This window comes from Bos javanicus, chromosome 29 (assembly GCF_032452875.1).
Source record: "Bos javanicus breed banteng chromosome 29, ARS-OSU_banteng_1.0, whole genome shotgun sequence".
Lineage (NCBI taxonomy): Eukaryota > Metazoa > Chordata > Mammalia > Artiodactyla > Bovidae > Bos > Bos javanicus.
The window spans coordinates 36,407,207-36,668,816 of record NC_083896.1 but is presented as its reverse complement, the minus strand read 5'-3'; the positions used below and the strand labels follow the sequence as shown (position 1 = coordinate 36,668,816).

Sequence of the window (261,610 nt, the reverse complement as noted above, 5' to 3'; positions counted from 1 at the left end):
CTCTCGACCGCTGGTCCTTAGGCCTCAGCCTTCCTACTCCTTGCCGGCGGCCACTAGAGCCCGGGATAGCTCCCTCCCACCGGAGACCAGCGGTGCGAGGACCACGTTGACCTCAGAGCCCAGGTCCAGGCCTTCCTCGTGTGTTTCAGGAAAAGATCGTTTTTCTTTCTTGTTCGGTTGACGATCGCTAGCAAGAGACCTGCTTCTCTCTGCCTGCATGCCCCGCAGAGCTTCCACTCCAGCTGGGAGACGCCGTACTACTCGGTTCACAGCGGGCACGGCCTCGCGGTGCTGGGGCGCTGCCGGCTTTGTTTCCTCTCTGCAGCCGTGAGGTTTATGGACCTTGCTCGTTTCCAAATACATAGAGAGCAGGGTCTCTACCCCCAGGAAACAGACGGTAGAAGCGAAGAGACAGTGTCCAACCAGGAGAAGGCCGGACTTTGCAGCCCCACTGCAGGACGCGCCCGGTCCTGGACTTGAACAGGCTCTGCCCCATTCCCCAAAGACAGCCTGCACCTTTCCATTCCAATGTCCTCTCCATGCCTGCACTGTCCTCGCTCCGGTTACGTGTTGTAAACATCTTTCTCTTCGTCTGCTCGCCTCTGCTTCCGAATCCCCAGAGCCCTGTTCCCTACTATGACACTTGCTACCCTTTGTTGTTGTTTAGCCCCTCATTTGTGTCTCTTTGCCACCCATGGACTGTAGCCCCCCAGGCTTCTCTGTCCATGGGATTCTCCAGGCAAGAAGACTGGAGTGGGTAGCCATTTCCTCCCCCAGGGGATCTTCACAACCCGGGGATGGACCCTGGCAGGCGGGTTCTTTACCGTCTGAGCCACCAGGAAAGCCCACTTGCTCCTCTGGTTCTTTCCGAAGCTCTCCTGCCACTGACAAGACATAGGTAGGTCACAGTGCAGGTCCCCTCATCCTGGACACACGGGCTCATGTTTGTGCAGCATCATGGAAATCCCTTCTGCGGGATTCTGGCCCTAGTTCAGCCTTCAGCTGTTGCTATGGACTGAAGTGTATCCTCTCCAACATTCATGCCTGCTGAGGCCTTGACCCCCAAAATGATGGTGTTTGGAGATGGAGCCTTTGGGAGGTAATTAGGGTTAGATGAGGTCATGAGCAGCCCTCAAGAGGGGATTGAAAGTGGAAGTGTTTGTCACTCAGTCCTGTCTGACTCTTTGTGACCCCATGGACTGTAACCCCGCAGAATTCTTGTCCATGGGATTCTCCAGGCAAGAATACTGGAGTGTGTTGTCATTCCCTTTTCCAGGGCATCTTCCCCACCCAGAGAGCAAACTCTGGTCTTCTGTATTGCAGACAGATTCTTTACCATCTGAGCTGCCGGGGAAGCCCTGAAGAGGGGATTAGTGCCCTTCTAAGAAGAGAACAGAGAGCTTGTTCCATGCTCACCCACCTACCCCCACCCCCACCCCCAACATGTGAGGGCACAGTGAGAAGGCCAGGAAGAGAGCCTTCATCACCAGAAAGCCAAGCTGGCCAGCATCACGCTCTTGGACTTCACAGCCTCCACAACTGTGAGAAAGAAATTCCTGCTGTTTAGCCACCCAGTCTGTGATATTTTGTTCTGGCAGCCAGAGTGGACTGGTGCAGCCCTGTAACTATGGACAAACCGTTCATCATGCGACTGTCTTTCCTCCTCTGTCAAGTGGGAATATTAAGAACCTGTCCTAATTCACCAATTTGTGTGATTCAATGAAAAATGAATGTACAATAGTGAAAAGAAATAAAAATTTCTGTGAAAATATGCTCGAAAACAGTATCAAGTGACTGTGAAAGACCTAATTCTACTTTGGAGCCTTGGGTGAATTCTACAGACCCTCTGAGCTGTTTCCTTGCCCACAAAATTAGGGACTCACCTCAGAGATGTCTAAATTTCTCTGACTCTAAATGCTAAGGGAAAAGCAAGTGAAATTCCCTGAGTTCAAAGTAGTGGCCCCATTATTCATGCTTTCGGGACTGTGTATTCAAGGATGAGCTTTAATATCATGGGATAGAAGGATTTGTAGAAAAATGACCTGGGGTGGGGTGTTTATCTAAAATTAGTTAGATCCTGGGGACTTCCCTGGTGTTCTAGTGGTTAAGACTCCATGCTTTCAATGCAGGGGATGTGGGTTCCATCCCTGGTCAGGAAATTGGTATCCCACATGAAAAAAATAAATAAACCCTTTAATTTATTTTAATAAATAAATAAAATAAAATTAGTTAGGTCCTGAAAGAAGTTTATTTGCATTTTCAGGTCACTGAAGGATCATTAATAAAACTTTGTTGCCCTGTTCATCAATGTTCTTGACTTCAAAATGTTACTCTCCCTTAACTGACTCTCATGGAAGCATACCTAGTCTTGCAATTTTCAAATGATAATTTTTCACCCTAAATATGCTCATGTCAGTGACCAAGACATTTGAAGAGCACTATGTTGTCACTTCATTACCCTTTGTTAACAAAAGGAAAAGGCAGAACATACCGTTCTATTTCTCCTCTCTTCTTAAGAATCAGACTTGTTCTAAAAGAGTTATCTTTCATGAACACTTAAGTTGTGTGCATTTCATTTTGGGGGGAAAAAAAGTGGTTTATGTCCCTAAATGTATCCTTTTATGAGTGTTGCCCACTCATCCGTTTGACACGTTTTCAGGTGAGGCAAATCCAGCTAGAGCAGTTGCTCCCAGATCAGGATGCTTTTCAAAAAATCAACGAAGTTTTATTAAAAGACAAATTCCTGAGCTCCTACCTCAGAAATTTTAAATCACTAAGGCTAAAGTGACATAAGGGATTCAAGATATTTTTTAAAGCTCTCCAGGGAATTCTAATCCACTAATACGTTTGAGAGCTTGATTCTTGAACATCATGGATCAGTAAAACAAAATTTTTAAAATTGGAGTAGCATTTAAACTTACCAGTGTTTTCAGATATAGAGAACAGATTTTTGGTTGCCAGGGGTGGGGGAGAGGTGGATTAGGAGTTTGGGATTAGTGGATGCAAACTATTATATATAGAATGGATAAACAAGGTCCTACTGTATAGCACAGGGTATATTCAATACCCTATGATAAACCATAATGGAAAAGAATATAAAAATATATATATATATATATATATACATATAACGGAATCACTTTGCTGTACAGCAGAAACTGGCACAACATTGTAAATCAACTATTTACAATTGTCAGTGTTTTAGTTTTCTAAATAAAACATTAAGACATGACTGAAGAATTGATGCTTTTGAACTGTGGTATTGGAGAAGACTCTTAAGAGTCCCTTGGACTGCAAGGAGATCCAGCCAGTCCTTCCTAAAAGAGACCAGTCCTGGGTGTTCATTGGAAGAACTGATGTTGAAGCTGAAGCTCCAATACTTTGGCCACCTGATGCGAAGAGCTGACTCATTTGAAAAGACCCTGATGCTGGGAAAGATCAAAGGCAGGAGGAGAAGGGGACGACAGAGGATGAGATGGCTGGATGGCATCACCGACTCAATGGACATGGGTTTGGGTAAACTCCGGGAGTTGGTGATGGACAGGGAGGCCTGGCGTGCTGCAGTTCATGGGGTCGCAAACAGTCGGACACGACTGAGCGACTGAACTGATACGTTATCACCACTGTTTCATTAAAGAACATTGAACAACAATAAAAACTAAGAATGGTCATAATTGTACAATTTCAAAGACGGGTGCAATGTAAATTTTAACAACTCACTACATCACTTTTTCTCATCACAAAATAGGATGGTGAATACTTTATAGTCGAATGGCCTTGGTTTAACTCGGACATTGCAGTGTGGGCCATAAATATGAACTGGTTGTAAGTTTGACCTTGGCCTGTAACTGGTAGCCTTTAAATATATAATACCTAGGAATTTCCCTGGTGGTCCAGTGGCTAAGACTCCTTGCTCCCAATGCAGGGGGCTCCAGGTTTGATACCTGGCCAGGCAACTAGATCCCACATGCCGCAACCTAATATTCCACGTGCCACAACTAGAAAATCCTGCACGCCGAAACGAAGACTTGGCACAGCCAAATAAATAAAAATAAATATTAAAGAAAACTGTTGTTCCTTTTTAAAATTTTATAAATAAATAAATAAGCCATACTCAGAATGCATCCTCTGACCCCCAAACCCACCCCACCATCCATGGCCAACTCGCTTCCACTAGAACCTGCTCACAGACGTTTCCTGCTCTCCCCCAAGGCTGAGCTGACACACCTCCTCTGTGTTCCCCAAAACATTCTGCACGTACCTCTGACACACTGTTTGTAAATTAACACCAATCGTTTGTTTTTCTTTGTTCTCTCTTTTATTACATCATGAAGGGAGGAATCAGGTTTGGTTCATTTCTGTACCTCCACATAGTGCTTGTCCTTAATAGACATTCAAAAAATATTTGTGGAGGGAACACATAACTAAATGAGCTTTACAATCTAGTAGAGAGGACAAAACCTGTGGATGCATAAGGATAGCACTAAGTGCAAAGTCGTAAATAGCCCAAGAGAACTGTCTGTGTTCTTTAAGGAATAAATTGGAGGAAGAAGCTGGTTACATCTGGCTGAGGACATCAGGCAAAGAGATCATAGAAGAGCTTATATCTGAGACTTCCTGTAATATACAAAGGATGTGCAGGAGAGCACAAAAAGCATGGAAGGAACAATGCAAGCAAAGACATGGCATTGAAAAAACCCAAGTCATGTAAGAATATGTGAGTGGGACTTCCTGGTGGTCCCCAGCCCTAGCACAGTGGCCAGGACTCTGCTTCCAATGCAGGTTCAATCCCTGGTTAGGGGACTAGATCCCACATGCAGCAACTGAAATATCTTGTGTGCTGAAACTAAGACCTGGTGCATAAATGAATAAATGAAAATAGATATTTTTAAAAAAGAATATGTGAGTATTTCACTTCATTGAAGTACGTTATTATAATAAATAGGAAATATAAGATGGTTGGTCAGGTTACCTAAAAGATCCTGAGGAGCCATAGAAATCTCTTTTATTTACGGAGAAGCCACTCTACAAAAATGTAACTCAAGAGAAATTAGAGGGACTTCCCTGTGGTTGAGTGACTAAGACTCTGCGCTTCCAATGCAGGAAGCCTGGGTTCGATCCCTGGTCAGGGAACTAGATCCCACATGCTGCAACTAAGACCTGGCAGTCAAATAAATCAGTAAGTACTTCTTTACACACACACATACAAAGAGAAATTAGAAAGTTCCCTAGGTCTCTTATATTTCTCTCCTGCTTGGAAGGCTTCTGTGTTCCCTTTGCCACTGATGTTGAACAGCTTGGATCACTTCTCACAGGGACCCTCTGTAAGAAGCAGAAAGGTTTAATTTTATGTGAGTTTCAGCTTTGGGCTTCCCAGGCTCAGTGGTAAAGAATCCACCTGCCAATGCAAGAGACATGGGCTCAACTCCTGGGTCAGAAAGATCCCCTGGAGAAGGAAATGGCAACCCATTCCAATATTCTTGCCCGGAGAATCCCGTGGACAGAGAGAGGAGACTGGAGGGCTACAGTCCAGGGTTCACAAAGAGTCGGACACAACTGAGCAACTGAGTGTGCAAGAGTTTCAGCTTCAGGCTTTATACATGAAAATATCTATATTTTAATATTTTTATGTATAAAGTCTCTCTTCCTACTCGTCTAAATTAAAATAGGATTTGATATTATATCAAGTACTTAAAAATCAATACAAGGTACCCAAATTCGATCACGCCAGAGCAGGGTCTAGACAGAAGAAAGAATCTGGCACTGGAGTTTTCATGCAAATATCTTTTGTTTTCAATGATAATATTGATTTAACTGATTACCATCTGGATGTGTAGGTGTGGCTGAAATACAGTGCTTGAAAAATAACTTTAAACACACGATATGTATAGCCTACGTTTTGTTTTGCTGGTAAACTGGTTGATAGGCTTGAAGCAAACAAGTTGTGAATCTTGGGTGTCATTGTACAAACAAACGTGAAATCTTAACAGTCCCTACTGAGGTCTTGGAGGAGACCAGGGCAAGAGAATGGTCCTGGAGATTAGTTAGCTCTGCAGAAAATCTGCCTCTGGCTGCAAATCACTTTTGGAGGAGTTGTTATTGCATGTGGCTCTGTCTGTTTACCTTCCTTTATTTGTTGTCCCTGATTCTTCATTTGAAAGGACACATCCCATTCCCTCCTTGTACCTGGGCTGTTCTGCCTCTGTGCAACGGCTATTTTCTCAGCTGTCCATAATGACACCACATTTTCTAGCGTTCTTGTTCGGTGCTTTTTAAAATGATTTCCCCTGCTTTCAGTATGGAAAATATAAAATGATGATAAAAACCTCAGTGCTGAGAACTGCTAAAAGTTCTTATTGTTGGCGATTTCTACATGGGACTTGCTTTTCAGAAAAGTGGATGTGAAATTACTCAGCTTGAGAAGTCCCAAGTCATAGTTTGAATGTGTTGATATTTGGGGCATCTTTCTACCCTGTACAGAGGTCCTTTTTATAATAGCCATCATGGTAGTATGGAGAAGCTCAGAGTTCTATGATTAGAAATTTTGAAAAAAAAAAAAGAAATTTTGTCTTTATCAAGGTCATCTTCATTATTTATGTGAAGATGACTGTTATATCCCATCTTGCCCTCCCCTCCCCATTATTGAAATCTTTTTCTTCGTGTACACAGATTCATTTCTGTAACCATTTTACATGCAACATTGTTAATCAGACCTTCTTTCCTTCTTTACACCTGTTTATAAATTTCAATTTATTAATCAGCCTCTAAAAACCTAGACTCCAGGGACTTCTCTAGTGGCCCAGTGGCTAAGACTCCGAGCTCCCAGTGCAGGGGGAGGTTCCATGCCTGGTCAGGGAAGTAGATCCCACATACGGCAACCCAGCACAGTCTAAATAAATAATAAAAATGTAAATTTCAAAACCAAGCACAATACTTCACATGCTACGTAGAGCATAATGTTTTTATGGACAGTGTACATTTCATTAATAAGCAAGCCCTGACATTTCCTGCTGAGGAAAGTTACATAAAAATTCATTTGGAAGACATTTTTATTTAGCACCTGCACCACACCATATACTTTAGTTGGGATATAAAGTGAAATAAGATATACTTCTTGTTCTCAATTTGCTTAAAAAATAAAGGTTGTTTGTTCAGTGTGAAAAAGCGTGATGATAGCACAGGAAACGTCCCAAATGGGAAGAGTTTTTACCAAGTTTGAAAAGACAGGCGTCACCTGGACAAAGAAGGCAGCTACGCCTAGCCAAGGCACTGATCTGGGTATGGACAGGGAAACGTGAAAAGGCATGACCCATATGCGAGCAACAGGAAAAGTGGGATCATGAAAAATAAGGATCTTCACTAAAGATTTTGAACCTTATCTTGACAGATCTGGGGAAGCATTAAATAATGGTCAGATTTGCACTTTAGAAAAATCTCTCTGTCCGCAGGAGGACAGATGACGGATGCATCAGACCAGAAGGCTGTTGAAATCATCCAGGGAAGATGCAATGAGAGGCTGAACTAAGCTAGAAGATGTAGAACTGCAGAGAAGAGGGACTTCCCTGGGGGTCCAGTGGTTCAGATTTTGCCTTTCAGCGCAAGGGGGGTGGGTTTGATACCTGGCCAGGGATCTAAGATCCCACATGTCTTGTGGCAAAAACACCGAAATATAAAACAGAAGCAATGTTGTAACGAATTCAACAAAACTTTACAAAGGAAAAGAAAGAAGTGCAGAGGAGAGTGACACGGGTCAGAAAGTGCCCCACTCAGTGACTGGGGAATACAAAAGAAATGCCAACTGGGGAAAAGGCAGGACCTCATAGCAGAGAAGAAGCGGTTAAAGCAGGACTTTAGATCCAGATGAACTTTAAGGTTCGAATACCTGCTCTATAATTTCTGGTTGTGTGGGCTTAAATGATGTAATTCCATCAAAGATGAGAACTTTCTTGGCAAAACAGGATACTTTCACCTTTTCAGCAAGAATCTTACAAAGACTAAATAGCATAAAGGATAAAGTGTTTATGTGTTTAGCTCAGTGCATAGTACATGATAAGTTCTTGATAAAACACAGTAGGTAAATGCGGCTGGCTGTTTATGGTGGTGGTTACCATTCTCCTGAAATTCAGCAAAACAGAATGCAGGAGGAGGAGCAAGCTTAGGGGAAGAGATAATGATATTACCATAGTAGCTCGTATCTGTATGGTGCTTTTCAATTTTCAAATGTCTCTCGTATCCATTATCTCACTTCAAGTTCAAAAGAGTCCCACTGCAAGTCCCATTTATTTCATTTCTAGGACTCCATCCTAGGAAAATAATACAAAATGAGAATAAAGGATGGGAAAATGCTTATGAAATAAGGTAAAGGTTTTAAAGGCAGAGAATACAAAAGCTGTGTATATGGAATGATTTCAATTTTATATTTAAAATAGACTGGAAGAAAATAAACCAAAATATTTTTTTCTAGGGAGTGAGATTATAAATGATTTTTTAAATCTTCTCAACATACTTCTGTGTTTTTTGAATGTTCTATATGGATAGATAACACTCTATAATTACTTTTACAATGGTGAAAGGAATGATGCCCTTCTCTTTTGTTTTCCATTGTCTTATTAATAATGCTTTGTTAAGTAGATAGATTAGTCATTATTATTTTCTTTGTTTTATAATATTCAGTTCAGGCGCTCAGTCGTGTCTGACTCATTACGACCCCATGAATTGCAGCACGCCAGGCCTCTCTGTCAATCACCATCTCCTGGAGTTCACTCAAACTCACGTCCATCAAGTCGGTGATGCCTTCCAGCCATCTCATCCTCTGTTGTCCCCTCTTCCTCCTGCCCGCAATCCCTCCCAGCATCAGAGTCTTTTCCAATGAGTCAACTCTTTGCGTGAGGTGGCCAAAGTACTGGAGTTTCAGCTTTAGCATCATTCCTTCCAAAGAAATCCCAGGGCTGATCTCCTTCAGAATGGACTGGTTGGATCTCCTTGCAGTCCAAGGGACTCTCAAGAGTCTTCTCCAACACCACAGTTCAAAAGCATCAATTCTTCGGCACTCAGCTTTCTTCACAGTCCAACTCTCACATCCATACATGACCACAGGAAAAACCAGAGCCTTGACTAGACAGACCTTTGTTGGCAAAGTAATGTCTCTGCTTTTGAATATGCTATCTAGGTTGGTCATAACTTTTCTTCCAAGGAGTAAGCGTCTTTTAATTTCATGGCTGCAGTCACCATCTGCAGTGATTTTGGAGCTCAAAAAAATAAAGTCTGACACTGTTTCCACTGTTTCCCCATCTATTTCCCATGTAGCGATGGGGACCAGATGCCATGATCTTAGTTTTCTGAATGTTGAGCTTTAAGCCAACTTCACTCTCCTCTTTCACTTTCATCAAGAGGCTCTTTAGTTCCTCTTCACTTTCTGCCATAAGGATGGTGTCATCTGCATATCTGAGGTTATTGATATTTGTCCCAGCAATCTTGATTCCAGCTTGTGCTTCTTCCAGCCCAGTGTTTCTCATGATGTACTCTGCATGTAAGTTAAATAAGCAGGGTGAAAATATACAGCCTTGACATACTCCTTTTCCTATTTGGAACCAGTCTGTTGTTCCATGTCCAGTTCTAATTGTTGCTTCCTGCCCTGCATATAGGTTTCTCAAGAAGCAGGTCAGGTGGTCTGGTATTCCCATCTCTTTCAGAATTTTCCACTGTTTATTGTGATCCATACAGTCAAAGGCTTTGGCATAGTCAATAAAGCAGAAATAGATGTTTTTCTGGAACTCTCTTGCTTTTTCCATGATCCAGCAGATTTTGGCAATTTGATCTCTGGTTCCTCTGCCTTTTCTAAAACCAGCTTGAACATCAGGAAGTTCACGGTTCACATATTGCTGAAGCCTGGCTTGGAGAATTTGGAGCATTATTTTACTAGCGTGTGAGATGAGTGCAATGGTGCGGTAGTTTGAGCATTCTTTGGCATTGCCTTTCTTTGGGAATGAAAACTGACCTTTTCCAGTCCTGTGGCCACTGCTGAGTTTTCCAAATTTGCTGGCATATTGAGTGCAGCACTTGCATAGCATCATCTTTCAGGATTTGAAATAGCTCAACTGGAATTCCATCACCTCCACTAGCTTTGTTCGTAGTGATGCTTTCTAAGGCCCACTTGACTTCACACGCCAGGATGTCTGGCTCTAGGTGAGTGATCATACCATTGTGATTATCTTGGTTGTGAAGATCTTTTTTGTACGGTTCTTCTGTGTATTCTTGCCACCTCTTCTTAACGTCTTCTGCTTCTGTTAGGTCCCTACCGTTTCTGTACTTTAACACTTTCAATAATAATAACTATAACACATAGCACTTACTACCTGCCAGTCATTGTTCTAAACGTCTTAAAAAATATTAAGTTTAGATGTTAGTTAAGAATTTATTAGAATTATCTCAATTTTGTGTTTCCAGCTGTAAATAATAGAAATGTCTACTCAACATGGTTTAAATTAAGGCTTATGTAACTGGAAAAATCTAGAGGTGAAAATGTGGAGAGAGGGCATGGTTCCAGTCAGAACTGAGGCTCACATCTCTGATTGTCCTGGTCCTCCTCGTCTGACAACTTCATCCGCAGGCTAACAGTGAGGCATCCACGACCATTTTGGATCCTGTCCTACATACTCTCGGAAATTGTCCAGGAGAAAGACACCTTCTGACCCAGGCTTCCAAATGAGAGTCCTGAGATTCTCTGGTTGGACAACTTAGGTCACATACCCACTCCTGACTTAAAAACTGGAAGTGTAAGGTGGGAAGGAGGGCAGCATAAGATGTGCTGAGTATCTTGGTGCCAGTGATAAAGAATCCACCTGCCAATGAAGGTGATGCAAGAGACGTGGGTTCAATCCCTGGGTTGGTAAGATCCCTTGGAGTAGAAAATGGTAACCCACTCCAGTATTCTTCCCTGGAAAATTCCATGGACAGAGGAGCCTGGCAGGCTATATATAGTTCATGGGCCTGCAGAGAGTCAGACATGACTAAGCACACACACAGCAGATTTTTTTTCTTAAGTCTTTATCGAATTTGTTACAATGTTGCTTCTGTTTTTTTTTATGTTTGGGGGGTTCTTTTATTTCGCTGTGAGAAATGTGGGATCCTAGTTCCCTGACCAGGGACCGAACTGGCACCCCCTGCACTAGAAGGTGAAGTCCCAACCACTGGACCACCACACAAGTCCCCTGCTGGACGTCTGAAGTCAACGGGCACCTCCCAGGAACTGGGGGCAGAGGGAGATGGGGGAGGGGTGATAATGGAATGAAAATCAAATATGAAGGGAGAATTGGGGGAAGTATACTGGGTAGGATATAGACAATGTCAGTTACTTCATTTCTCAACATTGAGTTTAGGTTGGATCTTTCTGCCAAGTCAGCTACAAATTTGACCTTTCCTTCTTCCCAACTGTCCTTCCAGGATCATTATTTTGATTCTCTATGGGTTATTCTGTGCATCATTGAATAGATGTTGATGAAGCAGTCTATGAAACCCCTCAGCTTTAAATCACCTGGAAACCTTTGAGTTGAAGGCAACATGTGGAACAAGCTATGTACAGTGTTGTTTTCTTTCTCTTATACTGACAATGTTTGCTTGTTGTTTCAATTAGGAAAGGCCTGGGAGTGAGCCTGGCCAGCTTCTCTGGCAGAGGCTCACAGGGTAAGAGGGAGTTTATGCGACCCCACTGTCTATTTCTGGTTTTTTGTTTGTTTTTGTTTTGTCCTGTTTTTTATATAAAAGCTTTGAGATGTAGTTCACACATCATAGAATCCACCCTTTTAAGGTGCACAATTGAATGGTTCTTAGAATAGTCACAGAATCGCGCAACTGTTACGATAATCAATTTTAGAGCATTTTCATTGCACCTGGAGCTTCCCTGGTGGCTCAGAGGTTAAAGCATCTGCTTGCAATGCGGGAGACCAGGGTTCGATCCCTGGGTAGGGAAGATTCCCCTGGAGAAGGAAATGGCAACCCACTCCAGTATTCTTGCCTGGAGAATCCCATGGACGGAGGAGCCTGGTGGGCTACAGACCACGGGGTCGCAACGAGTCGGACACGACTGAGCGACTTCACTTTCACTTTCATTGCACCCAAAAGAATCCCTTACTGTACTTATCAGCAGTCATTCCCTGTTTCCTGTCCTCCACCTCCTCCCAGCCTCAGGCAACCATTGCTTCACTTGGTATCTGTAGATTTGTCTTTTCTAGATATTTCCTGTATTATAATAGATGGAATCATAGAATATGTAGTCTTTTACAAATACTATATGATATCACTTACATGTGGAATCTAAAATATGACGCAGACGAACCTGTCTTCGAAACAGAAACAGACTCGCAGACATAGAGAATAAACATGTGGTTGTCAAGGGGGAGGGGGGTGGGAGAGGGAAGGCGCAGGAGTTTGGGATTAACAGATTGAAACTATGATATACAGGATGGATAAATGGCAAGGTTCTACTGTAGAGGACAGGGAACTATATTCAAGATAACCCATAATGGAAAAGAATATGAAAAAGAATATACATATAAATATATATATATATGTACATTCAATTCAGTTCAGTCACTCAGTCATGTCCAGCTCTTTGTGACCCCATGCACTGCAGCATGCCAAGCTTCCCTGTCCATCACCAAATTCCAGAGCTTACTCAAACTCATGTCCATCAAGTCAGTGATGCCATCCAACCATCTCATCCTCTGGCGTCCCTTCTCCTCCTGCCTTCAATCTTTCCCAGCACCAGGGTCTTTTCCAATGAGTGAGTTCTTTGCATCAGGTGGCCAAAGTATTGGAGTTTCAGCTTCAGCATCAGTCCTTCCAATGAACACCCAGGAATGATCTCCTTTAGGATTGACTGGTTTGATCTCCTTGCAGTCCAAGGGACTCTCAAGAGTCTTCTTCAACACCACAGTTCAAAAGCATTAATTCTTCGGCGCTCAGCTTTCTTTATGGTCCAACTCTCACATCCATACATGACTACTGGAAAAACCACAGCTTTGACTATATGGACCTTTGCCGGCAAAGTAATATCTCTGCTTTTTAATATGCTGTCTAGGTTGGTCATAGCTTGTCTTCCAAGGAGCAAGCATCTTTTAATTTCATGGCTGTGGTCACCATCTGCAGTGATTTTGGAGCCCCCAAAAATAAAGTCTGTCATTGTTTCCACTGTTTCCCCATCCATTTGCCATGAAGTGATGGGACTGGATGCCACGATCTTAGCTTTCTGAATGTTGAGTATTAAGCCAACTCTTTCACTCTCTTCTTTCACTTTCATCAAGAAATTCTTTAGGAAAAAAAAAAAAGAAATTCTTTAGTTCTTTGCTTTCTGCCATAAGGGTGGTGTTATCTCCATATCTGAGGTTACTGATGTTTCTCCCGGCAATCTTGATTCCAGCTTGTACTTCATCCAGCCTGGCATTTCACATGATGTACTCTGCATATAAGTTAAAAAAGCAGGGTGATGATATACAGCCTTGACATACTCCTTTCCCAATTTGGTACCAGTCTGTTGTTCCATGTCCAGTTCTAACTGTTGCTTCTTGACCTGCATACAGATTTCTCAGGTAGCATGTAAGGTGATATGGTATTCCCATCTCTTGAGGAATTTTCCACAGTTTGTTGTGATCCATACACATACCCTGAAATGCCACCAAATATTTTACTCTTCATTTATTGGAAATGAGTTGATTCCAATGTTTTCACCTACAGCACTATTCCTTCTGCAAATGGCTACATTAAATAAGTATATAACTCTCCGTAGTTTTATTCTCAAAAGGGACCTGATATCTAAATTCCAGAGGTGCCTTTATGTGGCTCTGTCTTTACTGACTTGTTATGAGAAGCGTTACTGATCACGTTTTCTGGCACACCTTCTTAAAAGCACAGTCAGCAGCATTCCAAACAGTTCCTGGAGGCCTGCCCTACAGAGACTTTTGATGATGTCTGTACTAGTTTGAGATAAAAAGAATTCTGCATACAGCAGTCCAGAAACAGTTGAAATCAGCTTTTAAATCACTCGCTACATCTTGGATATACATGATGTACATGTACATGATGGAGGCTACTAAAGACTTGAGCTGTTTCCAGCAGGTCTCTCTAGGTCTCGCTCCTTTTTGGGAGATGGGTTGCAGACCAGACAAGGCACCATGGGGTGAGTAACCCATCATCATGGCCTTAGCTGTTGCTCACCTTGGAAGGACCAGCTTTACAGATCTTTTGAGACAACCAGGGTTGTATCGCCTGTCGCTGGCTAGTATGCACACACTAAATTAGAATTCCATGGTAAAATATTATGAAATCAAGACTCACCTATACAATGATGGATTGTTACTCAACCATTAAAAAGGATGAAATACTGCCATTTGCAGCAACATGGATGGATCTAGAGAGTTCACACTGAGTGAAGTAAGTCAGAGGAGAGATCATATAACATCCCTTATACGTAGAATCTAAAAAGAAATTATACAAATGTACTTACTTCCAAAACAAAGAGATTCACAGACGTAGAGAACAAACTTATGGTTGCCTTGAGGGAGGGATACTTAGGGAGTTTGGGATGGTATATTCAAAATGGATAACCAACAAGGACCTACTGTCTAGCACGTGGAACTCTGCTCAATGCTTTGTGGCAGCCTGGATGGCAGGGGATCTTGGGGGAGAATGGAAACATGTATATGCCTGGCTGAGTCCCTTCACCGTTCACCTGAAACTGTCACAGCATTGTTAATGGGCCATACCCCAAAACAAAATAAAAAGTTCAGAAAAAAAGACTCACTTTGTGAAGTTTTGTTAAATTTGTTAGATGTGACAATGGTATTGTAGTTATGTGAGAAGAAAATTTTTCCTTTGAGATGCATACCCAAAAAAGAAAAAATATAAGAGTGAAACTGAAGAGTAAGAGGTTGCCCTTAAAGGAAGAGCCTGTGAGAGGCAGATAGATTTGAATATTTGACACAAGTAATTTTAAAAATGCCTAATTATCACTTGAGTGACTGAGTTTTGATTATGGATGCAACCTTTTAGATCTGATAGAAATTATTTACACAGAAGTGCTAAGAGAGCAGTAAGCTAAACAGATATGGCAAAGATATCAACTGACATATCTGGTGAGGGTATGCGATGCTTAAACATCACAAGAGTGAGTTCAGTTCAGTTCAGTCGCTCAGTCGTGTCCGACTCTTTGTAACCCCATGAATCACAGCACACCAGGCCTCCCTGTCCATCACCAACTCCTGTAGTTCACTCACACTCATGTCCATCGAGTCGGTGATGCCATCCAGCCATCTCATCCTCTGTTGTCCCCTTCTCCTCCTGCCCCCAATCCCTCCCAGCATCAGGGTCTTTTCCAATGAGTCAACTCTTTACATGAGGTGGCCAAAGTATTGGAGTTTCAGCTTTAGCATCAGTCCAAAACCTATATGCAGGTCAGGAAGCAACAGTTAGAACTGGACATGGAACAACAGACTGGTTCCAAATAGGAAAATGAGTACATCAATGCTGTATATTGTCACCCTGCTTATTTAACTTATATGCAGAGTACATCATGAGAAACACTGGGCTAGAAGATACACAAGCTGGAATCAAGATTGCCGGGAAAAATATCAATAACCTCAGATATGCAGATGACACCACCCTTATGGCAGAAAGTGAAGAGGAACTCAAAAGCCTCTTGATGAAAGTGAAAGTGGACAGTGAAAAAGTTGGCTTAAAGCTCAACATTCAGAAAACTAAGATCATGGCATCTGGTCCCATCACTTCATGGGAAATAGATGGGGACACAGTGGAAACAGTGTCAGACTTTATTATTTTGGGCTCCAAAATCACTGCAGATGGTGATTGAAGCCATGAAATTAAAAGACGCTTACTCCTTGGAAGGAAAGTTATGACCAACCTAGATAGTATATTGAAAAGCAGAGATATTACTTTGCCAACAAAGGTCTGTCTAGTCAAGGCTATGGTTTTTCCAGTGGTCATGTATGGATGTGAAAGTTGGACTGTAAAGAAAGCTGAGCACTGAAGAATTGATGCTTTGTGAGTGAACATCGCCAAATAAAAGCTTTGTAACTGTTTCAAGTAGTAAAGACTGATGTATGGGCCAATAACCTATCCTTGCAAGAGAAGTTATTCTTGTAATTTTTTTTTTTATCTTTTTGCTCTTGGCTGCTGCCCTAGAACGATTAAAATTGGAGCTTTCAGGGTCTGTGAGGTTGAATTTATAGTGACAAAGTGTGCAGATTGATCTCAGTATTCTTACCTTGAGAAAAGGTGAAGAATGGCTTTCTCATTCTTCCTCATGAAAAGAAATTTGGGGTTTTCAATCCTGCATTCCACTGTTTTCTATCACTCAGCTGTAAGTCAATTCTAATTTGAGTTCAGAGGTGATTGATGAACATCAAAGTCAACTCTCAACCATTATCTACTTTATGTTATCTGCGACCTCTTAGCTCTTCAACCTACTAAGCCCCTTTGTTTTATTTTTAAAAACTTTATTATTGTTAACTTTTGGCTGCACTGGGTCTTCGTTTTGTCATGACACATGTTTTGCTTCCCTCTAGTTGCGGTGTGCCAGCTTAGTTGCCCCTAAGCATGTAGGATCTTGGCTTCCCAAGTGGTAGAGTGGTTAAGAACCTGCCTACCAATTTAGAAGATCACTCAGGTTTGATCCCTGGGTGGGGAAGATCCCCTGGGGAAGGAAATGGCAACCCACTCTGGCATTCTTGCCTAGAAAATTCCATGGGCAGATAAGCCTGTAAGGCTATAGCCTATGGGGTCGCAAAGAGTCAGACACAACTGAGTGACTGAGCACATTCACACGTGTGGGATCTTAGTTCTTAAACCAGGGATCGAATGCACATTCCCTGCATGGGAAGGCAGATTCTTAACCACTGGACAGCTTTCAATTATTTAAGTTCCACTTCTTATCAAAAAGGAATGTGGTGCCATTTGGCTTGGGTATGTTTAGTAATACCTCAAGACTTCTTTAAAGAGACTTCCCTGGTGGTTCAGTGGTAAAGAATCCACCTGCCAATGCAGGTGACACATGTTCGATCCCTGGTCTGGGAGGATGCCACACGCCAGGGAGCGTCTTAGCCCCTGAGCCACAGCTACTGAAGCGCACGTGCTCTAGAGCCTGCACTCCACAGCAAGGGAGGCCACTGCCACGAGAAACCCGTGTGCAGCAGCAAAGCAAAGCTCCTGCTCACCTCAACTTGAGAAAGCCCGCGCAACGCAACGAAGACCCAGGGCAGCCAAAAGTAAATAAAATTTGAAAAACAAAACCAAAAACTTCTTTAGAGTTAGTGGCTATTTCCGCCTGCTACATTACTTTGAACCGTTGAGCAGCGAGCAACATTAAAGGAAACTGGAAATTCTTAAGCAAGTTGCTGACAACTGAAGCCTCAACAGTTATGGCTACCAAATACCTGGTCCAAAGATGTTCTGTGTTTGTGTGGTGATTTTAGTTTCTAAAGCTAAGGTATGTGATCAGATGAGATAAAATATTTCATTTTATTTTTAACCACGTGGCACAGTATGTGGCATCTTCTTTCCCTGACCAGGGATCGAAACTAGGCCCCCTACATTGGAAGCTCGGACTCTTAACCAGGGAAGTCCCAGAGATGAAATATTTTAAATCAGAACAGTTAGCCACCATACACACTTGACAGTTAAAACAGTATTTTTCCATTCTACCCCTTGCTTGTAACTACTTTCATGTTTGTGTACTGGGCAGCCTTGACCTTAACAAACACTTTCATTAAGTTTGAAACCAAAACAAAGAACATGTGCTAAAGGGGAAGAAAATGTGTGAAGACAAATGGTCAAATAACTGGAAATTACACTGCTTAGATATTTAATATTCTTCAGCAATGTTAGGTCATTCTTTTTAATAAACTTTATTTTTTTGAACAGTTGTTAGGACATTTTTAAATGGCTAACAATTTTGGCAGATCTGATTTGCAAGAACAAGAGAGAAAAAAAGCAGTCTGCTATATTCAGCACTGGGGAGATTATTCTTGGAGTATTGTGTACGATTTTGGTTTCCCTAATTGAAGGAAGATGTGTGCAACTTGGGAATGGTTCCAAAAACTCAACCAAAACATTCAGAGGCTAGAAAAGAAGCCATATGGAATTTATCTTTCAGATATACTCACACAAATGAAAAATAATGTATGTTCAACTGTATTCTCTATAGTATTATTTATAATAACAAAAGATTGGAATCCCCCTAAAAGTTTATCATTATGAGACTGGTTATAGATGAATTACAGCTTAGCTATACAATGATATTTACTGTAGCTGTAAAAAAGATTGAGGAAACTCTTTATTCTGTGTTAAGGAAAGCTCTCCAAGATGTATTGTGAAGTGAAACAAGCAAAGTATGAGCAGTGTGTGGAGTATGCTGCTATCATGATAAAAAGTAAAAGGAGGGATGATATATATTTATACCTGTGTTTGTATGCATAAAATAATCTTTGGAAGTGTACAGGAGAATTCAGGAACACAGAGTTTGGGGATTAGCAAATGCAAACTATTATATACAGGATAGATAAAAAGCAAAGTCCTAGTATATAGCACAAGGAACTATATTCAATATCCTGTGATAAAATATAATGGAAAAGAATAGGAAAAAAGAATTTATATCTGAGTCAATTTGCTGTACAGTGGAAATTAACGCAATATTGTAAATCAACTCTACTTCAATAAAATTGAAAAGAAAACAATGACAGTAATTGCTTACAAGGATTGGCAGGAATTAGATGGATGGGGAATGTAGATTAACACCTTTTGATTTTTGATTCTTACATATGCATTACTTATTTAAAAACTAATTAGATAACTTTAAGTGAATGGCAAAGAAGAAAGGAAACAAAATGAAGAATGGTGAGAGCACTGAGAATTTAAACTGTGTCTACATTGGCAAAGAGCTCTAAGTAAGGCTTCTTATCTGTAGCTCCATAATCAGTGTAAATTACCACATGTTAACTCAATTGCAAAGACAAACAATGAATGAGTTGATTGTTTCATAATAGAGTTCACTCATGATGCAAAGACACGGCCCTAATTCACAGAAGAGAAGATTGAATTAGTATCTGATTTTTCCCCCCAAAACGACAAAGAATTAGTCAATGAAAGAATAATACAATTCACTATTCCCTGGACCTCATAATGTTTGTAAAGCATTTTATAGTTCTCAAATTGTGTTCACGTATGTCATCTCATTGGATCCATCTTTACAAAAACATTATGTGGTATACAAGACTGAAATTTCTATTTCTCATTTTACAAATGAGAAATGGAAATAAAGAGAAGCAAACACTGGCCAGTGGGCTCCACCAACATGACAGGATATCTGAAACTGAACTGGCTTGAAAAATTCGGGATAGAGGATGATCAAGGACTTGTTAAGTCCAGTCCCTGGACTCCTTAGAAGTATCTGTAGCTTTAAAATTCTTCTACTCTGTTTTTATCCAGAGTTATTTCTCAATTACTAATTTTTCTTTGTTCTTATTCAGAGATTCAGCTGAGTTTCTGACTCATCTTGTTTCTTCATAAAAAAAAAAAACACAGACATAGAACCCCTTCTCATCTTCCATCCATTGAATCTCACATTTTCGCTAAAGAAGCATAGAGGAGAGTTGATTAGAATATGTATTGCTGGCACCTCTCTCCCAAGCTTCTGAGTCACTGGGTCTCAGGTGGAGCCAGGGAACATGCTTTTTCATAAGCATGTGATTCTGCTTACACAGGGGGTCTGAGCATCACCCTGGAAAATACACTCAATGCACAGTGAAGTTGTTTCTAATGAGTTACTCTCTGTGGTTGATTAAAATCAAGGCAGCCTCTCAGAGTCTCCTTCCAGTTCATTATTGTTACAGCAAAGAGGCAAAGCAGGGAGCTGGGAGTGATGATTAACCTCTAGTGAACTGAAGATAAGCCAGTGGTGACGGCAGACAGGGCTAATATTTGCCTAGCAGTTCAGGGAGAGATTCACAGATTTAAAAGTCATCATATGTATCTTCTTTCCCTCTGAAACCCTCCAATTATGAGACCAAAATCATCTCAGGGTCTGCACAAGTTGCCTATTTGCTTCCAAGGAGAATTTTAAGGGTTGACCATGTCTGTAAAGACTTAAGTGGTTTGAGATTTGGTTACCCTAGTGACTGCCTCTCTCCCTCTGCAGCGCTGTGGCAATTTGTGATCTGGTGGCGCACATCTACTCACAGGTCCCAAATTCCATCTAGAAAACAGGGACCAGGAGACCACAGAGGCCTCACCATGGAGGACACTCATTTACCTAAGCTCTTCTCCCCTCCAACCCTGAAGAAGCCTCTTGTGTGGCTTCCTGCAGAGTTTGTACCAACATTTATCTTTCTTTAGCTGGCCTCTTCAGAAGAGGGAATTTTGTGAAAGCTGTTTTAAAATTATTTAAAATGGCTTAATGCCCAAAGAGTACATTTGTCAATGGCTGAAGGTTTTTATAGTTTTGCATAACTGTCTGAGGGTTCTTAATTTTGTACTCATGCCTCAAGGCAATTATTGAAAAGGACATACATTTATTCATTGAAATTATAAATGTTTTATAGGTGTCCTAATAAAATGTGATGATTTAAGGTTTAAGTGGTACATAGAGTCATTCTCGAAGAGCCATAGAGCACACTTGTGTAAAAGCCAAATGAAAAAGTACAGAGGGAGGAAAAACGTAAGGAAAAGTTAAATAACAGTGCACCAGGTACAGAGAAACAGTGGAGAGAATTTTAAGAAAAAAATCTTAGGACTTTCCTAGTGGGCCAGTGGTTAAGACTCTGCTCTCTCAATGCAGGGGGCCCGAGTTCAATCCCTGTTTAGGGAAATAGATCCCATGTGCTGCACCTAAGAGATCCTGAGTGCTGCAGCTAAGACCCAGCAGAGCCAAATAAATACATTTTTTAAATGACCCAGAGGGATGGTATGGGGAGGGAGGTGGGAGGGGGTTTCAGGATTGGGAACATGTGTACACCCGTGGCGGATTCATGTTGATGTATGGCAAAACCAATACAATATTGTAAGTAATTAGCCTCCAATTAAAATAAATAAATTAAAAAAAATAAAATTAAAAGCAAAAATCTTCTCATGAGTTTTGGAAAGATGTAGTCACGAGAAACTTCACTTGCTAACTGTTTTTCTTGTCCTCTACAAAAAGAAGAGTCATCCTGAGCTGTGACCACTTGTTGACCTTATGGAGTCACTGAACACAAATTGCCCAGTTTCCTGCTCTCCACATTATGTTAGTTGACTGTTAGTCTACCTTTTAGGAAGGAAGAAGTGACTAGAAGTTCGTCTAAGAATGAAATTAGATTACTGATTACATTTGCCTCAAATCCTGGAACTTTCTCTCATAAACCAACATAGTAAGGAGCCTTGGGTATACAGACTTACTTCTGTCTCTTGGTAAGATCTTTTTTACAAAATATTTTTTTATTTGATTTTTGGCTGCACTGGGGTTTCACTTCTGCCTGCAAGCTTTCTCTACTTGCGGCAAGCAGGGCTACTCTCTAGCTGTGGTTCAAGTGTTTCTCCTCTTGCAGAGCACAGGCTCTAGGGTCCAAGGAGTTTAGCAGTTGTGGCGTACAGGCTTAGTTGCCCCTTTACTGGGGATCTTTACTCACAGACCCGGAGAAGGCGATGGCACCCCACTCCAGTACTCTTGCCTGGAAAATCCCATGGACCGAGGAGCCTGGTAGGCTGTAGTTAATGGGGTCCCTAAGAGTCGGACACGACTGAGCGACTTCACTTTCACTTTTCACTTTCCTGCTTTGGAGAAGGAAATGGCAACCCACTCCAGTGTTCTTGCCTGGAGAATCCCAGGGACGGGGGAGCCTGGTGGGCTGCTGTCTGTGGGGTCGCACAGAGACACGACTGAAGTGATTTAGCAGTAGCAGTTACTCACAGACCAGGGAATGAACTGGTGCGCACTGCATTGACAGGTGGATTCTTAACCACTCGACTACCAGCAAAGTCTCCTCTTGGTAAGATCTTTATCTGAAAATCTTAGAACAATTCAAAGATGGAGACAGGACAGAAGCCTGAATAGCTCATGAGAAATAGCATTCCCTAGGGAAGAGTGAAGAGGGCTCAAATTAGCTAGTTTTACACACATCATTCATGTCTTACCCACAGTTTCCTCATCCAGAGTTGTACCTGCAGAAGCTCTTCACAGTTAGGTAGGTGGGGAGTGTGGAAAGTGCTGGAGCTGCTGGCACGTAACTCTAGACCAGGACCGTCCTACAGTTCTTTCTGAGACGCAGTTGTGTTTGAGACCTGGGCTGTCCAGCGTGGGAACCACCAGCCACACGTGGCAACTGAGCACTTGGACATGTGTCCCGTGCGACTGAGGAACTGAACTTTAAATTTTATTCAGTTCTAATGAATTTAAACTTAAAGAATCACCTATGCCTGTGGCTACTTACACTGGTGCAGTTTTAGACTTTCAGGTGACTTATCCAGTTATTAGAGCCCAAATTCAGATTTCCTGGCCAATTGAGTATTCAAACCTTAACCAACTCCTCAGTTTGGTTCAAACTCAAAGAAGTAGGTGGTTGAGAAATGAAAAGGTGAAAAGAAAAAAAAAATACCCTCATATATTTTTAGAAGGAAGATACAACAACAGTTCTAAATTAAGTAGACTAAAAAAAAATTTAGCTGATCACCTGAACAGTTGGTATCTATACAACATCAAAAAACTATTGCTTTAAAAAAAAACAAAACTGAATGGAGTGAACTGGCAGATGAATTTGGCATTATGTAACACAGTAAAATATAAATGAATAACAAACACCAGGCGATCCTAAGTGGATGTGGATTGAATTAAATATTTACGCTCTACACAGCAGATCTTGTGTAAAGAGCAATTTTATAAACCATGCAGCTTCAATAATAAAAGGATGGAGGGAATGTTTCATTTTCTTAAGGCCTGTTGTTTGACACCTGGGCCATCTAACCCAGATGCTATCAGACGACTTAGGTACCACAAACAAAATGATCCAGTTGTGTTTAAGTGCATTTGTGTGTATAAGTGAATGAAAATGATGAGTGGTACATATACCCATGAATGTTGATAGCAATTATTCTAGTTGGGTTTTTATTTTTGTTATTGTCTTTATCCTTTTCTGTTGCCTCCAGGTTTTCAATATTGAGCAGAAATTTTTTTTTTCAAAAGATAAAAGCACAGAGAAAAATATTATAAACATTCATATGTCTACCACTCAGATTGAACAGTTGGCCCGAATTCATTATATTTGCTTTGACTATTTCTTTCTTTTTCTTTTTTTGAAGAAATAAAACATGATACCTATGGCTGAATCCCCTAGTTAGGCCCATGGCCCCTTTTTCCCATTAGCTTGAGTTTACTCATTTGAAAGTTACACATTTGAAGTTCTTTCTCTTCATATGCATATGTTCATGAACAGCACATAGCACTATTTTTACATTTTAAAAAATTTAAAGTGTTTTGCAAGGAAGACATACAATGGCCAACAGATACATGGAAATACGCTCAACACCCCTTATCAGGGACACACAAATCAAAACCACAGTGAAATACTGCCTCACACCTGTCAGCATGGTAGTCATCGAAAAGGCAGGAACTAACCAGAAATCTTTTCTCCAGGATGTGGGGGAAAAAAGACCCTTGTGTACTGATGGTGGGAATGTAAACAAGTATAGACACTATGGAAAGCATATGGAGGTTCCTCATAAAACTAAAAATAGAACTACCATATGATTCAGTAATTCTACTCCTGGATACATACCTGAAGAAAAAGGAAGCACTAATTCAAAAAAGTACATACACTGCAATATTCATACAAGCATTATGTATAATAGCCAAGATATGGAATCAACCTAAGTGTCCATCAACAGGTGAACGGATGAAGAAGACACTGTGAAAGTGAAAGTGAAAGTCGCCCAGTTGTGCCTCACTCTTTGCCACCCCATGGACTATACAGTCCATGGAATTCTCCAGGCCAGAATACTGGAGTGGGTAGCCTTTCCCTCCTCCAGGACATCTTCCCAACCCAGGGATCGAACCCAGGTCTCACATAATGCAGGCGGCTTCTTTCCCAGCTGAGCCACCAGGGAAGACACTATATATATACACACATATATATGTATATATACAGCATTTCACTGTATACAGCAGTGTGCTATTCAGCCACAAAAAAGAATGAAATGTTGCCATTTGCAAACACAGATGGACTTGGAGGGTATTGTGGTTAGTGAAATAAGTCAGACAGAGAAAGATAAATGCTGTGTGATACCATTTATATGTGGAATCTAAAAGACAAAACAAGGTAGTGAAAATAACAAAAAAGAAACAGACTTACAGATGAAGGAGTGGTTACCAGTGGGGAGAGGGGAGGAGGACGGCAAGATAGTAGCAGGGGATTAAGAGATACAAACTATTATGTATAAAACAAATACGTGACAAGGATATAGTCTACAACACAGGAAATAGAGCCAATGTTTTCTAATAACTATAAATGGGACTATAACCTTTAAAAATTGTGAATCACAATATTGCACACCTGACTCATATATTGTATATTGACTACACTTCAATTTAAAAAAAATTAAAAATAGAACTACCATATGATCCAGCAATTCTCTTCCTGGGTACTTACATAAAGAAAATGAAATAACCATCTTAATGAAATAGTCACACCCCCGTGTTCGTCACAGCATTATTCACAATAGCCAAGACACAGAAACCATTCAAGTGTCCATCCACAGATGAGTGGATCAAGAAAATGTGACATATATACAAAGGAATACTATGTAGCCATAGAAAAGGAGAAAGCCCTGCCTTTTGTGATGACATGGATGGACATTAAGAGTATTATGCTAAATGAAGTAAGACAGAGAAAGCATAAATGAAGTAAGACAGAGAAAGACAAATACCATACATACCACAGGTACCACTTATATATGGAATCTTAAGAAGTTATACTCAGAAACAGAGATGGAAAGGTGATTTCCAGGGCTAGGGGGTGGGGAAATGGGATGTCAGTCAAAGAGTACAAACTTTTCAGTTATGAGTAAGTTCTTGGGCTCTAATGGACAGCATGGTGATCACAGTTAGTGATACTGTCTTATATATTTGAAAGACGCTAGGAGAGTAGATCTTAAATATTTTTACCACAAAAAAAGAGGTGATGGAGGTATTAATTAGTAATTATTTTGTCATATACAAATGCATCAAATCATCACACTGTACACCTTAAACTTACAGAATATTGTGTGTCAACTAGATTCCAGTAAAGCTTGAAAAATAAAATATGCAAGAAATTACATTGCATATGTTTCTACAAATTACTCTTCATTCAATTTTTTAAATTATTATTTTTTAATTGGAGGGTAGTTGCTTTACAATGTTGTGTTGGTTTCTGCCATATAACAATGTAAATCAGCTGAAACTACACACATATATATATAATTCGCTCCTGCTTGAGCCTCCCTCCCACCTCTTTAGGTGGTCACAGAGTGCCAGGCTGGGCTCCCTGAGCTTTACAGCAACATCCCCCTACTGCTGCTACTGCTGCTGCTAAGTCGCTTCAGTCATGTCCGACTCTGTGCAACCCCATAAATGGCAGCCCACCAGGCCCCACCGTCCCTGGGATTCTCCAGGCAAGAACACTGGAGTGGGTTGCCATTTCCTCCTCCAATGCGTGAAAGTGAAAAGTGAAAGTGAAGTCTCCCAGTCGTGTCGGACTCTTAGCGACCCCATGGACTGCAGCCTACCAGGCTCCTCCATCCATGGGATTTTCCAGGCAAAAGTACTGAAGTGGGTTTCCATTGCCTTCTCCGAACATCCCCCTAGTTATCTGTTTTACCCACGGTAATGTATACGTTTCCAGAATCCTTTCTAAAATCATCCCATGCTCTCCCTGTGTCCACAAGTCAGTTCTCTACGTCTGGGTCTCTATTCCTGCCATGTAAACAGGTTCATTCTTTTCATTCAATTTTATGTTTCTGAGAGAAGTTGAAATGTACCTACAGATCTTAATTAGACAAATACTTTTTTTTACTGTGGTCCTTTAAAAACCATCAGCATGAAAATTAAAAGGAAGATTTTTGTGGAATTATACGGTATGTATTTTCACATTACCTTATATGAGCTTCACAGCCTCACAGGAAACAAATATTATTAATCCCATTTAATAGATAAACATAATTCAAGTCGTTCAGGAACTTGCCCAGGGCTACAGGCAGAACGTGAACTCAGACCCTGAGCACTGCAGGCAGAAGTTTTTGTTCCTCAACCTTTTGCCTCCTGTGGTGCCCTGGATTCTCATTTGATCCTTAGAGCCACCAGCGAGAAAAAAGGAAAGGGGGAGAAGAGGAAGAACGAGGTTTATAAAGATTGGGAGGAGAAGCCATTTAGCTGTCATTCTATCACATTTTCATCATCCTGGTTGGCAACGCTAGGGATGTAGGTGGGGCTGAAGGCAGCTCTTCACTTTCCCTAGAGCTGCTTTTCCTAAACTGTAGGAGGAACCAGAGATAATTTTAGATGTCACAGTCAAGGCAGCAGTTGAACGGCAGAGTGTGAAAGTGAGATCTTTTTAAGTTGGTTTAATCGGTATCTACCCAGTTTATTGAACAACCTGAATCAAGTTGGGTATAAACCCAAAAGAGGAAGCTCATGACTCAGTGGAAAAGAATCTGCCTGCCAATCCTGGGACACCAGTCCAATCCCTGGGTCAGGAAGACTCCCCTGGAAAAGGAAATGGCAACCCACTCCAGTATTCTTGCCTGGGAAACCTCATGGACAGAGAAGCCTGGTGGGCTACAGGCCATTATGTCACAGAGTCGGACATGACTTAGCGACTCAACAACATAAGCCTGAAATGTTTTATTTTTTTCCCTTCTGCCATGCTCAGTGGAATCTTTTCTCCCATAATTTTGGGAAAGAAAGAAGACAGAACACACGTCTCCACTCTAAATGAAGTCTGATCCTCTTAGGCTTAGTTGCCTCTCTGGCTAACACATCTCGACTACTGAGGTCCCCTTGTTCTGGGTGTCTTAATAAATTCTGATTCTGTCATTAGCTTGAATAGTTCCCTGACACCGGAGGGTAACTCTGGTTTGACAGCCTCACCTGTCTTTTAGCTGTCATTCCACGTACTTTCCACACTGTGGGGGTGGGGTGGGGGGAGCACCCACAGTCTCCAAGGCCTGTGTCTCTATTGAGGTCACAGCTCCAGGCTGAGGCGGCTTCCAACCTCCAGTGGATGGGTGTCATCTCCTCCCTTACGATTCTGTGGTCCCCACGAGTGACTTTCTCAGGCCACGTCCTGCCTCAGAGGAGGCAGAATTCCTGCCCAAGTCAGGAGTCAGCATGGCGGTCCCCACCCCTCCCCAGCCCCTCCTTCTGGGCTTCTCTTCTGGATTATCAGCCACCTTCCACCTCTGATAACCTAAGAAGATAATCTGGCTTCCATTGTCTTCAAGTCTATCAATGGTGGAGGCTCAAAAAACCTGCTTTGTTCTCAGTCTGGGATACCTGTCTCGGGTTCTGATTACATCAGAGACAAATTCCCCTTTGGTGCTGGTATAAACCACCTCGCTAGTATTGTCAGTCTCTTCTCTCAAGCAGAGAGAACGCGAGGCTTCCTTAGGTTACAGCACTTGTCTGCAAATCGAGATTGTTTGGCTTTCCCTGTGCTTATTTTCACAGTACATTTTATTTGTGACAAATGATACTGATTTTTTGTTTACCTTAGTGATATTTTTTAAGTGAATTTATCTAAGTTTTATTTAAGTAATTTTGTTTAAAAAACAATATTTGGTTGATAACTGGTGTTGACGGTAAGTGAATAAGGAAAAGATAGTAAAAGTGGTGTTTGAAAGACTCAAAGAAGTAGGCCTTAGAAATAAATGAGTTGAATTGAGTTACAGCGTGTAATGTGTTTAAAGCAGCTTACCAGTAAATGTTTATTGTTAATATTATGTATTTATTATTAATTAATATGTATTATTTATTATATTAAATGAATATAATATGTATTATTGATACTTATTTTCTATTATTATTTAGTGATTTGTTATAGTATTGAGTATCTATACATGTCTGGTGGGTTTCTAAAAACAACTTTATTGAGGTCTGATTCAAATTTCATAAAACTCCACCATTTTAAGAGTATGTTCAGTGGCTTTTAGTAGATTTTACAGAGTTCTGCATCCCCACCACCACAGTCCAATTTCAGAGCATTTCCATCACCCCGGACAAATCCTCCTGCCCACTTGCAGTCTCTTCCCTCCCCCCCTCCCTAGCCCCAGGCAACTCTAACCTACTTTAAGTTTCTATAGATTTGTCTCTTCTGGATTTGCCTTTCCTCGTGTAAATGGGCTCAGGCAATATGTGATTTTTTTTCATGTGGCTTCTTTCACTTAGCATAATGTTTTTGTGGTTCGCTCATGAATAAAGCGGCTATGAACATTCACACATCAGTCTTTGTGGTGACATATGTTTTCATTTCTCTTGGACTGATGCCTAGGAATAGAATTGCTGGGTTGTATGGCAAACTGATGTTTAACTTTTTAAGAAACTGCCAAACTGATTTGCAAAGAGGCGGCACCATTTAACATTCCTCCCAGCAAAGCACGAGGGTGCCAGGTGTTGTTAATATACTATTTTGCAGAGATGCTCTGTGTGTGCTTGGTTGCTTAGTCATGTCCGACTGTTCGTGACCCCCTGGACTGTAGCCTGCCAGACTCCTCTGTCCATGGGGTTCTCCAGGCAAGAATACTGGAGTGGGATGCCATTTCCGATTCCAGTGGATCTTCCTGACCGGGGACGGAACATACATCTTTTGCATCTCCTGCATTGGCAGGCAGGTTCTTCACCACTGAGCCACCTGGAAAGCCCCCCTACCACACTTGATCTTAGCCAAAAGCTTTGCAGATATATGAGGTCATTTCATGACCACTATTTTAAAGGTGGAAAATCTGAGTCTGAAAGAGCTTAACTGACTTGCAGGAAGTCACCCAGCCTTGACGAAGCCAGTATTCAGCCATATCTGATCCCACATTCCCATCGTTCTTCCCTGTGTGACTAGGCTCTGTGCTGGGTGTCTGTTTTCTCCAGAGAGGTGGGGGAAGTGCCGCGGTAGCTTTGTTCTCAGCTCCCTCTGTGGAACCACTGGAGACATCAGGTGAGTAATGGGACCTGGGGCCAGGGAAGGTGTCTCCTTTTCCCACCTGGTCCTGGGCACCAAGCCCCGGAAATGATTTACATGACTCACTTACTTCTTTAAACTTACAATGGAACTTCGGTCCTGCTTAACAGATGACATAGCAAATGAGCCAGCTCGGTCTCCCATCCCCGTGAACTTTTGCAGTCTTGTAATCGCTTGGCTGGCCACAGAACTGGGAGAGGAGATTTTGTGCTTTCCTATCGCCTCTGAGTCAGCAAGTAGTTAGTTATTGAAATCACATCCGATAACAAGTCCAGGCAACTGCTGACTGCATTGTTCCCGTTGTCTTGTTTTGTATGGCCGGTCAAAACACAAACAGCAGGCTGTAGAAACTGACTCCATAAGGACAAGGGAGACAACGTAGTTCAACTTCACATCAAGGAAGATTACTGCTTTTTATAACCTCCACCTTCAGCAGGATTTTAATACGAATCCCTCTTCTCTTATTCACAGCTTTCTACATCACGGCTCCAAGGGCCTTATGTTAGGGTAAATGAGCATGGAGTTTGGCATTTTTCTTCAATTATCCTTCCCGGCAGGAGCCATGTTTTGCTCAGCTTCTGTTCCCTGCAGTGCTTTGCAGGATGTCTTGTAACATCAGACCTTCACCTTATCTCACCTGGACTACTGAGTCCGTCTAACAATGGTCACCCTCCATCTGTATCTCCTCTCTGCAGCCAATTTTTCACACTGATTCCCGAATTATCTTTCTAAAACACATCTTTTTACTCAAAGAGAAATGACGAGTGTTTTTTTTTTAATTTGATTAGATTCATGGTATTGCAGATATGGCAAATGTAGCACCATGCATGTCTGTGCATTTAAAGATGCCCACTGATTTATGGTACAGCCAAAAGAAAGAAAAAATATATTTTAAGGCTGTTAATGACAATGGGGAAAAAAATCCATATTCTTTCAGGTTATCAAGGATAATTTGTATCCTGGCTGTGGAACCTGCAGGTAGATTTCTCACTATTCCCTTTTCTTCTCTGCTTTACCTGAAATTATCTCCTGGTCATTCTCTTTATATCTCCTAGCACATGTGGCAGGTCTGGACATAAAGCAGTGATCAATAAATACTTCAAGGTAGATGATAGTTGTTCTGACCTGTGAAGAGCTCTATTAATTCCATGAGGCTTCAAAGGAGACTTCTACTAATTCCTAGAACTTTCTTCATAACAGAGGAGGTATAAGAATGGTAAGCAAATGTCACTGTTTGCTTTTCCCTTCTTAGTGAAACCACTGATTCCTTCAACCTCTGTCTTAAATTATTTTTAACTGAAGTTTAGCTGATTTTCAATATTGTGCTGGTTTCAGGTTCACAGCAAAGTGATTCAGTTGTTTATATACATACATTTTCTAATTCCTTTCCATTACAGGTTATTACAAGATATTGGATATAGTTCCCTGTGCTATACAATAATTTTTAAAGTCACTCAGTCTTGTCTGATTCTTTGCAACCCCATTGGACTATATAATCCATGGAATTCTCCAGGCCAGAATACTGGAGCGGGTAGCCTTTCCCTTCTTCCAGGGCATCTTCCTAACCCAGGGATCAAACCCAGGTCTCCCGCATTACAGGCGGATTCTTTACTAGGTGAGCCACCAGGGAAGCCAAAGAATACAAGAGTGGATAGCCTATTCCTTCTCCAGTGGATCTTCTCAACTCAGGAATCAAACTGGGGTCTCCTTCATTGCAGGAAGATTCTTTACCAGATAAGCTACCTTGTTATCCGCTTTATATATAGTGTGTGTGCATGCTAAGTCATGTCAGTGATGTCCAACTCTTTGTGTCCCCGTGGGCTGTAGCCCACCAGGCTTCTCTGTCCATGGGATTCTCCAGGCAAGAAAACTGGAGTGGGTTGCCATGCCCTCCTCCAGGGTGTCTTCCTGCCCCAGGGGTTGAACCCGGGTCTCCTGCATTACAGGCACATTCCTTACCATCTGAGCCACCAGGGAAGCCTTTATGTATATAAGTAGTATCTGTTAACCCTATACTCCTAATTTATCCCTCCCTACTCCTTCCCCCTTTGGCAACCTTAAGTTCGTCTTTTATGTTTGTGAGTCTGTTTCTGTTTTGTATTATTTTTTAGATTCCACACAGAAGTGAAATCCTGTATTTGTCTTTCTCTGTGTCTTAAATTGTTTTTAAAGCCAAGTCTTTATTTTAAAATTACGGAAGTGCTCACCCTTCCAAGTGAAAGAAATTTGCGAAGAAATAACAAGGCTGCTTAGTTTGCTAACATTACACAGTTTAGTGAAATGTAATCTGAAGGGATGTAATGGTCACGGGAAGGCTTCCCCAGTGGTGACATGGTAAAGAACCTGCCTGCAATGCAGGAGACACAGGAGACAGGGGTTTGATCCTGAGTTGGGCAGATCCCCTGGAGAAGAAATGGCAACCAGCTCCAGTATTCTTGTCTGGAGAATCCCATGGAGAGGAACCTGGGGGGCCGCAGCCCACAGGATTGCAAAGGGTGGGACACAACTGAGCAATGGAGCACACACAATGGTTATTTAAATGTGAACTGCTAAATATTTTCCCAGGAAAACAAAAATAAATAAAGGAAAGAAAACATAAATGAAAGGTTTCCAAAAGATTAAAAATTGCTCATACTTTACAAACTACACTGAGTTTAGCATTCAACGGTTCCTTCAGTGCTGTTCTAGGAAATGGATGAGTTATGACCACTAAGAGAATCTTAAAGTTTCGCTCAGTCATGTTCGACTCTTTGAGACCACATGGACTATAGCCTTCCAGGCTCCTCTGTCCCTGAAATTCTCCAGGCCAGAATACTGCAGTGGGTAGCCATTCCTTTCTCCAGGGGATCTTCCCAACCCTGGGACAGAATCCAGGTCTTCTGCATTGCAGGCAGATTCTTTACTGTCTGAGCCACCAGGGAAGATTAGCACATTTGTAAATTGAATGATTATATTAATCATTTGACCACCAGAATGTCTTATCTATTGTGTGTATGACCACCCACATTAAAGTTGGACATGACTGAGCAACTTTCACTTTCACCCACATTAGCAAAGTGACATTATAATAGAATCAAGTTATTAAAACTTTTAATTGTATCAGTTCAGTTCAGTCACTCAGTCGTTCTTGGCAACCCCATGAACTGCAGCACACCAGGTTTCCCTGTCCATCACCAACTCCCGGAGCTTGCTCAAACTCATGTCCACTGAGTCGGTGATGCCATCCAACTGTCTCATCCTCTGTCAAGCCCTCTCCTCCTGCCTTCAATCTTGACCAGCATCAGGGTCTTTTCCAATGAGTCAGTTCTTTGCATCAGGTGGCCAAAGTATTGGAACTTCAGCTTCAGCATCAGTCCTTCCAATGAACAGGCAGGACTGATTTCCTTTAGGATTGACTGGTTTGATCTCCTTGCAGTCCAAGGGACTCTCAAGAGTCTTCTCCAACACCACAGTTCAAAAGCATCAATTCTTCAGCACTCATGTTTCTTTATAGCCCAACTCTCACATCCATACGTGACTACTGTGAAAAACCATAACCCTGACTAGACGGACCTTTGTTGGCAGAGTAATGTCTCTGCTTTTTAATATGCTGTCTAGGTTGGTCATAGCTTTACTTCCAAGGAGCAAGTGTCTTTTAATTTGAAGGCTGCAGTCACCATCTGCAGTAATTTTGGAACCCAAGAAAATAAAATTTGTCACTGTTTCCATTGTTTCCCCATCTATTTGCTATAAAGTGATGGGACCAGATGCTATGATCTTAGTTTTTGAATATTGAGCTTTAAGCCAACTTTTCCACTCTCCTCTTTCACTTTCATCAAGAGGTTCTTTAGTTCCTCTTCACTTTCTGCCATAAGGGTGGTGTCATCTGCATATCTGAGGTTATTGATATATCTCCCGACAATCTTGATTCCAGCTTGTGCTTCATCCAGCCCAGGGTTTCGCATGATGTACTCTGCATGTAAGTTAAATAAGCAGGGTGACAATATACAGCTTGACATACTCCTTTCCCAATTTGGAACCAGTCCATTGTTCCCTATCTGGTTCTAACTGTTGCTTCTTTTTTTTTTTTTTTAACATACACTGCACTTTAACGGTAAAAAGATACAAGTTTATAACATCTTATAAAAACTACCATTTAAAAGTGATCTTGTTCATTTGATATTCCCCTCCCCTAATAGCAAAATAAGTCTATTAAAAAAAAAAAAAAGGTGGAGAGGAAGGGTGGGGTGGGAGGGATTAAGATAAAAGCCCCAGGGCCACACAGAGGCAGAGAACATCTGGGGAGAGGGTTAAAAGTTGTGGTGGGACCCCACACCTCATTTAACCCTCTGATATCAAGCCATGGGGCACAATCAGTAGCTAAGTGATGACAAGAGGTTGTTGGAGGCAGGGTGGACGGAAAAGACTTGAGGTGCTGGGAAGGGCAGGGCTGGTGGGGCCTGGTCCAGCAGCCCACCCAGGAACTGGCGCTACTCTTTCCCAGGTCCCTGAATCCCATGTTCTGGTTCTCAAGAGCTGGCCCCACCGCCGTTCCCTTCACTCCAGACACACCTGAGGCATCTTTCCAGTGCTGGACCCCACCCAGCAGAGGGGTGGAATGTTGGGCCCAGGAGCCTTTGCAGCGGTTGGAGATCTCCCTGGGGTGTAAGTGGGACTCTTGGGTGCTGTCACTCCTCCTGCCTCTCAGTTCCCCTCTCCTCACAAACCCATGGCCTCATGAACATCAGCACCTGGGCAACTGAGCTAACCACCTGCTCCTGAGTTTCCACTCACCCAGTCCTCGGCAGCGGTGGTTCTGGTATGGCTCTCTGCACATATGCTTGGAAGTTCCCTCTCCCCCACACACCCAAGCAGGAAGCCGAGGCCTGCAGGGGGCCAGGACACATTCGGACCTAAACACACATTCGCACATGCAGGGGCACACCTCACTAATGTGATTCTCTCCACACACAACCCCAATCCTAAGCTGACTAGCTACAGGTGGCAGGGAGCGACGTCTTCCACTTGCAAAAGCACCGTCTGGAAGGACAGTTTTCTAAATGTGTCTGAGACAAACCCCAGCCCCCAGCGGGGCTCTCTGAGAGGGGCTGGCTCACATGCAGAAAGAGGCCCTACTTGCAGGGACCAAGAAGGGCTGGTTTCAGGACTCGCCGTCTAGTTTCTGGACCATGTCAAACGTGCCAACACAAAACTAGGCGAGAACAGGCTGCAGGCACGTTCCCCAGCGTTTCCCCATAGGATCTCAGATGCTGTCAGGGAAGAGCTCAAGGGTGCCACGCTTCCTTTCTTTTCCCCAAATCCTCACACCTCAGAGGTATGGAGGCCCGCCCCCGCCTTGTCCCCACTCCCATCTCCTTCAGAACAGGTAACAGGAGTCTGCTGTTGCCTACCTTTTCTGAGAAAGGAAATCACTTTCTGCAGACTGCCATCTCACACCCCCCACTGACAGCCTGGTCAGGTTCAGCAAATCTCCATGATTCTTCTGTAATTACTCAGCACACCCCCGTAGGTCAGGAAAGCCCACAACCTGGGAGTCAACCAAACCCCCAGAACCTCCCATAAGGATCCTTTCCTTAGCAGGAAGAAAGAGGGTTTTTATTTCACTTTAGAAAATTCATATTCACAAGCCCTGGCTTGGGTTAGCAACATCCTAACCAGCAGTCTGTTGAATCAATCTTAAAAAAAACCCTCCAAAACGAAGCCCTCCAGTCTCCTCAAGCTGAGTTCTTCAGCTCCTCTTGAACCTAAAGGTTCAGGCCTTCAGGTTTTGGGGGAGGGGCAGTCAGGAAAAGCTGTTTCATGCTCATCCTCCCAAGCTGGGGCTAGAGAAGGGTTTGGCTCAATAATATGCCATCTCCAAGCATACACACACGAACACTCACATACCACACACACACTCACTTACACACCCCTGATCACTTCTGGGGAGGGTGTAGATAAGGTGGTGGTGTCGGAGCAGAGAAGAGCAAAAAATATAGTTAAGAGTAAAACCTACATCAGGTTTCTCCTTCGGTGTTTTCTCCGCAGCCCCCTCCCCACCCCCCCACGGTTCTTTTTGTGTAGGGACGGCCATCAGGAAGGAAGCCAAGATCTTTTCCTTTGGGACCAAAAGCTAGACCCCTATCTCCTCTACCTGAACACAGTGATGGGACGTGAGCGAGGAGAACAGCACAACACTGCTCAACAGTCACGTCAGGGGACACCAAATTTCTGTGTCTTCAACAGCTGTCACCGAACTTGGGGCTAGTCTTGGGTGGTTCCTAAGAGGGCACAAGGAGAAAGAACCCACTGTATCATCTGCGACTCCCTGCTCGACACCTCTGTCTGGCTTAGGAGTCAGTCAGTATCAGCGAGGTAGCCAAAAACTATCTCCAAGATCAACTACCCAAGGAGAGAAAGGGAAGGGGCTTCAAGGGCCACTCTCACCCAAGTTTCCTCCAAAAGGCACTTGAGCTGACCCCATTAGGTACCAGTGTGGCACCGGCCACTGCAATAGCCCAGGCCACAGCTCCTGCTCTTCCCTGAAGGAAATGAGAGGTACCTGCCCACTCTTCCTGGATCCAGCCCTTGTCTGCTCCCCCCACTGCTCTTCCTTTTGTCCCTACAGTGTATAAGGAGGCCAAAGTAAGCACAGCCGCCACCCTGATCCTATTCTCCTTCAAACAGGAGGTGAGGTACAGGGCTGTGGAACATCAAGGATCAACTGCAACTAAACACTCAATTTGGGGGAGGGCTGGGGCAGCCATAGTCCCTGCTTTAACCAGGACTCTATACCTCCATATTACCTATTTCCACAGTGTGCCTGTTGAAACTGCTTTTGGATAAACAAAAACAAGAACAGAACAAACAAACTCCTCTCCCCAGTCTCCTCCATTTCAGCTGCCAGCGGGAGTCCAGGGTTGTGGGAGCCACGCTTCAGTCTTGGTCCTGCACCTTGAGTCCCCACCTGTGACCTCAGCCGAGGGTCTGGGGACTAGCTTCCCTACCCAGGAATGCTGAAGGAACTTCCCCGAGATACTCAAGAGTCTCAGATTATTTACAGAGCTGAAGCTCTGGGGCCTGCCGTCCCCTGATGCACTCTTCCGGTCTCCTGGGTCCACTCCTCCAGGAGGGAGACAGGTACAGACGGGGCGGCGGTGGGACCATCAGACCAGAGGGGGTGCACTCTTCAGTGGATTCTTCTGATTACTCCCACCACCCGGGGCCCCTGCGCCTAGAGAGAAAACTGTCCGTCGGAAGTCTTGGACTGGAACCCTTGGCACATCCGTTTGTGTCTGAGTAATCGATCTGTCCGAGAAAAACACTGGTGACACCGTTCACACTGGTAGGGCTTTCCCCCACTGTGTACACGCTTGTGACGCTCCAGGTGGTACTTCTGGACGAAACGCATATCACATATGTCACACTCAAATGGCTTCTCACCGGTATGAATAAGGATGTGCCTCTTGAGGTGATAACTGCTCCTAAAGGCTCCAAAGCAGCGTTCACAAACAAAATTTTTGGGAATCTTTACTTGAAAAGAACCATTTTGTTCCACTACCACCACCTTTTTAACAGTCTTTTTTGAATGAGAGGCCTCAGCCAAGCTTTCATCGTCTTTGCGGCTCCGGGATTTATCACTGTCTTTTCGGTGGCCCTGACTCGAGCACCTCAGCACATCAGGGCTACCTGCCCGCTCTTCATTCTCGGCCTGCTTGCTGGCAATCTGGCTCAGCATCATCTTCTTGCTGGCTGCAGTGGGAACCAAACTCACACCTGCTAGGCCTTCACAAGCCAGGAGACTTGCCTCCTTCATTTAACTGGAAGCTCCCTGAAGGCAGGGGCTGTGGCCTGTCTCCTTTCCTTCCTCTAGATCTCCCCCTGGTGTTTAATACAGAGCTTGGCTCACTGGGTTGGTCAATATGTTGACTAAGGCAGCATTCAAGAGTGAAACTGCAAACACGCTTCCCAGTGATCTTGAAGGAGGAGGACTCTAGAGCTTTTTACCTGAGCCATGCTGATTTCTCACTTAATGCAACTCAAAAGTTCGAGTTCCTTGCTCCACCTTTCCTTAAGACACTGTTGTTTGAAGAACTGTCACCAAATCACTGTAACAACTCTTTCGTGTCCCTTCAGTCCTGCTGCCATACTGAAATGCCTTTGTCTTCAAACAGAATTTAGTGTCCTCCAAAGTAAAGATAGATGTTCCAAGAATCCCTGGTCTCTGCTCGGCTCCTGCCTATTGTCTGAAGAAAAAGGCTGCCAGTCTCAGTTTTCCAGATGAATTCTCTGAATGAAATTCACGATTTGTTTCAGAAACCTCTCCTCGGGAGCGCCCCTAACTGTTGCTTCTTGACCTGCATACAGATTTCTCAGGAGGTAGGTCAGGTGATCTGGTATTCCCATCTCTTGAACAATTTTCCACAGCTTGTGGTGATCCACACAAAGGGGTTGGCATAGTCAATAAAGCAAAAGTAGATCTTTTTCTGGAACTCTTTTGTTTTTTCAATGATCCAATGGATATTGGCAATTATATGTCTGGTGTATCTGCATTTTCTAAATCCATCTTGAACATCTGAAAGTTCATGGTTCACATACTGTTGAAGCCTGGCTTGGAGAATATTGAGCATTACTTTGCTAACGTGTGAGATGAGTGCAATTGTGTGGTAGTTTGAACATTCTTTGGCATTGCCTTTCTTTGGGATTGGGATGAAAACTCACCTTTTGCAGTCCTGTGGCCACTGATGAATTTTCTAAATTTGCTGGCATATTGAGTGCAGCACTTTCACAGCATCCTCTTTTAGGATTTGAAATAGCTCAGCTGGAATTTCATAGCCTCCACTAGCTTTGTTTGTGGTGATATTTCCTAAGGCCCACTTGACTTCACATTCCAGCCAGGATGTCTGGCTCTAGGTGAGTGATCACATCATCATTTATTGTATACTCATAGGCATTATTTAAAAACTAAACCATGGACACAACAAATCTAGGGAAAAAGTATAGCAAATTTGAGAACAGATTAATATATTGTTATATAAAAAGCTATTAACTTGAGAGAAAATCCTCTCCAACAGCTTTGATGGGCAAAAGCCATGAAAGACATATTACAGAGGACGTGATATGATAACAGAAAATTTTCAACTTTTCCAGAAATCAATATTCTATCTTTTGCTGAGCAAACTAGTTGAAATTAAAGAAAAAATTTGCAATATCCATGGCTAAGAAGTATGTGATAAAACAAGGTACTATATTTCTGATGAGAATATAAAGTTGGCATAATCCTTTTGGAAAGCATTATTTTGGAAAGCGTATGTTGGAAATCCTTAAGGAAAGCATCCTTGACAATATGTGTCAAGGATCTAAAAAATCTTCATGCTTTTTGATAATTTCACTTTGAGGATCTACACTTATTTTTTTTTTTGGATCTACACTTAGAGAATAATCCTACATGAAAAAAATATAATATGCCAAGTGATATTTGTTAAAATATTGTCTGTATAGTTGCAAACCACCTAAATATTCAACATGAGAGAAATTATAGTATATTTATTTGATGAAATATGATATAGCAAATATGACTTGATGATGCCCATAAACACAGCATGGAAGAGAAAATATAAGCATGTTGCAGAATACAAATTGTATGATATTAATTATGTAGAGTCTGAAACATGCAAATGTTACTACATATTACTTGAGGATACATACATATGTGGTAAAAGTATAGAGAACTGTAAGAACTGAATAGTCACAGAATTTAAGAAAGTAGTTATGCTACAGAGAGAATGATCCCACAGAGGTATGAATTGTATTGTAAAGATTTATTTATTTTATTTTTTACCTTTTAAATAGCTTTATTGGAATATAATTCATATATCATAGAATTCCACTTTTAATTTTTATTTTTTTAATTTATTTATGGCTGCAACGTGAGGCTTGCAGTATCTTAGTTCCCTGACCAGGGATTGCCCCAGTGGCCCCTGCAGTGGAAGCCCAGAGTCCTAACCACTGGACCACCAGGGAAGTCCCTCCACTTTTAATTTTCCTTTCTTTAAACACTTTGTGTGTATTTACATTTGAGAAAAGTCCTGGGGAGTGTATATGTGGCACTGTGTGGCGAGGGAGCTTCCTTTTTCCAGGGCTGCAGATAGAAGCCATTCTAAAAATAAAATACTTTTGTACATTATTCCAATAGCTTGCACTTATCAAGTTTAATCAAGTACAAATGAATAATAAAAAGCAGTGAAGATATTTTACACAGAGACAAATTGGTTTTTAAGCAATAAAGGTTATATTAACATGGTTAATAATTAAAATGCTATGTAACATTTGTAAACACGTATAAACATTTACTGACTGCTTATTGTATGTCAATTTCCCTGGTGGCTCAGACAGTAAAGAATCTGCCTGCAGTGCAGGAGACCTGGGTTTGATTCCTGGGTTGGGAAGATCCCCTGGAGAAGAAAATGGTGACCACTCCAGTATTCTTGCCTGAAAAATCCCATGGACAGAGAAACCTGGCAGTCTAGAGTCCATGGGGTCACAAAGAGTCAGACACGACTGAGCAGCTTAGCACTGGTGTATTCATATACTGTCTCAAGCGATTTAGTACTGTGCTGCCTCATTTGATTTTTACAAGAACCACGTCAGACAGGTACCGTTATTATTTCCATTTTCTGGATGAGGAAATTGAGGCAATGGTCCAAATTTGTATAGCTAATAAGTGACAGAACTATGACTGGAAGTGATTTAGGCCAGCTCAAAATTGTGCTGTCATCCATTATGCTAAGCTGCTTTTCCCTAAAGTAGTACAGGGAATTAAACTGTGGCTTTAAAATATGAAATTGTATTTTTTTTCTCAGTCAGTTATATACCCTGTACATGGAAGTTAGTGTGAAAATTAAATGCAGATTGAGCTTTCAATTTTCAGACCACCTCTCACTATCTTGAAGCTTAATCTGCTTTTTACTTATATTTTACAACTGCCCCCACCCCCCCAGTTTTGATGACTCAGCTTATCTGTGTTGTGCTTCTTTTCATTACTTCTAGATCTAATAAGGGTTTCCCTGCTGGCTAAGCTGCTAAAGAATCTGCCTACAATGCGGGAGACTTGGGTTCAATCCCTGGGTTGGGAAGATCCCCTGGAGAAGGGAACGGGAGAATACCCCCTCCAGTATTCTGGCCTAAAGAATTCCATGGACTATTCCATAGGGTTGCAAAGAGCAACTTTCAGTATGAAACACTGCCATTGTTTTGGGGAAGTATGTTTTAATCTGGGGCCATTTCATTAGACTGAAAAAGCAATTTCACAAGGAACAGAGTTTTTATATAACAGATGCAAGCACTTCCCTGTTTTGAAGCTCAGCCTTGTTTTTTCTCTAGAGGAAGAGAGAAATGACTTCGCTGTTCATTTTCACTTCTTTTAGATTTATGAATGTGTATTTTAATAACTCTTGACCATATTGTTAGGCATGAAATAAATAAAAAGAAACATAGGTTTTATAACTGGAAGATATACTTTTTTATTATTTAGGCTTTCAAAGTATTTAGTGTTTTTGAACAGCTAAATGGTATTCAGAAGTCAGTATGAAAGATGCAGAAGGGCATTCAGTGAAAACTGAGTCCCGTTGCTTTTTTATTCTGCCCTTGACAGAAGTGACTGCTGTTATCACGTTCTTACTGTGCTGTGGGAGGGGTTTTATCTTCATAAAAGCACCTTGTCCTTTTCAGCTTCTTAGACTACTTTTATTTATTTATTTAATTTTTATTGATGCATAGTTGATTTGCATAGACTTATTTTTTTTATTTACAAATATCTATTAGGCAATGATGACATATTAGGTCCTGTGATTTTTTTTTCATTAATTTTAATTGGACTGTTGTTGCTTTACAATTACAATGTTGTTAGTTTCTACTGTACATCAAAATGAATCAGCCACACATATACATATATCCCCTACACAGACTTACTTTTAAATGACTACCCCTACTTGTTTTGTTCCAGCATTTTAATGGTAATAGTCCACTGCTTTATGTTGTCCTTTCCTCTCAATAACAGGCCATCAGATATTGTATTGTCGTTCTATGGTTTATGTCTTAAGCTCTGTGAGGATACATGCATTTCATTCTATTTATTCCTTATGTCTTTTTGTGTGAAATATTTCATGATAAATTTAAAATGTTATGTAGCTATCAAAAAGTTACATATAAAGCAAATATGATAACATGGAAAACATTTGTGCTATAACATTAAACTAAAATTCAGAATGATTACAACTATGTAAAAGGCACCAAAAAAAACGGACAGAGGAAGACCTCTCCAAATTGACACATTTCCCTTTGAATGGCGGTATTATTACTTCCTTATTTTTAAAAAGTATTTCATTTGCTTTCCTTTATGATTGGCATTATACTATAACTTGAAAATAGTAAACTTATTTTTAAAAATAAGCACAATATATTTCTTAGGTATTAAGCCATTTCCAACTGGTCTATCCTAAAGGAGACCAGTCCTAGGTGTTCATTGGAAGGACTGATGCTGAGGCTGAAACTCCAATACTTTGGCCACCACATGAGAAGAGTTGACTCATTGGAAAAGACCCTGATGCTGGGAGGGATTGGGAGCAGGAGGAGAAGGGGACGACAGAGGATGAGATGGCTGGATGGCATCACCGACTCGATGGACATGAGTTTGGGTGAACTTTGGGAGTTGGTGATGGACAGGGAGGCCTGGCGTGCTGTGATTCATGAGGTCGCAGAGAGTCAGACATGACTGAACACCTGAAATGAACTGAACTTCTGTTTTATGTTTTTGTTTTTTAGCTATGAGGCATGTGGGATCTCAGCTCCCTGACCATGAAACTGGAACCTCCTGCATTGGAAGGCGGAGTACTAACTACCAGACCACTAGGGAAGTCCCATCACATTTGATTTGTAAGTTAATGTTTTGCTTACCTTGGAATTCAGCATCCTGCGTGAGCTGTAGGAGAATGGGAAGGACAAATATGGATTTCACTGGTACCCAATCTGGTTGACAGAGCAGTGTGAAAGCTGGGTGAACAAGGGTTGCTGCTACAGATTCCTGAAGTTTACAGGATGATTGAAGTTTGCTTCCAGTGAGACTTGAGGTAGCAGCAAATTTCCTTAGACCCAAAATATGAAATGTGAAAAAGTCGAGACTAATATTGAAATTGAGGCTCTGAACACAAGTTTAGATATTAGAATATGTTCATAATTCCCAGTGACTCTTAGACTTCTAGAATGGTCTAGGTCTTTGAGAGCATCTGCTTTAACTTCCTCATGTGATAACTGAGCAAATGAAATGCCAGCCAAGTAAGCAAAAGAATCAAGTATTTCCACTTCTTTAATTGTATTGGTTCCTGTGTCAAACCCAAAACAGTGTCCTAAAATTTTCACAGGAAAATAGACTAAAAATTCTTTGACCTGCTCTTTGCTAGTCATAGAAAACCCTTGACAATATGGCTCCAAATTCTCTAACTTATCCCGCACGGATCCTCCAGAAATATGTGGAATTTCTGCTGCACTCTACTTCCCAACCTCCCTACCTGTGTTGACACCTCTGTTTCCCTCACCAATAAGACCCTAGTCCTTCTCTCTGCCTACTTAAGACAATTCATCTTTCAAGCCACAACTAAAACACTTGGTGAGTTGGTTACTGTCCAGATGCAACATAGTGAGTGGCTTGATTTGCTTGATGGATGTGGAAATAAAGTAGAATGCAAAATAACGTGTGTTACAGGGTTAGGGGTGGGAAGAATGATGGAGCCATAGGGAATAATAATATAATGGCAATGATAACTACTAACATTTATTGCATGCTTACTATGTGCTACGCCCTGTGTTAACGATTTTTATATTCCCTGTCATACTAATTCCAACTCATTGTAAAAGTCCCTGATGCTGGGAAAGACTGAGGGCGGAAGGAGAAGGGGATGACAGAAGATGAGATGGTTGGAGGGCATCATTGACTCAATGGACATGAGTTTGAGCAAACTTCGGGAGATAATGAAGGACAGGGAAGCCTGCTGTGCTGCAGACTACGGGGTCACAAAGAATCGGACATGAATGAGCAACTGAAAAACATCACACAATAATATTCTCAAAGACAGTGAAATAGGCTATCAGGTTTGTGTTACATGTAACAGAGAACCCTGCTGCTGCTGCTAAGTCGCTTCAGTCATGTCCGACTCTGTGCGACCCCATAGATGGCAGCTCACCAGGCTCCTCTGTCCCTGAGATTCTCCAGGCAAGAACACTGGAGTGGGTTGCCATTTCCTTCTCCAATGCATGAAAGTGAAAAGTGAAAGTGAAGTCGCTACAAGAGTTTAAAGAAGTCCAGTGTTTTTTTTTTTTTTTTCTCTTCTTTCATTTAATAAGGACTCCTCCAGTCCAGTTTTTGTGTGATTCAATGACATCACCAAGAATCCTATCTTCTTTCTTCACTCTTCTCAGCATATGTCTTTCATTTTCACAGCCATAATAGCACTGACACTTCTCCAAACATTGCATCTGCCTCCTGAAAAGAAAGAACATGAACATCTCTTTTCAAGAACCTCCATCAGCATCTTTTTGGTCAGAACTATGTCTCGTGGTCCCCTCTAGTTGCAAAGAAGGCTATGAGATCACTAAATAAAAATGTGTTAATAAAGAGGAAAGAATGAATATTTTGGAAGACAAACCAAAATATTATCCTTATTTTACAGTTGAGACAGATGAGGCATAAGAATGCTTAGAAATACTGTTGGAAGTAGGTCTGTCAGCAGAGCCCAAGTTATTAAGCATTTACATTACATGGCACTATTATTTAATGGCTTTGGTCCTGCTCTCAGTTAAGATGGGGTGTAAATGATTGGAACACACTTTGTGCCACCTTTTCCTTCTTTGGCACCTTCTCTTTGTCTTTGCTTTGTCTTTCCCCCTCAGATCTCAGAGAGGAGGCTACAGTTTTTAGTTAGGGCTGGAGGGAGGAAACCCAGTGTAGTTCATCATCTTCTTTCCCACTTGAAATCTTCAATATTGTTTTTGAAAACAAGAGGATGATTTGACGAATCTGGTAAATGATTAAGTGTGAAGCTTGACATAGAGTCCAACACAATCTTAAGGTTTTGATCACAAGGTGTTTGGGTCATAGAAGATACATATGAATGAGAAAGGGGAATTGCTAAATTTCTTGTGTTAAGTTTCAGATGTTGGCAAAACTTCAAGATAAGACTTATGGACATGGGGAGAGGGGAGGGGAGGGTGAGATGTATGGGAAGAGTGACATGGAAACTTACATTACCATATATAAAATAGATAGCCAATGGGAATTTGCTGTATGTCTCAGGGAACTCAAACAGTGGCTCTGTATCAACCTAGAGGGGTGAGATGGGGAGGGAGATGGGAGGGAGTTACAAAGGGAGGGGATATATGTATGCTTATGGCTAATTCATGTTGAGGTTTGACAGAAAACAGCAAAATTCTGTAAAGCAATTATCCTTCAATAAAAAAAAAAAAAACTTCCAGATAGATATTGATCATCATGAGTGAGTCAGTCATAAGAAGCAGAAGATATTGTGAATATCTGACCACACTTTAATTTAAAAAATGCATTAAAAAAAGAAAGCAGAGGAGAAGAAAAGTAAGGTGAATGTATGAAAAAGCAATGATATTACCCCACTGAAATAATAAAATAAATTTGTTTTGCTTGTTTCTAAACTTGTTTGTAACAAGGCTTTATATACCTGAGGATGAACAAAGAGGGTAATATTTCAATCTTGAAGATAATGAAACAATGACTTTTTTTTTTTAAGAAGCATCATTAATTTACATCTATTCTGCACTTGGGGAATAGACAGCATCTTATGAAACTCTGTGAACAATTCTATGGACTGGGGCAGGGGATGGAAGAAATAGAAAAATAAAGAATGCAATCAGAGAGCTCCCATGATGTATGATATTTATAAAATCAACTTCAGACCTCCCAACAGTGGGGGAGAGTGTTTCTTTTCATCTCCTGAATATATTTTTTATTCTGAGTGAGGCAAAAGTCAATGCTGGGGGTGTTTACTTTCCTGTCTTCATCAGACACTAGGATATACTGACAAACATAGTGTTAGATTCATCTTAACGGGTGAAATTTTCCAAGCTCTGCATAGGATCCTCTTTGGATGTGTCATATTTTTTTTGCTATTACTTAAAGTGTGCTCAAACTATGGCACAATTGCACTCATCTCACACGCTAGTAAAGTAATACTCAAAATTCTCCAAGCCAGGCTTCAGCAATATGTGAACCATGAACTTCCTGATGTTCAAGCTGGTTTTAGAAAAGGCAGAGGAACCAGAGACCAAATTGCCAACATCTGCTGGATCATCGAAAAAGCAAGAGAGTTCCAGAAAAACATCTATTTCTGCTTTATTGACTATGCCAAAGCCTTCGACTGTGTGGATCACAATAAACTGTGGAAAATTCTGAAAGAGATGGGAATACCAGACCACCTGACCTGCCTCTTGAGAAACCTATATGAAGGTCAGGAGGCAACAGTTAGAACTGGACATGGAACAACAGACTGGTTCCAAAAAGGAAAAGGAGTATGTCAAGGCTGTATACTGTCACCCTGCTTATTTAACTTATATGCAGAGTACATCATGAGAAACACTGGGCTGGAAGATACACAAGCTGTAATCAAGATTGCCGGGAAAAATATCAATAACCTCAGAGATGCAGATGACACCACTCTTATGGCAGAAAGTGAAGAGGAACTAAAGAGCCTCTTGATGAAAGTGAAAGAGGAGAGTAAAAAAGTTCGCCTAAAGCTCAACATTCAGAAAACGAAGATCATGGCATCCGGTCCCATCACTTCATGGGAAATAGATGGGGCAACAGTGGAAACAGTGTCAGACTTTATTTTGGGGGGCTCCAAAATCACTGAAGATGGTGACTGCAGTCATGAAATTAAAAGATACTTACTCCTTGGAAGAAAAGTTATGACCAACCTAGATAGCATATTCAAAAGCAGAGACACTACTTTGCTAACAAAGTCAGTCTAGTCAAGGCTATGGTTTTTCCAGTGGTCATGTATGGATGTGAGAGTTGGACTGTGAAGAAAGCTGAGTGCCGAAGAATTGATGCTTTTGAACTGTGGTGTTGGAGAAGACTATTGAGAGTCTCTTGGACTGCAAGGAGATCCAACCAGTCCATTCTAAAGGAGATCAGCCCTGGGATTTCTTTGGAAGGACTGATGCTAAAGCTGAAACTCCAGAACTTTGGCCACCTCATGCGAAGAGTTGACTCATTGGAAAAGACCCTGATGTTGGGAGGGATTGGGGGCAAGAGGAGAAGGGGACGCCAGAGGATGAGATGGCTGGATGGCATCATTGACTCGATGGACGTGAGTCTCGGTGAACTCCAGAAGTTGATGATGGACAGGGAGGCCTGGCGTGCTGCGATTCATGGGGTCGCAAAGAGTCCGACACGACTGAGCAACTGAACTGAACTGAAAGTGTGGTCCATGGGCCAGCAGTAACACCATCACCTTAAATTTTGTTAGGAATGTAGACTCTCAGAGTCAACTTAGACCTTCTGAATTATAACCTGCATTTTAAACAGGATCCCCACATGATTTGTGAATTAAACTTTGGTAAGCACTGAGGGAGCCAATTAAGAAAGCACACGGAATGCAACAGAAAAGCTTCTTGGTTTTTAGTAATTGTTATAAGGCAGTGATTACTGGTCTTCATGGGATCTTGGACTGCAGCAAACTAGGAGATCTCCCTTCACGGCAAGTGTACCTGAGAACTGAAACACGGTACTTTGCCTCAAAGTTTTTAGAGGAATCCAGTCTCAAGGCTAAAAGCCAGGATCTTATTTTCCTTTTCTAACCTGGGGAAACACTTTCCAACCACTGACATCCAAGCGGGCTGATTAACTATGGCATGAACACAAGCTGAATGTGTGTGTGACTTCTGCGTGAACAAACAAAACTAAAAAGTACTTTTTCTAGAAACTTAGTCACCAGCCATGACTGTATTTGCAGGTATTGGTGATTAATGTTTCTTCCTGCTGAGGAAATAAAAAAATTTAAACATAAAAAGCATTTAATTTTTGTCTTGACTGAAATGAAATCTGATGCCAGACTAGAGTTTGAAAGCAGCCTTGAGAAGAAAGAATCCTGCTTAAATCCCAAGCCCTTGGTTGATGATTTTAATAGGATAAGAGAGAGAAGTTAAGAGAATATTTACATTCTGTGACTACAGAAGTAGAGTTTAAAAAAAAAAAAAAAACACTGGGAAGGAGCAGGAAAGGTCTTAAATTTAAATCTATACAGGACCTGTCTCTTGTCAATATTTACTGAGAAGGAACAAAAAGCCTAAACAACTTAAAATCCACACTCATTTTTCCAGCCAATGGGACTGAGCTTCCTCTCAGTCTTTAAAATTAGGCATCCACGGCCCTGGTAACAGTAACGCTGTGTTTTATTTTTCTTTATCGTCATATGTGCTGGAAAAATTCCACCCCAATTTTTTTTATCTGATTTGCATCAGCGATATCTATTTCTGAGGATTATTCATGGATTACCCATCAATATTCAGAACAACGTTTCTATGGATCTTAATCTTTACTATATTTGGCTTAGTGTTTTGATTTCTAAAAAAAATTTCCATTTCCTTTCTGCCACTCAGCATAAGACTAAGCCCAGTTTACTGTTTGGTTGGCCAATGTATTTGCAGTCTCACTTAGATCAAAAGGGGCCATCCACATGAAAGGCTCAGCAAGCTGAAGCTATACAGAGAGAAGGGCTTAACTCAAAATAGAAATTGTCCTGCGCTTTTTTTTAAATTAAGCTTTAAGCAACCCCAAAAGGGTGCTCTGAATGTTTCATTGTGGAAATTCTTAGAAAGTATTTTTCTGTAATATTTTCTGGGAGTTTTTGAAAACTGGTCATTCACAGCAAAACTTACTTGAGTGAAGTTGATGGTGGTGGTGATTTTGTTGTTTCTTTTTTCATTTTGCGCTCCATTCCTACTTTTCCCATCAAATTCTGCAGTTGTCATTCTTGCTATCTGTGGTCTTGTCTTTCTGTCATTTTCTCCCATGATCGTTCAGCAAGAGGGGAAGCCAAATCATAAACAGGAGGAGAAAGTTGGCTAACAGCCACAGTTTGTTTAAAACAGTCTACATGTAATACAGCTCTTGGCTTCTGCTTAGAAAGTGACCTTCTCTCATAAGCAACCAGTAAGGCAGCGACTCCAGTGGCTTCAGATCAGATCAGATCAGATCAGTCGCTCAGTCGTGTCCGACTCTTTGAGACCCCATGAATCGCAGCACGCCAGGCCTCCCTGTCCAACACCAACTTCCTGAGTTCACCGAGACTCACGTCCATTGAGTCAGTGATGCCATCCAGCCATTTCATCCTCTGTCGTCCCCTTCTCCTCTTGCCCCCAATCCCTCCCAACATTTTCCAATGAGTCAACTCTTTGCATGAGGTGGCCAAAGTTCTGGAATTTCAGCTTTAGCATCATTCCTTCCAAAGAAATCCCAGGGCTGATCTCCTTCAGAATGGACTGGTTGGATCTCCTTGCAGTCCAAGGGACTCTCAAGAGTCTTCTCCAACACCATGGTTCAAAAGCATCAATTCTTCGGCGCTCAGCCTTCTTCACAGTCCAACTCTCACATCCATACATGACCACAGGAAAAACCATAGCCTTGACTTGACGGACCTTTTTGGCAAAGTAATGTCTCTGCTTTTGAATATGCTATTTAGGTTGGTCATAACTTTTCTTCCAAGGAGTAAGCGTCTTTTAATTTCATGGCTGCAGTCACCACAAGTAAAGGCACACAGGGTCTTCCCCCATGGCTTAGCGGGTAAAGAATGTGCCTGCGATGCAGGAGACAGAGAAGATGCAATTTCCATCCCTGGGTTGGGAAGATCCCCTGGAGAAGGAGACAACAACTCACCCCAGTATTCTTGCCTGGGAAATCCCATGGACAGAAGAGCCTGGTGGGCTACAGCCCATGGGGTCACAGAGAGTCCGACATGACTTAGCGAGTGAACAACATCAAAATCACACAGGGGGCTTGGATGCTGCTGCCTACAGACGGCTTTGGAAGCAAACGACAATGATCGGAGAACAGAGAGTTGTAGACTGCCCCGCTGTATTTCCTGCTGTCAGGGAGGAATGCGGAGAGGATAAAAAGTAAGCACGGTAAGTGGGCAGACCACAGACAACTTGGTAAAGCAGGTTGGGGTACCTGGAGCAGAAACCTTGCCGCTGGGATTCAGAAAGTCCTCTGAATGACTGAGCCATCTCTTGTCTTTTTTTTTTTTCTTCTGTTTTCTGGCGACGCTGTGCAACAAGCAGGATCTTAGTTCCCCAACTAGGGATTGAACCCCTGGCCCCTGCAGTGGAAGCATGGTGTCTTAACCACTGACTGCCAGGGAAGTCCCTCAGACGTGTCTCACTTCTTGAAGGACAGAGCCAAGTGTGTAGCAGGCTCTCCATATCTACATATTTTTCTATGATACTTCTTAACGATTTTTGTTACTGTTAAGGAAAACTATTAATTTGCATTTATTATTGTGAGCCCGCCTGTCAACGCAGGAGATGTGGGTTTGATCTCTGGGTTGGGAAGTTTCCCTGGAGAAAAGAAATTGCAACCCACTTCAATATTCTTGCCTGGGAAATTCCATGGATAAAGGAACCTGGCGGGATACAGTCCGTGGACTCACAAAGAGTCTAACATGACTGAGTGACTAGACAACAACAACATTGTGTATGTGGTCACCATTTCAAACTCTCTTATAGACCCAATTGTGTATCAATGGATAGCTTCTGGATTTCTGCACATAACCCTGACCTTTTCCCTTCTTTCCAACAATTATCTTGTTATTGTCTTCTATTTTATTGCACTGATTTGAGCTACCAAGGCAGTGCTAAATAATTGCAATTCATTTGACATAGTTGTTCTCTCCTTTTTAACAAAAATGTTTTGGTCAATTACTGTTAAGTTATATACTATAGCGGGTTGAATTTTATCCTCCATGGTAAAGAATACACCTGCAATGCAGGAGACGAGGGTTTAATCCCTGGGTCAGGAAGATCCCCTGGAGAAGAAATGGCAACCTATTCCAGTATTCTTGCCTGGGAAATTCCATGGATAAAGGAACCTGGCGGAATATAGTCCATGGGGTGGCAAAGAGTCAGACATGACTTAGCGACTAAACAACAATGAAAAGATATGTTAAAGTCCTAAGCTTTGTTACCTGTGAATATTGACCTTACTTGTTGCTGTGATCAGATGAAGATGAACCCTAAATCCAGCGATGGTTGTCCTCTTAGGAGGAGACTTGGAGAAACACATGTACTCACAGGGGGAAGACAATCATGAGACAGCAGAGGCAGAGATTGGGGTGATGATCCTACAGGCCAAGGAATGTATGGATTGTCAGCCCCCAGCAGAAGCTGAGATGAACCAAGGAAGCATCCTTTCCCAGAGCCTTCAGAGTGAAACTGACCTTGCCAGTACCTTATCTTCAACCTTCTAGCCTCCAGGACTGTGAGACAACAGGTGTCTATTGGATCAAGCCATTCAGTTCATGGTAATTTTCTGTTTTAAAACAGATATTTAAGAGTAGTTCTCTTTGATTATGATGTTTTAGAATATTAACAATGAGTACTCTTTTTATCTATTGAATACTTGTTAAATATGTATGTTAGTTTTTAAGTGTCTTTATATATTTTTATGCACATAGATTATCTTATATAAATTCACAAATATGGAAATATGATGACATGATAGCCTGGATTTTATGTTTTTAAATTTTTTCAGCCTCTTCCTCAGTTTTTTTTTTTTTTTAATTTTTGGCTACACCCCATGGCAGATGGCGGAGAAGGCAATGGCACCCCACTCCAGTACTCTTGCTTGGAAAATCCCATGGACAGAGGAGCCTGTTAGGCTGCAATCCATGGGGTTGCTAAGAGTCGGACACGACTGAGCGACTTCACTTTCACTTTTCACTTTCATGCACTGGAGAAGGAAATGGCAACTCACTCCAGTGTTCTTGCCTGGAGAATCCCAGGGACGGGGGAGCCTGGTGGGCTGCTGTCTATGGGGTCACACAGAGTCGGACACAACTGAAGTGACTTAGCATAGCATAGCATGGCAGATGGGACTTTAGTTCCTTGACCAGGGATGGAACCCATGCTCCCTGAAGTGGAAGGTAGAGAACCATTGGACTGCCGGGGAAGTACTGTGCTTTTAATATTGTAGTCTTTTTCTCGCTTGGCAGCATCCTCCTCTTCTCCACCTCCTACTCCCATCCCCCATCCACTGTACATTACCCTAACCCATATACACAACTTCAGTATTTTTTTCTCCATGCTCAACCATGTATATATAACTTCAACATATATTCACAAATGTACAGATATTTGCATACATATATGTACATAAATACATAAACACACAGGCATTTTTCTCATTATTTGTTTTTCAAAAATGAAATATTACCCATGTGATGTCAGATGTGTGTGTCCTGGGTTATTCCACCAAACACTGATTTAAGTGTTGTTGTGTATTTTGTAGATGAGATTACAACCCATGACCAGTGAGTGACTCAGTTATGCAGGCAGGTCTTATCTAACCAGCTGAAAGCCTGGAAGAGCAGAGCTGGAACCACCAGCTTTAACCCTTCCAGCTGCCCTCCTGGGCATCCCTGTGGATTTTGGACTAGACCAGCTAGTTCCTATAGGTGTGAAAGCGAATCCTGCAATAAATCCCTGAATATATGTCCCTACTGGTTCTGTTTCTCTACATGAGTCCTGACTGATACAACACACTCTTCTTACTTTGCATTCTAATTCAACAATATTTCTTGGAAATCACTCCAAGCCCACTGACAGAGCTATAGTTCATTCTATTTAATGCCTGCATGCTGTACTATGGCATGAATGTACCATTAAGGTTTGACTATTTCCAGCTTTTTTGCCATTATAGAAAATGCTACATTAAACGCCTTATACTGGTGACTTTTTTCCTTCTAGATGGAATCCCAGAAAGGGGAGTGCTGAGTTAAATCATTACGTAGGTATCTTCTGTAACATGTATACACATATATACATAATATTAATTGATGTTAATACCTTACTTTCCAAAACGAGTGGAACAACTCCAGTGCTCTTCCTTATGTGAAAACATTCTAACTATAGGTGCTACTGTTCTATTTTTTCTGATGACTATAAAGTGATATAGAATAATCATTTTAATTTTCATTTCCTGATGTGTAAATTGAGTATGTTTTGTGTAGATTTGAGCATTTGGATTTGCCCATCTTCCTTGAAATTTTCTTAATGTACCTTGTCTATTTTACTTTCGGGCTGTTTGCCCTTTCTTACAAATTTGTAAGATATTACTCTGTTCTCTGTATAGCAAAAATCTTAACATATTGTTTATTGACTTTGTTTATGGTATGTTAGCCAACATTTTTATTTACATGCAATTAAAATATGCCTATTGTCTCCTTTATATATACATACGTACGTACATACATACCTACATACATATTTGGCTGTACTGAGTCTTAGCTTTGGCACACAAGAACTTCAACCTTCCTTGCAGCATGTGGGATCTTTAGCTGTGGCATGTGAACTCTCAGTTGGGATGTGGGATCTAGTTTGCTGACCAGGGGCTGAACTCCGGCCCCCTGCATTGGGAGTGTGGAGTCTCAGCCACTGGGCCACCAGGGAAGTCCCTCCATTACAGATTTTATCCCCCCATTACAGCTCCCTGTTTTCAAATCTCGGAGAAGGCAGTGGCACCCCACTCCAGTACTCTTGCCTGGAAAACCCCATGGGTGGAGGAGCCTGGTAGGCTGCAGTCCATGGGGTTGCAAAGAGTCAGACACGACTGAGCAGCTGTTTCAAATCTTGGTGAAGAAGGTTGCCGATGTGCCTAGAAGAGATGACATTTGTAGGCTGTCTTAGAAGATTTGTATTGCTTTATTGTTATATTTAAGCCTTTTAGTATTTTTGTGTATGTTTACCTGAAAAACCTAAGCAGCTTTGGTAAATCTTAATCAAATGGAGACTGAATTCTCCTTTTCAAATTCATAATGCATTTAAACATTTCTTGACTTACTATAATAGTCAGAAATCCCCCACAAGCTGAACAGCTTTACTGAAGTATAATTGACATCCATTAAACTGCACATGTTTAAAGTGGGTGCCTTAATCAGCTTTGAAAGATGTACACATCCATGACTCCATCACCACCATTGGGAAAGTGAACATATCCATCTCAGAAGCTTCCTTCGTAACCCCTCCCCCTCCTGCCTACACACAGGCAGTCAGATCTGCTTCCTATCGCTACAGTGAGCTTGACTTGTCTAGAATTTTATATAAACGGAATCATGAAGTGTGTACTTTTTTTTTTCTTGGTCTGCCCTTCACTTAGCATTTTAAGATTAATTTACATGATGAAATATATCAACGGGCTTCCGTGGTGGCTCAGATGATAAAGAACCCACTTGCAAAGGGGAGAATTGAGTTCAATTCCTGGGTCAGGAAGATCCCCTGGAGAAAGGAATGGCTACCCACTCCAGTATTCTTGCCTGGAGGATCACATGGACAGAGAAGCCTGGTGGGCTACAGTCATGGGGTCTCAAAGAGTTGGACACGACTGAGCGACTTCACTTTCACACTTTCATGTATCAATAGTTTTTCTTAGTTAATTTCTTTTTCAAATTTATTTATTTATTGATGTGGAGTCTTTTTAAAGTCTTTATTGAATTTGTTTCAATATTGCTTCTTTTTTTTTTTAATGTTTTGATTTTTGGCCAGGAGATATGTGGGACCTTCAGAGAAGGCAATGGCACCCCACTCCAGTACTCTTGCCTGGAAAATCCCATGGACGGAAGAGCCTGGTAGGCTGTAGTTCATGGGGTCGCTAAGAGTCAGACACGACTGAGCAACTTCACTTTCACTTTTCACTTTCCTGCATTGGAGAAGGAAATGGCAACCCACTCCAGTGTTCTTGCCTGGAGAATCCCAGGGATGGGGGAGCCTGGTGGGCTGCCGTCTATGGGGTCGCACAGAGTCGGACACGACTGAAGTGACTTAGCAGTAGCAGTAGCTCCCCAACCAGGGATTGAACTCCCACCCAGCTGTGTTGGAAGGCAGAGTCTTCGCCATTGGACCACCAGGGAATTCCCAAGTTTATCTCTTTTTATTGCTGGATAGGACTCCATCATGCAGCTATACCACAGTATATTTACCATTCACATGTTTTTGGACATCGCCTTCAGCATCGGTTCTCATGTGTGGAGAGTAGGCTTCTCCACACACTTTACATTCGTGTTTATTACCTGTGTGAGTTCTTCACATACAGTAAGCAGTGCGATTCCACAGGCTTTCCACCATTAGTACATTTACAGGGTACATCGCCTATGTGATGCTGTAATATTTAATGTGGCACAGTTTCTGCCTGAAAGTTTTTGCACATTCACTGTATTTACAGGGTATCTCTCAAATGAGATTTTTCACTTGCCTTTGAATACATTCTCATCTTCCTTACATGCATAGGGTTTATCTCCAGGAAGACCTGTCAAGCACCTACTAAGGCTTGACTTTGGAATAAAAGCTTTCTCATAGCTACCACATTCATAAAATTTCTCTCTTGCATGCATTTGATGAATAATGAGGTTTTCCCTTTTGTCTGCAGATTTTTCACATTCATTACATTCACCGAGTTCCTTTCCAGCCTGAATGTTTTGATCTGTAATGAGGCACTGCTTCTGGGTGAAGACACTTCCACATTGATTTACACTCAGGGCAGTCTTTCCAGCGTGGACTGTCTCACACTCTGTGAGATGAGATTTGCTACGGATGTGGAGATCGCCCACTCTCTTTATACTCACGGGATCTCTCCACATGCCCTCTTTGATTTCGAAGGAGAAATGACATTCGAATACAAGTTTTCCCACACATATACAAGGTTTCTCCTTAGAAAGATGAGCGTGAGCTTTTTCTACAACAGCTGAAGGCTTTTCCACCTTCATCACTTTTATATGATTTCCTCCTTATGTGGATTCTGAAATGTAAAATGAGGAATGAGATTCAACAGAACACTTGAAAGAGAGAGAGAGAGAGACACTTGACTCCACTCAGCGCATGCCTGAATGCACAGTCTCCAGTATGCATTTCCTCCTGGTCTCTGAGGTACTTCTTCTGGCTCATTATATTCGTGCATGTTCCTCCAGTATAAATTTCCAACATTCCTTACATTGGAATGTTTCTCTTTGGTATTCATTCTCAGGCATCTATTGACATTGTATTTCTGAGAAGAGTCCTCCCACAATGGACTCTACACGTGGACTCAGTAGCTGTGACTCCAGGGTTCTAGAGCACAGGCTCAATAGTTGTGGCATATGGGCATGCAGGCTCTTCCTGGATCAGGGCCTGAAACCCTCAATGAGATCACTGCATGTAGGAGGAACCATATCAAGATCATTATATTCATAGTCATTCTTGCTCACATTGACTCCCTCATCCTGAAATCTAAGTTATGGTCCAAAGTCTTCAAACTGAGCTACATTCATAAAATGTTTTCTTGAAGGAACAGTGTTGGATGGGAAGTACTTTTCCATTTGTCATTTTTGCTTTAAAAAATTAAATAATTGTTATGCTTGCTGCCAAATGATCGCTCTTCTTCTTCTAGCATTCCTTTCCCTCTGATCAGTTTGCTTTCTTCTGAAATGATGAGCTTTCCCTTTTTCGCTCATGGACTTTGTTTTTAACCTTTGTAGAGTCCTCACTCTGTTTTTTTTTAATGCAGCTCTGTGATGCATTAAAAAAAAAAAAAAGTCTTTTACAAACAGCATATACAGCATTTTAGTTGTTTTCCTTTTTTTAACTTTATTTACTGAATTTTATTTTTGGCATACTGGGTCTTCGTTGCTGTGAGGGCTTTTCTCTAGTTGTGGAAGCGGGGGCTGCTGCCTAGTCGCGATGCCCAGGCATTGCGGTGGCTTCTCTTGTTTCAGATCTCGGGCTCTAGGGCGCTCAGGATTAGGAAGTTGAGGCATCTGCACTTAGTAGTTTCAGCTCCTAGGCTCTAGAACACTGACTCAGTAGTTGTGCCACAGGGTCAGGTGGGATCATCCTGGATCAGGGATCAAACCCTTGTCTCCTGCATTGGCAGGCAGATTCTTTACCACTGAGCCACCAGGGAAACCCTTTGATTAACAGTTGTTTATACTGGCCTATCGTATATGCTATACTACTGGCAGCAGATATCACTCTTCACCTCCCACTCTTCCTTCAGAAGATTCCTACTACAGTTCCTAACCCTTCCCTGAAGCTGCTATCGACAAATGACCAGCTGCTTCCTCTCCATCTTTCTGGTTATCTGCATCTTTCTTTACCTCTCAGCATCATGAACTGCATCTGACGACTATACTCTTTTTCAAGTACTCTCTTCCCTTGGCTTCTCGGACTCCACCCTCCCCTGTTCTCCTGTCTTACTGGCCTTCATGATCTTTTGGTTGGTTCCCCTCTCACCTCTTTGGTTGGTTCCTTTCAGCTCTGAATTCAGCAGCTCCCCAGAGTTTAATCCTGGACCCTTTTGTTTCCTCTGTAAACACCCTCTCCCTTGTCTAATCCTCATTAGATGACCTCATCTTATTAGACTTTATGGAATCCAGTGTATTGAACAATGATTTATGGCGGGAGGAGGGATAAATTAGAAACTGGGATTAGCGATACAAACTACTATATATAAAATAGATGACTAATAAGGACCTACTGTATAGCACAGGGACTTCTACTCAATACTCTGTAATTAATGGCCTATATGGGAAAAAAAGATATCCTTTTCATTATAGGGGACTGGAATGCAAAAGTAGGAAGTCAAGAAACATCTGGAATAACAGGCAAATTTGGCCTTGGAGTACAGAATGAACCAGGGCAAAGGCTAATAGAGTTTTGCCAAGAAAACACACTGGTCACAGCAAACACCCTCTTCCAACAACACAAGAGAAGACTCTACACATGGACATCACCAGATGGTCAATACCGAAATCAGATTGATTATATTCTTTGCAACCAAAGATGGAGAAGCTTTATACAGTCAGCAAAAATAAGACCAGGAGCTAACTGTGGTTCAGTTCATGAACTTCTTATTGCAAAACTCAGAATTAAATTGAAGAAAGTAGGGAAAACCACTAGACCATTAAGGTATGACCTAAATCAAATCCCTTATGATTATACAGTGGAAGTGACAAATAGATTCAAGGGATTAGATCTGATAGAGTGCCTGATGAATTATGGACGGAAGTTCGTGACATTGTACAGGAGACAGGGATCAAGACCATCCCTAAGAAAAAAAAATGCAAAAAAGCAAAATGGCTGTCTGAGGAAGACTTACAAATAGCTGTGAAAAGAAGAAAATTGAAAAGAAAAGGAGAAAAGGAAAGATGCCCATTTGAATGCAGAGTTCTAAAGAATAGCAAGCAGAGATAAGAAAGCCTTCCTCAGTGATCAGTGCAAAGAACTAGAGGAAAATAATAGAATGGGAAAGACTAGAGATCTCTTTAAAAAAAATTAGAGATACCAAGGGAATATTTCATGCAAATATGGGCACACTAAAGGACAGAAATGGTATGGACCTAACAGAAGCAGAAGACATTAAGAAGAGGTGGCAAGAATACACAGAAGAACTACAAAAAAGATCTTCATGACCCAGATAATCATGATGGTATGATCACTGACCCAGAGCCAGACATCCTGGAATGTGAAGTAAAGTGGGCCTTAGGAAGCATCACCATGAACAAAGCTAGTGGAGGTGATGGAATTCCAGTTGAGCTATTTCAAATCCTAAAAGATGATGCTGTGAAAACAATGCCCCCAATATGCCAGCCAACTTGGAAAACTCAGCAGTGGCCACAGGACTGGAAAAGATCAGTTTTCATTACAATCCCAAAGAAAGGCAATGCCAAACAATGCTCAAACTACTGCACAACTGAACTCATCTCACATGCTAGCAAAATAATGTTCAAAATTCTTCAAGCCAGGCTTCAACAGTATGTGAACCATGAACTTTCAGATGTTCAAGATGGATTTAGAAAAGGCAAATACACCAGAGATATAATTGCAAACATCCATTGGATCACTGAAAAAACAAGAGAGTTCCAGAAAAAGATTCACTATGCCAAACCCTTTGACTGTGTGGATCACCACAAGCTGTGGAAAATTGTTCAAGAGATGGGAATACCAGACCACCTGACCTGCCTCGTGAGAAACCTGTATGCAGGTCAAGAAGCAACAGTTAGAACCAGACATGGAACAATGGACTGGTTCCAAATTGGGAAAGGAGTACATCGAGGCTGTATATTGTCACCATGCTTATTTAACTTACATGCAGAGTACATCATGTGAAATGCTGGGGTGGATGAAGCACAAGCTGGAATCAAGATTGCCGGGAAAAATACTGATAACCTCAGATACACAGATGACTTCATTGGGAGAACTGATGCTGAAGCTGAAACTCCAATACTTTGGCCACCTGAAGCAAAGAACTGACTCATTTGAAAAGACCTTAATCCTGGGAAAGATTGAAGGTGGGAGGAGAAGGGGACGACAGAGGATGAGATGGTTGAATGGCATCACTGACTCAATGAACAAGAGTTTGAGTAGGCTCTGGGAGTTGGTGATGGACAGAGAAGCCTGGTGTACTGCAGTCCATGGGGTCAGAAAGAGTTAGACAGGACTGAGCGACTGAACTAAACTGACTGGTACTTTCCTTCTCACTTACACTACTATTTTAGTCCAGATCACCATCAGTTCCTGTTTAGTTCATATTGCAACACTTACTATCCTTTTCTCCTGATTTGTTCCCTTCCCCACCATGATAAGCTTCCTTGAGCAGTCTGAGTTATCATTAAAACAAAACGAAATAATGTATCACATCTTTGCTCAGAATCCCTAACTACTTTAAATTGTGCTTCAAATACAATCTTCCATATCATAGCCTTCAAAACCACATATGGCCTTTGCCTGTTTCCCCAGTTTTTTTTTTTTAAGATATATTTGTTTATTTTTGCTGTGCTGGATGTTTGCTGCTGATTGTGGGCTTTCTCTAGTTCCAGAGAGCAGGGGCTACCCTCTAGCTGTGGTGTGCAGGCTTCTCACTGCTGTGGTTTCCCCTTGGTGCGGAGCATGGGCTCTAGGCCCATGGGCTCAGCTGTTCCTTGGCATGTGGGATCTTCCTGACCTGGGGATTGCATCCTTGTTCCCTGCATAGTCAGGCATTCTTTACCACTGAGCCACCAGGGAAGGACCCCTGGCCCCCAAGGTTTTTGAATCACTATATTCCTTGCCCTGTGTTCCAGCAACTCAGGCCTTATTGTATTTTTCAGTGTGTTAGGATAAAAGCTCCATAAAGGCAGGGATTTTTATGAGTTGTTTTTCCTTTTGTTCATAATGTTGACAAATCTGAAAGCACCTAGGACAGTGCCTGACATATCAGAAGCATCTGGTGAATATTCACTCAGTGGAAGAATGAGTATGTGCAAACTTTTCTTTCCCTATCATGCCCTTAAATTTGCTGCTCTCAGACTGGAATGTTCTCCAGGATCTTAGCGTGGCAGGCTTTTTTTGTTTTTCATCAATCAAGTCTCAGCTCAAATGTTAAGATGTTCGAAAGGATATCTTTGACACCTCTATTTAAATTGCCAGTGTTTTCCTCCCCTTTGCATTTTCCTGCTTTTATTTTCTTCAAAGCACTTATCGTTACCTGAAATTATCTCATTTATCAATTTTCTTCTGTTGCCTCCACCAGAATGTAAGCTCTATGAGAGCAGGGGCTTCATCTCGTTTTTGGTTCCCCATTCCATCTTCATTTTTTACAATGGTGATTGGTACACAGTGCATATGAACGTGACTTACTGACTAAACAACAACATATGCAATACCGAAAGGAGAGAACTCTACTGTATGCAAATTTAATTTAAACCTTTATATAAAAGGCAGATTCCTGAGGCTTGTTCCAAACCTTCTGAATAAAAAATCGCTGGGACTGTGTCTACTCAGCGATTTTTTGTGCAATCTAAGTTTTAGACAATTTCTCATTTCTCATGGCAATCTCCCTATTTGGGTTCCTCGGCAACATTTAGGGTGACCAGGCCTCAGCTGTGATGATCCCAACCCATCAGAGAGGATGCAATCACATTATATCTGAGAGCAGGTAAGTTCTCTCCAGGGGCAGTGGATCTGTCCGCTTCTGCCATCGTCTACTCACCGCACCTAAAGAGAACATTCAAGTGGGTCTCTTACCCAACAGAATCTTTCCTAAGGCACCTACTATATAGCACAGGAAACTCTGCTCAATGTTGTGTGGTAGCCTAGATGGGAGGGGAGTTTGGGGAAGAATGGATTCATGGCATATGTATGATTGAGTCCCTTCGCTGAAACTATCACAACATTGTTAATCGGCTCTATCCCAGTGTAAAATAAAAAGCTGTGGGACTTTCCCTGGTGGTCCAGAGGTTAAGAATCTGCCTGCCAATGAAGTGGACACGGGTTCAATCCCTGGTCCAGGAAGATACTCACATGCCTCGAGGCAGCAAGAGAAACCACCACAGTGAGAAGCCCCTACACTGCAACGAGAGAGTAGCCCCCGCTCTCTGCAGCTAGAGAAAATTTGTGCACAGCAGCGAAGACCCTGCACAGTCAAAAATAAAATAAAATTTTTTAAAAGTCAATAAAAAGTTAAAAAAAAAATTTCCTAAGGCCACTGACTTACGCCCGTCTATACCCAGTGATGAGTCAACAGCACCTCTCACCATAAATGTTAAGGTCTGCCTCATCCAGCCCAAAATATGCTTTCTTTTCAGTTAAATTCAACAAATGTTTAACTACAGCTTGCACAGGAGTCTATGGAGGAACAAGCCATTGGCTAGTCATCAAGTTGCTTACAGGGTAGTCAACCGTCTTGAAATTCTAAAAACATAATGTTTTCCCAAGATTTCCCAAACTTTGTTTCCAGTTTTTAAAATACATAGAACAGTAAAGAGGATATTGTTGAATGAATTTTACCTCCTTCTCACCTTCTCCCGTCAGTGTTTTCTATTCTCGGGTCTTTTACTTAGTTGTACTTTTTTCTTGGTTAGCTAGTGAAGTGACGTTGCTCAGTCGTGTCTGACTCTTTGCGACCCCATGGACTAGTAGCCCGCCAGGCTCCTCCGTCCATGGGATTTTTCAGGCAAGAACCCTGGAGTGGGTTGCCATTTCCTTCTCCAGGGGATCTTCCCAACCCAGGGATCGAACCGGGGTCTCCCACATTGTAGGCAGGTGCTTTTACTGTCTGAGCCACCAGAGAAGTCCCACAGTTTAGCAGTTTTGCCTGTTTTATCGTCGTTAATACTTTCATCCGTTTAAATTCTAGTGTGCTATTTTACATGTAAATTCCCCCTTATTCTTCAACACGTAGCAAGGTAGATGTCACGGACAGGGTAACTGCCCCCTGAAGATACAAAGGTTCAAGATCTGTTCAAGAGCTAGTTGTCATTCATATTAGGGGCGGGGGGATTAGGGCTGATGTCTTGCTGCTAAGCCTGAGCTCATTTCTCTGCCCTGGGCTGTTACGCGAAAGCAATTTTATGGGATGGTACGACGCGGAAACCTGAGGTTAAAAGAAGAGTGAGTGAAGCCCTGGGTTAACCAGGGTTGATAAGACCATGTTTGTGAAAATCACTTCCTCTGAGCACAGTAAAGGTGAGAGGAGAGAGTCGGCGTGGCGCCCTAGGGTTCTGCCCGTCAGAACCCAGACTTCGTGGCCCGGCTCCAAGGCGCAGGGGCGCGAGTCCCGGCCGCGCTGCGCTCTGCTGCGCGAGAGGCGTGGGCTCGGCTGGGCCTCCGCAAATCGGCCCGTCGGGTGCCCAGGCGCGGCTCCCGGGACGCGGGTCCTCGGGGGCTTGCAGGGAAGGCTGGCCACCCGACAAGCGGCCCCTCCTCCCGACCTGGGGTACAAGCCTCCCCACCTGGCAGCCGGGGGTCCCTGCAAGCTGTCCCGGCCCTGAATCCGGAGAGTCGGCTTCTCTGATTGGCTTAGAGCACAAACGCAGGAGAGCGCTGCCTGAGACGCGCTCTTTGATTGGATTTGAAACGAACAGCAGAACACGAAATAAAGAGGCCTTCCGTCATTGGGCCATCGTGTGAATCTCCTTTTGGCTTCTCCGCCGACTGAATTAGCGTCTCAGGAGCTCGGTCATGAGTCTTAAATCTGGGCCTGTCAATTCACCCCGGCGTTACTCGTCTCTAGACGAGGCACGGAGTTTACAGAGTTCAACCAATCACATAAGGCCGAGATCAGGTTGCCAGGCAGGTTATGCTAATGAGGCCCCGCCTTTTATGCTGCTCCCACTCTGCGGCGGGAAGAACCACCTGGAGGTGGCGGGGGGGGTTTGATTTCCATCACCCCTAGGGAGAGAGGATCGGGGACCCGCTGATCTCCCAGCTCCCCTCACCCAACGTCGTGTAAGTACCTAAAGGATTAGGGGAACCGGATAAGCCAGCGTCCAGAGTACCCCATCGACTGGGAGGGTGTTTCGTCTTTGCTTAGTCCCACCCAAAATGGCGCCAAGCTCTTTCCGCGTCTCAGAGCCCGGTCGGGGCCAACCGACCGCGGACCCGGGTGGGGGGGGACTTGATGGTGGTGGTGGGGGGGAGAAATCCCGGCGGCACCGCCCGATGGTACAGTCCAGCCGGGGCTGGGACGAGGCACCTCACTCGGGGTGGGGGGTCAAACCATCTGCACCTTCCAAGGGGAAAGGGCCGAGATCTGCTCTCGGAGCCCTCCTGGCGCTGCGATCGGCCATGGCTCCGGCGCCTCTTCGCCCTGCCTTCCCCGCGCGCGGCCTCCCCCCTGCGACCCCCGAGCGGCTCGCACGCTCCGCCGGCCGCGCGCACCTCTCCTCCCCTGCCCGCGTTGGTTGGGCCGGGACGGCAGTTGGGCGCCCTGCGCGCTCCTGCGGCGGCGGTTGGCCGGGCGCTCGGGGTGCGGCGGGCCGTCTCGGTCGGCGGGCGCGGGGGCGGCGGGCTCCGTGGATCGGGCACCCTGCTTTGTCTCGGGAGGCCGCGCCGCCGTCCTGCCGTGGATCGCTGGTGTCCCCGGGACCCGGCGAGGCCCCGCTCGGACGGCGTGGGGGTGGCCGGCGTGGGTCGGTCGTGGTGGACGGTGTCCGCGGTGGGCAGGGCGCGGGCCAAGGTCCACGTGCCCTCGGGGTAGAGCCCGAGGCCTCTGGGGAGCCGGTTGGTGATTCCAGCCGACAGTCTGCTTTCTTTAAGCACTTGAAGCTGCGGCCCCTATCAGGCCCTCCACCAAATAGAGCGAACGCAGCGCTCTGGAATCGCGGGCGTGCGTGCCTGCCTAGCCTTTTCTGGCGGATTGGTGGGTTTCGGTCCACTTTCAGTCAGTGTCTACGTCTAAGCATGAGCCGGTTCTGGGTCTGAACCCGAGGGTTCGGCGCCTGAGCCATCCCACCCACCCTGGCCCTGTGCCGTCTGCGCCTGTTCAAATCTGGCCTGGCTCATCGTCCCCAAATGGTCTTGAAACTCAAAAGTAATCTTCGTTAAAAACAGAATTTGCTCGAGATGGTTTGCGGCCTCTGGGTCAGACCCGCTCCTTTGTTTCTTTTTCCACCTTTTGCTGGAAGCTCTTTGAGGGCAGGAAGATAACGCTGCGTGGCCCGAATACCCTCCCACACACTCCTCCCAAGGCACTGCAGCAGCTTCCACGCTGAGGAGCCGTGCTTACATGATGCTGTAGAATTGAAAAAGCAAAATTAAGAAAAAAACTGGGCTGGGGCAAAGCCATCCTTAAAGCAGCTTTGATTCAATCTAATATGTTGACAAAGTAACTTCTGTGTTTTTAAATGAGTGAAATTGACATAAAGTGAACACTTTCGTAGTAGATGCACATTTAAAAAATTTGAACCAAGACTTTTATTTTCACTTTGTAACTCATATTTATTCCTTGAGCACCCATTCTTGGCTCTGTTCTTTGTTTTGCAAGGGCGCTAAACTGCTGTCTGCTTTTCTGAATAAGGCATTTTTTTCCTAATGTTTTGCAGTATGCTCCACCTCGCGATAATGTTTCCATAGAGTATGTATTGTAGATAAGGCTGTAGATACGGCGAAGCTCAGGTCTTCAAGGGCCCTCAGTACTTTTTAAGATACCGGTGGTATAAGGGATAGTGTAGCAATCCAGTGTAAACCTAAATTGGTTGGCACTGCCTCAGCCTCCACGTGTCTGAATTTTTTTTTCTAGTTTTAACAGTAAGACATGATCATTGTAGAAAATAGAGAAATAGTATATAAAAAGTAAAAATTAACCTGAAGTTCAATTACTGGAGATAGTTTATACTAGTATTTTGGTTACTTCAGATCTTTTGTGTGTGCATAGAAAATGTTTTTACAAACTTGTCATCATGATATGTGGTTTTCATATCTAGTTTTTTGGGGGTTTGTTTACTTATTATTTTTCTCTTTTAAAAATGTAGATAGTTACCTAATGACTTCACTGATGATTTGCCATTTTCAGTAGTTTTTCCCCATTATTTGAAGGGGGCGTCATGAAATCCTCTGAACTAAAGGAATTAGGAAATTTGGATCATTCTGTTTTTCATGGGTAGAATTCATTGATTGCTGTTTAAATTTATCATAGGTAACCTAATGAAATAGGTTTCTGAGTAATAAGTGGAATTGTTTCAGGAGTTGAGAAATACTGTAATTTGGAGAAGGCGCTCTCAACCTACTCCAGTACTCTTGCCTGGAAACTCCCATGGACTCCCTGGTAGGCTGCAGTCCATGGGGTCGATAAGAGTCGGACACAACTGAGAGACTTCACTTTCACTTTTCACTTTCATGCATTGGAGAAGGAAATGGCAACCCACTCCAGTGTTCTTGCCTGGAGAATCCCAGGGACGGGGGAGCCTGGTGGGCTGCTGTCTGTGGGGTCGCACAGAGTCGGACACGACTGACGTGACTTAGCAGCAGCAGCAGCACTGTAATTTTGGCTTCCATAGTAAGCTTATATGTTAAACTGGTGAACACATGGTAACTGCATAATTTCATTTGGTACAAGTGATAAACATCCTGTCATTCCAGTGTTGTATTTGTTTAGCCAAAGTTTGTTCTAAAATAGGATACTGATGTACTTTGACCTGTGCCCAGCAAAATACAGTCTTTCCCCACTGACTTCAGTCCCAGAGAGTGTAGACACACCCTGTCCAGCCATTTGTATGATTTTCACAAGCAGAATTCATTGGTTACCATTTAAATTTGTCACAGATGCTCTAGTAGATTAGCAGTATTGGTCTGGTGACTAGAAAGAGCCGTGAGTTAAGGCAATGCTAAGGCCACCGCTTTGTAGAATGGTCCCGCTGGAGTTCTCCTGGGGATCGGGTAGGGACAGGAAGGTGAGAGGGGAGCTTTTCTGACTTTATTATGTTGGTCATTCTCAAACTCTTCCTCTCCCTCTGTGGCCTTATGCTGTTTACATGAATTACTGCTTAAGGTGTGTCTGGGTCGTTTTTATTCTCTAAATTGTAAGCCTAGTTCAGGACTTAACATGGGGCATTCTGAGCAGTAGCCTTTCCAGTTTTATGCACAAAGCAGTTTATTTGCCCTTTCTGTGACACTTGATACATTACTGTTAGTACTGAAACATTCTTCCCACTCCCTTTCCAAAGTCCTTTGATGGCTTCAGACTTCCCCTTGCCCAGACCTGTGTAGATTTTAAGTGTTCAGGTTGTGGACAGCAGCTGCAAGTAGGTTCTTTTTGGATAACTTTGAAATATTCGAAAGAATTGGGGTTGAAGAAATGGAGAGGGAGGAGAGAGACTATATAGATCCTCCCAAGTTACAGTCATAGCAAGACCAGTTAAAAATGTGGTGAAAACACTCATTATAAAATTATAAAACACTCATTATTGCACATTATAAAACAATAATGTGCAGTGCTTTAATAACTCCAAACATAGAGATTGCTGGAAGGTGAACCTGCGAATAGCCTCTCATTTATCTCAGCATTGGAGTGCTGGAGCCAAATCCCCACTTTTCTGCCCACATGCTGCTCTCTGATTGCAGCCACAGTCTCTTCCTAACCGTCTCTCAGACCTGTGCTGTCTGGACCCGTGGCTAGTGCCGTGTGTGTGACTTACAGGTCAGATTTTGAGATTTAGTGTAAAAAAAATGAAATATTTCAATTTCTCAAATACTGATTGCATGTCGAAATGATAATATGTTGTCAATCCCATGTTAATAAATAAAATACATTATTGCAATTAATTTAGCCTGTTTGTACTTTAAACAAATGTGGCCACTGTAAGATTTAAATTTATGTTTATGGCTTGCATGTGTGGCTTTGCCTGATAACAACAGCCACCTTAGGCTTAGTCCCATGGGGCGGGGTGCTCCCAGGTGGCAGTAAATCATCATACTATGTATTATCTCTTTGTTTCTGTAGTTTCAGCCAAAAGATACTGCCTATGGTAGATGCATCTGATTTCTTTCAGTGCTTTTATGATAGCTCTCACAGAAGCACTATTCTTCTGAAGAATACCTTAATCTTAAAACCACTTCCAGGTAATTGAGTTAACTGTTACTGAGTTAATATATTAATTAATCATTGAACTTAATGAAATGACATCTGTTAAGCACATAATCCATTAAAGAAAACGTTGAGCTAAGCATAATCAGCTGAATTTTCCCCATTGGTCTGCTACTTACTCATTGATTTTTATAATGGACTATTTTTCAAAGATTTAAGAAATATTTCTGAGAGAAACTTGAAATTGAGAAAATCAAGCTCACGATTTATTTTTTTCTCCTGTGATTAAAGAAAAGGCTACAATAGTTAGCTTTTAAGTGTGGAACACTTTGGACCAGCTTGTGGGACAACTATCCTTTTAACACAAAGAATGGTTTTCTTTTGGGACTTCCCTGGTGATCCAGTGGTTAAACCTGCTCTTCCATTGCAAGGGGCATGGGTTCTATCCTTGGTCAGGAAAGGAGGATCCTGCAGGCCAAGTGGCCTGGCCAAAAAAAAAAAAAAAAAAGAGGTAGATGAGACACTATACTTAAAAAAAAAATCATATTATTTTTATTTGATTTTACTACCCTGTGTGAGGGTTTGATGCAGTGTCCATTTTAACAGCATGGGCCTTGTGGGGCAAAGGAACCTATATTCAGAGCTCAGCTCAATTAGACTGGCTGTGATCTTCGGCCCATTAGTTAACTTCTGTAAGCCTTAGTTTCTTTATCAAATTATTAAACTAGTTTCTTAATTATTAATGGGGTGTAGTAGTATCAGACTTCCCAGGTGGCACAGTGGTTAAGAATCTGCCTGCCAATGCAGAGATGCAGGAGATTCGAGTTTGATTCCCTGGGTCGAGACGATCCCCTGGAGAAAAAAATGGCAATGCGCTCCAGTATTCTTGCCTAGGAAATCGTATGAACAGAGGAGCCTGGTGGGCTACAGTTCATGGCGTCATAGAGAGTCAGACACGACTGAGCACACACAATATTGTGAAGCAACTATTTGTGCTTATTTCTTGCTTCCTAAATGTAAATACCTAGAAGCTTTGAATATTTTTTTAGTCCCCTCATATAGAATGCAGAGAAGGCAATGGCAACCCACTCCAGTACTCTTGCCTGGAGAATCTCATGGACGGAGGAGCCTGGTGGGCTGCAGTCCATGGGGTCGTTAGGAGTTGGACAGGACTGAGTGACTTCACTTTCACTTTTCACTTTCACGAATTGGAGGAGGAAATGGTGACCCACTCCAGTGTTCTTGCCTGGAGAATCCCAGGGACTGGGGAGCCTGGTGGGCTGCCGTCTCTGGGATCACACAGAGTCTGACACGACTGAAGCGACTTAGCAGCAGCAGCAGCAGCAGCAGCATGTAGAATGCAGTTCAAAAGTGTCTTTTACTTGTGCTGTGCTTAGTCTCTGTCATGTGGGAATAAAGGAGTGAATGCAATTAACATAAGACATTAAAGTGAGAACTGGAATTTTCTTCCCTCTCCTTCACAATTCTTACTTTTGTATGCACATCTCACCAATTTGTTGGCATTGCTTGAAGGTTTTGCTTGGGGGTTATTTTCAGTCTCGCCACAAGCCATCGTTATAGGCAAACTTGTTATAATGCTTTTTCTGATAGAGGAATAGCTGTAATCCTTTGACTAATTATTGTTTTGTATTTGACTTTTCAAGTGTTCTTTCTGAGGCACCTGTTTACATTTAATTCTTACTGTGTGGTAGTGAAAAAAAGGGGGTTTACAAGTGAAAAAAAAGGAGACATAAGTTTTGTGAATGATATAAGAGTGGCGGGAGCAAGGTGTCTGGGTCCTCAGTCCCAGGCAGTGGTGTGTATAAGATTCAGCCTTTTACTCATCATCTATTCATCTTCTCTTTTATCCTTTTTCTCTTGAAGTTGGTGAATTGAAAGTTATCTGTATTTCAAGTGCTTCGTAAACAAGCACCAGCGGCCAATAGCCATTTAGAACACTTGTTTATGTAACACATAAGTTTTCTCAAGTATGTTTAACCCACTGAAGTAAGGTGTGAAATAACCACAAAGCAATAATTCTAGAATGAAAACTAAATTGTGGAGCAGTAATTGTATTTTGATTAACTTTGTTTCATTTAAAATTTTAAGAAAGTTGAAAAGAATTAAAAAAACAAAAGAAAAACACACAAAAAAATAAAAAACAAAAGGAAATTTTAAAAAAAAGAAAAAACAATTTAAGGAAGTTGATCCTTATATATATATACATAGTTTTCCCAAACCTTAGAAATCTCATTGAACAATTGTATCCTTTTATGGGAGAAATATCAATAACCTCATATATGCAGATGACACCACCCTTATGGCAGAAAGTGAAGAGGAACTCAAAAGCCTCTTGATGAAAGTGAAAGTGGAAAGTGAAAATGTTGGCTTAAAGCTCAACATTCAGAAAACGAAGATCATGGCATCTGGTCCCATTACTTCATGGGAAATAGATGGAGAAACAGTGGAAACGGTGTCAGACTTTATTTTTTTGGGCTCCAAAATCACTGCAGATGGTGACTGCAGCCATGAAATTAAAAGACGCTTACTCCTTGGAAGGAAAGTTATGACCAACCTAGATAGCTTATTGAAAAGCAGAGACATTACTTTGCCAAGAAAGGTTCGTCTAGTCAAGGCTATGGTTTTTCCTGTGGTCATGTATAGATGTGAGAGTTGGACTGTGAAGAAGGCTGAGTGCCGAAGAATTGATGCTTTTGAACTGTGGTGTTGGAGAAGACTCTTGAGAGTCCCTTGGACTGCAAGGAGATCCAACCAGTCCATTCTGAAGGAGATCAGCCCTGGGATTTCTTTGGAAGGAATGATGCTGAAGCTGAAACTCCAGTACTTTGGCCACCTCATGCGGAGAGTTGACTCATTGGAAAAGACCCTGATGCTGGGAGGGATTGGGGGCAGGAGGAAGAGGGGATGACAGAGGATGAGATGGCTGGATGGCATCACCGACTCGATGGACGTGAGTTTGAGTGAATTCCAGGAGTTGGTGATGGACAGGGAGGCCTGGCATGCTTCGATTCATGGGGTCGCAAAGAGTCGGACACGACTGAGCAACTGAACTGACTGGATACATCATTTAAAAAATCATCTCTTTTTCAGATTTGTGGTTTTTCAACAGTTATAAACTATAGGAGGTATATTTTAATTCTAACAAAATCTTTACAAGACTGCTACATAAAAAATTCAAAACTTTACTGAGTGACACTAAGTAAACTCTAAATAAATGGAGAGACTGGTTTGAGGACTGGAAGATTTAATCTTATAAAGAATCAATTTTTTGGAAACTGACTTATGGATTTAATGTAATCCTAGCAAACTGAAGAGCAAAAACTAAACAAGCTAATAATTTGCCAAGGCCTGGAATAAAGCAAGATACTCTCGAAAAAGAAAAGAAGTTGGAAAAACTTACGTTCCAAAGATCAAGAAGAGTTAAATAATTAAGACATTGTGATCCTGGCACCAGGGTAGAGCAACTAAACACCCCAAGGAATCCAGAAACAGTCTCTCACACAGTCAAACATTTGATTTATGACCCAGGAGGCATGGTCGATAAAAGGCCAAACCACACAACTTTTAGAAGTTGAGGTTGAGAACCAAATTCATGACCTCAGTCTAAAGAGGGGTTTTTAAAATTTAAGATGTTACCTGTACTAACAGAATAAGGGTAAAAGTCGTGAGCAGGCACTTCTGAAAAGAAGAAATCCAGGTGTCTAATAAACATATGAGAAGGTGCTCAACCTTGTTAATAATCAAGGAAATGCAAATTACAGCCAGAGTGCTATGTCACTGTGAACCTAAAGTTGGCAAACACGTACCTGACGAAGTTGGCAATACCAAGTCCCGAAGCTATTGGGCAATAGAACAGTCACACCTGGCTGGTAGAAATAGAAACTGGTATGACCATTTAGGAAAACCTTTTGGCATTGCCTGGAAAGTCAAAGACATGCAGATGTCAAAGCCCAGCCATTCCACTATTAGAGAAATTCGTATACGTCAGAGAACCCAGAAGAATATTTGCGGTAATTAATTTTCCTGATGTGAGTTGATTGAATTCATATTTGAGGCCTGCTGTGTTCTGTAAACAGGTTAGCTGTATTTTGGCACAATGGTAAATAAATGTTACTTATATTTTTTCCTTCTCTGCTGGATCTTTTAATAATATCCAGTCTGGTCTTCATTTCCTAAAACAGTTGTCTGACTCTTTGCAACCCCATGGACTGTAGCCCACCAGGCTCCTCTGTCCATGGAATTCTCCAGGCAAGAATACTAGAGTGGGTAGCCATTCCCTTCTCCAGGAGATCTTCTGGACCTAGGGATTGAACCTGGGTCTCTTGCATTGCAGGCAGGTTCTTTACCATCTGAGCCACTAGGGAAGCAATAATATCCAGTCTGGTCTTCATTTCCTAAAACAATGCTGGCACAGAATAGGCCTTTAATAAATATTTTATGTTTAAAAATTATTATTTGAATTTTTATAGTGAATACCCTTCACTATAGCTTTGTAGTTGCTTATCCCTGGCTGTTGATTAATTTGCTCAATTAAATCTGTCTGTGGGTTCCAGTTGTCAAGATCAAGATAAAGAACTTGCCTCACATCTAGTATTTTCCCACCACTTTGTACTGAGAAAACACTTTAAGAAATGTCCTGATTTGTACAAGCTATCTCTGAATACCAGGCCAGTGGTGAGTGCTGGCTTCCTATGAAGTGAAGTGAAGTGAAAGTCGCTCAGTCATGTCCGACTCTTTGCGACCCCATGGACTATACACCCATGGAATTCTCCAGGCCAGAATACTGGAGTGGGTAGCCTTTCCCTTCTCCAGGGGACCTTCCCAACCCAGGGATCAAACCCAGGTCTCTCGCATTGCAGGCAGATTCTTTACTGTCTGAGCCACCAGGGAAGCCCAAGAATACTGGAGTGGGTAACCTATCCCTTCTGCATCAGATCTTCCCACCCCAGGAATCAAACCGGGGTCTCCTGTATTGCAGGTGGATTCTTTACCAGCTGAATCAGGGAAGTCCCACTGGCTTCCTATGATAGTTTTATTAAGATGGAGGAGGTTGAAATTAGAACAGCATATTAATTACATGCCATTAATACAGAGTTTTTTGAAGGCAGTAACTGCCTCATCGTGTCATCTGTCTGGGCATACTGTTTGTTAATCAGATGCTTTTTTTTGACCATTCCGTGTTTCATATTTAACTTTGTGAACAAGGGACCAAGGCTGAGGAATGAGAATTTAAACACGAACAGTAGGTGAGACCCATATTGCGTGTTCACAGGGGGACTGAACTGGATACAAAGGGAATTATTTGGAGCCAGTGTCTCTGGCTTCTTAGTCCTGGGACAGGGCCATGGCCCAGTCTGTTGGAACAAAAGGCTGTGCTTATTTCAGGAGTAGAGTGTTTCATGCAGAGTGAATGGGTAGTCACACTGTCTTCTCTTGTGTTATACACATTATGTTAAATTATGAAACCTGTGCTCTAGAATGATTTCCTCTATGCAATTTAAATACTTTTTTTTTTTCTAGTTAAAACATTTTAAAGCACTTGAATTTATTGACGGAACAGCTTAGTACTTGAGATTATGCCTGTTAACATTACCCAGTATTTTACTCTAACCTGGATTTGTGATCATCAAGTCAATTACCACCTGGAGCCCTCTGTTAAGTGCGGCTTCCAGGGCCCTAGAAGACCCGCCTGTGAGTCTCCTATTTAGTTACTGCAATTGTTGTTTCAGTGAGGAGCTTGCGATATACGGGCCAGATAGCTTTCTGTCTATAGGTGTGCCCGGGCCACAGACTGGCTTGTACTCTTGCCAGTTCTCTTGAGAACAGATGCTTCTGTTGAGAAAGGAGGGCTGGAGGGATTGTGCTCAGAGCTATGTTATCCGCAGTTGGAAAACGTGGATGCTGCATATTATCTGATGAGTCATTCGTATCAATCGTTCCGTCTTCAGATGTTCCTCATAGACCCATATTTGCATACAAAGTTTGTTTCAAATATTGCTGGTAAGTGCCTGGAACGGATTTGCTTGTTATCACGTGGCTGAGGGAAGCTGGAAAATCAAGTGTGCCTGAGAGTAATCTGATTGGCAAGGAAGACCACCTGAAGTAACCACCAGCCTTTTCAGAATTCTAAGACATTCATACCACAAACGTATTAGAGAAGCTGGTAAGATGCATATTTTAAAGAAGAGTATAAAGATTCTTGCTAAGTTTTTGTTTGTTAATAAAAGATGTCTCTTTTTAAAAGGTGACTTCGGGCACTAATGGTCTGTTTTTCTTTCTTTTTGGCTGCAGCGCACAGCTTTCTGCATCTTAGTTCCCTGACCAGGGAGACTGAACCAACTGCCCTTGGCGGTGAAAGTTCAGAGTCTTGCCACTAGATTGCCAAGAAATTCCCATGAATAATAATAATTATTATTATTTTGGGGGAAATTGATATAATTATTTAATTTTTAAAGATTAAAAAATTTAAATTTAAAATAATTAAAAAATTTTGAATTAAATTATTTAACAGATTTAGTAGATGTAATTCATATGCCATAAAATATACCCATTATAATTAATTTCTTAGCATATATGCAAAGGTTTGCAGCCATCAACACAATTTAAATTGAAAACATTTTTAGCACTGCAGAAAGAAGCCCTGTATCCGTCGGCAGTTACTTCTGTTCACCTGACAACCCCTCTCCAGGGGATACTTCTATCTCTATAGATTTGCCTATTCTGGACATTTCATATTACTGGAATTTACAAGTAATCTTCAGTGTGCATCAGCCATGAATAGTTATTAATATCATGAAGTTGGAATACGAGTTAAGTGCTCTAATCATTGCCTGTGCCTGGTTGCTCAGTTGTGTCCAATTCTTTGCAATCTCATGGACTGTAGCCCGCCATGCTCCTCTGTCCATGAGATTCTCCAGGAAAGAATACTGGGGTGGGTTTCCATTCTCTTCTCTAGGGGATCTTCCCCGACCCAGGGATCAAACTCAGGTCTCCCTCATTGCAGGTGAATTCTTTACCATCTGAGCCACCAGCAAAGCCCAGTCTTTGCCCAGAGCTTCCAAAAGGCAGTTCCTGGCCTCAGTATAATCAGTCCTTCATATTGCTTCTAGAATGATTCTCCAAAAAAGTGCTATTACCATGATAAAATGTTTCCTTGGCCACACCGGGCTGACTTCAGCATCCTCTGGAGAGGTTCATAAACAAAGACTCCTACTCTTCCCCTCTACCTTCGCAGTGGAGAGAATCTGGAATTTCAAGAGTGAGACTCTGGAATGTGTCTTTTTGCCTAGGTCCTTAGGTGAATCTGATAAAACCAGTTCACAGATGTTGGGAATTGTAATTTTTCACCTTGAAGTCTTAGAGCCCATCCTTAACTGTGTTTGAGGCTTTTCTCTCTTGTACACACACCAGTCCCTGAGCATAGCCTCAATTTCTGTTGCCTTTGAAACTTTCTCAAGCTGTGTTCATCAGAAATGCCCTTATATTTACTCTAGAAGCAAATATTCTCTTTCTCTCTGTCTCTATCTCCCTATATATAAAGATTCTTGATGTTTATTGCCAAATGGCTTCCTTGAAGGTTAGCATTGATTTAAATGCCCATCTTTTTACTTTCTAAAAAAAACCTTGAACATATTCTGTTGTTCATTCTGTTAATTGATGTGCCAACTTAATTCCTATCCTTTCCTATTTTCTGCTGTAAAATAAAAATCTATTCTTTATTGAAAAGAAAAACAGCTTGAGGTATAATTCACATAACATACAATTCACTCAGTTAAAGCATACAGTTCCGTGGCTTTTGTGTATTCACAGTTATACAACTGTCAACACAATCAATTTTAAAATATTTTCACAACTTCAGAAGAAACTCTACATCTCTTAGCCATTACTCCCTAATTCCCCATTTCATCCCAATCCCTGGGCAACCACTTACCCATTTTCTATCTCTATTGATTTGTCTTTTCTGCATATTTCATATGGGTTCTATGTGTGGTTCTTTGTGACCAGCTTCTTTCACTTAGCAAAGTTTTAAAGGTTCATTCGTATTGTAGCATGGGTCAGTATTTCTCTCCTTTTGCTGAGTAATATTCCATTATATAGATGGACCGTATTTTATCTCTGTTCAGGTTGTTTCCTCTTTATAGCTATTGTGAATAATGCTGCTAAGAATGTTCGTGTACAAGTTTTTCTGTGGACCTATGTTTTTATTTCCTTTGGGTTCCCTTGGGTTCTTTAATACCTTGTTGGCAATGCTCTGGGTCTTTTGGTAACTGTGTTTAGCCTTAAGAAATCACCAGACTGTCTTCCAGTGATTGCAGCATTTTACATTCTCCCCAGCGGTGTATGAGGGTTCCAGTTTTTCTACTTACTCACCAACACTTGCTATTAGCTGTTTCTGTTTCAGAATTTTAAATGAAATTGAGAAGATTAAAGTATGCTGCCAAAATGAGCATAATAGAAGCTAGAAGATCATTAACAAAGGCAACTTTGTGTAGTTAGTTATCATAAAAGATGTTGCCAGTGTTAAGGATATAGATGAATGTTTTGCTGAAGTTGAGGGTACATAAACTATGTTCAGTGGGCTTTCCTGGTAGCTCAACTGGTAAAGAATCTGCCTGCAGTGCAGGAGACCTGAGTTCAATGCCTGCGTTGGGAAGATTCCCTGGAGAAGGGATAGGCCACCCACTCCAGTATTCATGGGCTTCCTTGGTGGCTCAGATGGTAAAGAATCTGCCTGCAATGAGGGAGACCTGGGTTTGATCCCTGGGTTGGGAAGATCCCCTGAAGGAGAGCTTGGCAACCCACTCCAGTATTTTTGCCTGAAGAATCCCCATGGACAGAGGAGTCTGGCAAGCTACAGTCCATGGGGTCGCAAAGAGTTGAACATGACTGAGAGACTAAGCACAAGTTATGTTCAATTAGAATTCTGAAGTTGCAATATGTTGTATTTTTTCCTTATGTTCATCTAGAATTCTGAAGCTGCAATATGCTGTATATTTTCTTAGCTGGGAAAACCTTTACTGTTAGTGGAGAGTTTACGAGTGTATGAATTGAATTTTAAGAATGTTCTGCTTACACAATAGCACATGAAAACCAGGGGTGCTCTTTCCTCCTAACCTTAGGAGTCAACTTGAACTGTTAAGGTGTTAATAATTAGTATCAGTAATGGGAAAAGACCCTGATGCTAGGAAAGACTGAGGGTAGGAGGTGAAGGAAGTGACAGAGGATGAGATGGTTGGATGGCATCGCTGATACAGTGGACGTGGGTTTGAGCGAACTCTGGGAAATAGTGAAGGACAGGAAAGCCTGGCACGCTGCAGTCCATGGGGTTGCAAAGAGTCACACACGACTTAGTGACTGAACAACAATCAGTAACAAGAACAACCATAGCCAAGAACATTTGTCAGTGTTTCCCAAGTGTCCACTGGAGAAGGGAATGGCAAACCAGTATTCCTGGCTTGAGAACCCCATGAACAGTATGAAAAGGCAAAATGATAGGACACTGAAAGATAAACTCACCAGGTCGGTAGGTGCCCAATATGCTACTGGAGAAGAGTGGAGAAATAACTCCAGAAATAATGAAGAAGTGGAGCCAAAGCAAAAACAATGTCCAGGAGTAGATGTGACTGATGATGGAAGTAAAGTCCGATGCTGTAAAGAACAATATTGCATAGGAACCTGGAATGTTAGGTCCATGAATCAAGGTAAATTGGAAGTGGTCAAACAGGGATGGCAAGAGTGACCATTGACATTTAGAAATCAGTGAACTAAAATGGACTGGAATGGGCGAATTTATTACAGATGGCCATTATATCTACTAATGTGGGCAAGAATCCCTTAGAATTGGAGTAGCCCTCATAGTCAACAGAAGAGTCTGAAATGCAGTACTTGGGTGCAATCTCAAAAATGACAGAATGATCTCTGTTCGTTTCCAAGGCAAACCATTCAGTATCACTGTAATCCAAGTCTATGGCCTAACCGGTAATGCTGGAAAAGCTGAAGTTGAACCATTCTGTGATGACCTATAAGACCTTCTAGAACCAACACCAAAAAGAGATGTCCTTTTCATCATAAGGGACTGGAATGCAAAAGTAGGAAGTCAAGAGTAACAGGAGACTTGGCCTTGGAGTACAAAATGATGTAAGGCAGAGGCTAACAGTTTTTCCGAGAGAACACACTGGTCACAGCAAACCCCCTCTGCCTACAGCACAGAAGATGACTCTACACATGGACGTCACCAGATAGTTAACATCAAAATCAGATTGATTCTATTCTTTGCAGCCAAAGATGGAGAAGCTCTATACAGTCAACAAAAACAAGACCAGGAGCTGACTGTGGCTCAGATCATCAACTCCTTACTGCCAAATTCAGACTTAAATTGAAGAAAAATCAAATTCCTTACATTGTATACAGTGGAAGTGACAAATAGATTCAAAGGATTGGATCTGATAGAGTACCGGAAGAATTATGGACAGAGGTTTGTGACATTGTACAGGAGGCAGTGATTGAGACCATCCCCAAGAAAAAGAAATGCAAAAAGGCAAAATGGTTGTCTGAGGAGGCCTTACAAATAGCTGAGAAAAGAAGAGAAGCTAAAGGTAAAGAAGAAAAGCAAAGATATACCCATCTGAATGCAGGGTTCCAAAGAATAGCAAGGAGAGATAAGAAAGCCTTCCTCAGTGATCAATGCAAAGAAATAGAGGAAAACAATAGAAATGAGAAAGACTAGAGATCTCGTCAAGAAAATGAGATACCAAGGGAACATTTCATGCAAAGATGGGCACAATAAAGGGCAGAAATGGTATGAACCTAACAGAAGCAGAAGATATTATGAAAAGGTGGCAAGAATATCCAGAAGAACTGTACAAAAAAGATCTTAATGACTCAGATAACCATGATGGTGTGATCACTTACCTGGAGTCTGAAGTCAAGTGGACCTTAGGAAGCATCACAATGAACAAAACTAGTGGAGGTGATGGAATTCCAGTTGAGCTATTTCAAATCCTAAAAGATGATGCTGTGAAAGTGCTGCACTCAATATGCCAGCAAATTTGGAAAATTCAACAGTGGCCAAAGGACTGGTTTTCATTCTGGTCCCAAAGAAAGGCAATGCCAAAGAATGCTCAAACTACCATATAATTGGACTCATCTCACACGCTAGTAAATGCTCAAAATTCTCCAAGCCAGGTTTCAACAAGTATGTGAACCAAAAACTTCCAGATATTCAAGCTGGATTTAGAAAAGGCAGAGGAACCAGAAATCAAATTGCCAACATCTGTTGGATCATCAAAAAAGCAAGAGAGTTAACCATCTACTTCTGCTTTATTAACTATGCCAAAGCCTTTGACTGTGTGGATCATGACAAACTGTGGAAAATTCTTCAAGAGATGGGAATACCAGACCACCTTACCTGCCTCCTTGAGAACCCTGTGTGCAGGTCAAGAAGCAACAGTTCAACAGTTCAACATGGAACAATGAACTAGTTCCAAAATGGGAAAGGTGTGTGTCAAGGCTGTATGTTGTCACCACTGGCTTTTAACTTATATGCAGAGTTCATCATGTGAAATGCCGGGCTGGATGAAGCACAAGCTGGAATCAGGATTGCCGGGAGAAATATCAAAACCTTAGACAGGCAGATAACACCACCTGTATGGCAGAAAGTGAAGAACAGAGGAGCCTCTTGATGAAGGTGAAAGAAGAGAGTGAAAAAGCTGGCTTAAAACTCAACATTCAGAAAACTAAGATCATGGCATCCGGTCCCATCACTTCATGGCATCCGGTCCCATCACTTCATGGCAAATAGATGGGGAAACAATGAAAACAGTGAGAGACTTTTTTGAGGAGCTCCAAAATCACTGCAGATGGTGACTGAAGCCATGAAATGAAAAGACGCTTGCTCCTTGGAAAAAAAGCTATGACCAACCTAGACAGCGTATTAAAAACCAGTGACATTACTTTGCTGACAAAAGTCCATCTAGTCAAAGCTATGGTTTTTCCACTAGTCATGTATGGATGTGAGAGTTGGACCATAAAGAAAGCTGAGTGCCGAAGAATTGATGCTTTTGAACTGTGGTGCTGGAGAAGACTCGAGAGTGCCTTGGACAGCAAGGAGATCAAACCAGTCAATCCTAGAGGAAATCAACCCTGAATACTCACTGGAAGGACTGATGCTGAAGCTGAAGCTTCAATACTTCGGCCACTTTATATGAAGAACTGGCTCATTGGAAAAGACCCTGGTGCTGGGAAAGATCGAAGGCAGGAGGAGAAGGGAACGACAGAGGATGAGATGGTTGGATGGTATCACCGACTCAAAGGGCATGAGTTTGAGCAAGATCTGGGAGCTGGTGATGGATAGGGAAGCTTGGCATGCTGCAGTCCATAGGGTCACAAAGAGTCGGACACGACCGAGTGACTGAACTGAACTGAACTTACCACTGTGAGGTGGTCGCCTCTGTGTGCGGTGGTGATGGTGATATCTGAACGAATGTGATAGTGCCTTTGTGGGCACGACACAGGTCACGGTTGCAGAAACTTCAGAAACTGTACCTTCAGACGTCGAGATCTGCACCTGGGGCTGAAACGAGTGGACTTCTCAGAGAGTTCCTTTTAGTGCCATATGTGGTCAGTGTTTTCTGTCATATTTGGCTTTGTGTTTACTAGGACTGATTTTGGTTTTGGGTAAGTTGGGAGTGGCTGAGTTCCATGTACCTTGGTAATCTTACAGTTGGTGTGATTTCAATTCCTGTCTTGATATTCGGATTTGCTAGTTTATGGTACTACATAATGTCTTGAGTAATTTACTTTTCCCCTCCGTGTTTTTTTCTTTTCAGCTCATTGAAGTTCAGTTGTAAATATTGATATCATACATAAACTTAGCTTCTTTACCACAGAAGCAGTTATACACCATCATTTTAGTGGTAATGCATTATTTATGGGAATTCATCCTAAGAGGGTCTTTGTTAAGTAACAAGTTTCCTCTGAGGCAGGAGACTTGCCCAGAAGCAGTGGTGACTGTCTGCTCCTGGCCAGATTCCAGGTGCTAAGGGCCCTGCGTTGCCCCGTTGGGTGAGGGCGCTCTTGTGCAGCTGCATTCCCCCGAGGCATGTGGCAGGGGACACAGACTCTGCACAACATGTGTGCATCAGTTAACTGATGGTGCACGCTCTAGAGAGTGTTATGGGAGAGCAGCATGTGGACGGGGAACAGGAAAGGCCTCCTGAGGAGATAACATTGACCTTGAAATCTGATTGAGGAGGAGGAGGTGGCCATTCGAATCCTGGTAGAGCCTCTGCGAAAGCCCTGAAGGCCGGCCTGAGCCCTGGGAGGGTGTAAAGCTGGAAGGAGAAGGAGAGGCTTACTGGTGCAGCCTTTAAGGGTCGGGCCAGCAAGTGAGCTTGTAAAGGAGGTGGCAGAGAGGCCAGAGGAAATCTAACATGGAACTTCCATGTTAGAAGGTGGAGAGAAGAGCTTAAGGAGGGTGTGAATGTTGCAGAGGTCAAGTGAGATGAGAACCTGGAGAGGTAGAAGAGGAGGCCAACTGGGGAGGGAGTGGGGTGAGGAAGTAAGGAAGTGAAGGTGGATGTAGACAGCTCTTCATTGCGTATAAAAGCAGCAGAGAAGGGTAGGTAAGCAGGGAGGTGGGCTCAAGGGAAAAGTTTTTAAATGTAAACAATCAACTGAAATATAACAGCTGTTTAGAAAAGTGCACAGTAAAGTTAGGAGATACTGTTCACATTTGCGGATGTGAATGTTCCAACAGGGAGGGAGCTATGATGCTGCAGAGAGGGGTAGTGTAGGGTGCAGCCCCTGAGGGGACCAGCGGACTGGCTGCCGGCCAGCCCAGGTGGAGAGCCTGGCTTGGGCTAGACAGGGGATGTTTCCTCCATCACAGTGTATCAGGAAGGATGAGAGAGGAGTATTTAATTTCAAAGTTGGGAGAATCACATTTTAATAACAGCACAATATTTTTAGATACTGCCTATATTCCAAAGCTTTCTCATTGCTTTTCCAGTCCTCAAAAAAGCAATGACCTGGTAAGTGATTCTGGGTGTAGATCGCTTGTACCTTGTCATATCAGGAACGTCACATGGCAGTGCTCTTTCTTACCAGGGTCTACCGTAACTGGTGTTCACAAATTTTGATAAACAGTCACAAGGTCAAAGAGAAAATGTTTTCCAACCCTGCTGGGATTGCCCTCAGTTTCCTACCGAGGCAGCCAGTTCTGAGTGGTCAGATCCAGGAGAGAGGTGCTTATTAAAGTGTACCCTGCTCTCTGTACCTGCTCTCCCCCTTGGAGCATTTTCTGATTCCCAGGAGGCTGGGAAGCTAGTTGGAAAGGGCTGCTGAGAGGCAAAGAGGCAGGTAGTGCTTTAGGCTGCCTTGTGGGGCTGGAGACATAAGACATTCTGGGTGAAGGGCTGCCAAAGCTATCAGAACTGAGGGGCCAGCAGCCCAGAGGCAAGGGGCAGCCTAATGCACCCTGCCCCACATCTGGTTTTCCTCTTGAGGTATTTGTTGACTAGGCCGGGCTGGTCGGGAGGCTCACAAGTCAAGCCCTAAGCAGCTGAATAGCAGAGTGGGATTTGGGTAGTTTCGCTTTGCTGAGAACAAAAAAGTTGGAATTCAGAGCCCACCAAGGAAGAGGCTCCCTAGAAAACATCTTGAAATTCTCATTGCCACTTCCAGAAGGTCAAACCTAGGAGGAGACTCTGTTTTCTGGTCCTTAAGAAACTGCAGACCGGCCTCAAGTCAGCTTGATGGAATGCAGGGCCCTTCCACAGCCTGCTGAGGGTGGTGGGGGAGTGGTGGTGCCTTGGGAGAGAGTGCCATGAGAACTCAGGAGCTGGTGGCTTTCTGTTCCTTGATCCACATATATTCACTTTGTGAGCATCCCTCAAGTTTGGACACTCCTGATTGTGTGCTTCTCTCTAGGCCTGCTGTTTGTCATTGTTGTTCAATTGCTAAGTCTTGTTTCACTCTTTGTGACCCCATGAACACCAGGGTTCCCTGTCCTTCGCCATCTCCTGGAGTTTGCTCAAACTCATGTCCATCGAGTCGGTGATGCCATCCAACCATCTCATCCTCTGTCGTCCCCTTCTCCTTTTGCCTTTAATCTTTGCCAGCATCAGGGTCTTTTCCAATGAGTTGTTTCTTCACGTTAGGTGGCCAAAGTATTGGAGTTTCAGCTTCAGCATCAGTCCTTCCAGTGAGTATTCAGGGTTGATTTCCTTTAGGATTGACTGGTTTGATTTCCTTGCTGTCCAAGGGACTCTGAAGAGTCTTCTCCAACACCACAATTTGAATGCATCAGTTCTTCAGTGCTCAGCCTTCTTTCTTTATGGTCCAACTCTCACATCTGTATAAGACTTCTGGAAAAACTGTAGCTTTGACTATATGGACCTTTGTAGGCCTGTGATATGCTGCTATTTGAGGTTTCCACCTGAAATCTTGTAAGAGAAGAATGGAGGACTCCTGATAGATTTCTCTTTGAAACTGCCTTCACATTTTACCAGCCAGCCAGCTCTTCTTTGTAGAAAAGGAAAAGCAAACATCAAGGTTTACTATTCTTTAGAACTCAGACTGAGTGCTGGTTCCTTTTGAACTCTCAAGGATATGAATGTAGAATTGTCTGGCTAAGACCTCCAGCATGTCCTTAGTCTGAGTTTTTCTTTCCTTTAAGAGTATAGTAGGAGTTGTTTTGAATGACTTGATGGGGTTCTAATGCATTGCCAACAAACTGTCAAATGAGGTGGGAGGATCAATCTTTGTTTTTTTGGTGCATGAAAAGTTCTTATCTGAACTAGAAAATAAAGCCCACATTTCTTGGGCTAACACAAAGAAAGAAAGATTTGCTGGCATGCCTCTTTTGAGGCATGAAGAAAGGAGTGCCACAGCCCTGACTGGAAAAAATAACCTTCTTTCAAAGAACAGTACCCTTAGTTGATAGTCTCTGAAGCCCTTTTTGTGCACAAGAAAGGCAGGAGGAATTTCTGTAGGGGATTTAATACGATTTCTTTGGGAAGTGGAAAGCACAGACACACACGGAGAGGAGGCAGAGACAGCCAAGGTGACCGTGTCAGACCTGCCTGGCGCATCTCATTCCTTGCTTGCTGTATTTGCTAATCTTTTTTTTTTTTTTTAAAAGAAAGAAAATTCTGTTCAGCTCTTTTCTGGTTACACAGTGTCATTCTTGTTTATGTCCAGAAACAAATTTGAAAGATCCCAGCCAGGGATTGAGCCCTGGCCCTGGCAGTGAAGCTCCGAATCCTAACCTCTGGCCTGTCAGGGAATTCTGTTTGCAGTAGTTTTTAGATTGTAACAGGTAGTTCTGTCTCGTTAATATGAAAAGTGCCGCTTACGCTGAAATTTGTTGGCCATTGTCTCCCGCTCACTTATCCGGTTTCTGAAGGTTTTTCTGGAGTTTTTCAATTGGCATAAAATTTTATCTGGAGTTTTTCTGTAGTCTTGTGCATTTCACTATTTACTTCATTGCCAGCATTTGTAACAAATGTGAATGGCATCGGTAGAAATACCTGGAGGACCCCATTATGATGCCTTTTTCATCCTTTCTTTACCCTTAGACTTCTCTGCTTATATGGAAATATCCCCAATCCATAACTGCTTAGTTAAAAACCCCTCTTTTATTTGGAATCTAGTCAAAGGTTTGTTATTATAATTTTAAAAATTTCTTTTATAAAAAGAAAAAAATTTCATGAAAAGCTTTTATGAAAGCCTGGTTCCCTGATTATTTTCTTTCTTAGAAACTTGTTAGTTTTTTAGGCATAGTTCCCTTCCCTGAAAGTGTGCTTATTTTATTAATATTTCCTTGTGGAGTTAAAAAATGATATTTTAGTCCTACTTCTCTGCACTCACTTACAGGTTTCCAGGAGCTCTTGAGCTGGGGTCAGAGTGGTCCTGTGGATCTGGGCTCTGGCAAATGGAGGGACCTCAGGCTGACCAGACCCAGAGCTGTGGTCGAGGTGGCACTCTGTCTGTGGTCACTTTGTCTTTTGTGATCTGTAGGCCGGTCTGGCCGAGGTGAAGCCCGAATAAACAGTGTCTGCTGAGCGTGGGGCACCTTGCCAGGCAAGGCAAGAATGTTGCTGATCGTTTTCACTTCTCATTTTCATTTTTTCTCAGTGGAAATAGTCATTTGTTGTGAATTTTTAAAATTGAGAAACTATGTGATGAGTATTTGGTCTTCCCCCTTTCAGCAAGGATGGGAGTTTGTGTTGAAATCTGTATAATTCTGTGATGTGTCCATTGTTCCTTCCCCTACCGATTCCTCTTCGCCATTTAGAACCAAGTTCAGTTTTTCGAACTGATAAGAAAAAGAAACTTCTTTCTTCCAGATATCAGTGAAATGTAAAATCTCAACTTTCCATTCCAAATGAGTGAACATTGTAGAAGCTCCCCCCCCACTTATAATGAATTTATTTATTAAAATATAGTTGATTTACAGTGTTGTATTTGTTTTTGGTATGTAGCAAAGTGATTCAACTATGCATGTGTATATATTTATATATGTTTTCATAATCTTTTCCTTATAGATTATTAAAGAATATTGGATACAGTTCACTGTGCTATATAATAGGACCTTGCTGTTTATCCATCCTGCATATTGCTAGTTTGTGTCTGCTCTCCCAAGCTCCCAGTCCGTCTCTCCCCGACCCCACCACGACCACAAGTCTGTTCTCTGTGTCTGTGAGTCTGTTTCTCTCTTACAGACATGTCCACTTGTGTCATAATTTAGATTGCACATGTAAGTGATATCATAGCACATTCGTCTTTCTCTGTCCGACCTCACTTAACCTTCAGGTCCATCTACGTTGCTGCAAATAGCATCATTTTGTTCTCTTTTATGACTGAGTCATATTCCGTTACACATATAGGTACCATGTCTTCTTCATGCGCCAGTCTGAGCGTCTGATCTTGTAGCTTGCACGTTTACTGCAGCACCTCAGTCACGCAGTGATGGTCAGGTGTGCGGAGCGGAGCACTTGCTGGGACAATGTCCTGTCGTGTCTTCTGAATTGTGAGGTTAAACAGCTTTCTTGGGTGTCATGACATTAAATCAGCTCAACGGACTGATGAGTGTCACTCCTGAGACCAGTGCTGGCACACGGCAGCCCAGCCCGTCCTGAGCTTGGCCAGGGGGCACTGTCTTCCCTCGGCTGCGCCAGGGTCACGCACCAGAGGGCTGGCTGGATGGAAGCTTCTCTAAGATGGAAGTTGTCCTAGATGAGTGGTTCCCAAACTACCCTCTCCCCAAACAGTAGTGTTCTAGAGCTGGGCCAATGTGTTTTCTCCATTTAAGTAAAAACAATGGATAGAATTTTCTTAATTTTGAATTTCTTGTCCCATGAAATTTCATTAACTGTTTATTGCTACTACTGCCAATCAACTTAGCACTGGGAGGTGACAAATGAACAAGGAGCAAAAAAAATTAGTGGAAGGTATGGGAATACCTAGTCTTGCTTAACTGGGTAAGTGTAAAGAACTGTACAATGAGATTGCATGTGATATTTATATGACTCATATAATGGAGTCATTTATGCTGGAATCTTAACACAGGGCAAGTGATCTTAGTTTGTGGACTGAGAAGCAGGGTCGAATGGGAGCCTCCACCTGGATTCAGAAGCAGGTGCCTGGGCTTGATCACAGCTCTGCCACATACAGACTCCTCCCAGCTCTGTGACCCTGGGCAAGTCACCTAACCTCTCTTTCTCAGTCCCTCACCTATAGAGACAATAATGTACCAACTTCATGGTTGTTGTGAAAACTAAATGAATCAACACATGCAGAATACTTAGAATATGCCTGGCGCATAGTGCTATACAATGTTATGGAATGTTGTTCGTGACGTTAGACGTAAATATTTCATGGTGCTCAGCAGAGAACACTGTGGTTCTGTATTGTGAACATATCTGAGAACGATGGGTTTGGGGTTTCTCTCCTAGTTCTGAAATCCTATTATTCTGTGTCACAGAATTAGATTCCCCATTATCTTTCTTTTCCTTTTTTATAACTTAGTGCTTTAATGAAAGTGGTTTTTTCCCTCCCCTCTGTACCTAGCGTGAAATCACTCTTTTCCAAGTGGGATCTAATCTTTAAATATGACTTCAAAGGGTTTCCTTTCTGTTTCTTGACACAAAAGTGGTTTTGTATTGTGTACATTGGTTACACTTATCTACTACTACACACCTAATATCCTTCAGTGTTTTATCCTATAGATGAGGACACTGAAGCTCAGAGAGAGTAAACAAACTGTCAGAAGCTACAAGTGGCAGATCCATGACTTTAAGTCAGGCTGTCTGACTCCGAAGCCTGGTCTAATGTCAGTACAGCAAACTGAAGTTGCCATTCCAGTGGCTGTGATCCTGTTCCAGTGTAACTAACCTAAAGCAGGTTCCGGCCCCACTGCTTTAAATGGAGACAAATTTCCACATAGGTATTCCTGAAGGTTGCTCTTTTTATTGCTATCCCTGCTTATTCAGAGAAAGCGGAAAGGTTCTACAAGCAGGGAGTTCTCTGGTGGCTCAGTGGTCAAGAATCCACCTGCCAATGCAGGGGATACGGGTTTGATCCCTGGTCCCTGGTCAGGGCAACTAAAGGTCGTGATCCACAACTACTGAAGCCTGCATGCCCTGGAGCCCATGCTCCAAAACAAGAGAAGCCGCTGCAATGAGAAGCCCACGCACCACAGCTGGAGAGTAGCCCCCGCTCTCTGAACTAGAGAAAACCTGCGCGCAGCAATGAAGATCCAAAATTTAAAAGAAAAAAAGTTTTAAGCAAACAAAAATAAGCAATTGTTTGTGCACCAGGCCAGACAGCCTCCGGGCCCAGCCACTCTCTGTCTGCCCCAGGGGAACTTTCCTTTCCTGCACACTCTGCCCTAGCCCCGAAGAGAGGCAGCTGGCAGGCCCCCTTGGTGTCTGCTCCCCTAGCCTTCTGGTGCTTCCTTAACGTTTCCCACCCGCTGGCTGCTGTGTGTCTGCACTGTGGTGCTGGTGGCACCAGGTGCTCAGGGAGAAGACAGCGCGTCCCACTCTGGGGGCTGGACCCCTCCTCTTCTGTCCCCAGACCCCACCCACCGCTCCCTCCCCAGATTGCGAAGCCACCACCTCCATTGCCTTCCACAGTTTTTATATCCATTTTGCAAGTGTTTCAGCCTCCCTCTAACTTCTCTCCATGACTCATGTCTCATGTTAGAATTCAGGGAAGGGGTTAGCAGTTTCTGCTGGTTACTTTGTAATGAGCCAGAGAAGTCGGTTTGCATGCTTACTGTCTAGAATGCAGCACACTTCTCCATGTAAAGAATGATGTATCTGGAGGGTGCCATGCTACCCCAGCACAGAAACCTCTGCTGCAGCCTCAGTGTTCCTGAGGCTCAGTAATGTGCCTGTCTGCATTTGAAGGTGGGTCTGGGCCTCTTCTTCCACCTCTTCCTGCAGGTCATGAAATAGGAGCGTCTCGATTCCATGTCCTAAGTGGTTCTGGAGAACTGGCTTCTTTCAGCCCAGAAGGGCCAGTGATGGTGGGAACCAGGCTGGTGGGTGGTAGAGGGTGAGCAGCACCTGGGAAACATGGGAACTATGAGGAGGGGAGACGAGGTGGAGGCTAGACCCCTCGGCCACTCCATCTGGCTCAGGGCTGCCTTACCAGTGAACCGGCTGGAAAGGCAGGCGTCTCTCTTGCCTTCTTCTTCCCCCTGACTGTTCCTTGGTGTCGGTCTTAACCACGCAAATGTCCCAGGTGAGTTGGGAAGCCAGCTGCCCTTCCATCCCACTAGACTGTGAGCTCCAAGGGAGCAGAGTTCTTGCTCACCTTTAATGCTCGATGTTCACAAAGCATGAAAAAAAAATTACTACTGTTTTTTGAATATTCATCATCATGCTCTGTGATCCCAAATGCTGTCACGTTGTATTGAATCTAATATGTTGCTGGTAAGAAACACAATTATTTTATGTATCATTACGAAAGGAACAAGCCTTGCCAACTAAACTCTGATACAAGGGCTTTCTGCTACTCAGAATTTTTACTGTATACTTGTTGAAAGAGTTCTTTTAGATTTTTTTGGGCATGGATTGGTATCATTCATGCACATATGTGGAGGGGAAAATAAGTAAAATGTTTAAGATACTCCTAAATATTGTCACTGTCAGAATCTGACTCTTGAGAATCACTTTTGGCTCAGAGTCATTATTGTCTCTGTGTCACCAAGAGTGTGGCTGACACAGCATTTCTGCTGTCACCTGGAATCTCCTGCAAGCAGCTCCTACGCATTCTGGGAGTTGTGATCCTGGTGTTGTTTTCCTCAGCCTGTGGCAGGCCTGTGTTTCCACGTCTCAGTAATAACGCAATGCAGCATTGTTCATGCTGCCCTGTCTCTTACCCAGGTACCATAGATCTGGTGGGCAAGGTCATTTTTCCAGTGATGGATGTTTGCTTCCCTAATCAAATTTATGCCCAGCTGCTGTTCATATGGCTCTTGGTTTAATGCCAAATTATAGTGTCATCTTTTTGAAGACATTTAAAGTGGCAGCTCCACTCAGGGAGTCTAGTGCTGACAGTACACTGACTCAGTGAAGCGAGGGCGGAACTAATGAAGGGCGGCGAGCAAGGTCACACTCAGGCAAGCAGTGTGTCCACATCCTTACCGCCATCTGGATGGTAGTTACTACAGAACCCAGTGTGGTGGAGTCGACCCTCGATCAGAAACGTGAGCAGGTGAAAAAAAGTACGTTAAAGACTTGATGGAACCTAGATGTTTACTCTTACAGCAACCGAGCCAGGCAGATAATTTGGATTTTCCAGTGAGGAGACTGAGAGTCTGTGGCTTATTAGTGTCATACTCTGGTAAACACGTGGTAGATTTGGGGGCATAGAACCCAGATTTGTCCAATTCTAAGGCTCATACTTTCAATTATATTGTTACACTCTTTATTCATATGTGTGTATGTTCAGTTGTGTCTGATTCTTTGTGACCCCATGGATTGTAGCCACCAGGCTCTTTTGTCCATGGGATTTCCCAGGTAAGAATATTGGAATAGGTTGCCATTTCCTCCTCCAGGGGATCTTCCTGACCCAGGAATTGAACCCACACCTCTTGGGTCTCCTGCATTGGCAGGTGGATTCTTTACCACCAGTACCTATAATGTATATTAATATATATGACCTAGAATAGTCCCTGGCACATACTAATTTAATACATTTATTAATAAATTTAATAAATATTTGTTGAATAACCAACCCAGGGATCGAACCCAGGTCTCCCGCATTGCAGGTGGATTCTTTACCAGCTGAGCCACAAGGGAAGCCCAGGAATACTGGAGTGGGTAGCCTATCCCTTCTCCAGCGGATCTTCCCAACCCAGGAATCTAATGAGGGTCTCCTGCATTGCAGGTGGATTCTTTACCAATGAGCTTTCAGGGAAGCCCATAAAATCATTAGAGAGTCCAAAAGACCGTTCAATACATCTGTGTCCCTTTTGCTGTCTCACATATAGGGTCATCGTTACCATCTTTCTAAATTCCATATATATGGGTTAATATACTGTATTGGTGTTTTTCTTTCTGACTTACTTCACTCTGTATAATAGGCTTCAGTTTCATCCACGTCATTAGAACTGATTCAAATGTATTCTTTTTAATGGCTGACTAATACTCCATTGTGTATATGTGCCACAGCTTTCTTATCCATTGATCTGCTGATGGACATCTAGGTTGCTTCCATGTCCTGGCTATTATAAACAGTGCTGCGATGCACATTGGGGTACACGTGTCTCTTTTAATTCTGGTTTCCTTGGTATGTATGCCCAGCAGTGGGATTGCTGGGTCATATGGTAGTTCTAGTTTTTAAGGAATCTCCACACTGTTCTCCATAGTGGCTGTAGTAGTTCGCATTCCCACCAACAGTGTAAGAGGGTTCCCTTTTCTCCACACCCTCTACAGCATTTATTGTTTGCAGACTTTTGGATAACAGCCATTCTGACTGGCGTGAAATGGTACCTCATTATGGTTTGATTTGCATTTCTCTGATATTGAGTGATGTTGAGCATCTCTTCATGTGTTTGTTAGCCATCTGTATGTCTTCTTTGGAGAAATTTCTGTTTAGTTCTTTGGCCCATTTTTTGAGAATAGCATTGAAACATGTATATTATCATATGTGAAACAGATCGCCAGTCCAGGTTCGATGCATGAGACAGGGTGCTCAGGGCTGGTGCACTGGGATAGCCCTGAGGGATGAGATGGGAGGGAAGTGGGAGGGGGGTTCAGGTTGGGGAACACATGTACACCCATGGCTGATTCATGTCAGTGTATGGCAAAAACCACTACAATAATTGTAAATTAATTAGCCTCCAATTAAAATAAATAAATTTAAAGAAAAATAAAATTTACCACCTTAAAAAAATCATTAGAGAGAATAGAAATGCTTTTTTTCCTGGAAATGAAGTCTCTGACATTTTGGACAGTGGGTGAAAGAAAGAAAGAATGATGGGTGGCCATTCTCTAGACAAGCTACAGTTTGTGGCTCTCAGGTTCTTTGAGATTGAGAAGAGGAGCAGAGAACTCTGTCTCCAAGTCACAGTGTCTGTCAGCACTCACCTGTTGGACAGCGCTAAGGTACTTCCTGGAATCATTCCTGCCCCTGACCCATTGCCTATAAATCAAGATCAACAGAGCTCTATAAACTGTGCTGTGAAATAAAAATAAAGGAAATCAAATATGACAAGCCTTGCTATGAAGGATGTCCAGGTACAGGGCAGTTGTTATTGGACAAATTGCTAAGTTAAAAAAATATAAAATGTTTTGAAAATTCTGAAGCTCTTACGGTTCATCAGGAAAATGTGAAAATTGGCATATTTGAGCACCACCATGTGCTAGATCTATGCCTGGGAGTTTTACACATGTCACGTAATCCTCACAGTAACACCAGGAGGTCATTATCATCTCCATTTTACATAGGATGACATCAAGGCTCCAGGAGCATATGTGATTTGGCCAAGGGATGTAACTGCTGAGCAGCTGAGCTAGTGGGGAAGCCCGGGTGCTCAACTCAGAGCCTGTGGATTTTCTACTGTTTTCTGCTGCTTCCCATCTAAGCTTAAGGCCAGAAACCCCTTTATACTCTGGTTTTACAGTTGACAGCGCTGATGCTAGAGGATTTCAAGTGACTTAGGAGCAGACTCATACCTAGATTTCAGTTTTCTTGAACAGTTTATTAAACAATAAATAATTGAAGAATATCGCACAGTTTTAAATAGTTCAGTAGTTACAGAAACTCTGTAGGTCTTGTAAGTATATCTTAAAGAACAAGAACTGGGTATTCTGTATCGGTGCTTTAGATTCCAGACATTTTTTGAATGAAAGAGTTCGCCATCTTGGGCTTCTTTATGTGCTAACTGTATTTTAAAATGAGTGAGTGAGTGAGTGAAAGTCGCTTAGTTGTGTCCGATTCTTTGCGACCCCTTGAGCTATACAGTCCATGGAATTCTCCAGGCTAGAATACTGGAGTGGATAGCCTTTCCCTTCTCCAGGGGATCTTCCCAATCCAGGGATCGAACCCAGGTTTCCCGCATTGCAGGTGGAATCTTTACCAGCTGAACCACAAGGGAAAATGATTGGGAAGTACCATTTGGGGCAATATTTCACATCTGTAATACTAAACTTTACTAGCAGGCTTTCCTATGTGTCAGTGAACTGTTCTGTTATTTTACCCCCATCTGCTAAGTAGTTATTTCCTTTTTTCTCCCCCTTTATCCTTGCTTTATGTGATTTCTGGTGTTTTATGTCATTGTTATATCTACTTCTTTATCTTGGTAAGATTAGAAGAAAGATATTTTAGTCTGGAGTAATTTCCCATCCCTTCCGATCTCTGCTTTCTTGTTCCTGTTCATCCTTCAACTTTCATCTTCTCCAACAAGTCATCTGTGGATACCCACTTAGGAATCAGGTGTCTTCTTCTTTTTCCCCCCGGCAACCATCCGTGCACATGATCAGGGACCTGCCACACGCCAGATCTAGAGCGACTCACATTCCTTGACATGGAGGAACTTAGGGTTGAGTTAGGGAGGCACACAGTTAGACAGAAAGATGCAATGTGATTGAATGCCTTATTTTAAAGCTACTTGGTGAGTGTTTGTCATGGGGCAGGCATTGTGTGAAGTGAGCGTCTTACGTGCATTATCTCATGTTCTCTTGATAGCCTTATGATCCCAATTGTAAGGAGAAGGAGAGTGATTTAGAGCACGTCCATGCTCTGCCTAACATCACTGAAGTCACAGAATTGCTGCCGAAATCTGGGTCCAGAGCCCAAGCTTGTAGCCACTCTGCCTCCTGTGCAGGTCAGAGCACTTCCCTGTGTGTCCCCAGGCCCTCATGTGCCAGGCACAGGGAGGGGACAGCCCCAGTGCTGGAGTTAGAAAGTATCAGTTACTTAACAGTCACACAGCCCCTTTAACTGCTTATCATCCTTCAGCTAGGAATTCAAGATACGAGAATTCAAGACATAACACGCATGTCCAAACTTACTCATCACAAACGTTTATCAGCATAGCATTAAATACATTATGATGTGTTCATACAATGAAATGATAAAGCTATAGTAAAGAGGGAACAAATGCTATAGGGATCTGGAACAATGTAAAAGGGATGGTATTATATGGAATAAATAAGGTTTAAAAGAGATGCTGCTTTGTATAGAATCGATACTATGACGCCATTTGTGGTTTGGAGAGGCAGGGAGTATTTATATTTTTGTTTATATACAATATAAATTGCTTGTATAACATATCTTTGGAAGAATAGATAAGAAATCGATACTATGAATTAGTTCTGAAGACTGGTAAGGGATTCCAGGTAGCAAGATTGTCCCCCGTACACCTTTTTGTGCCTTTTGAATTTTGAGGCAACTGAATTTGCCACCTATTGAAAGTATATAACTAAAAACAAAAGAAATAACAGGCAGCTTGCTAGAAATGAAAACAAATAAGAAGGCACGCTGGGCCGGTGTATTTTCTGAGTATGGGAGTTAAGCCTGCCTCCATCCTCGCTGCATCCCAGTGTCTACTTGGTTGTTTGTGCAGTTGATCAACTAAGTTGAAAAAATAGAATCTCCGATTCCTGTATGGGAAAAGCATAGCATTTTTTTTGCTTGTATTAATTCCTGTTGAAAATAGGTATCCTGAGTCTAACCATGAAGAGACATCAGACAAACTCAAATTAAGGGACCTTCTGAAAAATAAATGGCCTGTGAGTTTGTAATATGTCAAGGTCATGGAGAACTAGGAAAGACTGGGGACTGTTCCCGGTCGGAGGGAACTGACAGGACATGTTGGCAGCGACACGCCGTGCATGAGGCCAGAGTGGACCCTTGGCCAGAAAAAGAGGGCTTTCCTTCTCTGCAAAGGACGGTAATCAGACAGTTGGCAAAAGTTGAATGTGGTCTGTAAGTTAGATAATAGCACTGTTAATATCCTGATTTTGATAGAAGTACTGTGGTTCTGTGAGAAAATATCCTTCTTTTAGGAAATAGGCACTTAATAATTTAGTAGTAAAGGAGTTTTTTTTGCCTGCAACTTACTCTCAAATAGTTAAAAAAAGATGGAAAAGAGAGAGAGAGGATGAAAGAGGAGGAGAGAGAATAATAAAGCAAACCTGGTAAAATGTTAACATTTGGGGGAACAGTGAAGAAATACAGAAATTCTTTGTACTATTTTTGCTGCTTTTCCATCTGAAATTATTTCAAAATAAAAAAGAATTAAACATTTCCAATGTGGAACATTTTCTGATTTTATAATATGGGGCCTCTTGTACAGTTTTTATCTCCTTTTGTACAATTTCGTGATTATCTTCCTGTAGCTCTTTATATTATTGGTGACATTCCTCTGAGTTTCTTAATATTTTTGTTCCTTTTAAAAAATATATAACAACTTTGTTGAAGTTTAATTCACATACTGTACAACTCACCCTCACTATCTTTTTATGTATGCTTAAATAGTACTACTATATAAGGAAGATATGCTTAACAAAAAGACAACATTGTAGGTGTAATTTACACATGATAAAATTCACCTCTTAACTGAATAGGTTGATGGCTTTTTACATGTGATTTCCCCATGTATCCGCCACCCCAGTCTAGATACAAGATAGAGAACATTACAGCCCCTTTGCTTACAGTCACCTGCTGTTGATGGGGGCATTGTTTGCAGGATCCTCTGGAGGGTGCAGGGCGAGTGTGTGTGGTGGGGCGGCTTCTGTTGGGATGAGGATGCTAGTGATGCACCGAGCCCCTCCCTGGCTCCCGAGAGGCTCCCAGGTGGTTCGGACGTGGCCATTCTGTATCCCAGACACCCCGAGGCTGTGTGTCCCAGTTTCTTTTCTTCCATAGGCCTTATTCCAGTTCAGAGGCTGGAGCATGCATAGCTTCAAAATGTTTCTCAGGTTATTTCACGGTGGAGAAAGTTCTGGCAGGGTTCTGGGCAGTGGTCCTTCTCATCTTTAGTTGAGTGGTGTTCTGAGCAGCTTGGCCTTGCCTGTCTATGATGCCACTTGCTGGGCCAGCAGAAGGAGGTGTATCAGGCCCGGCTGCCCTGTTAAACAGCAGATCTCACGTGACCTTTAAACCATCAGTGTTTTATCGTCATCAAAAGGGAAGATTGATTACAACATCTGTTTTGGAAAATAGTCATATTTCAAGATATAGGTTTTGTGCCCATTGATGTTTAGTGAGGCTTTGATTTGCCAGCTCATCACTCCTGTATTGACTCCATAGGAAACAGAGTTGGTATCTGTATTCACCAAACTGTGGCCCAGAAAATTTGGCTCTCTCCACCTGCCATTTTCCCTTATTTTGTGACTTTTATTATGCTGCTTTTCATTTTGAGTTGGTGGTATAGGAAGTCAGTGTCTTGACAGGTGTGCAAACAGGGACGAGCTGGCTGAGCCGCAGTAAGATTTGGTGTCAGCCCAGCGCTTGACTGACTTGGGGGCCTTGTCATCCTCCTCCTGGGGAGAACTAGGGACCACACTCAGTGTGATGAAGGCTCCATCCACCTGGCATGGGCCCAGAGCAGAACGTGCATGCAGTACATTGTGTCATTTTTACATATAATTTCTCCATTTTCACCTTTTTTGCCCAGGTGTGTTATCTCTTACAAAGCTTTCTTTTTTTTTTTTTTTTCCTCTTTGTGGCTGAGACTGTAACTTATTAAAACACATTCATGTATTTAAGTCTTGGGTCCTGTTCTCTTTTTCTCAGGCACGCTGCAGAGAGGCCTTCCTGTCCCTGTCGAGCACGTGCGTGGGAGACAGATGACTGTCCTTCACCCTGCACAACTCTAGGTGCCTGGGCCGCTGTCCAGCCGGGAGGGGATGGATTCCAAAGATGAAGGCTCACACGTGTGGCCCCCGGCTGCAGAGCACGAGGAGAACGCTGCGCAGGTGAAAAGTGCTCTCCCAGCTGGGCACTGACCTCGGTGTTTTAGTTCGTAGAGTTTGCTGACAGCTAGAGAAATAGCAGCTCCTGTATAGTGATGTGGGGCAAGGAGGGAGCAGATGGGCGGACGTGGTACTCAAGGAATGGGCAGCATTTCAGCGCTTCGAATCCTCCATCTGCATGGTCTCTGTGATTTCAAGAAGCTACATACCACCCATGGGCTTCTCTGCCTTTCCCCCAACTTACTGTCATAATCCTCTTCACTGCTCCATTTTATTTCATGGTGAAAGCTTCAAACTGCAGGGTTTCTTTTATGTTATCCAGGAAAGGGTTTTGATTTTTTGTGTGTAGTGAAGTACAAGGTATGTCTATAAAGTGAGTGGCTTTTCCTTTTCTTTTCAAATTCAGAATGTAAACTTCTCATTGAAAGTTGTCCCAGTGAATCAACAGCTCTGGAGGTTAGTCACTTATTCAGATATCGCTCTACTAACCAGCTACACATTCTTTTGACTGTCCTTAGCAAAAATGAATCTCTGCGTTTTTGGTATGGATTTGAATTTTGGTAAGAGTCAGCAGTCATAGGGAGCCACGTTTTATATGTGACCAAAGTATGAAACTTCATTGTATAGCATTATAATATATATGTAATTTCATTTTCATCAAATTACATAACCATAGTTGTTCAGTTGCTAAGTAATCAGAAACTTTATATTGAAGCCTTTAAATACACATATTATGTTTGATTTACATAGTATAACTAATGTTACAGTACATAAAATCAGTCATCAGATATGATTTAAAAGTCTGTGTCTGAATACTGAGAAAAAGGTACCAGAGAAGCTTCCAGCAGAATAATTCAAAATGCTGTTTTGGTTCTCATGGAAGCTATCTGGAAGGCTACTTTCATGTAGCTATATATTTTGGGGTACTTTGTTTATAAAGAAAAATGTAGTCCATTAATAAATAGGGTCCACATTTGCAGGTAATCAGACAGTAGGCAGCAGAGCTCAGCATCCTTTGTTGCACCCCATCCTTGCAATATTTCTTCCCCCATCCAGGAATCCTGGTTTAGCCAAGTACTTGGTGATGAAGACCAAGTTGAAGAGTTTGGATAACTCTCAAGGAAAAAAATTTTTTTATTTTTTAAGCACTGAGACTAGTTAAAGATTTTGATGTTAATGAACAAATCTAAACTCACAAAATTATCTTGCAGCACTTAAAATTGCACAGATATTTCAGAAGCCCAGTTCTTGTGCAAATTGTATCTTCATGGGCAGAGCAGATTTATGTAGAAGCTGGGGTGATCACTTAGTGCTAAAGTAGAAGTCTGTTTTATTTACATGGTGCTTGACTGCATCTTGTCTCCAGTTTTCTTTCTGTGGGTTGAATTAGCTTATGTCGTCTTTGGGATCTGTTCTCCACTGGAAAAAACTGAAGTAAAAAATTATGTGTAAAGCCAAGACAGTATAAGAGTAAAGATTCCGACCTAAGAGGGCCTGACTTCAATATCAGCACATAAATTATTTCTCTCCCAAATGCGTGCTTTGACCATCTGCTTTGTACCTTCAATATCAGACACTAGGCTGTGTGCCAACCTGCAGGAACTCAAACCTCCAAAGCTGACTGCTCAGAAAGCACTTTACAGAATCAGTTTCTGCTTTACTTCTTCATAGACAGAAAATTATTTCCCCTGGTGACAACTGAAATAGTTATCCAAAACCCCTGAAAAGTACATTCTCAGAATTTTTTGTGTCCTTACCTACTTGGCAAAGAAAAGTTCTGTTACGTTCACCAAGTCAGCAGACATTCACCCCTTGCCTACAGAACAGCCGTGGAGGACAGAAGAATTTGTACGAAAGCAAGTGACCTTGTTTTAATGTGTTTGCCAAAAGGCACTCTTTGTTAGAAAGTGGAATTTTTATGACATGTTGAAAGCAACTGACTTTTGAGTCTTGACATATTTTTCCACCTTACAGAATAATCCGTGTTTTGTAGTTTGGTAGTGTTGTCCATCAGGAATCTTCTGCCACGTTTCTTCTCAGCACGCCCCAAAAGAGAGACCTGCAGTTGATATTTGAAGCAAAGGGGTGTTTAAATCGGTTGCCTAATATTAAGTAAAAGTCAATGAGAAGGTCCTTGGATCCCTCTGCCAAGTCACTGACTCAGCATAGATGATCCATTCGTTCATCGTGTTCTCCTTTCATGGGGATCTTTTAGGAATGCAAGTGTGTGGTGTTCTCGGTCAGTTCCCCGTCTTTGTGCTACAGGGTGGCTTCCACAAGGGTGATCACTTTGTACTTGCTGTTTTTTTGCCCAGGTGCATTTTGTTCCAGACGCTGGAACTGTGGCCCAGATCGTCTACACCGATGACCAGGTCCGTCCGCCACAGCAGGTGGTGTACACGGCAGATGGTGCCTCCTACGCCTCCGTGGATGGTCCTCAGCACACACTGGTCTACATCCATCCCGTGGAAGCTGCGCAGGCACGTTGGGACCATGGTTGATGGCTTGTTTGTTAATCTGTTAATTCAGCCCTTAGGTTTACGCTCTGCCAGTCACTGTGCTGCTGCCAGCTGATGCAGGAAATATGCAGATAAGATGTGTGCTCTCAAGGAGCTTATAACCATCGTGGCAAAGGAAGATGTGGTTTATTTATTTAAATTAAATGTTAAATGTAAGGAGTTAGAGCACTAACCTGGAATGAGGTCTTTTCCCCACTGACTGTTGATATCGATTGATTATTATTATCAACAATATTATCAGCCTGTTACTTTTCCTAAGTGTCAAGAACCAGGCCAAACATGGCATTTATTTCTGTGTAATTTAATCAAGATGAATCTCAGTGGAAACATGCACATTATTTCAGTTAAACGTGTAAGTGAGGGATCCTACTAGCTTGTTAACGGCTATTTACTAATAATTTATTGATTTTTAGGACTGTTATAGAAGTGAGGGTAAAAGCTGTACAATTATAACTGCTTTCATTTTTTTTGCTAGTGACTCTGAGTGTTGGTTTCCAAATGCATAACAGGAATATCCCCCAATATATAAATGTTACTTTGTATTTTTAGCACTTTATAATGTACATAGCACTTTAAAATATATTAGAAATCAGTTCTATTGTTTTTTGTTAAAAAAAAAATTTTTTTTAACGTGGACCATTTTTGAAGTCTTCATTGAATTTGTTACAATATTGCTTCTGTTTTTATGCTTTCGGTTTTTTGGCTGAGAGGCATGTGGGGTCTTAGCTCCCCACCAGGACTGAACCTGCAGCCCTGCATTGGAAGCTGAAGTCTTAACCACTGGCCCTCCAGGGAAGTCCCCAGTTCCGTAGTTTTTGTAGTAGGATCCTGGTAATAAAAATTTGCCCTCATGCAATATTTAATCAGGAGACACAAAGTACTCCCAAGAAGATTTGAGACCCACCTAATAAATGCCTTTCAAGTCTATATAAAGGTAAAATTGCCTGATAGTCAGATGTTACTTTTGGAATAGCCCTTCTCAGTTTTAGTCCCCCAGCTGTACTGAAATAAGAACATCTAGATTATGTAAAGAATGTCCTGTGCCCGACTTTTAAATCATTACTATGTTACTAAATGTCTGAGTTATGATAGTTTTTAAACGTCAAATATAAGAAATCAGAAGCTCGCTAAAATTCTCTTTTATAGTTTTCTGGAATCAGCACTTAACCATGGTTCCTATGACCATAAATTTGCTAAAGCCTTAGGCAAATTAGAGTCATTTAAAAGTTTTAGAGCAAAGAATACTTTTTTGGATTGGAGATTTCTTGTGGTGTCCTGGCTAAAATAATTTTGAAGGTTTTCCTTCTTTAGTTATCATGACTGTCAGCCAAATAATGTTTATAATGAGAACTTTGAAAATTATGATCTTACTGGCTTTATCCAAAGAAGAGTCTATGGAACATTAAATGCAATTTATTTATTTATTTTCTACATCTGCTGAGTGTGCATTTACATTGGAAGGAGTTGTAATCCTTGGGTATACAGTATTCTTCTCTTTGTTAGTGTATCTCCAACCATTTTCATTTAATTGCAAGTCTACCCCTATGACAGAGTGTTACGTGAGAATGCATGCCCCCTTGTTCACGGAATGCCTTTTTAATTAACCGTGACATTCAATCTCAGGAGAGGCTTTGCTTTAGAGTAAAATCACGAAGTGTGCAGTGTGTTAGCCAATGGGGAGGGTTAGCTTTTACAATCTCTTTGAAGACATATAAATGAAAGGCTTTAGCAAAATATAGGATTACTGTCTTTATCTTCTTTATTAATGAAAGATTATTACTAGCTATTTGACAGAAACTCTCTCAGGAATTGGTGCTTAGCAGTAGGATAATTTTTCCTGCACAGACAAGCTGTCTAAAGATCTATTGATAAGTTTTTGTCGTTGTTGTTGTTTGTTTAGACGCTGTTTACAGACCCAGGCCAAGTAGCTTATGTCCAACAGGATGCTACAGCTCAGCAGGTAATGAGTTGCTTTTTTGCCTTCTTGTTATTTCAGGGTAATATTATGAAGGTACCCTCTCCTGGAATACCCCCAACCCTCTGCACTGCGCATTCTCTGAAAGTCTGTGTCTCGTGTGTTTAGAATATTCTCGATGTCTGTTAGTGAAGACAAAGCAGAACACGACATTAACACACTCCAATCAGTGTGTATTGAAATACTTTGGTAATACAAAAATGATCTGTCAGGGAAATTTAAGCATTAAATTAAAATAAGGATATTAACTGGGTATTGGTCCAAGCTCCAAAGAATAATCCTGAGTTTCAAAAGTGCCTGTGGAAATTCGGAAACATTTTAGTACTTGTTCTTTTTTTTTTGATTATTGACTTACATTTGATTTGTAATGTTGTGTTAGTTTCAGGTGTAGAGCAAAGTGATTCAGTTATCTCTATATTTATATTATATATATTCTTTCTTAATGTTCTTTTCTTTATGGTTTATTACAGGATTCTGAATATAGTTCCATGTGCTGTATAGTAGGATCTTGTCGTCTATCTGTTTTTTATTTATGCCCACCCCTCTCTCTCCTTTGGTAACTATAAGTCTGTTTTCTAAGTCTGTGAGTCTGTTTCTGTTTTGTAAATAAATTCATTTGTATCACATTTAGAGTCCACATATATGATCTCATATGATATTTGTCTTTCTCTGACTTAGTACGATAATCTATTTTAAAATATTGGGGTAAAATTCCTGCTTAAATTGCCTATACCCTTAATGGCAACTTTCTCCCTTTTAGTTTCTGAGAATTGAGATTCTTCTTGGTTTTCTTTAAAAACATTTCTTTTTTTTTTTTACCTCTATTTCTAATATATCCTGCTTGACTTTGAGGGACGTCTTCCTTATTTTTCTTCTGGTTATGAAAGTGATAAAGAAGGTACACAAGCTTAACAATTGTCAGTCCTACCCTAAAAAGAATGTGACTCCAAATAGTTGTATTTTCATGATGGCTAGTATGACCGTTATTCAGCTGTACCACTGAGTGTCATGAGTGATTTTTAAGTAAGCTTACTCATCAGTAAGCACTTTTTGCTTTTCAGATTTCTTAGTAGGTGATTTGGATACTTCCATTTTATTTTATTAGTACGTTTTAAATCAATGGGGCTTTGTTGTTCTGTTTTACTTTTGACTGTGCTGTGCAGCGTGTGCAATCTTAGTTCCTCTGTGAGGGGTTGGACCTGTGCTACCTGCAGTGCAAGTGCAGAGTCTTAGTCACTGGACTGCCAGGGAAGTCCTTGGATAATTATATTTTAAAATTTGAAAAGTGGACAGTAGTTGGGTTAATATTATTTATGGAATCTAGAGAAAATCAGGAGTCTTTGTCGTATCACTTACGGTTGAATTTATTCCTGATTGCTAGTGACCTACAATTTTGTGAGGTCTGTCAACTTGAATGAGAGTTTGTCTTAGTACATTGGGGCTACTATAACAAAATATCATACATAGCATATGTGCCTTTGCTCAGTTGCTCAGTCATGTCCAACTCTTTTCCATCCCATGGACTGTAGCCCATCAGGCTCCTCCGTCCATAGGATTTCCCAGTCAAGAATACTGGAGTGGGTTGCCATTTCCTTCCGGGATCTCCTGTGTCTCTTGAATTGGCCGGCAGATTCTTTACTGCTGAGCTACCTGGGAAGCTCCTACCATATACTGAGTGGATTATAAACAACAGAAATTTATTTCTTACAGTTCTGGAGTTTGGGAAGTCAAGACCAAGGTGCCAATAGATTTGTTGTCTGGTGAGAACCCTCTTCTTATTCACAGATGGCTGACTTCTTGCTGTGCCCTCCATGGCAGACAGGGCGATGCTGCCCTCTGGGGTCTCGTAGAAGGGCACTCATCCCACTCATAGGGGCTCCACCCTCATGACCCAATCACCTTTCAGAGGCCCCACCTCCTAACTTCCTCACACTGGGGATTAGATTTGGACATATGTATAAATTTGGGGAGACACAAATATTTTGTAGCAGAGTTGCTATTTTATTTTAGTAATTTTGTACTAATTAAGTATATTCTTGATAAAGACAAATCATGTTCATTTCTGTGAATATTTATTGATTCTACCAAACAAGCAATGGCTAGATTTAATTCATTTTTACATCTGAAGAGGAAAAACAAAATGAAATGCCTTTGTATTTCTAGATAATTAATTCATTTACTCATTCTTAGAGTAATGATTTTTTTTCATAAAAAAGTTGAAGTAATGCAAAAAAGAAAGTACATAAAAACCGAAACAATATTTCTGCCCAGAAACATCCTCATTAACTTACAGTTGGTAACTATTATTCTAGACTTCTTTCAGACATAAAACAGACAAAGATAAACAGGGGAAAACTGTGCCCTAAATGCTATTATTAATCTAAATACTTTAAACTTAATTTACTCATGTTTTCCTAACCCGCCTTGAGCTCTGGTCCCCTCAGGCTTCACCTCCTGCTGTGATAACCTGACTCAGCACACTGGTCCTTCCCCCGCTTCTCTCCCTCACTGTTTGGGATTCGTTGTGTTATTATTATAACTAATACATTTCTGTTCTATTCAGTAACCACAGCTATTTAGAATTCTTCTCTATTATCTCCTAGCATTTACTTTTGTAGAAATCTTGAGTCTAATTTTGATTATTTTCCTCATTCCTTCTCTATCTTAATGCCTGTTTGAGTCTTTCTTTATCCTTGAAGTTTTTCTTTGAAGTCTAGTGACTTCACCAGCACGTGAATCAGAATTCCCTAGGACAGGGTGTGTCCTTTTGATGGATAGGTTAAGACTCTATTTTGGGAACATTTTCATCTATTAGATTTTTGAATATCTTTTTAGTTTCATTTGATGTGTTCATTTTCCCAGGAATATCAATGTGAGTATATTGGTTTTACTTTCTGAACCTAACATTTTCTCTGATCATTTTTACATCTATTCTTTTCCATTTTATTTGTGTAATTTATTTTGTGTCCCTCCTATTTCCTTATCATGTTTTTTAAGCTTTCTGATTAAACTATAACATATACATCAATCAGTTCAGTTCAGTTCAGTCGCTCAGTCGTATCCGACTCTTTGCGACCCCATGAATCGCAGCATGCCAGGCCTCCCTGTCCATCACAAACTCCCGGAGTTCACTCAGACTCAAGTCCATAGAGTCAGTGATGCCATCCAGCCATCTCATCCTCTGGCGTCCCCTTCTCCTCCTGCCCCCAATCCCTCCCAGCATCAGAGTCTTTTCCAATGAGTCAGCTCTTCGCATGAGGTGGCCAAAGTACTGGAGTTTCAGCTTCAGCATCATTCCCTCCAAAGAAATCCCAGGGCTGATCTCCTTCAGAATGGACTGGTTGGATCTCCTTGCAGTCCAAGGGACTCTCAAGAGTCTTCTCCAACACCACAGTTCAAAAGCATCAATTCTTCGGCACTCAGTCTTCTTCACAGTCCAACTCTCACATCCATATATGACCACAGGAACATATACATAGAAAAGTACAAAAAATTATAAGCAGTAATGCAATGATATGAAGTAAGCATATTTTGTAACCAACACCCAGATTAAATAACAGAACATTACCATCTCCTAAAGGCTTCCCAGCTGGCTCAGGGTAAAGAATCTGCCTGCCAATGCAGGAGATGCAAGGGATGAAGGTTCAATACCTGGGTCAGGAAGATCTCCTGGAGTAGGAAATGGCAACTCACTCCAGTATTCTTGCCTGGAAAGTTCCGAGGACAGAGGAGTCTGGTGGGCTACAATCTGTGGGGTCGAAAAGAGTCAGATACACACACATACATACACACCCCATCTCCTGAAAGCCATCCTTATGCTTCCTGCTAATTACTGCTCCTTCCCTTCTCGCCAAAGGTTACAGACCTTAGACTCGTTTTCCATGGTTTTGAACTTTATGTAAGTGGAATCCGTTAGTATGGTTTCCTTTCTGTTTTGTTCTCTTGTTTACCATTGTGCTTGGGAGAGTTGGGTAGTTCATGCTGTTTGGTGTGGCTGTGGTTATTTCTCCTTCTGTTTTTATAGCTGTATCATGTTCAGTTTTATGAGTGTACCACAATTTATCCGGGAGTGTGATCCCACCTCTACTAAGTTCTTCAAGAGTTTCTTGTCCCTTTGCTTTTCCATGCTTTCCTGGTGGCTCAGCTGGTAAAGAATCTGCCCATAATGGGGGAGAACTGGGATCGATCCCTGGGTTGAGAAGATCCTCTGGAGAAGGGAAAGGCTACCCGCTCCAGTATTCTGACCTGGAGAACTCCACGGACTGTATAGTCCACGGGGTCGCAAAGAGTTGGACACGACTGAGCGACTTTCACTTTCACAACAATTTCACTTGCTTTTCCATACACATTGTAGAATCAGCCTGGAAGTTTCCACCAAAGTCCTATGGGAAATTTATTGGCATTTCATTGTACCTATGGGTCAGTTTGTGAAAAACTGACATCTTATTTAATATTAAGTCTTCTAATCTGTGAATATGTTCTATCCCTGAATTTTATTTATCTATTTTTAACATTTTTATAGAAATATAGTTGATTGACAGTGTTGTGTGTCAAGTGTACAGCACAGTGATTGAGTTGCACATACATGTATAAATATGTGTATTCTTTTTTTTACATTCTCTTCCATTGTATCTTATTATAAGCTATTGAATATAGGTCTCTGTGCTACACAGTAGGTCCTTGTTGGTTATCTATTTTATATATAGCAGTATCCCTGAGTTTTAAATGAAAGTTCAGAAATTGTCTTATGGGTAGAGGTCTTTCAATAGATTTACTGTTAGATATTTGGTGTCTTTTGATGGTATTTTAAATTATGGTATAATTTTTAAAAATTTCATTTTCTAAGTTACAGTTCAATTTTCTTGGTAAATAATTATGTTGTCTGTGAATACTGACATTTTTACTTCTTTGCAGTCCTTATATCTTTTTTCCCTTTGGTTTTATTGAGATATAATTGATATATAGCAATGTATTATAAGTTTAAGGTGTACAGCATAATGATTTGACTTACATGCATCATGAAACGGTTGCCACAGTAAGTTTAGTGAACATCCATCATCTCCAAAATTTAAAAAAAATCGAAAAAAAACCTTTTTTTGGTGATGAGAACTCTTAGGATTTACTCTCTTAACTGCTTTTGTGTATAACACACAGCAGTGTTAGTTTTATTTATCATACTATTCATTACACTCCTGCTACTGCTGCTGCTAAGTCACTTTAGTTGTGTCCGACTCTGTGCGACCCCATAGATGGCAGCCCACCAGGCTCCCCCGTCCCTGGGATTCTTCAGGCAAGAACACTGGAGTGGGTTGCCATTTCCTTCTCCAATGCATGAAAGTGAAAAGCGAAAGTGAAGCCGCTCAGTTGTGTCCAACTCTCAGCGGCCCCATGGACTGCAGCCCACCAGGTTCCTCCGTCCATGGGATTTTCCAGGCAAGAGTACTGGAGTGGGGTTCACTCCTAGGACTTACCTATTTTGTAGGTGGAACTTTGTATGTTTTGACCACCTTCATCCATTCCCCATTCCCCCCACCCACCACCTCTGGTAACCACACGTATGATCTCTTTTTATATGAGTCCGTTTTTTTTTTTTTAATTAGAATATAATTACTTGACAAAGTTGTATTAGTTTCTGCTATACAACAACACGAATCAGCTCTATGTATAAATACATCCCCTCCCTCTTGAGCCTCCCTCCATCCCCCAGTCCCACCCCTCTAGGTCATCACAGAGCACCACGCTGAGCTCCCTGTGCTCTGCTTGGGAACCTAGTAGGTTCCCACTGGCCATCTGTTTTATACACAGTGATGTATTTACATCAGTGCTACTCCCTCAGTTCTTCCTACCCTCTCCTTTCCTGCTGTGTCCGTAAGGCCAGTCTCTATGTCTGCATCTCTATTCCTGCCCTGCAAATAGGTTCATCAGTAGCATTTTTCTAGACTCCACATATATGCGTTAGTACACGATATTTGTTTTTCTGTTTCTGACTTCCTTCACTCTGTATGGGAGGCTCTAGGTTCATCTACATCACTACAACTGATTCAATTTCATTCCTTTTTATGGTTGAGTAATATTCCATTGTATACACGTACCACAGCTGCTTTACCCATTCATCTTTTGATGGATGTCTAGGTTGCTTTCATGTCCTGGCTATTGTAAATAGTGCTGCAGTAAAAAAATACAGATGTCTTTTTTTTTTTTTTTTTTTTTATTTTTAAACTTTACATAATTGTATTAGTTTTGCCAAATATCAAAATGAATCCGCCACAGGTATACATGTGTTCCCCATCCTGAACCCTCCTCCCTCCTCCCTCCCCATAGTTGTGGTTTTCTTGGAGTGTATGCCCAGGACTGGGATTGCTGGGTCATGTGGTAGTGCAGGGTTTACTTTATTTGGTTTTGAAGTATAATTGACCTACAACACTGGGTTAGTTCCTGTTACACAACATAGTGATTTTTTCCTATATATTTCATATATTCCATGATGTCTAGTTATAACATGTCACCATACAAAAATACTGTGTACTGACTGTATTCCCCACACTGCACTTTTCATACCGATGACTCATTTATTTTGCAGCTAAGAGTCTGTATCCCTTAATTTGCCATACCTATTTCTTTCCATCCCCCACCCTCTGCTACTCTAGTAACTTTGTTCTCTGTCTCTAACTGTTTCTATTTTGTAATGTTTGCTCATTTATGTCTTTCCTTTTTATTTCTTCTTTTGTTCCCCTTTGCTCTGCTGACTAGCTTACGTCTTTCGTTTTTATTTCTTCTTTTGTTCCCCTTTGCTCTGTTGGCTAGGATCTCCAATCCATTAGTGAATGGAGTTGGTGCTGGTAGATGTGAGGGTTTCTCATTTTCCTTCCTGATTGCAGAGGGAAAACTTTCACTACTTCACTATGAAGAATGATGTTTAGTGCAGGGATTTTTTTTTCCTTCGGCTGTACCACATGGCACGTAGGATCTTAGTTCCCCAACCAGGGACTGAGCCTTCACCCCCTTCAGTGGAAGCATGGAGTCTTAACTGCTGCATCACCAGGGAAGTCCTCTCGTGCAGGCAGGATTTTTATAAAAAGAACACGTCAATGAAGAAAGCTCCCTTTATGGTTTTTAATGAATGTTTATTATTGATTGATGTTGATTGTTATTCATGGATGTTGATTTTTACCAAATGCTTTTTTTTAATCTGTTGAGATTTTTCTCTTCATTGTTAATAGGGTAGATTATATTAACTGATATTTAAAAGTTAAGTCACAGACTTCCCTAGTGGATCAATCAGTAAAGAATCCACCTAAGTATCTGCCTGCAATGTAGGAGACGCCAGTTCGATCCCTGGGTCAGAAAGATTCCCTGGAGAAGGAAATGGCAACCCACTCCAGTATTCTTGCCGGGAGAATCCCATGGATAGAGAAGCCTGGCTGGTTACAGTCCACTGGGGTCTCAAGACTCAGACACAACCTAGTGACTAAACCACCTCAAAAGTTAAGCCAGCCTTTCTTTCTATAATAAACTCCTTTTCTTGTATGTCTGGATTTGGTTTGCTGATATTTTGTTTGGGGTTTTATGTTTTTATTTACAAGTTCATTGTATTTTTAACCACTTTATTTGACTTTTTTTTTCTTTTAAAGTAGCTTTCATCTTGATATTTTTTTTTTTTTAATAACATCCTGGAAAGCTGTATCATCATTTTTGTTGGCATTACAGTGTTCTATTATGGGGATTTACTATCATTCATATTCTTCAACTATTGTTTGTATCAGTTTAGTCACTCAATTGTGTCTTTCTCTTTGTAACCCGATGGACTGCAGCACACCAGGCTTCCCTGTCCTTAACCAACTCCCGGAGCTTGGCAAGCTCATGTCCACTGAGTTGGTGATGCCATCCAACCATCTCATCCTCTGTCATCCCCTTCTCCTCCTGCCTTCAATATTTTCCAGGATCAGAGTCTTTTCCTATGTGTCAGTTCTTTGCATCAGGTGGCCAAAGTATTGGAGTTTCAGCTTCAGCATCAGTCTTTCCAATGAACATTCAGGACTGATTTCCTTTAGGATGGACTGGTTTGATCTCCTTGCAAACTAAGGGACTCTCAAGAGTCATCTCCAACACCACTGTTCAAAAGCATCAATTCTTTGGCACTCAGCTTTCTTTACAGTCCAAGTCTCACATCCATATATGACTACTGGAAGAACCATAGCTTTGGCTAGATGGGCCTTTGTTGGCAAAGTAATGTCTATGATTTTTAATATGCTGTCTAGGTTGGTCATAGCTTTTCTTCCAAGGAGCAAGCTTCTTTTAATTTCATGGCTGCAGTCACCATCTGCAGTGATTTTGGAACCCAAGAAAATAAAGTCTGTTACTGTTTCCACTGTTTCCCATCTATTTGCCGTGAAGTGATGGGGCCGGATGCCATGATCTTTGTTTATTGAATGTTGAGTTTTAAGTCAGATTTTTCACTCTCCTGTTTCACTTTCATCAAGAGGCTCTTTAGTTTATCTTCACTTTCTGCCTTAAGGGTGGTGTCATCTGCATATCTGAGGTTCTTGATATTTCTCCCGGCAATCCTGATTCCAGCTTGTGCTTCATCCAGCCTGGCATTTCACATGATGTACTCCGCACATAAGTTAAAAAACAGAGTGACAATATACAGCCTCGACATACTCCTTTCCGAATTTGGAACCAGTCTGTCGTTCCATGTCCAGTTCTAACATTTGCTTCTTGACCTGCATACAGATTTCTCAGGAGGCAGGTCAGGTGGTCTGGTATTCCCACCTCTTGAAGAATTTTCCAGTTTGTTGTGATCTACACAGTCAAAGGCTTTGGTGTAATCAAATAAAGCAGAAGTAGATGCTTTTCTGGGATTCTTGTTTTCTTCTGTGATCCAACGAGTGTTGGCAATTGAATTTGTGGTTCCTCTGCCTTTTCTAAACCCAGCTTGAACATCTGGAAGTTCATGGCTCACGTACTGCTGAAGCCTGGCTTGGAGAATTTTGAGCATTTACTAGCGTGTGAGATGAGTGCAATTGTGTGGTAGTTTGAACATTCTTTGGCATTGCCCTTCTTTGGCATTGGAATGAAAACTGACCTTGTCCAGTCTTGTGGCCACTGCTGAGTTTTCCAAATTTGCTGGCATATTGAATGTAGCACTTTCACAGCATCATCATTTTAGGATCTGAGATAGCTCAACTGGAATTCCATCACCTCCACAGACTTTGTTCATAGTGAAGCTTCCTAAGGCCCGCTTGACTTCGAATTCCAGGATATCTGGCTCTAGGTGAGTGATCACAGCATCATCGTTATCTGGGTCATGAAGATCTTTTTTGTATAGTTCCTCTGTGTTTTCTTTTTTTTTTTCTTCTCATAATGATTTCCACAATCCATTTTTATTTCATCTTCATTAAACTCAATCTCAACTATCCAATTGTGCTTGAGGTAGCTGCACAGTAGTTCTATTGCTAGGAAAGTGGCATGTTTCAAAGTTATCACCTGGGTCATTAGGTTAGATTTAGAGGTGAGAGGAAAATGTAGTACCAGTTACACTGTTTGCTCACTTGGCATACAAGTTAAAAACAAAAATCATCCATGTCTTAGTGATTAGAAATACAGTTCTTTTGTGAGCATAGACATAATACAAGGAATCTGTTTCTTTGCATGAAAAGTGGAATCGGTGAAAAAGGACTCATATTCTATCGCTACCTTTTGGTTAACCCGAGTAAGAATGTGCATGAACTCGAGCTTGTGAGTGTACTTTTTCAGCATCTCACAAAGAGCCTGGATGAACCAGGATCTGTACTTTGTGTTTCGCCAGGAAAAGTAACCAGGTGCTGTAGAATATGCATACAAGAAGTCTGCCTCAACTGGTATTTTCTGACAGGCTGTCCTCAGCACCAGTGTCTGTCTCAATACCACAGTCCAGTTCTGTGCCTCGGCAGGCCTGAATAATGAAAAGTTTGGGTTTTCCAGCCAGACTTCTGCAACAGTCCCCTCTGAAGAAACTTGCTAATTTTTTCAGATTGACGGGTCCATTGGTTCCAAAAATGATTCCTTCTTCACCATGGCTTCAGTTCAGTTCAGTTCAGTCGCTCAGTCGTGTCCGACTCTTTGCGACCCCATGAATCGCAGCACGCCAGGCTACCATGGCTTAGAAGCACGCAAATAAACCTGTTCCTTTTGCTATGGTCTTCTTTAGAAACGTTGCTCATTAATTCCAACATTTCTTTACGCGTAAGAACATTTTTAATCCTGACTTCATATTTCAAGTTCGTGAAGGTTTCCCTGAGGTTTGCTGCATCCACGTCTGTACCATATCAACAGGCCATACCAGTATTTTCGTGGAAGTTCTTATTATTGATTATTATACATAAACCCATTTCAAGATAATCATTTTGTAACTCTCTTCCAAGGATATTCCAGAGTCCATTGATTTGCTTCCGTGTAAGATCTTTGTCCCTGAAGTTTTAATGGATTTTGAATCCACTGAATTTTCGGTGTTCTCCATGGATACGTTTTTTACATTCAGCCACCACACTGCAGCTCTGCTGGACTCCACTCCTGGTCTCCCTCTGTGTGTTCTTGCCACCTCTTCTTAATATCTTCTGCTTCTGTCAGGTCCATACCATTTCAGTCCTTTATTGTGCCCATCTTTGCATGAAATGTTCCCTTGGTATCTCTAATTTTCTTGAAGAGATCTCTAGTCTTTCCCATTCTATTGTTTTCCTCTATTTCTTTGCACTGATCACTGAGGAAGGCTTTCTTATCTCTTCTTGCTGTTCTTTGGAATTCTGCATTCAAATGGGTACATCTTTCCTTTTCTTCTTTGATTTTAGCTTCTCTCCTTTTCACAGCTATTTGTAAGGCCTCCTCAGACAACCATTTTGCCTTTTTGCATTTCTTTTTCTTGGGGATAGTCTTGATCACTGCCTCCTGTACAGTGTTATGAACCTCTGTCCATAGTTCTTCAGGCACTCTGACTATCAGATCTAATCCCTTGAATCTATTTGTCACTTCTACTGTATGATTGTAAGGGATTTGATTTAGGTCATATCTGAATGGTCTAGTGGTTTTCCCTACTTTCTTCGATTTAAGTCTGTATTTTACAATAAGGAGTTATTGCAAATCTGAGCCACAGTCAGTTCCTGGTCTTGTTTTTGCTAACTATATAGAGCTTCTCCATCTTTGGCTATAAAGACTATAATCAGTCTGATTTCGGTATTGACCATCTGGTGATGTGCATGTGTAGAGTCTTGTGTTTTTGGAAGAGGGTGTTTGCTGTGACCAGTATATTCTCTTGGAAAACTCTGTTAGCCTTTGCCCTGCTTCATTCCATACTCCAAGGCCAAATTTGCCTGTTACTCCTGATGTTTCTCTACTCCTACTTCTACATTCCAGTCGCCTATGGAATGCAAGATGAAAAGGACATCTTTTTTGGGTGTTAATTTTAGAAGGTCTTGTACGTCATCATGGAACGGTTCAACTTCAGCTTCTTCAGCGTTACTGGTTGGGGCTTAGACTTGGATTACCGTGATATTGAATGGTTTGCCTTGGACACGAACAGAGATCATTCTGTCATTTTTGAGATTGTACCCAAGTACTGCATTTTGGACTCTTTTGTTGCCTATGAGAGCTACTCCTTTTCGGCTGAGGGATTCTTGCCCACAGTAGTAGATACAATGGTCATCTGAATTAAATTTGCCCATTCCAGTCCATTTTAGTTCACTGATTCCTAAAATGTCGATTGTTTGTATATGTAGGTTCTTTCTTTCTCCCTTCCTTACTTTCTTTTCTGCTAGAATGCAGAACGCTCTCATAGATGTCATATCAGATTATTTCCTTAGAGTAAATTCTCCAAAGAGAAATGATAGAGACTAAAGATATTCAAATTTTAAATTATATAAGAACTAAGATTTTTGTGAAAGTGAAGAAAGATACAAATATAAAAATCTCACAAGTTAAATAAAAAGTTTGAATCCTAAATTTGAATTAGAATATCAGTATAAACTCAGGATTTTTTTTCTCTTAAAAATAGGTTTTCTAATTCTGTCCACTGGAAAGATTTGGATGTAGTCATCAGTCCAGTAGCAATGATTCTGTGTGGTCTCTAAATACAGCTTCCCAATGAGAGGAATCAGGGCTACTTAGAAAAATGACAGATTCTAGCTCTGGGGCTGGAGATGTAACTGAAACATCTACCTGAAACATCCTGTCTTATCAGAATGAAAGAAGCAAATACTGATAAAAACTTCTCTCCAGGGTCCTGGGAAAAGAGCTCAAGATGTAACTGAAGAGGCCAAAATGGGGGGTACAATTTGACCCATTAAAAAGGAAAAATATCTCTGATAGATTGAAACACATTACGTATATTTAAAACCCACGAGTTCATACTGATAGGAAAAGAAATACTCTTTGGTCACTTTCTCAGGACGCTAGGAGACCGCAGTGTTATTGGGAAAAGTGGTAAGTGATGGGCACGAATCCAGCCTTTCCCCCGGAATATTCTCGCTTGATGAGGGAAATTTCATTACGGAAGCATCCAGCTAATAAGTGAAAGGGGATGATTGGCTTAAAGCATCACCATTTCTCATCTCCTGTCATCAGGAAAAAGCTGAGGAGGCACTTTGCAGTGAATGGACCAGCTCACCCCCCTGAACACTGTTGACATCACTACAAAGAGAGAATTCATTATGGGTTTCCTGGTCTTGTGTGCCTCCTCTTGTGTTTTACCACATAGGAGGTATTCCTCTTCCTCTCCCCAAATGAAAGCTGAATCTGATCGAGTCTCTAGGCTTCACTGCCAGTGAATAGGAGGCAGAGTCAACAAAGCGGAACAAGTTATAAGGCCACATGGATGCAGTCAGCACAGTCTACACTGTGAGGAGCAGACAAATTGCAGAGAAAAAGAAGAGAAAGAGAACTTACTGATTAAAGAGACATCAGAGACGTATCAGTCAGGTGCAATAGGCAGACCTTGTTTGGGTTCTGACATGAACCATCCTACTGTAAAAAAGAAAAAAATATAAGACAGTTGGGGGAACTCCTAACAATAACTGGATATTTGATGATATTAAGGAGTGATTTTTTTTTTAGGTATGATAATAAAATGTAAAAGTCGTTTTTAAAAAAAGAGTTATCTACTGAACTACTTAGAGATGAAAGTGTATAGTGTTTGAAGTTTGCTTCAAAACAATCCAGTGAGGGGAAAGTGGGTGGGTGAACAGTTGAAGAGAGGTGAGCTATAAATTGATAAGTTTTGAAGCTGAGTGACTGGTGGATAACATCTATTACACTGTTCTCTCTGAGATATGTTTGAAATTTATAAGCATAAACGGGAAAGTTATTTTGATAGGACTTTCAAATTGCGTCTCCGATACTGAAAAAGTTTACATTCCCACCAACAATATATGAGCTCTCCCATTTCCATACTGGGTATTTGCATTCTTTTAAAATTGTGCCAATCTGATAAGCAAAGTGGCATTTTGTTGTTTTAATTTTAAGATATCGTTTTAATTAGAGGTTTTGTTGCCATTGCACCTCAAAGGGCCCTTCATCTTCTCCCATCTCCTGAAACAACCTGCCTGTTTCATGTTTTGCACAAAAGAAAAGTTGTACTCAGACAGCTCTGTTGCCACTGCCTCGCCTCTGTCTTTACTGCAGTTTCCTTTCAACCGGCACGATTTTTATTTCTGGCTGTAACACCTCAGTGATCATCAGTTTATTCTGTGACCTGGATAAATTCTGGATAGAAAGCTGGAGTGAGGATTTAACATAGATGATAGGTGCTTTTTCTTTTTTTTTTTCTTTTATCCTTAGCAAAAAGTTTCCTGTTTTCAGTTGTCTTTAGCGGTAGCGACATCCACGTGAAGCCTTGTTCATTGATGCGTTTCCCCATCCATAAGGAAGGCATGGAGCTCCCAGACTAGAAGCGCAGTCTCTGCTTTGTTTCTGAGCAAGGACATGTGTGACTCCCCACACACTGTGAGGAAAACATGCTGCCCTCATGATTGGCCTCAGCAGGAACCCAGAGCATTCTGCTGTGTTTGCTGCCGTCCAGTGTTGTTTCATCCTTCCCTCTCAGATGAATTGTGTCCTGCAGTGCGTGATGTCGTTTCAGAAATAATTACTGAGAGTGATGCTAAGTGGGAAGGAGAAAGTATACCATGACTTTAACAAATTCCTTTTCCTCTCCCACGTTTTATGGTGCGTGACAGCATGCAGGCGCGTACACTATCTTTGTTACTATTCTTTCCCTCCAAGTGGAGTTGACACCCACGGCTCCCCGCCCTGCTGCCTGGCTGTTGCCTCAGGAGCAGCTGTGTTAGCTGGTTGCTCGGCCCACAAGGTGTGTGTGCAGTTTACCTCCTCCTCGAACAGACCCCACGCCTCAGGGGCCATTGTGAGGCAGTGGGAAAGCCAGGCCAAATCAGAGTGTGCATTTCATCTCTGCCTCTTAGGAGCTGGTGGTAAAATGACTTGGCCTCAAAGGAGCTTAAATGTATGGCTGGCACTCAGTGAATGGCAGCTGAATCTGAATTATTAATTAAACAAATCTGTAACACATGCCTCCTGTGTGTTAAGGTCCAGGCTGTCTGATATACACAGTTCTTACCTACAAATTGATGATCAGCCGTGCTTTTCAACAGTAGCTCTCATGATTCCGGTGTATGTTCCATCTGTGTGTATCGTATCAGTTCTCTTTCAGTGGTCCCCCACCTTTTTGGCACCAGGGACCTATTTCCTAGAAGACAGTTTTTCTACAGACGCAGAAGGGGATGGTTTCAGGATGATTCAAGCACATCCCATCTACTGTGCACTTTATTTCTCTTATTATTGCATCAGATCCACCTCAGATCATCAGGCATTAGATCCTGCAGGCTGGGAATCCCTGCTCTAGATACTGCTGAAGCCTTCCAGCCTTTTCCTTGTCACAGCCTTTGAGGAGAGTTGCAGCCTGAGGATGAGGAGGTTGTCGGTCTGTTTTAATGTCAGCTTTTCCACAGTGGCAAGAAGCCAGCAGTAACTTGCCTGACCACAGTCTTTCTAGCAACATCAGTTAGGAAAAAATAACATTGCAGCTTCACAGGAGTAACTCTCAATTGCTGATTTTATTCTTTCAGGTCAGCTCTGCAAAGAGATGAAGAATTTATGAGGAGTGGAGGTGGATGTATGCTTTAGTTTGCTCAATGTGTGATAACATTCATCCCTAATGCTGGCATAGAATTTAAGTGGCTCAAAGCTAAGGGTGATACCAGAGCCGCTCAGAGTGCTCTGAGATAGCAAGCGGGAGCTGAGCAAGTGAGGACCCAGAGGGGTGGCAGACGGAGTTTCGTGGCCAGAAGTCCCTGCTCTTTTTTCTTTGTTGAGACCTCACCCCAATGGGCGTTTTCTTGTTTTTATTGAAGTTGAAGCAGGAGCATGTCCCAGAATCGTGTCCTCCTGTCGACACTTGTACAAGGCCCTGAGCTGCAGGTGGAAGATCACAAATGAGTCTGGGCTCCTGGGCTGAGTGATCGCACAGTTCAGACATGCAGGTGCTGTTTGAGGCAGCTGATCTTATCTGCCTTCTTCAGCCTGAGGGTTTCTCATGTTGGGCAGTGACCTTTAATTGCCAGAGCAGGTCAGATTCTGTAAACGCCCACAATACTGTTTCTTCACGGAGTTTAAGAAGTTCTTAGATGTAGATGCACAACTGAAAATGCACTTTTCTGTGACGATTGGCAGAGTCCCTTTAGGTGCCTAGAGGGATTGACATCCTTTCCAAAGGGCCAACTGCCTCTCCGCAGCCTGACCTCCCCTGGCCACCTGCCGCATGCCCAGCAGCCTGTTAGGGCTGTAGAGGAAACACGTGCTGTCGCTTCAGTCCTTAAAGGACTTATAATAATAATCTATGATTAATAGTAAACGCTTACTAAATGCTGGACACTACTACTGGCCTCATGCACACATCGTTCTATTTAATCCTCACAACAGCTTATGAGGTATGTATTGCTGCTAAGTTGCTTCAGTCATGTCCGACTCTGTGCGACCCCATAGACGGCAGCCCACCAGGCTCCCCCGTCCCTGGGATTCTCCAGGCAAGAATACTGGAGTGGGGTGCCATTGCTTTCTCCATGTCCTTTTTACAATAAAGAAACACAGGTTCAGAGAAGTTTGTTCACTTGCTGAGTTGTGGAGCCAGGAGTTTAATCCAAATCTCTCTGACTCCAAAGCCTATGGTCTCCATCCCTGTGGTGCAGTTGGAGCGGCAAGCTGGACTCACGTGAAAATGCACGCAAATGGGCAATGGAGACCAAGCTGAGGGGGCAGCCAAGGTGTAAGATATGAGACCAAGGTTCTGAAAGATCTTGCCTGGCTAGAAGAACGGAAGAGGTGGTACAATGAAATTTCCTAGGGATAAATTTCCATTTAAGTAAAAATCTACTGTTAAGTCCTGAGCAGAAGATAGGGGTTCCATTTCCAAGGCAAACCATTCAATATCACAGTAATCCAAGTTTATGCCCCAACCAGTAACACTGAAGAAGCTGAAGTTGAACGGTTCTATGAAGACCTACAAGACCTTTTAGAACTAACACCCAAAAAAGATGTCCTTTTCATTATAGGGGACTGGAATGCAAAAGTAGGAAGTCAAGAAACATCTGGAGTAACAGGCATATTTGGCCTTGGAATACAGAATGAAGCAGGGCAAAGACTAATAGAGTTTTGCCAAGAAAATGCACTGGTCATAACAAACACCCTCTTCCAACAACACAAGAGAAGACTCTATACATGGACATCACCAGATGGTCAACACCAAAATCAGATTGATTATATTCTTTGCAGCCAAAGACGGAGAAGCTCTATACAGTCAGCAAAAACAAGACCAGGAGCTGACTGTGGCTCAGATCATGAACTCCTTATTGCAAAATTCAGACTTAAATTGAAGAAAGTAGGGAAAACCACTAGACCATTAAGGTATGACCTAAATCAAATCCCTTATGTTTATACAGTGGAAGTGAGAAATAGATTTAAGGGCCTAGATCTGATAGATAGAGTGCCTGATGAACTATGGAATAAGGTTCATGACATTGTACAGGAGACGGGGATCAAGACCATTCCCATAGAAAAGAAATGCAAAAAAGCAAAATGGCTCTCTGAGGAGGCCTTACAAATAGCTGTGAAAAGAAGAGAAGTGAAAAACAAAGGAGAAAAGGAAAGATATAAACATCTGAATGCAGAGTTCCAAAGAATAGCAAGAAGAGATTAAAAAAGCCTTCTTCAGCGATCAATGCAAAGAAATAGAGGAAAACAACAGAATGGGAAAGACTAGGGATCTCTTCAAGAAAATCAGAGATACCAAAGGAACATTTCATGCAAAGATGAGCTCGATAAAGGACAGAAATGGTATGGACCTAACAGAAGCAGAAGATATTAAGAAGAGGTGTCAAGAATACACAGAACTGTACAAAAAGATCTTCACGACCCAGATAATCACGATGGTGTGATCACTGACCTAGAGCCAGACATCCTGGAATGTGAAGTCAAGTGGGCCTTAGAAAGCATCACTATGAACAAAGCTAGTGGAGGTGATGGAATTCCAGTTGAGCTATTCCAAATCCTGAAAGATGATGCTGTGAAAGTACTGCACTCAATATGTCAGCAAATTTGGAAAACTCAGCAGTGGCCACAGGACTGGAAAAGGTCAGTTTTCATTCCAATCCCAAAGAAAGGTAATGCCAAAGAATGCTCAAACTACCGCACAATTGCACTCATCTCACACGCTAGTAAAGTAATGCTCAAAATTCTCCAAGCCAGGCTTCAGCAATATGTGAACCGTGAACTTCCTGATGTTTAAGCTGGTTTTAGAAAAGGCAGAGGAACCAGAGATCAAATTGCCAACATCCGCTGGATCATAGAAAAAGCAAGATAGAGTTCCAGAAAAACATCTATTTCTGCTTTATTGACTATGCCAAAGCCTTTGACTGTGTGCATCACAAGAAACTGTGGAAAATTCTGAAAGAGATGGGAATACCAGACCACATGATCTGCCTCTTGAGAAATTTGTATGCAGGTCAGGAAGCAACAGTTAGAATTGGATATGGAACAACAGACTGGTTCCAAATAGGAAAAGGAGTTCGTCAAGGCTGTATATTGTCACCCTGTTTAACTTCTCTGCAGAGTACATCATGAGAAACGCTGGACTGCAAGAAACACAAGCTGGAATCAAGATTGCCAGGAGAAATATCAATCACCTCAGATATGCAGATGACACCACCCTTATGGCAGAAAGTGAAGAGGAACTCAAAAGCCTCTTGATGAAAATGAAAGTGGAGAGTGAAAAAGTTGGCTTAAAGCTCAACATTCAGAAAACGAAGATCATGGCATCCGGTCCCATCACTTCATGGGAAATAGATGGGGAAACAGTGGAAACAGTGTCAGACTTTATTTTTCTGGGCTCCAAAATCACTACAGATGGTGACTGCAGCCATGAAATTAAAAGATGCTTACTCCTTAGAAGGAAAGTTATGACCAACCTAGATAGCATATTCAAAAGCAGAGACATTACTTTGCCAACAAAGGTTTGTCTAGTCAAGGCTATGGTTTTTCTGGTGGTCATGTATGGATGTGAGAGTTGGACTGTGAAGAAAGCTGAGCACCGAAGAATTGATGCTTTTGAACTGTGGTGTTGGAGAAGACTCTTGAGAGTCCCTTGGACTGCAAGGAGATCCAATCAGTCCATTCTGAAGGAGATCAGCCCTGGGATTTCTTTGGAAGGAATGATGCTAAAGCTGAAACTCTAGTACTTTGGCCACCTGATGCGAAGAGTTGATTCATTGGAAAAGACTCTGATGCTGGGAGGAATTGGGGGCAGGAGGAGAAGGGGACGCCAGAGGATGAGATGGCTGGATGGCATCACTGACTCGATGGACGTGAGTCTGGGTGATCTCCGGGAGTTGGTGATGGACAGGGAGGCCTGGCGTGCTGCGATTCGTGGGGTCGCAAAGAGTCGGACACGACTGAGCGACTGATCTGATCTGATCTGATCCTCTGTGAGGGGACAGCTAGGCCCAGGGTCTTGGGGACCTACAGAGTCCTGATGGAGCAGCGCTAGGAAGTGGCTGTCTTCAGTGAGCGCAGGTGCAGGCTGATGGGGATCCACTGAGGGCTGAATGGACCCAGCAAGACCCTGAGGGATCTGGATGATTCGCCTCATGAGAAATGAGTCCATGACCTAGGGGTTTTGGTCTTGAAGTACTGGAGGAGCTGTCTTCACGTGGCGGAGCGGTGGACTTACTTGGTCTAACTCGAGAGGAAATTCGGGGGGCTCTTGACCCCCCGGTAACATTCCTGAGCTATTTCGGAACCATTTGGGCTGCCTGGTGGGCTGGACGGTGTTGTCAGGTGGGCTTCTGTGACTGCAGATGTACAGGAGAGAGAGCAGAGATGGTTCCTGGAGAGGTGGAAGAAGACAGGATTTAGGAGATTGCCTAAAGGGAAGAGCAAGCGTTCTAGGCGAGGACAGATACAGGCAAGGGAAGTAGCTTGATATAACTGATGGTGCTACTGGGGCAGGAGAAACACCCTTGCATAAGAGGGCCTGGGTGGTGTATAACCCCAGGTGAGGACTCTCAAGACAACATTATTTTCTTCCAGCATATTTGGTAAAGTGGCATTAATCTAATCTATGACATAAACCATGTCTTATTTGCAGAAGATAATTTCAGCATATTTCAGCATGATGAACCAAGTAGGCATCTCTTTTCTTAAGGTCAAAGTCAAACCTTGACCTCTCTGGAGTGTGTGAAAGTGCGCCCATACCCACTGAATTTTGCCACCTGCATCTTGCACCACGTGTAAAGTTCTAAAGCCACGTGGTTGCAGGCTGGTCAGGCCTTTACTTGCACTAGGGTGTGGCCACTTGCAGAGGCAGGAGGGCCCCACCCAGAACCAAGATGTTGCAGCTGATGGTACCACACATGCTCCAGGAGGGTGTGGAAGGGTTTGTTACATTCATATTTGAAGTCTCCCGGGAGGCAGGGCAGGCCTCTCAAGCAAGTTTGGAAAGGCTGAGAGAGTGAGGAGGTGGGACTTGAAGTGAAGGGCGGGGTCAGGATGAGGGTCCCCAGCCCTCTGGCAGGAGCTTGTGAGGTTTGAAACTTGCTGACATGAAAGGAGCCCAGATGTGAAAGGAGCCCAGATGTGGGACAGAAACAGCAAAAATGAAAACAGATTCCTCATTACTGTCCATAGATAGGCCTTTCTGCACGGCCTCAGAGGGAGCTGGTGAGAAGAGTGTGTGCGTGTGTGTTAGTTGCTCAGTCATGTCAGACCCTTTGTGACCCCATGGACTGTAGCTCCCCAGGCTCCTCTGTCTGTGGGGTTTCCCAGGCAAGAATACTGGAGTACCTTCCATTAAAACCTCGTGTTCTGTGTGTCCGGGTTCCCTCCGACCCCACGTGGGCTGTGCTGACGTTGTGATTAAACCTTGTCCAGGCCTCGCTGCCGGTGCACAACCAGGTGTTACCCTCAATTGAGAGTGTGGATGGCTCGGACCCTCTGGCGACTCTGCAGAACCCCATGGCCAGACTGGAGGCCAAGGAGGAGGAGGACGAGGATGAGGACGAGGATTCTGAGGATGAGGAGGAGGAAGATGGTGAGGACACTGACCTGGATGACTGGGAACCTGACCCCCCTCGGCCCTTCGACCCGCATGACTTGTGTAAGTGGGGCTGCTTCTCGGGTGCAGGGTGGGCCCCTCTGCTAGGGCTCCCATGGCAGACTCTGCTTGTCTCTCTGAAGGCGCCCTTTCCCGTCATCCTCGGGCAGCCAGGGAGGGAGGTGTTGGCTGCTGCTAGAGCTCCGATCGCATCCACGAGCGGCTGCCGGAGGAAGCTGGGCAGCCTGCTGGTGTCACAGGGGCTGGGGCTTGGTCAGGACCAAGCCTCAGCCTCTGATCTCAGAGCCCCAGCTGCCAGGCCGTGATGGTGTCCAGTCCTGGCAGATCCGGCCATTCCTTCTTTCACATGTTTGGTGCCTCACCTCTCTTCGTACCAACCTTAAAAAATGCCTACTGTAAAAGGACGCCTCTCACACCCTGGGCCCTAGGGCTCTGCACTAGTTTCCTAACTCGAGCAATGCTCTCCATGGGCTTGCGAAGTTGGCAGCTTTCTAGAGGTCCTGCTCAGTTGTTGCAGGAATCAGGATTCCAGTACAGGTGGTCCGGTTGCTGGTGCCCACAGCCAGCCAATACTACTGCCTGTCTGTCCTGCCTGCTTGGAGGGCCTGCTTCCTTCCACCAAGCCACCGCTGCTGCCTACCAGTGTCCCACATAGATGGCAAAGTCCTTATCTCCTCTTTCGAGTTACAAGACCATGCAGAGCTTTGTGGTCTCACCGTATCTCTCCTGGGACCTTCTGCATGGTGGTGGTGAGACTGTTTGCCTGGGGTCTGTGTTCATCTCCATACCCAAAAGAGAATTTCCTCGTTTTGCTTTTCTTTGAATTCTTAAGTTTTCAAGGCAACTCCTTCGTCAAATACACAGGAAGTCACTTTAATCTTCTAAATATGAACACAAGGTAGCTCTCCATTATTGGAGAGTTGTAGAAATTGAAAATACCTGTTTCCTAAGCCAGGCTACCCCACAGCCAGTTGAGTGAGATGCAGTTGGTTGACTAGATGTGTTGAGTCAGGAGTCTGCTCTCTGTGGGGCGCAGTCTCTTTCCTCTGTTCTGCTGCTGTACACATTGCAGCCTGGCGGTCAGCTCCAGGTGGGGGACTCTGGGAAAAAGTGGGTGGATGTGGACGCTTAGTGCAAACCCATCACTCCCGGAATGAGCTGAACGTACATATCAGGGCTAGCCTCGTTGTGTCATCGGGAGAATGAAGCGTGGGATGCTAAATTCATTCACTTCAGCATTATCTTCACGCAAATGCATGGGAATCTCAAATTTAACAGCACTGTTTCTACAACTCCCTTTGAGGAAACTGACTATATTGTCAGGTTTAAAAAAAAAAACCAACAGTATAATTTACATACTATAAAGTTTACCTCATTTGTTTCATCCGATTTTGCAGCATTTAAGCAACTAATAAGCACCTCTTTCCTCTTTCCAAACATGTTTTATTTGATTTGTAAACTTTTTTTAACTTATTTTTAAATTGGAGTGTAGTTGCTCGACAATGCTGTGTTCGTTTTTGCTGCACTCAGCCACGTTGACTTGTAAATTTGCTGCCACTCTTCCAATGGACATCCAGTAGAAAAACCAGTCACAGCCTGCTTATTATTTTTGGCAGGCCACAAGCGAATTCTGCCTGATTTTAGAAGAAAAGACCAGGATTCTCCCAGTCTCTGGAGAGTCGTGTATTACAGTGGAATGGGTTGTGCAGTTGTAGGAGCTGACTGAATTTGGTCTTAAAAACTTAGACATGGGAGTTGTCCAGGTTAGGACCCTTTCCCCTGAGCCCGTCACCTAGAGGCTTTCTTTCTCGTTCAGGGTGCGAGGAGTGTAACAATGCACACTCTTCCGTGTGTCCGAAGCACGGCCCCCTGCACCCGATCCCCAACCGGCCAGTGCTGACGCGGGCGCGGGCCAGCCTCCCGCTGGTGCTCTACATTGACAGGTTCCTGGGCGGCGTGTTCTCCAAGAGGCGCATCCCCAAGCGCACCCAGTTTGGCCCCGTGGAGGGGCCACTGGTCAGGGAATCGGAGCTGAAGGACTGTTACATCCACCTCAAGGTAATGTACACTTTGTCCCAGTCCCCTCGTGTCCTGATGACTTGTAAGGGGCATGCATTTTCCCACCGAGCCTCCCAGTTCAGCCTCATAGCAGTTGTTCACTGTGTTTTTCTTTCTAAGCTTGACCGATTTAAATGTAGACATTTTCTCTCTTACCTATAACATGGACGGTACAGTTTCAGACCTCAGTGTGCTCAATCGCTTAGTCCTGTCTGACTCTTTGCAACTCTGTGGACTATAGCCTGCCAGGCTCCTCTGTCCATGAGATTTCCCAGGCAAGAATACTGGAGTGGGTTGCCATTTCCTTCTCCAGGGGATCTTCCCGACCCAGGGATCTACCCCGCATCTCCTGCATTGGCAGTGGAGGCTTACCGCTGAGCCACCAGGGAAGCCCTCAGACCCTGAAGCCTTATGTGAATAATTCTGAACTCTTGTCATTCTCAGGGGCTGGACTAGTCTTAGAGGGCTTCTAGGACCAAACACCACAGACCAGGGGGCTTAAACAATGTGTGTTTGTCACACTGCAGGAGGCTGGAAGGCCAAGGCCAAGGTGCAGGCAGGTTTGGCTTGGGTCTCGGCCCTTGGCTTGCAGGTGGCTGCCTTGGCACTAGGCGGTCCCTGTGTGCTCGGCGCCTCTGGTGCTTCTCTGTGTCCTGATCTCCCTGTCCTGTAAGGACAGGACCTGCTCTGATGACTTCATCACCTCTTCCAAAGCTTTGCCTCCAAATGCAGTTACAGTCTGAAGCTACTAGGGGCTGGAACTTCAATGTATGAATTATGGGGGAAACCAGTTCAACCTATAATAGAGGCTTGACAACTTTTTTTTTTGAATATTAACTTTGACTATAATACAAAGAGAATTAGGTCAACTTATGTTATCTGTTGGGCTTCCCTAGTGGCTCAGTGGTGAAGAATCCTCCTGCCAATGTAGGAGACATAGGTTCCATCTCTGGGTTGGGCAGATCATCTGGAGAAGGAAATGACAACCCACTCCAGTGTTCCTGCCTAGGACATCCCATGGACAGAGGTGGGCTACAGTTCGTGGGGTGGCAAAGAGTCATACAACTTAGTAACTAAACAATACCAATATCATCTGTGAAGTGCTCATAATGTTTTTAGGAAAACCTCTTTTTCAGTCTTTGAAACAGGTCTATCCTGTTGAATCTTCTGCTAAAGAATAGTTTACAGAATGTTCAAGTATGTGTATACTGATGTCTGTTCCTCACTTTCGATGCTTTTGCTTTGATCGAAAGCCTCTGCTGTCTACTTTTTGAGAGCCACTCTGGAGAACTGGGAAAGAACACTGGGAGGAGAGAATATATGGGGTGTGTTTTTGAGAAATCAGCAGCTGTCATGGGGAGATTTTCTTGGTGAGAGCTCAAGACGTCCACGAAAGAATATCACTTTGTAGAGAGAACTATCTGTCACCAGCCTCCACGTTATAAATGAATGCAATTGAAACCCCAAAGGAAGCCACTTACAATGAACTGGAGAGTATTTTTCTTGCACCTTCTGGCTTATCAATAGCATTTTTTGATGTGTTAGTTAATGATGAAATGGCAACCAAAACTGTACAGTCAGTGTGCTGACTTTTAGATTTTGCTAGGTAATCCTATGACTGGGTCGTTAGAAAGCGTTTTTCCCTTTTTCATTTGGTAAGACACAATTCCAGTATCTTTCCAGATACAAAGGGGAGAACCAGTGTATCTGGTTAATTTAAAGAACAGCATTTTGCATATTACTACACAACCATCTATGATGTTAGCGGTTGTGTGTGTAGGTGTCTTTTCACTTTCACTCTGGTTGCAGGTTTCTCTCGATAAAGGGGACAGAAAGGACAGGGATTTGCACGAAGACCTGTGGTTTGAGTTGTCGGACGAGACCCTCTGTAACTGGATGATGTTCGTGCGTCCGGCCCAGAACCACCTGGAGCAGAACCTGGTGGCATATCAGTATGGCCACCACGTGTACTACACAACAATCAAGAACGTGGAGCCCAAGCAGGAGCTCAAGGTACAGCACGGGGGCGGTGGCCACTCTGCTGGGAATTGTGATCGCTTCGTGCTTTTCACACTTTTTGTCTTTCCCCTCGAAGTGGTATTCTTTAAAAAAAAGGTCCTTTTCTTGTAGTTCACTTATTTATGAGTACTTGCTGTGTACTATACGCCTCTCAATTTTATTTATTTATGTGGCTACACTGAGTCTTCTTTGCTGTGAGATGGCTTTTTCTAGTTGCAGAACATGGGCTCTAGGGTTTACAGGCTTTGTTGTGGTGTTTGGGCCTAGTTGCCCTGGAACATGTGAAATCTTCCCGGATCAGGGGTCAAACCCATGTCTGCTGCCTTGGCAGGCAGATGCGTACCCACTGGACCACCAGGAAAGTCGCTGTACACTTATAATAATCCCACAGATAAAATAGAATAAGAAGTGTATGACTTTGGGGTCTACCAAAGGCCTTAATTAAAGGTATTAGGCCCAGGGGGTGAGGAATTAGGAAGTCGTTATTTTGGGGGTACAGACAGGTCTGTTGATTAAAGATGGAGTTACTTCACTTCATTTTGGGCTTCCCTGTTGCCTTAGTGGTAAAGAATCTGCCTGGCAATGCAGGAGACCTGGGTTTGATCCCTGGGTTGGGAAGATCACTTGGAGAAGGACATGGCAACCCATTCCAGTATTCTTGCCTAGAAAATTCCATGGACAGAGCCTGGTGGGCTACAGTCCATGGGTTGCAAAGAGTTGGACATGACTGAGCGCGCGCACACACACACACACAACCTTTAGTTTTCAAGTCTGAGCAACTGGGTGGAAGGTGGGGTGTTTGTTGAGATGAGAAAGGTAGGTGAGGAGGGAAGTGTCTAGAAGTCAGTTCTGGACTGGCTCCATCAGGCAGGTGGCAGAATGTAGGTAGAGGGAAGAAGAGGGAGGGTCTGGGATACACGCGGTAACTTAAGAGTCATTAGCACAGAGTTGGCTGCAAACAGATGTGATTGCCTTGGGGAGAAAGGAGAAGGTCCTGGACATGGACTAAGCTTCCAGAAGCAGCACTATTTAGGAGTGGTGGAGGGGAGGGTGAGCCAGACAGGAAGCAGAAGCAACCTCCCCAGGGTGGGATGGAGGCAGAGACTCAGGAGGGCAGGGTGGCTCTGGTTGACCCCAGCAGTGTGAGGGTGGAGCCACTGTGACCACAGCTGCGTGGAAACCTGTGTTTAAACAGATAAAAAATCAGAAGAGGCTCTGTTTCATTAAATCAAGAGACTACTAATGTTATCTCTTGTGAAGTTGTTGTAATAACAAAAACATTTTTTTAAAAAGGATAAAGAAAACATTTACAATGGATAAGCAACAAGGACCTACTGTGTAGCACATAAAAAAGAATCCCACACAGTGTGTGTCTCGCCGTATGAACTTCCTGACTGACTGCCTGTGCCAACGGGGTCACCTCACAGTGCGGCTTCTTTTGTTAGTTTGTTGGTTTGCTGTGGGAAACCTGGGTCATCTTATGTGAGCAGGAGGAGGAACTGAAACCCGTGAAGCGCATCCTGTGATGTCCTTTGTCCCTGATGACGTGCTTGGTTCTTGCAGGTGTGGTATGCTGCTTCCTATGCTGAATTTGTGAACCGGAAAATCCATGACATTTCTGAGGAAGAGCGGAAAGGTACTCGGATTTTTTTTTTTTAATTTCATGTATTGATTGTAAATTGTATATATTACTTACATCTTTGGTGGTGGTTTAGTCACTAAGTCATGTTCGACTCTTGCAACCCCATGGACTGTAGCCTGTTAGGCTCCTCTGTCCATGGGATTTCCCAGGCAAGAATATTGGAGTAGGTTGCCATTTCCTTCTTCAGGGGATCTTCCCAACCCTGGAATTGAACCTGTATCTCCTGCATTGCAGGTGGCTTCTTAGAACTAAACATCCTTGTGTAATTCTAGGGTCAAATGACAATGACATATTTACATTTCTTTCATGGGTCCTAGAAAATAGTATTTAATATAATGAAAAGTCCAAATTTAAATTAGGACCTAGATCAGAGGATGATTTTTATCTTGATGTAATCGTCTCTGAACATAGCAAGGCAGGGATTGTCTTTGTTGTGAAAGTAAATGTCACTGAAGTACAGTCTACATCCAGAAAACTACAAAGTCATAAATAACAGCCTGATGAATTTTCACAGCGTGAGAATACCTGGGGACCCAAGTCAAGACACAGGGTGGGCCACAGCCCCAGGAGTCCCCACACCTTCTAATTCCTCTTCACTCCCAAGTAAAACTATCTCCTGACTTCAACACCACAGACACCATCTGCTTGTTACTGAACTTTGTATACATAGAATTATGTGACACATACACTTCCGGTGCATGAGAATCTTTTGTTTGCGAGACTTTTCCATACTATTGTGTATTACTGTAAGTTGTTCATTTTCTTTGCCACTTTGTTTTCTACTGTGTGAACTTGTTTTGTTCAGTCACTAAGTCCTGTCCAGTTTTTGGTGACCCCATGGACGGCAGCACGCCAGGCTTCCCTGTCCTTCACTGTCTGCCGGAGTTTGCTCAAATTCATGTCCATTGAGTTGGTGATGCCATCCAACCGTCTCATCCTCTGTCGTCTGCTTCTCCTCCCACCTTCCATCTTTCCCAGCATCAGGGTCTTTTCCAATGAGTCAGCTCTTTGCATCAGGTGGCCAAAGTATTGTATGTACCACAATTCATTTATCTATTTTCAGCACAGAAGTTTGGGTTGAACTATGCAATTCTGACACTGACTAGTTGGAGTTAGGTCACATCACAGGTCAAGGGCAGAGTCCTCCATGAGACTGTCTCTAATTTAGGCACCATCCTCAAGCGAGGGGGATCCCATGCCCCCTGCACTTCTGAGCAACTAGACTAGTAGCATTTAGGGAATTTCCACTACCCTCTTAGGTCTAATAATTCCCTAGAATGGTGCACAGAGGTCAGAAAAGTCCTGGGCTTAGAATTGCCATTTTATCATAAAGCACACACGTCAGGACCAGCCAAATGAAGAGACGCTTAGGGCAAAGTTTGGGAGGGTCCCAGACGAGAAGTGCCTGTGTCACAGCCCTGGAGGCCGAATGTGTCATCACCAGCGTGGGAGGCTCACCTGAGCTTCTGTGTCCAGAGTTCTTGTCGAGGCATCATCACAGCGGTGTGATCAATTGGATCCATGGCCCATGACTGATCTCCTCTCTAGCCCCTGCTCCCCTCCCTGGCTATACCCCCTCATTCAAAGCCACAGCCCTGTTTTCAGGTGGTTGGTTTTCTAGGCTCAGCCATCCCCATCTGGGCCATCTCATTAGCATAAACTCAGGTATGGTCACAGATCATCAGGAGTGACAAAGACGTGCCATTTACTTGGGAAATTCCAAAAGTTGTGAGGCTATTTCTTAGGGGACAAAAGTCAGTCATAGTCTTTCTTTCTTGGTCGACAAAGTCATTTCCAGTGTCCAGTGTCTGGCCAATATGAAGGTACCACTGTGAACTTTCTTACATGTCCTTTACTGAACATATGTGCATATTTCTGTTGGGCACACATTTAGGGGTGGAATTGCTGGGTCATAGGGTACGGCTTTAACCTGTGCTTGTGAACCTTTCACTAAAGTGATGATATTGAGCATTCATCTTCCAGTTATTTGTATTTTACACTATACTCTGATTATGAAGCTTGGATCTGAATTACTGGGTGATCTGCATACACATTCCCACTGTAGCACACCGTGTCTTCCCAGTGGGGTAAGGTTGTGTGTGTTGGGGGTGGGAGAGGGTAGCACACAGTAGTTGTTCTTTTGATGTCTTACATGAATATATCAGAAAACCAGATCCCCAAAACTACTTTCTGTCAATCTTGAGCCTTTGCTTTTATAACAAAACAGCAGACATTGGGTATCTATGAGCACTGGGCTACGATGCGGTGAGAATGGTGGGGGTGCCAGGCATTTGAGTTTTATTGGGGCCCATTGGTCACCGGCCTCCATGGTCTCTCTCCTATGGCTGCAGTTCTTCGAGAGCAAGAGAAGAATTGGCCCTGCTATGAATGCAACCGCCGATTTATAAGCTCTGAACAGCTGCAGCAGCATCTCAATTCTCACGATGAGAAACTGGATGTGTTCAGCAGGTATAATGAGGGGGAAGTTTTCACAAACTTAGTGTTTAAAGTTCCAGAGTCATTTCTGTATCATCTATGAATGTATGAGGGTGTGTGTGTGTGTCTGTATGCACATGGGTGGGTGTGTAGACAGATAACCAGTTAGGCTGCTAAAGGACATTTCTTATGCATCATTTCCTTTCCTCCCCCTGGTCCTCATCACAACTTGGGTCTTTTCCAGAATAATGCTTACCTAGCAATAGGAGGTCTTTCCACCTTAGTAAACATTTCCCTGAACAAGCATAATCAATACCCAGCAATAGGAGATCTTTCCGTCTCCCCTAACTAGAGATTCTGAAATAGGAATTCTTGAGATAGCATACACCTTTGAAATAACCTGCACCTCTGATTTTCAAACTCTTCAAAGGTAAGATTCCTTCATTAAACTAACTCTTGTGTTTAATTCCTATATGAAAAAAAAGAAAAAGGGGTAAATGAAGGAGAATTCCACAGGGCGGGATGGGCAGCAACTGGATCATGTAGGCCTGATGGTAGTGATAGGAGATTTGAATTTCATTTTATGTGTGATAAGAAGTCCTCAGAGGTTGCTGAGCAAGGGATACTATGATGTCAATTATATTTCTAAACATCACTATGTGTGCGTGCCCAGTCCCTTCAGTGTGTCTGACTCTTTGTGACCCCCATGGACTGTAGCCCGCCAGGCTCCTCTGTCCATGGGATTTTCCAGGCAAGAATACTGGAGTGGGTTGTCATTCCCTCCTCCACGGGATCTTCCTGACCCAGGGGTCAAACCTGCGTCTCCTGCATTGGCGGGTGGATTCTTTACTACTAGCACCACCTGGGAAGCCCAAGCATCACTGTGGATAAAAGTGAAAACAGCACTGAGGTTGTACTGCAGTAAGAGGGAAGACGGGGAGTCTGGTTAGACACTATTGCAACAGTTTGGATGAAAAATGAGAGTGGTTTGGATTGGGGTAGTCTCAGTGGGACAGACGTAGGCTTGCCAGTGTTTATAGAATTTGAGAAGAGAGAAGGTGGTGTGGAATGACCTTTAGGAACGTGGGAGAGTAAATACTCCAGGGAAGTGCGGTGTGATTGCCTGCAGCAGCAAGAGCTCACTGGGGGCTCTCGTGAGTCAAGGCCATGTCCTCACCCAGTGTCTCTCCCTGTGAGGGTGTCTGTGCAGGGAGGGCACAGAGTGGGTTTCACCAAGCGCCTGCAACGCAGTGAGAGTGGCGAAGCAGCAGGGTGGGGGAAGAGCATGTGCGCGGGATCACTCCGCACTCCAGTGATGGGCTTTGGAGGTGATGAGTGGAAGAAGGGAGGGAAAACGTGAAGGGGACGCGACTGCTGACAGGCTGCAGGACTGGAGATGCTGGTGAGGGGGCAGGATCCGGGAGTTCAGGCGCCCAAGGGGTGGACTGGAAAGTTAGGACACAGTGTTGAAGCGGACAAGGCATGGCGTCAGGGTCCTGGGGTTCTGCAGCCACCGGGGACGACAAGGGCAAGGTGTGACCTCGGGAGCAAACGGCCGAGGTGCGTGGAGGGCACAGCGAGCATTCTGTCCTGCACTTCCTCCAGGGCATCCCAAACACTCCAACGTGGCTCTGTTATAACACCTTTTATACCCTCTTGAGAGTTTTGGTTTATATGCCTGCTGCCTCTGCTGGACTTCTGAGGGTAAGAACTGTTGGATATCACTTCCCATCTTTTAGTGCTGAGCACCAGGCAGGGCACACTGTAGATAAAATGTTCATTAGCCAACTGCTATAAGAAATTTGAGACAATTAGACAAATCTGAACTTTGACTAGATTTAATAAACATTGAGCAACTATCAGTTGCGATAATGGTATTGAGATATGCATTATATATATATATATATATATATTTATATATCTTTATGTTTTAGAGATATGTATTTAAATATTTATGAATATGAATGAGATGAAATGATGTCTGGGATTTAGTTCAAAATAGTCTAATGGGTATGTGTGTAGGACAAGTGGTGATGATTCAAATAGAATAAAACTGCTCATGAGCTAATAAGTATTGAAATGAGGTAGTGAGTACACTGGGCTTGTATTTGCCATATTTGCCGACGTTCAGAATTTCCCATAAAAAAGGATCTTTTAAAAGTCCTTGGAAAAAAATCTATATTTTTAATTAAGTTGTTAAGTACATGAGTGGAAGAATAAAGCACAGTCTGATTGATTTTAAATGCATCTTGCACGCATGTCTTCTAAAGGAGATTTTAGTGACATACTTTTCTGAATCCCTTTGATTAAGGAACTTTTGTATGTTAGAAACCTTTCAAAGGGGATAAAATTCATTTGGCATTTATTGGATATATTATTGAACCACTGAATTAGAAATTCGTTCTGGCCTCCCAGAAGATTATAGTAAAGCAAGAACATATCTTTGACTCTAGCCAGATTCCATGGAAGGAATATGAGGTGAGCAAGGGGAAAGACCCCAATCTTGTCTCTAGGACACACACCAGGCTCGGTGTGTTCTGTCCTGTCTGCATTGCTCACATAACTGTGGAGATGTGTTCGAGCTTTCAGAATGTCCAGTGGCAAAATGGTGTCAGCACTTTGAATTTTTAAAGCTCCCTTTATTCTGAATAATTTAAGATGTCTCTTTGAGCTATATAGACAGGGAAAGATGAGAAATTGAGATAGCGTGTATTGGCAAAATGATCGTCTACAGAATCAGGAAAAGAAATAAAGTGAGTGGAAATCAAGATTTGGAGTTACTCCGGATCATTTAGGGAAATATTTGTTGTGGAGTATTATGTAACTGTGACTATTTATCACCCGATCTCTTGTCCCCAGAGCAAGAGGCAGAGGAAGGGGCCGAGGCAAGAGGCGGTTTGGCCCTGGTCGAAGGCCAGGACGTCCTCCCAAATTTATCCGCTTGGAGATAACCAGTGAAAACGGGGAAAAGTGTGACGATGGGACACAGGTGAGGGGGGAGGGGAAGGCAGGAACTCTTCTTGGATGCCTGCTCAGAGAATTTAGAATTGTCACTGGACTCAAACACAATGCCTTTCAGAGGCTGACAGTCCTGCCTGTTGGCACTTCGCTGCCTGTTAATTAAAATCTGATCAGACAAAGACTCAAAAGAGCGTATTTTTAAACATTACTTACAACAGAAGGCCAACTTTGCAGCCCTAAAGATTTGAAATTGTCCAGAGACATTATGGGGGCCTCTGTTTAATTAGTTCAGACAATTGAAATTATGATATTCCAGAAGAATCCCGCCTTCTTTTTTCCTCATAAAGTGATCTGGAATATGTCATGGTTTTTACATCCTGTGAATGGTTACCTAATTCATGTTCTCAGGAGGAAAATAATCTTTTCTGAGCATTATGAGGATAATCATTTAAAACATAAAGCAGCAGTTCTAAGTCCTTGCATGGATGTCTGTCTAGGCAGGGAAATAACTCCTGGTTCTTGTGATTTCAGGACCTGTTGCATTTTTCCACCAAGGAGCAGTTCGATGAGGCTGAAGCTGCGACTCCTAACGGGCTGGACCAACCAGAGCAGCCCACCCTCCCGCTCCCTCAGCTGCCCCCGGAAGCCCCATCTTCTCTGGAGCAAGAGCCGGACACGCATGAATTGCACCTGCAGCCCCAGCATGAGGAGAGCGTGCTGCCCGCCCAGAGCACCCTGACGGCCGACGACATGCGCCGTGCCAAGCGCATCCGGGTAGGCGGGATGCCCAGCTCCCCCTTCCCCCACCCCCTCCGCCCACTGCATGGGCGCCAACTCTACTGCAGGCGGCCAGCTCTGTAGGTGCCATGCTGTTCACCATCCGCTGCTCAAGCCCTTGTTTGTTTTGGAAGAAAGTGTGAACTGTTTCTCAGGGCCTCCGTGTCCCATGGCAGGCTGGCATGGCTGGTACTCGATTCCATCAATTTAGCAGTGACATGGAAGCCTGGCTCTTGGCAACATCCAGACTAGTGTGGTTAGAGTAGGATAGCGCCCTGGATCCTAAAACTCACAGATTGGAAATGGAGAAATAAGTACACTGAGCTATAATAGTTAATTACATTGAAGCCAGGCTAATCTGTGCCTGATCAGAGCTCTCAAGTCAATTTGGGGTTTTGAATTTGGTTGTCGACAATTTCCAGTGGGAGACTGGCAAATGCCATGTCGTGTCAATGCCCAGGGACCTGAGTCCAAGCAGATCTGGCAGGTGCGGCCCAGATACGGGGACAGCATGGAGCTAAGCTCCAGGTGTGGGGGCAGGGCAGTGTCTTCTCTCCTGTGTAAGCCGCGTTATGACTTCAGACCATGTGGCTGCAGGGCCTCCGTCAGTGGCTGCCTGGCCAGGTGTATCTTGTCCATATTTAACAGATAGCGTTGAGTGTGCATTCGGACCTGTGGGAGACACAGGTGGAGAGCCGTGTCGTTTTGTGGGCTCAGTGCCTGTGCGGACAATTAACATCCAGAAAACAATGACTTAAATCCATGTTTGTGGCAGCAAGCTGTTTAAAGACATTTCTTAGTCCTTTATATGTGGATGAAAGAAACTTTTTGTGTATCTTCCCAGGCTTTGCAGTTTCTAGATGAACGCTCATTTCAGCTTATGTTTCTTTCAGTCTTATTTACCTATAGGCTAGAAGGCACAGACAAAACTTGAACAATAGTCTTGTCTGAGCCTTTATGTAAAAATACATTTAAACATTTGTTCTGTATGGCGTCGTGGACGGGATTCTGAGCAGTCAGGCTGAATAGCCTTTATGAGGGTCCTGAAATGGAAATCTGTGAACCTTATAGCTCCATGAATATTATTTCAAAAGCAAACATAAGCATACAGAGAAATACAGACCAGAACAGCAAAGGGCTATGAATACTTTCTATCCATCATGTTACATGATTCCCAGTCTGCTTTCCTCTCTCTCTTGCACAACTGCAGTCTTTTCGCTTTGGCCGTTCTGATTTCTTACTAGGTCCAGAGACTTGCTTCCTAGATTTAATTTTTTGCAGGCAAAAATTAAAGCCCACGTGTGTTGTGAGGCGTGGGTGTGCAAGCATAGTGCGGCCGTGGTTGTATGTGTGTTCTGGAATGAACTGGGTCACTGGTTTTGGAACAAGTTTCCTTGTATCAAAGCAAAACCCACATGCATGTGACTTCTGGCAGTCAGTCTTAGGTGAGCTAGTTTTGTTTTTTTACCTTCTCACACATTCTAAAAAGCAGGGCTATGTATTTTTTCATCTCTTCTATCCAGATTGGTAATGACCCACTGAAGGGAAGCCTTCCAACCCCATTGGTAATGTAACTATTTTTCTCTCCTCTAATGCTGCCTGCTCAGTTGGAGCTGCAGGTATGTCTGTTTCCTGTTTCACTCACATAACAGAATGCTATTTAAGTGTCTGCCTGACCTACTGCTCTTTGCAACCCGTACTTACTAAATCCTAGTGGAAACTACAGTTTGGTTGCTATAGTCAATGCAAATTAGTTAATAAATAATGCTAATTTATTATTAATTTATTAAGAATCAGTGAGTAAACTGTGGGCTGCAGTGTGCTCATACATGAAATGAAGGGTAGGACTAAGTAATCTCCAAGGTCCCTTTGAGCTCTGAAACAGCCGAGTGTCTGAAATGCCTTCTGAAATGACACCGAGTTCTGATTGGATGTCCAGTACTTTCGAGGTGCATAGGAGAATTTTCACTGGAGTTCTGTCTGCTGGGATCTTCCAGTCTAACTAGGGACACAATGCTAATGTAAGCTGGGTCACAGTTCAGTATCACATTTAAAGGTGCGTACATACATGCGTGCTCATTCAGTCCTGTCTGACTCTTTGCAACCCCATGGACTGCAGCCTGCCAGGCTCCTCTGTCCATGGGATTTCCCAAGCAAGAATACTGAAGTTGGTTGCCATGCTTTCCTCCAGGGGATCTACCTGACCCGGGGAAAGGTAGAGCCCATAATTACTAGAGAAACTTGGAAGAGTGAAAGATTTAAAGAAAGCTGGATTCAGGGAATAATTCGTAGATGAAGTGAGAGTTAAACTGGTCCTTGAAAGACAGACAGGAAGAAGGGAGACCGTTTCAGAGGTGGGCAGCCATAACTTCAAAGGCCAAGACCCAGGAATGTGCTTGGTGTGGTTGTGGGCACTGTGCACGTTGGTCTGACCCGAGCACGGGGGCCAGCTGGAGGAGAGTGGAGAGTGAGATACTGGGCAGGACTAGCCCAACAGAGGTTCTGAAAACCAGGCAGAAAATAGACCAGAGGAAAGTTGTTGTTCTTTTTTTTTTTTAAAGCAAACAAACATGATTGATTTCCTTTTCGTATCAGGGTCAAAATAACATGAAAATTGGTCAATAATTTAGGTTCCTTTCGCTATTCATATCAGACTTTAGAAACATTTTATGGGTTTTGTCTGCACAGAATCTGTTATCTCAGGACTCACTTCAATGTGAGTAGAATCCCTCGTCACAGGTTTTAGCATCTCTACCATTTTGGCAACTTATGTTCCATCCAGCACAGAGTTGTTGGCCAACGGCAACTCTGGGATTCATCTTTGCTGCCTCTGCCCTTTCTCATTATTGCTTCTAGAAAAAATGTACCAATCGCAGCTCTGCAGTGCAGGAGGTATGGTAGAGATGGCCTCTAAGTGGGGAGAGGGAGCGGGCAGTTTCAGTACTTCCACTGCCTTGTCATGAAGGGGCCCCAGGAGGATTATTTGATCACAGATGCAATCCGGTTCCTGTATGTAGACAGCGTCCAGGGCTCCATGGAAGTCACAAAGACGGTCAAGACAAGGTTTGTCCACAGAGCTAAGGAAGTGGAGCTGCTGCTGGGTTTAGATCCAGTGTCTGAGGACACTCACACTAAACAGAGATGACAGGAGTCTTATAAGCGTAATGAACCAAAATAAAACTGCGATCCAGATTTGGCGTCCAAGGGGAAGTGGAACCCCTGAGGGACCAAGATCAGTTGCTGTGCACTGTCTGCCCTTGGAAACATTGCTGAACCTGGGCAAAAGAAATGATGATTAGATTTCCTTCACCCTGTACCTTGAACCTCTGAACCTCATGATAGCATTTGTTCATTTGTAATATTTAAAGTCTGGAAAGTAGCCAGAATAGTGAGAGCTTTTATGTAAAATAAGTATCTTTCCAGATAGAGTAGCAAGATTAGGTGACTGCTAAGCTGTATAATGAAGTGAAAGAGAGCTCTCTGGCTGATTTCAAAAAGGTTTTTTGTTTACAACCTCTTCAGATGCTGCAGAAAAGATCTGGAAATCATTCTTTTTGATTTTTCACATGAGATACATTTCATTAATTCAGACTTTTACTGACACTTTCTATGAACTCAGCTTTTTAAAGAGATCTAGATTCAAAGCAGAATAAAATATGATGCAACCAGTCAGCTTGGGAAGACGACAGAATTGCTAAATATTTATTCAATAAATGAGTAGGTAAAATGTCTCTCCCAGCCTTTTTAGAGAAGCCTTGAGAAAGTTGTTTCCTGTTACATAGGAGCTATGTTCAAAATTCTTGACAGTAATAATAAATTAAAAAATTGACAATAATTATTTTGCTTTCCCCCAAGAGATTATTTCACAATAAATTTAGAAGTTGCTACTTATAAGTAATTTGAAATTTAAGAGTTTCAACATTGTTCATTATACTATTTTCCATTGCACAAATAATGCTTTAAGCTCTTCATTAATCCTTTAATTATTATTCTCTTATAGTTACCCAAGCATGAAAGTGAAAGTGTTAGTCACTCAGTTGTATCCGTCTCTTTGAGACTCCATGGACTGTAGCCCACCAGGCTCTTCTGTCCATGGGATTTCCCAGGCAAGAATACTGGAGTGGGTAGCCATTCTTTTCTCCAAGGAATCTTCCCAACCCAGGGACCAAACCCATGTCTCCTGCATTGCAATATGAGCCATAAGCAATGGCTTATGGCTGCAATATGACCACTGCAATATGAGCCATAAGCATACCCATTCACAGATATATTTTTTGAGAAATTATTTTCTTCCCTCATTGTTGTCTAGAGCTTTCCTCCCGGTGTTTTGAGGAATTTATGAATGAGTCTTCATTATAGTAGAACTGAAATATTGAATCTGTATTCTGTGTGAAAGATGAGTCTGTTGATTTGCTGTTAGTAGAGAAGACAGTGTTTTCCCAGTGGTAGTGATGAATTTGTACTAAGCATCCATATTCTCTCACTTGGATTCCTTATAACAATTGCGTGAACTCACAAGATGGCTAATCAGCATTAGACGTGCAATCTGTAACCGAGAAAAAGAAAAAGAGCAGAATTGACTGGTCTAGACAGGGAACAGAGCAATAAATTTAACCCAGTTAGCGAGGAATTCTAACCAGTGGCACTAACCAGCTACACTGAAGAGCATTTCTTAAGTAGGACATAATTAAGGCACATATTCCATTTAGGATGTGTGCTTATATGTCTTATCTCAGCAGCAAACACGTCCATGTAAATCTGTATCTTTGTTCTCTTTCAGTTCTTTTTCATAAATTGATATGCAATTCATGTACTATCAAATTCACTCTTTGTGTTTTTAGAATATTCCTAAAGTGGTACAACCATCGCCACCAGTCCCGGAACATTTTCATCATCCTCAAAAGAAATCCCATGTCCACTGGCTCCTTCCTCCAGCCCCTGCTACGCTTCAGTTCTTTTTATTATCTTTAGTTTTGCTAAATGTCTTAATCAAGCTTCAAATTCTTTGGCTCAAGGACTTCAACAAGTAACATTTGGCTGACTTGCTCCCACCTCATCATGCATGCGTCACTCCCCCCAAGTCATTTCTTCCAAATCTTCAATTTTTATTCTACTTGACTCTGGGATTTTTTCTATTGTACAACTCTTATTTTTTGAACGTGACGTAGATCCTTTCAGAAGAAAGCACACACACGTAGGCATAAAACAAAACCCAAAGTCTGTCTTTTCAAGATCAACTTCTTTGAAGATGGCTTCATTTTTAAGGTCTCTACCAGAAAAAAATCTTCTTTCAACAGTGTATCCTAGTTTAATTTCTGTGGAAAGTCTGTGATTGCTGAGATCGTCCTCTCTTCCTATAAATGTGTGAGCTGCTTGCACGTTTGGCCTACTCACTAAGTAATCCCACTTGTGTGTGTCTTTCAGAATGCAGCTCTGCAGCATCTGTTCATTCGGAAGTCTTTCCGGCCTTTTAAATGCTTGCATTGCGGGAAGGCCTTCCGAGAGAAGGACAAACTGGACCAACACGTGCGCTTCCATGGGCGGGAGGGGAACTGCCCGTTGACCTGTGACCTCTGTAACAAGGGCTTCATCAGCAGTGCATCCTTGGAGAGCCACATGAAGCTCCACTCGGACCAGAAGACTTACTCTTGCATTTTTTGCCCAGAATCCTTTGACCGCCTTGATTTGTTGAAAGATCACGTGGCCATTCATATCAATGATGGCTACTTCAGCTGCCCAACTTGTAAGAAACGGTTCCCAGATTTTATCCAGGTGAGTACCAACTGCCGAGATGCCCGAGTACTGCCGTTTTTAGGAAAGAAAAACAGCGGTTTTTGGAAAATTGAGATGGCCCGTTATCTGTATCTTTCATCCCCCTTCTTGACAGCAACTTCATAGTTGGAGAATGATGTCTCTTCAAACTGCTTTTGATAAGCAGAGGATGATTGTGACCCTTAATTGTCGAAATAAGACATTGACATTTAAACATTTAAGTTATATTACAGTTTGAAATAAATAATCAGATCTGGTTATTATTTTTAAAAAAGTCTTTCTTCATCCTTGCCAATACTCACTACTTATAAAATACGTAGCAGCTGTAGAAGACAGACTCCTATTTCCTGCCTGGAAATATTTTCCCCCATTACTGTGGTTTCCTGTCTTAAGCTACTAAGGTGGTGCATTTTGGAAGGAAATGAAAGAATAAGTTGGTATATAACATACAGATTTTTTGGGGGAGACCATATTGTACAGCATGTGGGATCTTAGCTCCCAATCCTGGATTAAACCTGTGCCCCCTGCTTTTGAAGTGTGGACTCCTAACCATTGGACCACAAGGGAAGTCCCAGTATACTTTGGTTTTAAACACTGAACTCCTCCCCTGTGTTATATTCTGGAGCCAAATGGGGTGAGGATAAATTCCAGAATATTCATGATTTCATCTGGACTTCAAGTGATAATAGTGTTATATGCTAGTGAATGAATAAGTAAGTCTAAATATCTAATGAGTTTCCCTGGTGGCTCAGATGGCAAAGAATCCACCTGTAATGCGGGAGCTTGCCTGGAAAATCCCATGGACGGAGGGGCCTGGTGGGCTGCAGTCCATGGGGTCACTAGGAGTCGGGACATGACCGAGCGACTTCACTTTATTTTTTCACTTTCATGAACTGGAGAAGGAAATAGCAACCCACTCCAGTGTTCTTGCCTGGAGAATCGCAGGGATGGGGGAGCCTGGTGGGCTGCTGTCTATGGGGTCTCACAGAGTCGGACATGACTGAAGCGACTTAGCAGCAGCAGCAGCAGCAATGCGGGAGACTTGTGTTCAATAATAAAAACATCCCCCTTCTCTGTTTTTTAAATTACCAAAAGAAAACTGAGATTTAATCATAGTTCTAGTATTGAGAGTCTTGGTAATTTTCTCACTTTACACAATTAGGTAAGTTTCTTCTTAAAATTTTTTTTTAATTTTTATTTTTTAGCCATGAAAAGTTGCATTAGGGCAGAATTTAATGGCAAAAGAGACTCCAAAAATAATAAAGGACAAGTCTTATAGGAATGGTTTGATAGCTCAATACCTAGGTCCCATACATAACTCTTCTTCACTGGATATTTATGACTGAGAGACTTCAGAGGCCATATTCTTTTATTTAAGTTATCTGAAAGTACAGGGAATAAGTCTCAAGTAAGAGGAAAGGATGCTAGTGTTGTATTGTCCTCAGAAATGGGTAATGTGTTTTGTATCATTGAGTTCATGTCTTCAGTGGTAAAGAACCCACCTGCCAATGCAGGAGATGCAAGAGACTCCCTTGGAGGAGGAAATGGCAACCCATTCCAGTATTCCTGCCAGGGAAAATCCATGGACAGAGGAGCCTGGTGGGTTCCAAAGTTGAACACGACCGAGAGAACACACGTGCACACGTCTTTAATTCTTCAGAACCTGATTTTTATAGAAGGGTGTAAAGGGACCTATTACTGCAAGGGGCTAAATTGTTTGTATCCATATTGGAAGCAGCAAAAAGTGAGGAAGAATAATTTTCCGTCTTCTTATATTTAATTTTTGCCAAGATTCATTTAAATCCAAAGGAACTCTTACTTTTAATCTTTTTATTTTTTTTTAAAGAGGGAGAGAGACAAACATGGCCCATGTGATCAGGGCTTGGACTAAGCAAGCATTTTCTTCCTCCTCTCAAGTCCTGGGAGGTCCAGGCTGGTAAGGTTTTCTGGCCACCATGAAAAGGAGGCTGTTACTAAGGCCAGTTATCAGTCACACCCGATTGGCTCCCAGGCCAGGCTGATGAGAATCCAAGGCAATGCATTTGGCTCCCTCTAGTGTTGGCGAGCTGCCTCCTGTCATTTTCCCTGATTTTCTGTGTCTTCTCTGCCAGGTGAAGAAGCATGTGCGCAGCTTCCACTCAGAAAAGATCTACCAGTGTACAGAGTGCGACAAGGCCTTCTGCCGTCCGGACAAGCTGCGTCTGCATATGCTCCGGCACTCGGACCGCAAGGACTTCCTGTGCTCCACGTGTGGGAAGCAGTTTAAGGTGGGAACCAGCGGGCAGTCTGCGTGGTCTCGGGCCATTGAAATTGTCATGCCTGCTCATTTTGAGGGTGTATCACCTGTGCTCACAGCACAGGCTTGAGGTGTAATTTGTGTCTCTTGTTTGATTTGAAAGTGATAGTTGCTCAGTCATGTCCGACTCTTTGTGACCCCATGGACTGTAGCCCGGCAGTCTCCTCTGTCCATGGGATTTTCCAGGCAAGAATACCAGAGTGGGTTGCCATTTCCTTCTCCAGGGATCTTTCCAGCCCAGGGATCTAACCCAGTTCTCCTACATCGCAGGCAGATTCTTTACCAACTGAACCACCAGGGAAACCCTAAAATTAAAGAGAAAACTCACTGTAATTTCCCCAAATAATTAATTCATATCTCCAAATAGGGTAATAATGCATCTCCTACAAGAATCCAAGTGTATAATGAATAGAACTAAACTGCTATCAAGGAATTCCTAAGAGGACAATATATTTACCCATCGAATCAAGAGATTTTTTTCTTGAGCATTTATGAAGTGTAAGAGTCTGATAATTGAGCCCTAGGTCATCAGGACGTCATCCAGTGGAAGTGGGAAGTGTATGGCATGTTGAGAGGGTTAGGCTCCTTTGGGGAATGTTAATGACTTCTGGGATTAAGATAAAAGATAATAAGTATAAGAACATGCCTGAAATTTAGAAGAAAGCAAAGGAAAACCCCACAGGAGACTCAGAGATAAGAGTTAAACAAGTAATTGTGAAAATGGTAAAACAAGCTTCCTTGGGAAGCCAGATGTTTTGGCAAAAATGTCACTGAAAGATACTCTGCAGAATATGAGTGTAGGTCATCTTGTCATAGAAACTAGAAAAGAGTCAGAAATGGATTCAGGAGGGGAAAACTGACTTGGAAAAGGAGTCCTGTGTAGAATGTGGAAGTTGGTGGGGCTGCCTGGCCATATACCTCTGAACTTAGCACAGTGGGCATTCAAGAAATGTTTGTTACTTAAATTGTGCTGAAAAATGAAGGGTGTTACAGAAACATCCTCGAGCCAAAATGTGGAAAGAACTGGTCTGGTAGGAAGGTTCAAAGTCTTTATAAGACCAATAACAGTGTAATTATATGTCTGAGAGCAGAGCCTCACTGGATAAGGGAGCTGGCATTTTTGGAGTTTGTTTTTATTCAGGATGGGCTCTGCCTAATTTTCTGTCTGTGGACTCATATCAACCTGTATCCCTCAATCAGATCATCAGACTAAAAGCTGTGACTTTGACCTGTGATCGTCTACCCCGTCCATAGCGGGTAGTATAAGTGCTTACACACTTCTAAATCCGTATGGTGAAAAACACTTAAATTCACTCGGGGTTTAGAGGAATGCCATGATGTGTGTGAAAACATGTGGGAATTGTTTAAAAAAAAAAAAATGTGGGAATTGAGTACATACATGGCTTTGTAAATCCAGTATCACCTACCATTCACGATCAATTTATCTTATAGTTCTTAATACCAAATTTATTCCACGTGCCCTTTGATTGCTTCTACATAAATGCCAAGTCTTTCTTCTCAGAAGTCAGTGTGTAGCTTTCAAACTGAATGGTTATTTTAAAGCCCAGCTCATTGCAATGCACTTACTCCCTGGTGAACGGAATGATTCCCAGACAGTGTTGCTGTGTCCTTGTACCTTCTAGCAACTTGGAGCAGCCCGGTGTGTTCCGTTATTGCTAACTTGTACTGGTTTTTTTTTTTTAATCCCTTCAATTAAAATTTTTCTATCCCCTCCCCCACCTGCTGCCTTCTCAAAAATTCTCTGCAAACAGCGGAAAGACAAACTCCGGGAGCACATGCAAAGGATGCACAATCCTGAGAGGGAGGCCAAGAAAGCCGACCGCAGCAGCCGCTCCAAGACATTCAAGCCCCGCATCACGTCCACCGACTACGACAGTTTCACGTTCAAGTGCCGCCTCTGCATGATGGGCTTCCGGAGGCGGGGCATGCTGGTCAGTGTCCACCGCCCTACACCTAAACAGAGTTCTGTACTCAGCCTGTCACCGGCTTTCCTCACTGGCTGGGCATGGTGGGGAGACAAACAGTTCCCAGCATGGGGCTCCTCTCCTTCCCAGGCTCCCTTGCCCCGCCTTGCCATGCTTCATTTCTGGTGTTTCTTAGAAGAGGTCTTTGTGATCACTTTTCCTCGCTGGTTTTGCTTTGTTTGCCATGCTCAGTCTTTGCTGTGTGTTTTCTTTTTCTCTTCTCTTCTGTGTTCCTGAACCAGCCTTTCTTCTGGTGGAGTCCTCGCCCCCTCCCTGTTCTCTTCTGTGTTCCTGAACCAGCCTTTCTGGTGGGGTCTTCTCCCCCAGCCGCCCACTCTGATTGTCCCAGATATGACACAACAGTAGACGGGACTTTCCATCTAGGCAGGGCATGGGGACCAGCTTAGCAGAGACACCAGGAGAGCTGGTTCTCAGTTCATTTTGCCCTGATGACAGTTTTTGCAACATGTATTTCTGCCAGGACCTGCCAGTAAAGTCGGAGACTGTTATTTAATTTTTTTTAACTTTTCAATTTTATATTTGGGTATAGTTGATTAACAGTGTTGTGAGAGTTTCAGGTGGACAGCAAAGGGATTCAGCTATATACATATACATTTATCCATTCTCCCCCAAACTCCCCTCCCATGTAGGCTGCCACATAACATTGAGCAGAGTTCCCTGTGCTCTACAACAGGTCCTTCTTGGTCATCCATTTTAAATATAGTGGTGTGTACGCGTCCATCCCAAACTCTCTTGACTACCCCTTCCCCCCATTCTTCCCCTCTGGTGACTGTAAATTTGTTCTCTAAGTCAGTGAGTCTGTTTCTGTTTTGTAAATAAGTTCATTTGAATCATTTCTTTATGGATTCTACATATGAGAGATATCATATGATACTTCTGATATTTCTCTTTCGGAGACCATTACTTATAAAGCAGAACCTTTGCATTCTATTCAATATCCTCAGTAAGGTTAGGGCCCTAAGCAATGAGAGACAGGCTTCTGTCAGTAGAATTCACTAAAGAAATTCCTGCTAGTGTAATTTTCCTTTTCTTTTAGTCAAAGGCTGTTAGTGGAATCCACAGCAACCCAATTCACCTTCAGTAATTTGCTGAATTACCGTTAACTCCTGTTAATGCTTTGGTCTCAGAGGGACCTGGCCATGCTGGCTCTGGCTGAATGCCTTACGTTCTGGGACATTGCTTCAGAGAACTTTAACTTCCAGCAGTTGATATCAGAGGTGTTTGTTCAGTGCTTGTAATGGGATCTCTTTTTCTCATTTGCTTTTTTTCCTTTTAGGTAAATCACTTATCAAAGAGGCACCCAGACATGAAGATAGAAGAGGTGCCAGAGTTAACTCTGCCCATCATAAAGCCCAACCGTGACTACTTCTGCCAGTATTGTGATAAGGTAAAGGGCAACCGTCCACAGGAGGACCTTTGCGGGAGCTCCTCTCAGGGCTGGCTTGTCTGCGTGTATAAACTCACGCTGGGCTTCCCACATGGCTCAACAGTAGAGTCCGCCTGTCGTCGATCATGGGTTCGGTCCCTGGGGTGGGAAGAGCCCTGGAGAAGGAAATAGCAGCCCACTCCAGTGTTCTTGCCTGGAGAATCCCATGGACAGAGGAGCCTGGAGGGCTAGTTTATGGGGTTGCACAGAGTCGGACACAACTGAGCAACTGAGCACACACACACATAAATACATACCAGGATCTCGCGGTTTCTCTTGACAGATGGTTCTCTGTCTCAGCAGTTTTCCATTTAGACAAGGAAGGACTAGAAGGGCACCCTCATTTTAAGCCAAAATTTTTTTCTTAAAAATTAGTTGACTTTGTTTTTCTTGTTGTTTCTTCCTTTTGTGGTTATTATTATTATTATTATTGCTATAGAAGAAGAGGCTTATTGCCAAGAGCTTGGTTTATGAATTGGTTTTAAATTCATAAGCTCTAAAATGAGAGTGCGTATCATCCTACAGTGGATTTTGGGTTTCTAGAAGATTGAGTAGGATGTGAAGAAGTTTTGTGGTGTAATACTCAACTTGTACATTCTTGACTTTTAGTAGTTTGGAAGAAGATAGGAATAGAATATACATTTATTGTTTCATTGCAACATTGTTCCCTATCCAATGTCAGCTGTATAGGGTATAAGCTATACATAAGTAGTGTCAACTTAAAAGCAAGAAACATTTTTAAAGCACAGATTCACCACTGTGGGTTCTAGTTGCTATTAGACTTGCTGTTTTGGAAGATTCTTTGGCGTATGAGCCAACTACATACATCACAAGAGAGCTTTCTCAGAAAGTTGAAAGGGTGAGCTGGCCTTAGAAGCAGTTCTTTCTATGACTATATATCCACCTCTTAAACTTCAGATAAAGGTATAGATATTTTTACTATTTCTGTCTTAGATGCATAACTTCAAGGAAGATGCCTCACATATCTGTTATGTTCTTGCCCTGCATGCTGTGCTCAGTTGCTCAGTCATGTCCAACTCTTTACAACCCCATGGACTGTAGCCCACCCGTCTCCTCTGTCCATGGGATTCTCCAGGCAAGAATACTGGAGTGGGTTGCCATTTCCTCCTCCAGGGGATATTCCTGACCCAGGGATCGAACCCACGTCTCCTGCATTGACAGGTGGATTCTTTTACCACTGAGCCACCTGGGAAGCCCCATTTATGTTCTTATGTTATTCTAATGTATGTTATATCCTCATTATCCTTCAATATGTCTGTTAATGTATTTTATTTTGGGCTATATGAATGCTCTTTCTCATTTCCTTGTGAAATTGTTGGTTTACTTTAAGCAAGACAGCAGAACTATATACTGCTCTCACGGCAAAACTTTTGAATTTTCAGGTTTACAAAAGTGCCAGCAAGCGAAAAGCCCATATTCTGAAGAACCATCCCGGAGCCGAGCTTCCACCAAGCATTCGGAAACTTCGACCCGCGGGCCCCGGAGAACCAGACCCTATGCTGAGCACCCACACCCAGCTCACAGGCACCATAGCCACCCCGCCCGTCTGCTGCCCTCACTGCTCCAAGCAGTACAGCAGCAAGGTACGTGGAAGGCTCGGACTGCCTGGGAACCAAGGTCCCGGCTTAGGGAAACATGACTTAAGACAGCTTCTCGGCCAGGTGCTGTGATGGCTTCTTCTGCATTGGTGGGGGGCTAGAGGAACTGTTTTCTGTGATCAGGGACCACAGTACAGAACGGGAAGAGAATGTGGAAGGACTGTCTCCAGAATTAGCACCATCTGAGAGCCCAAGCACTCTAATGGTTTCCTTTTCCGTTGGTCCGAGGAGGGTCTCAGATTTGAATATCCTGTGCTCGTGGTTTAAATGCTCAGGCTTGCAGCAGCACTATGTAAGAACTTAAATGATGGTTCCTGAAAAGCGAGTCACTTTTGCTTGGGGGCTTATCACCGATTGCTGCAGGTATGGGTGGGATGAGGTCATGTTGTGAGGTATCCTGACCTTACCTGATAGCATGGCAGGGGGTGGGGGGCCGGGGGGAGGAGGTGGGGGGAGTCACACATCTTTTTTTTCCCTTTCATACATGCCATTGTCCCACTTCAGGAAAGGCAGGTAGAGTCAGTGTTGCTCTGACTTTTTTTTTTTTTTAAAGAAAAAGCATAACATGAAAGACTTTAGGAACCATTGGAGGGTTTGCATTTGGGAAAGCTTGAAAATAACCAGTTCTAGTAATTATTCTTGGTTTTTGCCATTTTTCAGACCAAGATGGTACAACACATTCGAAAGAAGCACCCAGAGTACGCCCAGCTCCCCAACACCATACACACACCTCTGACCACAGCTGTGATCAGTGCCACGCCAGCTGTCCTAACTACGGACAGTGCCACTGGAGAGACCGTGGTGGTAAGTGTGAGCGGAAAGCACCTCTCCTGTCCTTCCTGCCTGTCACAGCTCCAGGGCCGAGGCCACGTGTCTCTTGGTGTTTAATTGGCTGGAGATGTAGCCCACCACCCTTCAGTGTCCTATGCGAGGCACGATGTTTCTGCCTGGGTCTCCCAGTCGGTGCTTTCCAAAGCTGTCTGTGAAAGGAACAGCAGGAAATCCTCAATGCTGCCTGTTCATCCCAAGACTCTCAGAACCTCTGGGCTAACTCCCCTGCCCGACACAGATAGACCGAGATAGAGAGGTCATCTTCCAGCACCTTCTTCTTCTTTTTTTAATATTTATTTATCTATTTGACTATACCAGATCCTAGTTGTGCCACACAGGATCTTGTTCTAAATGTATTTATTTGTAATTGAAGGATAATTGCTTTACATTGTTGTGTTGATTTCTGCCAAACACACATAGGATCTTTCAGCTGCAACATGTAAACTCTTAGGTGCAGCATGAGGAATCTGTTGTTCCCTGACTGGGAATCAAACTCAGGCCCCCTGCATTGGGAGTTCTGAGTCCTAGCCACCTGACCACCAAGGAAGTCCCCCAACATCTTCTTAACTTTGGATTTTTGTCTATCTGTGCTTAGGACTTATCTGTAGTCCCCTGATCCACCAGTAAGACAAACCAAAGAAAATTTTTTTTTGATTGAGCTGTGAGGTATGTGGGATCTTAGGTCTCCAACCAGGGATCGACCCCATGCCCCCTGCATGGGGAACCCAGAGTCTTAACACTGGACCAGGGAAGTGTCCCAAGACAAACCAAATTTTGTAGGATTTCAGAGCACTGAAATAGCTACAACCAGCAGTGTTATTAGCAACGTGCTTCTCGTCATTTTTCTAGACGACAGACCTGCTAACCCAGGCAATGACAGAGCTGTCCCAGACCTTAACGACGGATTACCGAACACCACAAGGGGACTACCAGAGAATCCAGTACATCCCTGTGTCACAGTCTACATCCGGCCTGCAGCAGCCTCAGCACATACAGCTTCAAGTGGTGCAGGTGGCTCCGGTACTGTCCTGCGTTTATTTCTCTTTACCTGCATGAATACCGAATTGCCGTCAGTCAGTAGAGCAGTGGGGGTCACCTAAAGCACCCTATGCTCAGAGCTGGAGCTAGGCCCTACATCACTGTGCCTGTCAGCTGGGAGTCGAAGGCATTTGTACAGCCCCTGCTGTTGATGGCTCTGTGGTGTAAGGGATTTCTGTCAATAGTGTCTAGAGATTTTCTCTAGACACTAGTGAAAATGTGCAGCTAGCTAGCACACTAGCTGCAGTGTGTACCATTATCCTGCCCTACTGCAGGGCAGCGTGAGCCTCTTCTGAACCCTTACCTTGGGCATCCAGGTTGACTACTTGTTGAGGAGCCTGTTTGATCAGCCCCTACCTGAGCATTGAATGATGTCTATCAGTGGGAGCTTATAAGGAATAATTGTGAATTTTGAGTATCAATACCTTATTAATAGTGAGGTATAATTGTTCCTTCTGCAAGGTAATTAGTAGCTCATTCTTACTGATTCAGGAGCTAAAAGGAAAAATCCTCCTCAAACTATTGTTTCACTTAATTATGCTGAGAAATTGTACTCAAGGCACACATGAACAAACGTTTTGCTTTGAAATAAACTGGACTCTGAAGATTTAAAACTAGTATGAAAGCAGGAAATTGGAAGTTGTCATCCACTGTTCTGTATTTTTTTTATAGGAGGGTTTTTTTTTTTTTTAATATATATCAGTGTTACTAATTTTAGGCTTTGGAAGAATCTTTGAATATCTGAAGTTGTCTGTAAATTGTGATACATATGTACATTATTTTGGAAAAAGTGTCTCTACTTTGGCCACATGTTCACAGATGTCTGTGCTACAAATAAGGTTAGGAACCACTGCTCTAGTGATCGAGAGTGACAAACCAAAAGCAACTTCTCTACTTTGATCTCTTTTAGCTGATAAAGGGTAGGCCATTACATTTAATTGAAATTTAAGGGGAAAAGATTTTTGATTCCTGAGAGCTTCTTATTCAGCTATATTCCCTCATTTCCCTTCCAGTATTAAATCACATTACTGTTTCATGGTTAGTAAGCATCATTTTTAAATTAATTTATTTTAATTGGGATATAATTACTTTACAATATTGTGATGGTTTTTGCCATACATCGACATGAATCAGCCATGGGTGTGCATGTGTCCCCCTCTCCTGAACTCCCCTCCCACCTCCCTCCCCACCCCATCCCTCTGGGTTGTCCCAGAGCACCAGCTTTGAGAGCCCTCCTTCATGCATCGAACTTGCACTGGTCATCTACTTTACATATGGTAATATACATGTTTCAATTCTGTTCTCTCAAATCACCCCACCCTGACCTTCTCCCACATAGTCCAAAGTCTGTTCTTTACATCTATGTCTCTTTTGCTGCCTTGCATGTAGGATCGTTATTAGCATCTTTCTAAATTCCATATATATGTGTTAATATACTGTATTGGTGTTTCTCCTTCTGACTTACTTCACTCTATATAATAGACTCATTAGAACTGACTCAAAAGTGTACCTTTTTATAGCTGAGTAGTTTTCCATTGTGCATATGTACCACAACTTCCTTATCTGTTTGTCTGCCAATGGATATCTAGGCTAGCAAACATAATTTTTAAGGCTGTCTTTTCCTCTGAAGTTTGCCAGCTTGGCTTCAGTGTGGGCTCTTGGGACTGAGCTCTGGCTCTGAAGTCCCATCTCTTCTGGGGGACATGGTTTCAGCTGCACTTTCTCTCTGGAAGGCTTTCCCTGAACTGTACTCAGCATAGGTCTGGGTTTCTCCTCCCACAGGCCACTTCCCCACACCAGTCCCAGCAGTCCACGGTGGATGTCGCCCAGCTCCACGACCCTCAGACCTACACACAGCACGCCATCCAGGTGCAGCACATCCAGGTCACCGAGCCCCCTGCCCCTGCTATGTCCACATCCCAGGTATGCTGGCCCCTGCTCCAGGGACTAGTCCCAGGATAGTGTGGCCTCAGGGACTCTGGAGATATACTAAAAGTGGAGAGATATTATCTCAGACCTAGTCTCCTTGACTATGGGAGTGATATCTTTATTTGGGGGGCCTTTAAAGAGTCATCTTTGCCTCCAGTGGCTCATTGGTAAAGAATCCACTTGCCAATGCAGGAGATCCAGGTTCCATCTCTGGGTCGGCAGGATACCCTGAGTGACTGAGCATGCCTGCATTAGGGACACACCATTGAATGCTCAGCCTGGCCTGTCTGGATGGAGCCTGACCTCTGATCTCCTGGAGATCTCCTGTCCTCGGTGGCTGGATGACGGCCGGCAAGAGAGGGGTTGTCTCTGTAATTTTGGAGCAGTGAGATTGTGAAGGATTACTGTGTTTGTGTGATAGAGACCTTCGTTGAGAAAGCAGAACGCTGGAGTGGGTTGCCATTTCCTTCCCCAAAAGCAGAGCTACGTCCACTTGCAAAATATTATTAAATTCTTACTCTTTGCAGGAAACTTTTCTAGATCTTGCCCTCAAGGAGCTTAGAGTCTGGTAGGGATGTAACACGTGTGCACAAGCAAACAGGGCATGAAGGGAAGGTACCTGAACCATAAAGGATGCCCACAGTCTCTCTCCTGACATTCACAGGGGCCAGGACAAGAGCACACATGAAGGCTGCATGTCACCACCCTGAGTGGGTAAAGGTTTCACTCAAACCCACCAGCCATTAAATAAGTATGTTCTATCTTCCTGCTTGACATAGGTACTTTCATAATGATCACCTTGGAAAATATACATAAAGTACCCATGGATATTAAATAAGGTGGATAGCGCTAATTAAAAATTAAATGTATCCACAATGCAGTGGGATAGTATTTACAGACGTGTGCAAAATTAGCTGTTATACTAAAATAGTGTGCACTGGAAAATAGTAAAAATGAAATTAAAAAAAACAATTAAAAAAAATTAAATCTGTTTTTCTGCCAAACACACGGCTGGCACTGGCAGTGGCCAGGTAGAGGTGGGAGGAAGTAAGGAAAAGGATTGCTGTCATTGTCATTTAGTTGCTAAGCTGTGTCTGACTCTTTGCGACCCCATGGACTGTAGCCCATCAGGCTCCTCAGTCCATAGGCTTCTCCAGTAGTGGGTTGCCATGCCCTCCTCCAGGGGATCTACCCAACCCAGGGATCGAACCCATGTCTCCCGCCTTGGCAGGTACATTCTTTACCACTGAGCCACCAGGGAAGCCCTTTTTTATGGTCTCCAACTGCTTCCTCTTTTGTATCCCACTTTTCCTGGCTCCAACTGCTATGGAAATCTGTAGGATAAACATGCACTTTCTCTGCCCTCCTATTTTTTTTTTTTTTTTTGGGAGGGGGCCTCTGCTGCTTGCTGTCTAATTGCCCCTCCCCTCCTTCTAGTGTAAGGTTTCTGGTGACTTGTCCCAGCCCAAGACAGGCAGCCTCTTCCCACAAGGGGCCATGAGTTTCTCAGGTGCACTAACATCACGCTTCTGAGTTTCTCAAAGGAACCAGAGGCTGGAGGGCCAGGACGGGCTCCTCAGAGTCCCTTGTTGGGATAAGCCGGCTATTCTATCTTCCTGTGGGAAGCAGGGGCTGCTTGCTGCCCCCTTCTCCTCACCCAGGCTCCTTCTTGCACTCATGGGGCCTCTGTACTATGTGGACACCTCGGCTCATGTGTCTCAGCTCCATCCACACCCCTGCAGGTGGCAATCCAGGCCACCCCATTGGTCTCAGGTGCCTGAATACAGTTAGAGGAGCCCTGTGTGGGAGACAGGACCCCTACGGGAGGCCACGCTCAGAGGAGAAATGTGTGTGGATGGATATAGTTAGAGGAGCCCTGTGTGGGAGACAGGACCCCTATGGGAGGTCATGCTCAGAGGAGAGATGTATGGATGGATACAGTTAGAGGAGCCCTGTGTGGGAGACAGGACCCCTGCAGGAGGCCACGCTCAGAGGAGAGACATGTGTGGATGGATACAGTTAGAGGAGTCCCATGTGGGAGATAGGACCCCTACGGGAGGCCATGCTCAGTGGAGAGACGTGTATGGATGGATACAGTTAGAGGAGCCCTGTGTGGGAGACAGGACCCCTACGGGAGGCCACGCTCAGAGGAGAGACGTGTGGGTCCTGGAAGTGGGTACAGGGCCATTTCCAAGGTCCAGGAGGCCTCATGTGAGAAGAGCCAGCCAACATCCCTACAGGGTGCCTCTTGCCCATGTCTAAGGATGACATGGATATGTCATTAGGTTATGGGCCTGTGTCTGAGGATGACGTGGACATGTCATTAGGTTATGGGAACTCAGTGGAGGGAAAGATGGTACTTAGCAGCTACTAAGTCACTTCAGTCGTGTCTGACTCTGTGTGACCCCATAGACAGCAGCCCATTAGGCTCCTTTGTCTCTGGGAATCTCCAGGCAAGAATACTGGAGTGGGTTGCCATTTCCTTCTCCAATGCATGAAAGTGAAAAGTGAAAGTGAAGTCGCTCAGTCGTGCCCGACTCTTAGCGACCCCATGGACTGCAGACTACTAGGCTTCTCCGTCCATGGGATTTTCCAGACAAGAGTACTGGAGTAGGGTGCCATTGCCTTCTCTGGTACTTAGCAAGGAATCAAGGAAAATCATGTAAAAGTGGTATTTGAGTTAGGTCTTGGAGGAGGGTATGATTTTGACATGGTAACTGGGGGAGGTTGTATGATCTGAATATGGTCTCATTGTGAGGAAGACATGGGGGGAATGAGTGAGACAGACACAGACATGAGAAATTGTGGTGTGTCTATAAATTGTGATGTGGTGTCTTAGTGACAGGAAACTGTGCTTGGAAACAAGGCCAGGAAGGTGGTTTGGAACTGAAGTGTGGACGGCTTGAGTGGCAGACAGTGGTGGTGGGGGGTGGGGGGTTTATCCTGTAGACAGAATGGGTCCCTGTGTTTATCTCCACTAACTTGGGGGTATCTAGTGCACGGAAGTGGAGATTCCAACTTCTGGGTTCAACTTCAGTTTGTGTTACAGGTTAGCTTTGTGACACAAGAAAGTCATGGAGCTTCTTAGGTTTTTTTAAAAAACCTATGCATTGAAGATAATTATACTTCCATCCATTTACTTTTCTAACAATTAAGTCTTTGGATACCCTTGTAGATAATCATCCTTTGGAAGGTAATTAGGATTTCATAGTTATGATTGCTTTTCATTAATTCTGTTCTTATTTAAAATAGGTCTAATTTTAGGGACTTCCCTGGCGGTCAAGTGGTTAAGACTCTGAGCTTCCACTGCAGGAGGCATGAGTTCAATCCCAGGTTGGGGAACTAAGATTCCACGTGCAGTATGGTGCAGTCAAGAGTAAAATTTACTATTTTAACAGTTCTGCATTCAGCGTTACAATTCCCATGAGCATGATTTATTTTCTTCAGCAACGAGTTGACAGTTCACGCATCCCACTCTCTTTCTCTCCAGGTGGCTGGGCAGCCGCTGAGTCCCTCCCCACAACAGTCTCAGCAGGGGCTCAGCCCCCCCCACGTCGCAGGTAGCTCCTCACAGGGCCAGGCCCTCCAGCAGCCTCCCCAAGGCTCCACGGTCCAGCACACGTACCTCCCCAACACCTGGAATTCCTTCCGTGGCTACTGTAAGTAAGGCTGGCACTCCAGGGTGCAGGTGGGGAACCTGCAGCTACAGGGCGGAATTTCATCGGCTTTATCATCGATTTTCTGGATTAAAGGTTCATTAGCCATTTTCTACATTCTGTGGAGCTTGTACTTCGATGAGTTTCACGATTCAGGCAGCGTCTGATGTCAGGGCCACCCCGAAATGACATTTTTCTGAGAAATCAGGAATATTGCTGCAGCAAGTGTAGGCAGGTGGTTTAAGTAGTATAGTAGCTGCATTTAGGATTTGAGGTCATGATTCATCTCTTCTAGCCATGTTTATTGAATGTGTGAATATCAATCACTGTGCGAGACTCTGTGTGTACAAAAGATGAATATTGGCTTTCATACACGTAACACCACACAATAATCACGCTAACCAAGTTTCATTAAACTCTTACTGTGTGCCAGGAAGGATTCTACACTGAATCTATATCACATCTACTATCCATAGCAGCCTCCTAGATAAGTTATCAGTACTTGCATTTTATAGATAAGGCAGTTTGGACACAGAGTAACTCATCCAAGGAACACAGCTACTAAGCAGAGGACTGGGGCCCAGGCAGCTTGGGTGCAGAGTTTACACTCTAAACCAGCACACTGTGCTGCTCCTCCTCACCAGACAGTCTTGGGCTCTGAAACTGTTATCTCACTGTTATTCAGTCACTCAGTTGTGTCCGACTCTTTGCGATCCCATGGACTGCAGCATATCAGGCTTCCCTGTCCATCACCAACTCCCGGAATTTGCTCAAACTCATGTCCATTGAGTCAGTGATGCCATTCAACCATCTCATCCTCTGTCGTCCCCTTCTCTTCCTACCCTCAATCTTTCCCAGCATCAGGGTCTTTTCCAGTGAGTCGGCTCTTCGCATCAGGTGGAGACAGATATATGAGTAGCTGATTTCAAAACCCTGAGGTTAGTGTTACCAGAAGCAGTTGGACTGGCTGCCAAAGGTCAGAACAAGTAGAAATCTTGGTGGGGACAACAGCTTTGGGTGTCAGCTGAAAAGTATGAGACCTTTATCACTAAGGACATGGAAGAAACAGGAATAGTAACAGTTAAGAGCTCCATAGCAGGAACTAGGAGAACAGGGGCTGTGTTGGTCTCTGTCTTACTACTGATTTTGTTTTTTGGACCATCTTGCTGTGATTGATCTTAGGCTGTGTTATGTAGATTTGGTGTGGAGACAGGCTCAAACGCTACAGTTTAGTTATCTTTACAATCTGTCCTCTTAAATACTGGTGGTCACAATGAGAGCTGAGCCTAGTGTGTGTCAGGAAAGGCCTCCTCCTCATGATGAATCCCAGTAATCCTGGTAAATAGACTGACATTTACACTCAGTTTCATTCCGGTGAGAAGAATGTGGAATGATGCCGACAGTCATGGTAGTCATAGTAAGAACTAGCATTCTAACCTGGTGAAACAATCTGAAATTTCTTATTTGGAAAAAAAAAGTTTAAAATATACAAAAATAGGGAATTCCCTGGCAGTCCAGTGGTTCGGACTTGGCGCTTTCACTGTGAAGGGTGTGAGCTTGATCCCTGGTTGGGGAACTAAGATCACACAAGGTGCACAATGCGGGGGGAAAAACCCCCAAAAACCATATATATAAACACAGAAATACACACACACACACACACAAACAGAACAGTAATGAACTTCCCTGTACCAATTATCCAGCTTCAGCACTTACCAGCTCTCGGGCGGTCTTGTTTGATATGTACCCACTGTCATTCTCTCCCAGTCCTCCAACTATATAATATAATCCATATCATTTCATTCATAAATGTTAGTATCTATCTCTAAAATCAAGGCAGTGAAAACAAAAAAACACAACTCCAGTCTCATTATCACACCTAAAAATAAATTACAGTAATTGGTTAATACCGTCAAATGTCCGGGGTTCATATTTCTGTGACTGTCTCATAAATGTTTTAACAGTTGGTTTTTCAAATTGGGTTCCAAATAAGGGCCCGTACATTGCCATCGATCATGTCTGTTCAGTTTTGTTTGGTTTATGTGTTCTTTTTCTTTCTCCCAAGTTGCAGTTAACATGTTGATGAAACTGGGTCACTTGTGTTCCCTTTTGGATTTTGCTGTTGACATCCCTGCATTGTCTGTCATTTAAGATGCTTTCCTCTGTCTCTTTTATTTCCTATTGATGGGCAGTTAAATCTAGAGGCTTGATCAGATCAGGTTCTATTTCTTTTCCCCCCAAACACTGCATAGCTGTTGATGTATACCTCCATCAGGAGGCACATGACGCTTGTCTGTTTCCTTTACCCTGCCATTTCATTAGACACTGCAGAGTTGTGCTGTTCTGATGCTATCACACTCTTCTTTTTTAATAAACGTTTATGTACTTGGCTGCACCAGGTCTTAGCTGCAGCACGCGGGATCCTTTAATTGCGTCATATGGGACCTTGTTCCCTGACCAGGGATTGACCCCGGGCCCCCTGAATTGGGAGAGCAGAGTCTTACCCACTGGACCACTAGGGAAGGCCATTGATTCTATCATCCTTTATACACTTATTGCTAGGAAACGTCCACAATGAAAACAATTTTACATTAACTGTCAGGTTATTATGGGGTACAATTTGCACAGGAACGGCAGGATAGATGCTTTAAATACTTGGCTCATCTCCTTAATTTACCAGTTTTCAAAATAATGAATTGTCTCCTTGTATTATCTAATCACATCAACATAAGACTCTGGGAGCAAGCAAACCGGTGGAAAATGACTCAGTAGGGAAAGTGGTCACTGGTGAGATATTTGTTTTTACCACTTGTATTGAAATCTGAGACTACTGAACTGTGGTTCTTTCCTGTTTTTCAGCATCAGAGATTCAAATGATGACACTTCCCCCAGGTCAGTTTGTGATTACAGACAGTGGTGTGGCAACTCCGGTCACCACTGGCCAAGTGAAGGCGGTCACTCCGGTAAGCTGTGCTGCTTGGAGGGTTTTCCTGTTTCCCATGCTGTACCACCCCCGCCCTCCTCCCAAACTCTTCCTCCAAACTCTTCCTCCAAACTCTTCATATCTGAGTTAGAAGTATGTCTTCTGTTTTCCCATAATATCTGTGGTACTGTATTATAGCACAGCTTATTTTAATTATTGGTTCACCATCTTTTCCTAGTAGGCAACGAATTCCTCAAAAGCTGGGTCCTAGTCTTTATTATCCTTAATGTCTTGCACAGGAGGCTGGGCTATAGCAAATGCTCAAGAAAGATATATTCAATTAATAACTACAGTGAACCTTCTGGATCCATATATGTATTTCTTGTGTTGTTATTTAGTCACTAAGTCATGTGTGACTCTTTTGTGACCCCATGGATTGTAGCCTGCTTGGTTCCTCTGTCCATGGGATTCTCCAGGCAAGCATACTGGAGTGGTTGCCATTTCCTTCTCCAGGGGATCTTCCTGATCCAGGGATGGAACCTGCGTCTCCTGCATTGGCAGGCAGATTCTTTTACCACTGAGCCACCAGGGAAGCCCATACATATAGATACATGTAGATAATTAATCATCTTTTTATGTGTTTCTTAGAAAGTATATGAGTCTTCATGATTGTTGATCCTCAAGTAGGGAGAGAATAACATAATGAATGTGTTATGAAAGTCTTTTTTTTTTTTTTTTTTGGTCATGCTGTACAGCTTGTGGGTTCCTAGTTCCCTGACCAGGAATCCATACCCTCTGTTGTGAGAGCAGAATCCTACCGACTGGACTGCCAGGGAATTCCCTGCCATAAATTATTTTGTTGTATTGCACCTGCTACCTTTGTTTTTATCCTCACTGGGTTCTTCTGGCCTGCCTCTGGAAGACAGAGTGTATAAATTTAAATTAAGAAAGATATTCTTAACTAGCCTGGGATATTGAGATGTGCCCAGGGGAAGACTGATTACTGCCCAAGAGGCCTCAGTGTGTAACACGGTAGTTTAGTGGCCTCAGAAACCTGGCTTTTTTTTTTTTTTCAAATCACACCAAGAGCTCACCCGTTTCTCAGCACATGAGTTCATGTTAACTAGACTGAGGAGAGTTGTATAAATCTGGAGTGACACTTTTGTCATGGAAACAGTAACTAATGTAAAATGGAATGGTCTCCCTGGCATGATGAGTGAAATTTTTGCTCTTTTTGTGAGTCCCACAAGGACTTACTGACTCTTTTTAGGCCCTGCCACAGTATACATGGGGCTTCTCTGGTGGCTCAGTGGTAAAGAATCCGCCTACCAATGCAGAAGACTCGAGTTCAATCCCTGGGTTGGGAAGATCCCCTGGAGAAGGAAATGGCAACCCACTCCAGTATTCTTGCCTGGGAAATCCCATGGACAGAGGAGCCGCGTGGGCTACAGTCTATGGCGTCACAAAGAGTCAGACACGACTGAATGACTAAACAACAGCAACAACAACAGCAGTGTACACACAAACAAATTTACTGTATAGTTTTGGTCGTAGATTATCTGCAGCCCACCTATGAACCACTTAGGTGTCCATGGACCCTTGGTCGAGAACCAGACCCCTCCAGCTAGAGAAAGACCTATTTGGGAAACTAAATGCTGATCAGAGAGTTGCTTTGATGAGCATGGACTCAGAACATATGCTCCAGATAAATCAAATTCATATTTGGCTGTGGCTTTCTCTCCGGACAGTCCTTGGAAAAGCTGCTATCAGTTTTCCTCTGTGACTTTTTTCTCTCTCAGTCTATATTGCTGACCAGTCTTCCTTCTGACAGACACATCTTTTCTTTAAAAATGTCAAGGTAGCTGACATGGAGATGTTTTTTATCATCAGAGGGAAAAATGAGGAAAAATTAAGATGTCTTCATAAAGTCAAATGTATTCAATGCACAGGACTTTATTCTAAGACTGTGTTCTTCCTGTGCTTTTGAGTGTTAAAATGTCTCTTATTTGCCAGCAGTGTTTAAAAAATGATTTCACTTGGCAAATTAAAATTTGGAAACATTAATTCTTACTTTAATTTTGCTGGGTCTTTGAAATTCTGAACTCTGGGAACCATTGATCTTGACTTGGGAGGGTTCATTCTGCCTCTTTAAGGATAATTTAACTATCTCTTCTTTGATCCATTTTGTATTCACCTTTAGACATTAATTGATACAGTCACCTTATTTTATGAATTTCTAAATTCTTAGGGACAATATATACCACGTTTCCTTTGCCAGGTAGGTTACCATCATGATGCAAATTTCTGTACCTGATGTTTCTCACTCTATCATTTGGTAGGACAACTAAGGTCCTCCTTTAAGTCATCTTTGTAGTCTACTTCTGTGGCTGAATCATCCCCCCAAAGGACTCAGGTAAACCATCTCCCCCCATAGGTGCCTATTTGGGTTCCCCTTATAACATTTCTTTGCATATTCCTTCTCTCCTCCGCCCCGCCCCCCCCGCCTCCATGGCTCTCACTCCGACATCTGGCCTCAGATTTCTAAAGATCCTTTTCTTCCTGCTCTAGGGTCATTATGTGTTATCAGAAAGTCAATCAGAATTGGAGGAAAAGCAAGCGTCTGCTCTCTCTGGAGGAGTCCAGGTTCAGCCAGCTGCACACAGTGACTTGGACCCCCAGACCACCAGCCAGCAGCCCACCCAGTACATCATCACAACCACCACCAACGGGAATGGGAGCAGTGAAGTGCACATCACTAAACCCTAACTCCTACCCTCAAGCCAGAATCAAGCAGTCACATCATGTCTTTTCTTATTCATATGTCTGGAAGCTTCTGACACTTACAGCTCCTTTTTAAGATTTATCATTCACTCAAGAGTTTGGAAATCACAGTTTTGATCCTCACCAGGGCTTATTTTATCAAGATCATCTTTACCAAGTGGACTCTTCAAACCCTAGGAGTTCCCGCCATGGGATGGAGGTCATGCAGATTTCAAGACGGAAAAACTTTGCCTTGCTCTTGAACTGGTTTTTTTAACACATGGATAAGCCTTACTTTTCCTTTGTGGAAATATTAAGTGGTGTATTGTATTGTACCAAAGGTGGAGAAAGGATGTGCCGAGTCCACGGCCACTGGACTTCTTAATCCCAAGCCACGGCACCAAAGGCAAAGGGGCGTTTTGTAGGCGCATATTAGGTCAGAACTGCTTCCTCTTGTGAGTTTGCATTTTCAGTAATTTAACAAAGGGAGCCCACTGAATATGAAAATTACAATGATGAAACCTTATGATGGTCTGAAGGAAAAACTGTCATCTAAATTTTTCTTACTGCTGATTTTTTAAAAACTTGCCATTTTGGGGAAAAGCGCTGTTGGGCTCTTGGTAGTGCTTTGCACAGACCCTGGTCCTTAGCAGATTAGGTCAGAACCTCGTGTTCTGACAGATCTTACTTTATTACTCCGCAACTATGGACTCCCTGTACAAGGAAAGGTTGCTTGATGTCAGCAGAATTTAAACTCCCACCTTAAAGCTTGGCCTCCCATTCTCTGGTTGAACTTGTATGAAGGAGAGACTGGAGATGACAGTATCAAGGAAAATGGCTAAAGCAACTATACAGAGAGTGAGAAGAACTGAGACCTCGTCCTGCCTCTCAGGATCCGTTTACCACTCGTTGATAAACGCGCCAACCCCTGCTCTTCCCAGGTGTTCCTGCAACCCTCACTCACAGCACGCAGTGTATTTTAGTCCTTCCAATACTGTCTTAAAATGAACATTCTTTCAGGTTGGATGGAAAGGTGGTCTTCCTTCTTTCTTAACACTTTAAATATATTGCAATTCATCTGGGCCTTTTGGTAAGATAACTAACTTCACACCTTGGGGAAAAATTTTAAAAGGTAGGACCATTTATAATGTCTGTTAGGGCAATTATAAGGGATCTGGAAGAAACCCAATCTTCATATTACATTGTTAGTTGGGAGAGGGAGAAAATTCTGCCTCAATGATAGTTTTTCTTATCATTGTTCCTGTTTGGGAGTCTTAGTAGCTATGAATTCAGCGGGGGAAGGTACTTCCCTTCTTTTTACTGTACATTCCAGTTGTGCACAGAAAACATTGCAGAAACCAGTATGTATTTTTTGTGACATACATTTTTAGAATAATTATGGAAATGGTAGAATTTATCATTCCAGAACAGGAAGACTGACCTTCAGTTTCAAATGAAGTTAACTAATTTATTTTATTTACATTTCTGGGTAAAAACTGGCTCTACAAATTAAGAAGCATAGTAGCTTCTTTATGGTAAAGATACCTTTCTGAAAAGTAAACCATTCTATTGAAGTAACTTTACTAATATGTAGATTTTGCACTTTATTCCTGAGACCTCATTCATGTAGTTAGCCCTAAACATTTAGGCACTAAGAGAACCTGAGAGTTCTTAGGTAGTTGTGTGGAGAATGAAAATGGACTCTGTTTCTTTGGTAACAAAGGTGATGCTGGTGTTTTCAACAGAAAATACAGACTGTGTGTCACAATGCAGAGATTCAGAGTCCCACAGTCCTCCACTGTGATGGTTACAAATGCCCTAGCGTCCAGCCTCAAAAGATTTGCTAGGTAAAGAGTATCAGGCTTTCCCAAAGGTCCAGTTTAGTTTTTTTGCCCTGTTGGCTTCCTTTTTGATTTGAACCATCAATGTACCTCCTCCCCTCAGGAATAACTTGTCGACTAAGATGGAAAGCTATCATTGAATGGAATGTTCATTTTATGCCAGCTATTTCAAGTTTTAAAATACACAGAAGAGAAAAAATATTGTGCAAGGACTTCTGTTTCTTTCCCATCTAAGTTCTTTCTTTTCCTTTTTTTTTTTTTCTTGTCCTTATGTGGAATAAGTAAGGACTCTAGAACTATTGATAATTTGTATATTATCAACCAGAGATGCAGGTGTGGCAGTTGAGCCAAACAACTTTGCTTTAAGATCAGGTATTCAGCACATTTATTTTAAGGTAATGGATTTTGAAAAGGACTTGGATTTGAGGAGATGGCAGATGATAAGCCATCTAAGACCCAATTTGAAAAAAAAATTTTTGTAGCCACTGTTTATACTGTGATCTCTCCTAGGACACTCTGGCACTGTAGACTTCAGTGCAGTGTGGAAATTTTGGAGTAGGTTACATACAGATTTTACATTTTTACTGTTTGATTTGTGCCCACATAAACAGACATTTCATCATGTAAACTTTCAGTTATTCTGGAAAAATCTATTGTTTTGGTCTTCTTGAATTGTTTTCTGATTTGGAATTGTCCTTTCAAAAAACTCTTAAGACATGTAGGGCTAAAAAGCACTTCGTGAGATGCTGAAGCTGACCCACAGGTTGGAAATGTTGACCCTACCCTGTTATTTAAATGTGAACATTTATGTACATTCAGTGAGTTATAGTGTTAATAGTCTTGTGCTACTCAGCAGGTGTAAAAATTAATAAATATTTTTTTTAATAAACATCCTACTTGTTTGTATGTGTACAAAATACAAGAGCTTCTGATAGTTACTTCTTTTTTTTTTTTTAATAGTACAACTTACATTGTTTTGACTCTGGTTTACTCTGGTGTGGTCAGAGACACAAGGTCTGGGAATTTATGGATGACAGTACGGAACATTGTTCCCCTGCTCTTTTACTTGGTGGTGTGTAATTCCAGACCCCTCCCAACAATCTAAAGGGAACTAGAGGCAGGCGTGCAGTCAACAAGGGAACAGAGATTGGCTTTGTTTGGAAACCACTATTTTCCAAGCAGGAGGAACACTAGTTTGGCCTGCCAGCTTGTCTGACATATTTCTATGCAGAGAACAGAGGATGGTCCCCGAACAACTGGTTGGAAGTAGCTGTGTAGTAAGAAGTTCGAAGCCGTTCAAAATAAAACCTAGTGAGTTAGAAGAAAGGGGCCTAGGTTCTTAACTATCGAGAATAGTTGAGAGAAGGTATAGTAATAGAGAGAAGGCTATCCAGTTTGATTTAAAATGTATTTTAAATGTGTGTGTACTTTCTTTCCGGACGTCGAGGATCCAGGGATGGGAGAGAGAACTGGGGCCACGCCGGGGTTAGTTGGAGCGGCACAGGCTCTGATTAGCATTCTCCTCGATGAAACTTGAGAAATCACAAAATAGGAGCTAACAGCGCACCACGTGGCTGGTACGAAGATTCTTGGATGGAAAGTGCTCAGGTGCCAGGAGCAGGGTATTGCGCTCTGCAAACGTTAGCTAATAAAACTGCTTTCACTCCCTCAAGTGCTCCGGAGCTTCAGCTCGCGCCCAGGTAAAGACTGGCCACACCGGGTTCGCCCTCCGGACACTTGTAAGCCCGGTGCGATCGACGAGCCAGACAGCAGCCCTCCAAAGTCCAGCCCTGAGGGCTCTCGGCACTGTAGGCTGTGTGCCTTGCGAGCCCCGCCCCGGCATCCCCGGCCCCGCCCTGACCGCCACGCCCCCGGCACTTCCAGGCCCCGCCCCGCGCAGACCCGCCCCTTCCGCCGCCCGACCCCGGAGCGTGCACGCACCGAGACGCCTTGCGGGAGCGAGCGCGTCCGGTCCGGGAGCCCGCGGACTGAGAGGTGCGGCGGGTTACGAGACCGGCTCCCGCGGCGCAGGTGAGGGCGGGCGGGGGTGGCGAAAGCGTTAAAGTGTTGTGTGGGCAGCAGAGGGAGGAAGCGAGCGGCCGGGTGTCCGAGAGTCGCTGGTCCCTCGGGCTCGAGGCAGGGGAGAGGGCGCGGTGGGAGCCGGGCGGCCTGGGTGGGTGGGGGTTAGGGTTAGCGCGGTGTGGGGGAGGGGCCGTGGGCGCGGAGGTGGCCCGGGACCCGGGCCTGGGAGCTGCGGAGGGGTTTGCAGTTTGAAGCGGGCGGCTGCCGCGGCCAGATCCTGGGGTTTAACTTCTGTGTTGGGGAGGGGCCGGGAAGAAATGTTCTCCCAGGTGCAGAGGAAGGGCCCTGGGGAGAAAGGCCTTCCTGGTTGGTCAAGCGGTGCAGGACGCCGCAAGAGTTAAAAACCCTAAAAAACCCTTGGCTTCCGGGGTCCCGACCCTTTGTCAGCGGCCTGCTTTTTTGTGTTTTGAGATTCTCTAAAGAATAGTGGACAGGGAGGCCTGGCGTGCTGCGATTCATGGGGTCCCAAGGAGTCGGATACGAACTGAAATGAACGGAAAGAATAGTTGCAGGGCATAGGTTGCCACTCGGATAGATTACATTTAGCGATCCATTCAGTGTAATTGAAGAAACTGGTGAGCAGTTTGAGAAACAGGTGGTTCTCCTAAGAGTCAGGTAAAACTCTGCAGCTGTTGCCCTCTTCGGTGCCAGTTCTGGTAAGAGGGCTTTATTCTGAGCATCAGGTTGCATCTACTTTTTTCTGTTTTGTTTCTAAAAGTTTTGTTAAAGGCAGATGCCATGTGCTTTCTCACCGGTGTCAGTAGTTTAGGCATCAGAAGTGTTCAAGATGCCGTCCTTCATCGTGTACTGAAGGGTGATAGGACATAGTCCCTTGGGGACCACGCAGCTGCTTTGAACAGGAGTCTTTCCACTGTATCATTATGTAGATTTGACATCTCTTCCAGATAACTTGAAATAATTAGCGGAAAGGCGCTTGTTTTAACAGTAATATTACAGGCCTGCTCTTTATCCTTAGAGAGTTTTTCAGAATGAGAAGTCATTACATGACTGCATTAAGTTATATAAATGCATCCATCTGGAAATGATTCACTGCAGGCTTCCAGGATTGGAAATAACTGTAGAGAGGACCAGAGGACCAGGTCCTGCTCCTCTTCATCTTAGATAGGTAAGGAAATTGATAGCTGGTTAGGTAAGATGTGCTCAGAGTCGCTGAGATGAGACTAGGAGTTTGGTGTGTTTTTATTCCTTTCCATTTGGTAGGAATCAGAGTCAGAGAAGGGATTTAGCAAATGTTTGTAGAGTGGTTGAGTTCAGCCTCCCCTTGGACCAGTTTTTAATAACTATGGCCTCTGCTTTGCACCTAATTCCAGCCATCAGCCTTATGAGATGCTCTCTGAAAAAATTTTCATATGTATGTTTCTAAAGGTAGCCAACAGTGTTCACTTATTACAGGAAGGAGAAAAATAGCATTATATTTACGTGGTTATACATATCAGCTGGACCAACTGAAGTGCATTGGCCACTGACTTTTAGTGTTAAGAACATGGATTTGCAGTCATGCACACCTGAATTTCAGTCCTGTCTCTGGAATTGGGCAAGCTGCTTATCTATTCTGATCCTAGGTTTTAGTATCTGTAGTGCAGATGTAATAACCCTATCTTGCACACGTATAAGAATTAAATCAGTTACATGAAAGACCCGGCACTTAATAGGCTGTCATTAAGTAACTTAGTGTTACTTTCTGAACTTCACTAGTCTCTGGATTTTCAGTCAATTCTTTTGTGAAGGAACAACAAAGAGTTGCTTAAAAAAACAATATTAAGTAAACTATATTAGTGTGAGAGATTTCAAGTGTTGGTTGCTCAGTCATGTCTGACTCTTTGTGACCCCATGGACTGTAGCCCACCAGGCTCTTCTGTCCATGGAATTCTCTAAGCAAGAGACTGGAGTAGGTAGCCATTCCCTTTTCCAGGGGATCTTCCTGACCCGGGTATCAAAACCTTGCATTGCAGGCAGATTCTTTACCATCTGAGCCACCAAGGAAGCCCCCAAAGTAGTGAAAGTGTTAGTCCCTTAGGGAAGTCTAAATGGTGGACTCTGATCTAGTTACCATTTAATCTGTAAGTCTCATTTTGCTTGTGTGTAAAATGAAGGTATAAGAAATTCTGTTGATTGGGGAGTTGCTGTAGAAGTGTTCTGAGTATTGGGGGAGACCTACTGGATAAGATGTGAAATTCTGATGAGGATGTGGTGAGAGGGAGGGAGAAGAGCTGTTTAGCAGTGGTTAGGGTTTAAGGATAAGGTAAAAGAAGAAATTAGAGATTGAATATTTTCTGGGTTGGATATTTTGTGAAGGAACATTAGTGTCAACAGATCCCTGGGATTTCTGCCTTTGTGTCTCATGGTCTGACTGCACGGATTTGTCTAGCTTAACCTGTGGAATGTAAACAATGGATTCCTTGGACCATATGCTGACGGATCCCTTGGAACTGGGCCCGTGTGGGGATGGCCAAGGCTCGCGGATCATGGAAGACTGCCTCCTGGGGGGCACCAGGGTTAGTCTGCCTGAGGACCTTCTGGAGGACGTGAGTAGTGACATCCACACCGTTGTTTCCTTCTAAGAGTTCTTCTCTACAGTCTTTTCTACACTCTGCAAGTTTTCAGGATTTTGTGCTCCCTTCTTTGTGATTTTCTACCTTGCAACCAGAGAGATGTTTTAAGTGTAAATCGGTTTAATATTCTGATTAAGGAAGAAAGTATAAGCTGCATTCTCCATGTTTAATAACGTGTTCACTCGATATGGCGTAAGCCATATTTTAACAAGACAATTTTCAACAGTTTGCTAGTTGTTTGTTTTTTTTTTTAATTATTTGGCCACTCAGCCTGTGGGATCTTGAGTTCCCCAAGCAGGAATTGAACCTGCACCACTGAGCAGTGGAAGCAGAGTCTTCTTAACCACTGGATCGCCAGAGCAGTCCCAAGAAGTTTTATATTTAAGGACAGAATTATGTGTATCTTTTATATTAGATGTTTACCCAGGTTGTGAATCATGATACAGAATGCATACGTTATCTGTCCATAAGGTAACCAGCTTTCTAGTCAATTAATAGTTCATTTCTTGAGATAGTATTAATAGTGTGCTTTTGGCCACTTTTCACAGTTGAGCTGTGCGATCGTCATCGGCTACCATTTATTTAGTGCTTATTATGTGCAAGGCACTAGGTCCGCTGAAACATGCCAGAGTTCAAATATACGGACAGGCATAGAGTATCATATGGTGAACATCCATGCGTTCGGTTTGGGGAGACTTTCATTTAGTCATATTTGGTTCAGATTTTTCTTTCATCATATGTTTAAAAACTGTAGATAAAGTTAAAGCCACCATTTTGCCTGTATTGCCTCCTTTCCCAAAATAACAGCTACTGAACTTGGTATATGTCTTTCCCAGCCATGTTTTCTTTGCGTGCTCTTTCAAGTAAACCTCTGTATGCCGTCCAGTCAACCAGCAAGTACTTGTTTTACCTAAGTACCTGCTCTGTGCCAGGTGCTGAGATGCCAGTAGTAACGTGGTGTGCAGATGTGGGTTTGTGCGGGGACCTTAGGGAGCGGGAGCTGCTGAGCTGCCTGCCTGCTGAGACGCCTGCAGGTGGTTGACTTCCGGTCGTCTCCTGCTTACGCCCTTCAGTGTCTCCCTTGTCTGTCCTTGTCGTTTAGGGTAAAGGGACAAGTACTCACCGTGTTCCTAGGTCCCTTGCTCATGTCTTACTGTCTGCTGCTTCCCTTGCCCTCTTTCTTTTTGAGCTTCTTGATGTTGCCTGGACTTCTGTTTATTTATTTATTTACTTGGTTGAACCAGGTCTTTCTTAGGGCGGAGCAGAGTCTTAGCCGATGGACCACCAGGAAAGTCCCCTGAACTTTTTTTTTTTAATTAAAAAGTGAAAGGTGTCTCACATAAGAATATATAAAGTACACACACATATACACACACACATATATATGGAATTTAAGCTGTAATAAACACCTGTGGAGCCCCCACTTGAATGCTAACTCTCCTCTTCTCCCTCCCTATTGCCCCTAAAGGTTGCTGCTGTCTTTTGTTTTGTAGTAATTATTCTTTTATTACTCTGGGTTTTGGTCTGTGGGTTTTTAACCCTTCTGCCTCAGCACATTTTCCTCTTATCCCTTGCCGTCTTAGACGTCACTTGGTATGAAAGGTGTTCTCTGAGACCATAAGTCTGGGAGGTGTGCTTCTCCCGTGTACTCACGGGTAAACTTCCACTCCATTGCAATAGCTTGTTTAATTGTTCTCCCTCCAGACGGTATATACACTCGTCCATCTTAGCTCACAGCACTTAGGATGGATGTTTTCCTGTATGTCACTGCCGAGTGGAGAACAGACCTGGTCCTGTTGCTTCGGGTTCTCAGCAGATGCCCTCAGCTCTTCAAGTTCTCACCTCCCACGTGGGCTTTTTCTGCCCCTCGTCTTGAGCTGAACTGAGATGTTCACCATCCTATCCCCTGTTGGCAGAAGTGGTTTCTAAATGAGATTCTCTCTGCTGAGCTCATTCTCCTGAGGATTATTATTTACTGCTGGGTATAAGATTGTGATTTATATGTAATCTTTACTGGTCTCTCAAGTTTTGTTTTTTTTTTTTTTTGCTGTCCTGTACCGCTTTTGGTATATTAGTTTCCCAAGCAAGGGTTGAACCCGGGCCCCAGCAGTGAAAGCATGAAGTCTTAACCACTGGCCTGCCAGGGGATTCCTGACAAATCTCTCAAGATTTCAGAATTGAGTAAAGATCAGTGGAATTTTAGTTTGTTTAAAAAACATAAGAACTTGGATGGTGTTGATGGTTGCACAACATTGTAAATGTACGTAATGCCACTGAACCGTATACCCTAGGATGGACAGAATGGTAGATTTCACGTTATGTGTATTTTACCACTTACGCGCAGAAAACTTAAAAACTTTGTTTTTTTTCCTCGTTTGCTTTCCTCCTGCTTTTCCTGATTCTCCCAGCCCGAGATCTTCTTTGATGTAGTCAGCCTGTCAACGTGGCAGGAAGTGCTGAGCGACTCGCAGCGTGAACATCTCCAGCAGTTTCTGCCCCTCTTTCCTGAAGACAGCATGGAGCAGCAGAATCAGCTCATCCTCGCCCTGTTCAGTGGGGAGAACTTCCGCTTTGGGAACCCTCTGCACATCGCCCAAAAGCTTTTCCGAGGTGTGTAGCCCCCCAGTCTTGTCTTTAGAGGCATGGGGGTGGAACATGCCCCGTTCTGTGTGCGCTCCTTTCTCGTTTCTCGATTTTATGTGCAGATACTGTCCCCTTAGTCAGAGTGATTTCAGGAAGCACTTTGCTGCCTAGGCTGTTCTTTTTTTAAATAAAAAATTTTCACTTAATAGGAAGCATAAATCATAGTAGGTATTGCTCATTGATTTGTTATATGAACCCAGCTGTGTAGCCACCGCTGAGATTAAGAAGCAAAACGTTATTAGCATCTTGAGGACACCCTTTATGACTAGTCTTCACAACTCACTAAAGACAGTTTACCGTTTGGTGTATCACACATGTGTATGTGTGTGTGATGCCCATACACTTTTTTTCTGCAGAAAAGTTGACACTTTCCCACCAGGCACTTCAGCATATAGTGTATCTCTTAGCAAAGACGTCCTTCCACATAATCACAGTGTTAATACCACACCCAAGAAACTTCACAGTGAACAGGAAATAGCATAGTAGCCCTTGTTCAGATTTTCCCAGTGGTTCAGTGTCCTTCATGGTCAGCTTTTAAGCCAGGTTGCGCTCATGGTTTGTGTGTGGTGTGTGGATTTCCTGTCTCTCAGCTCCCTGAATCTAGGACCTTTTTTCCCTTGTGTTTCAAAATACATTTGTGACAAGCCCAGGACACTTGAATTGTAAAATGTCTTGCTTTCTGGGGAGTTACCATGTTGTTTCCTCACGATATAAATTTGGGTTAAACATTTTGCCGAGAAAGGAAATGGGAAATTTTCATCCCCCAACCCCACCCCAACAGAGGGCATGTGAGGTCAGTCTTGCTTTTGATCACTTGGTTCTGTGGTGTCTGCCGGGCCTACTGATTGTAAGGGCACCTTTTTTCATTTAATTAATATGCAGTCTATAGGGTTGTACTTACGGACCATGTGATAACCTTATTTTCAAAAAGCCTTTGTTTTCCCCAGTGGTTTTAGCACCCACCAATCCTTTCCTGAATCCATAATTACACTGGGGATTCCAGAATGGGTTTGGGGTTACTCTGAAGTCCCTGTTTGCTTTGCTCCCTGTCCCATGGAGAGGAACAGAAGGTGCTTCTCCCCTTCCCACTTTCTGGGGTGACTTTGCTTTGGCAGGAGCCCCTGAAAAACACCACCTCTTGAGTTTTGTTAAATTGGACAGTTTGACAGCTGCAGAAATATTGGAGAGAAAAAGCTTATCATTTCCTATCTCATTATCTTAGGGGTTCAAATGAGTGTTCCCTTCTTCAGTGGGTTATTAAGGAGGATTTCCCGCTCTGGTTGGACAGGGTTTATGTGGCTGAAGCCAGGGTCTCAGGTGGGAGTTAGGCTGGTAGGCCTGGTTGGTGGTTGAGGCCATGTCAGGGACTGTCTGTGACGTTGGCACATTTCGTTCCAAATCAGAGTGATGGTTCTGGTGAGGATGCAGACAAGGAATGTCAAGGTAGGAGTTGTGTGGTTCTCACTGTCCTGCCTCGTGTTTCAGGTCCAGTGTTGCTGAGGATGGCCGCGTCACCATGGTGATTGTGGTTGTGTGTCTTGACCGAGTTGGCATTGCTGCCAGTTCTCTGACCTTTGGTTTTGTTTTCTTGGTAATGTTTTAAATAGAATCCTTTTTCTTCTTAAGCCCAGATGCTTGTCAGGCTCCCTGGTCTTCTGTTTCCGAGGAAAGCCTCATCTGTCAGGGACTCAGCTTCCCACTTGTAGCCACACCCCAGCTCACTGTGGTCGTTGCCCCCTCACCTGCTTGTCTCAGAGGAAGGACCTTTCTTCGTTTAAGGCTGACCCCCACCCTTGCTCTTTTTGTGTTTTGCGTCCTCCAGGACCTCATTTCTTAGCAGTTGTTCCACCGTGTGTATTTGCTGTACCTGTTCTTTTTCAGTCTGTAGATGGGATCAGGGATCTCACACTAAAAAAGTCCTTAACTGTCTGTCCCCTTCATCATCGTCTGTCATTTTCCCTTTTCTCCAAACTTCTGGAAAGACGTCATAGCTTGCAGTCCTTGGGGGCTGTCCCCTGCACCTGTCACACCTTTCTAAATTTTAAACTGCAAACCTACAGAAAAGTGACAAGAATCTGTAATTGACACCCACATACTCCTCACCAGGTTCACCAACTATTAACATTTTGCCCCATTTATTTTCTTGTGCTTATTACCACTATTTTTAGTTTCCCTGAACCACTTGAAAAATCCTAATTTTTCAGCATTCATCTCCGAAAAGCAAGAACATTCTCTTAGATAACCAGAAATGATCAAGTTCAGAAATACATAAAATACTGTATTGAATTTAAATTCTGAATGTCAGTATGAATTTTAATGCTCTTATGCTACTGTGTGGCCCATATTCCTATTTTGCTACTTATTCCAGTGCTCATTTTTTCCTCTGGTCCATATTTCTTTTCAGTGAAAATGCAATTTGCAGACCAGCAGATGATTTTCAGTTCTCTTCTTAACCCATCCGTCATGTCTGATGTCTGAAGTGAGACTTTTGCCTCACCACTTACTACTCGTGGCCCTCCAGTTCCTGACTTCCTCCTGAACCTTACACACCCTTCCAGCATACCCCTCTCTGCTGAATCCTCATTGACTCACTGTTCCTGCCTCTGCTCCTGCCATTAAGCCCACTCTCCCTCCTTACTTGTCTGTTCCCATCTACTAGCTCTTCTTTGGGAGCTTTTATTGGGGCTACTTCAGACACCATCTCCACACAGCCACCAGCGTGAGGATCTCAGAGTTTCAGTTTTCAGAATATTTGCCAATTGCCTTCACTTGGAATAAAATCCACCGCCTACCAGGCTCTTTTGCCCTCTTAGCAACCTCACCCAGGGCTGTAGTTGCCTTTTCCACTGTTCTCTGGCTCAGCGCGGTCGATAGAAATACTACATGAGCCACATGTTCAGGTAAAAAATTCCAGTGACCACATTAGGCATACTAAAAACAGTTGATTTTAATGATGTGTTTTCTTTAGTTTGAGGTACTCAGAATTCTCTTTTAATAGAGCATTTGTCTGTTGTGGTTATCAAAAGTGGGGGAAGCTAAAGACTGACAGAAGGTCACATCAGAGAAGTACAGAGGTAAAGGAGTAGAACTTTCGTCCAGTTCCTGTACATCAGCGTCAGTAGCATTCAACTCTTGCCTCTTTTCTTAAAAGTCAAATTCCCTGTTTCTCTACAGCAGGCAGCATTCAACGTGGTGGCTGAGAGCTTGAGCTCTGGAGCTGGATGGCCTGTTTTCAGACTCAGTTTCCCCTTTTAGCTGTGTGACCTTGGACAAGTTATATAATTTCTCCACGCCTCAGGCTCTTCTGTAATTTGAGAATGTAGTGGTATCTTCTTTATGCAGGGAAGGGGGGTTGTGAAGATGAGGTGAGTTAATATATGCACGGCCCTTACATGATGACAGTTTTGTGCCAGGTGCTGTTCTAAGTGTTTGCTGTTATTGATTACATTGGAATGTCATTAAAGGCGGTTCGAATAAAAACAGACATCCTGATGCCGTGTTTTAGCTTTCTGAGATTAGCTGTTCCATCTGTCTACTTAAGTTCACATTGTAGCACCCTGCTCAAATCTAATATTCCAAAACGACTTCTCTCACCACGGCTTCTGCAGTGGCACCAGTTGCCCGTGTCGAGTGATCTGGGTACCACGCTCCTCTTCCTGCCCCAGCGTCCAGGCTGTCAGCAGGTCTAACCTTTGTCCCTTGAACTACATCTCAAGGCTCTACTGCCGGTCACTTAACCACTACTTAACTTATCAGCTGACATACGGCTTTCTTCAAGGTTCTGGAGGTGCAGTCATGTTCTTAATTCTAATAGGGGAAAACAAGATGATAGATAAGCAAGTGTGTCTTGGTGTTACGCACTGCAGAGACTGAGGAAGGGTAGTGGGCCTGGGAGTGACACGAAGGAGCTGTCTCGGGTGGTGGTTGGGTAGGGCTTCTCTGATGAGGTGCGTTTGGACAGAGGCTGCGTGAAGATCTGAGGAGCAAGCTGTGAAGACACTGGGTCTTAACAGGAAACACTGCGGGTGGAGGGGACTCTAAGGAGAAAGTAAGGTGTGCTTGGGAAATAGCGTGGAGGCCAGTGGGGCTGGGGTGGAGGGAGCAGAAGGGAGGCTGGTGGAAGAAGAGGCCGCCATGCATGGGGCCCACACAGCAGGGTCTACAGGCCTCCTGGGGCCCTGGCTCTGCCCTGGCTGTGGGGAGATGAGGTGGGATCAGGCCACTGTCGGCCCTCACCTGGACCACTGCAGTGGTGACCGTCTTTCTCTTTTGCTCTTGGTTGTGTTATTCTCCTGCTTCAAATCCATAGAGTTCCCCAAACTACACAGAAGGTTCTCATTATTTATCTGTCTTATACGTAGTAGTATGTATACATCAATCCCGATCTTGAAATTTTGTAAACATAAGAAAAGTTGAGCAACAATATGTCCAGTGCACACCCATGAAACTGGCCCATGTTCATTAGCTGACGTTTCCCACGGTTGCTCTGATCAGGCCTCATTTTATGTCGCCGCCTCTAGGGCAACTCTTCTTGCTCTTGACGGTTGTTCCAGGCTGGTTCCTGCACAGCCTCAGGGAGTCGAGTCCCTGCGTGTGTGCTTCCTGTGTCTTCCCACCGCCCTCCCCCCGCCCCCCGTCCGCAGGCTCACCTCCCCCAACACCGTCCCCTGGTCAGTGCAGAGCTGTCCCCTCCCCAGCCCACGTGGACGGTGGCTGACGTGGCGGTGCCTGTTCCTGCAGATGGACACTTCAACCCCGAGGTGGTCAAGTACCGGCAGCTGTGCTTCCGGTCGCAGTACAAGCGCTACCTTAGCTCCCAGCAGCAGTACTTCCACCGGCTGCTGAAGCAGATCCTGGCCTCACGCAGCGTAAGTGACCCCCCTCCCGGGAGTGGCGCGGACACGCACCTGGTGACCTGAAGGGGCGGGCGGGGCAGCAAGGAAAGGCCACAAGGAAGGAAACTGCCCGTCTACCCCCAACACGGCCAAGTGCACCCTTCCTTTTTAAGGTGCATTTTCAGACATGTCCTCATTTCAGAGATGTTAGGACAGAGGGAAGAAAGGAGACGTCTTAGATTCGATGAAATGTCGTAGCTTCCTACCCAGAGAGGTGGCTTTCAGGTCCATGGTGGGTCGTGCAGGAGAACCAGGTTGCCCTCAGTTTCACGTCTGGCTGCCTGAGGGGAGCCAGGTTTAGTGGCCCCAGGTCTGGACCAGCCTCGGGAGGCCTCGGGGTCAGGTAGGTGTGGCCCTCAGAGGACCTGTAAGTTTCGGTGTGGAAATACTTAGGTATAAGTATAGTACTCTGGTATAAGTACTCATTCTTGGTGGAGTAGCTCTCCAATCAGGGATTTTCCACCATAATCGATACAAGCCCCTTTTATTTGAACGTACTCATCCACGTTCTTTATGATTGGAGGGAGGGAATTGAGCTCGTTGAAGAAGAGAAGGAAGCATGGACCTGGGGGACCAGCCAGGGTAAGCTTCCAGGACCCCGTCCTGTCTGTCCTGTCTGCAGGACCTGCTGGAGATGGCCCGGCGGAGCGGCCCCGCCTTCCCGTCCCGGCAGAAGCGGCCCTGGCCATCGCGGGCACCCGAGGAGCGGGAGTGGCGCACCCAGCAGCGCTACCTGAAGGTCCTGCGGGAGGTGAAGGAGGAGTGTGGGGACACGGCGCTGTCCTCCGACGAGGAGGGTGTGTGTTTTCGGGCCCCCAGGGCTTGCGTCCATCTCCACCGCTGCTGTTTGTCTGCCTGGAGCCAGTGGGTGCCATTTCCCCACCCCTGCGATGAGGAAGCCATGCCTGTGCCCTGTGGTCTGTCTGGGCCAGCGGTGGAGCTCGGAGCCCCTGGTCCTCGGGCCCTGAGACGCTTCCGCTGGGTGGCTGTGACTGCAGACCACTTCGCTCTTGGCGCTTGGGTGCCCGCGGGCCTACCGCAGGCTCTCTAGTTCTGCTGGCTGCTCAAGAGGACTGCTTCCCCACAGGAGGGGCGTAGTAACCTGGCCTCCACAGTGACCCACCACTGTGGATGTCTGTCCTCCTGGAAAAGCTGCTTACATGACCTCAGAGCTACAGTCCAGCTGGGAGGGGTGCAGAGGGAGTGCTGGAACCTGGCTTCCCGATTGTTGGCTTAGCCATCTTGAACCCCAATGACCACTTGCCCAGTCTCCCCTGCCGGGGTCCAAGACCATGTTGGATTTACAAGGAAACTTTTCTTTTGAAGATCTCAGCTCATGGCTCCCAAGCTCCCCAGCACGCTCCCCAAGCCCTGCTGTGCCCCTGAGGGTGGTGCCCACGCTCTCCACCACAGACATGAAAACCGCAGGTGAGTGCTGGTCTGGTGCCAGGGCATGGCGGGGTGTTGAGGGGGTGTGGTGAGGGGAGCAGCACTGGCTTCTTCTGCCAGAAAAAGAGCAGTGTTCCTTAGACCTAGGAGGTTTGGAGAAGTTTTTGTTTGGCTCTACTTTTTTACAAATAGGCCAGCTTGCATTCTTTACTTGAAAATTTCCCTTAGGAGTTGATCAGCTGGCATTTTGGCCTAAAGAAAGCAGAATCTTAAAATAACAATACTAAGGGACAGTTTAATAATAGAACAAGAGAGGTAACCAGAAGCATAACAGTTTCTTGGCATATCCATGGAATTAAAGAATATTCTTTTTTTTTGAGAATTTTCTTAATTGAATAAGAATTAAAGAAGACTGTGAAGAAATTCAGGAGCAGCTGAGTACGGAGATTATTGTTACTGACCAGGTTACAGAAGAGCTGCAGAGTTGAGTCAGTGACTGTTCCATGTTTTAAGACTATGGTACTTGTAGCACATGAGTCAGAAGGGAAACCCAGAAGTGTCTTACTTATGAATACTAAAGTGGCCAGGAAAATGTGAGTCTGAGCCCTGTGTAAATAAGGACTATCCATGTGGTTCAATTCCTTTTCTCCCAGATAAAATAGAGCTGGGGGACAGTGACCTGAAGATAATGTTGAAGAAGCACCACGAGAAGCGGAAATACCAACCAGTAAGATTGGAGGGGGTAGTGGGTAGGTTGTCAGTCTTATCTCCGAGCGGGTGTCCTGAGGACCGTACAGGGAGTCACTACGTCCTCAGTCCCCTTTCCTTGTACTTGTTAGTGGGCAGGAGCAGCACGGAGGCCCAGGAACACCAAAGACGTGAGGAGAAGACAAACACTTTGGCTTCATAAGACATGCTCACTGTGATGTCTCATCTAGTCTTTAGGGCAGTACTGTTGCGTGAATCATTATGTCCAGTTAGTAGGTCTCAGAGAGGCCAGGGAGCTTGTCTTCTGCCTGATGGCTAGCAAGCAGCAGAGCCTGAACTCCTCCCACATTTTGTGTTTCTGTTCCTCCACACCACCAGATCAAGGTAACGCCAAGCCAGAAAGTGTAGTGGAGGAAGGAAAGGCAGTTCTTCTAAGGTGGAGGGGTGAGATGGGCAAAGTCTCCATGGGAATTAAATCCAGGTTCTGTCTCGTCTTTTCCACTCACAGTGATGTTGGGTGAATCCCTTCATTTCTCTGAGCCACGTTGTCAGTCTTGGTAAAACATAGCACCACTTAACAGTATTACTTGAAGAACATATAAAGAATGCACAGGAGCTTTATGAACTGTAAATGCCACACGTGAAAGGTTCTTCTCTGCCCTGTTAGAAAGAGCAGTAGTTTTTCTCTATGTACTTTTTAAACTCAACACAGTTTCCTCAAGCACACGTACCATCTAATTGCGTCTGTTAGGCACACGGGCAAAATCACCAACAGTGTCCAGCTCCTCTCTGGAGCCTTGATAACACGTCTCTGAATATCACGTCTAGGATCATCCAGACCTGTTGACAGGGGACTTGACTCTGAATGACATCATGACTCGAGTGAATGCCGGCAGGAAGGGCTCACTAGCAGGTAAGAACATCCTGCAGAGGTGGCCATCGTCCAACTGGTGTCTGCTTGTACAGGCCTCTGCATAACGCAGAAGGAAATGTAGCCACAGCCTCTTCCTTACTGATGATCTTTGTTTCGTTATCACCTCTTATGGATTTGTAGGGGAGAATGGTTATTAAATCAGATCAGCAGATCATTGGCTTTTTAAAGCTCTCATTGGGTTTGGTTTTAAAAACAAAACTATGTCTTTATTACTGAGGCTTTTCTTTGATTTGCTAGTGGGCCTTGGGAAAATAATAAGCAGATAAGCTCCCTCATTTCCTGATGTAGAAGTTGCAGTTTTATGACTTATGTTGTTTTTTTCCCCCAGCCCTATATGACTTGGCTGTCCTTAAAAAAAAGGTTAAAGAAAAAGAGGAAAGGAAGAAGAAGAAAATAAAATTGATCAAGTCAGAGGTAGAGGACCTGGCTGAACCCCTGAGCGGTCCTGAAGGGCTCCCACCCCTCTCGCAGGCTCCATCCCCACTGGCCATACCTGCCATCAAGGAAGAGTAAGTGAGCAGAGGGGTTCATGGCTCAGGGCCACCCCTGTGTTGGTGCCTCCTCTGAACCCTGAGTCCCAGGGTCCTGGGGAAAGTGCGTGGTGTGGTCCTTCACTGAACTGTTCTGTGACTGCTAGGAGGCTTGGAGGGCCTACAGCAACTGAGAGTTGTGGGTTTTTGTTTTTTTTTTTTGGTGGTCCTTATCTTTTTCTTCCCTTACTAGGCCTCTCGAAGACCTCAAGCCTTGCCTTGGAATCAATGAAATATCTTCCAGCTTCTTCTCTCTTCTGCTGGAGATCCTACTGCTGGAGGGACAGGCTAGTCTTCCTTTGGTAAGAGTTTAGGAAAAGCCAAGGGCACTGCGGTTTCAGGTGGTAGAAATCTTCAGTGGACTGTGGCTTGAGAACTCTGGGCTCTCCCCAGAGATCTGCAGCCAACTTGCTTTGTGAATTGGGCTCACTGGACAGACCCCCCCGCTGGCTCGTTCCGGCACAGTCATAGAATTGCCATTGTGTTGAAACAGAATGGAAATCTAACCAGGTCCTGCCTTTACTTTTTACCTCAGCTAGAAGAGCGGGTTTTGGACTGGCAGTCCTCTCCAGCCAGCTCCCTCAATAGCTGGTTCTCTGCGGCCCCCAACTGGGCAGAGTTGGTATTACCAGCCCTGCAGTATCTTGCTGGAGAAAGCCGTGGTAAGGTGCTTTTTTCTGTAGGGTCAGTATCTCCCTCCCTCCCACTCACCCGCCTTTGTCCGATTCTCCTATTAGAATGCAGCCTCACTGCTTACATCCATCATGACCCTGCCTGACGCCATGTGGCAGTGGGCTGTGCTGCCCTGATATGCTGTTGACATACAGAAGTGACCTCCCAGCCCAGGGGAGTCAGTGGTTCTGGGTTCAGCACTCTCTGGCCTGTGTGGCTTGCTTATGGGCATCCATTTCTTGTAGCTGTGCCTTCCAGCTTCTCTCCGTTTGTTGAATTCAAGGAGAAAACCCAGCATTGGAAACTGCTTGGTGAGTACTGCATACCACCGACCTGTCACAGAGGTGCTCTTTCTCTCTTTTTCTCCCCTAAGTTTCTGGTGCCTTCCGGGCAGTGCAGGCCATGAGAATGTTGAGAAGGCCCTGTTAGGCCTTGTTTTGCTCAGTAAGAGGATCCTTCCAGGCCCTTAGGAGCTCTCACGGTCTTAAGTTCATGAACCCCATTGGGTTTTGGCTAAGCTGAAATTGCCCTCTGTCCCGATGCACCCCGGGGCTGCTGAATCGAAATCTGTGGGGGCTCTTACATTAGCACCTGTGTTTGTATCATTCATATCTGTGCCCTTAGTGTAACTTACAGTAACATGATTGTTTTTCTTTCCTAAAATGGGCTTTGTTGTTGAGGATAATGTGTCAGGCAGCCCCAAGTAAGCTGTTTCTACAGGAAAGACTTCTTTTGTTATAAATTTGTAAAGTTCCACCTACTGTGTAAGTTGTAGTAATGTGTACTTGAAATAACTTGGTGATGAGAGGAAGATTCATGTTGATTTCCTGTGGAAATACTCAAACCTCTCTCCACTCTGTTTAGTGGTCTGTGAAGAGAAGCACGGAGAGAAGCTTGTGAAGCAGTAGGTTCATTCCTTCCTTACAACAGTGATTCACTTTCTAGGTGTCAGGCAGTGTTAGGTGTTGGGGGTGTAATGGTTTGTGATGTAAACAGTGTGTTCCCCTCTTGGTGGAGCTTAAGACTTGTTTGGGGAACAGGTACTCAAATAGCAAACGTGCACATTCTGTAAGGGAAAGTGCTGGTAGGGGTAGGTATTTGTAATGACGCATCGGTGTGGTGTGAATGCAGAGTTCGAGACAGCTGTCCTGGGGAAGGTCAATTGAGCAGAGTTCTTCACGATGGTTAGGGACCAGCCCAGCAGTGGGAGGGGAGAAGGCTCCCATGGAGGGAGTGGTGTGGGTCAGTGGGGTGGGGAAGCTTCCTTTTAGGATCACACCAGCCTGCAAAGAGATGATGATAATCTGGACTAGGGTAGGGAGAATGGATGCGCTTGAGAGTTTTAGGTAAAAGCTAGAGAGGTGGTTACGGGCTGTGACGTGAGTGAAGGCAGAGGCTGTCAAGTGCCACTGGTGCTGGACTCATAACTGGTGAATGGGGCCCGCCATGGGCAGCTGGTGCTGGACTCGTAACTGGTGAATGGGGCCCCCCATGGGCAGCTGGTGCTGGACTTGTAACTGGTGAATGGGGCCCGCCGTGGGCAGCTGGTGCTGGACTCGTAACTGGTGAGTGGGGTCCGCCATGGGCAGCTGGTGCTGGACTCGTAACTGGTGAGTGGGGCCCGCCATGGGCCACTGGTGCTGGACTCGTAACTGGTGAGTGGGGCCCGCCATGGGCCGCTGGTGCTGGACTCGTAACTGGTGAGTGGGGCCCACCATGGGCAGCTGGTGCTGGACTTGCCGTGGGCAGCTGGTGCTGGACTCGTAACTGGTGAATGGGGCCCGCCATGGGCAGCTGGTGCTGGACTCGTAACTGGTGAATGGGGTCCGCCATGGGCAGCTGGTGCTGGACTCGTAACTGGTGAGTGGGGCCCGCCATGGGCAGCTGGTGCTGGACTCGTAACTGGTGAATGGGGTCCGCCATGGGCAGCTGGTGCTGGACTTGTAACTGGTGAATGGGGCCCGCTATGGGCAGCTGGGGAGGATGTCAGGCTTGGTGAGGTAAGGAGCACGCGTGTGGTTATGGACGTGCTGCGGCTTGAGCTTCCTTTGAGGTGTTGAGTGGATGGTGGGTTTAGAGTCCAGACCAGAGAGTCAGGGTAGAGAGCTGTGGGCATGTGTGCAGTAAGAGAAGCCAGAGGCATGGGCCCAGTGAGGAGGCCAGAGGGCCTGGGATGAAGCCTTGAGAGACTCCAGGGTGGGAGAGGCAGAGGGGACTCTGGAGGCAGTGACCACAGAGTTGGGAGGAAGCCATGAGGTCTCAGTCAGGAGATGGGGAGTGTTCATTAGCCTCCATGGTTCCTGCAGCTCAGGAAGGTCAAGACGGGGTCTGTGGACATGAAGAAATGGTGATGCTCTTGGAAAAGTGACGCAGGCTGTGGTCAGAGGTGTGCTGAGGCCATGGGTCCACCTGGCACGGGGCTGGGGGTGGCAGGCCAGACCCAACCAGGGAGTAAGTGTCTCGGGCTTGTGGGTCAGATGCATCCACTGCAGCCGCTCAGCTCTGCCCTGTGCAGGGCAGCCAGAGACATGACACAGGTGAACAGCCACAAAGCTGACCTCTGCGTGCGCTGTGGAGAGCTGCGTGTCCTGGCTGTCAAGGCCCTCTCCTGCAGCTCGCCTCCAGTTAGGGAGACAGCGGATCTGGACCGCACTTTCTACAAGTGTTTGTTGTTGCTGTTATTTATTTAAAAAACTTTTTGTTGGCCGTGCTGCATTGCATGTGGGATCTTCATTCCCTGACGAGGGTTCAGACCAGCACCTCATGCATTGGAATCATGGAGTCTTGAGCACTGGCCTGCCAGGAATGTCCTGGGAAACTTTAAAAAATTCTGATGCCTGGGCCTTCCCCACATCTGTTCTGATTAGTTGGTTTTGGGGAGCCTGAGCCTCAGCATTTTCAAAAGTACCCAGGTAATCCCTCATTACCAGGGTTGAGAAACTAGATTAGGCATCTTGAAGATTGCTCTTTTGGAGAATGACAAGATCTGGTTGTGATTGTGGGAGTGCTTGGCTGGGGTTGAGGGAGGCCACCAAGATCAGGTGACTGAGGAGTTAAGGTGCTGGCTAGACAGCCCATGGGGATGTCCATCAGACACTTGACGTTAATCCCGTCAGGTTTTTAATCCTTTCAAGTCAGTTTCAAGTTAATTTCCACACTTCGTGTTGTCAGATAGCAGTCCGGTTTCATCCTGCATGTGGAAGTCCTGCGAGGGCTGTTCTGTACACAGGACCATTGCCACAGTCCTGACAGATTCTTCCTCGGGCATAGGTACAGCCAGGAGGAGGAAGTGGGGTCCTTACGTTGTACCTTTAGATCACATTGTTGTTATTTTTTGCCTTTTTGTTCCAATAGGCCAGTCCCAAGATAATGAAAAGGAATTAGCTGCACTCTTCCAGCTGTGGTTGGAAACCAAAGACCAGGCCTTCTGTAAGGTATGTTGTGAGAACCTTCTGTACGATATGTTGTTGAAAAACACCAGCTCTCGTCTTGGGCTTCCAGAAGTTAAACAGAATTCTGCAGTCCATTGACCTGTCACTGTTTTCCTTTCTCCAGCAAGAAACTGAGGACAGCTCAGATGCCACAACGCCTGTTCCTCGGGTGTGAGTATAGCAGTACCTGACTGAGGGTGGTGCCCCAGGAAACCCTTGTCTCAGTCCTGCCCTGGTTGCGCTGACACGTCCTTGTACGTTAGAGCCGGAGAGCTTGAGAGAGATTGGGTCCATGGGTCCTTGCCTGCCTCAGCCTCCCGGGGGGGCAGCATGCTCCCAAAGTAGGAGTGTTGCCCCAGGAGTCTGAGTGGCAGGATCCACCTGTAGCTGTGTGCTTTTCCCCAGTCTCCCTTCAGTTCCCTTGGAGAATGGTGGTCTTGGGTGCTGGAGAAGAGGTGATGGACCCGGTAGTTCTAGGCACTGGAGAAGGGGCGATGGACCTGGTGGTTCTGGGTGCAGGAGAAGGGGTGATGGACCTGGTGGTTCTGGGTGCAGGAGAAGGGGCGATGGACCTGGTGGTTCTGGGTGCAGGAGAAGGGGCGATGGACCCTATGGTTCTGGGTGCAGGAGAAGGGGCGATGGACCTGGTGGTTCTGGGTGTAGGAGAAGGGGCGATGGACCTGGTGGTTCTGGGTGCAGGAGAAGGGGCGATGGACCTGGTGGTTCTGGGTGCAGGAGAAGGGGCGATGGACCTGGTGGTTCTGGGTGCAGGAGAAGGGGCGATGGACCTGGTGGTTCTGGGTGTAGGAGAAGGGGCGATGGACCTGGTGGTTCTGGGTGCATTCTGGGTGTAGGAGAAGGGGCGATGGACCTGGTGGTTCTGGGTGCAGGAGAAGGGGCGATGGACCTGGTGGCTCTGGGTGCAGGAGAAGGGGCGATGGACCTGGTGGCTCTGGGTGCTGGAGAAGGGGCAGTGGACCTGGTGGCTCTGGACACTGGAAAAAGGGCGATGGACCCTGGTGGCTCTGGACGCTGGAGAAGGGGCAATGGGCCTGGTGGTTCTGGGCACTGGAGAAGGCGTGATGGACCCTGGTGGTTCTGGACACTGGAATAGGGGCTATGGGCCTGGTGGTTCTGGACACTGGAATAGGGGCGGCGATGGGCCTGGTGGTTCTGGATGCTGGAGAAGGGGCGATGGGCCTGGTGGTTTTGAACACTGGAATAGGGGCGATGGGCCTGGTGGTTCTGGACGCTGGAGAAGGGGTGATGGGCCTGGTGGTTCTGGGCACTGGTGGAGGGCAATGGACCCATAGGTTTTTGTGTTCCAGAAGGACTGACTACGTGGTGCGGCCCAGCACGGGGGAGGAGAAGCGAGTTTTTCAGGAGCAGGTGAGAAAAAACTGGAACCCAGTGTAAATCTCTGTGTCTGCGAGACCAGGCGAAGAAGAGATGCTCTGAGCCCAGCATTCTTGGAAGCAGCTCACACTCTTAACCTCACTGTTCCCTTAGTCGGGATTGCTTTTCCGGAGCAGAGATGATGTGAGGAAGGGAACAAGAAACCTTTTGATGGTTTTTTTGCAGATAACAAGACACATTGGCTTCTGGATGACTTTGCTAGTGACTGGCCTTTGGGGGTTGTCCTTTCCCCACTCTGGTCAGCTCAGTGGTCCTAGTGGAATAGCCTGATTCCTCCTTGTTCCAGTCTCTCCAGGCTGACCCCTTACTGCTTGGGGTGGCTGGAGAGAGCCCTCTGACTGACTCAGGAGCTCTGTCCCTTCTCTTGACAGGAGCGCTACCGGTACAGCCAGCCCCACAAGGCCTTCACCTTCCGCATGCACGGCTTCGAGTCCGTGGTGGGGCCCGTGAAGGGTGTGTTCGACAAGGAGACCTCGCTCAACAAGGCGCGGGAGCACTCCCTGCTGCGCTCTGACCGGCCTGCCTACGTCACCATCCTGTCCCTGGGTGCGCCACCACCCCCACCCCCACCCCCACCCCCCAGCAAAGGCTGGAGGGTCAGCTCCAGGAAGCTTTGCAGTGGGGACACGGAGGGTGGGCTCCTGCCCAGAGAGTTACAGGGAATCCTTGTTTTCTTTCCGGATTCTGTGCTCAAGTTTACGTTCTTTTAGGAATAGTTCAGTTAGCTTAGGTGCCAGAATTTGTTCCTCCAGACTGGGCTTCTTTGAAAGGTGAGACTTTTCACCTTTTTGGTACCATGAGTTGTTGGCAGTCTGGTAACCACTGGACCCCTTCTCAGAATAGGTTTTTAAATGCCCAAAATAAAATGCACAGTTATGAAAGAAACCAGTCATATTGCAAAAATATTCAAGCAGGTTTATGGTGCAGAAATAGGTCTTTACTATGTTAAATGATGTGACATTGCCACAGGTGTTGTGACTCCTCTGATCCCCACGTGGTGATGAGTAGCACTGATACTTTGAGTTCAGCAGCTGTGCTGTGGTGAGAAATCATCTGATTTCTGTTACACATCACAGCACTGCCAGCATGTGGTTGGCAACATATGCCAGCAAAGATTGTGCCAGCCTTGGCTCACAGTGGAAGGAAATGCTGGGTTTCAGTTTAAGTTGTAATTATCTCCTGGACCCCGTAAACTCTCGAGTTCAGGGCATTCAGCCGTGGCTGAAAGTGTGAGGGGTGTGGTGGAAGCCGCCCCCAGAGGGCCGTGTCCCCCTGCTCCTGGGTCAGCAGCTGAGGGGTGGCTCCCCTAGGAACCCTGCTAACGTGTGCACTTTGCTGTTTCTCGTGTTAGTTCGTGACGCTGCAGCACGGCTGCCCAACGGGGAGGGCACGCGGGCGGAGATCTGTGAGCTGCTCAAGGACTCCCAGTTTCTGGCGCCTGACGTCACCAGCACGCAGGTGTGAGGGGAAGGGCTGCTCGTGTTTTGTTCAGGGGTTGTTTAAAGATGCTTACAAGGGAACACAGAATGTGCGTGCTAAGATACTTTAGTCGTGTCTGACTCTTTTCGACCCCATGGACTATACCCTGCCAGGCTCCTCTGTCCTTGGGGATTCTCCAGGCCAGAATACTGGAGTGGGTTGCCATGCCCTCCTCCAGGGGACCTTCCCAACTCAGGGTTCGAACCTGAACCTGTCTTATGTCTCCTGCGTTGGCAGGTAGGTTCTTTACCACTGGAACCACCTGGGAAGCCCACATGAGGGAATACAGACTGGAATAACAAATTTAGTAAAACTGATGAGGAATTTCCTGGCGGTCCAGTGGTTTGGATTCTGAGCTTTCAGTGCCAAGGGCCTGGGTTCAGTCTCTGGTTGGGAAACTAAAATCCCACAAGCTGAGTGGCAAGGCTAAAAAAAAAATCCCAGAAGAAAGGAGTCTGTCTGGGGAAGGGTGAGCAGAGCTGCCCTGTGACCTTGCTGATGGCGAGGCTTTCCTTCAGCGTCTGCTGAGGGTCCTCAACTCACCGTCTTCAGGGCAACTCCGTCCCCCTGGTCTCCTGGTTTCTTGTTTTGCTGAGTGACAGGTGAGCCACTGGGAGTAGGTTCTGTGTGGGGGCTGTGCCCCGCCGCCCCACCCCGGGTTTCCTCTGGCATCTGAGCCGGTGGTTTTCCTTCCCTCGTCCCCGGTCTCAGGTGAACACAGTGGTGAGCGGCGCCCTGGACCGGCTGCATTATGAGAAGGACCCGTGCGTGAAGTATGACATTGGGCGGAAGCTCTGGATCTACCTGCATCGGGACCGCAGCGAGGAGGAGTTTGGTATGTGCCCCGCTAGCCCCGGGCGTCCTGACGTTCTGTCCCGGCCCCACCCTTCTCCTTGGCATTCGCTCAGGACGCCACTGTGCAGGGGTCGGAGCCCTGGCTCTCAGCGAGACCGCCCTCCTTCCTGAGCTCAGCTGCCCACTCTTGCCCACAGAGCGAATCCACCAAGCCCAAGCAGCTGCGGCCAAAGCCAGGAAAGCCCTCCAGCAGAAGCCCAAGCCCCCGTCCAAGGTGGTGAGTGACCTCGTGGGACAGCGGCAGAGCGGCTGAGCCATCCCTGCCTCTTTGCTCACGCTGCGTGCGTTCCATCCCGTGTGCGTTCCATCCCGTGTGCGTGCAGAAGTCCAGCAGCAAGGACGGTCCGGTGAAGGTCCTGAGCGGCGGCCCGTCTGAGCAGAGCCAGCTGAGCCTCAGCGACTCCAGCATGCCCCCCACCCCGGTCACGCCCGTGACGCCCACCACGCCTGCTCTGCCTGCCACGCCGATCTCCCCGCCACCAGTCCCGCCAGTGAACAAGAACGGCCCCACGACAGTCTCGGAGCCGGCCAAGTCTACGTCAGGGTGAGCATTCCGCTTCCTCTCGGGCCTTCTCCTCCAGGCTCCTTCCGCGTGCTGTCCTGAGCTGTGTCTTCTTTCCCCGGGTGCTTCTCGCAGTGTTCTTCTCGTGTCCTCACCAACCATGCCGCAGCTGGGAACCATGCTGTCCCCGGCATCCAGCCAGACCCCGCCGAGTTCTCAGGCTGCTGCCCGTGTCGTGAGCCACTCGGGCTCGGCTGGGCTCCCCCAGGTGCGGGTGGTGGCCCCGCCCAGCCTTCCCGCCGTGACGCAGCCAGCAGGGCCAGCCCCGCCACTTCCACCGATGCCCGCGGGAACGCAGATCCGCATGCCGGCCACTGGCGCGCAGGCCAAAGGCGGGCCACAGGTAAGAGGGACGGGCTGCACATGTGGGCTCATGAATCTGGTGGGCAGTCCGGGTTGGGACCCAGGACCTGGGTCACTGCTGCTGCTGATGGCATATATCACAACAGCTCAGTTAATGCCTAGGGCCCAGTGACCTAGTTACGAGTTGTGTTTGCACGTCGGGAGTCAGAACTATGGGAAGTTTAGTGAGGTACCCCAGGTTGTGACATCAGGAACCTGGTGGATGAAGGTGGGATGTGAATGAGGCCCATGAGTGTTGGTGTCAGGCTCTTTCTGTCGTGACTCTAATCTTCTCTAGGCCACTGATCGTGGGGCTATAGACAAGAGTCTCCTGCCTCAGGCCCCTGTGCTGTAAAGGGGTATGGTGTTTCCCCTCTCTTTGCGTAGTTAAAGTGAGATGTTAGATATGAAAGTGTTTCTGAAAGTTAAGCTGTTCTACCAGCATGTCAGAGCTCCACACTGTCCATTTCAGGGGGTAGTGAGTGCTCGGTACTATAAGCTTAGAAACCCTTCTAAGGGAATGCGTCTTGGGTGGTGACAGCTAGAGACTTTCTGGGTTCCGGTCTGCGGCTTCCTGTCTAAACTCTCGGCCTCCTGCCCGGAACTAGACAGTCATGGCCACTGTTCCAGTCAAAGCGCAGACAGCGACGGCCACCGTGCAGCGGCCGGGACCCGGGTCGGCGGGGCTCACAGTGACAAGTCTCCCTGCGGCGGCCAAGCCCACGAGCAAGCCTGCCACCAGCTCTCCTGGGGGCCCCACTCCCAGCACCCCCACGGCAGCTGTTCTTCAGAGCGTCGCAGGACAGAACATTATCAAGCAGGTACATGAAGCCTCTCTGCGCGGGTCTGAGTACTTTGTCCAGAATCAGAGGACAGTTGGAGACCTTAGTGGTTTGTGACCTCTGATTCTGAGTTCATTTCTATTCAAGTGTGAGTTTCCAGCAAGGGCAGTGCAAGCTTGGGAGATGCTGGAAAGGGTTTTTTTGTTTCTCTCCATGTAATTCAGGATTTAGTAGCTGAGTCCTTGGATTTGGAGTCAACTTTTCACGGATGTGCTTATCTAAAACCCTGTAGAACGGATGGACAGGTGGTGTTGGCATTTCATTTTCCACTTGTGGAAACGGAACGCGTGTGTCTGTGCTTTCATAGCGGTGTGTGCGCGAAGATAACCGTGGAGCTGCAGGGACTGTTTGGGCAGAATCGCACCGACTGCTGAGAGCAGGGCCTGGGTGGTGCTGAACATGCTGTAGATGCTGAGTGCTGTCGTCCTCCTGACACCGCAGGGCAGCCACTTTGATTATTCCCATTTTACTGTGAAGAAACAGAACTACTAATGATGAAGCCAAGTTATTTCTTCGTCAAACGAAGGTTTCTTGAGTGCCCTCTGTGTGCCGGGCACTGCAGGGTGTGGGGTCAAGGGGTGAATCACATGGACCAGGTCCCTGCTGTCCCGAGGCTTGTAGTGTCACATGTCACAGCTCTGGGGGACAGGCACGTACTTCCGGGGTGAATTCCAAAAGGCCGTGACAGTCGGTCAGCGGGAAGGGCGGGGGTCAAGGGTGATGGGCAGAGGTGGCGGCTGATGAGAGAAGGCCTGTCTGGGGAGGGGGCTCATGAGCAAGGTGAGCGAAGCTGGAGGGCACACGCCGTGCTGTGCCTTTCCAGGCCCAGCCTCCCAGGTGTGGGAATGGCACGTGAAGAGGCCTGCATCAGGAGTGTGTGGGGAACAGCAGGAAAGCAGCTGGACGCTCCTGAGCACGTGAAGGTGTTAGAAGGCGAGGCTGCCCGCAGCTAGCTCAGACTTCGCCTTTAATTTAGATGTGACGGGAGCCGTGGAAAGACTGTGGGCTGGGATGACTTGACCTAGTTTACGCTTACAGAGATTCCTGTTTGGGAAGGGAGCTGGGAGGGGTGTTCAGGTGGAAGAGAACATAGGTCACTGTGGCCGGTTCATGTTGATGTACAGACCAGCATAATACTGTAAAGCAATTTTCTTTCAATTAACGATACATAAATTAAAAAGAAACCCCTGCTTGTGCACCGTGGACACTGGAGCCAAGAGCAGAAGCAGGGAAGCCACATGGGAGTGGGTAGCAGCCGTGTAGCTCCAGCATTAGGCGTGTGTAGAGGCCTGAGAAGTGAGCACTCAGTGGACAGGGGTAGTGAGTGAGCTTGACCGGCACACTGGGTCATGGATTTTGGGGAACGGGTTCACGATAGAATGTGAGGCAAGGCAGGGGAGACAGTGATAGATAGCCTTGCTTTTGCTGAGGGCGGAGACCTAGGCTGCAGGGGGATGTGGAGTGAGGCAGGGGTGGGCATGCTTTAGGGTGGGGGCGGCACTGTGACACTCAGTGGTCCGGCAGAGGTGGGGGTTGGCTCACTAGACACAGTTCTTCGGCTAGGAGGGTCGTACCTGTTGCACGTGGATGTTGGCTGTAGGTAAGTAGGCGTTGGTGTGAAAACCAGTCTGGTCCCAGGGTGCAGCCCTTCAGCACCGAGTGTGGTGCTGCCTCAAAGTGGAGGTTGGCTCAGCCATAATTAGATGTTTTTGAGACAGTAGGAGAAATGTGAGTGTGTCTTATAATATTTACCAGGTGGTTATTAGGTAAGAATAGATAGTTACTTTTAAATTTGGTCCTGGGCTATTTTATGTGAAGGTCTGGAGCAGCCTTGGATACCCAGGGACAAGTGTTGATGAGCAAAATGATGTTTATCGGTTTACTTTAAAATATTCCGACTCCTCCCTCCCTCCACCCGGGCCCTTGAAGAGTGGGGAAAAATAGATATTCCTGGCCACGTGGTGACTTCTGAAGCTGGTGGTATGTGAATTTGTTAGGCTTTTCTCTACTTTGGTGACCGTCCTCCATTTTTCAAAGTAAAAAGTTAGGAAAGTACAGGAAACATACATCTCTTGCAATGGAGGTTCCCTGGCTTTCCCCTGAAACCCGTTGAGCCCGGAGAAGATCTGTGTCAGTGCTCTTCTTTCCCTGCAGGTGGCAATCACTGGGCAGCTTGGCGTGAAGCCCCAGACGGGCAGCAGCGTCCCCCTCACAGCCACCAACTTCCGGATCCAGGGCAAGGACGTGCTGCGTCTGCCACCCTCGTCCATCACCACGGACGCCAAGGGCCAGACGGTGCTGCGCATCACCCCAGACATGATGGCCACGCTGGCCAAGTCCCAGGTCACCACAGTCAAACTGACCCAGGACCTCTTTGGGACGGGCGCCGGTACCACGGGCAAAGGCATCTCGGCGACCCTCCACGTCACATCCAACCCCGTTCATGCCACTGACAGCCCTGCCAAGGCCGGTGTGGCCACTGCCCCGTCGTCCACTCCAACAGGGACCACTGTGGTCAAAGTGACTCCTGATCTCAAGCCAGCGCGTTTGATGCCAGCGCTCGGCGTGAGCGTGGCCGACCAGAAGGGGAAAAACACGGTGGCCTCATCGGAAGCGAAACCAGCTGCCACCATTCGCATCGTGCAGGGCCTGGGGGTGATGCCCCCCACGGCAGGCCAGACCATCACGGTCGCAGCCCACACCAAGCAAGGGCCCTCAGTGGCTGGTGGGTCTGGAACTGTTCATACGTCGGCCGTGTCTATGCCCAGCGTGAACGCTGCCGTGTCCAAGACCGTGGCTGTGGCTTCTGGGGCGGCCAGTGCCCCCATCAGCATCGGGACCGGAGCCCCCGCCGTGCGGCAGGTCCCAGTCAGCACCACGGTTGTCTCCACGTCCCAGGCCGTGAGTAACTTCAGGGGTGTAGGCTGGAAGCCCAGTCTGTCTCCTCTTTTGACCCAGACAGGCTTATTCACTGTGTGACTCTTGTTTAGTTCTGAAACACGTTACGAAAGTGTGGCACGGGCAGTAGTTCTCGTAACAGTAAAGCAACGTGGAGGTGCGTGGAGTAGATGCGAGCTTTCTCTTCCACCCTCTGGTTCCCCTCTCGTGAGGCTCGTCACTAGTGGTGTTTTGCCGTTTATCCTCCAAGTCCCTTTTCTGAGCATTTTCATACATATGCACAAAATTTTAAGATTCCTATGAGAAACCTCAGTCTGTATACTGTTCTGTGATTTGCTTTGTTCATTTAAAAGTACGTCGTGGGGGTTGTTCCAGATTGTACGCTGAGACTGTGCCCTTTTAATGAGATCGCTGTCCCTTGTTAACACCCGGCGCTACGGGGCCTGTTTGTTGTGTGAACACGGGACAGTGTTTCAGGAGTGGGCCGGGGAGGTACGCATCAAACGTTCGACACTCCCACTGTGTTCAGAGAAAGACCACACCAGCCTACGCTGCGTCAGCTAGCCTTCTGTTTCCCTTACCCCTTAACCAGCACGTGAGAGCCTGTTCTGTAAATCACTATGTCCCTGTCTTACTGGGGTTCTTTTTCTCTTTGCCTGGTTTTTGGTGGGGTGGGTATCCCTTTGTTGGGGGAGGTTGGTGAGGGCTCTCCAGGGGTGAATGGGATATTTGCCATTGTTTTTCTGGGGTGTTTTTCTGGTATTTTCATGTTGTATGAGCTCGTACCAACCTTTATATTTTCCACATATTAGTTCTTTTATGTGTAGAAAATATTTTCTTTCAGTCTGTCATTTTTTAACCTTGCATGTGAAGCCTTTTTGCTCTGCAGGTATTTTATCTGATTAGATCATCAGCATTTTCTGGTTCCTAGGTTTCACTGCCTTATGCCTCAGCCCAGGGTTATGAAGATGTTGGCTCTTGTTTTCATAAAATATTTTTAGAGTTTAAAAAAAGTATAATGGATAAATCCACTTGAAATGTATTTCTGTGAATGTCATGTCTGAATAAGCTCCTCCTTCATTTTTCACATTATTCCAGCATCGTTGCGTAGTATGTCTCTTCCCAACTAATTTGAGATACTGCCCTTATCGTAAACCAGATTCCTGTATCAACAGGTGTGTTTTGGGGAGCAGGTGTTTATTCTTTAGCCTCTGGATAGGGGGCATTGTTCTGTATGGCAGGTGCATCTGGACAGTACAGAGCGCAGTCTGACTTCTCTAAGTAAGCCGTATAGTGAAACCTCATCGATTAGGATAAAAGCTCGAGTGATGGGGAGAGCAGGACCAACACGGTAGGAAAGCCAGGCACCCAGCCCTAAGGTGCAGCCTGGCTTTAAAGGAGGTGTGTGTTGAGGTTCTCACATCAGAGAATTAAGGCAACGAAGAAACGGCGCTCACTTGATCCACTTTTCTCTTGAGTCCTGACACAGGTGTGTCCCGCGGCATCCAGCTTGTGGCCATCAGTCGGGGTGACTGTAAGGAGAGAGCTCCGGGTGGGGCAGGCAGGTTGAGGGGTGGTGCCTAGGCAGCTGTTGCCTTGCTCACAGAGGGACGCACCGTCGGTGGGTGCTGCTCTGAAGTCTCCCCAGCGCCGGGTTCTTAGCACAGCCGTGCAGCCCTCAGTCGATTCCCTGAAGGCACCACCTGGCCGCGTCCTCTGGCCTGCTGGCACCGTTCAGTGCTTTCTCTGGGGCTATAGTTGACTCATTTGGAGATCAGTGTCCGGCCCGGGGGACAGGTTTCCTCCCGAGTGCCTGGCTGCTGTAGAACCAGTTTGCCTGTAGGAAATATTGATTCCTTTTCTTTGCATCTTGTTGACTGCTCCTCTTGAGTTATTTTTTTCAAGTCAGGTTTACACAAGATTTTACCGTGTATAAATTTTATCAACCAAAGGTTAAAACCAGGCCACCTAAAAACTGGTGGCTGTAGTGACCTACCCCAACCATCCTGAAGTCCCAGACACGCCAGGCATCTCCAGCTCCCTTTGCGCTCCTTCCCCACATTTAACTGTGAGGTGCACTTCTCTCTTGGGTGAGTTTAGTATTAGTGTCCCCAGCTCACCTCTCTCATCTCTGGGAGGAACAGTACCCGGGAATGTGCCCTGCTGTGTGCTCCCCTACTCTGCACCTAACCATGACAACTCCTGATCGCCTCTGTCCCGGCTCAGGTCCTCCACCTGGCTGCCTTGTGCCAAGTGTCGGGGTGCTGGATGAGTGAGAGCCTTCCCTCTGGGACCCAGCCTCTACTGCCGTGAAGGGAACACACGCTTTCCTTTGTGGCTCGGGGGCACGTTTTATCCTGATGCCAGCAGGTGCCCTCGGCTGCTTTGATTCAGCAGGAAGGAGGAGGCTCACAGACAGATGACCCCTTGGTAGAACACATGAGCCCTTACCTGGACCCCAGCTATAGGAGCATTGGGCCCTACAGAGGACTCTTTGGCTCCTGCGGCCCCTGGGTGACGCTGCACGGTGGTCCTTGCCTCCTCCTTCTCATAAACCTGATTCTGTTTCTCTGTAGGGTAAGCTGCCTACACGGATCACAGTTCCGCTGTCTGTCATCAGCCAGCCCATGAAGGGCAAGAGTGTGGTCACAGCCCCCATCATCAAAGGCAACCTGGGTGCCAAGTAAGTGCTGTGGTGGGTGGGGGAGGCAGTGCTGGGGGCTCCTGGACACGAGGGCACAGGGAAGGCGGCTGGTTCCTGGGCTCCTTCATTGTGCTTGACGGTGTCTCGAGCACCTCAGGTTGTTTCAGGTGCTGGGGATAAAGTGAGGTCAGTGCTACCAACAGGCTCACGCTGTAGGAACAGTGAACTAACCTCGTCTATGGGGTGGTAGTGCATGCTCTGGGGACAGAGCAAGGGACCGACAGGAGGCACTGGGTGGAGTGGGCGGTGACCGGCGTGCTGTTAGGGAAGCCTCCCCGCAAAGTCAGGCCCTGGGGTGTGATGGTGCAGAGAACGAGGGCCTCCCTGGGTCCAGAGCTTTGTGGCTCTGACTTGACGAGAGTGAAGGTGAAGACAGGAGTCTGGGTCTCTGGGCAGCTGCCCTGGGGCCGGGTTTGTGGCTGGGAGCACACACCTTCCGGCACCCATCCTGACCCTGGCCGGTCACCAAGTAGACACAGAGCCTTTTCATCCAGAGCACCAGGGGCCTTTGTCTGACACGGGAGTGTGGCAGCTGGAAGAAGGGGGGATCTCTGGCTGGTGTCCCGTCAGTCCAGTGCTGGGGTCCCCTGGCCCGGGCTTGGCCTCACGCCTCTCCCCCACAGCCTCGGCGGGCTGGGCCGCAACATCATCCTCACCACCATGCCGGCGGGTGCGAAGCTCATCGCTGGCAACAAGCCAGTCAGCTTCCTCACGGCCCAGCAGCTGCAGCAGCTCCAACAGCAGGGTCAGGCCACACAGGTGAGGCCCAGTGCCCTCTCAGGGCTCGGGCTACTCCCTTCCCTGTGCGCTCGTCCTCACTGCAGGCTGCTGGCCATCTGCCCACCAGACGCTCTTTCTGTGCACAGGTGCGCATCCAGACAGTCCCCGCATCCCACCTTCAGCAGGGAACAGCCTCCGGTTCCTCCAAGGCCGTCTCCACCGTCGTCGTGACCACGGCCCCATCTCCTAAGCAGGCACCCGAGCAGCAGTGATTCTCAGGGAGGAAGACATTCAGCGGCCGGATGCCATGCCAGTCGGCCTTCAGGCTGGGAGGGCAGGAGCGCGGGTGGCTGCCTCACCCACCTCTGCCGGGCGGGGTGGGTGTCTGTCTGAGGAAGGCCAGCGGTGCGACGCTGGCTGCCCAGCTGCGCTCCGCGGGGAGTGGGCTGCACCAGGTGTGCTGCGCCCCCGAGCTCTGTCCTGTCTGGTCCAGGAGAAGTGTCTCTGGTGGGGGTGTGTGAACTCACTGTGGTCACATGAGCCCAGCTATCCCAAGAGGAGACACTGGGACGGGCTGATGTCACAGATGTGTGGATGGTGAGTGAGACTCGTTCTGTGCAGGGGTTGTGTTTACCCTGGTCTTGTCTGTGATTGGTGGTCTGGGTCGGTGTTCTGTGTCCAGATGTTTTTATGTAACATTTTTTGAAAAAACCTGTTGTACATCTCTATCAAGGAGAAACCTGGGCTTAGACATGCCCCCACCCCCAAAAAAACGCATATTAAGTTGCTTCAGTAGTGTCCAACTCTTTGCAGTCCTATGGACTGCAGCAAGCCCAGGCTCCTCTATCCATGGAATTCCCAGGCAAGAATACTGGAGTGGGTTGCCGTTTCCTTTTCCAGGGGATCTTCCTGACCCAGGGATCGAACCCAGGTCTCCTGCATTGCAGTCATATTTACTTAATTTTTTGACGAGAGTGAAAGAACAGCAAGATCCCTAGTAAGTTAGTGGCTGACTTGATGGCTGCATGCTAGCAGAGTGGCCATGAGGTGGGGGAGAGACGTGGGCATTGAGGTCATGTGGGGTCCCAGAAGTGGAATTAGTGTGGCAGCTCTGCTTAAAGACGGGCAGTCAGGATCTTGACCGCGGTCCACCCTTCACCTGCTGACTCTGTCCTCCTTGTCGAGCCTGTCTACATGTACATCCAGAGCCATTGGACAGAGTAGGCAGAAGCCAGGACACATAACTGCTTTCACAGCACAAGTTTTATTGTGGTTCAGAGATGATATGTTTTGCTTTGCTCCAGAGCAAGAGTCAGCAAACCCGATTTTGTAAATAAAGTTTTATTGGAACATAGCCCACACCCATTCACTTAGGTATGGTCTGTGGCTGCTTCCAGTTAGAAGGCAGAACTCAGTAGTTGTCACAGGGACTGCACAGCTTCAAGTACAAAAACCTTCCTACCTGACCCACTGAGTAGAACTTTGCTGCTTCTGCACCAGAATATGGTGGGGCCGGGGGTGTGTGGCCACAGCTGCCTCGTGGGTCTGGGTTTATTGTCATTAGCTCCTGGGTGTTCACGGTTCTCAGTCTCCACTGAGCCATGGGCAGAGCTCAGAATGTGGTTTAAAAATGTAATTAAAAGCACTGGTTGTCAACAATGTGTGCCTCTCATATTGGAGTGGGTGTTGGGTGGTAAAGCTTTTCTGCAGCCATGGGGCTTTCCTGTCTCTCAGGAAAGTATCCAGGTTATTAAGAATGTTTTCCTCACCCATGAAAGTTGAGTGACATTCTTTGATGGAGTCAGGGTGAGGAAGTGGAGTTGGAGGGCAGTATCAGGCAAGTTGCAGTGGTGCAGAGAAAGTTAGAGCAGCTCACTGGACACAAAGACATTTGATTCCTAAAGCAGATCTGTGAGATAGGCGTGGTCATTCCTCTTTTAACTGAGAGAACCCGCGTCTGAGTTGAGGTTAGAAAGAACCAAGACGTGAGTGCAGTCTTCTGGTTGTAGGTCAAGTGCTGTCTTTGCTACCTTCCTGCAGGGAAGTGATATGTCCTGATGAGACCTGGTGGCCGCCCCGAGCCGGGAGGGGTGGACCTGGGGGCCAGATTGCAGGGGTGAATGGGCGGGGCGGGATGGAGCTCTTGACGGGTGGTTGAGGCCTAGCACGGAGAGGAGATTGGTGACGGGTGGTTGAGGGCTGGCGCAGAGTGGAGGTTGGTGATGGGGAGAGGTGGAGCCTGCAGGGAGGGAAAACAGCCTTTGAGCTGAGTGGAGGAGGGTGTGTCTGCACAGTGTCACTCCCTGCAGCACACTGCACATGGAAACCCCGGGTCCTGGTTTCTGGGTGAGAAAGAGGCAGTAATTTGAGGAATCCTGGCTCTGGTATTTATTGCCGGTTAAAATAAACCCCTTCTGAATTTACTTAACAAGTGATTTAATGATGTTTCCAGCCTCAACCCTCACCCCCACTTTATTTGCTAAAGTCACCTGACTCTGACCGTCTCCCTGGTGCCCACAGACATTTACATCCTAGCAGACAGGTTTTTTTCAGAACCCTGGTAATGTGTGACCTGGTGCTACCTGCCCAGCCTGTCTGTGGGTCCCCAGGGTGGCAGCCCCTCCACCCCCCAGGCTGCTTGAGTGCCACTGCCAGCACAGGCACCAGCTGTGGCTGCTTCCAGGCAGACCTCAGGGGTCTTACAGAGACATGGGAACTATTGTGGGGGTTTGGGGGGAACAAATTCAGAAGAATTAGGTTCAGAGGCTGGTGTAAGTATTCAGACCACGTATCTGAGACTAGATTTGGTGCAGGGCATCATGATGGGTTTGTACTTCATCACACACACCTCCCTGAAGGTGTCTCAACCTGTGCTGTGCAGGGGGCGTGAAAACAAGTTTTAACATTTGTGTCTGACCCTCAACACCTCGATCCCTCACTTTGGAGAAAATGCTGCAATTCCCTAAAGTGTTTTGTCCCCTCCCGGTGAAAGGAAGACTGGGACTAGGTTCTTCCTTCTCATCTCCAGTCCCTGAGGAAAGAACATGTTTTACATTAATTACCAGTAATAGAACTTGGTTCATTCAGGACTTGCCCAGTGAACGTTTGGGCTCATACTTAGCAGGCAGACCAAAGTGATTCCTGAAAGGGGACCCACAGGTTCTTTTCTCAGAATTCAGTCAGTGTAGCTCGTTCTTAATCCCGGAGGTGTGACTTCAGCCCTGAGCTGCTGGCTCACCCTGGGAGGTTCGTTGCCTGTCACATAAGTAGAGCATTCCTTCCACACAGCATCCGGCTTCACACAAATGACCTCTGCTGGCTTGGTGTGCAGTGTGGAGGGTGCAGGACAGAGGAGCTGGCCTCTGAGTCTTGCTGAGGACTGGCTTAGGGACTTAGTGACTTTGTGGCCTCAGGCTACTCCTGTTCCGTGAAGGGCCCCATGTTCTTGAGTGCAGGCAGTTGTGAGAACCTCACGAGACTGAGTGCATTTCAAGGTCTGAGAAATCCTGTACGAATGAGTGGCACTGTGGGTCCACACGGCCTTTCACATCTGTCCTAACCCACTCTTACAGAGCCTGATTAACTCCACATTTCCTTCACTGGAGAGTTCATACCTGGATTCTCACTGCCTTGGATGTGCTTTTCTATAGGGCACCCCCACCCTCCTTCTTCTCCCCTCCGTGTCCTGGGGACACCAGTCACCCTGCATGGAACTGCTTATGGCGCTCCCTTTAGGCTGAATTCCATGCTGGACACATATTTTATAATCCTTAACAACCATTGCTGTGCTGGTGCAAAGTAAATCTTTAATAAGTATTTGTTGAAGGAAGTTTAAAAAAGAACAAAAGATCCAGAACTAAGACTTGCATATCCAGAGTTTGTTACTCATTCAAGATTCACATTCTTTGCAGGATTTGCAGGATTCTTATCCTTGGCTTTCAGCTATGTTTAAATTCAAAGCCTCCCTTGACCTGACATTTTTCTCTGCCTCATTATGGAGCTCTCTCAGAACCCTGTCATTAGGTACTTCTGAGGAATAAGAACATCTGAGTTCAGTCCTAAGCTGGACCAGACTGGCTTCCTGGTTAAGTACAAAGTCACTTTGGCCCAACTTCATTGTTTATCAGCAGTGAGTGGTATTGCAGTCCTGTGGAGTATTAGGATTAGTTAGGAAATGCTTAACAAGTAATACCTAAAGTACCAAAGCTTGTGGATTATTTTACTTAGAAAAATTAGAATTCTCTCTCTAAAGGTTCTGTCATTGACTTGATTTCTGATAGGAAAGTACCTGCCGCATTTGAGAGAAACGGTGCTAAATTATCAAAACAGTAAATTCTTCTGGATTTGTATCCTGAATTCATCCGGGTGGTCACTTCCTGTTCTGAAACTTTCAGTCTGATTTCTCCTTATTCTGAGATGCACATGAAGGTTGACTTCATTTTTCTCGACAGGATAGCACACCCATACAGACCTTAGTTGGTTAAGCAAGATGGTGGGACCCTGGGAGCAGATCACGGTGAGGGCGGCGGTGGAGGCAGGGAGCCGGCCCGCTGATCGCTGGCTGAGCACCTTTAGGACACACCACCCTCCACTGCTGACTGGGAGCTGCCCCTACTCCTCATCTGAGCCACTCAGGAGGGCCTTCCGGTATGTGTGATCCGACCTCAGCTTCTGAATCCCAATGACTTCCCTGTCTTCCGGCCTCTTCACCCGCGTCAAGAAGCTGTAACGGGGACAGCAAGGGCAGATGGGTGAGCCCCCAAGTTGACTTACTCCCTCACCCAGGGGTGCAGAGGCATTCACCGGCTCTCAGAGCATTCTTTCTCTTTCAAATACTACCTTTCTGACCACATAGACAGGACTCTGGTAGATGAAGGGCCTCAGGGTCAGTAGTACTTACAGGTTAGTGTTGTAATTGAGACTGGACGTAGGTCTCCCCTGACCCCCAGTTTATCATTTCACAGACCGTGCAGTAGAACTAAAAGGAAGCACAGCCTGCTTGCCTGCTGTTTAATGTGTGTGCAGCTCTCTGGGTGAAGCATCTGTGCATTGGGTAGGGAAATCAGGAACCAGGAGAGAACGAGGCATCTCTGACAACACAGAACTGGTAGGACCAGGTGCGTGGTGGTTAGACTTGGGCTCTGCCGTTTACTCCTGGGGTGACCTTGGCCCAGTTACCCACTCTTGCAAAGCCTTGGTTTCCCCAGCTACAAACATCACGTGCATCCTTCACAGGGGAAGCGTGAAGCCAGGGGATTTATATACTAAGTGTAACCACAGTGCCAGGGCACAGGCAGTGCCTGGCACTCAGAGCTGCTCTCATGACCTGGAGACCAGTGCTGTAGTGAACACCTGCTGTTGTGTCTCACCTGAGAGTCACGTGTGCCTGGATCCAGCGCTTAGGTGATGGGCTCCGAGTGAACCAGGACAGAGTCCTGATGCAGAGCTACTCCTGTCAAACCTCTGGCCTGAAACCCACCAGAACTGCCTTCAAAAGCTGGGTCTGTCAGATCTCTGTGACCAGACAGTTCCTTTGTTTTCTCAGATTTCATCACCCTCGTGTGCAGGCACAGAGTACCTTGCACAGAAGTAGGTATATGCCTGGTCCTCATCAAGTGGTGGGTGTTTGCACTGCTCAGTTAGGAGAGGTGGTCACTGGAGGTAAGAAAAGTGTGGGGTGATACATTTCCAGGACAGGGCTGGTTAGGAGGACACATGTGACACGAGTTGCCTCCTCTAGGACCTACCAGTAAACCAGCGAGTAGCTGGCAGCCAAGATGCAGAGTGCGGCCAGGTAGTGCCAGCAGAAGCACATGGTGACGAACATGATGTTGTCGTGACTGTTCTGGTCCCATTCAGGGCCTCCAAAAGGCGGGAACAGCACAAACCCAATCTGGTGGATAAAACAGGGGAGCCAGCCTTGCCGTTAGTTGGGCCCACGAAGCCCCCAAGCCCGCCAGAGTGTTTGCAGTTACTCAAACAGCTCACACCCCACCCCTCTGCTTGTGTCGAGCAGCCTCTGTGCAGGGAATTGCTCTCAGTTAGCTCTGGGTTCAGTGTGGCCTTGCTTAAAGTTCCAGGGCCCACGTTGCAGATGAGCAGTTTAGCAAGGAGAGTCTGATGACGGTGTTAGCAGCTCTGCTGGGAAGGTCGGTCAGGGACAACCTCAGCCTGCTCGCTTGTTTGTGCGTCAGCAGGTTGTGGCTGGCTAAGGTCACACAGGTCATGGGCGGCAGAGAAGCGGGCCCCGAGCCCCTTTGCGTGGTGCGTCAGTGCTGCCCCTCCCGGCCTGCTCAGCACACCTGCTTCATCCTGCCTCGCACCAGGTGAGGGGCATGGGTTTACCTGCCAGAACCAGGTGCCCTGCAGGAGGAGGAGGCTGGTGCGGAAGAGTTCCAGCACGATGTTGTCCCGAAGGACTACTTCCACGGCGAGGCTGAGGGCGCCTCCAAATACAGCGTACAGCAGCAGGGAGTGGATGTGCTGGTCCAGCGGCGGCCGGTCTCGCACGTGGTAATAGAAGAGGAAGCCTGCGTGGAGCAGAGACCGTCAGGCCCAAGCGGCCCCTCCTGGCCTCAGCCTCGTTGGGAAACGTCTGCGTGAAAGCTGGACCTTCTAGCCCTCAGGAAGCCAGTTCACGTAACGCTCAGGGGCAACTCTGATGCGGGGGTCGTGTGTGTAAGTGTGTAAGCAGCACAGGATGAATCTTAGCATCTCTTCACCGAGATGGTAGGGTACAGCACAGGACAGTGAGACGTTGCCGATGTGTGACAAGTCGTGTGTGTATACCTGAAATTCAGTTTTACCCTCGTTCAGCCTTTATTCAGTTCTTCCTGCAGTACAGAAGCAGATGATGGGGTTGGATCATGACATACTTGCACTTTCCCAGTCAACATGAGTTACACTAGGAACTGTGTCCTGGCTGCTGGTGGGCCTTCTGATGGAGCCAGACAGTAACTGCGCTGCATCAGGGTGAGGTGCAGAGCCCTTCTCCCCTAACCAGAGGGTTACCTCCTTGCCTGATGGTGTGTGGAGGAGCCGCACAGGCGGGCAGGAGGAGTCTGTGCCCAGTGTGCTAAGTTGCTCAGTCATGTCCAACTCTGCGACCCCATGGACTGTAGCCTGCCAGGCTCCTCTGTCCATGGGATTCTCCAGGCAAGAATACTGGAGTGGGTTGTCATTCCCTTCTCCAGGGGATCTTCCTGACCCAGGGATTGAACCTGTGTCCTTTGCATCTCCTGCATTAGCCGCCCGGTTCTTTACCACTGACACCACCTGACTTCGGCTAAAAATCCCATACTTTCCTGTACTGCTTTATGGAGTCTCTCATCTGTACCATCCAGGGCACAGGATCAGGTCCTTTGTAGGGTTTTCAAGTTCAGAGAGTGGAATTTTCTGGGGAAAGTAACTAAGTTTGCAATATTTCTGATCTGTTGTGCTCCAGTCCCTTTAAATCTCCATCCATACCACCTTGTTACCTTCATTGAAGGCAGCCAGAGCCATAACCAGTCTGTCCAGCCCCAGGGGGACGTGGGTGATGAGATAGGTCAGCATGTCCATGATGCCTGAGACTGCGAAGAACAGGTACATGGTGCTGTGCTGCCAGTTCATGAGTTTTACCCAGTGGTCCTCGTGGTACAGGTGGAGGTGGGGCCCGTCAGGAACAAACTGCTCTACCAGGATCCCTGCAGGGAAATGAGAATGGAGGTCAGGGACTGGAGAACCGCTCCAGGACCAACAGACGGCCGAGTGACCCCCAGGGACAGGTGGGGATGGCCACGGCCCTGTGGACCCACATCACTGCCTCGGATGCCACTGTTTCCATGAAAGGTATTTGCCAAGGAATCTGCAGACACGTTCCTGTGTTGTTCCTTAGAGGGACAAAGAGCAATAGGAATGCAGCCACACAACTGTAGTCCGTGGGGTCACAAAAGGGTCAGATACAACTTAGCAACTAGACAATCAACAGCAAAGGCGCTATCGACCATCAGCCTACCAAAGCTTGATACCCAGTGGATGCGGTGGTAGGATAGTTAGTGCCCAGCTGAAAATTCTCTGTTACCCCTACCGGTGGAGACCGTTGTTTCACGGGGGCCAGGAGATGGTTTGCGTGTTCTGGGTTTGATGAGAATTCCCTGAGTCAGATGACCCCCAACCTTACCGATGACTGCAAATAAAGTTCTGATTGCGGCTTCGATGATCTCGAGACGCTGGTAATGATGGGTCAGTTGGTTGCTCTTCTCCTTTTGATAAAAGTACTTCAGTGGGTGTTTCAGCGACCACCACAGTCCAACTATCAAGAAGAAGCTCCCGGGGAGCGCGTGGCCCTTGAAGTTCGCCATCAAGTCCCAGGACACCTAAGCAGTAAGGAGACACCTGTTAGGCGGCTGAATGAAAACATAAACGGTTGTTTCTGTAGGAAACATGATCCATGACTGAGGCTTCCGAGTTGTAAGCTGTATTAAGAAAGAGCCCCTCCTCATAGAACAAACCTGTGTTATGTCACTAAAGTCTTATCTGTTCAGTGAGTTAACAAGCCCAGGAGAATACACTAGCTCTGAGGCTTTTTTTTTTTAAGCGAAACTGTTGGTTGCCCAGTCATGTCTGACTCTTTGCAATCCCACGGACTACAGACTGCCAGGCTCCTGTCTGTGGGATTTCCCAGGCAAAAATACTGGGTGGGTAGCCGTTCCCTTCTCCAGGGGATCTTCCCAAACCAGGGATCAAACCTGGGTCTCCTGTAATGCAGGCAAATTCTTTACCATCTGAGTCACCAGGGAAGTCCAAGGCTTTAAAAGAATGGGTAAAATAAAAGGGTCGGGGGGCTTCCCTGGTGGTCCAGTGGCAGACCCCCGACCGCCCAGTGCAAGGGCTCAGGTTCCGTCCCTGGTCAGGGAACTAGATCCCACATGCTGCTGCTAAGAGTTTGCGTGCCGCATCTAGAAAATCAGTGCTGCAATTAAGATCCGGTACAGCTACATTTTTTTTTTTTTTTAAGTAGAAGGGAGGGAACAGGATGGGTAAATACGTCTTGATCTTCGAATAGAAAAGCCTGCCTAAACATAAGGGTAAAAGAGGGACTTCAAAAAGAGAAAGTGACCTGCATAAGCATCTTACATATAAAACAATCAGAAGGCAAACTGTTCAGGAAGACGTCTGCAGGAGCTGTGATAAATGGATATTCCACTACGGAGCTGTTACATATTAGTAAGGAAAAGACCACAGAGGAATGGGCAAAAGACACGAATGAGAATGCTAATTGATAATAAATCTCACTGTAAAGATGTTCTGTTGAAAATACTGTTTTTTTCACCTAATCTGAAAAATTAAGGGTTTTTATGTACCCCTCTGAGTATAAGGTCATTCAAATCTGGTAAAATGACAAAGCCTGTCATTCAGCCAGAGATATGCAGAGAGCTTTATCTCAACTGTTCTGTGACTCACTTCTAGGGTTTTCCCTGTTAAATTCCTGGTTGGCCTGCTGCTCACCCAGCTGGGACTTTGACCGCAGGCTAGCAAAGCTGTGCATTTATTTCCCCTGCTCACTGCCCAGCATTCATTCCCACGTTTAGCCTGTGAAGCCAAACATTTCTTAGCCTGCTCCCATCACCATCATGAGCTGTGTCTGTCCAGGCAGCCGAAGTGACTTGTTTTCATGGCCAGCACCACCTTATTTGAAAGTCACGGACTGAGGGGGACTTCCCTTGCAAACCAGTGATTAATATTTTGCTTGGAGTTTGACCCCTGGTCAGAGAGCTAGGCTCCCACATGCTATGCGGCCAAAAAACTAAAACAGAAACAGTATTGTAACAAATTCAATAAAAGCTTTAAAAAAAAAAATGGTCCGCATTAAAAAGAAATCTTAGTAAGTCATGTGGACTGAGTGAGGGGGACCCCATTAGGATGCAGTCAAAAGGCCACAGTCTCCCACCATTCTTACCTGAAGATCTGGATCATTTCTTAATAAATGCTGCTGTTGAGAGTCTAGCTGAGCTCCTCCATAGCATCACTGCCTCAGCACCTTCTGTGTGGCAGGTGGCCTGCAGGGGCTTTGAACTGACACTACTCTCTCGTGAGCACGCCCTTGAAACAGCTGCTGAGTCACAGTGATAAAAAAATCTGACGTCCCAGGGCCTTCCCCACAGTGTACCCCTTGGATGAGAAGCCTGCAAAGCGTACCCAAGCCCTGCTCTTTTTGGTCTGAGTTGACCAGTTTGGCTTCCCTGGGAACCCTGAAGCAGTCCATCTGCGGACCCTAGTAAGGGCGTGTGTCTGCAGTCCTGCCCCCCTGCCTTCGGCCTGCTGCCCACAATGTGCTCTTCCAGGTCCTGTGGGTAACCAGTTTTTCTATTTCAGTTCTGTTGTAGGCTTTTGTCAAACTGAGGCTCACCATGCGACATTCCAGGACCTTATTTAACAAGTACCTCAACAGTCACCACAGCTTAGCCATTTATTGTCTACCTTGGCCAATTTCCAGTTCCTTGAAATAGATGGTTTTGGTAACTTTGTCTAGTGGTATGCTTACTGTGGAGTGGGAGTGGGGCAGGGGCTGCAGAAAGGAATTGCCTATCTATGCCATAACTGGAAGGCCCCCTTCTCATTCTTTATTAATCCTCTACTGGAAAACATTTTTCAAAATTTCCATTTTCATGTAATGTTTAACCCTGTCCTCCAGATCAAGCCAGTGACACTCCTTTGCTTTCCTAATCAGGGTGCAGAAAGCCAGCTTTGCAAATCCTTGCCCTTCCCCATTTTTCTGAAAAGCAGAACCCTAAATGGGAACAATTCTTGTCTGCTTGAGTGGCGCCCATCCAGTTTGTCCAGCCTCACCCTTCCCGTCTACCTGTTTAAAAATCCACACCAGTGGATGCTAAGACCTGCACCTTGTCTGGAGAAACCAGTTTTAACTTCCCGTGTACTTCTTGGAAGGCCGAGTATCCTGATTTGACAGAGGAGAGGCACAGGGGAAATTTCATTAACAAATCAGTAAATTATTGCCAACAAAGACCCACTGTATATAGCATAGGGACCTCTGCTCAATATTATGTAACAACCTAAATGGGAAAAGAATTTGAAAAAGAATAGGACATGTGTATACATAACTGAATCACTTTGCTGTATACCTGAAACAATCACTATGCTCCAATATCAAAAAATTGAAAAAGCACAAATTGATAAGTTGTTGTTTACTCGTCCAGTCACGTCCAACTCTTTTTGCAACTACATGGACTACAGCCCACCAGCCTCCTCTGTCCATTTGATTTCCCAGGTGGGAATACTGGAGTGGGCTGCCATTTCCTTCTCCAGGGGATTTCCCAACCTGAGATTGAACACATGTCTCCTGCATTGGCAGGCAGATTGGTTACCACTGATCCACCTGGGAAGCCCAATAGGTTATTAGGTTAGCTACATTATAGATTGTCTAGAGAGATAAGATGGGTCCAGTCTTGAAAAAGGAAATGAAGTAATTTCAAACAGAACAGTACAAATGTAGACTTCCAATAATTTGTACAATACTATTAAGATAGACTAAGTCCTTGAAAAGTCTAGCTTAAAAAAAACATTCTGAAATATTAAATAGAAACACTTAAGGGGTGAGGGTCCTTGAATACACAGAATCCTGTAAAATACTTCAATCTAAGGAAAGGCTACAGATAAGAAAACATTAGAAAGTGGTTCCATAAAGACGGGCCTCCCGGATAAGCTCAGTTGGTAAAGAATTAATGCGGGAGACCTGGGTTCAGTCCCTGGGTTGGGAAGATCCCCTGGAGGAGGGAAAGGCTACCCACTCCAGTATTCTGGCCTGGAGAATTCCATGGACTCTGTAGTTCTTGGGGTGGCAAAAAGGTGGACATGACTGAGCAACTTTCACTTTCCACAAAGACAAATTCCCTTGCTTTTAATATGTTTATTCTCTTTTGGTATCACACGAGATAAAATGGCAGTATGAAGGGAGGGTTAAATGTTTTGAAGGACAGTAGCTTTGAGTTAAAGCTGGAAATCAAGAAAGCTAGAGGTTTGGGCAACTGTTCTTGCGGAGATCACTGGAAAAGGAACATTAAGGCTTCATGTCTTTCCTTAGACTCCTAGTTTTTAACCATCTCCCTCAATCTGTATTCTTTCTTTTTCATTTAAGGTAATTGAAATGTAAGACAAGGTAGAAGTTGTCAAAATAAGAAAAGGAGGTGAGAGTGGGGAAGAGTCGGGAGCAAGGAAAGGAGAGTCCTAGGAGGCGGGGCAGTGGTGCAGAGGAAAGAAGCCAGGGCTGGCGCCACTTGCCTGTCGTTAATGCAGTGCCTTTTAAAACAAATCCAGTGTTTCCCTCTATTATAGATGGGGAAAGTAGGAATTGTGAAGGAAAGGGTGTATGGAGGTGAGTGAGAGGATCAGAAAAAGAAACAGGAAAAATGAATTTCATTTTCTTTCTCAAGTGTTTCATTTTCTTGCTCAAAATTAGCAGAATCAAGGACTTGGCATCCACAGCAAGGGGAGCATTAAAGCCAATTTCCTCAAATTTGTGATGACAGGATATAGATGCATAGACTACCAGCTGTTACAGCCTGGACCTCTGCTTCACCATGGGATAGTCTTCACTGTGGAATGTTATGTGACCACTGTCAAGAATGAATTAGTGTTGGCTTTCCATGAGGTTCTGTTGGTGGAGACATGAAAGATGGAAAAGACCACTTATAATACGATCTTATTTTATGTAGCAGTGAACGTCAAATTATGGAAGATAATTTGAGGGTATATCATGCTGTTTATTAAGCATTTCTGGCTGTCCCCTGGGCACATGGTATGGTTGCTTTATTATTTTGCATATCTAGTTATCCCTGCTATTTGTTGAAAAGATTCTTCTTTCCCCCATTGAATTGTCTTGGTGCCCTTGTCTCCTTTTTTTCTTGAAAATGGATTTCATCAATCTTCAGCAGAGGGGTTTGCCTACAGTAACGTCAAACTGTGCTGAAGAAGGGTAATTTCGTTACTGTGACACATGTATTAACTTTTAATACAGTGTACAGTGTTTTGACAATAAAGGGAGGACTCCAGCCTGAGGGAAAGAGGAGGAAGGTTACAGAGGGAAGTATCACCAAAGCTTACTTGAAAAACAAATATTGCATGTAGTGTGGGTACAAAGGCTGAGAGGCGGTTGCAGCCAGGCATCCCTGCAGCTGGGTGATGTTGCCCAGCACACTCTCTGTGCCCTACCATCACTACTGTCTTTACCAAAAAGACCAGATGTTATTCTCTTCCATAGGGTATGTATGTGAGGGCAGTGGGTGGAGGGATGCATTAAGTCTTGAAATTGTCTCTACTGGGAATGGAAAAAAACAGTGGACTCAAAAGTCAAAGACCTTGGCTGAGTCCCCTAAACTCACTGCTCAGTACGCCTCCTTCTAACAAGGGACCTTAACATCTACCTCACAGGGATCTTGTGAGAAGGAATTGAAAATGTCTCGGGAGTTAACTAGAACAAGTGTGTAATAAGTGTCAGCTTTGTCTCTTCTATGGTCCTCTAATTCCCATTCCCACATTCAATGAGGGAGAAACCTAGTCCTCTCAGAACCAACAAGGCTCCTGTCCTTTGCTTTGAGTGGCTGACCCGGAGGTGGGGAAGTCACTGTGAACCTTCATGTCACCTTGGAGATGGCAGTGGTTGGGTGTTTTTTTTTTAAATGGGAACAGGGGATGTGTTTGGTCAGTCAGGAATAGGTTATGGGAAGAAGATAGCGTATTCTTTTACCGCAGAGCATGATTTTTATACTTTCTGAATCTGTCCTTCCTTGGAGAAACACTCATGATTTCTGGTCTGTGTTTACTTTGGAATAGAACCAACTGTGCCTGACTCAGTTTTCTGTCACTTTGCTGACACGGCTCCTTGTTTAACCACTCCTGTGAGCTTCTTAAGTAATAGAGTGCAGAAGAATCGCAGGGTGTGGTATTGGAAGTTCCAACAGGCTAGTGGGACTGTGGCTTAGTCCTGAACTTCAGGCAAGGTGTATCCCTACTCTGTGCTAGCCTAAGAGACTTCAAGCACCTCTGGAGTCCATCACTTGTCTTCAGAATTTGACAGTTACTATGCCTTTGTTATTTTCTCTGTGAGATGGGTTCTTAAAACAGCATGGTCAAAAGGGGTAAGACCAGAATGAATCTGAACCTTTTTCTGGCATGAATTCAGTATGATATGGAACAAAATTACCATGAACAAGAGCTCACTTAGGGACTTCCCTGGGGGTCTGGTGGTTAAGAATCTGCCTTCCAGTGCAGGGGACATGGGTTCTATCCCTGATAAGGGAGCTAAGATCCTACATGCATGAACAACTAAGCCTGTGAGCCACAACTGCTGAGCCTGCACGCTCTGGAGCCCAAGTGCCATAACTTGAGAAGCCCATCTGCCACAGTGAAGAGTCAGTACAGCTAAAAAACAACAACAAAAATGAGATTAGTTACCTCCCAGCTCCATTTGATTCCTCAACAAAAGATGATCTCATTCCTCCTTGTTTTTTTCTCCTTAACATGCACCTATGAAATGCACCTATGAAATACAAGACTTGATGCATAAGAAAGGATCCCTACTAGCAAGGGGGCTATAATCTAGCAGGGAACTAGATACTTGTGAAAGTTGAACGTCATGAGGTATCCTGACAGTGATTGCTTGGGGACATAGAGTAACTCTCAATGTCCCCAAGAATTTGAGAAGGCTCCACAGAAGGGACGGCATTGGAGCTGGACGTTTCTTGATTGCCTCTTCAAACTGTCATGAAAATCAGGTGGTACTGGGATCTTGTCTTAAGGGCTGAAGAACAAACCTGGGCTAAGTTCCATTATTTTTGAAGCTCTAATAAAGAACTTTAGCCTCTGAGACAGAAGACCTGGGTCCAAATTTTGCTGTGAACTTACTCCATGATCTTGAGTAAGATACATAAGCTCTCAGGATCAGAATTTCATTGTTTGAAAAGAAATGGAATATCTCCTGCTGCTACCAAGTCCAAGCCTGCTCTGCTCACCACACGATAGGCCAATGAATTGGAGACAAGGTGTTGAGGCAAGGAATACAACTTTATTTGGAGAGCCAGGAGATTGAAAAGATGCAGACTATTGTCTCAAAATAGCCATCTTGTCCAGGTTTGGATGGTAGGGGGAAGTGAGGAAACAAAGAAAAAAGACCATTTATCTTGCAAACATCTCCTAAATGGTAAGCCTCAGGCAGAGAATGTGCTAATTTCTCCCTTTCTGCCGTCTATGGTGGACAGAGTCCTGAACCGAGGCACTTTTAACAGTCAGGCAGAGGGGCAGGATTCTCAGAGGCAGGCCATTATGCATGATTATGACAACAAAAGCAGTGAAAAGCAGGTCAAATAAACAGTTCCAACCTGGAGTTAGAATTTATTTTTCCCTGAAACAATTTCCCACTGTCCAAGTTCATTTGAAAGTCTTGTGGAAAAGGGGGCAATGACTCTTCTAATTGCTACGTCAGATGGATCTTTTTCAGAGTGTCCACCCCCAGTGCCAGCGTCCCAGACGTTGAGACTTGTCTCCTTTGTTCCCCTTGAAAGTCCCTACTTTATTCCTATAGACTTGGAAATATTGAACTTCAAACCCAGGAGGCAGCATTTTAAGTTAAAGAATTGTGCTTTTCTAGTATGGGAAGATGCAAGAGTCAGGGCTCATTTAAATCGTTTCCTTGATAGCGTGTCAGCTATCTGGGGCCTGTGGTCCTGTATTCCTCAGGGTTCACCATAGGGAGTGGCCTCAGCTGATGATCACCAGATGGCAGGTGTTCTGCTTCCTTGGGGCTCGCTGGCTCATGTTGGAGGGCTGCAACTGCTGATTGCACTTCTCAGGTCTTTCTCTCTTGGTTAAGAATTTGACCAATATTTGGGAGACATTTCATGATCAACTTTTATCCCATGGTGCTGGAAGACTCATTCCAGTTCAGGCAAAAATTCTTGATATGCCATTCCAGTTGCTAAATTTTGGACTAGGCCCCATCAATAATTAAAGATTCTCTGGATTCTCTCTAATTATAGTCCAGAAGACATTTTCCCTTGCTGCTTCTTCCCATACCTAGAATCACACTACTGCAATTATTTTATGTTATAAATATGACCTATTTTCTCAAGATGTTTAGCCATAGACATTTTGTTGGAGACCTGATTACACTTTGATTACTGTCAGAAACAACAATCTTATACGTTAGACAGGATGTAAGTAATATAGCTAGTATCATTGACAGTGACATAGTGCACAGGCAGACACAGTGCACACCAAAGGACAAATTCAAACAGTGATCAGTATAACTAATTGTAATCCAGCTGCAATAATTGAGCAACCAAAGAAAGCATAACTGATTTAATGAGCTGTTTGCAGTTTCACTGTACTGGTCACACATACTTTTGCATGGCTTAATCTTTGAGACAAGCATACGTTACTGGCAGGATCGACCAGGTAGAAAGGGGGAAAAGTAAATGTTTCAGTTCTGCTCACAAAAGGTAAAATTTACCAAGTTACTGTAAGTCATAATTAGTTTAAGAAGGTTTTTCTTACACCTGGAAAATATAGATTTGAACCAGTAATTTTTAGATGGAAACCACAAAAATTATGACCATATTTACCAGTTCACTCAGTCCTAGGTAACTAATCCTTTTTGTTAACAGCTTTATGAAGCCATCAGGTTTCCCATTAGAATTCATCAATTTCTTACTCAGTTCAGCACTATGGTCAGAAAGTCAGAAACTTATATTTATGCAAAAGTCCTTTTTATAAATCTTGGAGGGGAGGTGTTTTTGCAAAGGCATCACAGTGAAACCATAACTGTCTATAATAACAAAAGACTTAAGAACTCATGTTTAAGCCTGATGATAGTGCAGTTGACAAAACAACCCAATTACTGTTGTGACATGCAACTGTTTCAGATAATAACTAGAACTATGATTGATAATATATTACCAGGACATATCAGAATTCCACATAGTATGTAGAATCCCTGTACCATTTACCACACTATATAACCTAAGAAGATGTATTACTCATTTGACAATACTTCCTATGTAATTTAATATACTAAGTGAACCCAGTTAGTTTAATATCTCCCTTTGGGGTGTTTTAGGGGCTCTTTGAAGCATCCCAAAGTTAGCTAGAGGTCCAAAGAACTTTATTAAAACTTGATTTGGGAAGTTTTGTCAAAAGTAACTTTAAAAAATTTAAAACACAATAGGGTCATAGGTCATTGTGAAACAATAGTTATTTACTTAGCCAAAGTAACAAAGATTTCAAAGGCAAATACAGAGCAAATCATGTAAAAGTAAAGAACTTAAAATTTGTTATAAATGTAGTTCAACATCATCAGAAAACTGATGAGCATGAGCAAGATTCTTTCCTCAGTGTCACTTTCCACAAACTTTTCTGTAGCCATAACTTATTTTGCTCATCATTAGAGGTAAGGACAGAGGAGCCCGGTGGGCTGCAGTCCATGGGGTCCCTAAGAGTCAGAGTTGGACACAACTGAGTGACTTCACTTTCACTTTTCACTTTCATGCATTGGAGAAGGAAATGGCAGCCCACTCCATTGTTCTTGCCTGGAGAATCCCAGGGATGGGGGAGCATGGTGGGCTGCCATCTATGGGGTCACACAGAGTTGGACATGACTGAAGTGACTTAGCAGCAGCAGCAGTCACCTCTAAGTCAGACTTACTTCCTTTTTACTTAATAAAATGCAATTCCAATCTACATGCCTTCTTTACTGAAAACACACATCCTACTTTCCTTCAGCAACCATGAGCTGACCTTTATATTAGCATTCTGTAGATTGGTGAGCATAAATACCAGTGATAATTTCTAAAAGTATTTGCTTTCTTAGAGAACATCTCAAGATGGCACCAAACATTCATTAACAGTCAAAGGTATCTTTAGTTTCTGTATAAGGAAGCCCGTGTTCAGTAATGTTTCAGTATCTTACTTATTTTACTTGGGAGTGACCTAGCTGTTCAATAAACTTCCATCACCACATTCAAACACACAAATAGAGAGGCCTCACTTATCTCAAGATTTCAGCCCTGAGTCAGGTACAGCAATGTAAAACCGATTGGTTTACAAAAGAGGTTGTATTAAAATTGGGTTACTGCCACATGGAACAAGTCAAGCTCACCTGGTTAGACAGCTGAATATTTGCAGGAAGAGAATTTAGGATTTCTGATTACCTTGGACAAGCCAACTTCTAAATTACTTTACCCTCTATAAAACTGGCATTTTAAGAGACAACAAAGAGGAGGGTTCCTGAGAAGACCAAATGGGACATTTACAGCTCAAAGATGTAGGCAGGTTTCTCCTAGGATGACTAGGTTTCCCCTTTGTTTAATACCAAAGGGGAAAGAGGTGAAGGTAAGAGGAAAGACAGGCTGAATAGCCTGCCTTATGGTTCTGCCAGGAAAGTGGTGGCTAGGGGAGTAGGCTCAGTGTTTTACTTGAACCAGTATGTGCCAGATGGCACATGGAAATCTTGCTGTGGGGGAAGACACCCTGCTGGTAGCCTGGCCTGTTCTGTGACCCGCCTTATCCTGTCATGGGACCTTTCAAGTAGCGGGTGCCCTAATGGCTTTTAAGGCCTGACCCATGCCCACACAGTTTTAACTGTCCTGTTTCTCAGCTTAAAGGAGAAAGAGGAGAAGAGAGTCCTCACCCAACTGGGTGGTAGCTCCCGGGGCACAGTGGGCTGTGGGACCTTCAGAACATGCCAGAGTAAGCCTGGTCCAGAGTCCCTCAATTGCTTCCATAGCCACTTGCCTGTTTGCAGAGGCCTTGAGGAGAAAGAAATGAGAAGTGGGGGTGGGTGGGGGTGGGGGGGTGGGACACCTTAAAAGAAGCTCCAGCAGTTAGTACTAGATGTCTGCATGTTGCCAGAACAACCAGAATAAACCAAAACATAGCCACAAGAAAGCCACACTAATGTGACTTCTCAGTCCCATTAGACCTGTGGTCTTTGTCCAAAATGCCTTGTAAAGGGAGTTTTCCTTCATAGGCAGAGCTTCAAGCTGGAGCTGAAGCTCTCCACTGTCAAATTACTTGGGTCTCCTGTAGGGGAAATCAGAATTCAGAAATGGAATATTTCTTGCCATATAGTAAACAAGGATTTCACAATCATCAGTGAATCTGGCTCTCCAGTGTAAGCTTCTGAGCCCTCAGGGCATTCAGGGAGGAGGAGAATATCTGCGTGATCTCATAACCATTGGCTGCAGCCACTCCCTGCGGTGAGCATGGAGGAACTCAGGATGTGAAAACACAGGACACTGGCCCCACATAGCTGAGATGCATACGAAAGGAATGATTTCAGTGAGCCGAGACTCTTACATCTTCCCATACATAGAAAAGCACTAAATTCCTTAACTTGGGCTATCTGGTTTTCTTTAATTCACAGAATATTTTTGATGTTCAGACTACCTCCCTTTTGTTGCAAGCTTCTATTTAACCTGGCTTCTCCACTCACTCCTCGGAGCAGTTCTCTTGAGGGTCACTTGAATGCTGTTTCCTGGGCTTGAAGTCCTAAAAATTCCCATTGAATAAAACGTAACTCTCAACTTTCAGGTTGTGACTGTTTTTTAAGTCAACAGAAATGGATGCCTCATGACCGAGGGAGCTCCTTGGTTTGTTATCAGTGTTTCTCTCTTTTGCAAAATGCTTCTAACTGTGAGACTGTATAATTATGAACCATTGAGGGGCCATTACTCTTCTGATCATAATGTATCTAATATATGCCCCAAAGAGTTTTGCTTCGGGATAGATGAAATATTTCCCATTTTTATAAGTTTGATGGCACCAAAACACAAAAGATGTAGGCAAATTCTTACACAAATGACACAAAGTCCAGTACTGATGCACAGATGAACCAATTTCCAACTCAGGTAAATAAATTTACCCTGAAAAACAACTGAACAAATTCCAGCTAGGCCACCTATCCCAACAAGAACCAGTTCCCCAAAGAACAGGTTCCAATTGAATTGGCTCCCAACTCAAATAAATCTTATCTTACAAAACAAATGGACCAATTCTAGCTGAGGAACCATCCAGGAACAATTCCCCTCTCCAACAGGGTGGAAGGAAAAAGTGAAATGCTTAGTCACTTTGTCCGACTTTTTGTAACTCCATGGACTGTAGCCCACCAGGTTCCTCTGTCCATGGGATTCTCCAGGCAAGATTAGTAGAGCAGGTTGCCATTTCCTTCTCCATGAGATAGTCCCTGAGCACAGAGGAAACTACCCGTCCTTTGATGCAAAACTCCTATATATCCCAGTTCCTCCCTTAGATGGCAGTTTCTCAGAGCCATCTGAAATGCTGTCTCTCAGCCTGTGGTCCTCATTTTGTCCCAAATAAAACTTAACTTGAAACTCTCACATTGTGCGTGTGTGTGTGTGTGTTTCCAACAGTTAAATCGATATAGTTTGTAAGAGGTAATTTCCATGGCCTTTCCTCGTTCTAAAATCCGTTTGTGAAACCAAAAATGTAAAGGGACTGTAACTGAGAAGCACTCTATGGGACCTTTCCACATATCCTCTGCTTTAGCTCCTTTATGAATTCATTGTAAGGACTGATGTTGAAGTTGAAGCTGAAATACTTTGGCCATCCGATGTGAAGAACAGACTCATTGGAAAAGACCCTGATGCTGGGAAAGATTGAAGGCAGGAGGAGAAGGGGATGACAGACGATGAGATGGTTGGATGGCATCACCAACTCAATGGGACATGAGGTTGAGCAAGCTCTGAGAGTTGGTGATGGACAGGGAAGCCTGGCATGCTGCAGTCCATGGGGTCACAAAGAGTCGGACACGACTGAGAGCCTGAACTGAAGTACCCAGATGACAGTATTTGATGCACATTTCCTGAGTTGTTTTGCAGATGTACAAACCTCCCCTTCTCTAGCAAGTGGATGATGTTAACTACTTGATGACCATGAGCATATAGCCACAGACCTCCTGGAGCCTAAGGACTGATAGGTTAACTCCTGTGATATCGCCCTACTGCCTCACCATCAGCCAATCAGAGAACTGTACACCTTTACTCTGCGACCCCCATCCCCACCCCCACGCGCCCAACCTGCCCTTTAAAGATGCTTTGCTGAAACTCTTTGGGGACTAAAGGCTTTTTAGGACTTGAGCCACCTCATCTCTTCACGTGGCCTAGCAATAAACCTTTCTCTGCTCCAAACTCTGACATTTCAGTTTGTTTGGCCTCACAGTGCTTTGGGCACAGAGAACTTACGTTAAAAGAATTTGAGCAGGTTGAGCCATGGTGAAGGAAGATGAAAGCTTACAGATGTCATCAACAGAGGGCCAGTTACCAGTTGCCACTTCAACATACTTAGAGTAAAAGGGGGATATCTGGACTTGAAAGATGGGTTATTTTTCAAGCAACAAGGGAAGAAAAGTTTAACATATTTCCCTACCCCACTTTCAGTGAAGTGTCCAGCACTTTCTCAGTGAACAAGATGGCTGCCCAGCCTCCAGCTTCACTAGTGGCCTTTCTTGCTCTGGCAAGCTCTTCCTCCCATTTCCCATAGACAGGTTTTGAAAACACTTAGCTTCCCTCAAACTTGAGTTCAGCCAACTCCAGATAAACCTGTTCTCATTCTATTAATACTGAGGAGTGGAATGTTTCCTGCCATATCAGCTGCAAAAGATGTCCCAGTCATTGGTGATCACAGACCTCCAAGGTGAGCTGGTGAACCCAGAGGAAACTCAGGAAGGAGGGCCAACCAGGAGCTCCCAGGATGAGAAGGAGCTCAGAGAAGGAATGGGGGCTGGCTGAGGCAAAGATGTTTCCAAGGGAAAAAAAAAAAAAAAACTGGCTACTTACTTGATGTTGATTAACTCTACTGAGATTTTACCACCTTGTCAAAGGTTAGCCTCGAAGTACCAGGTTGATCAAAAAGTTCACTCAGTTTTTACCATGTTACAGAAAAACACAAATGAACTTTTTGGCCAGCTTAATAGTAATGCGTATTCAAAACCTAAGCATTTGAAGAAGATGCAGCAATGACTAACTCCAGTGGGCAGAGAAAAAGGTATACAAGAAAGGAGGTGTAAAAAATCTTGGTTTATCACATGTCTGAGTTGTGAATATTTACATAGGCATAAAAATGTAAACCCTAAATGTTACTATATCTGAAAATATTAGAATATGACTATAGAGACCATGCAAGAAAGGGAAGTGAATGTGAGGCAGAATTATGAGGGTTTAAGAGAGCTAAAACCTCATCCTTCCTATGACTGATTCATGTTGAGGTTTGACAGAAAACAACAAAATTCTGTAAAGCAATTATCCTTCAATTAAAAAATAAACCTCATCCTTCAAGGTAGGATGTCAGCAGATATTATCTAGAATGGTGGATAAAAAAAGAGCCAATATTTGCATGTTATTTGGGAATATGATAGAAAATATAAGAAAAACATAGCAAAAAGCATTGAAAGTGGAGAGGTAGCTTAGTACTGACTCCGCAAAAACCTTGTAGAACTTAACAGATGTTTGTGTATGTGTGTGTGTGCTCAGTCATATCCAACTCTGCAACCCCATGAACAGTAGCCCACCACACTCCTCTGTTCATGGAGTTTTCCAGGCAAGAATACTGAAGTGGGTTGTCACTTCCTTCTCCAGGGAATCTTCCTGACACAAGGATTAATCCACATCTCTTGTGGCACCTGCATTGGCAGGCAGATTCTAAAAAATTATAAGTTTGTATGGCCTTCTCTTTTTTTATCCTCATATTCTGATATTTCACAGTGTTGTAAGTTTATGTTGGGCTTTTTTTGTTTGGTTTGGTCATTGTTTTAGGTACTTTAAAGACCTTTTCAATCTAAAAGTCATACTCTTCAGTTGTGGGTGGTTTTCTTCTGTTATATAATTCCTACTATTCTTTCTGAAACATATTAATTACTTAGATGTTGGATCTCTTGAATCCGAATTCTAATTTTCCTATCTTTTCTATTTTATTTGTTTTGACCAAAGTGGGGAATTAAAAAAAAAAGTGATAGCCTCAAGAGGAGTGAGACAGAAAGCTGTTGGAATAAAATGAAGCAGCCTTTACCAAACTCCTCCAAATTCAGTTTTTTTCAAGTTGTAGTCCTGTGACCACCTGCATTCAGATTACCTGCAGTGCCCAGTTTATAGTTCAGATTCATAGACCCATCCCAGATCTAAATAATCAGCATTTCTCAGGGCCAGACTTGGAACCTACAATTTCAAAAAGTTCCCTAGATCCACTGTCTTGTTTATTGCTTTTTAGTTAACCAAACAATAAAAAGTAAATAAAATGAAAAACAACAGCAGATGTAGAAAACAGTCAGTGACCCATAAAGCACACTGTGGTAGACGCTGCTATTTGCTTTACCAGATAGCCCTTCTTCCTTATTCACAGGGTCCTTATTTTACTGTATTGGCAACACATTCAACTAAAACACTAGATTTTCTCAGGCTCCTTACAGTTTGGGGTGGTTGTGTGGTGTAATTTTTATAGCAGTGAGATGTAAGGGGTCTACTGGGTGGAGCTTCCTGGGAAGATCTTAATGTTACAGTAAGTCTCCTACATATGAACAAGTTCCGTTCTGAGTCTGTTTTGTCTTTTTTGTTTTGCCTGCACTGGGTCTTCATGACTGCGTTCAGGCTTTTCTCTAGTTGTGGCAAGCAGGGGCTACCTTCCAGCTGTCGTGTGCAGACTTCTTGTTGCAGAGCATGGCTCAAAGGCTCTAGAGTGCTGGTTTAGTAGTTGTGGCTCATGGGCTTAGTTGCTCCATGGCTTGTGGGATCTTGCCATATAAGGCATCGAACGAGTATCTTGCTAGGCAGATTCTTAACCACTGGATCACCAGGGAAGCCCTGACAGTGCGTTTGTAAGTCCAATTTGTTTGTAAATCCAACAAAGTTAGCCTAGGTACCCAATACAATTGGCTGTATAGTACTGTACTGTAATAGGTTTATAATACTTTTCACACAGATAATGTATAAAAAACATACACAAAAATAATGAAAATATTGTTAATCCTATAGTACAGTACCTTGTAGTGGGTACTGCTCTGGGAGTTGGTATGAGCTCCAGGAGTTGGTGATGGACAGGGAAGCCTGGCATGCTGCAGTCCATGGAGTCACAGAGAGTCAGACATGACTGAATGACTGAACTGAACTGCACAGTACCTTGAAATGTCAGTAGTGCAGTACAACAGCAGGTACACAGGGGCTGGTATTGCCTAAACAGGCAAGAAGAGTTACTGACTGGAGGAAGGAGAGGAGGGGGGAGATGGTTGAGCTGAAGGATCATCAGCAACAGGATGGAGGGCAGGCTGCAGTTTCCCTCACACCTGATGGAGATGGAATTCATGTTCACATCTCTGAAAGTTCACAACTTGAAGGTTCATATCAGATCAGTTCAGATCAGTCACTCAGTCGTGTCCGACTCTTTGCGACCCCATGAATCGCAGCATGCCAGGCCTCCCTGTCCACCACCAACTCCCGGAGTTCACCCAAACTCATGTCCATCGCGTCAGTGATGCCATCCAGCCATCTTATTCTCTGTTGTCCCCTTCTCCTCCTGCCCCCAATCCCTCCCAGCATCAGAGACTTTTCCAATGAGTCAACTCTTCACATGAGGTGGCCACAGTACTGGAGTTTCAGCTTTAGCATCATTCCTTCCAAAGAAATCCCAGGGCTGATCTCCTTCAGAATGGACTGGTTGGATCTCCTTGCAGTCCAAGGGACTCTCAAGAGTCTTCTCCAACACCACCGTTCAAAAGCATCAGTTCTTCGGCACTCAGCCTTCTTCACAGTCCAACTCTAACATCCATACACGACCACAGGAAAAACCATAGCCTTGACTAGACGGACCTTTGTTGGCAAAGTAATGTCTCTGCTTTTGAATACGCTATCTAGGTTGGTCATAACTTTCCTTCCAAGGAGTAAGCGTCTTTTAATTTCATGGCTGCAGTCACCATCTGTAGTGATTTTGGAGCCCAGAAAAATAAAGTCTGACACTGTTTCCACTGTTTCCCCATCTATTTCCCATGAAGTGGTGGGACCAGATGCCATGACCTTCGTTTTCTGAATGTTGAGCTTTAAGCCAACTTTTTCACTCTCCACTTTCACTTTCATCAAGAGGCTTTTGAGTTCCTCTTCACTTTCTGCCATAAGGGTGGTGTCATCTGCATATCTGAGGTTATTGATATTTCTCCCGGCAATCTTGATTCCAGCTTGTGTTTCTTCCAGTCCAGCGTTTCTCATGATGTACTCTGCATATAAGTTAAATAAACAGGGTAACAATATACAGCCTTGACGAACTCCTTTTCCTATTTGGAACCAGTCTGTTGTTCCATGTCCAGTTCTAACTGTTGCTTCCTGACCTGCATACAAATTTCTCAAGAGGCAGATTAGGTGTTCTGGTATTCCCACCTCTTTCAGAATTTTCCAGTTTCTTGTGATGCACAGTCAAAGGCTTTGGCATAGTCAATAAAGCAGAAATAGATGTTTTTCTGGAACTCTCTTGCTATTTCCATGATCCAGCGGATGTTGGCAATTTGATCTCTGGTTCCTCTGCCTTTTCTAAAACCAGCTTGAACATCAGGAAGTTCACGGTTCACATATTGCTGAAGCCTGGCTTGGAGAATTTGGAGCATTACTTTACTAGCGTGTGAGATGAGTGCAATTGTGTGGTAGTTTGAGCATTCTTTGGCATTGCCTTTCTTTGGGATTGGAATGAAAACTGACCTTTTCCAGTCCTGTGGCCACTGCTGAGTTTTCCAAATTTGCTGGCATATTGAATGCAGCACTTTCAGAGCATCATCTTTCAGGATTTGGAATAGCTCAACTGGAATTCCATCACCTCCACTAGCTTTGTTCGTAGTGATGCTTTCTAAGGCCCACTTGACTTCACATTCCAGGATGTCTGGCTCTAGGTCAGTGATCACACCATGGTGATTATCTGGGTGTTGAAGATCTTTTTTGTACGTGGGGGCATGGGGTATCTCCTCCCGGCCACCGCCCCTGACCTTGGACGCGGGGTAACTCCTCTCATCGCCGCCCCTGACCTCGGACGCTTGGTGTCTCCTCTCAGCTGCCCCGCCCTGACCTCGGACGCGGGGTAGCTCCTCTCTGCTGTTCCTGCGCCGTCGCAGTCTGGTACTCTCAGCCGCTGCCCCTGACCTCGGACGTGGGGTGGCTCCTCTCACCTGCGCTTCGGCGCGCCCGTCGCAGCCGCCTGCGCTACAGGAGACTTATTATATTATAAAAAAGGGACAGACTCAAGCGGTACATGCCTTCTGCCCTTCTTTCTGTTAAGCACAGAAGAGCTGCTATCCTCAGCTGAGGATGAAAGCATGATAAGAGTGGAATGAGCCTACTCTAGCGCTGGACTTTGCGCCTCCAGACATCTGGTGCTGAGAACAAACTCCTTATTTACTGAGCCCCCCATAGCAGGGTCTTCTGTGACTTGTAGCTACACGTGACATCTCATACTTATTCAAAAGTGTGTTTGATATACTGTATATTGAACACTTTTTTTGGGGGGGGGAGGGGCTTTCAGCAGTGTGATAGGAATAACACAATAGGCCTGATAACCAAGATTCTTTCCCTCATGTAGTGTGGAATACAGTTAAAGTAGAAGAATCTACAGGTATCTGAGTCCAGGATTCAGAGGGGCTATGGTTTGCTGTCACAGACCTTAAAGCAACAGAGTCAATGGAAATAAACCACTCAATTTATGTAGGTAGGAGATCTTCAGGAGACCACATGTCAGAAATAGCAACTGTCTGGACACTGGGAGACCTAGGTTTTCTCTGTAATTCATTAGCAAAGTACATTTGGGGAAGCTTCATGGGGGTGTTTGTTTAATTTTCCCTGAATCCACTTTTCTTCTTTGAAAACAAGAAGATTGGTTTTAATAATCTTTAAGGCTATCCTCAGCTCTAAAATATTTTGTGATCACATTGAACAAAGATGGCTATGAAATGTATCCAAAAGAGTGTTTCTATATTTAGACTCTAAGAGTTCAAGTCAGAATATATTAAACAAAACACAAACCACCCCCCCCATCTAAACTAAACAAATTAAGCAACAAAGAACACATGACAAGGAGTTGTGGTGTCATAGAGGAATTTCTGGCTTGAGATCTGGCTTTGCCACATAGGCCTGGGACAGAAACTGTCTCTAAGTCTCAGTTTCTCATTTATGAAATAGGGCTGTAACTCTGACCTCCCTGGTGACTCAGTAGTAAAGAACCGGCCTGCCAATGGAGGAAATGTGGGTTCAATCCCTGGATGGGGAAGATCCCCTGGAAAGGAAATGGCAACCTACTCCAGTATTCTTGCCTGGGAAATCCCATGGATAGAGGAGCCTGGCGGGGTACCGTCCATGGGGTCACAAAAGAGTTGGACACGACTTAGTGGCTAAACAGCAACAACACTCTGACCTCACAGTGCTGCTTATTAAGGAAAGTGCCCAGTACTCTGTAAAACCCCATTATGATTTTATACCAGGAAGCTATGGATAATGGCTTAGACATCTCAATCCTTCCAGGGGAATACATGAGCGTGCTTTGATGTTTGCCATTTAATTCTTCACACAAGGTGGACAGATCTTTTGAGTCTCCTTCTTCTTTCTGTTGTGTACCTTGAGACCCATTTTATTTTTATGTAGGTGAACAGACAAGGGAAATAAAAACAGATAAAATTGAAATCATCTCTGTTTCTAACACCAGGGGAGAAGGCTGGCTGGTTAAAAGGGAAGCTGGGTTCAAACAAAAGGTGGGAGTTACATCACTTATCTTTGGCTAATAATTGTCCGTATTCAATATTGTATAGTACTGTGAATAATCTAGATACTGCTGTAAAACCTGTCTATAAAAACAAGTGTAGACTGGACATTTGTCTACAGATTTAGCCATTAGCTGATGACACAGTAGTGACTTCTGTTCTCTTACAATCATAAACAGGTTTGCAATAACAGGAACTTTGGCTATGGGAGTGGCTCTATGTACAGGAAAATTGCCTTTATCCATTTTCAATGAGCAGATGCATTTGAGGGAAAGAGATAATCTTTTGATAACAGCCTACACAGATAGGCTGTTTGATAACAGCCTATCTTTGATAGGCTACTACAGCTGTACTTTGACCAATGAGCATGGCAGCCAATGTTTCCTTGAAGGTGGTAGTGAGATAAGAAAGTGGAAGTTTTTCTTTCTTTTTATCCCCCTTTTCCCTCAGCCCTGGCCAAATCCCAACAGTTTTGAAATGCCCTGTGCTAAGATTAGGGAAGACACATTACCAAGGATATATTGGCAATATACTTTAAAAGTTACTGGTGAGATTCAGTAACTTCACCTAGCCCATCATAACCAACATCCCCAGTAGGGGTAGGAAGGAACCCATAGAATGTAAGGAAAATTGCAGAGTGTGAGATAAGCAAGTCAGGGTGATTCTGTTTCCACTGTGCATGGAAGAAGTGAGAGGAAATCTAAGTTCTTTGAAAAGAAAATTGAATGCTTGCCTCCTGTAGTCCCAGAACAGATAATGCATAACCAGAAACCACGCCTTTTTCCTCAGCCTTTGTCAGGTGCCCTCCCTTGTAAAATTAATATGAGGGCTCTGTTGAATATGGCCCCTTGTAAAATTAAGGGGCCATATTCAACAGAGCCCTCATATTAATCCCACATCTTTCCCAGAGACTCTGGAACAGAGTGTAACTACATCATATCAAGCAGACAAGCTCTCAGTCATGAAGAGCAGGTGTCGGCCCCATAGCTCACAGTCTAGCATTTTTCTCCCCAACGGTGTTCAACGTGGAGCAAACCCCAGATAGTATTGAATGTGCTGCACATCGGGTTAAAAACAGGACACATTTCCTTTAACCATAAGCTATATCACCTATTAAAGTGAATGTAAAAATACAGGTAAAATCCATTTGTCACTTTATGAGCCAAGCAGAGCCATGGGTGGGGCGACCGTGCCAAGGGTCAGGGATGCGGGGAAAATGGCAGCCGCAGAGGCCGTGGTGGAAGAGAACATGAAGGAAGGGGTCATTTCCACTACTTTTAGACAGGCGCCTGGCTAAAATTTTAAAATGATTTCTTTCAGAAAGTGACTGGTTTCCCGGTTGCTGCAACACAAACCCTTCTCACGTCTAGGGTTAGCTCCTGTCTCCAGGGGCTCTCCCTCTGGATCCAGACAGGAACACCTAAAACTTCTCCAAGCACCGCTAGCCTTCACCCTTTGCCCCTCACATCTCTTGGCCCACTAGCCTCTTCGTGGAAGCTAAATAATGGCTCCGGGGACAATATCTGTCAATCGCCTCTTGCTGTGAACCTCCAGGGTTCCTGGCCTAAGGGGGGATGTGGTCGGCACCCTCGTGGGGGTGGCACTGCCCAGTGAGGGTAGCGGTGGATGCGCCATGAGCCCCGGACGCAATGGACGCAATACAGCTCGGGTCTCCAGGAGGGACACCAGCCGTCCCCGCGGGAGTTTCCGATCCTGGGGCAGAACGGAGTCTGGGGCTTCACACTTGGAAGCTCGTCTCCCCGGGCGACAGGGTCGCCCTGCCAGGCTGGAGACGCAGCAATATTCACCCCAGGGCAGCCCGCCATCCGACACAGGTTCGGGGCGAGGTGGAGCCGCCAGTGCGCCATCTGCCAGCCACGAGGGGACCCCGGATCAGCATTCCATCCCTGGGCCTCCAGTGCCTCCCTGTCCTCTCGAGTCGCGCCGCCTCCCCTGACCGAGCCCCCTTCCTTGGCCGCGCTCCGAGCCCTTTGCCCGTAGCCAGCGTCTCACCTGCGCCGAGCACCTCCGGGCCGTCCGTCCGTCCGTAGCCTTGTTGCGCGCAGAGTGCAGCCACCACCCAGCAGGTTTGACGGCCCCTCCCTCTCAGCCAGGCCACCACCAACCAGCCCTCCCTGTCCCCGCTCCACCTCCCTCACCTGCCAGGTGCTGGGCCTCCCGTCTCAAAGCCCGCGCTGGTCTCCACGCCCCTAACCTTCCCGCCCGGTTTTCCCCAGACTCCGGACACTCCCTAAGGCGTGTGCTCCCACAGGGGCCGGGCCAGGTCACCTATGGCTGGCTGTGACTAACCTTGACCTCCTATGATGCAAAGCAATTAGACAGCCTGGAAGGGGACAGCGCAGGTAAACAAGGAAGACTGTTTACCAAGTCAAGCAAACAGGGTGAACAGGCCAGCAAACTAGTGAGGGAGCACTTTCCACAGGCTCCAGTATGCTGTCCTGGACCAGTTTTCTGGCTGAAGCTTGGTGATATATTCATTCATTTACTCCACCATTCTGCCAACAAATCTGCCCACTAGGTAGACACAGTTCTAGGTTCTGGAGACACTGCTGCAGAGGAGTTCAAGTCCCAGCCTTTGAAGGAGCTGCTTCCAGGAGGGAACACACATCTGTCTGTGTAGTGTCTTGAGGTCTCTATGCCCTCATCTCTAAGTTAAAGGGCTGGCCTATTGCATTTATTCCCACCCCATCTGTTGCCTATCCCCTGTGGAAGTTAAAATAATCCAAGAGCCATAGCTATATTTCAGACCCACCGATCAGAACCTGGGAGAGGAGTGTGGACAGATGCTCCTGGTAAAAGCTTCTCAGGGGCCATAGGAAGTCAGAGCTGAGACCCGAAACTCCACATGCCTTCCAGCTCACTTCATTGTTGCAGGTGCTGGAAACCAGGAAGGGTTCACAGAAGAAATGCTGTATTTAGCTTTTGGAGTGAGACAAAGGGTATACTCTGGGCTTGCCTGGTGGCTAAGTGGTAAAGAACCCGCCTGACAATGTAAGAGACATGGCTTTGATCCAGGGGTTGCGCAGATCCCCTGGAGAAGGAAATGGCAACACACTCCAGTATTCTTGCCTGGGAAATCCCATGGACAGAGGATCCTGGTGGGCTACAGTCCATGGGGTCACAAAGAGTTGGACATGACTGAACGACTAAAAGGGCGTACTCTACCAGGGTGGAAAGGGGACAGGATCCCAAGTGCAGCTTCTTTTGATCACAGAGCTTTTCTCTGAAGTCAAAGGAAGGACTTTCACATATAAGGTATAAACCTGACCAAAATTTTCCTCTATAAACAGATGATGCCAGAGGCAGTGCTATCAGGAGACAATGCTAGAGGCAGTGCTGTCAGTTAAGAGGCTAATGGAGCCACATACTCGAGATGGACAGTGTGTCAGAGCCAGAGGCTGGAGCGCACCTCTTCACTTTCCCATCAACGTGGGAATTGATTTAACATTAGAGCTCATCCTGACACTTGCTCACACCCATTGTTTGTGAAATGAATGGTAAGGTGGAGTCCAGTTACCCTGGGAAGCTCTGTCCCTCTTTCTAGATCTCTGCTGTGATCAGGCTTTTACTTCAGTAATGGTTTCTTTTCCTCTAAGGCTATGTTGATGAAACAAATCTTTAATGTCTTAGCTGTAGTCCCGGTAGGGTAGAGATGCTTCTTAACACTGAAAACCTGGAACTAAGACAATGACCTCTGCCTCAAATGATAATATCCGGGTGCTAGGACAAACCAGTTTTTACAAAACAAGTTTGACTGACTTTAACTTGATCTGTGGAAATAGTGTAAATCAAATAGCTTTAACAGTTAACAGAAGATAAATTACTAATATATCAACAACTATAAATTAATATAATAAGAGCAGCTACCAATTGTTACAAAACTCTTTTAATATAAAAATGGAACAGTTTAGGGACTTCCCTGGCAGTCCAGTGGTTAATACTTTACCTTCAATGTAGTAGCTGAGGGTTCAACCCCTGGTCAGGGAGTTTAAAAAACCCCACATGCCTTGAGGTCAAAAACCCAAAACAGAAAACAGAAGCAATAGCTCTGTAATAATCTAGAGAGGTGGGAGGGGGATGGAAGTGGGAGGGAGGTTTAAGAGGGAGGGGACATATGTATGCCTATGGCTGATTTATGTTGATGCAGACCATCACCATATTGTAATTATCCTCCAATTAAAAATAAAATTTAAAAAAGAAAAAAAAACTAACAGCAATATAAAAAACAAGCAATATTCCATAAATTCAATAAAGACTTTAAAAATGGTCTACATCAAAAAATGGAACAAATTAGCATTTAGAAACAGATCAATTGTAGGTTTGCCTAAATAAACACAAGGAGGGCATTTTAATTCAGTGGGAAATGGTTTATTTTATAAATATTGCTGACATAATTGACTGTTATATAAGTAACAGCTTTTGCAAGTTTTTGTTACCTGCAGCCAAATCCATAACCTAACTAATGTAGAACACATTCCTTCCTGCTTGATACCCTGAACAAGCAAACATTTTAAATGTATCAAATAGGGACTTTCCTGGTGGTCCAGTGGTTAAGAATCGGCCTTCCAATGCTGGGGACTTGGGTTTCATCTCTGGTTGGGGAACTAAGATTCCACATGCCATGGGGCCACGAAGCCTGAGTGCCACAACAAAAGATCCTCTGCATTGCAACTAAGACAACACACAGCCTAAAATAAATATTTTTTAAATGAATTAAATAAAGATCTAAATATACCATTTACCAGTAATCACAGTTTGGAGACTCTGCATAGAATGAATACATCATAAGAACCTTAACGGCTCCCAGGTGGCACAGTGGCAAAGAATCTACCTGTCAGTGCAGCAGATGCAAGAAACACAGGTTCAATCCTTGGGTTGGGAGGATCCCCTGGAATAGGAAATGGCAACCCACTTCAGTATTCTTGCCTGGAAAATTCCAAGGACAGGAAAGCCTGGTGGGCTACAGTCCATGTGGTCACAAAGTCAGACATGATTGAGTGACTGAGCGTGCGCGTGCACACACACACACACACACACACACACACGTGTATAGCATTAAAAAAAAAACTTAAAGATTCTGACTGCAGAATTATTTATTATAGCAAATGTTTCTAAGTATGGGAGTAGTTAAATATGGTGTAACATGCCCTTTCTATGATATGTTGTCGTTGTTAAGTCGCTCAGGCATGTCAAACTCTTTGTGACCCCATGGACTGCAGCACGCCAGGCTTCCCTGTCCACCATTTCCCAGAGTTTGCTCAAACTCATGTGCATCGAGTCGGTGATGCCATCCAACAATCTTGTCCTCTGTCTTCCCTTCTCTTCCGCCTTCAATCTTTCCCACTATCAGAGTCTTTTTCAATGAGTTGGCTCTTCGAATCAGGTGGCCAAAGTATTGGAGCTTCAGCTTCAACATATGTCCCTCCAATGAATGTTCAGGAGTGATTTTCTTTAGGATTGACTGGTTTGATCTCCTTGCAGTCCAAGGGACTGTTAAGAATCTTCTCCAGGACCACAGTTCGAAAGCATCAATTTTTCAGCACTCCGTGTTTTTTATGGTCCAACTCTCACATCTGTTTCCATACATGACTACTGGAAAAACCAGTAGCTTTGACTACATGGACCTTTGTCGGTAAAGTAATGTCTCTGCTTTTTAATACGCTATCTAGGTTCGTTATAGCTTTTTTCCCTAGGAGCAAGTGTCTTTTAACTTCATGGCTACAGTCACTGTCTGCAGTGATTTTGGAGCACAAGAAAATAGTCTATCACTGTTTTCCATTTGCTATGGAGTGATAGGACCTGATCCCATGATCTTACGTTTTTGAATGTTGAGTTTTAAGCCATCTTTTTCACCTTCATCATGAAGGTCTTTAGTTCTTCTTCACTTTTGGCAATTAGGGTGGTATCATCTGTGTATCTGAGGTTATTGATATTTCTCCAGTCTTGGCTTCAGCTTGTGCTTCATCCAGCCTGGCATTTTGCATGATGTACTCTGCATATAAGTTAAAAAAACAGGGTGACAATATACAGCCTTGATGCCCTCCTTTCCCAATTTTGAACCAGTTTGTTGTTCCATGTCTGATTCTAACTGTTGCTTCTTGACCTGCATACAGGTTTCTCAGGAGGCAGGTAAGGTGGTCTGGTGTTCCCATCTCTTCAAGGATTTTCCACAGTTTGTTGTGATCCACACAGTCAAAGGCTTTAGTGTAATTAATGAAGCAGAAGTAGATATTTTTCTGGAATTATCTTGCTTTTTCTATGGGCCAGTGGATGTTGGCAATTTAATCTCTGGTTCCTCTGCCTTTTCTAAATCCAGCTTGAAGAAGTTCTCTGTTCATGTACTGTTGAAGACTAGCTTGAAAAATTTTGAGCATTACTTTGCTAGCGTGTGAAATGAGTGCAATTGTGTGGTAGCTTGAACATTCTTTGGCATTGCCCTTCTTTTTTTGCATTACCCTTCTTTGGGATTAGAATGAAAACTGACCTTTTCCAGTCCTATGGCTACTGCTAAGTTTTCCAGTTTTGCTGGCATATTGACTGCAGCACTTTAACAGCGTCATCCTTTAGGATTAGAAACAGCTCAGCTGAAATTGCATCACCTCCACTAGCTTTGTTCACAGTGATGCTTCCTAAGGTCCACTTGACTTCACACTCCAGAATGTCTGGCTCTAGGTGAGTGATCACACCATTGTAGTTCCAAGTCATTAAGACCTTTTTTGTATAGTTTTCTGTGTATTCCTGCCACCTCTTCTTAATACCTTCTGCTTTTGTTAGGTCCATACTATTTCAGTTATTTATTGTGCCCATATTTGCATGAAATGTTCCCTTGGTATCTCTAATTTTCTTGAAGAGATGCTAGTCTTTCCCATTCTATTGTTTTCCTCTATTTCTTTGCATTGATCGCTGAGGAAGGCTTTCGTATCTCTCCTTGCTATTCTTTGGAACTCTGCATTCAGGTGGATATATCTTTCCTTTTCTCCTTTGCCTTTCACTTCTCTTCTCAACTATTTGTAGGGCCTCCTCAACCATTTTGTCTTTTTGCATTTTTTTTTTCTTGGGGATGGTTTTGATCACTGCCTCCTGTACAGTGTTATGAACCTCTGTCCATAGTTCTTCAGGCACTCTGTCTATCAGATCTAATCCCTTGAATTTATTTGCCATTTCCACTGTATAATTGTAAAGGATTTGATTTAGGTCATACCTGAATGGTCTAGTGGTCTTCCCTACTTTCTTCAATTTAAGTCTGAATTTGGCAATAAGGAGTTCATAACCCGAGGCATAGTCAGCTCCTGGTCTTGCTTTTGCTCACTGTAGAGAACTTCTCAATCTTTGGCTGCAAAGAATATAATCAGTCTGATTTCAGTATTGACCGTCTGGTGATGTCCATGTGTAGAGTCTTCTCTTGTGTTGTTGGAAGAGGGTGTTTGCTATGACCTGTGCTTTCTCTTGGCAAAAGTCCATTAGTCCTTGCCCTGCTTCATTTTGTACTCCAAGGCCAAACTTTCCTGTTATTCCAGGTATCTCTTGACTTCCTACTTTTGCATTCCAGTCCCCAGTGATGAAAAGGACATCTTTTTAGGGTGTTAGTTCTAGAAGGTCTTGTAGGTCTTCATAGAACCATTCAACTTCAGCTTTTTCAGCATTACTGGTTGGGGCAAAAAACATCTTTTTGGTGTTATTTCTAGAAGGTCTTTATTTCTAGAATGATCAAACCAGTCAGTCCTAAAAGAAATCAGTCCTGACTATTCATTGGAAGGACTGATGGTGACCCTGAAGCTCCAATACTTTGGCCACCTGATGCGAAGAACTGACTCACTGGAACAGACCCTGATGCTGCGCAAGATTGAAGGCAGGAGGAGAAGGGACAGAGGATGAGATAATTGGATGGCATCACTGACTCGATGGACATGAGCTTGAGCAAGCTCCAGGAGTTGGTGATGGACAGGGGAGCCTGGCGTGCTGCAGTTCATGGGGTGGCAAAGAGTTGGACATGAATGAGCAACTGAACTGACTGAACAGACTAGAAGGTCTTGAAGGTCTTTGGCATTAGTGGTTGGGGCGTAGACTGGGATTACTGTGTGATTGAATGGTTTGCCTTGGAAATGAACAGAGATCAGAGAAGCAAAAAAATCAGGGGGCCTATTTTTTCAGGTTTCTTCAGGGAGAAAAATGAAACTGTTAGAAGATGAAATATATGCAGTTTGTGGGCTGAGTCACTAATTGTTTGCAGGAATTTTCTTATTTTTTTTTTCAAGTGTGACCTTTCATTGATATGTTAAGAAATACAGAATTAGAAGAAACTAGTTTGAAATGATGGCTCACTTCTACCTAGAAAATCTGAATACAAAGGAACCAATGGGAACCACAAAGATCAGGGTGCCAAGGTTTTAAGAATATTTTAGGTTTGCAAATAATAGCTAGTATGCTTGTAATGTCAACAATACATTTTTCTCTGATAAAGAATATCCTTTTCCAGAAGGTTTACAGTGTGGCCACCTCCTGCCGGAAGCCTGTGATGCTGGAATCGGGCCACTTTCTGTCTGTCTTTACAGGATACTGGGCTGCACTCTAAGAAATTCCTAGCTGTCCCCTGGATCCTGACCATCATATGGGCAGAGAAATTGGTGACATTTTTCTTTTGCCTGTTGAAATGAAGCAGATTCTTTCTGTTTCCTGATGTGGGTAAAGTGTGGAACCCAGTGATGATTTCTCCTTCAAGAAATGTACATTCTAGTCCAAACGAGGGTAAGCCCCCTCCAGCAGTGAGAGATTCTGCATGTGTGTGACCTGTGCCTCCTAGGAGAGCAGCTTTAAGCTAATTTAAACCTGGCCAAGTTTAAATTAAATCTACCATTTATGTGGTAGATTTAGACTTCTCTACACTGATGATGTTTAGACATGACCGTGTACTTTCTACAGTGAGAACATTTAGACCTGACCCTGTTCTGTGAGCTAGGACTGGAGACCTGGGTGGGACCTGGCCTGCCTCTGTCCTGGAAAACTCCATGCCTGCGTCTGAAGTCAGCCCTCAGATGTCTGGGGTCTGGAGCTGAGGTGGCTGCTCTGGGCAACGTGCTCTTCTCTGAGGGGGTTCCGTGGCCCTCCCGGAGTTGGGACTGCAGTGGGCTCTGAGTCTCTCACCCTGCCAGGTCCCCCCTCCCTGGGGCATGGAGGCTCCTCAGGTGGGCTACCTGGTAATTATTCCAATTTTCCAGCACATTTGGGTTGAGTAGGGAGGCAGGTTCACCTGCTGAGCTGATTCCAGGGATCGGGCAAGAAGTCAATGGGCAGCAGGTGAGGTTGCCGCTGCGATCTCCTTCCCGGTTGACTCTCCTCAGAAGAGAACAGGGCTGCCCCCTGTCCTTCAGCCCAGCTCTCCTGTTTTCTCATCATCTCAGCAGGACAGGAAAGACAGAGCCCGCCAGAACCAAGGTAGTGTGTTCAACTCTAGTACGAGCTTTCAAACCAGCAAAAAAACTCACACAGAACCAAAGTGACAACAGGAGGGGCCTGACTTCTCAGGGACCACTGTGGGGAGAGGAGAGGACCCTTCACTTCTTTCTAGGGTCCCAGGAGGCCCCAGGGGCCTGGCTGGTTTACACACTGGGGGCCCGCTGACCACAGCCATGTTGTCCTGACTGAGGGGACGTGTGACCCCAGGTGGGGGGTCTGGGGACTGTGTGAGTCTCACCCCCTCTGCATGGTCAGGATCGTGTGCGGGGAGACCCCACACACAAAGCTAAGAAAGAGGGAAGAGCACGTGAGAGCTTCACTTGTGTTTAGGAATGAATACTTTAGTGTATTCACTTTACACAGGCCTGTACCTGTTTGCCTCTTTACCCCTGCGAGGTTCCCCCTCCCTGGGGTTCCTGGGGACTCCTCAGGTGGGCTACCTGGTAATTATTCCAATTCACCAGAATGAACATGGTGAGAAGAGAGGCAGGCACGTGGTGGATTGACTGCAGGGTATGTGGATCAGGCAAAAAGCCAGTGGGATCAGGTGAGGTTGCTGCCATGACCTCCTTCAGGTCGACCGTCCTACTCAGCAGAGACCAGACCTGCCCCTCGTCTTCCAGCCCTGCGTCTGGTGTGTTTTCTCAGCTCCTCAGTGGGACAAGAAAGGATCGAGCCTGCCAGAACCAAGGTGGTGCCTTCAACATGATCATGACAGCCATAGAAACAGTTAATATCACAGAACCAAAGGAAAAGGGGAGGACTTCTGTGGGACAATGTGGGGAGAGGAGACCAACCCTACCCTTCTTTCTACCATCCCAGGAGGTTACAGGAACCCCCTCATTTCCACCTTAGGGGTCCAACCAGCAGAAACTGGTGTCCTAAGCAAGGGTTGTGTGACCCCGAGTGCAGTGTCTAGGAGGTGGAATCACTTTGGAGACTGGAAATGTGCTGGGTCTGGAAATTGTGTGGGTCTCATCCCATCCGCATGAGTCAGGAACCTGTACCCGGAGACCCTGTGTCTGCTCTTTACCTGCAGCCTGTCTTGTCCCCCCCTGAGATTCCCATCCTCTGAATTGAGGGTGTTGCCCTGATTAACCTGTGGGTCCTTTTCCTTCTGTTCATCTAGTTGCATTCATATAAGATCAGGCACCTTTGAGTGGGTTGCTGCTGTGTGTTCTGCTGGGTGACATCACCTTTGGTGGTGTCATATTAATGTCATAACATAGCACATCTAATTTATAGGGTCACCGTGGTCTGGTTTCTTCTAGAATGAGTTCATGTAATTTAATATGTAATTTATTGTTATTTTATATTGGAATAGCATTGATTTCCAACATTTTGTTTGTTTTAGGTGTACATGAACTTGATTCAGTTATACATGGATGTCTATCCTTTTTCTATTTTTTCCTCATATAGGATATTATAGATTTTTTTTTTCAGTAGAGTTCCCTATTCTATTCAGTAGATCCTTTTTCATTATCAACTTGATATATGTGAGTGTGTATATTTTCATCCCAAACTCTTTATTCCTCTCCTGTAACTTTCTTTTGATAATCATAATTTGGTTTTCTCAGGCTGTGAGTCTGTTTTGTTTTATACCTTAGTTCATTGGTATGAATTTATAGATTCTACCTGTATGTGGTATCTTAGGATATTTGTCTTTTTCTCTCTGACTTACCTCACTTAGTATGAAAGTCCATCAATGGTACTGCCAGTATGATGTTTTGTTTTGTTTTATGGCTGAGTAATGTTCCAGTGTGGGGCTTTCCCGGTAGGTTCATGGTAAAGACTGCCCCTGCAGTGCAGGGACGTGGGTTTGATCCCTGAGTTTGGAAGATTCCCTTGAGGAGGGCTTGGCAACCCACTTCAGTACTCTTGCCTGGGAAATCCCATAGACAGAGGAGCCTGATGGGCTGAAGTCCATGGGGTGGCAAAGAGTCAGACATGACTGAGCGACTAGACAACAACAGCATTTGTTTTAAGGTGTATATTTTGACTGGAACAGAGCTAGTTACTCCTTGCCTACCGGGAGCCGGCGTGAGGACTTCCACCCATGGCAAAGGTCATGAGGAAGGAGGCTCGACATACGCAAAGGCGGGATCGAGCCTCAGGAGTCCCCCTGGAAATTTTCGAGCATCTACCCCCCAAAACCAGAGCCTTCCTACTTTACTACTTTGTGCTCTCACCTACACCTCTGACTTTACGGGGAGCTGTCCCCCACCACCTCTTTCGGAGAAGGAGTTAACTTAGGGCTCCAGTTAATAATTATTCCTGGCATGACAGGAGTGTTTCAACCTACAAACTCCTCTGAAGATTCTCTAGCCTGCCTGACAGGCTTGTCCGGCCACATGTGATTGCTCACAGCCTCCCAACCATGAGAGGCAAGAGATGCTTTAAACCTTCTAAAAACAGGTTCTTTAGAGAAGTTAGAAAACTATTAGCATAAGTATAGTGGGCTGATTAGAAATTGTATTGGTGAAGGGTTTTTCATTTGTTGAGCCAATTTTCACGGCTAAGTTTCCACATCCCCTGCCCTTATACACATTAATGAATATATAGAAGAAATAAGTATTAACCTTTGATATTAATCACGTTAGACCTTAGGCTAAGCAAATTCTTTCCTTAATTAAAACCCACTACACCCTCACCCTATAGGAATGTAACTTTATTTGGGTGGTGTCTGTTTTAAGAATAATCACCCCTGGAGAAATAAGTGTTGACTGACCGCTGTCACAAGGAGAGGGTCATAAATTGTCAGCAGGCCCCCTGGCCAGAAGATGATGTAACACCCCTAAGACCTCTGTATACATCTGTATGAAGCACCTGACTTTAATAAAAGTCAGGACTGCTGACCCCTCGTGACTTTTGTATAACATCTCAGTGTATAAAAACAGACCCTGGAAAATAAAGAATTGGGATCAGTTCCTCGAAAGACTGGTCTCCCCATGTCATTCTCTCTCTCAAACTCTGGCTGAGTTTCCATCTGGAGCGTGGAGCCCGCCAAGCTTACTAATTTTGCCTGGGCTTCTAAGATCTGACTGGGGAGGCCTCAGTGTCTCCTCTCCTTCGGGAGAATGGAAGGACGCCTGCGGCCTACGTAAGTGGTGCAAACTTCTTGTCTTGAAGTTTTATTGGTTTCCCTCGTAAACCAAGCTACTCAGCTTCTTTTCTCCACTGAATTTTCCTGCTGAGCTATCCTCATTCTATTACTTTTTATATCTCTAATTAATATCTAATTAAAGCCAGTGTATTCGCCAATGCCGTCTCCCCTTCGAACTCCCTGGATCAGCCGGGGCTGGACCTCGGCACTTGCCCTTTTCTTATTTGGTAACCATAATTTTCTTTTCTAAGTCTGTGGATCTGTTTCTCTTTCTAATGACGTTCATTCATATCCGTTTTTAGATTCCACCAGAAGTGGTATTATATGATACTTGTCTTTCCCCATCTCACTTCACTTAGTATGATCACCTATAGTTTCTTCCCTATAACTGGATGTGGCATCATTTCATCCTTCTCTATGTCTGAGTAATATTGCATTGTGTGTATGTACCCCATCTTCTGTATCCATTCATCCATTCATGAACACTTAAGTTGCTTCTGCATCTTGGCTATTGTACCCAGTGCTACCATGATGTTTGTGTGCAGGTGTTTATAAATTTTGGTTTTCTCTGGATCTATGCCTTGGTATGAAATTGCTGCATCACTTGAGTTTTTTTTTAAGAACCTCCATAATGTTCTGCCTAGTGGTTATACTGATTTACATTCCTACCAACAGTGTAGGAGGGCTCCCTTCTCACCACACCTTCTTCAGAATTTATACTTGTAGATTTTTTGAGATGGTCATTCTGATCGATCAATGTGAGGTGATACCTCATAGTATATTTGATTTGCCTTTCTCTAAGAACTAGTGATGATGAGCATCTTTTCATGTGCTTTATGGCCATCTATGACTTCTTTGGGGAAATGTGCATTTAGACCTTTGGACGATTTTTTGTTAGGTGAGTTGTTGTTGAGCTGTATGAGTTGTTTGTATGTGTTGGAGATAAATTCCCTGGGGTATCTTCGGTTGCAAGGATTATTTCCATTCTGAGGGTTGTCTTTTTCTTTAACCAATGGTTTCCTTTGCTGTGCAAATGCTTTTAATGTTTATTAGGTCCCATTTGTTTTTATTTTTCATGATCACAAATGCTGAATTTTATGTTAAAGTATGTTCTGCTTTCTTCCTCAAGAGTTTCATGGTATCTCTCCTTTTATTTAGATCTTTAATTTGTCTGGAGTTTCTTTTTCTGTGTGGTGTTAGGGAGTATTCTAATTCCATTGTCATTTTCTTTTTATTTTTTTAAATTTTATTTTATTTTTAAACTTTACAATATTGTATTAGTTTTGCCAAATATCGAAATGAATCTGCCACAGGTATACCCACGTCCCCAGTCCTGAACCCTCCACCCTCCTCCCTCCCCTCCCCTCCCTCTGGGTCATCCCAGTGCACCAGCCCCAAGCCTCCAGTACCGTGCATTGAACCTGGACTGGCGACTTGTTTCATACATGATATTATACATGTTTCAATGCTATTTTCCCAAATCTCCCCACCCTCTCCCTCTCCCTCTCCCACAGAGTCCATAAGACTGATCTATACATCGGTGTCTCTTTTGCTGTCTCGTACACAGGGTTATTGTTTCCATCTTTCTAAATTCCATATATATGCGTTAGTATACTGTATTGGTGTTTTTCTTTCTGGCTTACTTCACTCTGTATAATAGGTTCCAGTTTTATCCATCTCATTAGAACTGATTCAAATGTATTCTTTTTAATGGCTGAGTAATACTCCATTGTGTATATGTACCACAGCTTTCTTATCCATTCATCTGCTGATGGGCATCTAGGTTGCTTCCATGTCCTGGCTATTATAAACAGTGCTGTGATGAACATTGGGGTACACGTGTCTCTTTCCCTTCTGGTTTCCTCAGTGTGTATGCCCAGCAGTGGGATTGCTGGATCATAAGGCAGTTCTATTTCCAGTTTTTTAAGGAATCTCCACACTGTTCTCCATAGTGGCTGTACTAGTTCGCATTCCCACCAACAGTGTAAGAGAGTTCCCTTTTCTCCACACCCTCTCCAGCATTTATTGCTTGTAGACTTTTGGATCGCAGCCATTCTGACTGGTGTGAAATGGTACCTCATAGTGGTTTTGACTTGCATTTCTCTGATAATGAGTGATGTTGAACATCTTTTCATGTGTTTGTTAGCCATCTGTATGTCTTCTTTGGAGAAATGTCTATTTAGTTCTTTAGCCCATTTTTTGATTGGGTCATTTATTTTTCTGGAGTTTAGCTGTAGGAGTTGCTTGTATATTTTTGAGATTAGTTGTTTGTCAGTTGCTTCATTTGCTATTATTTTCTCCCATTCTGAAGGCTGCCTTTTCACCTTGCTAATAGTTTCCTTTGTTGTGCAGAAGCTTTTAAGTTTAATTAGGTCCCATTTGTTTATTTTTGCTTTTATTTCCAATATTCTGGGAGGTGGGTCATAGAGGATCCTGCTGTGATGTATGTCGGAGAGTGTTTTGCCTATGTTCTCCTCTAGGAGTTTTATAGTTTCTGGTCTTACGTTGAGATCTTTAATCCATTTTGAATTTATTTTTGTGTATGGTGTTAGAAAGTGTTCTAGTTTCATTCTTTTACAAGTGGTTGACCAGTTTTCCCAGCACCACTTGTTAAAGAGGTTGTCTTTAATCCATTGTATATTCTTGCCTCCTTTGTCAAAGATAAGGTGTCCATATGTGCGTGGATTTATCTCTGGGCTTTCTATTTTGTTCCATTGATCAATATTTCTGTCTTTGTGCCAGTACCATACTGTCTTGATAACTGTGGCTTTGTAATAGAGCCTGAAGTCAGGCAGGTTGATTCCTCCAGTTCCATTCTTCTTTCTCAAGATAGCTTTGGCTATTCGAGGTTTTTTGTATTTCCATACAAATTGTGAAATTATTTGTTCTAGCTCTGTGAAGAATACCGTTGGTAGCTTGATAGGGATTGCATTGAATCTATAAATTGCTTTGGATAGTATACTCATTTTCACTATATTGATTCTTCCAATCCATGAACATGGTATATTTCTCCATCTATTAGTGTCCTCTTTGATTTCTTTCACCAGTGTTTTATAGTTTTCTATATATAGGTCTTTGGTTTCTTTAGGTAGATATATTCCTAAGTATTTTATTCTTTCCGTTGCAATGGTGAATGGAATTGTTTCCTTAATTTCTCTTTCAGTTTTCTCATTATTAGTGTATAGGAATGCAAGGGATTTCTGTGTGTTGATTTTATATCCTGCAACTTTACTATAATCATTGATTAGTTCTAGTAATTTTCTGGTGGAGTCTTTAGGGTTTTCTATGTAAAGGATCATGTCATCTGCAAACAGTGAGAGTTTTACTTCTTCTTTTCCAATTTGGATTCCTTTTATTTCTTTTTCTGCTCTGATTGCTGTGGCCAAAACTTCCAAAACTATGTTGAATAGTAATGGTGAAAGTGGGCACCCTTGTCTTGTTCCTGACTTTAGAGGAAATGCTTTCAATTTTTCACCATTGAGGATAATGTTTGCTGTGGGTTTGTCATATATAGCTTTTATTATGTTGAGGTATGGTCCTTCTATTCCTGCTTTCTGGAGAGTTCTTATCATAAATGGATGTTGAATTTTGTCAAAGGCTTTCTCTGCATTTATTGAGATAATCATATGGTTTTTGTTTTTCAATTTGTTAATGTGGTGTATAACATTGATTGATTTGTGGATATTGAAGAATCCTTGCATCCCTGGGATAAAGCCCACTTGGTCATGGTGTATGATCTTTTTAATGTGTTGTTGGATTCTGATTGCTAGAATTTTGTTAAGGATTTTTGCATCTATGTTCATCAGTGATATTGGCCTGTAGTTTTCTTTTTTTGTGGGATCTTTGTCAGGTTTTGGTATTAGGGTGATGGTGGCCTCATAGAATGAGTTTGGAAGTTTACCTTCCTCTGCAATTTTCTGGAAGAGTTTGAGCAGGATAGGTGTTAGCTCTTCTCTAAATTTTTGGTAGAATTCAGCTGTGAAGCCGTCTGGACCTGGGCTTTTGTTTGCTGGAAGATTTTTGATTACAGTTTCAATTTCCGTGCTTGTGATGGGTCTGTTAAGATTTTCTATTTCTTCCTGGTCCAGTTTTGGAAAGTTGTACTTTTCTAAGAATTTGTCCATTTCTTCCACGTTGTCCATTTTATTGGCATATAATTGTTGATAGTAGTCTCTTATGATCCTTTGTATTTCTGTGTTGTCTGTTGTGATCTCTCCATTTTCATTTCTAATTTTATTGATTTGATTTTTCTCCCTTTGTTTCTTGATGAGTCTGGCTAATGGTTTGTCAATTTTATTTATCCTTTCAAAGAACCAGCTTTTGGCTTTGTTGATTTTTGCTATGGTCTCTTTTGTTTCTTTTGCATTTATTTCTGCCCTAATTTTTAAGATTTCTTTCCTTCTACTAACCCTGGGGTTCTTCATTTCTTCCTTTTCTAGTTGCTTTAGGTGTAGGGTTCCATTGTCATTTTCATTGCTAAGAAACCTGCCTGGTGTCCTCCACTGTGGCTGTTTTCTATTTCCATTTCCAGCATCTGGTGTAGGAGAGTTCCCTTTTCTCCATACCCTCTCCAGCATTAACTTTTTGTAGACTTTCTGTTTATGGCCATTCTGACCTGGTGTGAGGTATTTGAAGTTTTGATTTGCATTTCTCCCATCTTTACTGATATTAACATCGTTTCATGTCGTTTTTTTTAGACAGTGTGAGATAACTTATTTATTCAAATTGGGTTTTCGAACACCTGCCCTGTTTTGGATATTTTTCTGATGACCTTCCCTAGGACATTTCTTGAGGGCAGGTATTTTTTACTTATAGCCCCACAGTTCACGGGGTCGCTACAAGTCGGACACGACTAAGTGACCTCACTTTCACTTTTCACTTTCATCCATTGAAGAAGGAAATGGCAGCCCACTCCAGTATTCTTGCCTGGAGAATCCCAGGGACGGGGGAGCCTGGTGGGCTGCCGTCTATGGGGTCGCACAGAGTCGGACACGACTGAAGCGACTTAGCAGCAGCAGCAGCAGCAGCCACAGGCCTTGTGAATATCAAGTGCCCATCAGCATTGGTTTCAAAGGTTTGTTGTGAGAAATGACCACAAGGTGGTTAATGTCTTTATGCCCAACTCTGGTTACTGGGGGAACCAGAGCCTTAGGGAAAGTCCTGTTCCTGGATTGTCAATCAGAGTGGAATGTGCCAGAAGAAACACCCAAGGCTTGTGTCCCATTCCTTCTTCCTTCCTTACCCCCACATCCTGGACAAATCCTAATTCTTGCCATCCCACTCTGTGGAGGGTGCTTTCATCCATAGATGGGGTGACCGTAAAGAAGGAGCCTAGAGATGGGAACCCCAACACCACGAGACATGGAGCCCATGGGGCTTTTCAAAGCTCCTCCAGCCCAGAGGCTCCACATCCTGCGGGTGCAGTAGGCATGGTTTCACTGCAGGAGGACCCCCTGGATCTGGAGGTTGTGGGCCCCTGCAGAGGCGAGCAGGCACGCCAGGTCCATGGGGCAGGGCTCATTGGCTGGTATATCCTTCCAGCTCTGTCAGCCCCATGATAGTCCATCCTTGGGAACCAAGCCTGCCCAGGGATGTGCCAGCAGCCCAGGGCACCAAGGCCTGAGGGGAACAGAGTCAGCATTCTCTTTTTATAATTCGTATTTGTATTAGCGTACAGGTGCCTTACAATGTGGTAGGGGGTGTTTGTTTGTTTTAGGTGTACACCAAACATGATTCCCTTTGCATAGATGTGGACATGTCCTTTTTTGGGTTTCCTTCCCATATAGTTTATTATGCGGTGTTGATTAAGGGTCCTTGTTGATTATTTTTAAAAGAGCGTGTGTATGTTCATCTCTATCTGCTCATTTCTCACCACCCATCTCCTTTCCCTCTGAGGCCATTTCTCTTTGGTGAAGATGTCCATGTGCATCCACTTTTAGACCTCACCACTAAGTGTTACCATATAACGCTTGTCTTCCTCTGTCTCACGTAGTGTGATCATCTTTATGTCCTTCCTTGTTGCTGGGCATGGCATGATGTCACCCCTTTATGGCTGAGCGATATTGCTCTGTGCGTGTACCCTGTCTTGTTTACCCTTTCATCTGTCTGTATCCACTGAGGCTTCATCCCTGTCTTGGCTCTTGTAAATAGTGCTGCCATGAATGTTGAGGTGCACCTGTCTTTTATTTTTTTATTTTTAATTTTTTTTTAGTTTCAGGAAGGAGTTTTACAGACCATTTTCAAGGCCATCATATTCAGCCATAGATATTATGCAATACATAATATGTACTTTAGAATTGTACGGTTCCAAAGGGCACAGTTCATATAGACTAATGACACCCCTTCAGAGGTGAGCAAAGAGGTGGCCCTCTTTATAGCAATTCCTTAAACTCCAGGCTAAAAACTCTTGGGCCAAGTGAACTCTAAGAGTCTTTATGGATCTTATGGTTGTTCAATTGCCAAGTGGTGTCCAAGTCTTTGCAATCCCATGGACTGCAGCACACCAGGCTTCCCTGTCCTTCAGTGTCTCCTGGAGTTTGCTCAAACTCGTGTCCATTGATTCAGTGATGCCATCCAACCATCTCATTCTCTTTTTAAGGATCTGAATGTCCCTAATTCCACAGTGACATTATTATTTTCAAAAACCTTGTGTTAGCTCAAGCTTTGAAATGAAACTCTAACCCCTAAATGTGGCTGTTTTTGGAGAAAGGATACTTATAATTAAATGATGCCATAAGGGTGGGACCCTGATCTAATAAGTTTGGTGTCCTTGGAAGAAGCAGCAACACCAGGAGTGTGCAGGTATGGAGAAAAAAGCCGTGTGAAGACAAGAGAGAAAGTGGCCATCTGCAAGTCAAGGAGAGAAGCCTCAGGAGAGACATCACCACTGGCACCTGGATCCTGGACTTTCAGCACTATGAGGAATTACACTTCTGTTGTTTAAGCCATCTAGTCTGGTGTATTTTATTTCAAACCTTGAGCTAGCACCTGTCTATTAAAATTACGGTTTTCTCTGGATCTGTGCCCAGGAATGGGATTGCTGGGTCCTGTGGTACTTCTCAGCTTAGTTTTTGATGAAACTTTGTCCTGTTCTCCTTCGTGGATTTCCTGACTTTCATTCCCACCAACAGGGAGGAGGGTTCTTTTCCTCCATCCCCTCTCTAGCACTTATTGTTGTAGATTTTCTATGCAGACCTTTCTGACGTGTGTGAGGTGATGCCACACTGTACTTCTGATTCACAGTTTTCTAATACTCACAGATGCTGAGCATCTTTTCATGTGCTTCAGGCCATCTCTCTGTCTTCTGTGGAGAAAGGTCCATTTAACTCTTGTGCCTCTATTTAACTGGGTTGTTTCTTTGATATCAAGGTGCACAAGCTGTTTGTATGTTTTAGAGAGAAATTCCTCATGGGTGTTTTTGTTTGCAAATATAGTTCCATTTGGAGGGTTGTCTTTTGTTATGTTTATGGTTTCCTCTGCTATGTCAGTGCTTTTAAGGGGAATTAGGTCCCATTTATTTATTTTTGTTTTATTTTTGATGATTCTAAGAGGTGGGTCAAAAGAGAACTTGCTTCATTTTGTGTCACAGAGTGTTCTGCTGTTTTCCTGAAAAGTTTCATTATATATATATCCTTTTATTTATATCTTTAATCTATTTGGAGTTTATTTTTGTGTATGCTGTTAGGGAGTATTCTAATTGCATTTCATTATCATTTCTTAAAAAACCTGTATGTTGGTCTCCATAGTGGCTGTTACTAATTTATCTTTTCACTGACAGTGTAAGAGGGTTCTCTTTTTTTCACTTTTTCCAGCATTTATATGTTTGTTCACATGTGGACAATGGCGGTTGTGAACTGTGTGAGGAAATTATTGTTGTTCAGCCACTCAGTTCTGTCTGACTCTTTGTGACCCCATGGACTGCATCATACCTTGCTTCTCTGTCCTTCTCTCCGAATCAGGTGGCCAAAGTATTTGAGCTTCAGCATCAGTCCTGTCAATGAAAATTCAGGGTTTATTTCCTTTAGGATTCACTGGTTTGATCTCCTTGATGTCCAAGGGTCTCTCAACCTTCTTCTCCAGCACCACAGTTTGAAAACATCAATTCTTCATCACTCAGCCTTCTTTATCGTCCAACTCTCACATCCGTACATAACTACTGGAAAACTATTTTGACTATACAGACTTCTGTTGCCAAATTAATGTCTCTGCTTTTTACTATGCTGTCTAGGTTTGTCATAGCTTTTGTTACAAAGGGCAAACATCTTTTAATTTCATGGCTGCAGTCACTGTCTGCAGTGATTTTGGAACCCAAGAAAATAAAGTCTGTCATTGTTTCCATTGTTTCCCCATCTATTTGCCATGAAGTGATGGGACTGGGTGCCATGATCTTAGTTTTTTGAATGTTGAGTTTTAAACCAGCTTTTTCACTCTCCTCTTTCACCTTCATCAAGAGGCTCTTTAGTTCCTCTTCATTTTCTGCCATTAGGGTGGTGTCATCTGCATATCTAAGTTTATTGATATTTCTCCTATGAATCTTGAATTCAGCTTGTCCTTCATCCAGCCCAGCATTTCACATGATGTACTCTGCATATAAGTTAAATAAGCAGGGTGATAATATAAGCCCTGAAATACTCCTTTCCCAATTTGGAGCCTGTCCCAATTTCTATGTCTGGTTCTAACTGTTGCTTCTTGACCTGCATACAGATTTCTCAGGAGGCAGGTAAGGTGGTCTGGTATTCCCATCTCTAGAATTTTCTGATGTTTGTTGTGGTCCACACAGTCGAAGTCTTTAACATAATCAATGAAGCAGAAGTAGATGTTTTTCTGGAATTCTCTTGCTTTTTCTATGATCCAACAAGGATGTTGGCAATTCCCTTGCCTTTTCCAATCCAGCTTGTACATCTGTAAGTTCTTCATTCATGTACTATTGAAGCCTGGCTTGAAGGATTTTGAGCATTACCTTGCTATCTTGTGAAATGAGTGCAATTCTATGGTAGTTTGAACCTTCTTTGGCATTGACCTTATTTGGGATTGAACTGAAAACAATCATTTTCCAGTCCTGTGGTCACTGCTGAATTTTCCAAATTTGCTGCCATATTGAATGCAGCACTTTCACAGCATCATCTTTTAGGATTTGAAATAGCTTAACTGGAATTCCATCACCTCCACTAGCTTTGTTAGCAGTGATACTTCCTGAGGCCCACTTGACTTCACATTCCAGGATGTCTGTCTCTAGATGAGTGATCACACCATCATGGTTATCTGGGTCATTAAGACCTTTTTTTGTATGGTTTTCCATGTATTATTGCCACCTCTTCTTAATATCTTCTGCTTCTGTTAGGTCCATACTATTTCTGTCCTTTATTGTGCCCATATTTGCATGAAATGTTCCCTTGGTATCCTCTAATTTTCTTGAAGAGATCACTAGTCTTTCCCATTCTATCGTTTTCCTCTATTTCTTTGCATTGATCACTGAGGAAGGCTTTCTTATCTCCTCCTTGCTATTCTTTGGAACTCTGCATTCAGATGGATATTACCGGGGTCCAGCCCCCGCTGATCCAGGGAATTTGAAGGGGAGACGGCGTCGGCGAGTACACTGGCTTTAATTAAATATTAATCAAATATATAAAGAGTAATAGAATGAGGATAGCTCAGCAGGGAAATTCAGTGGAGAAAAGAGGCTGAATAGCTTGGTTTACGCAGAAAACCAATAAAACTTCAAGCCAAGAAGTTTGCACCACTTACATAGGCCACAGGTGTCCTTCTGTTCTCCCGTGGGAGAGGACACACTGAGGCCTCCCTGGTCGGATCTTAGAAACCCAGGCAAAATTAGTAAGCTTGGCGGGCCTCCGTGCTCCAGATAGAAATTCAGCCAGAGGTTGAGAGAAAGAATGACATGGGGAGACCAAGCTTCAGTGAGCAAGGCCTGTAGCTTTATTTTTGACAGGGGCTTTTATACCATAAGTTGCACATAGAGGATAATAGGGGGTGTGAAATCATGCAAAGTCAGCAGTCTTTGATCCTTATCGAAACCAGGGTTTCTTTTCTGCAAACTTATCGTATACAAATGGTTTAGGTGATTTACATCATCTTCTGGCCAGAAGGCCTATTAACATTTTATGACTCTGACAAAGGTTTGTCAACCATAAGACTTATTTTCTCTAAGAGTAATTATTTTAAAGTTTGGCGCCATCCTCTGAAGGTGTTAAAGTTGCATTCCTATAGGGCAGAGGTGCAGTGGGTTTACAACAAAGGAAAGAATTTATTACCTTAAGGGTCTAAAGTTGCTAACATCAAGGCCACTACTTATTTTTTCTACATACCAACTATATTAATTAATACACATTCAAGGATACAATACAGGGGATGTGGAAACTTGGCAGCAAGCATTGGCTCATCAATGAAATCTTCTACTAGTTTTATTCTAACAGTTTCTAACTCTCTGAGAGGCTCTAAGCTATTTGAATATCTTAAGCTTCCCATGCCTCTCGAGGCTGGGAGACTGTAAACAATTGTATGCATAGCTGTAGGAGTCTGGGTAAACTTGTCAGGCAAGTTAGAGAGCCATCTGAGGGGTTTGGATTTAAACACTCCTATTATGCCCAGGAACTTTATTAACTGGAGCTGTAAGTTAACTCCTTTTCAGAGAGAGCGAGATGGTCATGGGGGACAGCCCCCGTAAAGTCAGAGGTGAGAGCGCAAAGCAGTAAAGTAGGCAGACTCTGGTTTTGTGGGTAGATGCTTGAGAATATCCAGGGGGAGTCCTAAGGCTCCATCCCGCCTTTGCATATGCCGAGCCTCCTTCCTCATGACCTTTGCCATGGGCAGAGTTCCTCACGCTGGCTCCCAGCAGGATATATCTTTCATTTTCTCCTTTGCCTTTCACTTCTTTTCTCAGCTATTTGTAAGGGCTTCTCAGACAATCATTTTGCCTTTTTGCATTTCTTTTTCTTGGGAACAGTTTTGATCACTGCCTCTTGTACAATGTTATGAACCTCTGTCCATAGTTCATCAGGCACTTATCTATCAGATCTAGTCCCTTAAATCTATTTCTCACTTCCACTGTATAATTGTAAGGGATTTGATTTAGGTCATACCTGAATGGCCTAGTAGTTTTCCCTTCTGTCTTCAAATCTGAATTTTGCAATAAGGAGTTCATAATCTGAGTCATAGTCAGCTCCGGGTCTTGTTTTGGCTGACTGTATAGAGCTTCTCCATCTTTGGCTGCAAAGAATAGAATCAGTCTGAATTTGATATTGACCATCTGGTGATGTCCGTGTGTAGAGTCTTCTTTTGTGTTGTTGGAAGAGGGTGTTTGCTATGAACAGTGCATTCTCTTGGCCAAAGGCTTATTTAGCCTTTGCCCTGCTTCATTTTGTTCTCTAAGGTCAAACTTGTGCGTTACCCCAGGTATCTCTTGACTTCCTAGTTTTGCATTTACGCATAGTGGTAAATGTGCACCTTGCTCACCTCGCCCCCCTCACTGCTGGTAACCATTAGTACTCTATATCAGTGAGTCCACTTCAGAGAAAAATTCATTTCATGTGAACTCATTCATATATTAAATACCACATAAAATGATATCATGGAATTTTTCATTGTCTTTTGACTTCACTTGGTAGGATAATCTCTAGGTTCATGTTTCTGAAAATGACATTATTTTAATATTTTCTCTATTTCATATATGAAAATAGAGATGCATATTTCATATATGAAAAGTGGTAACTTTTTCTATATTTTCTGTTTGAAAGTAGAGGTGCATATTTCATATATGAAAGTGGTAGAATTTCCTTTATTTATATATGAATGTAGAGCAAGTGAATCAAGTCTTGTCTACACTGATGACGTTTAGACATGACCGGGTGCTTCTACAATGAGAACATTTAGACCTGACCCTATTCTGTCTACACTAGGACTGGAGACCTGGGTAGGACCTGGCCTGCCTCTGTCCTGGAAAACTGCACCTTCGTCTGAATGTCAGCGCTCAGATGTCTGGGGTCTGCAGCTGAGGTGGCTTCTCTGGACAGTGTGCTCTTCTCTGAGGGGGCTCCGTGGCCCTCCCGGGGTCGGGGCTGCAGTGGGCTCTGAGTCTCTCCCCCTGCCAGGTTCCCCCTCCCTGGGGCATGGAGGCACCTCAGGTGGGCTACCTGGCAATCATTCCAATTTTCCAGCACATTCAGGTTGAGTAGGGAGGCAGGTTCACCTGCTGAGCTGATTCCAGGGATGGGGCAAGAAGTCAACGGGCAGCAGGTGAGGTTGCCGCTGTGATCTCCTTCCGGTCGACTCTCCTCAGAAGAGAACAGGGCTGCTCCCCGTCCTTCAGCCCAGCTCTCCTGTTTCCTTTACACCTCAGTGGGACAGGAAAGACAGAGCCTGCCAGAACCAAGGTAGTGTGTTCAACATGATCATGACAGCTATAGAAACTGTTAATATCACACAGAACCAAAGAGAAAAGAGGAGGACTTCTCTGGGACAATGTGGGGAGAGGAGACCTACCCTGCACTTCTTTCTACCATCCCAGGAGGTTACAGGAATGTAACCTTAGGGGTCCAACCAGCGGAGACCTGGTGTCCCAAGCAAGGGTCATGTGACCCGAGGTGCAGGGATTGGGGAGGGGGTGTCGCCCTGGAGACTGTGGACATGTGTCCCCAGGTGCCAGGACTGGGGACAGTGTGGGCCTTACCCCATCTGCACAGGTCAGGAACCTGTACCTGGAGACCCCACATCTGCTCTTGACTTGCAGCATGTCTTGTCTCCTCTGAGATTCCCAACCTCTGAACTGAGGCTGTTGCCCTGACTAACCGTGGTCCTTTTTCTTCTCTCTTCTTCTTACTTTCCTTTGAGGTCAGGACCTTTGAGTGAGTTGCTGCTCTGTGGTCTCCTGAGTGAAAACCTTTGCTGGTGTCTTACTCATATCATGACATATCATATATCTAATTCATAGGGTCACCAGTGTCTGATATTCTCTAGACTGACCTCATGTAATTTAATTTTTATTTTGTATTGTAGTAGAATTGATTTTCAATGTTTTGTGTGTTTTAGGTGTACATGAACTTGATTCAGTTAGACATGTGTGAACATTGCTCAGTCATGTCCAACTCTTTGTGACCCCATGGACTATACAGTGCATGGAATTCTCCAGGCCAGAATACTGGAGTGGATAGACTTTCCCTTCTCCAAGGGATCTTCCCAATCCAGGGATCGAACACAGGTCTCCCGCATTGCAGGCAGATTCTTTTCCAGCTGAGCCACAAGGGAAGCCCTCAGTTATACATAGACACTTATCTATTCCTTTTCTGTTATTTTCTCATATAGGTTATTACAGTTTATTCAGTAAAGTTCCCGGTTCTATTCAGTAGCTCCTTTTTCATTATCAAATTAATATATATTGGCGTATATATTTTCATCTCAAACTCTTAATTTATCCTTCTCTTCTACCTGTCTTTTGGTAAACATAATTTGGTTTCCTCAGGCTGTGAGTCTGTTCCTCTCTTGTACATTAGTTCTTGGTACGGTTTTATAGAGCCCACCTGCATGTGATATCTTAGGCTATTTGTCTTTTTCTGATTTACCTCACTTAGATGAAATTTATCAGTTCATCCATGCTGCTGCCAGTCTAATTATTTTGCTCTAAGGCTGAATAGTATTCCTGGGAAAAAATGAAGGCAATGTAGTCTTCATTTCTCCGTCAGTGGTCATTTTGGTGGATTCTGTGTCTGGGCTATGGTAATAGTGCTGCGGTAAACACCGAGGTGCACGTGTCACGAGTCTCTCTGGATCTAAGCCCAGGAAAAGGATCATAGGATCATATGTCACCACGATGTTTAGCATTTCAAGGAATCTCCACGCTGTCCACATCGTGGCTTCCTCATTTATATTCCCTCCAGAATGTAGGAGGATCCCATTTTCTGTACATTCTCTGAAGTATTTATTCTCTGTAGATCTCTTTGATGATGGCGATGGGGACCAGTGTGAGGTGAAACCTTACTGTAGTTCTGATACACAAAATTTATCCCTGACCCTTTTGTGTTGGTTTTTAAAGAAATGCTTGGTTGTGTTTGGATTCTAGTGGATTTAGTTTGTGTTTAAATTACTTCCCCTGTAAAGTCTTAAAGTTTTCCTGTAAGGGATATCACTTCCTTTTGTCTTCCTCTCTCTGGCTGTCATCACTTGGTGGGTGGTCCTCCAAGGGCCATCTTTGTGTTGACCAGTGGCACAACTGTACCACTTCAGTGGTGGCTTTTCCTGGCTGAGAAATCGCCATTGTATATCGTACCATATTTTCCTGAAGCTTAAACTTGTCAGTTAAAATGTTCTTGGGACTCTGGCTCTGGTACTGAAGGAGACGCTGCAGTGAATGGGGGGGGTCACATGTCTTTTTGAATGATGGCTTTCTCGGGATATGAGCCCAGGTGTGGGTATGTCAGATCCTAGGCTTAGGTCTCTTGAAAGGTTTTTTTTCCCCCTGGTATGCAGAGGCTATGTTTTCTAGGGTTTTTTTTGGCTTTGTCCATTCCCAACCACCCTGTGGTGGGGTTCCATCATCCGCTGCCTCTCTCCTGCATTTACTGTAGACCTTTGAGGATGTCCATTCTCCATGGTGGGATTTGATGTCTTGGTGTTGTTTTGACATTCCTCGTTTCATAATTAGAGATGCTGAGTATCTTTCCTGTGGCCGTTTGGTTTTGTTTTCCTCTTAGTTTTTTTTTCCGTTAGGGGTTTGAGGAATATACCTGTTGCAGTTGGCTTGTGTACACTTGGTTGTGTTTGGAACTGATCTCTGCAATACCAGCCCCTGGACATTTCCTGAGGGCAGCTGTCACAAACAGGCCCACAAGCCTTGTGAATTGAAAGGTGTCCGTCAGCCCAGGTGGTCGAGTTGTAGTTACAGGCAATGTCCATTAGGCGGCAGCACTTCTTCATTCTCAACTCCGGTCCTCCTGCAAACCAGAGCCTTAAGGGAGTGTCAGCTTCCTGGGCTGGCAATTGAAGTGGAATGGGCCTGAGCAAACATTCAAGGGCTTGTATCTCACTATTACTTCTCCCTAAAGCTACTCCCCTCCCCTCCCCTCCAGGCTCATCCCAGCCTGGGCCATAACCCCTGCTAAGGTGCCTAGGAGGCTGCACTCTCAGGATGGAGACTTGAACTGGGGACCCCATCACCAGGACCCCTGGCGACTAGGTGAGCTTTCCAAGGTCCTCAAAGGCAGAGGGTGTGCCCACATCCTTTGGGTGCACGAGGGCGTGTGGTCCAGACTGAGCCAACCAGACAATGCAGGTGTACTCGAGCTCTAAATTAAGGGCCCCCTCTCCGGTGCCACGCCCCCATCCCAGTCATGGGAACCAAGCCTGCTCAGGTTCCAGGGAAGGGGTAGCAGCTGGGAGTCAGGGAGGCTGGAAGGAAAGTCAGGGAGGCTGGAAGGAAAGTCAGGGGGGCTGGAAGGAAAGTCAGGGAGGCTGGAAGGAAAGAAATAGATATTGCTGTTATTTCTTTTTGTTTTCTTTAGTCTCATGCCAGTGCTACATTTGAATAGAGCTGATTTGCGGTTTTGAGCTTGTCTTGACTGTACAGATGCTTGATTCATCTTCTCTGGGTTCTTTTTCCATAGAGGTGATTGCAGAAGATAGAGAAAAATTCCCTGGGCTGATCATCAGATCCTTGTGCAGTATCTATCAGAGATACTGATTTTATGTGAATGTCAAAGGAAGGAGGAATGAATTCTTGTGGATTATCTATACATATACAGATTTTGGTGTATATGTTGGAGTAATGGATTTCTTTATGTATGTTAATCCCAATCTCCTGCATCTCATACTGGCCTTTTTTTTTTTTTAATAATTCTTTGTGTTTGATTTTTCAAAGGCTCCTTTTGTGTTGTAAATTAGTTCCTTTTTTATCTCGTTTTAATTTTGCCTGGAATGTTATCTGCTAGTTTCTTTCTTTGTCTAGTGGATTTCACTTAGCATGTGATCCTTCAAGGTCCAACCTTGTAGAGAAGAGTGGAAAATACCATAATTTCAGTAATGCTTTTTATGACTGAGTAATAGTCCACTGTATATATGTACCACATCTTGTTTAAGCTTTAGCTGTGGGTAGAAATTTTGTGGTTCCTGCCTTGCCTATTGGAAGCTGTGCTACAGTGAACAGTGGGGTGCATGTCTCTCTATGAATGGTGGTTTTCTTGGGATTTAGAACTGCTCATGTTGTACCTTGAAGCTTCCAGGCATATGCTCGCTTTGTGAACAAATATGAGGCCTCTGCTTAGAGGTTCAGCTCGTTTATAACTATGAGGTCTGTAGGTAGACTCTCAGCTCGTGGACAACAATGATGCTTTATTCAGACTGTCAGCTCATGTGTAAGTTTGAGGCCTCTAGGCACACCCTCAGATCATCTGTCCAATGAGGCTTCTAGGCAGAAGTTCAGCTCGTGTATTACGATGAGGCCACTAAGCATATCCTCAGCTCATGTATAAATACGAGGCCACAGAGAAGATGCTAAGATGGTGTATAACTAGGAGACCTCTCGGCAGATGCTCAGCTTGTGTACAACTATGAGGACTCAGGCTGGTGCTCAGCTCCTGTATAACTATGAGGCCTCTGGGCAGACACTCAGCCGGTATATAACTCAGAGGCCTCAAACAGGTGCTCAGCTTGAGTATAACTATGAGTTCTCTAGGCAGAAGCTCAGCTCCTGTGAGGCCTCTAGGCAGACTCTCAGATCCTGTGAGCCAATGAGGCTTCTAGGCAGATGTTCAGCATGTGCATAACTATCAGGCCTCTAGTAGATGCTCAGCTTGTGTTTAACTATGAGGCCTCTAGACAGGTGCTCAGATCCTGTGGGCCTATGAGGCCTTTAGGCAGATGCTCAGTTCGTGTGTGTCTGTCTGCTCAGCTCGTGTATATGAGGACTCAGGTGAGACGCTCAGCTCCTGTGTTTCTATGAGGGCTCTAGGTAGATGCTCAGCTCATGTCTGTCTAGAGGCCTCAGACAGACTCTCACTTGTGAATAAAATGAGCTGTCTAGGCAGACGCTCATCTCTTGTGGGCTTACGAGGCCTCCAGAAGCTCTCATGTGCCTGTCTGGAGCTTCAAGGAAGATGCTCAGCTCCTGTATAACTAAGAGGCCTGAGGGCAGACTCTCAGCTGGTGTATAACTCAGAGGCCTCTAGGGAGACGCTCATCTTCTGTGTTCCTATGAGGCCTCTAGACAGGTGTGCACCTCATGTCTCTCAGGAGGCCTCAAGGCAGATCTCCACACAATAGTGCTTATGAGGACTCTAGGCAAACTCTCAACTTGCGTACAACCATGAGGCCTCTAGGCAGACGCCCAACTCCTATGGGCTTATGAGGCCTCTAGGCAGATCTCAGCTCCTATGGGCCTATAAGGTCTTTAGGCAGATGCTCAGCCTGTGAGGCCTCTAGGCAGAAACTCAGCTCCTCTTTCCTGTGAGGCCTCTAGACAGACACTCAGCTCCTGTGTTCCCATGAGGCCTCTAGCCAGATGCTTAGCTCTTGTAGGCCAAGAGACCTCTAGGCAGATGTTCAATTCCTGTGGGGCTGTGAGTCCTCTAGGCAGACACTCAGCTCCTGTGGGCCTAGAGGCGTCTATGCAGATGCGCAACTCCTGTTTTCCTATGAGGCCTCTAGACAGAGGCTCAGCTTGTGCCTGTCTAGAGACCTCCAGGCAGATGCTCAGCTCCTGTAGTCCTGTAAGGCCTCTAGGCAGACACTCAACTCCTGTGGAACCGTGAGGGCTCTAGACAGATGCTCAGCTCGTGTCTTACTAGGAGGCCTTTAGGCAGAAGCTGAGCTCGTTTATAGCTATACGGCTTCTAGTAAGATATCTTTTGTGTGCCTGTGGGGCCTCTAGGCTTTCACTCAGCTGGTGTTCCAAGGAAGCCTCTAGGCAGACGCTCACCTTGTGTGTAGCTATGAGGCCCTGTGCAGATATTCAGCTCCTGGGTCTGTGAGCCTCTTGGTGACTCTCCAGTTGTGTATGTTATGAAGCCTCTCTCAGCTCCTTTGCATCCAGTGTCCTATTAAATTGATTATCAGTTAACACCTAGGTATACTATGTCTGATCTATCTATATTCTGTAGTAACAAATTATTCAAAATACCTGAATGTGAATCTATATATGTATATTTAAAGTTAAATAAACACTTATACACTATAACCCATATCACCTTGTCTGTCAATGTTACTTCAATTATAACTAAAGGCATATTAAAAAAAAAAAAAAAAGTGAAACACAAGTTTTCAGCAATTGCTCTGGTATGCTCCACTCTGAATTATAAGCCCAAATCAGGACTTTTCCTTAGGCTCTCATAGCCGGTGTGGCCACAGTTAACATGAGGAACTTCTGCCATCTTGTGGCACTTCCCGCTGTCGCAACCTGACAATTATGGGTAATGAGCAATTAATATTCACAAGATTTTTCATGCCCTAATGACCCCACCCTTAAAAAATGATATAAGGGATAATGAATAAAAAATGTAAAATAGGGAAACTGTCAGAAAATATGAAAAAGTAAATACAGCTGCAATGTTTAAAAAAATAACAAGTATAAAAGTTCACCATAATGCAACTCATTCAGTTCAGTTCAGTTCAGTTGCTCAGTCGTGTCTGACTCTTTGCGACCCCATGAATCGCAGCACGCCAGGCCTCCCTATCCATCACCAACTCCCAGAGTTCACCCAAACTCATGTGCATTGAGTCGGTGATGCCATCCAGCCATCTCATCCTCTGTCATCCCCTTCTCCTCCTTCCCCCAATCCCTCCTAGCATCAGGGTCTTTTCCAATGAGTCAACTCTTTGCATGAGGTGGCCAAAGTACTGGAGTTTCAGCTTTAGCATCAGTCCTTCCAATGAACACCCAGGACTGATCTCCTTTAGGATGGACTGGTTGGATCTCCTTGCAGTCCAAGGGACTCTCAAGAGTCTTCTCCAACACCACAGTTCAAAAGCATCAATTCTTCGGCACTCAGCCTTCTTCACAGTCCAACTCTCACATCCATACATGACCACTGGAAAAACCATAGCCTTGACTAGATGGACCTTTGTTGGCAAAGTAATGTCTCTGCTTTTGAATATGCTATCTAGGTTGGCCATAACTTCCCTTCTAAGGAGTAAGCGTCTTTTAATTTCATGGCTGCAATCACCATCTGCAGTGATTTTGGAGCCCCCGAAATAAAGTCTGACATTGTTTCCACTGTTTCCCCATATAATTCTCCATGAAGTGATGGGACCAGATGCCATGCAACTCATTAGAGACACTAAAATCAAAAAACAACAAGATCAAGACAAAGAAATCAGAAGGCCAGTATCTATAAATCTACACCGAGGAAATGATACAGTGGGGATAGTTAAAGTGGTCCCTTTAGGATGCTTGTGGGATGTAACTGGCAAATCCATTATAAAGGCCAGTGTGGAAGTGTGTAGTAACTGTGAAAACACAGGGCACTATGATCTGACGGTCTAACTCACACAGACAGGTGCAGAGGGAAACAGGTTTTGATAAATAAATGCACCCAAAAGGGCGCTGCCGCAGGTTGTACACGTACATCAGACATGAAAGAAAACACACGTGCAGAGGTGGAGAGACAAGGAGCAAGGCAGACACCTGCACGATGGACTATGACTCTGCTACGAAAGTGAGGAGCACAGACCCAGAGATGACACAGTGGAAGATCAGGCGGAGAGAAGATAGGAATGCCGCACTCTGTCACTCGCAGGTGGGACTGAGAAATCGCTCCCAGTAAGCACATTTACTTTTGAAATAATCAGACATCGTAGGAAAGGAATTTGTAATTACAAAAAGAAATGGTGGGTTTAAATTTATAGTAGGAGATTGGGATTCATGTATACAACAAAGGATATAAAATATATAACACGGACCTTCATTACCAAGGGAGGAATATTAAGCACTCTGAAATAATCTATTTGTGAAAAAAAATACCAACAATGAATACATACTCGCATAGTAAGATGTGAACAAAGTTTGGGATATATAGAGGAAAAAACAACATTGTAATCAAATTTACTCTAATAAAAAGATAGAGATTAAAAGGTTGATAAGGAATCCAGGGCCCTTGAGAAAGAGAAAGGGGTCCGGGGCTCTCAAGGAGGAGCAAAGGACAAATGTTTTTTTCTACATTGCTCCTTAAAGCAATGCATATTAAAAAGCAGATATATTACTTTGCCAACAGAGGTCTGTTTGGTCAAAGCTATGGTTTCTTCCAGTGGTCATGTATGGATGTGAGAGTTGGACCATAAAGAAAGCTGAGCACTGAAGAATCGATGCTTTTGAACTGTGGTGTTGGAGAAGACTCTTGAGAGTCCCTTAGACTGCAAGGAGATCCAACCAGTCAATCCTAAAGGAGATCAGTCCTGAATATTCATTGGAAGGACTGATGCTGAAACTCCGATACTTTGGCCACCTGATGTGAAGAACTGACTCATTGGAAAAGACCCTGATGCTGGGAAAGATTGAGGGCAGGAGGAGAAGAGGACACAAGTTTTTGGTGGCTTCCATTCTCACATTCCAAACTCATCTGGAGCAGGAACCAGAACTAAGACTCCCATGAACACAGTACTGAGTAGTGCAGGAAGAAATTCTGCCACCCTGTGGACATTCCCCCAAAGCGCCATTTAATCTATTGCTCAGGGTCAGCTCATATTCACAAGAACTGCTGGGCTCTTGATGATGCCTCCACTTGAAAAAAAGTAAAGGAAACAAATGGAAAATAATAAAAAAGGACAATCTAGGCTTTCTTGATGGCTCAGCTGGTAAAGAACCCTCCTGCAACGCAGGAGACACAGGTGACGAAGATTTGATCCCTGAGTCAGGAAGATCCCCTGGAAGATGAAATGGCAATGCACTCCAGTATTCCTGCCTGAAAAATCCCTTGGACAGAGGAGCCTGGCAGGCTACAGTTCACAGGGTCACAAAGAGCAAGACAGGACTGAGCAACTAAGCATGCATGACACTCAAGAAGAAAATATCTGAAGTACATCAACTCACACCGTTTAAAAATATTCATGAAAAGCTGTTGAACGTCATGAATTATGACAGACATGCAAACTGTAACTCCAGCGAGGTATCACTCAGTGCCACTGGGAAAGGCCACTGGGAAAAATCCGCAAAGAATAAGTAGCACATAAATGGTAAAGATCACTACAGAGAGAAGCATGGACCTGCCTCCAAGAGATAAAAATAGACCTGCTATAAAATCCTGCAGAAATACACCCAAGAGTGCTTGAGGAGAAAATACGATTTTGAGAAGTGTACTCTGCGTACACTGTTGAAAAGAGCACCCAAGTGTACACGGGCCTAAACTTACAACCTACAATGAATGAAGGCAAAAAAAAAAAATTTTTGGAAAGGTGAATGGATAAAGAAGATGGGACACATGTACACAATGCAATATGACTCAGGAGAAAGAAAGAATGAAATTTTCAGTAACACAGACAAAACTAGGGACAATCAAACTCAGTGACGAAGTCAGAATCAGACAAAGACAAATACTTACTTACAGTTAGACTCTAAAAACACATTCCAATGAATTGAGAAAACACAAGCAGACTCAAAGACTTACAAAAAACAAACTCATGCTTACTTAAGGAGTTAGGAATGGAGCCAGGAATAAATTTAAAACTTTAGATGTAATAATAATCATTCCATATAAAATAATTAACAAGGACCTAGGTATACCAAGGGAGTTCTATCAACAATCTCTAATAACCAATATGGGGAAAAGTGTGAATGTGAATAGATATGGATATATTTAAAATTAAAGACCACATTTTGAACAACTATAATTCAAAGAAACTTGCATTGGAGAATGAGAAATTAAAGTATATTTAATGATAATTATGGAGAAGGTAATGGCATCCCACTCCAGTACTCTTGCCTGGCAAATCCCATGGACGGAGGAGCCTGGGAGACTGCAGTCCTTGGGGTCACTAAGAGTCAGACACGACTGAGCGACTTCACTTGCACTTTTCACTTTCATGCACTGGAGAAGGAAATGGCAACCCACTCCAGTGTTCTTGCCTTGAGAATCTCAGGGACAGGGGAGCCTGGTGGGCTGCGGTCTATGGGGTCACATAGGGTCGGACATGACTGAAGCGACTTAGCAGTAGCAGCAGCAATGATAATTACAATAAGGACTTAAGGAATATTTATTAAAAGGCTGAAAGAAACACAAACTTTGTGTGTTTGTTACGATTGACTCCCCTCTAATGTAAAACCCCAATTCAGTAATTAGATAGGACTCTCATTGCCTCAGTAACCACACTTGGACAAAAGGAACCTCTGTTGCCTTTCGACCATGCTCTGCAATGGCCACCTAAAAACTCTTCCCTATAGGGAGTTAAGATTCGCAAAATTTGATGGGCTCTAAATGTTAACTGCCACCAAAAAAAAAAAAAACAAAAAAAACAAGGGAAACTAATAAAAAATGTAAAACAAGGCAAATTATCAGAACAAAATATCAAAAAGCAAATAAATTTACAATGCTTAAAGAAAGAGTACATTAAAATTACACAATGTGGTAAATCAGGATGAAAATTAAAACAACAACAAAGTATCACCTCAAAGAAGTCAAAAAGACCACTATCAAGAAATCTGCATTCAAGAAATGCTGCTGCTGCTAAGTCGCTTCAGTCGTGTCCGACTCTGTGCGACCCCATAGACGGCAGCCCATAAGGCTCCCCTGTCCCTGGGATTCTCCAGGCAAGAACACTGGAGTGGGTTGCCATTTCCTTCTCCAATGCATGAAAGTGAAAAGTGAAAAGTGAAAGTGAAGTCGCTCAGTCGTGTCAGACTCTTCTCGACTCCATGGACTGCAGCCTTCCAGGCTCCTCCGTCCATGGGATTTTCTAGGCAAGAGTACTGAAGTGGGGTGCCATTGCCTTCTCCGCAAGAAATGCTGGTGTTAGGTTTAAAAAGGGGACTTTTTTTTTTTTTTTTAACTGGTGGGATGTAACTGGTCACTGTCATTACACAAACTAACAGGGAAGTGACTTTTAAAGTCAAAAATAGAGCTGCCACATGATCTGGCAGTCCATTCCTAAGGAATAAATGCAGAGACATCAGAATTTAAATAACTAAAGCACCCAAAAGTACACTGGAACAGGATGTCTATTAGCCAAGACAAGGAAGGAAACAAGATGTACATGGACACATGAATGGATAAAAAACAAGTCATACACGTGCACTGCGGAATACGACTCTGCCAGGACAGAAATGAACTAGGGTCATTTGCAGTGATATGGATCAGTCTAGACAGAATCACAGCAACTAAGTAAATCAGAACAAGGAAAGTAATAGCCTATCATATCCATTGTGTGTGGAAAGGAGAAATTGTTCTCAATGAACTCATTTACATATGAAATGACCATATTGTCTGAGTAAATAAAGTTATAATTACCGAAAGGAAATGGTAGGTTGAAGGACTAAATCAAGAGATTGTGATAAAATTATACCAAATACTAATATAAAATATATTATCAACATAGTCTGACAGTACTAAGAGTGTTGTACTGAACACTCTGTAATTACCTAGTTGTGGGGGAAAAAAAAAAAAAGCATGAAAAGATACACGCCTGGCTGTAAGTAAACAAGATTCTGCACCACTAGAGCAAACGCAACATTGTAAGTCAACTTTACTCCAATAAAAAACACATTATTTAAGAAAACAAAGAAGAAATAATCAGGCCCAAGGTTTGGTGGCTAATAATCTCACATTCCACTCTAATTTATGATCAGGAAGCAGGACTACCTGTAAAACTCCGACTACCGTAGTACCTACACAAGGTCATGAAGTAATTTCGCTGCCCTGTGCCATTTCCTAAACAAAAAAAACTATTGTTCATGGGCACTTCATATTCGTATAGAGCCCAGGAATAGCTGGGCTCTAAAAGATACCTGCACCTAAAACATTTTCATAAGAAACGAATCAAAAATAGTAAAACAAACAAAAAAAAAGGACAGACTATCACGAAGAAAATTTCTTCAGCAAATTATACACACAGTATTTAATAAAGAGCCTAGGTAAACCTGCTGAATTATAACAGACATAAAATCAAAACAACAAAAGGAGGTCACTCTGGACCTGTGTGAAGAGGCATCAGAAAAATTAAAAAAGGGTAATGGTAGAAAAGACACGGAGAAGAGGGAACTGTGTTATGGCCTAGTGGCATGTGAATGGTAAGAGTCACTATAGAGAGGGGTATGGAACTGCTTTATGAGAAGAAAACAGATCCTGCAGAACCATGTCATAGAGTAATTAAGGAAAATCAAGATTTGGAAAAGCTTCATGCAGCCAGTGTGCCCTGGCCTACAACTTGCAGTATGTAACAAATGGAAGCATTCAAAACATTTATGGAGAGAATGCTTAAAGAAGAAATGACACATGAACACGATGCGATGTGATTCAGCCAGGAAAAGAAAAGGAAAAAATGTAATTTTCAGGGACATATACAAACTTGGGATAATCAAACTATGTAGAGATCAGAAGGAGAAAAATACAATTATCATAGGATATGTGATATCACTTGCAGGTAGAAAGTAAAATGATATACCAATGAATTAACTGAGTAAAAGAGATTTAAAGACAAACTTAGGCTTACTGAAGGAAAATGAAGGGGCAAGATATGTATATTCAAAAGGTTGCTGCTGCTGCTGCTGCTAAGTCGCTTCAGTCGTGTCCGACTCGGTGCAACCCCATAGACCGCAGCCCACTAGGCTGCCCCGTCCCTGGGATTCTCAAAGCAAGAACACTGGAGTGGGTTGCCATTGCCTTCTCCCTTCAAAAGGTTAGACATAACTAATATAACCATTCCATATGAAACAGATAATACACAAGGACCTAGGTATACCAAGGGAGTTTTAGCAACATTTGGTAATAAATTAGATAGGAAAGAAATCCATGTGAATATATATACATATTTAAAAATAAAAAGCAGATTTGCACACCTGCAACCTATATCCACACACACACACACACACACATATATATTGTGGTGGCTCAGATGGTAAAGAATCTGCCTGCAATGCAGGAAACCCAGGTTCGATCCCTGAGTTGGGAAGATCCCTGGAGAAGGAAATGACAACCCAGTCCAGTATTCTTGCCTGGAAAATTCCATGGACAGAGGAGCCTGGCAGGCTACAGTCCATGGGGTCTCAAAGGGTCTGACATGACTGAACAGCTAACACTTACTTATAATAAGAAATAAAATTGTATTTAATGAAAAAAAAAATGGGAAGGAGACACAAGCCTTTGGGTGTCTGTTCTGGTACACTCCATTCTAATTTACAATCCCAAAGCAGAAATTTCATTTAGGTTCTCATATCATGAGTAACGTCAGTTGGACTTGAGGGAATCCTTCCCCCAGAGAGCAACCTATAAATAATTGCTTTGCTGTTCAGTTGATAAACTTGTTTGTTTTGTGATCCCACGGACTGCAGCATGCCAGGCTTCCCTGTCCTTTGGGGAACTTAAATTCTACCTACACTCAAAAAAAAAAAAAAAAAAAAAGGAATATAATATAAAAAAGGTAACAGGGAAAACCATCACAAGAAAGTATAAGAAGGTAAATAAATGTTTAAAATATAGCATGTGAAAAGTTAACCAATAAGGCAAATCATGAGACACTGAAAATCTAAATGACAATGACGTACCGCCTTATTGAAGGCAAAAAGGCCACTATCAAAACGTCTACCTTCAAGAAACGCTGCAGTGGGGTTAAGATAAGAGGGCCCCTTTTTCATGCTGGTGGGATGTCATTGGTAACAGCCTTAGGAAAACCAACATGGAAGCGCACTTTTAAGGTAAAAATGAAAGTGCATTAAGATGCCAGAGTCCCACTCCTGAGAACAGACACCGAGAGAGCCTGAATCTGAAAAACACGTGCACCAAGGAGTGCACTGCAACAGGACACAGGATCAGAGAGACCGGGAATGAAAGAACCGCACGGGCACAGGCGAATGGACACAGGAGAAGCTACATCTCCACCACGGAGCATGACTCAAGCGTGAAAAAACGGAAATAATGTCATTTGCAGACATATGTCATTTGCAGAGAGATAATCTTAGTAAGAGAAGTCATTCACTAGGAAAATAGAAACATGATATCACTCGCAGGTAGGACTGGGAAATTGTTCCCAATAAGCTCATTGATATTCCAAATAACCACACATCTTAGGAAATCATAATTATCCTCCAGAAAAAAAAATTAGTGGTAGAAGGGTTAAATTAGGAGGTTGGGATCAACTTACACCAAAGCAGCATGTAAAATACATAACCTACATGGACCTACATTACCAAGGGAGGTGTATTAAATCCTTTGAAATAACTTATATGTGGAAAAAAAGAAACATGAATAGATACATGCACGGGTATAAAAGAACAAAGTTTCGAACCTCTAGAGGAAAAACAACAATGTACGGCGAATTTAAAAAAAATACACATTACCTCTACTAAAAAAAGAAAAAAAGATGAAGTAATGACGCACAAGCTCTCACATTCCAAACTGATTTTCAACCAGGAACCAGGACGAAGCCTAAGTCTCTGGTGATCATTGTAACAAGCGTAGGGCAAGAAGAAATTCTGCCACCAGGGGTCCTTTCCGCAAAATCAACATTCTAACTATTGTTCACGGTTACTTCATATTCACAAGGACCACTGGGCATTAACTGATACTTGCACTTGAAACATTTTTAGGGGAAACCAATCGAAAATAACAGCAACTGGGCAAGCAATCAAGAAGAAAATTTCTAAAGTAACTTCAATGCATACGCTGTTTAAAAAAATAGTCCATGAAAAGCTGCTGAACCTGGTGACTTATGACAGACACGCAAATCCTAACTACAAGGAGGGATCACTCCCCATCAACCTGAAAGGCCGTCATGAAAAATCTACAAAGAATCAATGGTGGAGAAGGCATGGAGAAAACGGTGTCCTGTAAAGCAATGCAGACCTGTATGCAGGTCAGGAAGCAACAGTTAGAACTGGACATGGAACAACAGACTGGTTACGTCAAGGCTGTATATTGTCACCCTGCTTATTTAACTTATAAACAGAGTACATCATGAGAAACGCTGGGCTGGAAGAAGCACAAGCTGGAATCAAGATTGCTGGGGAAATATCAATAACCTCAGATATGCAGACGACACCATCCTTATGGCAGAAAGTGAAGAGGAACTAAAAAGCCTCTTGATGAAGATGAAGGGGGAGAGTGAAAAGGTTGGCTTAAAGCTCAACATTCAGAAAACTAAGATCATGGCATCTGGTCCCATCACTTCATGGGAAATAGATGGGGAAACAGTGTCAGACTATTTTTTTGGGGCTCCAAAATCACTGCAGATGGTGATTGCAGCCATGAAATTAAAAGACGCTTACTCCTTGGAAGGAAAGTTATGACCAACCTAGACAGCATATTCAAAAGCAGAGACATTAGTTTGTCAACAAAGGTCTGTCTACTCAAGGCAAGGTTTTTCCTGTGGTCATGTAGGATGTGAGAGTTGGACTGTGAAGAAAGCTGAGTGCCAAAGAATTGATGCTCCAACTGTGGTATTGGAGAGGACTCTTGAGAGTCCCTTGGACTGCAGGGAGATCCAGCTAGTCCATCCTAAAGGAAATCAGTGTTGGGTGTTCATTGGAAGGACTGATGCTGAGGCTGAAACTCCAATACTTTGGCCACCTCGTGCTAAGAGTTGACTCATTGGAAAAGACTCTGACACTGGGAGGGATTGGGGGCAGGAGGAGAAGGGGACGACAGAGGATGAGATGGCTGGATGGCATCACCGACTCGATGGACATGAGTTTGGGTAAACTCTGGGAGTTGGTGATGGACAGGGAGGCCTGGCGTGCTGTGATTCATGGGGTACCAAAGAGTCGGACACGACTGAGCAACTGAACTGAACTGAACTGAAAGCAATGCAGGAGACCCAGGGCTCAATCCCTGGATTGGTAGTACACCCACTCCAGTGTTCTTGCCTGGATGATGCCATGGACAGAGGAGCCTGGCAGGTTACCACCCATGGAGGTGCAAAGAGTCAGACACAACAGAGCAATTAACACAAAGGTCCTCGTCGCATATAAACGATGAAGGTCACTGTAGAGAGAAGGACAGGACTGCCTGCAGGAGATAAAACAGGCCCACCAGAAAATCCTGCAGAACCACAACAAAGAGCGCTTGAGGAGAAAGCAAAATTTTCAAAAATTCATGCCGCCAAGTTGCACTAGACTAGATTTACAATATCCAACAAATGGAGTATGCAGTTGGATTTGGGAGAAGCGAATAGATAATGAATATGTGACACAGGTACACAATGCAATATGACTCAGCCAAGAAAGAATGAAATAATGAAATTTGAAGAACATAGACAAAACTAGGGGTAACTAGTGAAGAAGTCAGTCACAGAAAGAAAAATCTCATATCATTTATAGTTAGAATCTAAATATACACCCAACGAACTAACAGAGAATCGATTCAGAGACTTAAAAAGCAAACTTCCTCTTAGTAAAGGAGATAGAGTAGTGCAAGAATAAATTCAAAGCCTTAGTTGCAACAAATATATTCATTCCATATAAAGAGGAAAATCAATAAGGACTAAGTATACCGAAAGATTTCTACTGACAATATCGCAAATAATATGGGGAAAGTCCAAATGTGAATAGATATATGTGTCTTTAAAACTGAAGAGCACATTTTGGACACTTAGAACTACACAGCCTTTGACCTTGTGGATCACAACAAACTGGAAAATTCTTCAAGAGATGGGAATACCAGACCACCTGACCTACCTCCTAAGAAACCTGTATGCAGGTCAAAAAACAACAATTAGAACTGGACATGGAACAACAGACTGGTTCCAAATTGGGAAAGCAATACATCAAGGCTGTATATTGTCACCCTGCTTATTTACCTTACAGGCAGAGTACATCATGCGAAATGCCCGGTTGGATGAAGCACAAGCTGGAATCAAGATTGCCGGGAGAAATATCAATAACCTCAGATATGCAGATGACACCACCCTTACGGCAGAAAGTGAAGAGGAACTGAAGAGCCTCTTGATGAAAATGAAAGAGGAGAGTGAAAAAGCTGGTTTTAAACTCAACATTCAAAAAACTAAGATCATGGCATCCAGTCCTATCACTTAATGG

The 261,610-nt window shown here is 44.1% G+C and overlaps 4 protein-coding genes and 1 pseudogene across 14 annotated transcripts; 2 read left to right on the top strand and 3 right to left on the bottom strand.

Annotated features, from left to right (window-relative positions):
• Positions 1-33,323: 33,323 nt before the first annotated feature.
• On the bottom strand, positions 33,324-37,517 carry LOC133241230 (zinc finger protein 740-like). 2 transcript variants are annotated; one of them, XM_061406469.1, is made up of 2 exons: positions 37,224-37,517; positions 33,324-37,023 (listed from the first exon to the last, which is right to left on the bottom strand). In XM_061406469.1, exons 1-2 carry the CDS (start codon positions 37,230-37,232, stop codon positions 36,451-36,453), a joined length of 582 nt encoding a protein of 193 aa, XP_061262453.1. In that variant the 5' UTR covers positions 37,233-37,517; the 3' UTR covers positions 33,324-36,450. The 2 variants fall into 2 exon arrangements, with proteins under 2 accessions (XP_061262453.1, XP_061262454.1); XM_061406470.1 differs by lacking the exon at positions 37,224-37,517 and having other exon boundaries at positions 33,324-37,032.
• Positions 37,518-61,490: 23,973 nt separating this feature from the next.
• PRDM10 (PR/SET domain 10) lies at positions 61,491-161,298 on the top strand. Of its 2 annotated transcripts, XM_061406467.1 has the most exons (22): positions 61,492-62,744; positions 95,098-95,279; positions 97,592-97,756; positions 99,696-99,755; positions 120,234-120,459; positions 122,234-122,475; positions 124,285-124,488; positions 126,058-126,130; positions 128,488-128,605; positions 131,432-131,561; positions 132,065-132,307; positions 137,735-138,082; positions 140,194-140,349; positions 142,151-142,330; positions 143,661-143,771; positions 145,214-145,414; positions 146,090-146,233; positions 147,110-147,280; positions 149,081-149,221; positions 152,718-152,886; positions 155,743-155,846; positions 158,375-161,298. In XM_061406467.1, the coding sequence occupies exons 2-22, from the start codon at positions 95,211-95,213 to the stop codon at positions 158,570-158,572; spliced, it is 3,453 nt and encodes a 1,150-aa protein (XP_061262451.1). In that variant the 5' UTR covers positions 61,492-62,744; positions 95,098-95,210; the 3' UTR covers positions 158,573-161,298. The 2 variants fall into 2 exon arrangements, with proteins under 2 accessions (XP_061262452.1, XP_061262451.1); XM_061406468.1 differs by lacking the exon at positions 149,081-149,221 and having other exon boundaries at positions 61,491-62,744.
• LOC133241229 (caspase-3-like) lies at positions 109,365-110,268 on the bottom strand (annotated as a pseudogene).
• A 1,031-nt stretch (positions 161,299-162,329) lies between the features above and the next one.
• NFRKB (nuclear factor related to kappaB binding protein) lies at positions 162,330-193,741 on the top strand. Of its 6 annotated transcripts, none has more exons than XM_061406460.1 (26): positions 162,330-162,438; positions 164,879-165,035; positions 167,471-167,672; positions 172,446-172,573; positions 173,223-173,397; positions 173,927-174,028; positions 174,643-174,716; positions 175,526-175,610; positions 175,960-176,140; positions 176,355-176,463; positions 176,697-176,823; positions 177,079-177,144; positions 180,188-180,267; positions 180,389-180,435; positions 181,593-181,653; positions 182,052-182,226; positions 183,032-183,138; positions 183,871-183,994; positions 184,152-184,231; positions 184,338-184,558; positions 184,652-184,919; positions 185,527-185,739; positions 187,915-188,661; positions 191,235-191,341; positions 191,986-192,121; positions 192,229-193,741. In XM_061406460.1, the coding sequence occupies exons 2-26, from the start codon at positions 164,901-164,903 to the stop codon at positions 192,352-192,354; spliced, it is 3,876 nt and encodes a 1,291-aa protein (XP_061262444.1). In that variant the 5' UTR covers positions 162,330-162,438; positions 164,879-164,900; the 3' UTR covers positions 192,355-193,741. The 6 variants fall into 6 exon arrangements, with proteins under 6 accessions (XP_061262444.1, XP_061262446.1, XP_061262445.1 ...); XM_061406462.1 differs by having other exon boundaries at positions 162,332-162,438; positions 181,596-181,653; XM_061406461.1 differs by having other exon boundaries at positions 162,332-162,438; positions 184,152-184,228.
• TMEM45B (transmembrane protein 45B) lies at positions 193,331-222,127 on the bottom strand. 4 transcript variants are annotated; one of them, XM_061406464.1, is made up of 6 exons: positions 222,023-222,123; positions 200,244-200,439; positions 199,561-199,767; positions 198,428-198,612; positions 197,830-197,975; positions 193,331-194,321 (listed from the first exon to the last, which is right to left on the bottom strand). In XM_061406464.1, exons 2-6 carry the CDS (start codon positions 200,422-200,424, stop codon positions 194,093-194,095), a joined length of 948 nt encoding a protein of 315 aa, XP_061262448.1. In that variant the 5' UTR covers positions 200,425-200,439; positions 222,023-222,123; the 3' UTR covers positions 193,331-194,092. The 4 variants fall into 4 exon arrangements, with proteins under 4 accessions (XP_061262448.1, XP_061262447.1, XP_061262449.1 ...); XM_061406463.1 differs by lacking the exon at positions 222,023-222,123 and adding an exon at positions 221,877-222,008; XM_061406465.1 differs by lacking the exon at positions 193,331-194,321 and adding an exon at positions 195,869-196,805 and having other exon boundaries at positions 222,023-222,127.
• Between the last annotated feature and the right edge of the window lie 39,483 nt (positions 222,128-261,610).

Bases quoted from the DNA above. Each gene is read 5' to 3' on its own strand.
- PRDM10 (XM_061406467.1), top strand. From the start codon at position 95,211: ATGGATTCCAAAGATGAAGGCTCACACGTGTGGCCCCCGGCTGCAGAG. The intron at 138,083-140,193 runs GTGAGTACCAAC...CTTCTCTGCCAG, and splicing joins GGTTCCCAGATTTTATCCAG to GTGAAGAAGCATGTGCGCAG. The intron at 143,772-145,213 runs GTAAAGGGCAAC...TTGAATTTTCAG, and splicing joins TCTGCCAGTATTGTGATAAG to GTTTACAAAAGTGCCAGCAA.
- NFRKB (XM_061406456.1), top strand. From the start codon at position 164,901: ATGGATTCCTTGGACCATATGCTGACGGATCCCTTGGAACTGGGCCCG. The intron at 180,268-180,388 runs GTATGTTGTGAG...TCCTTTCTCCAG, and splicing joins AAGACCAGGCCTTCTGTAAG to CAAGAAACTGAGGACAGCTC. The intron at 180,436-181,577 runs GTGAGTATAGCA...ATGGACCCATAG, and splicing joins ACAACGCCTGTTCCTCGGGT to GTTTTTGTGTTCCAGAAGGA.
- TMEM45B (XM_061406464.1), bottom strand. From the start codon at position 200,424: ATGGCGAACTTCAAGGGCCACGCGCTCCCCGGGAGCTTCTTCTTGATA. The intron at 197,976-198,427 runs GTAAACCCATGC...TTTATCCACCAG, and splicing joins AGGGCACCTGGTTCTGGCAG to ATTGGGTTTGTGCTGTTCCC. The intron at 194,322-197,829 runs GTAGGTCCTAGA...CCCTCCCTGCAG, and splicing joins AGCTACTCGCTGGTTTACTG to GCTCCACCTCTCCCCATCAC.